Source organism: Bos javanicus, chromosome 9, assembly GCF_032452875.1.
Source record: "Bos javanicus breed banteng chromosome 9, ARS-OSU_banteng_1.0, whole genome shotgun sequence".
Classification (NCBI taxonomy): domain Eukaryota; kingdom Metazoa; phylum Chordata; class Mammalia; order Artiodactyla; family Bovidae; genus Bos; species Bos javanicus.
Genome location: NC_083876.1, coordinates 10,633,279 through 10,921,636, shown reverse-complemented (window position 1 = coordinate 10,921,636; position 288,358 = coordinate 10,633,279). Strand labels below are relative to the sequence as shown.

At 40.0% G+C, this 288,358-nt stretch overlaps 1 long non-coding RNA gene across 1 annotated transcript; it reads left to right on the top strand.

The window, feature by feature from the left end:
- Window positions 1-190,123: 190,123 nt before the first annotated feature.
- LOC133253672 (uncharacterized) lies at window positions 190,124-191,378 on the top strand. Its single transcript, XR_009738371.1, has 2 exons — window positions 190,124-190,543; window positions 190,980-191,378. It is a non-coding gene; the product is annotated as an uncharacterized LOC133253672 (long non-coding RNA).
- Window positions 191,379-288,358: the final 96,980 nt, after the last annotated feature.

Below are 288,358 nucleotides of genomic sequence, written 5' to 3'. Positions count from 1 at the left end.
AGGTTTTGGTATTAGGGTGATGGTGGCCTCATAGAATGAGTTTGGAAGTTTACCTTCCTCTGCAATTTTCTGGAAGAGTTTGAGTAGGATAGGTGTTATCTCTTCTCTAAATTTTTAGTAGAATTCAGCTGTGAAGCCGTCTGGACCTGGGCTTTTGTTTGCTGGAGGATTTCTGATTACGGTTTCAATTTCCGTCGTTGTGATGGGTCTGTTAAGATTTTCTATTTCTTCCTGGTCGAGTTTTGGAAAGTTGTACTTTTCTAAGAATTTGTCCATTTCTTCCACGTTGTCCATTTTATTGGCATATAATTGCTGATAGTAGTCTTTTATGATCCTTTGTATTTCTGTGTTGTCTGTTGTGATCTCTCCATTTTCATTTCTAATTTTATTGATTTGATTTTTCTCCCTTTGTTTCTTGATGAGTCTGGCTAATGGTTTGTCAATTTTATTTATCCTTTCAAAGAACCAGCTTTTGGCTTTGTTGATTTTTGCTATGGTCTCTTTTGTTTCTTTTGCATTTATTTTTGCCCTGGTTTTTAAGATTTCTTTCCTTCTACTAACCCTGGGGTTCTTCATTTCTTCCTTTTCTAGTTGCTTTAGGTGTAGAGTTAGGTTATTTATTTGACTTTTTTCTTGTTGCTTGAGGTATGCCTGTATTGCTATGAACTTTCCCCTTAGCACTGCTTTTACAGTGTCCCACAGGTTTCGGGTTGTTGTGTTTTCATTTTCATTCGTTTCTATGCAAATTTTTATTTCTTTTTTGACTTCTTCTGTGATTTGTGGGTTATTCAGCAGCGTGTTGTTCAGCCTCCATATGTTGGAATTTTTAATAGTTTTTCTCCTGTAATTGAGATCTAATCTTACTGCATTGTGGTCAGAAAAGATGCTTGGAATGATTTCAATTTTTTTGAATTTACCGAGGCTAGATTTATGGCCTAGGATGTGATCTATCCTGGAGAAGGTTCCATGTGCGCTTGAGAAAAAGGTGAAATTCATGGTTTTGGCATGAAATGTCCTATAGATATCAATTAGGTTTACCTGGTCTATTGTATCATTTAAAGTTTGTGTTTCCTTGTTAATTTTCTGTTTAGTTGGTCTATCCATAGTTTGTAAGTGGGGTATTAAAGTCTCCCACTATTATTGTGTTATTGTTAATTTCACCTTTCATACTTGTTAGCATTTGTCTTACATATTGCAGTGCTCCTATGTGGGTGCATATATATTTATAATTGTTATATAGTCTTCTTGGATTGATCCTTTTATTATTATGTAGTGTCCTTTTTTGTCTCTTTTCTCAGCCTTTGTTTTAAAGTCTATTTTATCTGATATGAGTATTGCTACTCCTGCTTTCTTTTGATGTCTATTTGCATGGAATATCTTTTTCCAGCCCTTCACTTTCAGTCTGTATGTGTCCCCTGTTTTGAGGTGGGTCTCTTGTAGATAACATATATAGGGGTCTTGTTTTTGTATCCATTCAGCCAGTCTTTGTCTTTTGGTTGGAGCATTCAACCCACTTACGTTTAAGGTAATTATTGATAAGTATGATCCCATTGCCATTTACTTTATTGTTTTGGGTTCGAGTTTATACACCTTTTTTGTGTCTCCTGTCTAGATAATATCCTTTAGCATTTGCTGGAGAGCTGGTTTGGTGGTGCTGAATTCTCTCAGCTTTTGCTTGTCTGTAAAGCTTTTGATTTCTCCTTCATATTTGAATGAGATCCTTGCTGGGTACAGTAATATGGGCTGTAGGTTATTTTCTTTCATCACTGTAAGTATGTCTTGCCATTCTCTCCTGGTCTGAAGAGTTTCTATTGAAAGATCAGCTGTTATCCTTATAGGAATTCCCTTGTGTGTTATTTATTGTTTTTCCCTTGCTGCTTTTAATATTTGTTCTTTGTGTTTGATCTTTGTTAACTTGATTAATATGTGTCTTGGGGTGTTTCACCTTAGGTTTATCCTGTTTGGGACTCTCTGGGTTTCTTGGACTTGGGTGATTATTTCCTTCCCCATTTTAGGGAAGTTTTCAACTATTATCTCCTCAAGTATTTTCTCATGGTCTTTCGTTTTGTCTTCTTCTTCTGGGACCCGTATGATTCGAATGTTGTAGCATTTAATATTGTCCTGGAGGTCTCTGAGATTGTCCTCGTTGCTTTTACTTCATTTTTCTTTTATCCTCTCTGATTCATTTATTTCTACCATTCTATCTTCTATTTCACTAATCCTATCTTCTGCCTCTGTTATTCTACTATTTGTTGCCTCCAGAGTGTTTTTGATCTCATTTATTGCATTATTCATTATATATTGACTCTTTTTTATTTCTTCTAGGTCCTTGTTAAAACTTTCTTGCATTTTCTCAATCCTTGCCTTCAGGCTATTTATCTGTGATTCCATTTTTATTTCAAGATTTTGGATCATTTTCACTATCATTATTCAGAATTCTTTTTCAGGTAGATTCCCTATCTCTTCCTCTTTTGTTTGGTTTGGTGGGCATTTATCCTGTTCCTTTACCTGCTGGGTATTCCTCTGTCTCTTCATCTTGTTTATATTGCTGAGTTTAGGGTGGTCTTTCTGTATTCTGATAGTTTGTGGAGTTCTCTTTATTATGGAGTTTCCTCGCTGTGGGTGGGGTTGTATCGGTGGCTTGTCAAGGTTTCTTGGTTAGGGAAGCTTGTGTCGGTGTTCTGGTGGGTGGAGCTGTATTTCTTCTCTCTGGAGTGCAATGAAGTGTCTAGTAATGAGTTATGAGATGTCAGTGGGTTTGGAGTGACTTTGGGCAGCCTGTATATTGAAGCTCAGGGCTGTGTTCCTGTGTTTCTGGAGAATTTGTGTGGTATGTCTTGCTCTGGAACTTGTTGGCCCTGGGGTGGTGCTTAGTTTCAGTGTTGGTATGGAGGCATTTGATGAGCTCCTATCGCTTAATGTTCCCTGGAGTCAGGTGTTCTATAATGTTCTCAGGATTTGGACTTAAGCCTCCTGCTTCTGGTTTTCAGTCTTATTTTTACAGTAGTCTCAAGACTTCTCCTTCTATACAGCACCATTAATAAAACATCCAGGTTAAAGATGAAAAGTTTCTCCACAGTGAGGGACACCCAGAGAGGTTCACAGAGTTACATGGAGAAGAGAATAGGGAGGAGGGAGTTAGAGGTGACCCGAATGAGATGAGGTGGAATCAAAAGAGGAGAGAGCAAGCTAGCCAGTAATCACTTCCTTATGTGCGCTCCACAGTCTGGACCACTCAGAGATGTTCATGGAGTTATACAGAGAAGAGAAGAGGGGGGAAGGAGACAGGCTGCCAGGAGGATAAAAGTGGGGAATGAAAAGGAGAGAGACAGATCCAGTCAGTAATCAGTTCCCTAAGTGTCCTCCGCCATCTGGAATACACAGAGATTCAGAGAGTTGGGTAGAGAAGAGAAGGGGGAGGGAGGAGACAAAGGCGACCTAGTGGAAAGAAAGGAGAGTCCAAAGGGGGAGAGAGCAGTCAAGCCAGTAATCTCGCTCCCAAGTAAAAACAAGTACTGAAGATTGGGTTCTTAAAGGTATAAAATTGATAACAAATACCAAAAAGCAAAGATTAAAATTCTAGAGTTGAGGTTGGATTTTCAAAAATACATTTTTAAAGAAAAGAAGAAGAAGAAAAAAGTCACAAAAGTTATTAAGTATATATATATATGAAGTTTGCTTTACAAAATAGTCTTTTTTTGGAAAGTAATAGTAGGTTATAAAAATGAAAATTAAAGGAGTAATAGAGGACTTAAAATTTTTTTAAAGTTTAAAAAAAGAAAAAAGAAGAAGAAAAAAAGAATGATCGTAAAAATAGTAAAAATATACCTAGAACTTTCTCTGGTGGTGTTGTGGGCAGTGTGGGGTCAGTTCATTTTTGGATAGTTTCTTGGTCTGGCTTATATTTCTCAAGATCTATAGGCCCCTTCCTATGTAGTCGGTACTAACTACAGGGTTTTAATCTATTGCACCTGTCACTTCCAAGGTGGTTCCCTCGGTTTTAGCTTCTGTTTGCTGGTCTCTTCAGTGTCTGGTTTCCGCCCTGACACAAAGGGGCGGTGGTGGACACTCTTTTTAGGCTCACTTGTTCAGTCGCGCTGTGGGGAGGGAGGGACACTGCAAACAAATAACACTGGCGTGTGCTCGCAGTGCCTCAGCCACACTGGGCCTGTCCCTGCTCACGGCTCGTGCACCCTCCCTGCCCACACAGCTCAGGCTCTAGGTTGCTCCGCCGGGAACCGTCTGAGGCCAGCCCTGGGCTGCATGCACCTCCCAGGTCTAAGCCGCTCAGGTTCAGGCACTCGGGTAGTCCTTAGAGGTGCAGACTCGGTTGGGCCTGCGTTTTGTGCCCTCCCAGCTCCGAGCAGCTCGGGTGATGAGGTGTTTGGCGAGCATGGTCACTGCAACTTATCACCTCTCCCGTCCCTGCCTCTCGGTTTTCTGGGTGTACAACTGGCACACCTTCTCAGGTAGATGACTGTCCAGAACCCCAAGAAATCTTAGTTAGCAAAGAAGCCTGCTTGCAGTTTGGTAGATAATGTCTCTCTGGGGCTGCGATTGCCTCCTTCCAGCTCTGGCTGCCTGTCACCCGAGGGGGATGGTCTGCAGATGGCTAGTTCTGTTCAGCCCTTTGTTCTGTGCACGGGCCTGGCAGTGTCTTAGGGCTTTTTGCGTGGTAGCTATACCACATTCTGGTTTGCTAGCCCAAATTATTTCGCTCTGATTACCCTCGGTTGCATTCAGGCCCTAGCCTTACTCTAAGCAATGCAGTCCGCGCCTCCCTGCCCAGCCCCTGCTTGCTAGTGGCGGGTGCAGGCATCTGTGCTGCTTCTCCACTGGGGGAGTTACCGTTGGGCTCATAATCTGTGGGTTTTAATTATTTACTCATTTTTCCTCCCTATTATGTTGTCCTCTGTTCTTCCAAGGCTCGGCACAGACTCGGCAGTGAGTGTTTCCTGGTGTTTGGAAACCTCTCTTTTTAAGACTCCCTTCCCAGGACGGAGCTCCGTCCCTACCTCTTTTGTCTCTTTTTTAGTCTTTTATATTTTTCCTACCTCCTTTTGAAGACAATGAGCTGCTTTTCTGGGTGCCTGATGTCTTCTGCCAGCATTCAGAAGTTGTTTTGTGGATTTTACTCAGTCCTCCACCCCCGAGAGACTCTCTAGCTTTCTTTTGATTTCCATTTTCATGGAATATCTTTTTCCATCCCCCTACTTTCATTTTGTACGTGTCCTAGGTCTGAAATGTGTCTCTTGTAGAAATCATGTATATGGATCTTTTTCGTGTGTGTGTCCAATTAGACCAGTCTGTGTCTTTCGGTTGAGGACATGTAAATGGCTACATTTAAGGTAATTATTGATATGTATGTACCTATTGCTATGTTCTTAATTGTTTGGGATTTGTTTTTGTGGGTCTTTTTCTACACTTGTGTTTCCTGCCTAGAGAAATTCCTTTACCATTTGTTGTAAGGTTGGTTTGGTGATGCTGAATTCTCATAGCTTTTTGTTTATCTGTAAACTTTTTAATTTCTTCATCAAATCTAAATGAAATTCTTGCTGGGTAGAGTAATCATTGTTGTAGTTTTTTCCCTTTCATCAGTTTAAATATATACAGCCACTCCTTGCTGACCTGCAGAGTTTTGGCTAAACAATCAGCTGATAGCCTTATGGGGATTCCCTTGTATGTTATTTGCTGCTTTTGTCTTGCTGATTTTTAATATTTTTACTTTGTACTTAGTTTTTGTTAGTTTGATTAATACATATCTTGTTTCTCTTAGAGTCTGTCTTGTATGGAACTCTCTGCACTTTCTGGGCTTGGATGGCTATTTCCTTTCCCATGTTACGGTAATTTTCAACTTTCATCTTTTATATATTTTCTCAGACCTTTTCTCTTCTTCTGGGACCCCTATAATTCAAATGCTGCAGTGTTTAATATTGTCCCAGAAGTCTCTGAGACTATCCTCAATTCATTTCATTCTTTTTTTTTTCCTCTATTCTGCTCTTTGGCAGTTATTTCCATCATTCTGTCTTCCAGCTCACTTATTGGATCTTCTTGGTCAGTTATTCTGTGACTGATTCCTCCTAGAGTATTTTTTATTTCATTTGTTGTGTTGCTTATCACTGTTTGTTTACTCTTTTGTTCTTTTAGATTTTTGTCAAATGTTTCTTGCATTTTCTCCATTCTGTTTTCTAGATTTTGAAACATTTTTCCTATCACTCTAAATTCATTTTCAAATAGGTTGCCTATTTCTTTTTCATTTATCATCTCTAACATATTTTTTGTCATCTCACTTTTTTTTTTAATAGGTGGGACTGTGTCTAACTAGTTTTTGGCCTGAGATTTCCAGCAGTGGGATTTGCAGACAGTCAGGCAGAGCTGGGTCTTGGTGCTGAGTTGTGGACCTTGGGAATACCTCACTATGATTAATATTCCCTGGGGCGTGAAGCTACCTGTTAATCCAGCAGTTCAGACTCAGCACTCTTATTACAGAAGCTTAGGCCCAATCTTCAGCCTGTAGAGAGAGAAATGTCATATGTCACTTATAAGTCTAAAATCTACTATACAAATTGGTGTATTTACAAAACAGAAAGTGACCCAGAGACATAGAGAACAGACTTACAGTTACCAAACAGGAAAGTGGGAGGAGAGATAAGTTAGGAGCTTGGGATTAACATATACAGAATACTATATATAAAATTGAAAACAAAACAAAAAACAAGGCCCTGTTGTATACAGCAACTATATTCAATGCCTTGTAACAACCTATATGGGAGAAAAAGAGTTCCAATTTATCCACATCTTGTCAGTACTTCTTATTGTCCACCTTTTAAAATACAACTTTAATAGTAGGCATGTAGTAATATTTCATTGTGGTTTTGATTTGCTTTTACCTAAAAGCTAATGGTTCTAAGGATCTTTTAATGTGTGTATTAGCCATTTGTATCTCTTCTTTGAAGAAATTTCTCTTCAAAATTCTTGCTCATTTTCTAGTTGGATTATTATTAATTATTTTACTGTTGGATTGTAAGTGTTTTGTTTTGTTTTGTTTTGATACCAGTCTCTTATCAGATATATGATTTGCAAATATTTTCTCACATTATTTGGATTTTCTTTTCAATTACTTGACCATATCGTTTGAAACACAAATATTTTAATTCTCATATATTTCAATATATGTTTTTTTTTTCTTTTGTAATTGATGCTATTGGTATTATCCCTGAAACCATTGTTTAATCCAAGGTCACAAGATTTCTTTCTATGCTTTCTTCAAATGACTTATAGCTTTATCTCAACTAGTGAAGTCGGTCAGTCATGTCTGACTCTTTGCAACCCCACGGACTGTAGTCTACTAGGCTCCTCTGTCCATAGGATCTTCCAGGCAAGAACAGTGGAGTGGGTAGCCATTTCCTTTTCCAGGGGATCTTCCCAACCCAGAAGATTGAACCTGGGTCTCCAACATGGTAGGCACATGCTTTACCATCTGAGCCAACAGAGAAGTCCTTTATCTCATGTATTGAGTTAATTTTTGTATATGATGTAAAGTTTGGAGTCCAAATTCATTCTTTTGCATATTGTGCATTGCAAATTGATTCATTTGTGTGTCCCATCACCACTTGTTGAACAGACTATTCTTTTCTCATTAAATTACCTTGACACTCTTATTGAAAATCAATTGATTGCAACTGTAAGGGTTAATTTCTGTAACCTAAAATATGTTCTATTGATCTATATTTCCATCTTTATGCTAGTACCACATTAACATGATTATTGTAGTTTTGTAATAAATTTCAAAATGGGAAGTGTGAGTCCTCTAAATTTGTTCTTTTTCAAAATGGCTTTGTGTATTCTGTGCATTCTGTATGAATTTTTATAGTTACAGCCAATATTTAAGAGCTTTTTGTACATTCCTGGTGATTTCCTATATAGATAGCTATGCTATCTGCAAATAGGGACAGTTTTCTTTCTTTTTTTTTTCTCTAATTTGTTTATCTTCTGTTTAATTTTCTTATGTTATTGCACTGGTTAGGTCTGCTAGTATTATGTTGAATAAATGTGATAATATGAACATCATGCCTTCTTGATTGTAGGGGGAAAATATCCAATCTTTCACCATTTCTCCTCCAAAAGACTTGGAAGCTCTTGGTCTCCTCTGCCTGGTTGATCACTCTCCTTCTCTTCAAATGTCCCAAGGCTTTGCATTTCTACCTTCACCTCTCTATGAACATAGCCTCCTCCATTAAATTTTTTTTATTTTTCCTAAATCAGCACTCCTCTACTAGCATGACTTTTCTACTCACATCTATTCCAAAGTGGAAGTATTATCAAATGTTGGCTGTCCGTTGGTGAGCTTCATGCTTTTGGTCAAATACCTTCTCTCTTTGTTTTCTGAGAAGAAGGAGAATTCTAGCAAGATGATATCTAAGGTCAGGCTTTAAAATTGTTATTTCGTGTTTTTAGTCATAGAAACACCGTCTTTCCTTTGAAGTCAACACCTTTCATTCTAGAAAGAGAAACTAGAAATCTTTTACTTGTTTAATTTTTTTCCCTTCCTATTGTTTTTTTTTTTTTTTTTTTAGTCAAATGTGTCACCATCACTTTCCAATCATTTTTGAAGTGCTCACTGGTCTCTTTCCTGTGGTTGGAACTATCATTTAGTTACTTCCAATATTTTCTTTTTTTTCTCTATCATGAATACCCTGTCCCTTCCTTCTGTTATCTGAACATCATTCATGTGAGATTCCATAGCATTGCACTCTATCATATAAATATACACATATTATATAAATGCATATATATACATTTTATGTAAATATTATAAATATGGATTAAATGAATGCACTACAAGTCATCAATGTTTTCAAATATGTCACCTTAAAAAATCATCCAGTTTTGTTAAAATGACTCTATATTGGTAATAACTTCATTGGAATTGCTCTCAGGTGTTTGGGCATGTATATAATTTTATTTTATTTTTTTGTTTTTCACCACTTTATTTATTTTTATTTTATTTTTAAACTTTACATAATTGTATTAGTTTTGCCAAATATCAAAATGAATCCGCCACAGGTATACAACTCTATATTGGTAATAACTTCATTGGAATTGCTCTCAGGTGTTTGGGCATGTATATAATTTTAATTTTCTCAGGGTGAGAAATGTAATTTTAAAACATCAAAAGTTATTGAACATTATCCATTGAACAGGCCAATAGCATTTTCAGTTTTTTCAAAAAGCTATGTCAATAAGAAACAAGTATCCTTATGCTTTTGTAATTCACTCTGAAAACAAATCCAAATGACAGCATTCCAAAGTTATACTGTGGCAATGTCAACAAACTTAATAGTTAGATAGCTTGCCAAAGTAGCTCTTTGAATGACAACATTCTATTAAATGTACAAATTACATTTTGCCCTTTAATCACCAAAGCCTGTCACATATCATTCAAAAAATATTTTATACATTACCTTCTCAAAGTCACAGATTGTAAGCTCCTCAAGGATATATTTTTCTACCTCACATGTTTGTATCTTTTACAATGCATAATATCTTTATTATTTATGATATGGCTGGTGTGGACTCCCTGCAAAAAGTCAATACAATGTGTACAGTGCTTCAATGTATAATTCAAGAATTAGAGAGATGACCCTCATCATACGATTTGATTTTGTTATGAGGTTTACATATCAAATTTGTATTATCAAAGATAAAAGTCCCCAAAGGACAAAGCAATTTTTAAAAAAGAATGAAATGGCAAACTGTATTGTGCAATTGCTCTTGGATACTGACATATGCATGAAATGAGCTAATGAATAATACTGAAGTGACAGATTCAATATTATGTTTCCAGGAGCTGTTATGATACATGCAAAACTCATCAATTTAGAGTATTCCATTTAGTTATTATTTGTCTCTTCAGGGAATTCCTGAACCATTAAACTTAGTAATTTCTATATCTACAATGAATATCTGATTAAATGGCTCACCTAATGAAACAGTAAACAGTTTACCAAACTAAAAGCCCCTGAGGGAGTAAAAGGCAAAAATCTTCATCTTTTCTAATTTCAAGTTTTTAATAAGGAATATTAGCTATCTAAGATAAGCTTAATAAAATTCCATCATGTAAATAAATTCACATATAGAGCAAGAATTTTTTTAATATTTTGTTTTCATAAAAATTACATAAGACAGCTTTGTAATGTAATATTTAGAAGTGAAGGTTTACATGAACACAAGACTTGATACAAACATTTATAGAGTCAAGGCATTAGTTATTGAAATTCAAGGAAAAAGCTGAAACTACAGTTGTACAATAAATGTGTGCTTACCTAATCTTACCACTTTTGCACCTAGTTTCCTTTAAATAAGTAGACATATTACCATGAGTTCCTTCTGGAGGTGTCAGTCACTCCATGAAACACTCTTTCAGGAGGGGTTTCCCCTCCCTTAATAAGCCTTTTGACCAGGACTACATAATGAATCCAGGCAGAAGCTGACCCCATTAAGGCACTTCGACCCAAAGCATTTTTAACAAATCAGGTCCACATGCTCGCCACTTTAAAAATCACTACTCGCAAAAGTTGGCAGAAAATAAAGTGGCTTTTAATCAGAATGCTGGCAATCTGGGGGAAGGGTGGAGGTGCGGTCCCCCAAAACCCACTTGTGAAGATTCTGCTAGGCCATAAATGTTTTTAAAGGGAAATAACCTCAGTTAATCATTGAGAAGAAGGATCAGAGTCATCACCCTTCCCCTCTGTATGGGCTGGGGCCAGAGATGAGTAGAGCATAGAGGGTGCCTGATTTATGTTTAGTGACAAGACAAAGGGGATGCCTGCAGGGAGCTCTTCCCTGCCAAAAGCTGGTTTTAAGTGTGGTGACTGGTGGGAAGAATGTGGTGAATTTCTGTGTATAAAGAAGTTGATCTGTGACTTCTGAGATTCTAGGATGAGGGTACTCTGCAGCTTGCAAAAGCATCTCTAATAATAAAGGGGTTCAGCTGAGAAGCAAATAGCATGAGCTTGAGCTCTTAATGCAAATGCAGAAAGTTAAACTCTATAAAATCCATTTAATCTGGTGGGGCATGGTTTTTAAATGGCTGAGAGATGTGGGATAAGCCATTTAGAAAGAATTTCCTTAACTCTAGTCAGGGCTGTCTGTTCTTTGACCACATTGATCACTTCTATCTACTCTGTTTTTTAAAAACTTTCAAAAAACTGCTTGTACAAGTATTTTATATATATTTGGTTTAGTCTGTTAGCATTTGGAAGTTTTTCTGGAAGTGAAAAATTTTCAAATAATACTCTTCATTCCTTTCTGCATTAAGGAGTTATGCTACTTTATTTTAAGAGAGATCCCTACTGTCTTACACTGTTGGTGGGAACATAATTTGGTGCCGTCACTATGGCAAACAAGTATGGTAGTGTCTCAAAGAACTAAAAATAGAGCTACCATATGATCCAGCAATTCCTCCCCTGGGTATATATCCAAACAAAACTAAAATTCAAGAAGACATATGCACCCTTATGTTCCTAGTAGCATTATTTACAATAGCCAAGCCATGGAAGCAATTTAAATTTCCACTGACATACAAATGAATAAAGAAGATGTAGTACATGCATACAATGGAATACTACTCAGCCATAAAAAAGAATGAAATAATGCCAGTTGCACCAACATGAATGGAGATAATCATACTAAATGTAGTAAGTCAGAAAGAGAGACAATATCACGTGGTATCATTTAAATGTGGAATCTAAAATGTGACACAAATGAAATTACACATGAAACGGAAACAGACTCGCAGACATAGATAACAGACTTGTGGCTGCCAAGGGGGAGAGGGTTGGGAGACAGGACTATGAGTTTGGGATTAGCAGATGCAAACTATTACATATAAAATGGATGGACAAGTTTCCACTGTACGGCACAGGGAACTATATTTAATATCCTGTGATAAACTATAATGGGAAAGAATATGAAAAATAGGTATATATAACTGAATCACTTTGCCATACAGCAGAAATTAATGCAACATTGTAAATCAACTACACTTCAATAAAAGTATTTTTTAAAAGTTCAGTTCAGTTCAGTCGTTCAGTCGTGTCTGACTCTTTGCGACCCCATGAACTGCAGCACTCCAGGCCTCCCTGTCCATCACCAACTCCCGGAGTTCACTCAAACTCACGTCCATTGAGTCAGTGATGCCATCCAGGCATCTCTTCCTCTATCGTCCCCTTTTCCTCCTGCCCCCAATCCCTCCCAGCATCAGAGTCTTTTCCAATGAGTCAACTCTTCGCATGAGGTGGCCAAAGTACTGGAGTTTCAGCTTTAGCATAATTCCTTCCAAAGAACACCCAGGGCTGATCTCCTTTAGAATGGACTGGTTGGATCTCCTTGCAGTCCAAGGGACTCTCAAGCGCCTTCTCCAACACCACAGTTCAAAAGGGATCCCTAAAGGACTCTTGTAAAGGAAAGGACATTGTGAATTAGGTGAATGAACAGAGTCCCCATGAAGGCATGAGAAACATTCCCTCTGTTCCTGCCTTTATCTTTTCTCTGTGTGTCTATACTGCATGCCACTGGGAGACCACAGAGTCTGGCAGCACACTCATCGAAAATCCAGATTTTCCCGTGGAGTCCAGTCCTGTAGTTCAGCCACTGTTATTTTATATTTATGTATAAAATAATACAGCAGCCCCTCTGCTCTTTAAATCATTTAAGTTAAACCTATGATAAGATGTAGGAGTTTTGCCAGTAAGTTAGGAATCTAGAACAACTGTATTTACATGCAAATTTCAACCTCCTCTGAACTTTTTCATTAAACCAACCATATTCTTTACTCCTCTGACTCCATGAGGAAAAAAAAAATTAAAAAGAAGGTATTCGAAGCCAAACTAAAGCAAATTGTTTTCCAGTGTTTCTCTCATTTTAAGTAGAAATTCAACTCACATTATTTGACTCCTCCCAAGGACACCAGCTTCCCTGCGTGTCCAGCATCACAGGAGATGTCAGTCTACAGACTGGCTCGGGACTTCAGTCTATGTTATAAACCACTGCATATGATCCATTTGGTATACATGTTTCACATATTTGAAGCAAATTCTTTTTAAAATTTTTATTGGAATACAGTTGACTTACATTATTTCCAGTATACAGCACAATGATTCAGTTAAAATATAAAATATATAGAATATACTCTCTATATATTCATTTTCATATTATTTTCCATTATAGATTATCACAAAATATTGTATATAGTACCCTGTGCTGTAAAGTGGGTCCTTATTGGTTACCAATATTTATATATTGAAATATATCAACATATTATCTATAAGTCATGTTATATATACATACACACACACACATATATATAGTAGAGTGTGTATGTTAATCCCAAAGTCCTAATTGACCCCTCCCCACTTTTCCCCCTTGGTAACTATAAGTTGGTTTTCTATGTCGTGGGTCTGTTTCTGTTTTGTAAATATATTCATTTGTAACACATTTTAGATTCCACATATAACCAATATCATGTGGTATTTGTCTTTTTCATTCTTTGTCTTTCTCTTTCTGACTTATTTCACTTAGTATGATAATCTTGAGGTTCACCCATGTTGCTGTAAATGGCAGTATTTTATTCTTTTTTAATGGCTGAGCAATATTCCAGTGTGCGTACACACCAAGTGAAGCAAATTCTTGTTTCAAAAAGCTTATCTTGTAACATTGTCTATTAAAGCCACGGTTTTTGATTAACAGTATTTCTATTAATATTTACCTGGGAGACAAAAGACTCCACAAGGACTTTACAGTAGAAATTCAATAAGTACTTGAAGTTGTACTGATTCAAATTAATTCTTCCTTTGCTGGAAAAGTGGTCCTACAGAAGCCTTCACCTTTCTGAACCAAGGAAGATAAGAATCTAGATACTTCCAGAGAATCTAGCTCAAGCTTTCCTTGGCACTTCGTGTTCAGTGTTTATTACTGCATCCTATGTACTGCTAGGCAAGACAGGTTTCCAAGGAGGCCACAGTCCAGTCAGAGAGAATGCAAGCAAACAAAATCATCTCTGCAGGATGTGTGCTGAGCCTGGTCAGGATGGGAGGCCAGAACAACGGAGGAAGAAAACAAAATTTGGCCTCACTGGAGAAAATGAAGATGACCAATGGCGGTGGTGGTCGGGGTCGGGGGGTGGAGTGGGGAGGGGTTCTGAGAGGAGATGAGGTTACCAGAAACTCACTGGGATTTGGAATGAAGGCGACACTAGGTGAGGAAGGAAGCATCTGGCAGATGGAGGAGCTCATGCAGAGCCTTGGAGACCTGGGCAAGGGAGGGCTGTCAAGGGGACCCCACATAATTCAGTTGAGGCAGAATATAACAGCAGGACGGAGAAAGAGGGGAGGAGGAGAGAAAGGTAAGAACTTAATTTGCTAGGTTAGGGAATTTGGAATTAATCCTTCAGGGGATTGAAAATCGTAAAGCTTTGCAAGCAGACCTGCTCTGATTGCAGTCTGAGAAGTGCCCCAAATCCTCCCCAGCCTGGAGCGGGGGACAGAAAGGACTAACCGCCGCCGGCAGCCTGAATGCAGAGCCGGGCAGGGCTTCACTGAGGAGTCTTCTCAGTTGGCTGGCTCGTGTTAGAATCGCTAGAGGAATTTAAACACCAGGCCCCACTCAGCACTATCCTAGGGCCCCCACCGTGGACTCTGCCCTTCCCTTTACTGCGTTGATCTCTGTGGAGTAGGATGCTCCGGCTGCTCCAGCGAGCGCAGCGAAGACTGGGGCCAAGTGCTTCCTGGGGAGGAAGGGCCCGAGTGAGGCGGCCAGATCTAGAATCAAGTCTTGGCTTTGTCAGCTTTAGCTGTGTGACTTTGCAAAACTGCTTAACCTCTCTGAGCCTTGGTTCTCTCACCTTAAAGACAGAAACCAACGGAGCCATCTAGGAAGACTGTAATAATTGAAGAACGCTGATCTCAGGAGCAAGCCCTAAATGGGCAAGGCGGGCAATTAACCTTCTCCCTCCCGTCTGCAGGATGCTTCAGACAGGCAGTTGTCCCAGGATGAATGTGGCTCTGGCTCCCTGAGTGTGGTCCTGATTAGGGTCCTTTCAGAAATTTTACAGAATCCAGGCAAGCAGAGTGGTTTAGGAGGAGGGAAATCTGCACTTCTATTTTCAGAGGACTCCACCACCCCAGTCCATACCATTTCTGAGGGTAATGAGAATGCGATTGATTCATAGTTTAAGCAGAGAAACCTGGTTAGAGAAGAGGGAATTCTGCCTGGAGCAGAGAACTCGGGGAGCTTTGGGCAGAAGGTACCGACCTAGAAACAGAGGAACTTCCATGTAATTGGCTCCCAATGCACATTCACTGAGGACTTTTTCTTCCTTCCATCCCTAAAGGCAAAAAAAGCAGAAGAAATCTTTCCCTCTGTCTCTACAGCTGGCATTTTGCAGCAATCATTAGTAGAACATGTTGGCATTGGAAAACAGATTCGGCTTTGCCAGAACTGCTGTCATTTGTGCCAAGAGCAGATAGGAATAGAAATAATAACACCAACATTGTAGTTACCATACCAGGACTCAGGCAGCACTTCTGGGCCTGCAGCTTCAATAAGTCCAGCCCAGCATCTGAATGTGGCCTGACCTCTGGGCATCATTATGCCTGTGTGAAGGGGGAGCAGAGAGGGAAGGCCCGGAGGTGCAAGACTGTCACCTAATGCAAGATTCCAGCAGAATCAGTAGTCCGAGACTGCCCCTTCCCAAGGGGATTACTTCCTTTAATTGCAGGCAAAACTTGAAAACTAATCCCACTTTAATGGAAGTATTAATTGGTAGAAAACTTCCAGAACACAATTTAGAGAATTGGGCTATTTTATCAATAACCTTTTGAAAAAAATGTCATATGTTTAATCCAGAATGTCATTTCTAGGACTATACCCTGACAGAATCATTTAAAATTCATGTAAAGGTGTTTTAAGTATAAATATACATATTATAGAGAGATTTTAATAAAAAATAAAACATTTTGAATACACGGCAATAAACTGTTAAATAAACTATCATTGTATATTGAATATATTCATCCATTGAAGGAACTTTATTGGAATTTAAGTGAAAGTGTCCATTGTTTAAATTTTCTCTTTTTTTCATTTAAAAAAAAAGAGAGAGAGAGCCACTCAGATTATCCAGTAAAGAGACTGTTTCCTTTTTACACATGATACATATGAAGTGAAACAAGCATGGAATAGAAAAAGTCATCAGGAACAGAGGTGACTTTTAGAAAAGAGAGAGAGAAAACGAAAAATAAAATCAGGAAGACGGTTAGTGACACAATACTAGAAAATTGTGAGAGGCAACTGCTGTCTTTACTCTTTCATAATTACGTTTCAGGGGTATTAACCACTGCAGTTAAACAAGAGGGGAAAAGCAGGCAGAACAAATATTGTAAAGTAGGTAGTACAATATTTAGTATTTAAAAATAATAAAATTTTATATTTGAAAGTTACAGGAAATAAGTTCTGGAAAGTATTAAGACAGTAAGAAGTTTTGGGAAATTAAAAAAAAATGAAAAATATCAGAATGTATAATGAAAAATCAAAAAAGATAAATTACCTAAGAACAAACATTTGAGAAAAGTGCAAGGATGTCAAATCCTCCTGTATACCTGGGTCCTGATCACAGTAGAGGGAGGGAGTGCCCTGGAAACCATGATTTGCATTATTTTTCCTCCATTCTTAAAGCAATGAAAAATCTCTGGAGAATTTCAAAAGGAGACCTGAAGATGATCTTTGCCCTCTAAAAGTGTATTCTAGCTATTAATGAGGAAGTCGTTTTGGGATGAGCCACATAGATATGGAGAGAGAAATCTAAGACTTCTTAGAACAGTGTCTGCAATAGTAAGAAATTCAGACAAGAGATACTAGTAGGTTAGGCTAGGGTGACAGTAGTAGTGACAGGGAAAATTGTAATAACCTTGTGAAGTTTAGGAAACACAATTAATAGGATGCTCAAATAAATGGGATAAAAGTGTGAGCATGAATAAGCTGTACAGATGACTTCTGGGTTTCTGAGTCACACAAACGTATACATAAAGACACCACTTATGTGAAATAGAAAACACTGAAAAGGGGCATATCTTTTACTGCACTTCACTTTATTATACTTCCCAGATATTGCATTTTTATAAATTGAAGATTGGTGGCAACCCTGCATTATCTGATAATTGTTATAAATGTTTAGCAATAAACTATTTTAATTAAGTTTTGTACACTGCTTCTTAGACATATTGCTGTTGCACATTTAATGTACTACAGTATAGTGTAAACAGAATTTTTATATACACTGGAAAACCAAAAAGTTCTCACAACTCACTTTATTTCGATTTTCACCTTATTGCAGTGGTCTGGAACTGAATCAGCAATATCTTTGAGGTATTGTAACTCAAATAACTTCAGTAGCACAACCCAAAATTCAAAAACTTTTTTCTCAAAATGATTCCTCGAACATGTTTCAACCAACTATTTTGAAACTCAGAAAACTGGGGAATAATTTTTAATTGCCTTTATAAATATCCTTTATTCTCTTAAGACATGGGATAATATTGTCTGATGGGGGACTGTCAGAGGGCAGTTAAAAGAATTATCATGAATTAAAAATGCATTTTAGGTGTATCAAAATATTATCATGAAAAATATAAAGTTTTTATGTGAGGAAATTATAAGCGGTAACCTAACCAACCCACTCCAGTGTTCTTGCCTGGAGAATTCCAGGTACTGGGGAGCCTGGTGGGCTGCCGTCTATGGGGTCGCACAGAGTCGGACACAACTGAAGCAACTTAGCAGCAGCAGCAGCAACCATGCCTTCCTCTGCAGAAGTACCTTGAGTCTTAGTAAGAAAAGCAAATTTTAGCTTTTCTTAAGCATCATTTGAATGTCTAGCATGAGTTTGTGTTTGTGATATAGCAAAAAGAGAGAAAAAAAGTTAAAAGTCATCTTGGAAACAATAGATATGTTGCTTTTGTTTAAAGCAGAAAAGGGAGAGATGGAGGAAATGTCAGAGTCATCCAATGCTCATCACAGCTCAAGAAGGCAAAGGCCAGAAAGTGCCCACTGCATTTAGGAAGACAGAGTCAATCAGTGACCTGGTAGAATTCACACTCATGGTGGTGTGGAGAGTGCAAGGCAGTACCTACTTGTGAGGTGGCTAGTGATGGTGAAGACCAAAGCATCCAGCCAATTGGCTGGCAGGTGGCACAGCAGCTCAAGAAGAGAGTAGAGTCTGGGAATTTGTTGGTGTTGTTTAATTTTAATAAGTATGTAAACATTCTAATAAGCAAATGGTAAATATGTAATATTCTAATATTAAATAATAAAATATGTAACTATTCTAATGAGGAGGCCATCAAGAGATAAAATATTAGATTGAAAGAAAATTATTAAGTAATTTTTTAAACAATGCAATGAAATGTACCAAGATAAAAGGAATATATTTTGTGCCTGGATGTTGGGATCTAGCACAATTTTTAAGCCTTATATAAAATAATAGACATTTTTAAAATTTACTCTAGTGACTAGAAGTTTATTTTATATTCAGAAAACTAAGGACTGTGAACTCAATTTTACAAAAGACACAAAAGGATAGTGGTCGCCAAGGTGCAGTTCTCTGGGTGTGGATCTGGGATGCTGGAGTCTCATTGACATGGGTACCACTCTGTTCCGACTTCTCCTTCCCACTCAGAGCTTGAGTGGTGTAAGAATTTCATACTGAATGAAGCTGGTTACTTAGAAGTTTGCAAAATCATGTTTAAATGAAGGATAAGTATTAAAATAAGGAGGGTTTCCAGTTCCAGATAAGGCAGAATAGAAATATTTTACCCAATTCGTCTCTGCTTCTTAAGCATACGATACATGAAACAAACATCAGAAGATTCTTTCAGGTGAAAAAAAAGAAGATAGCTTTTCTAGGGATCTTGTGACTCAAACAATAACCTGGCAAGTTCTGGATTTCTTCTTGCCTTGGTTAATGGAGAATTTTGGAAGCTTGAAAGAGCAATAGGGCAGACAAAAATTGAAAATAAACAAAAATAAAATAAGCCTGGTTTCTTTAGCCAAAGGAACTAGAAGGGAGTGGCCACAGAGGGCATAACCTTTTGGATAACACCAGACAAACCTCAGAAAAACTGCCTCCCGTAAAACCTATCTTCTCTGACAGCTGACATCAGGAGTACTTGAGAAAGAGATCTGATTACCAGCACAGCCTGGCAGTCAGAACATGACTTCCCATCCTGGTGGGCAGGTGTCCATGTTTACTGCGAGTGTGTGCAGAGCCCAACAGGCATCCTCCCCTTGGCAAAGACAGGCAGCGCCCCACTGCCCCCTGAAGGTGTCGGCAAAGGCTTCAGGTATGAGTACAACCCAACTACCACCCTCATTTAGAATGATTGACTGCTGCTGCTGCTGCTGCTAAGTCTCTTCAGTCGTGTCCGACTCTGTATGACCCCATAGATGGCAGCCCACCAGGCTCCCCCGTCCCTGGGATTCTCCAGGCAAAAACACTGGAGTGGGTTACCATTTCCTTCTCCAATGCATGAAAGTGAAAAGTGAAAAGTGAAAGTGAAGTCGCTCAGTCGTGTCCGACTCCTAGCAACCCCATGGACTGCAGCCCACCAGGCCCCTCCATCCATGGGATTTTCCAGGCGAGAGTACTGGAGGAATGATTGACTACCATCATCTAAATCAATAAAAAAATAACTTCTTATGTCAAAGACCAGGAAAATCTCAAGTTGAACGAGAAAAGACAACCAAGAGACAACATCAAGAGGGAGTAAGAAAGACAACATCACAGGAGTAAGGACACCCCTGAAGTAGAACAGATTTCATAGAACCGGGCCAACTCCAATTTGGGTTGATGAACTCTAACTGCCTGTGAGAAGGCAAAGGAAATCCAATAAAACAGCAGCTGAAACCTCAAAATATCCATAATATTTTTCATACACATTAGTCAACCTTTATGAATTATGAATTAATCAACCGCCAAGACACAAGACAAAACAACTGAATGCCAAGATTGAAGAAAGGCAATACTATATGCTTAGGTGGTGAAGACATTGAAGTTAAGTGACCAGGAATTTAAGACAACAATTAAAATCTAAAAAATAAAATATGGAGAATTTCATCCTAACTTCATCCTAACTTTGGACTTTATTACATAATCAAATCAAATCAAAAAAAATTAATCACATGTAAAATGAACTGATCTATAGAAACAATTAAACAGATTTAATGACAGATTAGATAGAGCAGAAGAAATAAAAACAAGCCATAAGACAGGTCAATAGAAAGTGTCCAGATTAAAGGAGAATAAAAAATATGGAAATAAAAAAGAAAACAGCTTGAGTAACATAAAGGATATACACTTTTAGTGTATGTACAATGAAAATTCCAGAGAAACATAGGCAGAGAATCATAGCAGAAGCAATATATAAAGAGATAATGACCAAAAAAATTTGTTAAAATGATGGATTATATCCAGTTGAAGATTCAAGTTCAGTTCAGTTCAGTTCAGTCACTCAGTCGTGTACAACTCTTTGTGACCCCATGAATCACAGCACTCCAGGCCTCTCTGTCCATCACCAACTCCCAGAGCTCACTCAAACTCATGTCCATCGAGTCAGTGATGCCATCCAGCCATCTAATCCTCTGTTGTCCCCTTCTACTCCTGCCCCCAATCCCTCCCAGCATCAGGGTCTTTTCCAATGAGTCAACTCTTCGCATGAGGTGGCCAAAGTATTGGAGTTTCAGCTTCAGCATCAGTCCTTTCAATGAATACCCAGGACTGATCTCCTTTAGAATGGACAGGTTGGATCTCCTTGCAGTCCAAGGGACTCTCAAGAGTCTTCTCCAACACCACAGTTCAAAAGCATCAATTCTTCGGCACTCAGCTTTCTTCACAGTCCAACTCTCGCATCCATACATGACCACTGGAAAAACCATAGCCTTGACTAGACAGACTTTTGTTGGCAAAATAATATCTCTGCTTTTCAATATACTATCTAGGTTGGTTATAACTTTCCTTTCAAAGAGTAAGCGTCTTTTAATTTCAAGGCCGCAATCACCATCTGCAGTGATTTTGGAGCTCAAAAAAATAAAGTCTGACACTCTTTCCATTGTTTCCCCATCTATTTGCCATAAAGTGATGGGACTGGATGCCATGATCTTAGTTTTCTGAATGTTAAGCTTTAAGCCAACTTTTTCACTCTCCTCTTTCACTTTCACGTACTCTGCATATAAGTTAAATAAGCAGGGTGACAATATACAGCCTTGACATACTTCTTTTCCTATTTGGAACCAGTCTGTTGTTCCATGTCCAGTTCTAACTGTTGCTTCCTGACCTGCATATAGGTTTCTCAAGATGCCAGTCACGTGGCCTGGTATTCCCATCTCTTTCAGAATTTTCCACAGTTTATTGTGATCCACACAGTCAAAGGCTTTGACATAGTCAATAAAGCAGAAATCGATGTTTTTCTGAAACTCTCTTCCTTTTTCCATGATCCAGCGGATGTTGGCAATTTGATCTCCGGTTCCTCTGCCTTTTCTAAAACCAGCTTGAACATCTGGAAGTTCACAGTTCATGAATCTCTGCAATTTCAAAGATGAATGGACTGATAGATAGATTCATATATATATATACACACATAGATATCACACATGGATACAGAAGTGCATCATAATTAAACTACTGAAATTCAAATACAAAAAAAGAACCTTTAGAGCAGTAATTGAGAAATGGCATATTATCTTCCAATGAGCAACAATAATATTGAAACTGACTTCAGAACAGCAATGACATAAGCCAGAAGACAAAAGGATATCTTTAAAGATTAAAAAAGAAAATAACTGGAATTCTATTTCCTGCAAAACAACAACAAAAAAAATGTTCTTAAAAAATAAAAGCGAAACAGAAAGATGAAAATCAGTTCTTCATGCAAAGGAGAAATGGACCCAGGTGAAAGCTTGTTCACTGTAGGAAGTAACTAAAGACAATGGAGGAGTTAAACGGGTGAGTGACTTTAAATCAGCATATTGTCTCTGTAACAATGTCAGTAAGACCTGTGTGTTTTAAATTACATGCAGAGTGGAAATATATAACAAATAGCCCTAAAGGTGGGAGAAGGTTACAAAGAGTTAAAATCACCCAAATTTTTTGCATTGTTTAGAAAGCAATAAAATACTAATCTTGTTTCCAAATGCCATTCTCCCAAATCTTCCCACCCTCCCCTAAGTCCCTCACAGACTCCATTGCTGTGTCGTACACCGGGTTATTGACTTTCTACATTCCATATGTATATTAGTATACTGTAACTATCTCACCAAATGTATTCTTTTTAATGGCTGAGTAATACTCCATTGTGTATATGTACCATAGCTTTCTTATCCATTCATCTGCTGATGGACATCTAGGTTGCTTCCATGTCCTGGCTATTATAAACAGTGCTGCGATGAACATATGGCCAGCAGTGGGATTGCTGGATCATAAGGCAGTTCTATTTCCAGTTTTTTAAGAAACATCTCCACACTGTTCTCCATAGTGGCTGTACTAGTTTGCATTCCCACCAACAGTGTAAGAGGGTTCCCTTTTCTCCACACCCTCTCCAGCATTTATTGTTTAGACTTTTGGATCACAGCCATTCTGACTGGCGTGAAATGGTACCTCATAGTGGATCTTTTGATTATATTCTCTGATAATGAGTGATGTTGAGCATTTTCAATTTGCTAGTATCTGTTTCACCTTGCTAATAGTTTCCTTTGATATGCAGAAGCTTTTAATAATTAGGTCCCCATGTGTGTCAGAGAGTGTTTTGCCTATGTTCTCCTCTAGGAGTTTTATAGTTTCTGGTCTTACGTTTAGATCTTTAATTCATTTTGAGTTTATTTTTGTGTATGGTGTTAGAAAGTGTTCTAGTTTCATTCTTTTACAAGTGGTTGACCAGATTTCCCAGCACCACTTGTTAAAGAGATTGTCTTTAATCCATTGTATATTCTTGCCTCCTTTGTCAAAGACAAGGTGTCCATATGTGTGTGGATTTATCTCTGGGCTTTCTATTTTGTTCCATTGATCTATATTTCTGTCTTTGTGCCAGTACCATACTGTCTTGATAACTGTGGCTTTGTAGTAGAGCCTGAAGTCAGGTAGGTTGATTCCTCCAGTTCCATTCTTCTTTCTCAAGATTGCTTTGGCTATTCCAGGTTTTTTGTATTTCCATACAAATTGTGAAATTATTTGTTCTAGCTCTGTGAAAAATACCGTTGGTAGCTTGATAGGGATTGCATTGAATCTATAAATTGCTTTGGGTAGTATACTCATTTTCACTATATTGATTCTTCCAATCCATGAACATGGTATATTTCTCCATCTATTAGTGTCCTCTTTGATTTCTTTCACCAGTGTTTTATAGTTTTCTATATATAGGTCTTTAGTTTCTTTAGGTATATATATTCCTAAGTATTTTATTCTTTCAGTATACTCTTATATTTGGTAACCACTAAAAGAGAATTTTTAAATGTATATCTGTTTGAGAGAATAGCATTGAAACATATACATTACCATATGTGAAATGAGTAGCTAGTAGGAGTTTGCTGTGTGATGCAGGGAACCCAAAGCCAGTGCTCCATGACAACTTAGAGGGTGGGTTGGAGAAAGACGTGAGAGGGGAATTCAAGAGAGATGGGATATATGCATACCTATGACCCACTCCAGTGTTCTTGCCTGGAGAATCCCAGGGACGGGGGAGCCTGGTGGGCTGCCGTCTATGGGGTCGCACAGAGTCAGACACGACTGAAGTGACTTAGCAGCAGCAGCAGCATGGCCAATGTGTGTTGATGTGTGGCAGAAATCATCCCAGAACTGTAAAGTAATCATCCTCTAATTTAAAATAAACTATGACTAGCAAGCTAACAAACTGGAAAAAAATAAATAACAAAAATATTTGATTTCAAGAAGAATAAGAAGAGAAGTAAATGTAAAGGAAAAAGAAAGTGGATGCAAAAAGAGACAAGATGGCTTAAATTGAAAACAGATGGTAACATAGTACTTTTAAACTCAAATATAACCATAAGCATTTTAAATCAAGTGGGCAAAATATTCTAAATATATTACAAAGTGTGCTTGACTAATTTTTTAATGATGCATACATTAATATGATAGTAATCACATTTTGAAAGAAAAAGATGCAAACACTAAGCAAAAAATAAAGCCTGGTATATCTATATTAATTTCAGACCAAAGAGGCTTTAAGGCAAGGATCTTTAGTAGATACAAGAAATAAATTTCAAGATGATAAAAGATTTAATCCATAGGAATATGTAATAATTACAAACTTAGATGAGTATTATAGTCTGGCCCAGGGATCCCTAACCCCTGGACCACCAGTATTGGCCAATGGCCTGTTAGGAACCTGGCTGCACAGCAGGTGGTGAGCAGCTGGGGAGGGAGTGGAGCTTCATGTGCTGCTCCGCATGGCTCTCCATCACTCACTTTAATACCTGAACCATCCTCCCCACTGACTCCCCGAACCCCCAGCCCTGGATCCATGGAAAAATTATCTTCCACAAAACAGGTCCCCATGCCAAAAAGGTTGGGGACCTCTTGGTCTAGCCTTGATATAAATAATGGAAATATAACTAAATACCAAAAAGAAAAAAAAAAAGATACACAAATCCATAATTGGAGAATCCAAAATCATTAAGTGGAGAATTTAACACATCTCTCTCATGTGAAAGAATGTGTGTGTGACGAAGCATGCAAATCCAAAAGATACAGAAGACTAGAAAATCAAAATTAAGAAATTTGCTTTAATGAAATAGAATATTTCCATCAACACTGACACTTTTCTCAAACATACATAATATACTGACTCCAAAATTAACTGTATATTTGAACCATAGAAAAAGTTCCCCCAAAATGTCAAAGACTTGACATCATACAGAGTATACCTGCTTTTGCCATTTTTCCAATATTATATTTAAGGTCCTGGCCAGTGCAGTAAGTTTAGGAAAAAATGTTCTAATTCTAAGAATTTGAAAAAAGATCTTCACTATTCCCAAACATTTTATACATGTTGACAATTCAGAAGGATCTACAAGCTATTATAGTTTCCAAGAGAATTTAGCAACATGGCTACATGCAAGATCATCTGTGTCTCTACATATCAGCAACATTAAGAAAATGAAATTAAAGAAGATAGGCAAACATACAAATTTAATCAATAAAATAAAAGGGAAAGATAAAAAAATTATAATTAGACATTGAGAAAAAATGGATACAATGTAATATGAAAACAAAAGCAGCATACACAGAAAAAATGATGGTATAAAACTTGCTTTAATACAATAAATTTCCAATGAAGCTAAGAAAAACCACATGATAGCAAAATTTAAGTTCTGCTAAGTCACAATACTGTGGTCTGTTTTTTTGATACAGGAAACAAAAGTTTTCACTGTGAAAGAAAGCTTGATGTTCTATAACCCACAGGCTATGACAGAATGTTCTAAAAAGTATATCATGCCCTTTTTTAACCTTCTTTGATAGCTAATCAATTTCCTCCAACTTGCAAGTATCTCACAAATATAATCTTTTCCAAAGAACATACACTAAGAAAGAACAGAATTTTGTAAAAAAATTCATTTTCATGTTCAAATGAGTGAATCTCTTAAAAGCAAGTAAAGGGAAGTTGAGAATCCTTATTTTTGTGAATTTTTGAAATTTCTATTTTTGCTTTGTATTCACTTATTATTTCTAAGGGAAGCTCTAAAATACTGAAGTCAATTCTAACAAAAAATTATTGCACAATCAATAACAATATTTAACTCATCTCATTTTCTTTGCTAAGTATAAAAAAGGAATTTTCTTAAATAAACTAATATATGAATCAATTTTCATATAATTACTGTAAAATGCTAAGGGCTAACAGAACTTTAGGGCTTCACCTGTGGCTCAGCAGTAAAGAATCTGCCTGTCAATGCACGAGACGCAGGAGATGCCAGTTCGATCCTTGTGTTGGGAAGATCCTCTGAAGGAGAAAATGGCAGCCCACGCCAATATTCTTGCCTGGACAACCCCATGGGCAGAGGAGCTTGGCAGGCTGCAGTCCACTGGGTCGCAAAAAGTCAGACAGGACTGAGAAACTGAGCATGCACACATCAACAGCACTTTAAGACAATCCCTGAGCCAGAGAAATGCCTCTTTAAGTATAAAAATTAGGCTATCATGAGTCAACTATTACAGTTCCTAGGGTCCCAGGAGTTTGCTGTGTTCAGTTCATAGTGGAGACCTCCTTCCCCACAAAGGGGATGTGGCCATGAAGAGATTTGGTAATCTTATGACACTTCCCTCTCAACTGTCTGAGGTCTGAGTCCATCATTTCAAATTTTATTTACTGTATAAATCTCTTGAATTTTCTCTTTAGTTGTAGTTCCAATCCAGAGCTACAGATTTAAGACCACACTTGCCACCTCAGATCAAGATTTCTACAAAGAGCAGGTCTCAGATAATAATCACTGTAAAGATTCAAATATTACCATGACTATGTCTTCTTCTTTGGAAAATTAAACCCTTCAAGTTAACTAACGGAAACTGCCATGATTAATAAACTTTTGACCATACTATTTGTACTGATTTTTCCTTTCCCTAAATTACATCAACAAAGCAGAAGAAGTAAATATGAGTTATGGGGAGAGGACAGGAGCTTTAAAACCTCACTTTATTGTGCTGCACCCATAGAAGAGAAGCCTGCTCATTTTATACGTCGCAAAGCAGAAAGGAACCATAAGACACCCCGTAGTATCTGGCTCAGTAGTTTTGGGTGTATCCCAGGGAAATATTTAGTCAACAAGCTCTTCAAGTGATTCTGATTCCAAAAAGGAAAAAAGAAAAAGAAAAAGAATAATTAGAGTCAGAATGGCTGGATATACTGGAATTTTTAAAACATCAGTTTTGAATGAATAAGTAATTAATAAATAGCTTCCACTTTTTTTTTCTTTTGGCCATATCTTCCAAGCTAAGTTACTTTTTGAGTCCTCTGACTCCACAGGATGAGTGAAAAGAGACCTCTCTCTGAACCCTGTTGTATCCTGGAATCTATCATTCATATCAGCCTGGCAGGGAGTGCAGGGCTGTAATTATCCTTGTGGTACAACTTGGAGAAATAGTTCATCAAACCTTCTCCTTTTGGCTTATTTTCAAGAATATCACTTTTTGTAATAGAGTAAATATTATCACTCAGAAAGATGGTGCTTAATACCACTTGCAGAAATTCAGTCTTAGCCCTTAATGCTCCAGATTGATCTTCACTCTTGCCTATTTGTCTGAGTCCCGGAAACTCTAATCAATAGGAAACAATTTGCCATCCCAAATATAGTAGTACAATTTCCTTGTAGGACTTTAAATCCAAGGTATATCTGTGCTTGTCATTGTATGCATGAAAAATGTACGAGAAATAAACATTTGTCCATAATATTAACTACCACTGCTCCTCTTCAAGCATTGGCTGGATTCTCAATCTTCTATCATTTAAGAATCCTCTCTTAACAAACAAAAGTAAATACCTTCAAGTATGACAAAATCAGATAAAAGCCTTCAATCATGTGGTCCAGATGCTACATAAACTTAGTATGCTCCCCACATATGTCAACCTTGATCACTCATTGCCTGATATCATGGGTTTCCAGCATCTTTTTCATGAATTCTCCTTTGTTGGTTATTTTCAGAAGTAATTTTTTAATCATGTTTTCTGAATTAGACAGTTAATTACCTTTTATAATGAATTTCTTGTTGAATTTTCTGAATGAATTCATCATTTGATGGCTTAACCTTATCTTGGAGACTTGAAATGCAGGTCTAGAATCTAAAGTCTCAAAATTTTCAGATGCTATTTTAAGTAAACAAAATGATAAAACAGGAGAAAATTGCATTGTGTTCTATTCCTTGTATACAATTGTGTACAATTTCTTGTTATTGTGCACATTTGTATTATCATTGTTTCACTCATGAATATATTAATTAGATTGATATTAGCTTCATAGGATAAATTGGACTAAAATAATTAAATAAAATATCTCTGGTGTTCTGCTCTTCAATCTTCCCTTCACCCAATAGACAGAGCCCCCTATCTAAATGCAGATATAATCACGACATTCCCTTTAAAGGATCCCTCATCGTGTACTTATAAAGCTTGAACACTTTGACATAACATACAAGACCCTCTGACTATTATTCATATTTGTCTCTGATCATTAAATTGTGCTTTAGCAAGACATTCACTTGATTGTAGTCAAATCACGTGCATGCACACACACACACACACACACAAATTGTCCTGCCTATCGTCTCAGTCTACAGGTATGTTGGGCCCACTGCCTGAAGTGTTTCCGCAACCTGTAAGGCACATCTCAAGCCAAGCTCTAGAAAGCCTTCTTGAGCCCACCTTAGATGGAATTAGTTGCTTCTATAACTCTGTGTCTATTTTCTATCCATGCATTTAACTCCACTAAGTTCTCATTTTCTATCACAACATCTTTCCAGGAAGGGGAAATTCCTTGAGAAAAGAGGCTCTACCTTATTTGCAGTTTAATCTTCTGGCTGGCATCAACAAGTGGCTGTTTAACAAGGTAGTTAATTAATTAAAAAAGCAGTTAGTTGTTGCAACCTATCTGAGGAAATGGACTTAAATAATAAGAGTTCCCATGCTAGTAAATAAGCACATATGCTTGATATTCAAAAGACATAAAAACAAGATTTGTTTCCTATAGTCCTATAAAATTTTTGTAAGATTCTTTTCTTAATTAGTGATTTCTTTAGTCATCCAATGACCTGTATGGAAAATAATCTAAGTAATAGTAGATATGTGTGTAACTGTTTCACTTTGCTGCACATCTGAAACTAACACAACATTGTAAATAAACTATTCTCCAATAATAATTTTTTAAAAGTTAATTATAAAATAATGAATAAGATATTCTGTCCTCTTTATTCAGTAGTAACATGGAGGGTGGGAGAGAACACAGGTGTGTGCATTAATGTTGTGTTTTCATGTTCCGGTTGTGAATTTGGTTGAGGCTTCTTAGCTCCTCAGAGTCTCAGGTTCTATGTGTAAAATGATTACCTGAACTATTCATGAAATATCATTGCAAATCAAATGGCATAGCTATGTGGTAAGATCAATAGGAAATACATATTTTCTTCTTTGCTAAATAAATCTGTTTATTCCAGGGGATCACATGTCAGTGCAGAGTTACATTTGAAGAAACAGTCCTACACCCACGTTAATTAAATACTTTTGTGTTCCTCACTGAACATGAATTTATAACCCATGAGTTCTTAAAATTCACTCTTCCACATCCAATTTTTTGCACTTGTCCTGTATTTGTATTTGCCCCAAAGCCTGTCTCCTTACACCTCATTCTCAATGCTCCACTAAAGCTTATATTCTTACCCAGAAAATGCAGGCTCTCTCTTCACTTCCTTCTCTCCACCCATATCTTTTCTCAAAAGAGCAGGAGAAAACCTAGCTCATGAATAGTCAGGCACTTTTAGTACCTGCTCCTGTTTTATGCACGTGATGCTCAGAAATCTCGAGAAGATATGTGTTCTGTCCAGGCAGTCGTGATGGCTTTCGGGATTCTCTATGCACCAGCATCATCCTGTTACACTGAACTGTGCCATCCCATCCCTCTCAGCACAGGGGCCAAGCACAGATACTTCTGTTAATAATTGTTCCATTCAATCACTCAGTCCTTTTAGATGCCAATTCTGTGCCGGCACTGTGCTAGCAATGAAAGTTCTGGATTATGGTTTCAAGAGCTTCAAAGTATAGTGGAAGAAAGATACATGAAAAGAATGTTTACATCACTGCCTAATAAGTAAAATAATTCAAGTAATTAACCTCTATTATTCTCCTTTGTGCTAAGCAGTATGTAAAGATCTGGGGCTATAACAGTGGACAGTGTAGACACTAAAGACATAAACTCAGTACAAGGAACATGTTGGGAGGAGGTATAGTTTAGGAGACCAGGCAGACATTCCTGAAGAAATGATTGTTAATGTTTTATCTGAAGGGCTTCTGGTTCAAGACGGCGGAGTAGAAGGACATGCACTCATCTCCTCCTGTGAGAGCGCCAAAATCACAGCTAGCTGATGAACAACCATAGACAGGAGGACACTGGAACTTACCAAAAAAAGACACCCCATGTCCAAAAACAAAGAAGAAGCCACAGTGAGATGATAGGAGGGAGATAATCAAGATAAAAGCAATTGCCATACCTGCCGGGTGGGTGACCCACCAACTGGAGAACAATAATACCAAAGGAGTCCTCCCACTGCTGTGACGGTTCAGAAGTCCACATTAGGCTTCCCAAACTGGGACCTGACAAAGGGACTGAGAATCCCCAGGGCATCTGACCTTGAAGCCCAGGGGGATTTTGTTACAAGACCTCCATGGGACTAGGAGAAACGGAGACTCTAATCTTGGAGGGCACATACAAAACCTTTCCTACACCAAGACTCAGAGGAAAGAAGCAGTGATTCCACAGGAAACTGAACCCAAACGACCTGCTACTGATGGAGGGTCTCCTGTGGAGGCATGGGTCAGCAGGGGCTCACCGCAGGGGTGGTGGGGACCGGCAGCAGCTGTCTGGGAAGGCTCCTTATGATGTAAACATTAAATGCATAAACATTGGCATTATAGGGGCCCCAAAAGGAGAAGAGAGAGAGAAAGGACCTGAGAAAATATCTGAAGAGATAATAGCTGAAGACTTCCCTAACGTGAGAAAGAAAATAATCAGCCAAGTCCAGGGAGCACAGAGAGCCCCAGGCAGGATAAATCCAAAGAGAAACACACCTAGACACATAGTAATCAAACTGACAAAAATTAAGGACAGAGATAAAATATTAAAGCAACAAAGGAAAAATGATGAATAACATACAAGGGAACTCACATCAGGCAATCAGCTAATTTCTCAACAGAAACTCTACAAGCTAGAAGGGAATCGCATGACATATTTAAAGTGAAGTAAGCCAGAAAGAAGACTGGCTTGGAGAATTTTGAGCATTACTTTACTAGCGTGTGAGATGAGTGCAATTGTGCGGTAGTTTGAGCATTCTTTGGCATTGCTTTTCTTTGGGATTGGAATGAAAACTGACCTTTTCCAGTCCTGTGGCCACTGCTGAGTTTTCCAAATTTGCTGGCATATTGAGTGAAGCACTTTCACAGCATCATCTTTCAGGATTTGAAGTAGCTCAACTGGAATTCCATCACCTCCACTAGCTTTGTTCGTAGTGATGCTTTCTAAGGCCCACTTGACTTCACATTCCAGGATGTCTGGCTCTAGATGAGTGATCACACCATAGTGATTATCTGGGTCATGAAGATCTTTATTGTACAGTTCTTCTGTGTATTCTTGCCATCTCTTCTTAATATCTTCTGCTTCTGTTAGGTCCATACCATTTCTGTCCTTTATTGACCCCATCTTTGCATGAAATGTTCCCTTGGTATCTCTAATTTTCTTGAAGAGATCTCTAGTGTTCCCCATTCTGTTGTTTTCCTCTATTTCTTTGCATTGATCACTGAGGAAGGCTTTCTTATCTCTTCATACTATTCTTTGGAACTCTGCATTCAGATACTTATATCTTTCCTTTTCTCCTTTGCTTTTCACTTCTCTTCTTTTCACAGCTATTTGTAAGGCCTCCCCAGACAGCCATTTTGCTTTTCTGCATTTCGTTTCGATGGAGATGGTCTTGATCCCTGTCTCCTGTACTATGTCATGAACCTCCATCCATAGTTCATCAGGCACTCTGTCTATCAGATCTAGTCCCTTAAATCTATTTCTCAGTTCCACCGTATAATCATAAGGGATTTGATTTAGGTCATACCTGTATGGTCTAATGGTTTTCCCTACTTTCTTCAATTTCAGTCTGAATTTGGCAATAAGGAGTTCATGATCTGAGCCACAGTCAGCTCCTGGTCTTGTTTTGGTTGACTGTATAGAGCTTCTCCATCTTTGGCTGCAAAGAATATAATCAATCTGATTTCGGTGTTGACCATCTGGTGATGTCCATGTGTAGAGTCTTCTCTTGTGTTGTTGGAAGAGGGTGTTTGTTATGATCAGTGCATTTTCTTGGCAAAACTCTGTCTTTGCCCTTCTTCATTCCGTATTCCAAGGCCAGATTTGCCTGTTACTCCAGGTGTTTCTTGACTTCCTACTTTTGCATTCCAGTCCCCTATAATGAAAAGGACATCTTTTGGGGGGTGTTAGTTCTAAAAGGTCTTGTAGGTCTTCATAGAACCGTTCAACTTCAGCTTGAAGAGGAACTAAAAAGCCTCGATGAAAGTGAAAGTGGAGAGTGAAAAAGTTGGCTTAAAACTCAACATTCTGAAAACAAAGATCATGGCATCCGGTCCCATCACTTCATGGGAAATAGATGGGGAACAGTGGAAACAGTGTCAGAATTTATTTTGGGGGGCTCAAAAATCACTGCAGATGGTAACTGCAGCCATGAAATTAAAAGACGCTTACTCTTGGAAGGAAAGTTATGACCAACCTAGATAGCATATTCAAGAGCAGAGACATTACTTTGCCAACAAAGGTCCGTCTAGTCAAGGCTATGGTTTTTCCTGTGGTCATGTATGGATGTGAGAGTTGGACTGTGAAGAAGGCTGAGCGCTGAAGAATTGATGCCTTTGAAGTGTGGTGTTGGATAAGACTCTTGAGAGTCCCTTGGACTGCAAGGAGATCCAACCAGTCCTTTCTGAAGGAGATCAGCCCTGGGATTTCTTTGGAAAGAACGATGGTAAAGCTGAAACTCCAGTACTTTGGCCACCTCATGCGAAGAGTTGACTCATTGGAAAAGACTCTGATGCTGGGAGGTATTGGGGGCAGGAGGAGAAGGGGAAAACAGAGAATGAGATGGGTGGATGGCATCACTGACTCGATGGATGTGAGTCTGAGTGACCTCCGGGAGTTGGTGATGGACAGGGAGGCCTGGAGTGCTGCGATTCATGGGGTCGCAAAGAGTCAGACATGACTGAGCGACTGAACTGAACTGAAGCCAGAAAGAAAAACACCAATACAGTATCCTAACACATATATATGGAATTTAGAAAGATGGTAACGATAACCCTGTATGCAAGACAGCAAAAGAGACACAGATGTATAGAACAGTCTTTTGGACTCTGTGGGAGAGGGAGAGGGTGGGATGATTTGGGGGAATGGCATTGAAACATGTATAATATCATATATGAAACAAGTCGCCAGTCCAGGTTCAATGCACAATACTGGATGCTTGGGGCTGGTGCACTGGGACAACCCAGAGGGATGGTACGGGGAGGGATGAGGTAGGAGGGTTCAGGATGGGGAACACGTGTATACCTGTGGTGGATTCATGTTGCTATATGGCAAAACCAATACAATATTGTTAAGTTAAAAAAAATTTTTTTTTACGGGAAAAAAAAAGACAAAAAAAAAATAAAGTGATGAAAGGGAATAAACTACAATCAAGAATATTCTAACCATTGAGACTCTTGTTCAGATTTCAAAAGCTTTCCAGACAATCAAAAGTTAGGAGAATTCAACAGCACTAAACCAGCCTTATGAAAAATGCTAAAGGAACTTCTCTAGGCAGGAAACAAGAGAAGGAGAGACCTACCTACAGAAAACAAACCTGAAACAATTAAGAAAATGATAATAGGATCATACATATTACATACAATAACCTTAAATGTAAATGAATTAAATGCACCAACCGAAAGACATAGACTGGCTGAGCAGATGAAAACATGTGCATGCACGTACTTCCACTTACCACATCACTCTGCATGACCCCCCAAATTGTATGTAAGTATTTTATACTGTTAGTTTAATCATGTTCCCATTAAGGCTTGTAATTGTAATTATCTTTTATTTTTGTCTGGCTTTTGATTGTGAAAATGATAAACAACTTTTACCATTGTGATTATTTAACTATTACTCACTTAATACCATTGTATTGTGATTGGTCAACAGAAAAATAATAGAACTGTATATCACCAAAACTAGGTACTAGTAGAAAAATCTGTAATCACTTTTTAAAACCCAGATGCATATCAGAATTATCTTGGAATTTTTTGAAAAATACAAATGTCCACATATTGCTTTTTTTCCCTAGAACTCCAGATATGTCCCTAGTGAGCAGTCGTGTTTTAAAACAACTGGAATATATGAGGATCTTTTACTTTATTTCATTTGTTTCACTTTTTCTATTCCATATTCAGTGCTCCCATTTTATTTAGTTTATGTGTTCTAATTTCTCCATCTCTTTTATGTTCTTTCTCAAGTGAATCCTTGGAATGAACCAGTTCTCAGTTCAGTTCAGTTACTCAGTCATGTCTGATTCTTTGTGACCCCATGGACTGAAGCACCCCAGGCTTCCCTGTCCTTAACCAACTCCTGGAGCTTGCTCAAACTCATGTCCATTGAGTCGGTGATGCCATCCAGCCATCTTGTCTTCTATCGTCCCCCTTTTGTCTTGCCTTCATTCTTTCCCAGCGTCAGGGCCTTTTCCAGTGAATCAGCTCTTTGCATCAGGTGGCCAAAGTATTGGGGCTTGAGCTTCAGCCTCAGTACTTCCAGTGAATATTCAGGATTGAATTCCTTTGGGATTGTCTATTTTGATCTCCCTGCAATTCAAAGGTCTCTCAGGAGACTTCTCCAACACCACAGTTCAAAAGTATCAGTACTTGAGCACTCAGTCTTCTTTGTGGTCCAGCTCTCACATCCATACATAACTACTGGAAAAACCATAGCTGTGACTAGACAGACCTTTGTCAGCAATGTAATGTCTCTGCTTTTTAATATGCTGTCTAGGTTTGTCATAACTTTTCTTTCAAGAAGCAAGTGTCTTTTAGTTTCATGGCTGCAGTCATCATCTGCAGTGATTTTGGAGCCCAAGAAATTAAAGTCTCACTGTTTCCATCGTTTCCCCATCTATATGCCATGAAGTAATGGGACTGGATCCCATGATCTTAGTTTTTTTGAATATTGAGTTTTAAGCCAGCTTTTTCACTCTTCTCTTTAACTTTAATCAAGAGGCTCTTTAGTTCCTCTTCACTTTTTACCATAAGGAATGAGGAAAGGAGCTAGGAAAGGGTTTAGTGGGTACCTAGGAAGAGAGCGAGAAGCTTGAAAGTTGGTGAACATCAGCACCCCCTGTGCAGCACGCGACCGTGAGTGGCTTTGTCGGGAAGGGACCAGAAAGGAGGGAACAGAGAGGACAGACGTTCAGCCTGAGCCCTGAAGGATTCACAGGGAAAGCGGGGGTAGTCTTCCAGACCTCAAGAAGGGAGTCTGTCCAGGGTGCGGCTCAGCGCACACACACATCAGTGACGCGGAAGACGTGGTCCAGAGGGTGCTGGTCAGAAATGTGATCTGAAATATGAAGGAAAGTCACTTTCCCAAATAGCTGTCAGCACATTATCTCAACGGTCTTTCCAGACAAGTTAACAATTCATCTCCAAACAATAAAAAGGGAAAAAACAAAACCTTACATCTATTTTGTTAGTTTCTCCTCCTTTCACCCATGTTTATTATATCCTACTGCATTCAGGCATCTAACACATCGAAATTCTACTCGTAGACTCTGTCTTTTGTTAAAAATTGTACTATAATTGCATTACAGTGCTTGTTAGTTTCTGCTGTGCAATGAAGTGCATCAGTTATCTGCATACATACATCCCCTTCTTCTTGAGCCTCCCTCCCTGGCACTCCACCTGCCTAGGTTATCACAGAGCACCAAAGTGAGCTCCCTGTGCTGGACAGCAGGTTTGCACTAGCTATCTATTTTACACATGGTAGTGTAAATATATCAGTGCTAAGCTCTCAGTTCATCCCACCCTCCTCTTCCCCCCAATGTGTACACATGTCTCTTCTCTGTGTCTGCATCTCTACTCCTGGCCTGCAGATAGGTTCATCAGAAGCATTTTTCTAGATTTCATATATATGCATTAATATATGATATTTGTTTTTTCTCTTTCTGATGTACTTCACTCTGTATGACAGACTCTAGATCCATCTGCTGCTGCTGCGGCTACTAAGTCGCTTCAGTTGTGTCCGACTCTGTGCGACCCCATACACAGCAGCCCACCAGGATCCCCCGTCCCTGGGATTCTCCAGGCAAGAACACTGGAGTGGGTTGCCATTTCCTTCTCCAATGCATGAAAGTGAAAAGTGAAAGTGAAGGCGTTCAGTCATGTCCAACCCTCAGCGACCCAATGGACTGCAGCCTTCCAGGCTCCTCCGTCCATGGGATTTTCCAGGCAAGAGTACTGGAGTGGGCTGCCATTGCCTTCTCCATGGATCCATCTACATCTCTACAAATGACCCTATTTGCTCCTTTAAGTGGCTGAGTAATAATTCATTGTAAGTATGTACCACATCTTCTCTAAGTTTTGTTCATTTGCTTATTACTTGTCTGCATCCCCCTCTAATTTTGCTTTTTAATCCTCAATGAGGAGTCAGAAAACTTTGTTGCCACTTTCCTATCAGAATTCCATTAAAAATATATGATTTTACTGACACATGTTTCTAATATTGCTCTTTTAAATATCTTTCTTCTAAGTAATTTTTAAACATTTAAGTAGGCAGAGAACCTGTACAGGGCACATAAGGACAAGGTTTCCCATTTCATTGAGAAGTGACAACAAAAAAATGCGCTCTGTGGTGCTAATAGGGGTAACTGAAAGCATAATTATTCCAGAGAACTTGGATTTTAATTGTCACTTACTGCATATTTATTAAAATACCTGACAATCTATCTCCAAAGATGTCAAAATCTATGGCAAAAATAATGTTTGATGAATTCATATGAAAAGTTATACATTTTAAAATCAACATGTAAAAAAACAAAAAAAAATAAATTAACATGTGACACAGTATATGCTATAATTTCATTTGTGGATTTTATTTGTTAGTCAGTCACTAAGTTGTGTCCATCTCTTTGTGACACCATGGACTGCAGCATGCCAGGCTTCCCTGTCCTTCACTATCTCCCGGAGTTTGCATAGGTCAACAATTTCCGGAACACATTGATTGTAATTAAAAGCTATTAGCTATATATATTTTTTGCTATTAGGTGCTTTTTCTTTTTTTAAATCTTATAACCGTTTTTACTGACATGTAGTTGATTTACAATGTTAGTTTCAGATGTACAGCAAAATGATTCAGATATATGTATATTAAGTTGTATATTTGTCTATGTCTAATCTTTTTTTTTCTTTTTTTAAAATTTTATTTTATTTTTAAACTTTACAATATTGTATTGGTTTTGCCAAATATCGAAATGAATCCACCACAGGTATACATGTGTCTAATCTTTTTCAGATTCTATTCTCTTCTTCAGTTATACCTTTTAAAAAACCCATTTCTATAATATTTCTGTTGTATGACTTTGAGATTACAGACATTTAGACCTCAATACTCCTGTTTCCAAAATGGAAGGTTAGATATGTTTTAATTTAAATAGATTCAGTAGATGAGTTTCAAACAAATGCAAGATACAGAATTTTTTTTACAATCATCCTTCAGGAGTGGAGAACTTTAAATAAAGGAATTAAATGGAAGAATTGTGAATAGACACAAAATTTTTCCAAGGTAAAAAGAGTTCTGGACTATCACACCCAAAGGTAAGGAATCTCAATTATCTGGTGGTGTTTTCCATGTCACTTGTAAATCCTCCTTCCCAGCATTCCATCCACAGAGACAGAAAGGCTACACTGTCTCAGGTTTCATCTATTTGTGGTACATCTCAGCAGTAATTCCAAGGATTATGCCCCTTATTATGAGGGACTAGGAAGAGGCTGCCAAAGAAGACAGAGCGCCACCTAGTGAACCCCTCGAGGAATCTCTCCAAGGTCAGTCATTCAATGACATGCTTTGATGGGCACTTTCTCAGCACTAAGAGCTGGGTGCACACCTCTCTGAAACCACACATGCTGATAATGTCAGCACATTGAAGTTCTCCCACCAAGTTTTCCACTGCATCACCCTTGCACTCGAGGTTCCGGACCTGGGGTGCCCAGGCCATGTCTCCAAATCTATATCTGCTAAAATTCTACTGTCTCCAAGACAATTTCAATGATGTTTTCTCAGTAAGACTTCCAAATGTCTGCTCCTCACCAGAGCTGCTTTCTGTGCTTCTACCACAGTATCTGTTGTCTCCCTTCCTCATATATGTTTGTACATCATATATTCAGTTATTTTTTATATTTTCATACATGTGTGATATCCCACTCAACTGTATTTTTAAAAGTAGGCAAAAAGTCTGGTCATGTGATAAACACTCAATAACAAAAAGTTTATGCTCTTTTTATAATAATAAAAACCTTTACTCCACCTGAGCAACTAAAGTCCTAGAAGACATTTTGAAATTACCGAGGATGTTGACCCATTCTGTTTTATCTTTTCATGACAATAGTCTAACTGAGAGCTTCCCTGGTGGCTCAGATAGTAAAGAATCTGCCTGCAGTGCAGGAGACCCAGGTTCGATCCCTGTTGGGAGGATCCCTCAGTGGAGAGCATGGCTACCCACTCCAGAACTCTTGCCTGGGAAACCCCATGGACGGAGGAACTAGCTAGGCTATGGTCCATGGGGTCACAAAGAGTCATGGGGTCCCAACTGAAGTGACTGAGCACAAACACACAAGGCTAACTGACTCAGAAAGTCATACCCCTCCCCTGGCTTCTAGCTGAAAGTGCTGTAACAACCATTAACTCCGATTACTTTATAAAACTAAAAATAGACTCCCAAGTCACTCACGGAGTGTTTGTTAATGAGTTAATAAATTGATGATCTTAAGAACTCTGTCAGTGTAAAGTGCTGCATTAGAATGAGCAGCGAGCAGAAGTCAGGTGAGAAGCACCAGTCTCCCTGCTGCTCAGTGAACCCCACAAACTCCCCCGCCTCAGAGTTATGCCATAAGGTAGAGAAGGTTCAGGGTCAGAGGCAAGAACCCAGAGAGGAGAAGCCAGCCCCACAGAGCCTAACTGAATGAGGCATAAGAGAGGACCAGGCACTGGCTGAAGCCCAGGTCACAGAAGAGCCGCAGTGGGGGGACCACAGCTTCGCCCACATGAGAGCATGTTGAGGGGATGGGGTCCCTGTGTATGTGGGGGTGGGCAGTGCAGAGAAGGAAGCATGCTCCTCAAATGCTAAAGTGGAGGGAAGTTCTCACAGGCAGGAAAGAATTAAGTCCACAGGTGAGAAGGCAAATGTACTCTTATGGTTCAGATGGTAAAGAATCAGCCTGCAACACGGAAGACTGGAGTTCAATCCCTGGGTTGGGAAAAATCTCCTGGAGAAGAGAATGGCTACCCACTCCAATATTCTTGCCTGGAGAATTTCATGGACAGAGGAACTTGGTGGGCTACAGTCCATGGGATCGCAAAGAGTCTGACACAAGTGAGGGACTAACACTTTCACTTTTCACCCTTAATCAGGGTCTAGCAAAAAATGTAGGTAAAGGAGGAGGGGGGCCAGGAGAAAAGGAAACAGTTGAATCCTGTCTTAAAGGCCTGCACATCAGGAATCAGCCTCCTATGAACAGCAGCCTGGACCTCAGAGCAGAGACAGGGACAGGCATTGACAATACTGGATCAGCATTTCTCAGACTTGGCTGAGACAAAGATTCTCTCAACCAATTTCTAGCCACATTGATCGGAGCCCTGTTCTCCACCAGCACTCAACCTTGGCCTAGAAAGACTTTCTTAAAACACTAACCTGTTTCTAACAGTTCAAGCCATGCCCCTAGGATGACCTAAGCTCCCCTTGAGTGTCTGCCTGTGAAAACTCAAAGCTGCCAGGAGGATTTTGTTCCAGCCCACAGGTGCAGATGGGGCCTGAGTCCCAGGCTCTGTGAGAGGGCAGAAGCCTGACTTCCAGAGTGGTCATTAACCAACCCAAGTGGGTTTCCTATGGACCAGCCCCCTTCCCACATTCTGTGACTTTTCCTTCCCTGACTCTGCTAGGCCCTCACTCATCGCCCCCACTTCCTATCCCTTCATTCTCATTTAAAGCACCTGGTCACCCAAGCATAGCTGAGCTCAGTTCAGACTGAACTCTTTTCCCCACTGCAATTGTGCATCACTGATTAACATCTGTACTTACTTTAGTATCCAGCTTCATTTATGTTTGACAACTATACACATTTTTAAAAACCCCAATATCCAGACTGAATCTCATATCAATTAATTTGGAGTCCCTAGGGTTGGGAACTGGGCTTCAAAACCTTCCAAAGCTCCCTGTGGGATTATAATTATCAGCAACAGTGCTCCTGTGACAGCCAAGCAGAATACATTCCCTGTGTCATCTCTTAAGGAAATCAGACTTCCAGGTTACCAACCAATCAGTAGCCACCAGGCTTTGGGAAAGAGAAGGGCTGTTGTAGCCAGAAGGCCAACATCACACTGGTCCAGGATGAGGCTGAGGATGCTGGGTGATGGCAGGGCCCAGCCCAGAACATCCAAAGCAAGGCTAGAAACAGGGAGGTGCAAGCACGGCCTGGGTTCTCCATGGAACCAGCACCCAAGGCCCAGCTGCGGGTCAGAACCAGGACAGGGGTCATTTGGGATCACTGACATGAAGGGCCGTGGGCAGAGGCATCAGTTTAAAACTGTAATTATTTTTTAAAAAGTTTTATTGATGTATAGTTGAGTTACAATGTTATGCCAATTTCTGCTGTACAGCGAAGTGACTCAGTTATATACATACATACATTAATTATTTTTATATTCTTTTCTATTAAGGTTTATCACAGAATACTGAATAGAGTACCCTGTGCTACACAGTAGGACTTTGTTGGTTACCCATTCTAAATGTAATAGTTTTAATCTACCAACCCCAAACTCCTATTCCATCCTGACCCCAGCCCCGCCCCCTTGGCAAATACAAATCTGTTCTCTATGTCTGTGAGTCTGTTTCTGCTTTGTACATGGGTTCATAGTGCCATATTTTAGGGTTCACATATAACTACTATTATCTGGTATTTGTTTCTCTTTCTGACTTACTTAATTTAACATGATAACCTCTAGTCGTGTCAGTGTTGTTGCAAAAGGCATTATTTCTTTCTTTTTATGGCTGAGTAATATTCCATTGCATACATGCACCATGTCTTCTCTATCCATTCATCTGTTGATGGACACTTAGGTTGTTTCTATGACTTGGCTATTGTGGACAGTGCTGCCATGAACATTGGGGTGCATGCATGATTTTGAATTATGGTTTTCTCTGGGTATCTGCCCAGGAGTGGGATTGCTAGACCATACGGTAATTGTATTTTTAGCTTTTTAAAGGAACCTCCACAGTAGCTATACCAATTTACATTCCAACCAATGGTGTGGGAGGGTTCCCTTTTATCTACACCCTCTCTAGCACTTTTGTTTGTAGGTTTTTTGATAATGGCCATTTTGACTGGTGTGAGGTGATACTTCATTATATTAAAAGGTTTGACTTGCTCTTCTCTAATAACTAGTGGTGTTGAGCATCTTTTCACATGCTTTTTGACCATCTGTGTTTCCTTTGGAGAAATATTTATTTAGGTCTTCTGTTCATTTTTGATTGGGTTGTTTTTGTTATCTTTTTTACATTGAGCTACATGAGCTGCTTGTGTATTTTGGAGATTAATCCCTTGTCAGTTGCTTTGTTTGTAGGACCCCTAAAGCAGGACCCACACTTCTCAGACAGAGGGAGAAGAGACTGGGCATAACATTGAAGACTGAGTAGGACTGTCTTAGAATAAAAGGGTGAGGGAAGTGTACTCTGGGCAGATAAAACCACAGGTGCTGAAAACCTCGGTATGGGAGGGGGTCATGGTGACGACCTGAGTGCTTAAAGCAGCAAAAGCTGGTCAGTTAGAGAACAACGGTCACACCCTTAGAGCATAGGAAACTATTGCATTCAGTGCTGGGAGAATCTGGAAGTGGGCTTTGAATTTCCTAGAGACCATTTCCCAGAGCAAGGGTGCACTCTCTGAAGTCTCTGGAAGAGCCCCTGTGAGAATTAGTGCCTGGGATTCCTGGGGGTAGAGGTCAGGGGTGGTGGAGGCAAAGAAGTGGGTGGATTCAAAATTCCCTGAGAGGTATCACTGCTGGGTCTTCGTGGTGAAAGTGGAAGTCCAAGTCATGTCTGACTCTTTGCAATCCCATGGACTACACAGTCCATGGAATTCTCCAGGCCAGAATACTGGAGTGGGTAGCTTCTCCCTTCTCCAGGGGATCTTCCCAACCCAGGGATCAAACCTGGGTCTCCCACATTGCAGGTGTATTCTTTACCAGTTGAGCCATGAGGGAGGCCCAAGAATACTGGAGTGGGTAGCCTATTCCTTCTCCAGCAGACCTTCCCAACCCAGGAGTTTAACCAGGGTCTCCTGCATTGCAGGCAGATACTTTACAAGCTGAGCTTCCAAGGATTCTCGGGGGCTTGTAGTAGATAGGATAAAAATGGGTGAGGGAGAGCAGGGAGCAGAACAAACACCCTGCAACCAGCTTGTTCAACAAGCTAGGATAATGCAGATTTGGGGGCTACAAAGGAAGACAAAGGCTCAGTCTTTGTCATATTCAAGTTGCCACAATCAGAATAGAACTCTTAGATTATTTGTTTGACATTAAAATAATCAGATCAATAAATTTGCTGTTGATTCTAAATATAATCTCCATGCTAACATTTAGTTCTTATCATACAGATGTCTGAAAATGTTTTGTCTTTTCTATCACCATTCTGCAACTTTTAACAAAATATATTCCTTGTAACAATTTTTGGGTGAGAAGTTTTCTATATATAAGAGCATACTATCTTCAGAGACAGTTTTATTTCTTCCTTTCTGATTTGGGTGCTCTTTCTCACTCATATGTGTGTGTGAGTGTGTGTGTGTGTGTGTGTGAATTTTCTTAATTGCTGGAAAAGATCAGTTTTCAATCCAGTTCCAAAGAAAGGCAATGCCAAAGAATGTTCAAACTACCACACAATTGCACTCATTTCACATGCTAGCAAGGTAATGCTCAAAATCCATCAAGGATGCTTCAGCAGTACAAGAACTTAGAAATTACAGAAGTTCATGCTGGATTTAAAAAAGGCAGATAAACCAGAGATCAAATTGCCAGCATCCATTGGATCATCAAAATAGCAAAGGAATTCCAGAAAAACATCTTCTGTTTTATTGACTACACTAAGGACTGTGTGGATCCCAACAAACTGGAAAATTCTTTAAAGGATGGAAGTACAAGACCTCATTACCTGCCTCCTGAGAAACATGTATGCAGGTCAAGAAACAAAAGTTAGAATCTGACATGGAACAACAGACTGATTTAAAATAGGGAAAGGAGTACATCAAGGCTGTATATTGTCACCCTGCTTATTTAACTTATATACAGAGTACATAATGTGAAATGCCAGGCTGGATGAATCACAAGCAGAATCAAGATTGCTGGAAGAAATATCAACAACTTCAGACATACAAAGTATATCACTCTAATGGAGAAAGCGAAGAGGAACAAAGGAGCCTATTGATGAGGGTAAAAGAGGAGAGTGAAAAAGCTAGCTTGAGAGTCAACATTCAAACAATTAAGATTATGGCATTCTGGCCCATCACATCATGGCAAATAGATGAGGAAATATTGGAAACAGTGGCAGATTTTCTTTTCTTGGGCTCCAAAGTCACTGCGGGTGATGCCTGCAGCCATGAAATTGAAAGACGCTTCCCCTAAGGAGAAAAGCTATGACAAAACTAGATAACGTATTAAAAAGCAGAGGCATCACTTTGTGGACAAAGGTCCACACAGTCAAAGCCATAATTTTTCCAGTAGGCACATATGGATGTGAGAATTGGACCATAAAAACGGCTAAGTGCTCAAGAATTGGTGCTTTCAAATTGTTGTGTTGGAGAAGACTCTTGAGAGCCCCTTGGACAGCAAGGAGATAAATCAGTCAATCCTAAAGGAAATCAATGCTGAGTAAAACTGATGCTGATGCTCCAATACTTTGGCCATCTGATCGAAAGTGACAACTCATTGGAAAAGACTCTGATGCTGGGAAAGATTGAAGACAAAAGGAGAAGAGGACGACAGAGGATGAGATGGTTGGATGGCATCACCAACTCAATTGAAGTGAATTTGAGCAGACTCAAGGAAATACTGAAGGACAGAGAAGCCTGGGGTGCTACAGTCCATGCGGTCGTAAAAAGTCAGACACAGCTTAGTGACTAACAACAGCAATGGGGCTCCCAGTACTACATTGAATAGAAGAGGCAAGAGTAAGTATCTATGTCTTGTTCCTGGTCATGGGGAAAAAGCTTTTCATTTTTCACTAAGTATGATGTTAACTGTTGATTTCTCATATATGAACTCTATTATTTTTGTGGTATATTCCTTCCATAATGAATTTGTTGAGAACTTTTATCATGAAAGGATGTTGAATTTTATCAAATACTTTCTCCACATCTATTTAAATGTTCATAGGATTTTTATCCTTCCTTCTAGTACTTTGATGTATCACATTTTTGACATGCATAGGTTGGACCCTTCCTGATTCCCAGGGATAAATCCCACATACTCATAATGTGTGATCCTCTTAGCATGCCCTTCAATTCTGTTTGCTAGTGTTTTGCTAAGGATATTTGCATCTGTGTTCATCAGGGTCATTGGCTTGTAATTTTCTTTCCTTGTAGTGTCCCTGCTGCACTTCATTATCAGGACACTTTAGTGTTTCTATTACTTCAAGATTCAGGACTGATAAATGTTTTTTAGGAATTTGTCCATTTCTTTTAGGTTATCTAATTTGTTATTATTTAATTGTTCATTGAAATCTCATCACTTTGTGTTCCTGGGATCAATTGTTATGTGCCCTCTTTCATTTATAATTTTATTTGATTCATCTCTTTTTTGTTAATTAGTTAACTGCTCAAATTTGTTTATCTTTTAGGAAAAAAACTTTTAGTGTCTTTGATCTTTGTCTTTCTAGTCTCTATTTCATGTATTTCTGCTATAATCTCTATTATTTCCTTCTTTATGCTACCTTTGGGGTTAATTTGTTCTTTTTCTGTGCTTCATTGAGATATAAGGTTAGGGTGTTTGAGATCATTTTTGTTTCTTTCTAATGTGGGCATCTGGCACTAGAATTTCCTTCTTAGTACATTTTACTGCATCCCATAATTTTCTTTATAAATTTTTCTTTGTTTGACATTATTTATTTTTATTTTCTTTTTTATTTCTTCTTTGACCCATTGGTTATTTGGAAGCATGTTGTTTCCACATATCTATAAATTGTCCTGATTTCCTCCTGTTATTGATTTATAGTTTCATATATTTGTGGTAAAAAAAAATTGCCTGATGATTTCAGTCTTCATAAATTTGTGAAGACTTATTTTGTGACCTATCATGTGATCTACCCTGGAGAATTTTAATGTGCACTTTAGGAATGTGTATTCTGCTGCTCTTGGATGGGATTTTCAGAATTTGTCTGTTAGGTTCTTTGGTCTAAAATGAAGTTCAAATCTTTTATTTCCTTGTTGATTTCTGGATGATTTATCCATTGTTGAAAATGGAGTGTTAAAGTTCTCTACTATCATTTCTGCCTATTTCTGCCTTTGCTGCTGCTGCTGCTGCTAAGTCGCTTCAGTCATGTCCAACTCTGTGCGACCCCATAGACGGCAGCCCACCAGGCTCCCCCATACCTGGGATTCTCCAGGCAAGAACACTGGAGTGGGTTGCCATTTCCTTCTCCAATGCAGGAAAGTGAAAAGTGAAAGTGAAGGCGCTCAGTCGTGTCTGACTCTTAGCAATCCCATGGACTGCAGCCCACCAGGCTCCTCCATCCATGGGATTTTCCAGGCAAGAGTACTGGAGTGGGGTTCCATTGCCTTCTCCGATTTCTGCCTTTAGATTTGTTAATATTTGTTTCAGATATATGAATGTTTCAATATTGTGTGTGCATATAAATTAAATTAAATTAATATAAATTAAAATTTCTGTACCTATTTAATATATTTATATCTACTTAATAAATTGATCCCTTTTACATTATATGGTGAGCTTTCTTTCTATGGTAATAGGTTTTGACTTGAACTCTATTTTCTCTGACATAAACATAGCTACACCTGCTCTCTGGTTTGCATTTGCATGGAGTATTTTTTTTTCCATCCCTTCACCCGCAGCCTGCGAGTGTTCTTGTAGCTTAAGTGTCATGTAGGCAGCACTGAGTTAGGTTTTGCTTTTTTGATCTATTCGGTCACTCTATTTCTCCTAATTGGAGAATTTAAACCATTTATATTTAGAGTAATTATTGATAGGTAAAGACTTACTATTTTCATTTTGTTCATTGTTTTCTTATTTCTTTGTAGTTCCTTTCTTCCTCTCTTGCTGTCTTTGAGAATTTATTTTTGTTGTGTTGGTTTTGGTTCTTTCTCTTTATCATTTTTGTATCTGTTATAGGTTTTTGATTTGTCATTACCAAGAGGCTTTCATAATACATATTATAGTTATAACAGTCTATATTAAGCTGATAATTTAAGTTCAAGTGTATAAGAAAGTTGTACACATTTACTTGCTTGGAGTAGGAAGGAAGAGAAAGAGAGAGAATGAGTTGATGAGGGCAGAAGGCAGCCCCCCAACCCTACATTTTGCCCTCTAGACTAGTCTCCCATGTTTTTCTCAGTCATAAAACACATCTTACTCACCAATCTCACTTTGTGTAACTGTTATTCACCAATAAGTAACTCCAGTATTAGCTACTATTTTTTTTCTTCCAGTTGTATTGAAATAAGAATTCTATGTGATTCATTCTTAGTGGCCAAAAGGTAGGGAAAACATGAACATTTTGCTTTACATGAACTAAATAAAAATCATCATAATGAAAACTCTCAATCTGTTACCCAGAAATACAAACACAAATACAAGTCTATTAAAATCCTAAAGAATAATTGTAAAAGCAACTATTATTGCTTTACTTTAAAAGCTCAGGGGTTATGTATAGTGTTTCATGCACACAGCCTTCAAAAAATCACTTTAGTTATATGTGTATCTCCTTAAAATGTCTTACATTAGGCAGCTACAAAAAGCCCTTTCCTTCCTCTGGGTCCCTTCACTGCATTTGTGCTCCCCCTTCAGCTCTGCCCTCCATTATCGCCAATCTACTTGAACTCCTTCCCTCTACATGCAACCCCAGATGTGGATTCTGGTCTCCAGTGCTAAGGGTCATTCATTACAGAGGACAGATCTTTAGAGTGCTGGTGAAGAGCTCTTCCACTGTGTGACATGGAACCACTAATTCAGGATCTAACCTTCCTGCTAGAATAAATGCTCCACATAAGCAATTTGTTTATTCATTACTCTATATCCAATCACCTAACTCTGTATCCAATCACCTAACTCTATATCCAATCACCTAACAGTGCAGAAAGTGAAGAGGAACTAAAAGCCTCTTGATGAAAGTGAAAGAGGAGACTGAAAAAGTTGGCTTAAAGCTCAACATTCAGAAAATGAAGATCATGGCATCTGGTCCCATCACTTCATGGGAAATAGATAAGGAAACAGTGGAAACAGTGTCAGACTTTATTTTTGGGGGCTCCAAAATCACTGCAGATGGTGACTGCAGCCATGAAACTAAAAGACACTTACTCCTTGGAAGAAAAGTTATGACCAACCTAGATAGCATATTCAAAAGCAGAGACATTACTTTGCAAACAAAGTTCCGTCTAGTCAAGGCTATGATTTTTCCAGTGGTCACGTATGGATGTGAGAGTTGGACTGTAAAGAAGTCTGAGCACCAAAGAATTGATGCTTTTGAACTGTGGTGTTGGGGAAGACTCTTGAGAGTCCCTTGGACTGCAAGGAGATCCAACCAGTCCATTCTGAAGGAGATCAGCCCCGGTATTTCTTTGGAAGGAATGATGCTAAAGCTGAAACTCCAGTACTTTGGCCACCTCATGCAAAGAGTTGACTCATTGGAAAAGACTCTGATGCTGGGAGGGATTGGGGGCAGGAGGAAAAGAGGATGACAGAGGATGAGATGGCTGGATGGTATCACCGACTCGATTGACGTGAGTTTGAGTGGACTCTAGGAGATGGTGATGGACAGGGAGGCCTGGTGTGCTGCGATTCCTGGGGTCACAAAGAGTCAGACATGACTGAGCGACTGAACTGAACTGAACAGTGCAGAGAACACAGTCAAACTTAGTAAATATTTGTTGAATGAATGAATGTCTAGAGTTTCTTAGTGTGAGGTGGGAGAGGAGCTGCAAAGGGAATATGGCCAGGATGGAACAGGAAAAGGATAGAAAGCAAGGAGAGGAGAAGGCAATAGGCAGAATAGAGGATTCAAAATACGGTACCCCTAGTCACATCAAGGAGCTTCCGTCTTCTGACTCATCCCCTTGTCATCATCCTGGAGATCCATTCATCGGGTATGCTGTGAAGGATGTCAAGATCAAGAAGCGATTCAGGTTCTCAAACGTGAGAATCTGCTCCTTGTTCTGTTGCCAGGTCCCAGCCAATCCCTCACTAACTGCTCGTGCCATTGTCTGCTGACATCTTCCAACAGAAAAAGATACTTCCAGATGTTCATGAACATCCTGATTGGGAATTTCTATCTGAAGTTATAGGAATTAAAAGGGCTTTGAAACAGAGAGCGCTTTAGAGATAAAGATGACATGTACAAGGCGTTCGAGTGTTATGAACAAATATTCAGGCTTAGTCCTTTATTGTGGTCTTTCAAATCTTATGTGCATAGGGACAAGATTCTGAGTTTTTTTGTCAGAAAACATACACAGGAAGAATTGGTGATACTCAACATTTAAATGTCAGCAATTTATTTTAAAAATTAAACCTACTGTGTCTGCATGCCCTGGAACCCATGTGCCACAACTGGAGAGTCTGTGCACAGCAACTAAAGATCCTGCATGCTACAACCTCCATGCAGCCATTTCAATAAATAAATGCAAACAAACAAAAAAAAAAATCATATCCCTGTATTATCAGCAGCACCAGTGAGAAACAGAACTCAGCGACCTATCAGAAACTACAAGTTCATGGGGGTGCATCCAACTTGGGTGAGTAGAGGGTTCTCTGCATTCTGAGCTGCCCACATCCTAGAATCTATTAATGGCAGTAGTGGTATTCTCCCAAGTCTATTACATATCTTTTCACCAACTTCTGTATGTAAGAAGCATCTTTTCTCCTCTTTCACATCCACAGCACAAATTCCTCCCACTCAAGCAGCACCTATGATTATGCTCAAAATAAACCTCATTTAAGTTAGTGAATATTAGAAACACTTCTACCTAAATGTGTGTTATATAAGGAAGGAAATGGGGGAAAGCTATAGAAATATAAGGGGAAAATCTCCTACAGCATGTCAGTTTAATCCACACAGAAATGATGGGTTATGTTTTAACAGCTGAAGGAATTTTGTGGTTAAACCTCCACAGAATGCATCCCACAGACATGTCCATGTGATCCCTGACCCAAAAATCTTCCTAGATATCATAATACTTCATACAAACTTTGGCAATTCAGGTATATTTTCTAAGCCTAATAAGTTGCAGATATTAGTGGAATGAAGCACCCATCTGATAGCATGGAGAAAATATTATCTTGTAGTATGTTACACTGTATCATTGCCAGCTCACTGTCATGCATGGGTTTGCATTAGGATCAACCTTTTGGGACATGAAAGAGTTGGTTATGATGCATAACGGTGAAATGACTAAATGTTTCCAAGTGAAGTTCACATAGCATGACTATTACAAAATCTAAGAAAATCACATTAGTAAGTAATATGCCTATGGAATAGATAAATACTGGGAAAAATATTTGTGGGTTTATTAACCAAGCTGAAAGCGAAAGTGTTAGATGCTCAGTCATGCCTATTATGCAAATCCCATGCACTGTAGTTTGCCAGGTTCCTCTGTCCATGGAATTTTCTGGGCAAGAATACTGAAGTGGGTTGTCATTTCCTTCTCCAGGGAATCTTCCCACCCCAGGAATCGAACCCAGGTCTCCTGCATTGCAAGCAGATTCTTTACCATCTGAGCCACTAGGGAAGCCCTATTAACTGAGCTAATAGAGTGATATATTATGGCACCTTTAGAATCTAAATTTAAGAAACAGTCTTTTGGACTCTATAGGGGTGGGGATGATTTGGGAGAATGGCATTAAAACATGTATAATATTATATAAGAAACAAATTGACAGTCCAGGTTGGATGCAGGATACAAGAAGCCTGGGGCTGGTGCACTGGGATGACCCAGAGGGATGGTATGGGGAGGGAGGTGGGAGGGGGGTTCAGGATGGGGAACACATGTACACCCATGGCAGATTCATGTTGATGTATGGCAAAACCAATACATATTGTAAAGAAAAAATAATAATAATAAAATTTAAAAAGAAAAAAGAAAAAAAGAATCTAAATTTAAGAAACAAACACAAAAATCATTTTAGAGGGCTAAATTGTGGACACAGGAAAAGTACATCTATGTTATAATCCCATTACCACATATATTGAAGGGTACATTTTTAATTAATTTTTATTGGAGTATATTCGCTTTACAAAATTGTGTTACTTTCTGCTGTACAGCAAAGTACAACAGTGATATGTTTATATATACCCCTCTTTTTTGGGTTTCCTTCCCATTTTGGTCACCAGAGTATTGAGTAGACTTCCCAGTGCTATATAGTAGGTCTGCCATTTTAAAAAGAACAAAATTGAAGAGTGCATTTAGAACTGAGAGGAGATGAACTGAGAGCTGACACACTTGAATGATAACTCTCATCTATAATCACACATGGGGACACCAAGGCTGAGAGGTGATACAGCCCCCAAATTGCATAGACGGAAATTACGCCCAGAGCCATAAATGATTGATAATTCCTGAAATTGGGCTCTAAGCATACCCTGAGAGCAGTATGATGAAAATTGCCCACTTAAAGGATTTTGGTGATGGCTCTATATTCCTAAATCCCTGCAGATGGTGACTGCAGCCATGAAATTAGCAGACACTTGCTCCTTGGAAGGAAAGCTATGAACAACCTAGACAGCATATTAAAAAGCAGAGATATCACTTTGCCAACAAAGGTCCGTTTAGTTAAAGCTATGGTTTTTCCAGTAGTCATGTATGGATGTGAGAGTTGGACTATAAAGAAAGCTGAGCACTGAAGAATTGATGCTTTTGAACTGTGGTGTTCGAGAAGACTCTTGAGAGTCCCTTGGACTTCAAGGAGATCAAACTAGTCAATCCTAAAGGAAATCAGTCCTGAATATTCATTGGAAAGACTGATGCTGAAGCTGAAACTCCAGTACTTTGGCCACCTGATGGGAAGAACTGACTCCCTGGAAAAGACCCTGATCCTGGGAAAGACTGAAGGCAGGAGGAGAAGGGGAAGACAGAGGATGAGAAGTTTGGATGGCATCAACAACTCAATGGGTATGAGTTTGAGCAAACTCTGGGAGCTGGTGATGGACAGGGAAGCCTGGTGTGCTGCAGTCCACAGGGTCGCAAAGAGTTGGATACGACTGAGTGACTGAACTGAACTGAACTGAAAACTGGTTCATTCCAGGGATTCATTCAAATGTCATTCCTAGGCTTTAACTCAGGATCGAGACTGTTGATCAAGCAGCTGAAAGAACACACCAGTCAGTCCCTGAGAACCCTTGAAGGCATAAAAGGACTGCCTCATAGACCAGATTAGTGAATTTTAGGACCAGAGAGTGAATGTCCAAAGGCATGTCATGGAGGGAGGCCCAACATACCTGGAAACAGCCCAAACAAGAACAGTAATCAAAGGCAAGGTGACAAGCACCAAAAGAAAAAATCTGGGCATCTGTACTTGAAGGATGAGATTTATAAACAAGAAGAGCTAATGTTACAGAGTCCAAGCTCGCACTGCTGGCCACACAACATGCCAATAAGTCAAGAAATGAGTTGATGGGACAAGGAATAGAGACTTTATTTAAAAAGCCAGTAAGACCTAAGAACACAGTGGGCTCATGCCTCAAAGACTCATCTTACCTAGGTTAGAATTCAGGCTTCTTTTTCACTAAAAGGGGAGAGAATAAAGTCAAGCATTTCCTAGTTCCATCAGCCTCCAGAGGGAATGTATTAATTTCTTCCTTCCTGCAGTTATTTATAGGTGGGCCTGGTCAGGATGTTTCCTGAAAGCTAAACAAAGGCATTTTAGCTTAATGCTCATTACCTGGGAGGCAGGGTTTCCAGAGCCATTATGTATAATCTAAGGTTATAAGCAACATCCCTCTAGTGATGAACTTATAATAGAATACAAAGATTCTTCCCTATTTCACTAACACAGAAGAATGTTGTGAGCAGGTTAGTGGATTAATCCCAGAGTGACGTACCTCTGACTTCTTTTTAATGACCTCTTAGTGTACCTTTGTGGAGTTACACTGAGTTGATTTAAAGGGCCTGCACTGGTACAGTCAGCACATTCTCCAACATTATAACAATCTGCTGACTGCCTCTGAAGACTCACACTGGGCTCTAAAATCATTTCCATATTTAGGTTTGAATCCACTTAAAACTCAGTGGGTCACCCCTCAGCCTTCGGCAAGATGCTGTCAGAAAGCACATCCTGAGTCCTATAGCAAGTACTTCATGTCTCAAGTAACTTCCAAACACTACTAGGTATTTTTACTTTTACTTTAATTAAGATATAACTGATATAGGGGTATATTTTAGTGTATTATAAAATGACTTGAGACATATACATTTTGCTCATTGATCACCACAATAAGTTCAGTTAACATCCATCAACAAACATAGTTAGATTTTTTTTTTTCCTGTGATGAGAACTTTCAAGGTTTATACTCTCAGCCACTGAAATCAACACAGTTCTGTAAATTAAAAAATCCTTCAATTAAAAACTAAGTAAATTTTTTTTTAATACATGAAAAAATATATACAGCACAATAATGTTAACTATAGTTACCATGCTATACATTACCTCTCTAGGACTTATTTATCTCATAGCTAGAAGTTCTTACCTTTGCCCATTTCCTGCCCATCATCACCCCACTTCTGGCAATCACCAAGCTATTCTCCGTATTTGTGAGTTCTGGTTTTGTGTGTGGGGGGCTGTGTATGTGTGTTTAGAGTCCACATAGAATTGAAATCACACAGCGTTTGTCTTTGTCTGAATGATTTCACTGAACATAATGCCCTTAAGGTTCACCTACACTGTTGCAATTGGCATTATTTTCTCATTTTTCATGGCCAAATAATCTTCCATTGAATACATACACTACATTTCTTTATTCATTCATCCATTGATTGATATGTAGGTCATTTCCATGTGTTGGTATTGTAAATAATGCTGCAGTGGACATGAGGATGTAAATAAATTGGTTGAGTTAGTATTCCCTTTCCCTTTGGATAAATGGGGTCCCAGATGTGGGATTGCTGGATCACGTGGCAACTCAAACTTATTTTTCATTTTTCGAGGAACCTCCATGCTGTTTTCATCATGGCTGCACTAATCTATATTTGTACCAGCAATGTTTCCTTTTCTCCACATCCTCGCCAACACTTGTCTTTTTGATCACAGCCATTCTGACAGGGGCAGAAGCCGGGAGGACCCCATGCCCAAGGGGCAGCGGCCGAGGCAAGCTACACCACGTCCGAAGTTAGGGGCGGCAGCCGGGATGAGCTACCCCGCGTCCGAGGTCAGGGGCAGCAGCTGAGAGGAGCTACACTGTGTCTGAGGCCAGGGGCAGCGGCCAGGAGGAGCTGCCCCACACCTGAGGCCAGGGGCAGCGGCCGGGAGGAGTGGCTGCACGAGCGCCTGAGGGCCTAGAGGAGCTATTCCACGTTCAAGGTTTGGAGGGGTGGTGGTGAGGAGATACTCCTTGTCCAAGGTAAGAGAAACCCAAGTAAGATGGTAGGTGTTGCAAGAGGGCATCAGAGGGAAGACACACTGAAACCATAATCACAGAAAACTAGTCAATCTAATCACACTAGGACCACAGCCTTGTCTAACTCAGTGAAACTAAGCCATGCCCTGTGGGGCCACCCAAGACAGGCAGGCATGGTGGAGAGGTCTGACACAATGTGGTCCACTGGAAAGGGGAATGGCAAACCACTTCAGTATTCTTGCCTTGAGAACCCCATGAATAGTATGAAAAGGCAAAATGATAGGATACTGAAAGAGGAACTCCCCAGGTCAGTAGGTGCCCAATATGCTACTGGAGATCAGTGGAGAAATAACTCCAGAAAGAATGAAGGGATGGAGCCAAAGCAAAAACAATACCCAGTTGTGGATGTGACTGGTGATAGAAGCCAGGTCTGATGCTGTGAAGAGCAATATTACATAGGAACCTGGAATGTTAGGTCCATGAATCAAGGCAAATTGGAAGTGGTCAAACAGGACATGGCAAGAGTGAATGTCGACATTCTAGGAATCAGCGAACTAAAATGGACTGGAATGGGTGAATTTAACTCAGATGACCATTATATCTACTACTGTGGGCAGGAATCCCTCAGAAGAAATGGAGTAGCCATCATGGTCAACAAAAAAGTCCGAAATACAGTACTTGGATGCAATCTCAAAAACAACAGAACGATCTCTGTTCATTTCCAAGGCAAACCATTCAGTATCACAGTAATCCAAGTCTATGCCCCAACCAGTAATGCTGAAGAAGCTGAAGTTGAATAGTTCTATGAAGACTTACAAGACCTTCTAGAACTAACACCCAAAAAAGATGTCCTTTTCATTATAGGGGACTGGAATGCAAAAGTAGGAAGTCAAGAAACACCTGGAGTAACAGGCAAATCTGGCCTTGGAATACGGAATGAAGAAGGGCAAAGACTAATAGAGTTTTGCCGAGAAAATGCACTGGTCATAGCAAACACCCTCTTCCAACAACACAAGAGAAGACGCTACACATGGACATTACCAGATGGTCAACACCAAAATCAGATCGATTATACTCTTTGCAGCCAAAGATAGAGAAGCTCTATACAGTCAATAAAAACAAGACCAGGAGCTGACTGTGGCTCAGATCATGAACTCCTTATTGCCAAATTCACACTGAAATTGAAGAAAGTAGGGAAAACCACTAGACCATTCAGGTATGACCTAAATCAAATCCCTTATGATTATACAGTGGAAGTGAGAAATAGATTTAAGGGACTAGATCTGATAGAGTGCCTGATGAACTATGGATGGAGGTTCATGACATTGTACAGGAGACAGGGATCAAGACCATCCCAATGGAAAAGAAATGCAAAAAAGCAAAATGGCTGTCCGGGGAGGCCTTACAAATAGCTGTGAAAAGAAGCGAAGCGAAAAGCAAAGGAGAAAAGGAAAGATATAAGTATCTGAATGCAGAGTTCCAAAGAATAGCAAGAAGAGATAAGAAAGCCTTCCTCAGTGATCAATGCAAAGAAATAGAGGAAAACAACAGAATGGGAAACACTAGAGATCTCTTTAAGAAAATTAGAGATACCAAGGGAACATTTCATGCAAAGATGGGCTTGATAAAGGACAGAAATGGTATGGACCTAACAGAAGCAGAAGATATTAAGAAGAGATGGCAAGTATACACAGAAGAACTGTACAATTAAGATCTTCACGACCCAGATAATCACGATGGTGTGATCACTGACCTAGAGCCAGACATCCTGGAATGTGAAGTCAAGTGGGCCTTAGAAAGTATCACTACGAATAAAGCTAGTGGAGGTGATGGAATTCCAGTTGAGCTATTTCAAATCCTGAAAGATGATGCTGTGAAAGTGCTGCACTCAATATGCCAGCAAATTTTGAAAACTCAGCAGTGGCCACAGGACTGGAAAGGTCAGTTTTCATTCCAATCCCAAAGAAAGGCAATGCCAAAGAATGCTCAAACTACCGCACAATTGCACTCATCACACATGCTAGTAAAGTACTGTTCAAAATTCTCCATGCCAGCCTTCAGCAATATGTGAACCGTGGACTTCCTGATGTTCAAGCTGGTTTTAGAAAAGGCAGAAGAACCAGAGATCAAATTGCCAACATCCGCTGGATCATGGAAAAACCAAGAGTTCCAGAAACACATAGATTTCTGCTTTATTGACTATGCCAAAGCCTTTGACTGTGGGGATCACAATAAACTGTGGAAAATTCTTCAAGAGATGGGAATACCAGACCACCTGATCTGCCTCTTGAGAAATCTGTATGCAGGCCAGGAAGCAATAGTTAGAACTGGACATGGAATGGCAGACTGGTTCCAAATAGGAAAAGGAGTATGTCAAGGCTGTATATTGTCACCCTGCTTATTTAACTTCTATGCAGAGTACATCATGAGAAACGCTGGGCTGAAAGAAACACAAGCTGGAATCAAGATTGCCGGGAGAAATATCAATAACCTCAGATATGCAGATGACACCACCCTTATGGCAGAAAGTGAAGAGGAACTAAAAAGCCTCTTGATGAAAGTGAAGGAGGAGAGTGAAAAAGTTGGCTTAAAAGCCAACATTCAGAAAACCAAGATCATGGCATCTGGTCCCATCACTTCATGGGAAATAGATGGGGAAACAGTGGAAATAGCATCAGACTTTATTTTGGGGGGGCTCCAAAATCACTGCAGATGGTGATTGCAGCCATGAAATTAAAATACGCTTACTCCTTGGAAGAAAAGTTATGACCAACTTAGATAGCATATTGAAAAGCAGAGACTTTACTTTGCCAACAAAGGTCCATCTAGTCAAGGTTATGGTTTTTCCTGTGGTCATGTAAGAATGTGAGAGTTGGACTGTGAAGAAGGCTGAGCGCCCAAGAATTGATGCTTTTGTACTGTGGTGTTAGAGAAGACTCTTGAGAGTCCCTTGAACTGCAAGGAGATCCAACCAGTCCATTCTAAAGGAGATCAGCCCTGGGATTTCTTTGGAGGGAATGATGCTGAAGCTGAAACTCCAGTACTTTGGCCACCTCATGCGAAGAGTTGACTCATTGGAAAAGACCCTGATGCTGGGAGGCATTGGGGGCAGGAGGAAAACTGGAGGACAGAGGATGAGATGACTGGATGGCATCACTGACTCAATGGACGTGAGTCTGAGTGAACTCCGGGAGTTGGTGATGGACAGGGAGGCCTGGCGTGCTGCAATTCATGGGGTCACAAAGAGTCGGACACAACTGAGCGACTGAACTGAACTGAACTGATTCTCACAGGTGTGAGATGAAATCTCATTGTGGTCTTGATTTGCATTTCTCTGATGATTAGTGATGTTGAGCAACCTTTTGTGTATTTGTTAGAAAGCTTTAAGCCTTCTTTGGAAAAAATGTCTTTGCAGAAGATCTGCCCATTTAAAAAATGTATTTCAGTTCTTTTCCTACTGAGTTGTAAGTGTCCTTCAGTTCAGTTCAGTTCAGTCGCTCAGTCATGTCCGACTATTAGCGATCCCATGAATCACAGCATATCAGGCCTCCCTGTCCATCACCAACTCCCTGAGTCCACCCAAATTCATGTCCATCAAGTCAGTGACTCTATCCATCCATCTCATCCTCTGTCATCCCCTTCTCCTCCTGCCCCCAATCCCTCCCAGCATCAGGGTCTTTTCCAATGAGTCAACTCTTCGCATGAGGTGGCCAAAGTATTGGAGTTTCAGCTTCAGCATCAGTCCTCCAATGAACACCCAGGACTGATCTCCTTCAGAATGGACTGGTTGGATCTTCTTGCAGTCCCAGGGACTCTCAAGAGTCTTCTCCAACACCACAGTTCAAAAGATTCAATTCTTCGGGATTCTTACATATTTTGGATTTTAACCCCCTGGTTTTTATTTCAGTCTCTTCTCTTTCACCCACTTCCTTGAAGAAAGGGGCCTTGCCTGTCCCTACACTGTCTTCTTCAGAGACTAAAATTCTAATTTCTGTGTGTCTACACATACTACTTATACTGAGATCTCCCCAAAATCACTTTCTCCTGGAACTGGAACATTCCTCTATTTGCTGCTAAATCTCCTTTCTACCTACAAGTTACCTGGTGCACATTGTTGGATTCTTGGCTGTCAAACCTGGCTTTCCCAGAACCTTGCCTTGACTATACTCTTTTATGCAGGAATATGTCTGTGCCCATTCTCCTGGATGCCAAGCATTGTTTATCTGACCAAAGTATTCACAGTTGAGCCACATTCACACTGCATTGGCCACATATAGGGTAGTATAAAGTGATTACTGATGTTCAACACTTTGACCTGGAAATACTACTAGAATCCTAGATACATGAGAAATATTAAAGCACACTGAATTTTCTCTATTGCCAGGTAAATATATAAAATATTTTAAAAAATAATTCAACAAGGCATGAAAAAATATCTATCAAATATTAATTTAACCAAGAATTCAATTTACCATAACATGTATTCCACCCAAATATTGTCAGTTATCAATTATAACACCATTCAAACAAATGCATATACATGGCTGTAGGTACACAGACCTACATATCACAATGATTTTTGTCCCCAATACAGTTAATACTCTTTCACACTTGCTAGTCCAGAGAGTCTTTTTTCATCTCATTCCTCCCCACAAAAAAAAAAAAAAAAATTGATGTAAAGACAACAGAATTTTGGAACATCAATTTTTGCAGTGAAGAGATATAACAAGGATCTGAAAGAGTTCTGTGTTCTGCTCACAGGGCCCAAAGAACATCTGAATTATTCCAGATTTGTTTTTGAGAACAAGGAAATGTCTCATGATTTATTATAAATACCAAAAGTTTTCAAATTTTTATCTTTTTTTTTTTTGACACATCCAAAATCTGAGTAACTGGACTTTCTGTTCCAGCCAAGACTAGATTTACTCTCCACCTTTAGGTAACTAAGAAAACAGTCCAAATATATGTCCAACAAGAGCTTTTAGATAGCAAAGAGGAAACAGAACAGACAAGTGATTTCAATGGGATACGGAACAAACAAGGTGAGCCACAGGGTTTGCCCAGCTCACTGCTGCCGCAGCAGAGTATTTCAGGACACAACGGTCACCCCGAGTGAGGAGACAGAAAGGAGAGTCCAAGGAGGCACAGGAGGCAAGATCTGCAGGCAAAATCCTAGACAGGAGAGAGCTGCACAAACAAGGAAGAAATACATACACACAAATAGGGGAGAAAAGCACACACACAAACACATTACATGCAGGTGGCCTGAGGGGTCCCTTTGAGTCATCAGCTGATGGGCACCTGTGTGTGACTAATCCAGGGAGCAGGGAAAGCACCACTAAACAGAAGCAGGAGGGCAATCACTGAGTTGACACAGAACAGAAAGTAGTTCAGATTTCCACCAGCCAGAGTAGAAAACACTCAGAATAGAGAAGGTGTCAAGTGTCAGGTGGAGTGTTTAGAAGAGCATGGCCTCAGTAGTTGGGAATGTTTAACCCTGCATTTAAAGGACACAGACATAGAGAACAGACTTGACACAATAGGGGAAGGAGATGGCAGGATGAATTGAGAGAACAGCTTTGATGTATATACACCACCATGTAGCTAGTGGGGAGCTGCTGTATGACACAGGGAGCTCAGATCAGTGCTCTATGACAACCTAGAGGGGTGGGATGGGAAGGTTTAAGAAGGAGGGAATATATAATTATGATTGATTCATGTTGTATGGCAGAAACCAACATAACATTGTAAACCAATTATCCTCCAATTAAAAAAAAAAAAAAAAAAGGCTGCTCTTATCTCACTTATCCAAGCCTACAAAGAGCACCTTAAACTGTTTCAAACTCTTTGCAGGTAACTGAACTGCAACCCAGAGTAAATCTCAAGAATATTTAAAAGAAAACAAAGATATCAGCAGTCAACAATGCAAAATTCTATGTGTAGCCCACACTCAAAGGTTAAGGATATGCAAAGAAGTGGGGAAATATTAGCTATAATGAGGGAAAAGAAAATCAGTTAATAGAAGCAGCCACCAAAATGGCACAAATGATAGAATTTGTAGAAAAAGAACATTAAAACAGTTATTATAACTATATTCCATGTGGTCAATAACCGAGTAACTGAGCAATAATAATGCTCATTGAGTTTTAGGTTTTGGCTGTACACACAACAAAAGCATGCTGATTTTGTTGTTGTTCCTGTTACAGAAAATTTTGGAAAGCACCAAAACAGAAGGCCAATATATGTTAGTTATTATTTTTCCTTTTATATTTTAACAAGAATATGCCTTCCAGTATTGGGTTAACTAGAAAACCGGTAGAGCATATCTGTCTGCCACAATAAAGAAAACTGTATTTCTCTTTGGACTAATATCTCTACTTATTTCATTGATTTATGGAATTACTAGTGTCAAGGCACATTAGGATTATTGAGAAAAATTAGAAGCATGAATCATGCAAAATGACCTTCGGTGTGGTGGGATTTCATTATGAGCCAAGGTGTAAGTTGAAGAAGAAAACGGATCATCAGAAATTGGGTCCCACTGCCTACTTAGCAGACAGGAAGCAAGTTCATGGTCCTGGTGTGTGTTCATAGAAATGAAGGCTTATCCTGAATTATAGCCCCCACAAATGAGCCTCAAGGTGAGTAAGATGCATGTTTAAGCAACAAATTACACCCACTCCAGGTATCGAGAGTATTACTCGTTTGCTTTCCTGGCTCAAAATAACCTCCTTCCAGCTGGCCAAATTACCCCAAACCTCTTCATATGCCAGCAAATGGGACCCAGTCAAGATCCTTCCACTGAATCAGAATCCACTCGAAGTGGAAGTGTGTAGCACCAGGTGAGGGCGGTCTATGCTATTCCACTTTTAACTATACCCAAAATGTGCCTGTAGTAGAGCTAAAAGATGCAGAGAGAGGCAAGGAAATCATCACTTTTTTATTGATGATTTGGCCTCACATGTATGGATGTGAGAGTTGGACTGTGAAGAAGGCTGAGCGCTGAAGAATTGATGCTTTTGAACTGTGGTGTTGGAGAAGATTCTTGAGAGTCCCTTGGACTGCAAGGAGATCCAACCAGTCCATTCTGAAGGAGATCAGCCCTGGGATTTCTTTGGAAGGAATGATGCTAAAGCTGAAACTCCAGTACTTTGGCCACCTCATGCGAAGAGCTGACTCATTGGAAAAGACTCTGATGCTGGGAGGGATTGGGGGCAGGAGGAGAAGGGGACGACAGAGGATGAGATGGCTGGATGGCATCACTGACTCGATGGACGTGAGTCTCAGTGAACTCCGGGAGTTGGTGATGGACAGGGCGGCCTGGTGTGCTGCGATTCATGGGGTCGAAAAGAGTCAGACACGACTGAGCGACTGATCTTATCTGATCTGATCATTCCCTTCTCCCACGGGTTTTCCACGAGCTGATCCCCAGTCCCTGTGTGTTCCTGTGATGCCGCTTCTCCTTATATGCTACTTTCACCGCATCACCCACAGAGCAGTAATGGCCTTCTGTCACCCTAAGGCAGTCAGTCAGAGCTCCCATTTCTTACAGCAAAGCCTCTGGCATGAGGACAGATGGTCTTGTAGAAGAAACCCAGACTCAGTAGCCCAGATTTCTACGGACTCCACCACTCACTGGCTGAGAACTCAGGCACTAAGCCTCGACTTCCTCTTCTGTAAAATGGGGCTGACCATAGCGGTACCTACTTCACAGGTCTCTGGTTAAGACTGAAATTAGATAATTTATGTGGGACACAGCATTGGAAACATTTTATAAATCATAGCTATGTTTACCTAGTCAAAGATGTTTACCTGGATTTCATAATAGGAACAGCCTCCCTCAATAAGGGGCTCCCCTGGTAGCTCAGGTGGTAAAGAATCTGCCTGCAATGCAGAAGACCGGGATTTGATCTCTGAGTCAAAAAGAACTGGTGGAGAAGGGCATGGCAACCCACTCCAGTATTCTTGCCTGGATAATTCCGTGGACAGAGGAGCCTGGTGGGCTACAGTCCATGGGGCTAAGTGAGTGACAACGACTAACACTTTCACATTACATTTTCCCTCCACAGGACTACTTCTTCTTATGACCTGCCCTTCAACAACACAGGCACACAAGGCACACATGAAACCCGCTCCCGTCTCCATTTTCTCTAAGCTTTTCTTTTCTAAAATCCCCTTTGTGTCAACACGTGATCTATGTATCCATTCTTTAAGATTCACCACAAGTGCCACCTTTATCAGCATACTTTAGCTGCACTGAATCATTATAATTCTTCTTTCAAATTCATAAGTGATTGCCCGTGTGTGCTCAGTCGCTCAATCATGTCAGACCCTTTGCAACTCCATGGACTGTCTCCAAGAGCCTGCCAGCTCTTCTGTCCATGGGATTCTTCAGGCAAGAATACTGGAGTGGGTTGCCATTTCCTTCTCCAGGGATGGAACCCATGTCTCCTGTGGTTCTTTCATCGGAAGGCAGATTCTTCACCAGTGAGTTACCTCGGGAGCCCCATTCGCTAGTAAAACAACTTATATATATATTGATTTTTAATTTAAAAAAAAGTGTGATTTATTTTCACGCATCTTATCTCTTCTCTCCAATTATTTATTTATTTATTTTTTAACTAGTAATTCTTTGTCCCGTATGGTAGATACTACACTGCTGGACACAGCAAGTCATTACTGACATGATTAAAGGAAGATAAAATTCAAAAGGCATGAAAAATAATCAGGGAGCTTATATGGCAAGTAGTTGCTTGGCAGCATTAAGGAGGTCCAGGTGGCAATTTGGCCTGTGATACAGCAAAGAAGAAAGAATTGAGGGATGAAAATACGATGCATATGGGGTTTCTCTCCTGCTTTTGAAATTTGCAAATGAATAATAGTAATTTTTCATAGTATTTTGTTTTTGTCACCCAGATTTAATCCTAATGCTCTCATACTCTCCACTCATCAGAGATTCATGTTCAAGTAGTTCCTTAGTGTCTGGCCCCAGAAGTACATTTAAAGGCTATAAACTAGTCTGCAATGTCAACCACCAAAAATTAAAATGAAAGCAAAACAAAGACCTGGGTTAAGAGATAAAGTGAAGGAAACAGTTATCTTTTGAAATCTAACAAAAATCAACAAATGATGGATCATATGGCAAGGTTTTACCCTAATTTTGTGAAGAAAACAAGAAACCCCCATACCCACTTGAGAAAACAACAGTGTTTTTTTAATATAACATGATTATAGATCTGGTGTTAGAGAAAACTGTGGCCAAGTTATCATAACATAACATAGCCTTCTGAGATAAGGAAATTCTAAAACCAGGAAGCCATAAGGCAGTGAACTATCCAATTTTATTCAGTTTTCTCCAGAAGAGGAAGCTTCTTCTCTCTCTCAAGGACCAATATATATCACTGGGGTAGAAATATTGCATATTGAAATAAAAGAGTGGGCAATCCACTTGTCTAGGTTGTTGGAAATGCACATCAAGAATGACTTTGACCAACCAGCAATCAGATCTCTAATTAGATTTCTGAAATGGATTTCAGCAACAAAGTGGGGATCAGAGGCACTGTGAGCATGTTGGTTATTCTGCAAGATTAAGATTTTGGTGTATATTTATAATATGACATTTGTTTGAAAACCAGCTGCTTATGAGTCTGGTTATTTTGTGTCAACCTGAGACTCAGTTCACCCATGGGCAAAGTGATGAAATTGTGCCCTGAACTCCAGAGCTTGGGTGCAGTTCCAGATCCTAGAGTGATCTCTCAGGATATGGCCAGCCCATGGGACCCAGCCTCTACCCACAGACCCAGCCTCCACCCTTGCTACCACCAACCTTTCCTTGCTTCCTAGCCCCTGAAATATAGTACTGCTCTGTCCAGGATGTCACTTGCAAGAAGAGCTACCAAGAAGGGCAGTGCCCACCAAATCACAGTGCTTCCTCTGCCTGTACAGTCTCCAGCAATGCTCAGCATAAAGCTCGCTTTATTCCCTGAATTCATAACGGCTGTCATTTCTCTCCCTGTGCCAGGAATGCCATTTCCCTCCTCATGGCTTGGTTGCCTTACACTCACCAACTCCAGGAGGCTTTCTTTGACCTGATTTCCAACCCTCCAACACACTGGATTAGGACATTTTATCTGGTGCTCCTTAGAAACATTCTTGCTACTGCATCCCCACATTGTTTTAAAATGATCCACTTATTGGTCTGCTGACTGCAATGCTCCTTATGTGAAACTTAGCCAATGGCACCCCACTCCAGTACTCTTGCCTGGAAAATCCCATGGATGGAGGAGGCTGGTAGGCTGCAGTCCATGGGGTCACTGAGAGACACGACTGAGCGACTTCACTTTCACTTTTCACTTTCATGCATTGGAGAAGGAAATGGCAACCCACTCCAGTGTTCTTGCCTGGAGAATCCCAGGGACGGGGAACCTGGTGGGCTGCCGTCTACGGGGTCGCACAGAGTCGGACACGACTGAAGCGACTTAGCAGCAGCAGCAGCAGCAGCAGCCTTGTTCATCCTTACATTCCTAGCACCTGGCATTATGTTGAATATCCAGGAAGACCTCAATACATTTTTTATGAAAAAATACTCTGCTCACTTATTGTAGTAAGAGATAAGAGCCCTTTCTACACAAGTTCTTTCATAGATATTTCAATTCTATTTCCCACTGGAACCCAACCTTAATAACAATTGCACAAAATGACAGTTCCCAAAATAGGGTGATTCTTGGGTCAGCAAATGGTTGTATTTCCCAGAAAATATATTTTTAAAAGGCATATTTTGTAGGACACTTGTATATACGGCACTTTCTATGCACTAGGAACTATTCTAAGGTCTTTATAAATATTAATTCGAACTATCTTTATATCAAACATCAGAGAGAGGTGACATCACCATTCCACTTAGAGTTGGGGAAGCAGAGATACAGTAACGTTATGTAACTTGGTGAAGACGGCTTAGCCAGTAAGTGAATGAACCAGAATTTGAATCCAGGCAGCCTGAATCAGAGCCCAGAGCCTTCGTGCTGGCCTAATGGATTTGCCAGTAAGTCTTCATCCACAGAATCAGTGGCCATGCTTGTTTGTAGAAGCCTAGATATATAAGTCATTTCCTCTCTTTCTCCCTTGCCTTGTCTTCTTAAACAGATGTCTTTTAAACCTCACACTTTAGACAAGCATTTTTATTGACTTATTTCCTCTAAGGAGCCTGACCTATTTTATAAAAAGGAAAAAGGAAAAACAAAAACAGGAACTCAGTAATCCTCCTGAAATCCATTGAAGAATGTACATTGAAAGAAAAAGAAATATTTTTAAATGGATGTTTAGCTATACTCTTATCCCCTTAGGATAAGACTGAATAATTATTTCATTCTGCCCTGAGATTGAAAAATGATTAAGTCTTGGAAAGGAAGCAAAAGGACATAAGGGCTCTTCATGAAAATCTTCTATTTCCATTTTTTTGAAGTTCAAATCCTGCGATGATTAGCAACAGATGACCTTGACTTTCCCCACTTTTGGGGGAGGCATATGTTATCACAGAGATCAGAGATCAAATGAATTAGGCTCTCCAGCTGCACACTTAAATTGCGTCTGGACAAAGCCATCTTTAGGACAATCAGGCCCCAGAACTTTTCTTCACAGGAATCTTTTCCAGAAGGAATGGGGCTTCTTTGCTGGCAATGCAATCAAGTCATAAAGGAGAAAAACAGTGAGAAAAAAGCTTCCAGGACTAATTAAAAACTGTGTAACAAAATAAATGTCATCAGTTAAATTGTTATGTTCTTATAAGTACCATGAGTGGTTAAAGCAAAGATGCTTTGCCACTGTTTAGAAAACTGACCAAGAAGATTTCTTAAGAGAGTAACTTCAAACACCGTGTCTTTAGCAAGTCAATGTACAAGGCACAGGTTGTATGTCTTTATGTTGTCTCATGGAAAATAAGAAAAAATTTTATTATGAAAGAATATTGAGAAGGATTTATGTTTTGCAAAGTTATCGTGTGAAGAATCACATTTACCTTCCAGTCAAAAGAAAAGCAAAATTCAAAAAATGTTTTTCAAAAGACTATACCTCAATCAACAAAATACAGTGATCACTGAGAGACAGGAAGTAAATAAGATGAACTTATGTGGCTTCAGTTTCCTGTTGGGAAGGAGAAACTAGTTAGAGATGGCCAACTCTCTAAGCTGGGGAAACTGGCCAGTTAATTCTTAGAAGAGAACACTGGAAAGCACAGAGCTACACAGAGTTCTAGATATTTGCAAAGGGTTTCATAATGTATTCAACTGAGTACTGTTCAGTGCATAAATGTGAGGAAATTAGTCTAGAGTAAGAATTACCCAAAAGGATTAAAGAGAACAGTACATGTGGCTGACATCAGACCAAAAATCATATTTTCTCATAGCAGCCAGACTAGTCTCAGAACTGACAGGGTACCATGTGGAGGATTTAGATAGGTCTTAGTTTCTTTGGTGGTAATCGGTTGTGCTTAGTCACTCAGTCAAGTCCCATTCTTCATGATTCCAAGAACTGTAACCTGCCAGACTCCCCTGTCCATGGGGATTCTCCAGACAAGAACATTGGAGTGGGCTGCCATGCTCTTCTCCAGGGTATCTTCCCAAGCCACGGATCAAACTGGGATCTCCTGCATCACTGGCGGATTCTTTACCATCTGAGTCGCAGGGAAATCCTGGACTAAACATGCTTTTGTTCTGCATAACAGACATAAAGAGCAAAGCCTGAGAAGGTCAAACTCTTCACAAGTAAGTTAACTGGGTCACAGAACAATGCTAAATTATAGTTATAGGAATCCCCAAATAGCCAGAGACCAACAAGATAAAATTCCCAGTGCTCGTGAACCAAGAAAAAGCTACTAGTCATGGAAAGAGGCAAGAATATAAAATCTATGAGGAGAAAAAAATCAACTAAAACTGATCCAAAACTGATACAGATGTTAAGATTGTCAGACAAAGCATTAAAATTTTCCTTATAGCTATATTCCAGATGCTTAAAAGTTAAGAAGAAATATGGAAAGAAATTTAAAAGACTCCAATCAAACTTCTGCTGCTGCTAAGTCGCTTCAGTCGTGTCCGATTCTGAGCGACCCCAGAGACAGCAGCCCACCAGGCTCTGCCATCCCTGGGATTCTCCAGGCAAGAACACTGGAGTGGATTGCCATTTCCTTCTCCATTGCGTCAAAGTGAAAAGTGAAAGTGAAGTCACTCAGTCACGACAGACTTGTGGCAACCCCATGGACTGCAGCCTACCAGGCTCCTCCATCCATGGGATTTTCCAGGCAAGAGTACTAGAGCAGAAAAATACAAGGTGTGAGACAAATACTGCACTAGAAAGTGATTAGTGACAGATTGAACATTACAGAAGAAAAGATTAGTGAACTTGAAGGCATAGCAATGGAAACAACCAAGATAAAACAGAAAAAATTTAATTAAAAAGATGATCAAAGTATCCATGAGTATGGGGCAATTTCAATCAAAAATCCCTGAATGGAAGGAAAACACAAGTGAAGGAAAAAGTATTTGAAGAATTAATGTTTAAATGTTTTTAAATTTGTTGTAAACTATAAGGTCATATATTCAAGAAGCTCAGTAAACTCCAAGCACAAGAAGCATAAAGAAAACTACACCAAGGCTTTCATCATAATCAAGTTGATCAATGAATTCAGTGGTAAAAGGGAATCTCAAAAGCAACCAGAGAATAGACACATTACCCACCATATAATAAACATAGGAATGACATTTGTTTCTCATCAGAAGCAATCAAGTGAGAAAACAGTTGAATAAGGTCTTTAAAATATTAAAAGGCAATTAAAAGTAACTGATTTTCTATCTTCATGTTGATTTTGTCAACAGGAAGAATAAACATAGTCCTCTTCGGACCTACAAAATATAAAAGAATTTGTCATCCATTTATATCCTAAGAAATTAGAAAGAGAAGGTCAAGTTAAGTCCAATATAAGCAGAAAAAAAGTAATAAATTTACAGTGAAAATAATTAAATAAAAGTCAGAAAAGCAATAGAAAAAATCAATGAAATTAAAAGTTAGATACTTGAGTAAAATAAGTAAAATTAACAGAACTCTAGCCATGCTGCTGCTGCTGCTGCTAAGTCACTTCAGTCACGTCCAACTCTGTGCGACCCCATAGACGGCAGCCCACCATGCTCCCCTGTCCCTGAGATTCTCCAGGCAAGAACACTGGAGTGGGTTGCCATTTCCTTCTCCAATGCATGAAAGTGAAAACTGAAAATGAAGTCGCTCAGTCGTGTCTGACTCTTAGCGACCCCATGGACTGCAGCCCACCAGGCTCCTCCGTCCATGGGGTTTTCCAGGCAAGAGTACTGGAGTGGGGTGAAACTCTAGTCATACTGGTGTGACAAAGAGACAGTGGACACAATTACCAATATCAAGATACATAAAAGGGTAGTAACTACAGACTCTATATATATTACAAGGATAATATATAAACATTAATATATGAATAACATAAATGACTTCATGCCAGTGAAATCTACAATGTAGATGAAACTGATTAATTTCCTTGAATGATACAAACTCCCAATGATCTCCCAAGAAGGAAGAGATAACATGAATAATTATTTATCTTTTAAAGTAATTGAACTTGTAGCTTAAAAACCTTTCCACAAAGATAACTCCAGGCCCAAATGGATTACCAGTGTATATTGCCAATTCTTGAGAAATGATACCAACCCTATAGCAACTCTTTCAGGGAAATTGAAAAGAAAAGAATACTTCCCAGTCTATACTATGTCCTGCTCCAAACGCAATTTTAAGAAAAGATAACTATAGACCAGTTTCCTTCATAGCCATAAACAAAAATTTTATATCAAAAATGATCAATATAATTTACCATATTAACAACCAACAAATAAAAATGACCACAATTGTCTCAATAGATGTAAAGAAGGAAGTTGACAAAACTACAGTCATTCTTGACAGAAACTCTTGACAAGCAGAATAGAAGGAAATTCTCTCAGTCTGACAAACGGCATCAATGAAAAGCCTATGGTTAATATCATACTTAATGGTAAATGTAAACACTTTACCCCTTAGATTAAGAACAAGATAGGGATCTCTGGACTCACTGCTTTTATACAACATTAAACTGGAGGTTTGAGCCAGTGCAATAGAAAATATGAACAAATGTAAGTCATCCACCCTGGAAATGGGTAATTAAAATTTATTCATAGATATAAACATCAATGTAGAAAATCTGATGAAATCTCAAAAGAAGTTCTTAAAATTAATAAATAAGTTTACTTAAATTGCAGGACTCAACATGAATATATAAAAACAAATTATATTTAAATATTTTAGCAACATGCTATCAGAAACTGATATTTTAAAAATCATGTCATTCATAATAGTATATGAGAATATAAATATTTGGGATTAAATTGAACAAAAGATGTGAAAGGTTAGTACACTGAAACCGTGAAGTATTGAGAGAAATTAAAGACTTAAATACGTGTAGAACACATCATGTTCATCAACCATAAGACAATATTGAAAAGGCAGTAATTTCCAAATTAATCTATAGGTTCAGTTCAGTTCAGTTCAGTCGCTCAGTTGTGTCCGACTCTGCGACCCCATGAATCACAGCCCGCCAGGTCTCCCTGTCCATCACCAACTCCCAGAGTTCACTCAGATTCACGTCCATCCAGTCAGTGATGCCATCCAGCCATCTCGTCCTCTGTCGTCCCCTTCTCCTCCTGCCTCCAATCCCTCCCACCAACAGAGTTTCTTCCAATGAGTCAACTCTTCGCATGAGGTGGCCAAAGTACTGGAGTTTCAGCTTTAGCATCATTCCTTCCAAAGAACACCCAGGGCTGATCTCCTTCAGAATGGACTGGTTGGATCTCCTTGCAGTCCAAGGGACTCTCAAGAGTCTTCTCCAACATCACAGTTCAAAAGCATCAATTCTTCAGCACTCAGCCTTCTTCACAGTCCAACTCTCACATCCATACATGACCACTGGAAAAAACATAGCCTTGACTAGACGAAACTTTGTTGGCAAAGTAATGTCTCTGCTTTCAAATATGCTATCTAGGTTGGTCATAACTTTGCTTCCAAGGAGTAAGCGTCTTTTAATTTCATGGCTGCAGTCACCATCTGCAGTGATTTTGGAGCCCCAAAAAATAAAGTCTGACACTGTTTCCCCATCTATTTCCCATGAAGTGATGGGATGCCATGATCTTTGTTTTCTGAATGTTGAGCTTTAAGCCAATTTTTTCACTCTCCACTTTCACTTTCATCAAGAGGCTTTTTAGTTCTTCTTCACTTTCTGCCATAAGGGTAGTGTCATCTGCATATCTGAGGTTATTGATATTTCTCCCGGCAATCTTGATTCCAGCTTGTGTTTCTTTCAGCCCAGCGTTTCTCATGATGTACTCTGCATATAAGTTAAATAAGCAGGGTGACAATATACAGCCTTGAACTACTCCTTTTCCTTTTTGGAACCAGTCTGTTGTTCCATGTCCAGTTCTAACTGTTGCTTCCTGACCTGCATACAAATTTCTCAAGAGGCAGATCAGGTGGTCTGGTATTCCCATCTCTTGAAGAATTTTCCACAGTTTATTGTGATCACAATCAAAGGCTTTGGCATAGTCAATAAAGCAGAAATAGATTTCTTTCTGGAACTCTCTTGCTTTTTCCATAATCCAGTGATGTTGGCAATTTGATCTCTGGTTCCTCTGCCTTTTCTGAAACCAGCTTGAACATCAGGAAGTTCATGGTTCACATATTGCTTGGAGAATTTTGAGCATTACTTTACTAGCATGTGAGATGAGTGCAATTGTGCGGTAGTTTGAGCATTCTTTGGCATTGCCTTTCTTTGGGATTGGAATGAAAACTGACCTTTTCCTGTCCTGTGGCCACTGCTGAGTTTTCCAAATTTGCTGGCATATTGAGTGCAGCACTTTCACAGCATCATCTTTCAGGATTTGAAAGAGCTCAACTATAGGTTCAATTCCTATCAAAACTCCCATAAAACTTGTTAGAAATGCACAAGTTGACCCTAAAATTTGTATGGAAATACAAGGGACATAGAAGAAGCAAAGCAAACTTGACAAAGAAGTACAACATAGGAGGACTTCTGTTCAGTTCAGTTCAGTCCAGTCACTCAGTCGTGTCCGACTCTTTGCGACCCCATGAATCACAGCACGCCAGGCCTCCCTGTCCATCACCAACTCCCGGAGTTCACCCAGACTCACGTCCATCGAGTCAGTGATGCCATCCACCCATCTCATCCTCTGTCGTCCCCTTCTCCTCCTGCCCCCAATCCCTCCCAGCATCAGAGGCTTTTCCAATGAGTCTACTCTTCACATGAGGTGGCCAAAGTACTGGAGTTTCAGCTTTACCATCATTCCTTCCAAAGAAATCCCAGGGCTGATCTCCTTCGGAATGGACTGGTTGGATCTCCTTGCAGTCCAAGGGACTCTCAAGAGTTTCTCCAACACCACAGTTCAAAAGCATCAATTCTTCGGTGCTCAGCTTTCTTCACAGTCCAACTCTTACATCCATACATGACCACTGGAAAATCCATGTCCTTGACTAGACAGACCTTTGTTGGCAAAGTAATGTCTCTGCTTTTCAATATGCACAACATAGGAGAACTTCTGTTACCTGATTCCAAGCTTTCCATATGGCTACAATTATCAAGGAGTGTGCTGTTAACATAAAGAAAGACAAACAGATCAATGGAACATGATAGACCTATAAATTCAATTATTTATGGACAGCTGATTGTAGCAAAAGTGCAAAAGTATGAGTGGACAAACCATAGAATCTTTTTTGAACAAATGCTGCTGGAAAAATTGAAATTTCATATATTAAAAGAAAAAAAAATACACTTCATCTTTTACACCATAATTAACTTAAAATGGAGCACAGACCTAAATGTAAAGTCTAAAACTATAAAATAACTTAAAAGAAAGCACAAGAAGTTATTGATACCTAAAGTCAGGCAGAGATTGGTCAGAGGGAAAAACAGAAGTACAATCCCCAAGACTAAAAGTGTTAAATTATGTTCCATAAAAATTAAAAACTTCTGTTCATTAAAAGGCCCCATTCAAAAATTAAAGGACAAACCATACCATGGAATAAAATAATATCAAATCACATATCAGATAAATAATTTATATTCATAGTATAGAAACATGACCTTCATCTCAACACTAACATAAACAACCCAGTTTAAAAATACACATTTGAGTAAGTATTTTGCAAAAAAAAAATACACAAATAGCCAATAAATATTGAAAGATGGTCAATATAATTTGTCATTAGAAAAATGAATATTTAAACCATCAGATCAGATCAGATCAGTCGCTCAGTCGTGTCCGACTCTGGGTGCAATTACACATCATGCAGGATTAATGTAACCAAAAAGACCAACAAGGTCACTTGAAACTAAGAAACCAGTATCTTTGTGCTTTGCTGGTGGAAATGTATATGATACAGCCACTTTGAAAAAGCAGTAAGGCAGTTTGTTAAATATTAAACCTAAACATACCATACATTCCAGTAGTTACATTCTTAGATCATAACCAACCTGAAAAAAAATGTCCACAAAAAGACTTGTGCATGAATGTACATAGCACCATTATTCATAATAGCCAAAAACTGGAAACAAGCCAAATGTCCATCAAGTGATGGAGATATCAGAGGAAAAAAGGAAATAAAAGAGATTCACACTGGAAAAATAAGAATCAAAACCGTCACTATTTGAAGATGACATGATATTATACATTGTAAATCCTAAAGATGCTAACAGAAAACAACTAAAGCTCATCAATGAATTTCGTAAACTTATAGGCTACAGAATTAATATGCAGAAACCGCTTGCATTCCTATACACTAACAATGAAAGATCAGAAAGAGAAATTAAGGAAACAATCCTATTTGCCATCTCACCAAAAGAGTAAAATACCTAGGAATAATCCTATGTAAGGAGGATTTCCTGTACTCAGAAAACTAAAAGATGCTGATGAAAGAAATCAAAGATGCCACAAACAGATGGAGAGATATACAATGTTCTTAGATTAGAAAAATCAAATTGTGAAAATGACTATACTATCCAAAACAATCTACAGATTCAGTGCAATCCCTATTAAATTACCGATGGCATTTTTTCACAGGATTAAAACAAAAAATTTTACAATTTGTAAGGAAACACAAAAGACCCTGAATAGCCAAAGTAATCTAGAGAAAGAAAAATGAAGTTGGAGGAATAAGGCTCCCTGACTTCAAAATATACTACAAGGTTATAGTAATCAAGAATGTATGGTGCTGGCACAAATACAGTGGAACAGAGTAGGAAGTCCAGAGATAAACCCACATACCTATGGTCACTTAATCTACAACAAAGGAAGCAAGACTATACAATGGAGAAAAGACATCCTCTTTAATAAATGGTGCTGAGAAAACTGGACAGCTACATGTAAAAGAATGAAATTAGAATATTCTCTAACACTGTACACAAAAATTAACTCAAATGGGGATTAAAGACATAAATATAAGGCCAGATACAATAAAACTCTTAGAGGGAAACATAGGCAGAACATTCTCTGCAAGTCCTTTTTCAATCTCCCTCCAAGAGCAATGAAATTTAAAACAAAAATAAACAAATGGGACCTAATTCATCACAAAAGATTTGCACAGCAAAGGAAACTATAAAGAAAATGAAAACAAGGATCAGGATGGAGAACACGTGTATACCTGTGGCAGATTCATGTTGATATATGGCAAAACCAATACAATATTGTAAAATTAAAAAATAAAATGATAAAAAAAAACAATCCACATAATGGAAGAAAATATTTGCAAAGGAAGCAACCAGTGAGAGATTAATCTCCAATATATACAGTTTCATGCAGCTCAATATCAAAAACAACAACAACTAAGATCCAAGATGGCAGAGGAGTAGGTGGACATGGAGTGCATCTCTCTCCAGGTATACATCAGGAATACACCTCCAGAAACAGAAGATCTTGCAGAACTCCAGCTGAGAGCGGGCAGGAGTACCTGACCACTGGAAAAGAATATATAGAACCACACAAAACTTGGTAGGACAAAGGAAGGAGGGTGAAAAAGAGGGGAGTGAGTAGGGCTGGATCTGCAACTGGGGATGGAACAAATGAAGCTGGGGTCAGATCCCCACATGGGACAAATCTTTAGGACGGAAGTGAAGCATTTGAGGGTACTGGAGAGTGAAACAGCTAATCTGTGACAGTCTGAGTGGAATGAGAATCATACAAGCAATCTTGTTGCAGCCACATATACCCTGGACAGGGATGCAAGTCCCTTAGAAAGTGCAGTGGCTGGGAGCTGGGGCATAGAGATTGGAGACCAATCCCAGTGGTCATGTATGGATGCGAGAGTTGGACCATAAAGAAGGCTGAGCACCAAAGAATTGATGCTTTTGAACTGTGGTGTTGGAAAAGACTCTTGAGAGTCCCTTGGACTGCAAGGAGATCAAACCAGTCCATCCTAATGGAAATCAGCCCTAAATATTATTTGGAAGGACTGATGCTGAAGCTGAAATTCTAATACTTTGGCCACCTGATGGGAAGAGCTGACTTATTGGAAAAGACCCTGATGCTGGGAAAGATTGAGGACAGTAGGAGAAGGGGATGACAGAAGATGAGATAGATAGACGGTATCACCAACTCAGTGGACATCAGTTTGAGCAAACTCTAGGAGATAGAAAAGGACACAGAAGCCTGACGTGCTGCAGTCCATGGGGTCGCAAAGAGTTGGACACAACTGAACAACAAGGACCATAGCTCCTGAGACTGAGGCAGTTGGTGTCCCTGTACACTTGGCACCATCAGAGCTCCCATGATCCAAGCAGCTGTGCCACCTCCTCACTAAATCCTCACTGGGGCAGAACTCCCAGAAGCTAGAAGCTAATAGTGCCATACCTCCTGTGACAATTGCCACCAGCACCCCTGTGTATTTGGCATTGCCAGGGTACCCATGAGCCAAGTTCTCCTTGTCACCCCCCATGCATGATCCCCACTGGGTCAGAGCAGCTAGAGGCTAGAAAAGGCCCCAAGAGCACCATATTCCCTGCTAGCTGCCAATTCCCAGCTGCCAGCTCCCCTGAGTACCTAGTACCGCCAGGGCCCCTGCAATCCAAGCAGCCATACCACCTTCCCACCGGTCTTCCCTAGGGCAGACCCAAGTCCTCCAGGGCAGCCTGAGAAGTAAACCCCTGGGGATGACTCATACACAGAGTTGGAAATAAAACCACAATTGAAACCCAGGCACAATGTGGCCAAAAAAGAGAACCTAAAACCTTCCCATCAGTGGTACAAGCTGCAGATTAAATCCACACAATCAACTAGGCAGTGTTTGAATCTATGGAATATATAAAAGGACAATAAGAGGTCCCACAAAAGAAAATGCACTAGCACGGGTAAATGCAGATGATAGAGGCAAGAACACACAGGAGTAGGACTAGATTGCAGTCTGATCTGCCCCCACAAAAGACCCAGATACCAGCCCAGTACTGAAGGGCCTCCTAGAGGGGTGAGATAGACTGTGATTCAGAGGGAAAAGACACTGACAGCTGAGATCCAAGAAAAACATCTATTATTCTTATATTTTACCTTATTCTGTAGCTGGGTCTGATTTTTTTTTCTTTTTTCCTTTTTTTCCCTCTGTTGCTATAGTTGCTGTTTTTATTAGTACTAATAAGTCTATTTACAATTTGAGTATTTTTTGTTGTTTTTGTTAATCACAATTTTTATTTCCTTTAAATACACTGCCTCTACTTTGGCCTTTTGTGGTTTTGAGGTCCCCTCCTTTTTTTTCCTTTTTTAATTAAAATAATTAATTTGTTATTATTTTTTTACATATATTAGTTAGTTTGCTTTTCTTATTCTTTTCCTGTTGTAGTTATTCTTTTTTTAATTGGAGGCTAATTACTTTACAATATTGTATTGGTTTTGCCATACATTGACATGAATCAGCCATGGGTGTACATGTGTTCCCCATCCTGAACCCCCCTCTCACTTCCCTCCCCATCCCATCCCTCTGGGTCATCCCAGTGCACCAGCCTCAAGCATCCTGTATCATGCATCAAACCTGGACTGGCAATTCGTTTCACGTATGATAATATACATGTTTCAATGCCATTCTCCCAAATCATCCCACCCTCACCCTCTCCCACAGAGTCCAAAAGACTGATCTATACATCTGTGTCTCTTTTGCTGTGTCACATACAGGGTTATTGTTACCATCTTTCTAAATTCCATATATATGCGTTAGTATACTGTATTGGTATTTTTCTTTCTGGCTTACTTCTCTCTGCATAATAGGCTCCAGTTATTCTTTAATATATATAAACTTCCTTTATCTATCTCTATTTGACTTTGTTTTTCTATTCTTTCTTCTTTTCTTCCTTTTCTCTCTTTTTCTCACCATGTTTATTAGTCTGTCTTGCTGTCATTGCTTTGTTCCCCAGTTGGCATATTGTTTTGGTTTTGTGTTTCAGTTTATGTTTTAGTTAGTTTTGTTTTCAACTGATTTATATCATTTTTGCTTTCTTTTGCTCATGGAGCCAATCTTTTCTACTTTATTTCTTCTTCTTTTTTTTTTTTTTTTGGACTGATTTGTTTTTTGCTTTTTTTTGTGTGTGTCTGTATGTGTGTGTATATATTCCATTACTTTTGTTAGTATTTGCCTGATCTTCTATTTGCCGTTTGTCTGGGATTTGCATTTTGTTTCTCGTTTTAGTGTGTATGTTTTAATCCCCTATAATGCCATAAGAGACCACCTGTGGAATCTCAGTTCTCTGGCCAGGGGTTGGGCCCTGAACCTTTGGAGTGGGAACACTAACAACAAGACTGTAGAATGCCAGGAAACTTCTAACCCCAGGATGTATTAACTAGTGAGAACTCCCACAAAGGCCTCCACTTGTATACAAGACCTGGCATCACAGAACTTCCAGCAGCACCCAGTGCAGGACACCTCATCCTAACAACAAATAAAACAAAAACACAAACCCAATCATCAGCAAACAGGATTACCACCTCATACAGCCCTGACCACCACAGGCAAAAAAAAAAAAAAAAGTACCTCCTCCCACCAGAGCACAAGCACAAGTCACACCCAATAGAAGTCTATGCAAACCACTGGATCAACCCTACCTACCAAGAGCGGAAACCAAAAAGAAGATGGAATTCAACCTCAAAGACAGAGAAGGACATCCCAAACACAATATTAAAAAAAAAAATCCCAAACACAATATTAAAAAAAAAAAAATGCAGAGAAGTATTGTACAAATGAAGTAACAAATTAGAAACATACAAGACCAAGTAACCAAAGAGGAAATAGGAAAACTACCTGAAAAAGAATTCAGAATAATGACAGTAAAGATGTTCCATAATCTCGAACATAAAATGGAGAAAATACCAGAAGAAACCAACACGATTAACACAATTACAAAGAACATAGAAGAAATAAAGATTAAACAAACAGAGATGAATAACTCAATTAGTGAAATTAAAAATGCTCTGGAATGAACCAATAGCAGATTAATGGAAAGAGAAGAACGGTTAAGTGAATTGGAAAATAGAATGGTGGGAATAACTGCTGAAGAGCAGAATAAAGGAAAAAGAATGAAAAGAATTGAGGATAGCCTTAGAGACCTTTTGGACAACATTAAATGCACCAGCATTTTAATTATAAGGGTAACAGAAGAAGAAGAGAAAAACAAAGGTACTGAGAAAAATTTTGAAGAGATTATAATTGAAAACTTCCCCAGCATGGGAAAGGAAATAGTCAATCAAGTTCAAGAAGCACAAAGGTCCCACGAAGGATAAACCCAAGGAGAAATACATTGAGACACATACTAATCAAGTTAACAGATATTAAACCCAAAGAAAGAATATTAAAAGCAGCAAGGGGAAAGCAAGAAGTAACATACAAAGGAAAACGCACACAATTGACAGCGAATCTTTCAGCAGAAACTCTACAGGACAGAAGGGAATTGTAGGATGTATTTAAAGTTCTGAAAGAAAAAAAAAACTACAACCAAGATTACTCAGCAAGGATCTCATTCAAAATTAATGGAGAAAACAAAAGCTCTACAGACCAGCAAAATTTAAGAGAATTTAGCACCACCAAACCAGCTTTACAACAAATATTAAAGGAACTTATATAGGTAATAAATGCAAGAGAAAGGAAAGACCTACAAAAACAATCCCAAAGCAATTAAGAAAATGCCAATAGGAATATATATACATATATATATATAATTATATATAAATTAAACCTCATATATATATAATTACTTAAAATATAAATGGATTAAGTGCTCCAATCACAAGGCACAGACTGGCAGAATGAATACAAAACAAGACCCATACATATGTTGTCTACAAGAGACCGACTTCAGACCTAGAGACACATACAGTGTCTCTAAAAGTAAAAGGACGGGAAAAGATATTCCATGAAAATGGAAATCGAAAAAAAGCTGGAGTGGCAATTCTCATCTTAGTCCACATAGTCCTTAAAATAAAGAATATTACAAGACATAAAAAAAGGACAATGCATAATGATCAAGGGATCAATCCAAGAAGAATGCATAACAATTATAAATGTCTATCCACACAACATAGGAGCACTCAACACATAAACATAAAAGGGGAAGTTGACAGCAACACAAAAATAGTAGGGGACTTTAACACCCCATTTACACCAATGGACAGATCATCAAAATAGAAAATTAATAAGGACAAAAATCTTAAATGAAGCACTAGACCAAATGGACCTAATCAATATCTTCAGAAATTTCCACCCAAATGCAGAATACACTTTCTTCTCAAGTGCACATGGAACATTCTCCAGGATAGATCACATCTTGGGTCATAAATTAAACCTCAGTAAATTCAAAGAAAATAAAATCATAACAAGCATCTTTTCTGACTGCAATGCTATGAGACTACACATCAATTACAAGGGGGAAAAACTGTAAAAAATACAAACACAGGGAGATTAAACAATACATTTCTAAATAATGAACAGGTTACTGAAGAAATCAAAAGGAAGTCAAAAAATTCCTAGAAACAAATAATGAAAACATGACAACTCAAAATCTATGGGATGCAGCAAAAGCAGTTCTAAGAGGGAAGTTAATAGCAACACAATTCTACCTCAAGAAACAAGAAAACATTGAATAGACAACCTAACATTACACCTAAAACAACTGGAAAGAAGAACAAAAATCTCCAAAGTTAGTACAAGGAAAGAAATCAGTTTATGATTTCTGATCTTTAATCAGAGCAGAAATAAATGGAAAGGAAATGAAGGAAGCAGTAGTAGAAATTAATAAAACTAAAAGCTTGTTCTTTGAGAAGATAAACAAAAGTGATGAACCATTTACCAACTCATCAAGAAAAAATGAGAGAAGAATCAAAACAACAAAATCAGAAATTAAAAAGAAGTTAAAACAGACGACACAGAAATGCAAAGAATCATGAGACTATTATGAGCTAATATATGCCAATAAAATGGACAACCTGGAAGAAATGGACAGATTCTTAGAAAAGTTCAACCTTCCAAGACTGAACCAGGAAGAAATAGGATTTATGAACACCCCAATTCAGTTCAGTTCAGTTCAGTCACTCAGTCATGTCCGACTCTTTGCACCTCCATGAACTGCAGCACACCAGGCCTCCCTGTCCATCACCAACTCCCGAAGTTCACCCAAACTCATGTCCATCGAGTTGGTGATGCCATCCAGCCATCTCATCCTCTGTCGTCCCTTCTCCTCCTGCCCCCAATCCCTCCCAGCATCAGTCTTTTCCAATGAGTCAACTCTTCGCATGAGGTGGCCAAAGTACTGGAGTTTCAGCTTTAGCATCAGTCCTTCCAAAGAACACCCAGGACTGATCTCTTTAGAATGAACTGGTTGGATCTCCTTGCAATCCAAGGGACTCTCAAGAGTCTTCTCCAATGCCACAGTTCAAAAACATCAATTCTTCAGAGCTCAGCTTTCTTCACAGTCCAACTCTCACATCAATACATGACCACTGGAAAAACCATAGCCTTGACTAGATGGACCTTTGTTGGCAAAGTAATGTCTCTGCTTTTGAATATGCTATCTAGGTTGGTCATAACTTTCCTTCCAAGGAGTAAGCGTCTTTTAATTTCATGTCTGCAACCACCATCTGCAGTGACTTTGGAGCCCCAAAAATAAAGTCTGACACTGTTTCCCCATCTATTTGCCATGAAGTGATGGGACCAGATGCCAAGATCTTAGTTTTCTGAATGTTGAGCTTTAAGTTTGGAAATCAAAATTGTGATATAAAATTTCCTAAAAATCAGAAGTGCAGAGCCAGGCAACTTCACAGGGGAATTCTATCAAAAATTTAGAGAACTAATTCCTATCCTTCTAAAACTCTTTCAAAAAGTTGCAGAGGAAGGAACACGGATGTGTTCATTCTCATTCTATGAAGCCATCATCACCCTGATACCAAAACCAGACAAAGACAACACAAAAGAATAAAATTACAGGCCAATATCACTGATAGCATAGATGCAAAAATCTTCAACAAAATTCTAGCAAACAAAATTTAACAACATATTAAAAAGCTCCTACACCATAACCAAGTCACATTTATTCCAGGGATGCAAGGATTCTTCAATATATGCAAATCAGTCAATATGATGCACCATATAAACAAACTGAATGATTAAAAAAACATATGAAAATCTCAATAGATGCAGAAAAAGCTTTTGACAAAATTCAACACCCATTTGTGATAAAAAAAAAAAACTATTCAAAAAATGGGCATAGAAGTAATCTACCTCAATATAATGAAGACCATATATGATAAACCCACAGCAAACATTATTCTCAGTGATGAAAAACTGAAAGCATTCCTTCTAAGATCAGGAAAAGACAAGGGTGCCCACACTGACCACTATTATTCAGTATAGGTTGAGAAGTGCTAGCTACAGCAATCAGAAAAGAAAAAGAAATAAAAGGAATCCAGATTGGAACAGAAGTGAAACTCTCATTGTTTGCAGATGACCTGATACTATACATAGAAAACTCTAAAAATAACATTAGAAAATCACTAGAGCTAATCAGTGAATTTAGCAAAGTGACAGGATCCAAAATCAATCCACAGAAATCACTAGCATTCCTATACAATAACAAGGAAAAATCAGAAAGAGAAATTAAGTAATCGACTCCATTTACCATTGCAACAAAAAGAATAAAATACCTAGGAATAAACCTACCTAAGGAGACAAAAGAGTTATATGCAGAAAACCATAAGACACTGTTGAAAGAAATCAAAGGCAATATAAACAGATGGAGAGAGATTCCATGTTCCTGAGTTAGAAGAATCAATATTTTGAAAATGACTATACTACCAAATGTAATCTACAGATTCAGTGCAATTCCTATCAAATTATCAATGGCATTTTTCACAGAACTAGAACAAAAAAAAATCTCACAATTCATATGGAAACACAAATGAGTCCTAATGACAAAAGAAATCAAGAAATGAGAATGGAGCTGGAGGAAACAACCTTCCTGACTTCAGACTATACTACAAAGCTATAGTCATCAAAACAGTATGGTACTGGCACAAAAACAGAAATATAGGCCAGTGAACAAGATAGAAAGCCCAGAGATAAACCACTCACCTATGAATACCTTATTTTTGACAAAGGAGTCATTAAAATACAATGGGTCAAAGTGTCTCTTCAATAAGTGGTGCTGGGAAAACTGGATGCCTACATGTAAAAGAATGAAATTAGAACGCTTCCTAACACCATACACAAAGATAAACTCAAAATGGATTAAAGACCTAAATGTAAGACCAGAAACTATAAAACTCCTAGGGGAAAACAGAACACTCTATGACATAAATCCGCCTCCTAGAGTAATGGAAATAAAATAAATAAATAAACAATTGGAACCTAATTAAACTTAAAAGTTTTTGTACAGCAAAGGAAACCATATTCAAGGTGAAAAGACAACCCTCACAATGGGAAAAAATAATAGCAAATGAAACAACTGACAAAGGATTAATTTACAAAATATGCAAGCAGCTCATACAAGTTAATACCAGAAAAACAAACTACCCAATCAAAAAATGGGCAAAAGACCTAAACATACATTTTTCCAGAGAAGACATATTGGTAGCTAATAAACACATGAAAAGAGGCTCAACATTGCTCATTATTAGAGAAATGAAAATCAAAACTACAATGAGATAGCACCTCACACCAGTCAGAGTGGCCATCAACAAAATATCTAAAAACAATAGATGCTGGAGAGGGTGTGGAGAAAAGGGAACCCTCTTGCACCCTTAGTGGGAATGCACATTGATACAGCCACTATGGAGAACAGTATGGAGATACCTTATAAAGCTAGGAATAAAACCACCATATGACCCAGCAATCCACTGCTAGGCATATACCCTGAGGAAACCAAAATTGAAAAAGACATATGTTATCCAATGTTCATTTCAGCTCTTTTTAAAATAGCTAGGACATGAAAGCAACCTAGATACCCATCAGCAGATGAATGGATAAAGAAGCTGTTGTACATACATGCAATGGAATATTACTCAGCCATAAAAATAAATACATTAGAGTCAGTCCTAATGACGTAGATGAACCTAGAGCCTATTATACAGAATGAAGTCATAAAGAGAAAAACAATTATCATATACTAACTCATATATATGGAATCTAGAAAGATGGTACTGATAAACCTATCTGCAGGGCAGCAAGGGAGACAAAGACATTGAGAACAGACTTACAGACATGGTGGCAGGGGGAGAAGGAAAGTGTGGAAGGTATGGAGAAAATAACTGGAAACATACATTAACATATGTAGAATGGATAGCCAATGGGAATTTGCTGTATGACTCAGGGAACTCAAACTGAGGCTTGATAAAAATCTAGAGGGTTGGAATGGGGAGGGAGGTTCAAAAGGGAGGGGACGTGGGTAAACCTATAGCTGATTCATGTTGATATTTGGTAAAACCAATGCAATACTGTAAAGCAATTATCCTTCAATTAAAAATAAATAAATAAAAAATAATCAAAAATGGGCAGAAGATATAAATAGATATATCTTCAAAGAAGACACATAGATGGCCAAAAAGCAGATGAAAAGATGATCAACATCACTAATTATTAGAGAAATGCAAACCAAAAGTATAATGATGTATCACCTTACACCAATCAGAATGGCCATTATAAAAAATTCTACAAATAATCCTGGAGAAGATATGGAGCAAAGGGAATGTTTGTACACTGTTGGTGGGAATGTATAGCCACTATGTAAAACCTTAAAAAAAGTATGGGGGTTCCTTAAAAAGTAAAAATAAAGTTACCATGTGATCCAACAATCCTACTCCTGGGCATATATCCAGAAAAATCCATAATTTGAAAAGCTACATGTACCCCAATGCTCATTGCAGCACAATTAACAATAGCCAAGACATGGAAATAATCTAAATATCCATCAACAGGGAAAGTGAAAGTCGTTCAGTCATGTCCAACTTTTTGCAACCCCATGGACTATACAGTCCATGGTATGCTCCAGGCCAGAATACTGGAGTGTGTAGCCTTTCCCTTCTTCAGGGGATCTTCCCAGCCCAGGGATTGAACCCAGATCTCCCACATTGCAGGCAGATTCTTTATCAGTTGAGACACATGGGAAGCCCTTGAATTCATCAACAGATGAGTGGATAAAAAAGATGTGGTACATATATACAATGAAAGACTAATCAGTCAGAAAAAGAGTGAAATAAAGCTATTTGCAGCAATATGGTAGGAGGGGAAACCTAGAGATGATCATACTAAGTGAAGTAAATCAGACAGAGAAAGACAAATATCCTATGGTATTGCTTATATGTGGAATCTTAAAAAATGACACAAATCAACTTATTTACAAAAAAGAATAGAGTCACAGATGTCAAAAACAAACTTATGGTTACAAGGGGTGGAAAAGGGGGTGATGGATGAATTGGGAGATTGGGGTCAATGTATATACATACTATTATATATAAAATAGATGACTAATAAGGACCTATTGTATAACACAGGGAGCTCTACTCATTAATCTGTAATGACCTATGCAGGAATAGAATCTTAAAAAAAATGGATATATGTATGTGTGTGTGTGTGTGTGTGTGTTAATTGCTCAGTTGTGTACAACACTTTGTGACCCCATAGACTATAGCCCTCCAGGGGCCACTGTCCGTGGAATCCTCCAGGCAAGAATGCTACAGTGGATTGCCATTCCCTTCTCTAGGGGATCTTCCTGATCCAGGGATTGAACCTGGGTCTCCTACATTGCAGGCAGATTCTTTACCATCTGAGCTACCTGGGAAACCAATTATACTCCATTTCTTAAAAAAAGGAATACTGTTAGCTGCTTAGTTGTTTCTTTTCTTTTTTTATTTTTTTTAATTTTATTTTATTTTTAAACTTTACATAATTGTATTAGTTTTGCCAAATATCAAAATGAATCCACCACAGGTATACATGTGCTTAGTTGTATCCAACTCTTTTTGACCCCATGGACTGTAGCCTGCCAGTCTCTTCTGTCCATGGGATTTTCCAAGCAAGAATACTGGAGTAAGCTGCCATTCCCTTCTCCAGGGGATCTTCCTCACCCAGGGATCGAACCTAGGCCTCCTGCATTGCAGGCAGATTCTTTACCATTTGAGCCACCAGGGATGCACACCCCCGTGCCCCCAACCCCCCGCAAAAAAAAAAAAAAAAAAAATATATATATATATATATATATATGTTTAAAAAAAAACTGCAATCAAGCAAAAATATTTATTCATCTTCAGCAACTTTGCACCACTATATATTTGACTAACTCTTTAGAAAATATCTACCATGCAGACAGAGAAAACATTTTAGTTCATCTAAAAAGAAACATAAGGCTGAATTGAGTGTGAAAAGTCAACGAATCTTGAAATTGGAACAAAACTTTGGCTGTCCTTATTGGCTACTCACTGCTGTCTAAATGCCCCTCTCAGCCCCCTCCCAAGAGCTGATCAGATCTCTGCTGAAAGGTCTTTCATAGAAGAGAACTTGTTGCGTCCAAAAGGCAAAATTTTCATCTTTGCAAAGCACTGACATCCAGAAAAAGTAACCATGGACTTTCTATTGCATCCACAACATGAAGCTGATAGAAGGGAGGTGATATCCATCAACATGCAGATACTCTGGCTTCCATGCTTTACACATACACAACACACAGGTAGTGGATATAAAACATGCAGATTGACACAAACCAAATCTTAGAGTCCCAAAGCACCATTGGATACAAGTTCCTTGAATGCAAAAACAAAGTTGATTTCTTTGAGTACCAGAACTAGAAAGATTACATCTAAAAATTAGTCTGTTGGGATTACCTTAGTGATCTAGCAGCTAAAACTCTGAGCTCCCAATGCAGGGGGCCTGGGTTGAATCCCTGGTCAGGGAACTAGATCCCACATGCCAGCACAGCTAGATAAATAAATAGAAACTAGTCTGTGAATTTTAACATTGACATAGCATACAGCATAAAGTTTCCATTTTTGTTTTTAACTTCCTCTTATGCATGTACTTTAAGAGTAACTGAGATTTAAAAGGAGAAAGGAATGATTTTTATTTTGACATTGTGACAGTTTTGGTGACTAGTATTCATAAGGGGGGAAGTATTTGCCTCATTTATTTGCACTATGCAAGGATTTAGTAAGATCTTTAAGACAATGGTCACACAGCTTCAGTTGCAATGTGTCAGGTATTACACCACCAGAGAAGTTGGAAGTCCAGAGGCATTTAGTAATAAAAACAGGATTTTTGAAACTCTGGATGGAAAGCAACCTCATTGGCACAATCTATAATCTGAACAGTAAAATCTTCTCTTGCACCACTATCATCACTATGCTGAATTTATTATGTATACTATTTTTAACATCCAAAACTAATAAATGATTTTTGTATTTGTTTGTTCTATATTGCTTATTACCTCTTTATTATCTACCTGAACAAAAAGACCCACCTTGAAGTCTGGCTCATATTAGCTGTGCTCAAGTCATGTGACAACTTCACTTTGCTCATCTCTGACAACAGCATTATATATTATGCCACAAATGCATCAGAAGTCAATGTTGAAGATCAAGCAATAGAGTGGGCATGGAAGTGACCAGGAAGCTCTGAAGTGCTGAACAAAAGTGAGAGAAAAATGTATTAAATTGTGAGAAATGTGCTTATCCATGCTTATTAAATCATATAATTCTTTGGTAACCAAAACATTCAATTCCCTGTGAAATAGCTGACTTGTTCTTTTTTTTTTTTTTTCATGCTTTCAATTTTATAAATGGCTGTCACTATTCAGTGGGACAAAACCCAAACTCCATGCTTGATATCAAGGGTTCCCAACCCCTGGCCACAGATGGGCACCTGTCCACAGCCTGTTAGGAACTGAGCCACACAGCAGGCATGAGTGGCTCTCCAGCATTCCCTAAAGCTCCCATTACTGCTTGAACCATCCCCCCATGCCAGGTGCATGGAAGAAGTGTTTTCTGTTAAACTAATCCCTTGTGCCAAGAAGGTTGGAGCCTGCTGCTTTATATACTAGAATGAGTACTGTGTACCAGTAAAGTATAGTGCATTCTTTATGTAAGCATATTTACATACTTAATGAATATATTTATTTGAAGAGATTGTCTCCAACTTATCATTTGGAAGGAAACTCATTCTAGGACATCTTTTGCAAATGACGTATATTTTTATTTTTTTAATTTTTCCTTTAGAATTTAGCATGCATAATCGTTAAATACTTTTTGAATTTTGAACACTTCTGGGAATCTCAAAAAGTAGAAAAATCTGTATCTAGTAAAAAGTATATATGCACACACATTTGAAATTCTGCTTATTTCAGTAGATGCACAGACTTCATGCAGTCTAAGGTTTGACCTATAGTCTACAGGCCCCAAGTTAGGAACCCCTGTTTTAAATTTTTTATGAAAATTCTTAATTAGCACAATTAGAGGCCACAGAATAAATTAAACCCCTCCACATTTGGGGGTGGTGTTTAAATAATGCTTCCTTGCATTTGCAGATTTCCATTTCTTATTCCATCTGGAATGATGTACCCAGCAAACAAACCAGTGCAAAGCCATTATTCAAAGTGAGATATCATTTGTAAGCAGAAATGGGGTGGAAAATTAATTAAATGTGGCTGAAAGTTATAAATTAGTTAATGTTACCTCAAAATTCTGTTAGTTAATAGATGCTACAGGATGGGATGGGAATGGAGAATCTTTCTGAAAGCCCTTTATCTTTTGCAAAAGTATTTCTGGAATTCAAAACAGCAGTCACACAAATCTTCCAGGTACTTAGGTCAAAGTCTGTCTTCTTTCTTTGGAAATTAGCAATTTTCCTGATAGCAAATAATCTACATAATTCCTATAAACCGTGTGATGCTTGTTATAAATGAAATCTAAGTAACTTTACTAATGTATCTAAGGACCCTAGCTCTTTCTGCCAGGAATTTGACTGTGCTGCTGCTAAGTCGCTTCAGTCATGTCTGACTCCGTGTGACCCCATAGACGGCAGCCCACCAGGCTCCCCCATCCCTGGGATTCTCCAGGCAAGAACACTGGAGTGGGTTGCCATTGCCTTCTCCAGTGGGTCTTCCCAACCCAAGGATCAAACCCAGGTCTCCCACATTGCAGGCAGACGCTTTTACCATCTGAACCACCAGGGAAGCCCACTAATTAAAATATTGCCTACAGACATCCAAATTCGGTGTACACTAGATTATTTTCCATGAAGGGAAAGCTATAATTTTAATAAGAAAAAGTGATTTAATTCTCAACCGGTTCTATACAAATATGATGCAATCACCAGCACAAGTAAGACTTGCTCCTAGATTAATCAAGTAACTAAGTCACATATACCTGTTTGTTTTTGCTTTCTGTTTCAGAAAAAGATACTGTATGGAAAATGGGTTAACTTCTTTACCTGAATCAATCACTCTTATAGTTCTCTGTAGCTAAAATATTTCACAATTAACTACAACCAGACTTTGTGTTTCATTTGGAACATGGCTTTTATACATGGCCCACTTGGAAAATCCCTTTGAGCTTGAAATTGATATGTGCTTCAGTTGGTAAAGAATCCACCTGCAATGCAGGAGACCTGGGTTCGATCCCTGGGTTGGGAAGATCACCTGGAGAAAGGAAAGACTGCCCACTCTGGTATTCTGGCCTGGAGATTTCCATGGACTACAGTCTATGGGGTCACAAAGAGTCAGACATGACTGAATGACTTTCAATATGTTATAACAGATTATGTAATCACTGGATCTAAAATAGTCAGCAGCCTACTGTGTTTAAGAAGCAATATTAAAACCCACAAGGCAGGCTTCTTGTCAGATTTTTCTAGGGAATTAGTCTTTATTTCCACCCTCCCTTATCCTTCTCCCCCAAAAAAGATTTTTCCCAAAATTAAACTTGTTGGAAGAGTTTATTTTTTATTTTGTAATATAAATTTATTTATTTTAATTGTTATCCTTATGGGAATTCCCTTGTGTGTTATTTGGAGGTTAATTAAACTTGTTGGAAGATTTTAAACTCAGATACCCACAATGTTTTAACCCTAAAACATTGGTCATTAATACAAAAAGCTAACACTATATGTTGGGAAGTGCTCTGTTTTCTGTCTTTAGAAAAACCTTCAATTTTAGTAAAAATAGTTAAATTGAACCAAGAATTTGTCAGTCAAGGAGATTTGACATTTAAATATTTTTAAAATATTTTAACATTTGTAGTAGTAGAAACATATTTTTTCTCATCACCCCCCATTGCTACCTTATTCCCTCATGCCAAATCAACAATCTCAATACTATTTGAAACTGCTGCAGAGAAAAACATACAGTTTTAAGACTAAGAAGAAGCCTTTGCCAAGAGGAAGCATCTCTCTTTCCTTGGCCACAGATTAAGACTGAGCCTGGCCTCGCAAAAAATGTGATATATGTTTCAGTGTCACCAGGAAACTTGAGGGAAGAGGCAGAAGGCATACAGCTTATTGTGAAAACCCAGCAAAATCTAGAAAATTGTCCAGAAAGACCCACTTGACACCATTCTTTCATTCTGCTCATCTGGTTGGTCTTGCCTTCTAGCCTTCAGGAAAACCCAGCTACTAGGTTGCTTGAGTCCACAGAGCCACAAAATCTAAACAAGTGCTCGTAACTGACAGGAATTATGCTTCTGATGTCTGCAAAGGTGGGTAACCCTCCAACCCTGCTCTGTTTCATCTCTGCATCTCTGGACGTCAGCATCTGACCTTTCCTCATTAGAGTATGAAATGGAATATCACCTGCCATATCTGTAAACTAGGATGTCACAGGCATCAGTGTTTCTGGCCCTCCAAATGTGAATTTCTGAGCCAGGGGGTGTGGTGGGGGGGGATGTGAAAATACAAGATGCTGCTGGCGCCAGATAGCTGAGACGCATATGAAAGGAATGATTTCCCTAAGCCCAAAACTTGCATCTTTCCTTACATAGAAGACTGCTAAATTCCTTAACTTGAGATAGCTGGTTCCCTCAATTAACAATATCTCTGATGTTCAGGCTGCCTGCCTCCCTTTGTTACAAACTTCTATATAACCTGACTCCCTACCCTGCCTCCTTGGAGCAGTTTCTCAGGTCTACCTGAGATGCTGCCTATTGGGCTTGAAGTCCTAAAAATCACCACTGAATAAACATAACTCTCAACTATCAGTTCAGTTCAGTTCTGTTGCTCAGTCATGTCTGACTCTTTGTAAAACCATGAACCACAGCACTCCAGGCCTCGCTGTCCATCACCAACTCCCAGAGTCCACCCAAAACTATGTCCATTGAGTCAGTGATGCCATCCAACCATCTCATCCTCTGTCGTCCCCTTCTCCTCCTTCCCTCAATCTTTCCCAGCATCAGAGTCTTTTCCAACAAGTCAGCTCTTTGCATTAGGTGGCCAAAGGATTGGAGTTTCAGCTTCAGCATCAGTCCTTCCAATGAACACCCAGGACTGATCTCCTTTATGATGGACAAGTTGCATCTCCTCACAGCCCAAGGGACTCTCAAGAGTCTTCTCCAACATCATAGTTCAAAAGTATCAATTCTTCAGAACAGCTTTCTTTACAGTCCAACTCTCACATCCATACATGACCAATGGAGAAACCATAGCCTTGATTAGATGGACCTTTGTTGGCAAAGTAATGTCTCTGCTTTTGAATATGCTGTCTAGGTTGGTCATAACTTTCCTTCCAAGGAGTAAGTATCTTTTAATTTCATGGCTGCAATCACCATCTGCAGTGATTTTGGACCCCCCCAAAAGAAAGGCTAACACTGTTTCCCAATCTATTTGCTATGAAGTGATGGGACCGGATGCCATGATCTTAGTTTTCTGAATGTTGAGCTTAAGATCAGTCCTCGGTGTTCTTTGGAAGGAATGATGCTGAAGCTGAAACTCCAGTACTTTGGCCACCTCATGTGAAGAGTTGACTCATTGGAAAAGACTCTGATGCTGGGAGGGATGGGGGGCAGGAGGAGAATGGACAACAGAGGATGAGATGGGTGGATGGCATCACTGACTCGATGGATGTGAGTTTGAGTGAACTCTGGGAGTTGGTGATGGAGAGGGAGGCCTGGCATGCTGCAATTCATGGGGTTGCAAAGAGTCGGACATGACTGAGCTACTGAACTGATGAACTGAAGCCAACTTTTTCACTCTCCTATTTCACTTTCATCAAGAGGCTCTTTAGTTCTTCTTCACTTTCTGCCATAAGGGTGGTGTCATCTGCATATCTGAGGTTATTGATATTTCTCCCGCAATCTTGATTCCCACTTGTGATTCCTCCAGCCCAAGGTTTCTCATGATGTACTCTGCATATGAGTTAAATAAGCATGGTGACAATATACAGCCTTGACATACTCCTTTTCTATTTGGAACCAGTCTGTTTTTCCATGTCCAGTTCTACCTGTTGCTTCCTGGTCTGCATACAGAATTCTCAAGAGGCAGGTCGGGTGGTCTGGTATTCCCGTCTCTTTCAGAATTTTCCACAATTTATTGTGATCCACAGAGTCAAACGCTTTGGCATAGTCAATAAAGCAGAAATAGATGTTTTTCTGGAACTCTCTTACTTTTTCCATGATCCAGCAGATGTTGGCAAATTGATCTCTGGTTCCTCTGCCTTTTCTAAATCCAGCTTGAACATCTGGAAGTTCACAGTTCACTGTGCTGAAGCCTGGCTTGGAGAATTTTGAGCATTACTTTACTAGCATGTGAGATGAATGCAATTGTGTGATAGTTTGAGCATTCTTTGGCATTGCCTTTCTTGGGATTGGAATGAAAATTGACCTTTTCCAGTCCTGTGGCCACTGCTGAGTTTTCTAAATTTGCTGGCATATTGAGTGCAGCACTTTCACAGCATCATCTTTCAGGATTTGAAATAGCTCAACTGGAATTCTGTCTAGCTTCATTCATAGTGATGCTTCTTAAGGCCCACTTGACTTCATATTCCAGGATGTCTGGCTCTAGGTCAGTGATCATACCATCGTGATTATCTTGGTCATGAAGATCTTTTTTGTGCAGTTCTTCTGTGTATTCTTGCCACCTCTTTTTGATATCTTCTGCCTCTGTTAGGTCCCTACCATTTCTGTCCTTTATTGAGCCCATCTTTGCATAAAATGTTCCCTTGGTATCTCTAATTTTCTTGAAGAGATCTCTAGTCTGTCTCATTCTATTGTTTTCCCCTATTTCTTTGCATTGACTGCTGAGGAAGGCTTTCTTATCCCTCCTTGCTATTCTTTGGCACTCTGCATTCAAATGGGTATATCTTTCCTTTCTCCTTTGCTTTTTGCTTCTCTTCTTTTCATAACTATTTATAAGTCCTCCTCAGACAGACATTTTACTTTTTTTGCGTTTCTTTTTCTTGGGGATGGTCTTGATTCCTCTCTCCTGTACAATGTCGTGAATCTCCTTCCATAGTTCATCAGGCACTCTGTCTATCAGATCTAGTCCCTTAAATCTATTTCTCACTTCTACTGTATAGTCATAAGGGATTTGATTTAGGTCATACCTGAATGGTTTAGTAGTTTTCTCCAATTTCTTCAATTTCAGTCTAAATTTGGCAATAAGGAGTTCATGATCTGAGCCATAGTCAGCTCCTGGTCTTGTTTTTGCTGACTGTATAGAGTTTCTCCATCTTTGGCTGCAAAGAATATAATCAATCTGATTTCAGTGTCAACCATCTGGTGATGTCCATGTGTAGAGTCTTCTCTTGTGTTATTGGAAGAGGTGTTTGCTATGACCAGTGCATTCTCTTGGCAGAACTCTATTAGCCTTTGCCCTGCTTCACTCTGTACTCCAAGGCCAAATTTTCCTGTTACTCCAGGTGTTTCTTGACTTCCTACTTTTGCATTCCAGTCCCCTATAATGAAAAGGACATCTTTTTAAGGGTGTTAGTTCTAGAAGGTCTTGTAGGTCTTCATAGAACTGTTCAACTTCAGCTTCTTCAGCATTACTGGTTGGGGCAGAGACTTGGATTACTGTGATATTGAATGGTTTGCCTTGGAAACAGAGATTATTCTGTCGTTTTTGAGATTGCATCCAAGTACTGCATTTCAGACTCTTTTGTTGACTATGATGACAACTCCATTTCTTCTAAGGGATTCCTGCCCGCAGTAGTAGATATAATGGTCATCTGAGTTAAATTCACCCATTCCAGTCCATCTTAGTTCTCTGATTCCTAGAATGTCAGTGTTCACTCTTGTCATCTCCTGTTTGACCACTTTCAATTTTCCTTGATTCATGAACCTAACATTCCAGGTTCCTATGCAATATTGCTCTTTACAGCATCAAACCTTGCTTTTATCACCAGTCCCATCGACAAATAGGTGTTGTTTTTGCTTTGGCTCCATCCTTTCATTCTTTCTGGAGTTATTTCTCCACTGATCTCCTGTAGCATATTGGGCACCTACTGACCTTGGGAGTTCATCTTTTAGTGTCCTATCTTTTTGCTTTTTCATACTGTTCATGCGGTTCTCAAGGCAAGAATACTGAAGTGGCTTGCCATTCCCTTCTCCAGTGGACCACATTCCGTCAGATTTCTCCACCATGACCTGCCTATCTGGGGTGGCCCCCGTGGCGTGACTTAGTTTCATTGAGTTAGACAAGCCTTTGGTCCATGTGATCAGATTGGCTAGTTTTCTGTGATTGTGGTTTCACTCTGTCTGCCCTCTGATACCCTCTCTCAGTGCCTATCACCTTACTTGGTTTTCTCTCACCTTGGATATGGGGTATCTCCTCACGGCTGCCTAGCAAAGCGCAGCCGCTGCTCCTGATCTTGGACGTGGAGTAGCTCCTGCTCTCAACTATCAGGTTGTAACTATTTTTTTAGTCAACAACTGACAGTCAATCCTGGTGAGAAAGTGGATTAATTTTGACTGAAGACACCTTCAGTCATCCCCAGGGGCCTGTAGGATTTAACACACGTTGGAGCTTCAAGCTCAAATGAGAAATACTAGAGGGTGGATTATGATGACCAGTCAGCCTGGAGGGAACTATACAGGTGTCCCAGGAGACCACCAAAGGCCTAGGATCACTACATGAACTCACGTTTTGAGAGGTCCTGCTTCTTTGTGGTGGGTGCCACCTGAAAGTTCTCCAGTCCTTGGCTGAGGGAGAGAAAATCCACTGAAGCTACTCCTGCTATTCTCTACCTCAGGTCACAGAATGAGCTAGTAGATCGGTTGTATCTGACTCTTTGTGACCCCATGGACTGCAGCACGCCAGGCTTCCCTCCCCATCACCAACTCCTGGAGCTTGCTCAAACTCATGTCCATCGAGTCAGTCATGTCATCCAACTATCTCATCCTCTGTCATCCCCTTCTCCTCCTGCCTTCAGGGTCTTTTCCAGTGAGTCAGTTCTTTGCGTCAGGTAGCCAAAGTATTGGAGCTTCAGCTTCAGCATCAGTCCTTCTAATGAATATTCAGGACTGATTTCCTTTAGGATTGACTGGTTTGGTCTCCTAGCAGTCCAAGGGACTCTCAAGAGTCTTCTCCAACACCACAGTTCAAAAGCATCAATTCTTTGGCACTCAGCTTTCTTTATGGTCCAGCTCTCATGTCTATACATGACTACTGGAAAAACTATAGCTTTGACTAGACGGATCTTTGTTTACAAAGTAATGTCTCTGCTTTTAATATGCAGTCTAGGTTGGTCATAGCTAGTAGATACTGTGGACTAAATCCTGTGTCCCTTCAAATTCAAAGCCAAACCCCAATGTGGTGGTGTTAGGAAGTAGGGGCTTTGGGAGGTGATTAGGTCATGAGGGTGGAGTCATTGTGAGTGGGATTAGCGCTAGTATTAAAGAGGTCCCACTGCCCTTCCTCGCCTCATGTGAGGTTATAAGAGAAGAAGGGCCTCTATGCATCAGGAGGTTGACTCACCAAAACCTGACCCTGCTCACACCCTTACCTTCCCATACTCCAGAGCTGTGAGAACTAGACCCTTGTTTAAGCTGCCCAGTCTGTGGTGTTTTCATTATGGAAGCCTGAATAGACTAAGTACTTGGCAAAGTCCAGAAGGTGGGCTAGAAGCAGAAGAGGACACAGGAGGAGAGAGTTCCTGGGGAACATGAGTGTTTGAAGACAAGACAGAAGAGGTAGCATCTTCTATGACTTTTCTGCTCCAGGAAACCTGGGAAAACATCCCTGCTTGATCACAGGTTGCTACATTGGACCACAGATAGGAGGGCAGAGCCTTACACTGGACTGGAGAGGAGAAGGAAGTTCCTTAGAATCCCACACCTTCTGGAAAGCCCAAGGATGGGCAGGCACTGGACCCTTCTGCAAACTTCTCTTTAATGGGAGGGGAAGCCCTTCCTTCCAGTTTCTCACCCTGGCCCTCCATCTTCTATGCATGTGCATTCATCTCTAGTCACACCCCATTTACATCCTTGCTCCCCAATTATATCGATATTTCAGCATTTTGTGTCATGATTATTCTGCTAACTAGCTGAATTGCTAGGGCACTGAACCACACCAAATCAATGGCCTTTTTTTGCTGGCATGCCCCATCTTCTTGTAATTACACAGTTTTAAAGCATTAGACACTAACACCAGAGAGCGGAAATACAGGAGGAAAGGTGCAAGACTGTGCTTGTTTCTACCCCCATGCTTTTAAGGCACAGAATATGCATAAGTCTGAATAAGAGAAAAAGAGAAGTCTGAGGTAAATAGTAAGGAAAATATGCTTTCATGTTCATTGAGCAAATTTATTAAGTGTCTCCTCATATGGTTCAGTTCAGTTCAGTTCAGTCACTCAGTCATGTCTGACTCTTTGTGACCCCATGAACCGTAGCATGCCAGGCCTCCCTGTCTATCACCAACTCCCAGAGTCCACCCAAACCCATGTCCACTGAGTCCGTGATGCCATCTAACCATTTCATCCTCTGTCGTCCCCTTTTCCTCCTCCCCTCAATCTTTCCCAGCATCAGGGTCTTTTCCAATGAGTCAGCTCTCCACATCAGGTGGCCAAAGTATTGGAGCTTCAGCTTCAGCATCAGTCCCTCCAATGAACACCCAGGACTGATCTCATTTAGGATGGACTGGTTGGATCTCCTTGCAGGAACACACAAAATAATAAAACCCTGCTTTCACCTTTCTGATGGTATAATATATACAGACCAGCGATAGGGACCAGCAATGTGGATATTGTTAGGTGGACAGTGGAATAGATACAGACCAGCAATGAGGACATTGTCAGGTGGACAGTCATCCGTGATGTTTACAGCTCTATGACTCATTCTTCATGTTTCCTAAGTTTCTTGTTGTTGGATTGTTTTTGTAATGAGATTGTTTTTGTAATGAGAATATATTTCTACAAAAAGTAAAAAACATCAGACTTTTTCTTTATCAAGGTGAAGACAGTGCCATGCACATAACTACTTCTTACTGAATCTTTGTTTTTTTAAACAGGAGAACTAGGCTTAAAAGCTAAATTCTTTAAATCTCCAAATCCCAGGTCTTTTCCACCACCCGACAATGACTGTTAATAACCCCAATATGCAGTCTCGAGGATCAAGGTAAGAACTGCAATATATTCAGTCATAAAAAAAATGAAATGAAAGAAACCTACATAAGACAAACTTCTTCAAAAATTTGAGTCTCACTTTATGATTTTGCTCTCCTATATCACTCTTCCTTTTAACTTGTAAAATATCTTCCTTTTATTTTTTTTTCTATTTCCATTAACAATATATCCTTAAATAGTACTTAGGAAAGAAATAAATAAAAAATTACTTATTTGCTCTATGCTAAAAGATCACTGTTGATAACATGGAATAATTCATTTTACATTTTTCCCTAGAGATAGGTTTTTTAAATTATTTTTATAATTATACTGAATACCTGGTTATAAGTTTTTAGTGGATTTCTCTCTTAATTACCAAGTTATTATGAAAACTGAGTCAACAATAAGTGAAAGCATTACTTGCTCAATCATGTCCGACTCTATGTGACCCCATGGACAGTAGCCCACCAGGCTCCTCTGTCCATGGAATTCTCCAGATAAAAATACAAGGAGTGGGCAGCCATTCCCTTCTCTAGTGGATCTTCCTGACACAGGGATCAAACCTGGGTGTCTTGCATTGCAGGCAGATTCTTTACCATATGAACCACCAGCAAAGCCCAACAATAAGGGAACCGCACAAAAATAGAATGCTAAAAATATATCACATAAGCAAAGTTAATATCAACTTTTCCCAAAGTGAGTGGCATAAAACACTAGGCCCACAAAATGTTTGTTAAGGAAAAAAAAAGTATTGGTAAAGTAAGTTTAGGCAACATTTCATATTCTCATCCTATTTTAGAAATTCACAATGTACTTTACAAATATCTGAGAGAGACAAAATATGTCAGGGGAAAGAAAAAATTCATTTTAGACTTTAGCTCATTTCCTAAATGTATTTGTACACAAATTTTTTTCAAAATATTTTACACTTGTTAATGTCCTCTGGAAAGGAACAAACTTTGCAATACACTGCATTGGCTTCTTCCCCAGTGCTATCTCCTTGCTGGATTTTTAAAGTATCATGTTCTTAGGCAGGGCTGCCCTTGCCATGCAGAGCTCAATAGGGAGACATAAGGCGCTTCCAGACAGTCTGGGTCAGAGGGGAATGAGGGAGATGCCCAGGATCTTGGTGGGCTTGGAAACGGCATGTATGGATCAGCACTCAGGGCTCCTCATGTCCTCAAAGTCTTCGTTTAACATAACATTTCAAGATCCTACCCTCTCCCCGTCACATGTATCAGTCACGGAGGATATTGGCAGAAACCACGAGTGGAAGGTGGACCACAGGCATTGTTTGATGGTTCTTCCTTTCTACCCGTAGGCTTCCTTCTTCCCCTTGAAGCATCAAAAACACTTGGCTTAGTTTCATGCTACCTGGCTTTCCTCATTCAAGTACAAGTTCTGGTGGTCCTGCAGCTGGATGATTCTCATGGTCTTCCTGTCCTCTTTCCTCCTATCTTCTGTCTCACTCAGTAAGCTCTTTAGGGACATCTACTCTGTTCTCAGAAGACATTTGCACGAGCTGTGATCTCTGCCCTGGAGAAGCCCAGCCTTGGTCGGGGAGAACCCCCACAATGAAATCTCACCTAGACCCTGCCTGATCCTTGCCTCCAGGACTCTATATGCCAGCGCATCTTCTGAGTTTCCCGTGATAACCTGTTCAGATTTTTTTAAACTGGCCAATATGAGATGAAAATTATCAGCCATGAAATACTAGCATTGTGCCCCACAGAGATCAGATGCCCGGGAGCAGCTGCCCAGTGTGTCTATGAACAGTTATGCTGAGCTATCTGAAACGTCACTGCTCCCACAAAGATGACAATTTCATATGACTCAATACAAGAAGGTAAAGTCTCTGCTCTTCTATCTGTTGGCCACCAGATTATGCCAAAGTCCTGAGACGGATTGTTTCCAAATCTGGAAGGCATGTTAGGGATGGTCAGACTTAATAGACAGACTGTGAGGCATGCAAAAAAAATCTACTTTATGAGCTCAAATCCAAACCATTGGGCATACTCTCCAGCTGCTGGCAGTGATCAAAGGTCCAGATGCTTCTCATATGGGCAACTCCATGCAGTTTTCTACATGTACCTCCAAACCCAATGAATGTCCTGAGTATTCCAGCTTTTTGTTCATATCCGACTTGCTCATTGGGTTATTGTGAGAATTAAAAGATATAAGAAATAATATATGTAAAGTGGGCAAAAAAATTATATTTGCCATTAGCAAATAGGCCTGACGATGTCTCACTTTTTCTAAGAAACCTTCATTTGTAGCCCTCAACCTTCTTCCCTCTCCCTGACTGTTCTCCTAGCATCCCTTTGTATCTTAAGTAAATCACATATCAGGGCCTCTCTTGAGTTAGAGTTATTTATGCATGTGTCTATTTTCTCCCATGGATTATGGACGCCTTCTGAGCAGGGAGTAGATTTTATTCATGTGCCTCACCCACATTGGGCAGGGGGCCTTACACTGTGAAAGCAATTTGCTTGCACAAAGCACCATCTTGGATTATGATTTTCATCAAGCATATTCTAAATTGTATTAAATATTTCAATTTTTTGTTAGTGGAGGTCAGGACCACTCCTCTTCTGGAGCAATGTTCAGAAGAGGAGTTAAAGTTAAAAGTTAGGAAATTCTTCTTTCAATGAGAAGGCTTACCTGGATGGCAGAGATATGGAACCAGCTGCATCTTTGCACTGTCTTTTTGCCTTAGTAAATACAAGTCATCCTTCCTTAACAAGATATTTCTTATTTTATGATTTCTTAGACAAAGGCATGAATGCATGAAACTAACAACTGTCTAAGGAACTGGGGAGTAAAGAATGAAGGAAACATCCAAGAAAGTACATACTCTATGACTTCTTTTTCAGTGTTTTGGGAAGCTACCAAGGAATTCTGCTCAATGTTATGTGGAAGTCTGGATGGGAAGAGAGTTTGGGAGAGAATGGATTCATGCCTATCTATGGCTGAGTCCCTTTGCTGTCCACCTAAAAATTATCACAACATTGTTAACTGGCCATACTCCAATAAAAAATAAAAAAGTTTAATTAAAAGTGGGGAGGGGCAGAGCAGAGATAGCTATTCCTGTGAATGGGTTCCATACTCGGTCCAACTTTCCATTCACACTTGGGTAAAACAAAATCCAGACAAGTGAAGAAACACGCTTAAAACTCATGCAGTAGAAGGATTTCTGTTCTGAGATGGGTTAGGCCAAACTGTATAGAAAGCCAGAGGTCAATCTGAGATGCCTTCAGAATCTTCTGGTAGGCATCATACCTTACTAATTCCAAGAGCTCTCTTGACCTTGTAGTCTAAACACTAGCAGGTGGGGTAGCCAGGATGAACAGGAGAGTCAAACAGTAGCTTTAAATGTTGCTCTAAAAAATATCATGTATGAAACGAGATGCCAGTCCAGGTTCGATGCACGATACTGGATACTTGGGGCTAGTGCACTGGGACGACCCAGAGGGATGGTATGGGGAGGGAGGAGGGAGGAGAGTTCAGGATGGGGAACACATGTATACCTGTGATGGATTCATTTTGATATTTGGCAAAACTAATACAATTATGTAAAGTTTAAAAATAAAATAAAATTTAAAATAAATAAATAAATAAATACTAGCAGAAAGAAAAAAAAAAAAAAATGTTGCTCTAGGAAATGCTCTTCTTGGTCGTGTCCAGGCAGCCAAGGAGACATTAAAACTGAAGAGATTCCTGAGGAGAGGATCACACTAAAACTCAAGTTTGGAAGTATTACATGCTATTTTAGGACTTTGAGAAGATCATTTTTGTTGTCTTACAGACAACCTGGAGCTCATAGGTCCAACTATAAAAGATGCCGGTCAATCCTGACTCACCTGACATGGAGCCTGAGGAGCCACAGGTATGAAAATATCATTGTTATGTCCTTCCTCTTCACCACATATATTTACTCACCATGCCAGGGTTCGGCCTTCTTTCATCAGGCTCCTTTCTCCATGCCATTGTCTCCGCATTCCAATCTTCTTCCCCCACCTTGGTACCACGTTTTCTCTTCGCTCTGGGATCAGCCTATTTTCCCTTCCTCCCTGGGTCTAGCCACATCCAGATAGATTTCAACCCTAACCCTCATCCGCTCCAAAGTGAAAAGGGCAAAGAAAAATTCCTTGACCTCCAACCCTCATTCACAATTGGTAGAAAAATCACATGTGCAAAAACTGACTGCAAATGTATGTGATGCTTTGTCAGAGGCAGCGGAGGGCTGTGGTTAAAAGAGAAGGTTCTGGAGCAAAGACTGGTTCAGATCCTGGCTCTGTCACCCCACCACTTAAACTCTGTGTGCCTCAGCTGCCCAGTTTCAAAATGAGGTACCACCTACATCAGTTAGAATATTTGGCTGAATCAGTTCAGTTCAGTCACTCAGCTGTGTCTGACTCTTTGCAACCCCATGGACTGCAGCATGCCAAGCTTCCCTATCCATCACCAACTCCTGGAGCTTGCTCAAACTCATGTCCATCGAGTCAGTGAGGCCATCCAACCATTTCATCCTCTGTCATCCTCTTATTTTGGCTGAATAAGTATGAGCAAAAACAGCAGTACCTTAAATGAAATGGAATTTTGTTTCTCTCTGGTGGAAGGGTGCAGGATTGTTAAGTGGGTGTCATGCTCTGTGGGATTAGGCTCCTGTTTGCTCTTCAGCTCTTCTCAAACTGTGGTCTCTATCCCATGAACCATGATGACTCCCCAGTCTCACACCATGATGTCCACACCCTAGCCTGAAAGAGTAAAAAAAAGAGGAGCTTGCCTTCATTTCCTTTAAAAGCATGACCCAGAAATCCCCCTGCATCATTTCTCTTCACATCCCCTTGACCAGAATCTGGTGAATGGTCACATCTACTTTCAAAAGATGCCATATGCTTTGAGAAAACTTCTATTACTGTATCATAATAGGAGAGAAACTGAAGGGAAATCCAGTAAACTCTGCCACACCAGTGCTATAGCTTCTAGAGATTAAATGGATTACACACACATAAAACAATGCCTAAAACATAGTAAATTCTTGATGGTCATTAGCTATTACACAATCACAGTATTAATGATTAGTTATTACAGCTGTTTCTTCTCCCATTTTTGATACAATATGTTCACAGACTGTGAGAATCATTTAAAGTATTTAGACCTTACAATTTTAAAAATAGCCACTTATTTATTAATATGAAATGCATGCTAAATTTTAAAACCTAAAATAAGTCCAAGTAAAAAGAAAAAAGATACAACTAACCCATCAAATTTTTAATTTTTAAAAAGCTACAAAATTATAATAGGAATACTTTTGAGTAATAGAATTTTTCACTTATTTTCAGAAAATCTGTATGTATACATCAATACACATTCTATTACTCAAAAGTATTCCTATTATAATTTTGCAGCTTTTTAAAAATTAAAAATTTGATGGGTTAGTCTATCTTTTTCAATATGGGCTTCCCTGGTGGCTCAGAGGTTAAAGCGTCTGCCTCCAATGTGGGAGACCTGGGTTCAATCCCTGGGTCGGGAAGATGCCCTGGAGAAGGAAATGGTAACCCACTCCAGTATTCTTGCCTGGAGAATCCCATGGACGGAGAAGCCTGGTAGGCTATAGTCCATGGGGTTGCAAAGAGTCGGACACGACTGAGCGACTTCACTATTCACTATTCACTATACATCAATATATTAACTAGGAAAATAATAAAACTGTGGGATTCAGAAAAACCAACTATAATTGTTTGCATTGGCATATGTTTGAAAGGAACTGAACTGTCAACAAAAAGAGTTGACAATTATAAAGGTATTTTCCTTACAAAAGATCAAAAGATTCAATTTGTTGGCCCAGTACCTCTTTAATCCAGGGATATAACCAGAAGAGTTCACTAATGCCTCCTAGTACTTCTCAGAGGATAAAGACTCCCTGATGGAAATGTGGAAACAGAAGGAACATCAATGAAGGCAATCTTTTAAAGCAAAAAGGAGCAAAATGTTGGCCAGCTCAGGTTTGCACACAGTGGAGACTTTCTTGTACACCAAGTCCTTAGGTTCTGTGTTTCACAGCTCTCTGGGACAGTGCAGAAGGCTGATTTTCCTACCACATGGATGAACTTAGACTTTTTGTATTGCTTATTTTCATGAAGGGGCTTCCCAGGTGGTGTAGTGGTAAAGAATCCGTCTGCAATGCAGGAGGTGCAAGAAATGTGAGTTCAGTCCCTGGGTCAGGAAAATCCCCTGGAGTGGGAAATGGCAACTCCAGTATGCTTGCCTGCAAAATTCCGTGAACAGAGGAATGTTGCAGACTACAGTCCCCACTGAGCTCCAAAGAGCCAGACACAACTGAGCACACACTCTCTTGAAGCTTTATTGCAGCTTGGAGACAGGTAGAACAGAGTACTGGTTTAGAGCCAGACTATCTGCGTTTAAATCCTAACTTTACTTATTGGTTGTACAGCCTTGAACAAGTTATATAATCCCTGCATATATTAGATTTGTCATCAGAAAATAGGAAGAATAATAGTTTGCACTCCCATAGAGTAATTATGATGATTAATTAAAATAATATGCATAAAGCTTTTAGAGCAGAAGCATTCAGGAAGTATTGGCTTTTTAATTATCAATATTACCCAAGTCTTACAAACATTAACCTCTTATGCTTACAGGGCTTTGCCAATCACAACACCTCTGTATCTGCTTTCTTATTTGAGTCACTATACTTCTCAATGGGCTTCCCTGGTGTCTCAGCTAGTAAAGAATCTGCCTGCAATTCAGGAGACCCCAGTTCAATCCCTGGGTCAGGAAGATCCCCTGGAGAAGGAATAAGCTACCCACTCCAGTATTCTTGGACTTCACTGATGCATAGATGGTAGAGAATCTGCCTGCAATGCGGGAGACCTGGGTTTGATCCCTGGGTTGGGAAAATCCCCTGGAAGAGGGTATGGCAGCCCACTCCAATATTCTTGCCTGGAGAATCCCCATGGACAGAGCATCTTAGGACGCTATAATCCATGAGGTCACAGTTGGGCATGACTGAGTGACACAGAACAGCACATAGTACTCAATAAAGGTTGATATCCCCAATTTTTTTCCCAGTTTTAATGTGATATAATTGACACAGAGCACTGTATAAGTTCAAGGCATACAGCACAATGATTTGACTTACACACATCATGAAATGATGCTCACAGTAAGTTTAGTGAATACCCATCATCTCATAAAGATACAAAAGAAAAGAAAAATATAATTTTTCCTTGGGAAGAGACCCTTAGGATTTACTCTCTTAACAACTGTCATATATAACACACAGCATCATTATACATTTATCACATTGTACATTATATCCCCAGTAATTATTTATCTTATAATTAGAAGTCTGTACTTTTCGATTCATTCAGCCAATTGCTCCTCCCCAACCCACCACTTCTAATAACAAATCTGATCTCTTTTTTAATGAGTATTTTCGCTTGTTTGTTAGTTTTTGAGATATAACTGACCTATAATACTTTATTAATCCCTGGTATACAACAGTGTGTATAGACATGTCTATACATCTCAAAATGACCACCACAATAAATTTAGTTACCATTTGCCACTGCACAAAGATATTACATAATTATTGAATATATTCCATACACTGACTATTTTACGTTGCTAATCTCTTAAATTCAAACATATTTTAACCCCACATTTTCACTCCCTTCTGCCATGTTTACAGTTTTTTATATCATGTTCTACATCTTTTCTGCATATCCCTTAACTACTTACTGCGGATATAGATGATTTTTGGCTTTTAACCTTCCTCCTAGCTTTACATGTGGGTGATTTGTTAACTTTATTGTATATTTGACTTTACCAATGAGCTTTTTCGTTTCATAGTTTTCAAGATTCTAGTTGCAGCTTTTTCTTTTTCACTTGGAAAAGTTCCTTCAGCATTTGCTGTAAAGCTTGTTTGATGACGCTGAATTCTTTCAGCTTTCACTTGTCCGTGAACTTTTTAATTTTTCTGTCAGATCAACAAGAGCCTTGCTAAGTTGAATATCCTTGGTTGCAGGCTTTTCCCTTTCATTGCTTTAAATGCCTTGTGCCACTCCCTACGGGCCTGCGGAGTTGCTGCCGAAAAATCAGCTGATAACGTTGTGGGAGTTCCTTTGTACTTAACTTGTTGCTTTTCTCAATGTTTTTAGTCGTCTCTCTTTATCTTGAATTATGGCCATTTTAAGTGAATGTGTCTTGGCGTGTTCCTCAGTGGGTTAATTTTGTTTGGGACTCTCTTGGCTTCCTGGACCTAGATGTGTTTCCTTTCCCAGGACAGGGAAGTTTTCAGCTGTTATGTCATGAAATATGTTCTCTGTCACTTTCTGTCTTCTCCATCTGGGACCCTAGAATACAATATTAGTTTGCTTGATGTTGTCCCAGGGGTATCATAAACTGTCCTCATTTTTTGGTTGTTTTTTCTGTTGCGTTTCAGTGATTTCCATTCTACGGTATTATCTAATCTATTGTTGACTCTTTCCAGTGTATTTCTCATTTCAGTTATTGCTCGGTTGTTCTTTATATCGGAGAAGGCAGTGGCACCCCACTCCAGTACTCTTGCCTGGAAAATCCCATGGACAGAGGAGCCTGGTAGGCTGCAGTCCATGAGGTCGCTGAAAGTCGGACACGACTGAGCGACTTCACTTTCACGTTTCACTTTCATGCATTGGAGAAGGAAATGGCAACCCACTCCAGTGTTCTTGCCTGGAGAATCCCAGGGACGGGGGAGCCTGGTGGGCTGCTGTCTATGGGGTCGCACAGAGTGGGACATGACTGACGTGACTTAGTAGTAGTAGTAGTAGTTCTTTATATCTTCTGACTCTTTCTTAAAGACTTATAACTTCTCAGTCTGTTCCTGCATTTTTTCTTCCAGGTTCTTTAAACACTATGATCATCATTACCTTGAACTTTTTATTGTGTTGATTATCTCCATTTCACTTAGTTTTTATGGGGTTTCATCTTATTTCTTTGTTTGGAAGATATTCCTCTGTGACCTCGTTTTGACGAATTTGTTATTTATATGTATATGTAACTGGTGTGTTTGTGTGTGTGTGTGAGTGTGTGTGTATGCTCAGTCACTCAGTTGTGCCTGACTCTTGCGACCCCATGGACTGTAGCCCTGCAAGCTTCTCTATCCGTGGGATTTTGCCAGGAGGAAAACTGGAAAGGGTCGCCACTTTCTCCTTCAGGGCTACTTCCCAGTCCAGGGATTAAACCTGGGTGTTCTGCATCTCCTGCATCCTCCTGCATTGGGAAATGAATCCTTTACCACTGCACCACCTGGGAAGCCCTGTTTCTGGAGGTTGGGACATGTCCAGGCCTTGGAGAAATGCCCTTCGGTAGAAGGTGTCTCACACGTCTCTCCACTCTCATCACCAGAGCTATGTGATCCCTCTGCGGGCTGCAGTGTTCCTACTCTTCTGTAGGTTGGCTACTGTGGGTGCTCTGGTAGATGTGGCTGGCTGCTGACTGGCTTCCAGGCCCTGTGTTGTGCAGAGGCTTCTGGCAACTTGTTGGTAGGTGCAGGCTGCCAGTTGCAGGACCCGAGTGCTGTGGATCCCAGTGTGGGACTTGGACTCTTTGCCCCTTGAGGAGACCCTCTGAATTGTAATTATTCCCCTGTTTGTGGGCCACCCACCTGTGCCTATAAGACTCGACTCTACAGTATCTCTAGCCCTCTTACCCATCTCATGGTAGTTCCTTACTTCTCCCTTTAGCTGTAGCTCTTTGCTCTGTATTCTCTCTTTAAAGGCAAGAAAGGTGAGTTCAGAGACAGAAAATAACTTGCCTAATATTCCTGACCTCCCACATCACAGAGCCAGGACTAAGTCAGTGACTCAGTGCTCCTGGGGATCTCTTCCCTCTGATTCGGCCAGAGGAACACTAGTGGGGGTGGTGATGCTGTGATTCAGGCAGTGCCTTCTGTGCAGATTTCCATGAGCCCTGCCACATGACTGCCTTCCTGGACACCCTGATCACATGGGGACAGCAGGGGACCTGAGGGCAAAGGAGAAGCTCCACCCACACAGAGGGGGCAGCCTAGCCCCAATCCTTTCTACTCCAATCAGACTTTTGCTCTCTCAGAAATCTGAACATTTCTGGATCTGACAGCTGGTGTGGGAAGCCAGCCTCACTCCCATCCCATAATCTACCATTTTGAGAGCTCCTTTACCCATCTCAATTTCTTAAAATGGACTTAAAAAAAAATATTTTAAATAACACATTTTTTTTATTTTAAATTACCATTTTAAGGATCCTCTTCAAACCTGGTTGCTGCTCCTAGGTACCACCTATACAGAAATTCTAGAGGGGCCACTGGAAGGAAGCTTAAAAAGTTCTTACAAGGAGCAGAGCTGAGAAGCTCGTAGAGGGGCTGGGTGCCCAGGGGAGGGTGTGTTCTCCCTGAGGCTGCCCAGTGGTGATGTGGCCACCACAGATGGGTACAAAAGGCACTCTGGGAGAGAGCTTCTGAGTTCTGGTAAAGAGAAAAGACCAACGGAATCATACTTCCTAGAACTGACCTAGTTCTAGTTTCTGTCTCAGTGTTGAAGTCTGACCATCTGGGAATCCAAGACTCTTTCTTAAGGTCTACAGGGTCCCTCTCTTGTTTACAGAAGTGTCTGTGATGCAATGGCATCTTTGTTGCTTGCAACCAAAATTCAGACAAGGAGGTATATAAATTAGCAACTAAGACCTCTCTCAGGGTTTAGAAACAAAAGTGCCCTCTCTTTCACCTATGAAACCATGTGAACAGAGACAGACAGCAGATCTGAAGGAGAAGGGAGTGAGGCAGAGGCTCAAAGAGAAGCTGGAAAAAGGCATGGAGTCAGGATTCATCTATTCAACCCTCCCTTCCCTGTGGTTTCCTGAGATACCCAGTAGCCTTGCAACAAATTCCACTTTTTGGCCCAAGCTATCTGAAGTCAGAGCTCCATAGTTTGCAGCCAAATATAGAACTAACACCTCTATTTCTTATCATAGAATACAGTGGGAAAATCAACTGGATTGACTCTGGATGTGCAATTCAAATGTAATATATATGTACATGGATATATAGAGCCCCAAACTGTCTGAGAAATCTAGCAAAGCATGCATGTATGCATGCATGCTCAGTCGCTTAGTCTTGTCCGATTCTGCAACCTCATGGACGGTAGCCCACAAGGTCCCTCTATCCATGGATTTTTCCAGGCAAGAATACTGGAGTGGGCTGCCATTTACTGCTCCAGGGGGTCTTCCCAACCCAGGTTTCCAACCCACATCTCCAATCCACATCCAACGGAGGAGATGCATTGACAGGCAGATTCTTTACTACTGAGCCATCAGGGAAACCCTAGGAAAGTATGAGGTCACATCAAAAATCCAGAACTTAACTGCCTGGTTGATGCATTACATGAAATACCAGTGAAGAAAGGTGGAGGTGCTGAGTTGTAAAGCTGCAGAATAGTATACATAGCTAAAGCTAGTCATGGGTAACTACAACTCTTGTTCTTGCCTAATAACCAGTTTCTTTCCATCCAGTCCACTAATCTTGAGTTACAGCCACTGGTCTTACACAACGAATTGCAAAATAGAGATAATATCAAGGCTATCTATAAAGAATTAGCATCTATTTGCAGAAGAGAAACATGCATATCATTAAAAACAAATAAACTGCTTTTTCTAAAAGACAATAGTTGTGGACACCAGTGATATTAACTAGGGTAACATAATTGTTTGTATAGACAATCTTCCATGAAGATCGTAAAGAGCTCTGGGGTAAAGGATGCATGATTATTTATCCTAAAGACAGTGGCCTCCAGAGACTGTAAGAATTTTTCTTCCTGAACTCATTTGTTTATATTCCAGGGCTAGAGGATGTGAACAAGTGATTCCAGAAGTCCCCTCCCCAGGGATGGCTGCTTTACACTACAATAAAGATCTCTCCTCTCCTCTCCTACTTCCACCACCCTCACTACGGGTGCCCACAGCCATCTCTCCAAATCTTTGCAGTTCCAGACTTCACACTGTATCCCAGATCACCCAAGACAGCCCCAGTCTACACCTATTACACAGGATTGTTATGAATATACTTCATTTCATTCTCAAAAATGTCAATTTGGAAGATAAATACCGATGAGTCCCACAAGATCAAGAGCTATCCTTAAGAAAAGGCAAATATTCCCCAACTTTTGGCTTTTCTTGATATTTGGTGATTCATTCTCTTAATTTGCCAACTCTGGTTACTCTGGTTGTATTGCTGTTGAAATAGTCAAATTGCCCCTGGAGACTTTTCCCCTCTGTTATCCTAGAATTTGGTGCCTATACTGGAGCACACATGACCTTTGGCTTTGGACCCTTTGTGTCCCCTGCATTTGTCTACACTATTTTTCTTCATATGCATCAGTGTCCACTTGACATTCCTAGTCTGGAATTAAACAAGTGAGTGAAATAGCTCTTGGAAAAGACACTGATTATCCCCAAATTTACCTGTTTAAAGAGTCAGGTTGTTTCCAGGTTTACAAGGAATATGATTTGCCTACACTCACATTGTACAATGATAACACCACCCTTATGACAGAAAGTAAAGAGACCTAAAGAGCCTCTTGATGAAGGTGAAAGAGGAAAGTGAAAAAGCTGGCTGAAAACTCAACATTTGAAAAACAAAGACCATGGCATCTGATCCCATCACTTCATGGCAAATAGATGGGGAAACAATGAAAACAGTGACAGACTATTTTGGGGGGCTCCAAAATCACTGCAGATTGTGACTGCAACCATTAAATTAAAAGACACTTGCTCCTTGGAAGAAAAGCTATGACCAACATAGACAGCATACTAAAAAGCAGAGACATTACTTTGCTAACAAAGGTCCATCTAGTCAAAGCTATGGTTTTTCCAGTAGTCGTGTATGGATGTGAGAGTTGGACTATAAAGAAAGCTGAGTGCTGAAGAACTGATGCTTTTGAACTGTGGTGTTGGAGAAGACTCTTGAGAGTCTCTTGGACAGCAAGGAGATCAAACCAGTCAATCCTAAAGAAAGTCAGTCCTGAATGTTCATTGGAAGGACCATGCTGAAGCTGAAACTCCAATATTTTGGTCATCTGATGCAAAGAACTGAGTCATTCGAAAAGACCCTGATGCTTGGAAATATTGAAGGCAGGAGGAGAAGGGGACGACAGAGGATGAGATGAATGGATGATATCCCTGACTCGATGGACCTAAGTTTGAGCAAGCTCCAGGAGTTGGTGATGGACAGGGAAGCTTGGTGTGCTGCAGTCTATGGGGTCACAAAGAGTTGGACACGACTGAGTGACTGAACTGACTGATCCATTACCAAACAAAATTTAAACTCATCCCAGACAACCATATATTTTCCAGCGCCCTTCTTATATTTATGGGAGAAGCTACCTATTGGGAGACATTTGTCTATCTTCTTTTATTCTAACTCCTACTTTTAATCCAACACTTAACCATCAGCACCTTTTACCCTCTACTTCCCCTAGCCCCGATCCTGATCCCTTAACATCCATTGTCCTTGCAGTGGCAGTACTGTTCCTTGTCCTTCATTGGTCCTTAATTTTGTAGGCTCTTGCCCACTGCCACCTGCTGGACCCTATGTCTCCTCCAAAGAACCCTCCCTCAACTCTTCACTTTCCAAACTAAGCCACCAACCAGCCATATGAATCTCATCAGAAAACTCAGTATCTTTTCGCTTTTCCCTCCAGAGTAATTTCATCTGTCTCAATTTCTCCCACCCAAATTTGACATAGGCTCGTTTATATTATTCTTCTTTAATGTTAAAAGAAAATATAAATTGTCTTACCAAACAATAATGGCAATTATGTTCAGGGGTAATATTCCAACATTTTAACAGAAAAAAAAAAAAAAAATGATACCGACACCAAATTACGAGAACCGACTGCAGCAATGCTGCAACGCCGAATGACGACCCAGTGGGAGAAGATTCCCCTGAGCAATGAAAGCAGTAATTTGCACACCTGCTGCCTATAGGAATCACTTGGGGAGCTTTTCAGGCCCATCAGTGACTGGCCCTAGCCCCAGTCCAATTCAACCAGTCTCCGGGGGCAGGTCCAGGTGTTGGTATATCTTAGAGCCTATGCAACTGATTCTGCTGTGCAGACAGGGTAACAGTCCATGGTTGGATGCCTGAGATGAGCAGCCAGGCTGTCACTGCTCTAATGGGAGCCAGTTTTTTAAATGGTTTTTCTGAGGCTCAAAGCAGTGATATGAATTTAACAAAATCAACACAAGAATCAGTGCCTAAGTAGAAACTCTGTCTTGATGCTCTTACACCCACTTCTTTCCACTGCACAGACTCCTACAGAACACATTCTGTGTTCTGTGTATACAACCACACTATATATGTATTTTGTCAGAGTAGGCATTTGTGATCTTTGACATATGATGCTGTGTAGCTCTCATTGACCTACTTTCTTGATTGCTGATCAGAGGCAGTTACTGAGGATGAGAGGCTATAGCCATGTTTAAGACCCGCCATGCAATGTCTTTCAGTAAGCAGACAGTTGTCATCATAAGCTGACCAAACCAAAGAATCTAGCAGAGGGGAAGTCCTCTGTAACTCTAATCCCATTGCAGGATCCAAGTGGTGTCTTGTACCACGAGGATTCTATGGGAATGCAGGCAAGCAGTATTCACAGCATTTGTACAAGGGTACAGCTGAACTGGTAACACAGGTTCAGAATGAGTAGAGAAAAGCCTGTTCAGTTTATTCCCTTATTTTATAGATGAAGTCAAATGCATGCAGTGGGCTGGATACAGGTGAATTAGAAACCAAGTAGCCTGATGCTACACCAACTCCACTGGGATGCAGGGGAAAGCATTCCCTACCGTGTTCCTAATACTTCCCTTACAAAGGCAGGGAAAAGGAGGGATGCGGGAAGAGAAAGAGAGAGACAAAGAGAGACAGAGAGAGATCTCATATATTCACTGCAATTAATTTGTTAAGGTTGTTTGGCCCTGATATCTGAATTCAAACACAGGCAGTCTGTGAAAAGAACTCAGATTTTTTCATCCTTATGCTAGACAGCCTCCCCCAAAGTATTTAATAATTTTAGTAAATAATCTACATATTGCTTTTCAATCTGTCCTTTTCATGCAAATATACAATAAAATTAATTTGGTACAAATTAATATGACACAGTTGGAAATATAACCCTTCCTATTTAGGTACTATTTAGATCGCAGAGACTGAGACAGGGTTAGGGTGAGAGGGGTTTCTGGTTTCTTTCTTCCCACTTCCCAGAGGCATGGAGAGAATTACTCTGTGCAATGTGCCTACGAGTTTTTGAAGGAGAGCTATCATAACAATGTAAATGTACAACTATTTTGTACATGAAAAAGGAACAGGAATTCTCCAAGCACTTGCTGTTGTTTAGTTGCTAAGTCATGTCCAGCTTTTTTATGACCCCATGGATTATAGCCCACAAGGCTCCTCTGTCCATGGGATTTCCCAGGCAAGGATACTGGAGATGATTGCGATTTCCTTCTGCAGGGGTTCTTCCTGACTCAGGGATTCAACTCATGTCTCCTGCATTGGCAGGTGGATTATTTACCGCCACACTAGGAGGGAAGCCCTTATAGGAGCACTAGGAACCAAAGCAATTCTGAATTTTGAGGGTAAAAACAAGCACTCTAATTCCTCAAAATCAGTCTTGGGTATCAAAAAACGCAATCCAATTATAAAATGTTTCATTACAGCAATGGAGCAATCTCGTTTGCCCCACACCTGGTGGTATGCAGAGCTTTTCTCTGGCTGTAAAACAGAGACCCCATAACCAATGAGAAGCATGTTAACAGCTCCTGCTGTGTTATTTAACTTATAGAGAAAAGAGGAAAAAAGAAAAAATCTAAGTCGAAGCCTTGGGCTGGCAGTCTGTGGCTCAGACAGGCTACATTTTAACCAGCCTAAGATATTAAATGTTTAGGCTCAGGGGATCTGTGATAGTTTAGGCCCAGCTGTAATATCAGTTTAACAATCAGAAAAAAAAAAAAAAAAACAACTTTCCACTTCAGAAGCAAAATTAAACTAACAATCATTAAACAATGTAATTGACTGACTATTATAACTTCGACTCAAATAGAGGTGTGAGGTTTCCTGTTGTCTCAAATTGTCAATAATTGCAGTCATCATTTAATGTATTTTATCTAGCAACCATTAAATAACCCAAGAATGGGAAAGCCTAATAAACTGTATAAATGTATTTTATTGATGCACATATTTTATGTAACTCTATATGTACATGTAAGTGTACCCCATTAATCTAAAAACCACTCATTTAGAGAGTGGATTGTTATAGACACTGAATATTTTTGAAACAGTTCAGACATAAAATCTCCGTTAGGATTAATGATGAAGCATTGAAGTAATTTCAGGGCTGAAAGGGAAAAAGGAGGAAGTTCAATGTTTTAGAAATCCTTTTAGGTTAAATTTTTATAATTGGATTATTATTTTGAAATTAAAGCATTCATTGTAGGGAGGGTTGAAATTGACTGAATGATAATATTATGGGAGGCAGAATAGCATGGATGAAAAGCTGAGTCTAATAACAGTGTGAATTCTAGTTCTGCTTCTTGCCCCACTGGGATGTTATATTTAATGAAATGTTGCCTTTAATGAAGAAAAAGGGGAAAGTGCTTGTAGCTGAGTCTGCTCAAGAAAATCTTAATCAGATACTCACTGTGTCCTTATCTTGACTATGACTCAGGAAGACATGGATTCATTCAATAATAGAACCCAAAAGTATCCTGATACGCAGACACCAGTGCCACAAATAGGCTCATCATGGGTCCAAAGGTATCCTACAACAAGGCTGCATATGGGGTAGAAAGGCAAGAATTGGGGCCCAAAAATCTGGGACAACTGTGCAATTTGACAAGCCATTGAATACTCTGAGTTTCATTATCTTTCATTAGTAAAATAGAGATAACACCAACTCATAAGATTGTTAGAAGGATTCAATTAAATGAAAGAATACCTTAATGCATAGTAAGGCAATGGCACCCCACTCCAGTACTCTTGCCTGGAAAATCTCATGGGCAGAGGAACCTGGTAGGCTGCAGTACATGGGGTCGTTAAGAGTCGGACACGACTGAGCAAATTCACTTTCACTTTTCACTTTCGTGCATTGGAGAAGGAAATGGCAGCCCACTCCAGTGTTCTTGCCTGGAGAATCCCAGGGACAGGGGAGCCTGATGGGCTGCCGTCTATGGGGTGGCACAGAGTCGGACACGACTGAAGTGACTTAGCAGCAACAGCAAATTGTATCTATAAGCAAAGTAATGATATTAGCATCATTTTTAAAATAAACATTCTAACAAAGAGAAAATGTTTTAATAGCAGTCATTAGAGACCTTCCTGGCTTCAGACTATACTACAAAGCTACAGTCATCAAGACAGTATGGTACTGGTACAAAAACAGAAATATAGACCAATGGAACAAAACAGAAATCCTACAGATAAACTCACACACTTACGCGCATCTTATTTTTGACAAAGGAGGTAAGAACATACAATGGAGAAAATACAGCCTATTCAATAAGTAGTGCTGCAACAACTGGACAGCTACATGTAAAAGAATGAAACTAGAATACTTCCTAACATAATAAACAAAAATAAACCCAAAATGGATTAAATATTTAAATACAAAGCCAGAAACTGTAAAGCTCTTAGAGGAAAACATAGGCAATACACATTTTTGACATAAATGAAAGCAAGATCCTCTTTGACCCACCTCCTAGAGTAATGGAAATAAAAAACAAATGGGAACTAATTAAACTTAAAAACCTTTACACAGCAAAAGGAAATAATAAATGACATTAAAAGACAACCCTCAGAATGGGAGCGACTGACAAAAGATTAATCCCCTAAGTGTATAAGGAACTCCTGCAACTCAATGTCAGGAAAACAATCTGTCCAATCAAAAAATGAGCAGAAAACTAAAACAGACATTTCTCCAAAGAAGACATTCAGATAACCAATAAACACATGAAAAGATGTTCAACATCACTAATCATTAGAGAAATGCAAATCAAAATTGCAATGAAATATCACCTCACATGAGTCAGAATGGCCATCATCTACAAACAAGTAGCAAATGCTGGAGAGGATGTGGAGGAAAGGGAACTCTATTGCACTGTTGGTAGAAATGAAAACTGACACAGCCACTATGGAGAACAGTATGAAGATTCCTTTAAAAACTGGGAATAAAACTACCATATGACCCAGCAATCAAACTACCGGGCATATACCCTGAGAAAACCATGATTAAAAAAGACACATATACCCCAATGTTCATAGCAGCACTATTTACAACAGCTTAGGCAATGGAAGCAACCTTGATGTCCATCAGCAGATCAATGGATAAAGAAAATGTGGTACATATACACAATGAGTCACTTCTGATAAGGTGGATAAGCCTAGGGCCTGTTATACAGAGTAAAGTAAGTCAGAAAGAGAAAAAAAAAAATATATATATATATATATATTAATGCATATATACATATAACCTAGGAAAATGGTATTGAGGAACCTATTTTGATAGGAGGAATGCAGATGCAGATATAGAAAATGGACTTGTGGACACAGTGCAGGGAAGCAAGGAGTGGAATGAATAGAGAAAGTATCATTGAAATCTAGACACTACCATTTGTAAGATAGCTGGTGAGAAGTTGCTATATAAAACAGGGAGCCCAGCTTGGTCCTCTATGATAACCTAGAGAGGTGGGAGGAGGGAGATGAGGGAGGCTCAGAAGGTGATGTATGTATAATTATAGCTGATTTTTGTTGTCATTCAGCAAAAACCAACACAACATTGTAAAGCAATTTTCCTCCAATTAGAAAGAAATTTAAAACAAACAAACAAACAAAAATTGTGTGAGAGGATAGCATTGAAACATGTACATTACCATATGTAAAACAGATGGCCAGTGCAAGTTCAGTGCATGAAGCAAAGCACCCAAAGCGAGTGCTCTGGGACAACCCAGAGGGATAGGGTGGGGAGGGAGGTGGGAGAGGGGTTCAGGATGAGGGGGACACATGTATACCTGTGGCCAATTCATGTTGATGTATGGCAAAAACCATCACAATATTGGAAAGTAATTATACTCCAATTAAAATAAATTAATTAAAAACTAACAAAACAACAGTAGTCATTGAACATAACTAGGATACTGAAATTTAGATTATCAATTCTGTTTAAGCTGAAAGCAGCAGCATCTCATGGCCTATTCTAAGTTCACTCAGTAATTGCTAGATGAGTGGCAATATTCTTAAACTTTGCACATCCAAATTCAAAAAGTAAATGATTTTCTCTAACTACTTAAGTAGATAACACTCCAAGTGTATTAGTCAGGTTTCACCAGAGAAACAGAACCAATAGGATATATACTTATAGAGTAATTCCCCTACACATGAAATGAGTTCCATTCTGAGAGTACCTTTGTTCATAAGTTCAACAATTTGTTGTTCACAATTTGTTCATAAGTTCAACAAAGTTTGCCTAGGTACCCAGTTAACACAACTGACTATATAGTTCTGTTCAGTTCTGTTGCTCAGTCATGTCCAACTCTCTGTGACTCCATGGACTGCAGCATTCCAAGCCTTCCTGTCCATCATCAACTTCCAGAGTTTACTCAAATTCATGTCCATTGAGTCAGTGATGCCATCCAACCATCTCATCCTCTGTCATCCCCTTCTCCTCCTGCCTTCAATCTTTCCCTGCATCAGGGTCTTTTCAAATGAGTCAGTTCTTCGCATCAGGTGGCCAAAGGATTGGAGTTTCAGCTTCAGCATCAGTTCTGCCAGTGAACACCCAGGACTGATTTCCTTTAGAATGGACTGGTTGGATCTCCTTGCAGTTCAAGGGACTCTCAAGAGTCTTCTCCAACACCACAGTTCAAAAGCATCAATTCTTTGGTGCTCAGCTTTCTTTATAGTCCAACTCTCACATCCATACATGACCACTGGAAAACCATAGCCTTGACTAGATGGACCTTTGTTGGCAAAGTAGTCTCGGCTTTTTAATATGCTGTCTAGGTTGGTCATAACTTTTTTTCCAAGGAGCAAGCATCTTTTAATTTCATGGCTGCAGCCACATCTACAGTGATTTTGGAGCCCCCCAAAAATAAAGTCTGTCACTGTTTCCCCATCTATTTGCCATGAAGTGATGGGACTAGATGCCATGACCTTAGTTTTCTAAATGTTGAGTTTTAAGCCAACATTTTCACTCTCCTCTTTAACTTTCATCAAGAGGCTCTTTAGTTCTTTGCTTTTAAGTATTGTCCTGTAATAGGCTTATAATAATTTTCACACAAATAATACATAAAAAAAAAACAAATAACAAAGGCAACATTTTAAATCTTACAGTACGGGACCTTGAAAAGTGCAGTAGTGCAGTACAACAGCTGGCACCCAGGTGTTGGCATCGAGTGAACAGGCAAGAAGAGGAGCTACTGACTGGAGGAGGGAGAGAAGGTGGGAGATGAGAAAGCTGAAGAGCTGTCAGCAATAGGAGACAGAGGGCAAGATGAAATTTTACTTACATCTGATGCTGATAGCACAGGTTCTGGTTCTTTGCTAGATTCAATTCTCTGTACTTTCTTGATGGGGCTTCCCAGGGGGCTCAGTCGTGAAGAATCTGCCTGCCAATTCAGGAGACACAGGAGACAGGGGTTGGATCCCTGGGTCAGGAAAACCCCCCTGGAGTAGGAAATGGCAACCCACTCCAGTATTGTTGTCTGGAAAATCCAATGGACAGAGGAGCCTGGTGAACAACAGTCCACATGGTCACAAAGAGCCAGACATTACTGAGCACACATGCACCCTCTTGAGAAAATAATCCAATGATGTCTATGTAGTAGCTCTTTCTTTTTCTTGTCATAGATGACAGAGTGGCCCTGGATTGCATTCTGAACAGCTCCTGCAACCTTCATGCACCATTCTATGTTCATGTTCTCAAAACTAACAGTGCCTCCTCAAATAAAGACAATCCCCTTGCCATTTCCTGCATTGTGAATCTCTCCGGTTTTTCAATTACTTCTTTGTCTTGTTCCTCCTCATCCTTTCTCTGGGCCTCCAATCCCATGAGGTCTTCACTGGTAAGCTCCTCATGTCATACAGCAAGGACCTCAATGAAGCCATCTCTTGCAGATCCAGAGCCAGCTTCTTGCTGAACATCACTAAGCTGCTGAAGACCTCTTTGGACTCCACATTCATCTTCTCCAATCCATGAAAATCATGGACAAAGTGCAGGCAAACGTTCTTCCAAACCCCATTCATGGTGATGGCTGTAACCTCATACCAAGTAGAGTCAATATTTTTGATGGACTTTTAGATGTTACAGTCCTTCCAAAATTGTCACAAGTTTGTTGCTGATTCATCACTCACCTTTACTGCCTGACAAAGTGTGACATAAATAATATCTCTAGGAAGTTGTTATAACTCTCTGGTCTATAGGTTGCATGAGCAACATAGAATTCAGTGGCAGATGCACCGTTTTGACAATGGGATGAAAGTCATCCATGGATGGGAGGTTGCCCAGAGCATTGTCAAAGAGTAAAATAATACTGGATGGGATGTTCTTCTACAAGCAATATTTCTCCACCTCCAGGATAAAATGGGAAAAACCAATCCTGCAAATGGACTGTCTAACCCCACTCTAGGGGTTACTCTTGCACACAACAGGAAGAGAGCCATTGACTACGTTTTAAGGGCTCTTGGGTTCTCTGAATCATAAACTACGAGAGGCTTCAGCTTCATATCATAGTAGCATTGACATAAAACTACAAAGTTAGCCTATCTTTTGATGCCTCATTGGCTTCCCTGGTGGCTCAGATGATAAAGAATATTCCTGTAATGTGGGAGACCCAGGTTCAATCCCTGGGTCAAGAAGATCCCCTGGAAGAGGAAATGGCTACCCATTCCAGTATCCTTGCCTAGAGAATTCCAAGGACAGAAGAGCCTGATGGGCCATTATGTCACAAAGAGTCAAATATAACAGCAGTTTTCACTTCTTTTGCCACTTTATAGCCTGGCATGAAATTTTTTCCTTACTGATGCAACTTCAATCTGGCATCGCTTGTCAGTGCAGTCCTGTCTCATCCACATTAGAAATCTATCTGGGTAAATACGTGCCTTTATCAATAATTTCTTGAAGCATTTCAGGAAATTCCCATACAGCTACCATATCTGCACTCGCTGCCTCACCACTTACTTTTATATTGTGAGGGTTGACTCTAGCCTTAAACTAATGAAGTCAGCCATTTTTTGTTGTTGTTCAGTTGCTAAGTCATGGCTAGCATTAAAAAATGCACCCTCTGATTCTTCACCATGTTTCTTCATCAAGTCTTGATAAAGACTAATAGTTTTCCCTTAAATCAGCATTTAAGCTGAGCTAGACTTGATGTTGATGTTGATCCTTCATGCACATACTGAGAAGTTTCCCCACTTTCTCCATCACTTTTCTGTGCTTCTTCAATACTATACTCCACATCATTGGCACAGTAGACTTCACATGTTCCATGATCTTGTCCTTGTTCTTCAGAATCCTGCCAATGGTTGAATGATTCATGTTTTAAGAAAGAGCAGTGTCTACTATTTTTTCACCTCTCTCCACTCTCTCAATTATTTTTGTTTCCATTATTGTTGCTCGGTGCTTCTTAACACTACCAGCTACATCCCAGCTGCTTTTACACTTGCTTCCAAAGGTCCTGGGCTTTAAACAAAGATACTGTACTTCCAGTGGTCATGTATGGATGTGAGAGTTGGACTGTGAAGAAAGCTGAGCACTGAAGAATTGTGCTGAGCACTTTTGAACTGTGGTGTTGGAGAAGACTTCTTGAGAGTCCCTTGGACTGCAAGGAGATCCAACCAGTCCATTCTGAAGGAGATCAGCCCTGAGATTTCTTTGGAAGGAATGATGCTAAAGCTGAAACTCCAGTACTTTGGCCACCTCATTCAAAGAGTTGACTCATTGGAAAAGACTGATGCTGGGAGAGATTGGGGGCAGGAGGAGAAGGGGATGACAGAGGATGAGATGGCTGGATGGCATCACCAGCTCGATGGACATGAATTTGAGTGAACTCCAGGAGTTGGTAATGAACAGGGAGGCCTGGCGTGCTGCAATTCATGGGGTTGCAAAGAGTCGGACACAACTGAGCAACTGAACTGAACTGAACTGAACTACTATACTCTGTATAGTACTGTACAGTAAAGCACACAAAAGCACAACCACTTATAAAGGATCCCTTCATGTAACAACATACACCAGACATGTGAACTAACTTACATAACTGGACGTGTGAACACACATTCCCATCTATGAAACTTTGCATCTTGAAGGTCTTATGTAGGGGGTTTACTGTATATGTGTGTAGAGAGATTTATCATAAGACTGGTGCAAGGTTATGGAGGCTGAGAAATACAAGGACCTGCCCTCTTCAAGCTAGAGACCCCAGGAGGCTGCTGGTTTCTGAAGGCCCCCAAACCCAAGAGCCAACAGTGTAAATCCCAGCCCAAGTCTGAAGGCTTGAGAAATAGAAGCACCAACAGCCCCAAAGATGGATGTCCCAGCTCTAGCAGTCAGGAGAATTCAACCTTCCTCTCTTTTTGTTCTATCCAGACCCTAAAAAGATTGGATGAAGCCCATGCACACTGCAGAAAGCAATTTGCTTCAGTCAGTCTGCGATTCAAGCGCTGATCTCTTTCAGAAAGAGCTTCACCCAACAACCATGTACCAGCTAGCTGGTCATCCCCTGGCCTGGTCTAGTGGACACAAAGAGAGTGCCTTTGTTCCTGTTAGTGCCCATGCTATTATAAAGGCGTCTTTTACTCCTTTTTTTGTTCTCTTTATTTATTTCAATAACAGAACAATTGTTTTTTCAAATGAATTCTTACTTGGAATCATTGAAAAAGTGTGAGGGGATCTTTAGCCTTCCACAGACCCTCCCAGACCCCATACCCTTGAGACACATTTTGGGGAAACCCTAAGGCTCCATGGAATCCAGATCGAAAACCAGTCTCTTCCACCATCATGCACTGTTTCTACAGTCTATGGGGAAAAGGGAATTAAAGAGCTGAATATTCCTATGCACATTTGAAAGTAATATATCTATTTGGACATTACACTAAATTTAGCAAGGCTTCTTCTAGTGTGAATTATTAAAGAAATGTCAGATTCATGCATTAAACTTGCAAAAAGAATTTTACTTCAAGGAGATTATGTGATAAAATATGATAAAATGTGACAAAAATCTAACTAATTTAGAAATGAATATAATTTTTCATGTGACTTTCTAGTACCTTTAATGTCTTTTATGCTACTCTATTTCTCCTGAAAAAAAAAATCAGTTAACATTATAATGTGAGAATATATGTATATATGTGTGTGTGTGAAAGTGAAAGGGAAGTCGCTCAGTCGTGTCCAGCTCTTTGCGACCCCATGGACTGTAGCCTACCAGGCTCCTCTGTCCATGGGATTTTCCAGGCAATAGTACTGGAGTGATTGCCATTTCCTTCTCCAGCAGATCTTCCCGACCCAGGGATCAAACTCAGGTTTCCTGCATTGTAGACAGACTCTTTACAGTCTGAGCCACCAGGGAGAATATATGTATATATGTGTGTGCTTATATATATGTATATACGTGTGTATATATCTTGTTCGTGTGTGTGTATAAAAGAGTAAGTAAGAAAGACAAATGAATGCCTAGTACAGTTATGCTAATACTGATCCTTTTTCATTTATTTTCTCTCTTGATTTTTCTTTTGTCATGCCAAGTACATTTCACTTAATTTTTTATTGGAGTGTAATTGCTTTACAGTTTTAGGTTAGTTTCTGCTGTACAATGAAGGGAATCAGCTATATGATGCATGTATTCCCTCCTTGAGCCTCCCTCCCAGCCGGCCCATCACAGGGTACCAAGCTGACCTCCCTATGCTACACAACAGCATCGCACTAGCTATGTTCTACATATGATAGTGTATATATGTCAATGCTACTCTCAACTCACCCCACCCTCTCCTTCCCCCACTGTGTCCACAAGTCCATGCTCTGTGTCTGTGTCTCTATTCCTCCCCTGGAAAATAGGTTCATTTTTACCATTTTTCTAGATTCCAGATGCATGCATTAATATACAATATTTGCTTTACACTTTCTGACTTACTTCACTCTGTATGACAGGCATTAGTTCCATCCACATCTGTACAAACAACCCAATATCATTCTGTTTAAGGCTGAGTAATATTCATGTTATATACAGAGTCTTCTTTATCCATTCATCTATCGATGGACACTAGTCTTGACTGCAAGGTCTCAAATGCCCATGGTTAAGAATGAGGCCATATTATGTTAATATTCAGTCCTGCTTGCTACTTCTCACCTGTTCAGCACAGACTTCCTCCTCTCTTGCAGATCTGCCCTCAGGGACTTCCTGATGCACAGTGTGTAGCACATGTTTTCACTTGAGTGATCACCCATCCCTGACCTCTGCCTCTTGATGCCCCCAGCCCTGCCTCACCTCTGTGCTCCTCTCAACATCAGTTCAGTTCAGTTCAGTCGCTCAGTCGTGTCCAACTCTTTGCGACCCCATGAATTGCAGCACGCCAGGCCTCCCTGTCCATCACCAACTCCCGGAGTTCACTCAGACTCACGTCCATCGAGTCAGTGATGCCATCCAGCCATCTCATCCTCTGTCGTCCCCTTCTCCTCCTGTCCCCAATCCCTCCCAGCATCAGAGTCTTTTCCAGTGAGTCAACTCTTCGCATGAGTTGGCCAAAGTACTGGAGTTTCAGCTTCAGCATCATTCCCTCCAAAGAAATCCCAGGGCTGATCTCCTTCAGAATGGACTGGTTGGATCTCCTTGCAGTCCAAGGGACTCTCAAGAGTCTTCTCCAACACCACAGTTCAAAAGCATCAATTCTTCCGGTGCTCAGCCTTCTTCACAGTCCAACTCTCACATCCATACATGACCACAGGAAAAACCATAGCCTTGACTAGATGGACCTTTGTTGGCAAAGTAATGTCTCTGCTTTTGAATATGCTATCTAAGTTGGTCATAACTTTCCTTCCAAGGAGTAAGCGTCTTTTTAATTTCATGGCTGCAATCACCATCTGCAGTGATTACAGAAGAATCCCCCAATCACCTTTTGGTGAACAGAATCCTTCTCAAGTTAATAGCATTTGCACCCTTGTCAAACGTGTCATCCGCATGTGTATGGCTGCATTTCACAATTATCCATTCTACCCCATTATTGTATTTGTCCATCTTCAGGCCAACACCACAGGGACTTTCTATAAACAGTTTTAAAATCTGGCAATTTTAGTTGTCCAACTTTGTTCCTCTTTTTCAAAGCTGTTTGGTCTATTCTGAACCCTTTACTTTTCCATATAAACTTTAAAGGCAGTTTTACAATTTCTACAACAATAACTACAAAGCACTTTTCCGGTATTTTGTTTGGGATTAAACTGAATCTACGGATCAACATGGGAGAGTTGCCATCTTGACAATACTAGTTTTTGGATCCATGATACATTATATTCCTTCATTCTGTCGGGTCTTGAATTTCTCTCATTTAGGTTTTGCAATTTTCTTTTTTTTAAATTTTCTTTAATTTATTTTTTTAATTTTTTTAACTTTATACCATTGTGTTGGTTTGCCATATATCAACATGCATGTGCCACAGGTATACACGTATTCCCCATCCTGAACCCTCCACCCTCTTCCCTCCCTGTACCATCCCTCTGGGTCGTCCCAGTGCACCAGCCCCAAGCATCCAATATTGTGCATCGAACCTGGACTGGTGACTCATTTCATATATGATATTATACATGTTTCAATGCCATTCTCCCAAATCTTCCCACCCTCTCCCTTTCCCACAGAGTCCAAAAGACTGTTCTGTACATCAGTGTCTCTTTTGCTGTCTCGTATACAAGGTTATTGTTACCGTCTTTCTAAATTCCATATATATGTGTTAGTATACTGTATTGGTGTTCTTCTTTCTGGCTTATTTCACTCTGTATAATAGGCTCCAGTTTCATCCACCTCATTAGAACTGATTCAAATGTATTCTTTTTAATGGCTGAGTAATACTCCATTGTGTATATGTACCACTGCTTTCTTATCCATTCATCTGCTGATGGACATCTAGGTTGCTTCCATGTCCTGGCTATTATAAACAGTGCTGCAATGAACACTGGGGTACACGTGTCTCTTTCTCTTCTGGTTTCCTCAGTGTGTATGCCCAGCAGTGGGATTGCTGGGTCATAAGGTAGTTCTATTTCCAGTTTTTTAAGGAATCTCCACAGTTTTCTATAGTGGCTGTACTAGTTTGCATTCCCACCAACAGTGTAGGAGGGTTCCCTTTTCTCCACACCCTCTCCAGCATGTATTGCTTGTAGACTTTTGGATAGCAGCCATTCTTACTGGTGTGAAATGGTACCTCATAGTGGTTTTGATTTGCATTTCTCTGATAATGAGTGATGTTGAGCAAAATCTTAACAGACCCATCACAAGCATGGAAATTGAAACTGTAATCAGAAATCTTTCAGCAAATAAAAGCCCAGGTCCAGACGGCTTCATAGCTGAATTCTACAAAAAACTTAGAGAAGAGCTAACACCTATTCTACTCAAACTCTTCCAGAAAATTGCAGAGGAAGGTAAACTTCCAAACTCATTCTATGAGGCCACCATCACCCTAATACCAAAACCTGACAAAGATGCCACAAAAAAAGAAAACTACAGGCCAATATCACTGATGAACATAGATGCAAAAATCCTTAACAAAATTCTAGCAATCAGAATCCAACAACACATTAAAAAGATCATACACCATGACCAAGTGGGCTTTATCCCAGGGATGCAAGGATTCTTCAGTATCCACAAATCAATCAATGTAATATACCACATTAACAAATTGAAAAATAAAAGCTATAGGATTATCTCAATAGATGCAGAGAAAGCCTTTGACAAAATTCAACATCCATTTATGATAAAAACTCTCCAGAAAGCAGGAATAGAAGGTACATACCTCAACATAATAAAAGCTATATATGACAAACCCACATCAAACATTATCCTCAATGGTGAAAAATGAAAGCATTTCCCCTAAAGTCAGGAACAAGACAAGGGTGCCCACTTTCACCATTACTATTCAACATAGTTTTGGAAGTTTTGGCCACAGCAATCAGAGCAGAAAAAGAAATAAAAGGAATCCAAATTGGAAAAGAAGAAGTAAAACTCTCACTGTTTGCAGATGACATGATCCTCTACACAGAAAACTCTAAAGACTTCACCAGAAAATTACTAGAACTAATCAATGAATATAGTAAATTTGCAGGATATAAAATCAACACACAGAAATCCCTTGCATTCCTATACACTAATAATGAGAAAATAGAAAGAGAAATTAAGGAAACAATTCCATTCACCATTGAAATTTTCAATTAATAAATTTTGGTCATCTTTTGTCAGATTTATACCTAGGTATTAATAATATGTTATTGTAAGTGGTATTTTTTTTTCAATTTGAGATTGTTCATTGTTGATATATAAAAATATAGTTTTTTAAAATTCTATCTTGTTTCCTGCTAACTTATTTGTCTTATTAATGTTTTTGTAGAGTGCACCTATCACTTTTAACTCATATATTTTAAATCTCTGTTACGGTTCTTTAAATTTATCTATTTTAATTGGAGGCTAATTACTTTACCAACCAGTCCATCCTAAAGGAGATCGGTCCTGGGTGTTCATTGGAAGGACTGATGCTGAGGCTGAAACTCCAATACTTTGGCCACCTCATGCGAAGAGTTGACTCATTGGAAAAGACCCTGATGCTGGGAGGGATTGGGGGCAGGAGGAGAAGGGGACAACAGAGGATGAGATGGCTGGATGGCATCACTGACTCGATGGACATGAGTTTGGGTGAACTCCAGGAGTTGGTGATAGGGAGGCCTGGCGTGCTGCAATTCATGGGGTCGCAAAGAGTCACACACAACTGAGCAACTGAACTGAACTGAACTGAACTGAATTACTTTACAATATTGTGGTGGTTTTTGCCATATATTGACATGAATGAGCCATGGGTGTACATGTGTCCCCCATCCCGAACCCTCCTCCGACCTCCCTCCCCACCCCTTCCCTCTGCGTTGTCAAAGTGCACTGGCTTTGAGTGCCCTGTTTCATGCATCAAACTTGGACTGGTCATCTATTTCACATATGGTAATATACATGTTTCAATACTGTTCTTTCAAATCATCCCACCCTCACCTTCTCCCACAGAGTCCAACAGTCTGTTCTTTACATCTGTGTCTCTTTCACTGTCTCGCATATAGGATCATTGTTACCATCTTTCTAAATTCCCTATATATGTGTTAATATACTGTATTAGTGTTTTTCTTTCTGACTTACTCCACTCTGTATAATAGGCTCCAGTTTCATCCACCTCATTAGAACTGATTCAGTTGCATTCTTGTTAATAGCTGAGTAATATTCCATTGTCTGTATGCATCACAACTTTCTTATCCAATCATCTGCCAGTGGACATCTAGGTTTCTTCCATGTCCTAGCTATTGTAAACAGTGCCACAATGAACACTGGGGTACACGTGTCTCTTTCAATTCTAGTTTCCTTAGTGTGTATGCCCAGCAGTGGGATTGCTGGGTCTTATGGCAGTTCTATTTTCAGTTTTATAAGGAATCTCCACACTGTTCTCCATAGTGTCTGTACTAGTTTGCATTCCCACCAACAGTGTAAGAAGCTTCCCTTTTCTCCACACCTTCTCCAGCATTTATTGTTTGTAGACTTTTTGATAGCAGCCATTCTGACTGATGTGAGATGGTACCTCATTGTGGTTTTGATTTGCATTTCTCTGACAATAAGTTAGGTTAAGCATTTTTTTCATGAGTTTGTTAGCTATCTGTATGTCTTCTTTGGTGAAACGTATGTTTAGTTCTTTGGCCCATTTTTTGATTGTATCTTTTTTTCTTTTTGGTATTGAGCTACATGAGCTGTTTATATATTTTTGAGATTAATTATTTGTCAGTTGCTTCATTTGCTATTATTTTCTACCATTCTTAAGGCTGTCTTTTCACCTTGCTTATAGTTTCCTTCATTGTGCATAAGCTTTTAAGTTTGATTAGGTCCCATTTGTTTATTTTTGCTTTTATTTTCATTACTCTGGAAGGTGGGTCATAGAGGATCTTGCTGTGATTTATGTCAGAGAGTGTTTTGCCTATGTTTTCCTCTAAGAGTTTTATAGTTTCTGGTCTTACATTTGGATCTTTAATCCATTAGCAAAAATCAACAAAACTAAAAGCTCTGTTATTAAATGCAAAATCACTGAGTGTCATTACGTCCTCTTAATTGATTGACTATATCATTGTGAAATAACCTTCTTTACCCATGGTCATATCTGTTGTTCTGAAATTATTTTTTTATGATATTAATATACCCAATCCAGCTCTCTTTTTGATTTATGCTTATGTGGTACATTTTCCCACACTTTTTAACTTTTTTGTGTCCTTATATTTAAAGTGCTTTATATAGGCAGTATCGAATTTAGTCTTGATTTGTTACCAATCTGATAATCTTTGATTTAATTGAAGTGTTAACATGATCTACCTTAAATAGTTATTACTAGGAAAGTCACTCAGTCATGTCCAAATCTTTGTGACCCAATGAGCTGTAGCCCACCAGGCACCTCTGGCCACGGAAGTAGGATTGCCTGCCAATGCAGGAGATGCAGGGAATGCTGGTTATATCCTTGAGTTAGGAAGGTCCTGTCGATAAGGAAATGGCTATTCACTCCAGTATTCTTTCCTGAGAAATCCTATGGACAGAGGAGCCTGGCAGGCTACAGTCCATGCGATGCCAAAGAGTTGGACATGACTTAACAAGTAAACAACAACAACTAATAGGATTCAATTTCAATCTATTTTACTATTGTTTTGTGTCATCTTTGTTCTGTTTTACTTATTCCATCTTTTTAAATAGATTGGATACTCTAGATGATTTCATGCATCTTTTCTGTTGGCTTGTGAGAGCTCATTCTTTGACTGTTTTAATGGTGTCTGAAGGGTTTATAATACAAAGCCTCTCTGTATCACAGTCTACTTTCAGGTTATACCACTTAACTATAATGTGAAAACCTGACAATAGTGTGCTGCCATTTCTCCCATTCACATTTTTGTACTATTATTGTGATCATCTTATATTTTCAGGTGCTATAAACTCCACACTACATTGTTATCACTTTTGTTTAAACAGTCAGCTGGTATTTGGAGAGATTTGTAAAAGAAGAAAAAAAATCATATTCTTCCCCATGTAGTTACCACTGTCAATATTCCTGTTTCTTGTGTAAATCCCTATTTCCACCTGGCATCCATCTCCCTTGGCCTGAAGGATTTTCTTTAGCATTTCCTATAGTGTCAATAGATCTGCTATGGTCAGTTTCTTCAGCCTATTTGTCTTTAAAACTTTCTCACTTTTATTTTGAAAGATATTTTCACTAGTTATAAGATATTGGATTTTTTATTTTTTCTTTTCATTTCACACCTTGTGGTTTTCACATCTAGAAATTGAATTCGGATTCTATATTTTCCCTGTATTCATTCACTTTGCTTTATGAACAACGAAATACAACCATAGTAATTGATATGCTCCTCTGCTTGTTTTATTGTCTATGTCAGTCTTGGTCAGTTTCAACTGATTAACATTTTCTACATGACAGATCATAATTTCCTGATTCTTTGCACATATTGTGAATTTCTATTGGAAGGCGGATTGTGAGTTTTACCTTGTTGAATACTGGATGTATTTTTATTACTACAAATATTCTGGGCTTTTTTTCTAGGATCCAGTAAAGTTACTTGCAATCAATATGATTATTTCAAGCCTTGCTTTAAAGATTTTTTAGATAGTCTAGTTTAGAAAAAAAAGTTAAATTATTACTATTTCCAATGACATGGTATTACATATGGAAAGCCCTGAAGACTGCATTACAAAGTTGTTAGAATTAATAAATGAATTCATTAAATTTGCAAGATACAAAATCAGTACTCAAAAGTCTGTAGTATACTAATAACAATCAGAAAGAGAAATTAAGTAAAGAATCCAATTAAAATAAATAAATTTAAATTAAAAAAATAATAAATTAAAAAAAAATTCATTGAAGACAATAATATACCTAGGAATAACTTTTAACCAAGGAGGTGAAAAGCCGATACACCGAAAACCATAGGACATTGATGAAATGAACATACAAATAAATGGAAAGATATTCCATGTTCATGGATTGGAAAAATAATACTTTCAAAATTTTCATACTACCCAAAGCAATGTACAGATTCCATGAGATCCCTATCAAAATTCCAATAGCATTTTTCACAGAAATAGAACAATCGTAAAATTTGTATGGAACCACAAAAGATCCTGAACAACCAAAACAATCTTGAGAAAGAGCGTAACATAAGACATTACCACCTTAATTTTAATCTCTATTACAAAATGTACATTAATTAAAACAGTACAATAATTTTGTCATAAAAATAGACATATAAATCAGTGGAATAGAAAAGAAAACTGATAAATAAATCCACATATGTATGGACAATTAATTTTCAACAAAAGAGTCAAAAATATACAAAGGAGAAAACATAGTCTGTTCAATATATAGTATTGGGAAAATGGGATCAGTTCAGTTCAGTTCAGTTGCTCAGTCGTGTCTGACTCTTTGTGACCCCATGGACTGCAACATGCCAAGCCTCCCTGTCCATCACCAACTCCTGGAGTTTTCTCAAACTCATGCCCATTGAGTTGGTGATGCCATCCAACCATCTCATCCTTTGTCATCCCCTTCTCCCCCCAGCTTTGATCTTTCCCAGCAACAGGGTCTTTTCAAATGAGTCAGTTATTCTCATCAGGTGGCCAAAGGATTGGAGTTCCAGTTTCAGCATCAGTTCTTTCAATGAATATTCAGGACTGATTTCCTATAGGATGGACTGGTTGGATCTGCTTGCTCTACAAGGGACTCTCAAGAGTCTCCTCCTACACCACAGTTCGAAGGCATCAATTCTTCAGCACTCAGCTTTCTCTATAGTCCAGCTCTCACAACCATACATGACTATCGGAAAAACCATAGATTTGACTAGATAGCCCTTGGCTGGCTAAGTAATGTCTCTCTTTTTAAAATGCTGTCTAGTTTAGCCATAACTTTTCTTTCAAGGAGCAAGTATCTTTTCATCTCATGGTTGCAGTCACCATCTGCAGTGATTTTGGGGCTGAAAAAATAAAGTCTGTTACAATTTCCATTGTTTCCTCCATCTATTTCCCATGAAGTGATGGGACCAGATACCATGATCTTTGTTTTCTGAATGTTGAGTGTTAAGCCAAAATTTTCACTCTCCTATTTCATTTTCATCAAGAGGCTCTTTAGTTCTTTGCTTTCTGCCATAAGGGTGGTGTCATCTGCATATCTGAGGTTATTGATATTTCTCCCAGCAATCTTGATTCCAGCTTGTGCTTCTTCCAGTCCAGCATTTCTCATAATGTACTCTGCAAATAAGTTAAATAAGCAGGGTGACAATATACAGCCTTGACATACTCCTTTTCTATTTGGAACCAGTCTGCCATTCATGTCCAGTTCTAACTGTTGCTTCCTGGCTTGCATACAGATTTCTCAGGAGGCAGGTCAGGTGGTGTGATATTCCTATCTCTTTAAGAATTTTCCACAGTTTATTGTGATCCACATAGTCAAAGGCATTGGCATAGTCAGTAAAGCAGAAATAGATGATTTTTCTGGAATTCTCTTGCTTTTTGAATGATCCAGCATATGTTGGCAATTTCATCTCTGGTTCCTTTGCCTTTTCTAAATTCAGCTTGAGCATCTGGAAGTTCACTGTTCCTGTAGTGTTGAAGACTGGCTTACAGAATTTTGAGTATTTCTTTGCTAGCTTCTGAGATGAGGGCAACTGTACAGTAGTTTGAGCTTTTCTTGGCATTACCTTTCTTTGGAAATGGAGTGAAAACTGACGTTTTCCAGTCCTGTGGCTACTGCTGAGTTTTCCAAATTTGCTGGCATATTGAGTGCAGCACTTTCACAGCATCATCTTTTAGGACTTGAAATAGCTCCACTGGAGTTCCATCACCTCCACTAGCTTTGTTCATACTGATGCTTCCTAAGGCTTACTTGACTGCACATTCCAGGATGTCTGGCTCTAGGTGGGTGATCACAGCATCGTAATTACCTGGGTCATGGAGAATTTTGGGTATAGATCTCCTGTGTATTCTTGCCACCTCTTCTTAATATCTTCTGCTTCTGTTAGGTCCATACTTTTTCTATCCTTTATTGTGTCCATTGTTGCATGAAATGTTCCCTAGGTATCTCTAATTTTCTTAAAGAGATCTCTAGTCTTTCCCATTCTATTGTTTTCCTCTATTTCTTTGCATTGATCACTGAAGAAAGCTTTCTTATCTCTTCTTGCTATTTTTTGGAACTCTGCATTCAAATGGATATATCTTTCCCTTTCTCCTTTGCCTTTCATTTCTCTTTTCTCAGATATTTGTAAGGCCTCCTCAGACAACCATTTGACTTTTTGCATTTCTTTTTCTTGGGGATGGTTTTGATCCCTGCCTCCTGTACAATATCACAATCTTCCGTCCATAGATCTTCTGGCACTCTGTCTATCAGATATAATCCCTTAAATCTATTCATCATTTCCACTGTGTAATCATAAGGGATTTGATTTAGGTCATACCAGAGTGGTCTAGTGATTTTCCCTACTTTCTTCAATTTAAGTCTGAATTTGGCAATAAAGAGTTCATGATCTGAGCCACAGTCAGCTCCCAGTCTGTTTTTGCTGACTGTGTAGACCTTCTCCATCTTTGGCTGTGAAGAATATAATCAATCTGGTTTCAGTGTTGACCATCCGGTGATGTCCATATGTAGAGTCTTCTCTTGCATTGTTAGAAGAGGGTGTTTGCTATGACCAGTGCATTATCTTGGCAGAACTCTATTAGCCTTTGCCCTGCTTCACTCTGTACTCCAAGGCCAAATTTTCCTGTTACTCCAGGTGTTTCTTGACTTCCTACTTTTGCATTCCAGTCCCCTATAATGAAAAAGACATCTTTTTTGGGTGTTAGTTCTAGAAGGTCTTGTAGCCCTTCATCGGTTCAGTTCAGTTCAGTTCAGTCACTCAGTCGTGTCCGACTCTTTGCGACCCCATGAATTGCAGCACGCCAGGCCTCCCTGTCCATCACCAACTCACGGAGTTTACTCAAACTCATGTCCATCAAGTCAGTGATGCCATCCAGCCATCTCATTCTCTGTCATCCCCTTCTCTTTCTACCTCCAATCCCTCCTAGCATCAGGGTCTTTTCCAATGAGTCACCGCTTCACACCAGGTAGCCAAAGTATTGGAGCTTCAGCTTTAGCATCAGTCCTTCCAATGAACACCCAGGACTGATCTTTAGAATGGACTGGTTGGATCTCCTTGCAGTCCAAGGGAATCTCAAGAGTCTTCTCCAACACCACAGTTCAAAAGCATCAATCCTTCGGTGCTCAGCTTTCTTCACAGTCCAACTCTCACATCCATACATACCCACTGGAAAAACCATAGCCTTGATTAGATGGACCTTTGTTGGCAAAGTAATGTCTCTGATTTTTAATATGCTATCTAGGTTGATCATAACTTTCCTTGCAAGGAGTAAATGTCTTTTAATTTCATGGCTGCAATCACCATCTGCAGTGATTTTGGAGCCCAAAAAAATAAAGTCTGACACTGTTTCCACTGTTTCCCCATCTATTTCCCATGAAGTGATGGGACCAGATGCCATGATCTTCGTTTTCTTAGTTTTCTGAGATTTAAGCCAACTTTTTCAGTCCCCTCTTTCACTTTCATCAAGAGGCTTTTTAGTTCTTCTTCATTTCTGCCATAAGGGTGGTGTCATCTGCATATCTGAGGTTATTGATATTTCTCCCAACATCTTAATTCCACTTTGTGCTTCTTGCAGCCCAGCGTTTCTCATGAGGTACTCTGCATAGAAGTTAAATAAGCAGGGTGACAATATACAGCCTTTACGTACTCCTTTATCTATTTGGAACCAGTCTGTTGTTCTGTGTCCAGTTCTAACTGTTGCTTCCTGACCTGCATATAGTTTGCTCAAGAGGCAGGTCAGGTGCTCTGGTATTCCCATATCTTTCAGAATTTTCCATAGTTTATTGTGATCCACACAGTCAAAGGCTTTGACATAGTCAATAAAGCAGAAATATATGTTTTTCTGGAACTCTCTTGCTTTTTCGATGATCCATTGGATGTTGGCAATTTGATCTCTGGTTCCTCTGCCTTTTCTAAAACCAGCTTGAACATCTGGAAGTTCACAGTTCACATATTGCTGAAGTCTGGCTTGGAGAATTTTGAGCATTACTTTACTAGCATGTGAGATGAGTGCAATTGTGCGGTAGTTTGAGCATTCTTTGGCATTGCCTTTCTTTGGGATTGGGCTTCCCTGGTGGCTCAGAGGTTAAAGTGTCTGCCTGCAATGCGGGAGACCTGGGTTCCATCCCTGGGTCAGGAAGATCCCCTAGAGAAGGAAATGGCAACCCACTCCAGTATTCTTGCCTGGAGAATCCCATGGACGGAGGAGCCTCGTGGGCTACAGTCTACGGGGTCGCAAAGGGTCAGACATGACTGAGCAACTTCTTTCTTTCTTTCTTTCTTTCTTTCTTTCTTTCTTTCTTTAGGATTGGAATGAAAACTGACCTTTTCCAGTCCTGTGGCCACTGCTGAGTTTTCCAAATTTGCTGGCATATTGAGTGCAGCATTTTCACAGCATCATCTTTCAGGATTTGAAATAGCTCAACTGGAATTCCATCACGTCCACTAGCTTTATTCGTAGTGATGCTTTCTAAGGCCCACTTGACTTCACATTCCAGGATGTCTGGCTCTAGGTAAGGTATCACACCATCATGATTATCTGGGTCGTGAAGATCTTTTTGGTACACTTCTTCTGTGTATTCTTGCCATCTCTTCTTAATATCTTCTGCTTCTTTTAGGTCCATATCATTTCTATCCTTTATTGAGCCCATCTTTGCATGAAATGTTCCCTTGGTATCTCTAATTTTCTTGAAGAGATCTCTAGTGTTTCCCATTCTGTTGTTTTCCTCTATTTCTTTGCATTGATCTCTGAGGAAGGCTTTCTTATCTCTCCTTGCTATTCTTTGGAACTCTGCATTCAGATGTTTATGTCTTTCTTTTTCTCCTTTGCTTTTCACTTCTCTTCTTTTCACAGCTATTTGTAAGGCCTCCTCAGACAGCCATTTTGCTTCTTTGCATTTCTTTTCCATGGGAATGGTCTTGATCCCTGTCTCCTGTACAATGTCACGAACCTCATTCCATAGTTCATCAGGCACTCTATCTATCAGATCTAGGCCCTTAAATCTATTTCTCACTTCCACTGTATAATCATAAGGGATTTGATTTAGGTCATACCTGAGTGGTCTAGTGGTTTTCCCTACTTTCTTCAATTTAAGTCTGAATTTGGCAACAAGGAGTTCATGATTTGAGCCACAGTTAGCTCCCGGTCTTGTTTTGCTGACTGTATAGAGCTTCTCCATCTTTGGCTGCAAAGAACATAATCAATCTGATTTCGGTGTTGACCATCTTGTGATGTCCATGTGTAGAGTCTTCTCTTGTGTTGTTGGAAGAGGGTGTTTGCTATGACCGGTGCATTCTCTTGGCAAAACCCTATTAGCCGTTGCCTTGCTTCACTCTGTACTCCAAGGCTAAATTTTCCTGTTACTCCATGTGTTTCTTGACTTCCTGCTTTTGCAGTCTGAATGCGAAGGACCGGGCAGAAGCATGCCGGCTTCAACGGACTGCACAGAAGCGTGGCCGAGAGGAGCTACCCAGCGTCCAAGATCAGGGGCAGTGGCTGAGAGGAGCAACCTCACGTCCAAGGAACAGCGGCTGTTCAATATCACAGTACGTCTTCATAGAATGGTTCAACTTCAGCTTCTTCAGCATTACTGGTCAGGGCATAGACTTGGATTACCGTGATATTGAACAGTTTGCCTTGGAAAAGAACAGAGATCACCCTGTTGTTTTTGAGATTCCATCCAGGTACTGCGTTTCAGAGTCTTTTGTTGCCTATGATGGCTACTCCATTTCTTCTAAGGGATTCTTGCCCAGAGTAGTAGGTATAATGGTCATCTGAGTTAAATTCACCCATTCCAGTCCATTTTAGTTTGCTGATTCCTAAAATGTCGACGTTCACTCTTATCATCTCCCGTTTGACCACTTCTAATTTGACTTGATTCATGGACCTAACATTCCAAGTTCCTATGCAATATTGCACTTTACAGCATCAGACTTTACTTCCATCACCAGTCACATCCACAACTGGGTGTTGTTTTTGCCTTGGCTCCATTTGTTCATTCTTTCTGGAGTTAGTCCTTCACTGATCTCCAGTAGCATATTGGGCACCTACCAACCTGGGGAGTTCATCTTTCAGTGTCCTATCTTTTTGCCTTTTCATACTGTTCATGGGGTTCTCAAGGCAAGATTACTGAAGTGGTTTGCCATTCCTTTCTCCAGTGGACCATGCTTTGTCAGAACTCTTCACCATGATCGGTCTGTCTTGGGTGGCCCTACATTGCATGGCTCATAGTTTCATTGAGTTAGACAGGGCTGTGGTACATGTGATCAGATTGGTTAGTTTTCTGTGACTGTGGTTTTCATTCTGTCTGCCCTCTGAGGAGAAGGATAAGAGGCTTATGGAAGCTTCCTAATGGGAGAAACTGACTGAGGGGAAAACTGGGTTTTGTTTTGATTGGTGGGGCCATGCTCAGTAAATCTTTAATCCAATTTTCTGCTGATAGGTGGGGCTGTGTTCCCTTCTGGGTATTTTCCTGGGGCCAAACTATGGTGGAGGTAATGAAGATAATGGCGACCTCCTTTAAAAGGTCTCATGCATGCACTGCTACACTCAGTGCCCCCAACCATACAGCAGGCCACTGCCAACCCATGCCTCTGCTGAAGACTCCTGGACACTCACGGGCAAATCTGGGTCAGTCTCTTGTGGGGTCGCTGCTCCTTTCTCCTGGGTCCTCTTGCATACAAGCTTCTGTTTGTGCCCTCCAAGAGTCTGTTTCCCCAGTCCTGTGTAAGTTCTGGTGGCCCTATGGTGGCATTAATGGTGACCTACTCCAAAAGGGCTTATGCCATACCCAAGTCTGCTGCACCCAGAGCCCCTGCCCTTGTGGCAGGCCACTGGTGACCCATACCTAATTCAGGAGACACTCAAACACAGTTCTGTCTCAGTCTCTGTGGGGTCTCTGAGTCCTGGTGTGCACAAGGCTTGTTTGAGCCCTCTGAGCATCTCCGTTAGATATGGGGTTGATTCTAAACACAATTTTGCTCTTACCATCTTGCTGAGGCTTCTCCTTTGCCCTTGAAAGTGGGGTATCCCCTCAAATTTGCTCCAGTGCCATGCAGCCCTTGCTCCAGGACCTACCATCTTGCTGGGAATTCTCTGCCCTTGGACTGATCAGAACTCCCCTAAAGCTCTTCACTGTTCTTTCTCAGTACAGACATGTCTGATGTTCTGTCAGCAAACTCTAGACACCTTCTTCTCCTGGACTGTCAGCATTGTCCCCTCAATCCAGGAAGTTCTCTGGGCCCTCCGCCCTTCACTGAAGCCTGGAGACCCTCCCAAGGCCCTAACATGAGGCAGTTCCATGGCAGTTCCATGGATCACTATGTTCATTGGCCACCCACTCTCAGGGATCATTGTGCATCTTTGCCTAGTGTCCAATGCTTTGGAAACCTTTGTTCCATACATTTGGCACTTTTTTTTGGTTTCAGGCCAGAAGGTATATCTAGTCCCTCTTATTATAATCTTCATGAAAAGTTTAACTCCCTTCTGATTTTTTTAATTGGAAATCTGTCCCTTTTAGATATGTGGGAGAAAGAAAAAAAAGTACCACATAGAAAGACAAACCTGAATAATGTCATCTTTGGAGAATCCAAAGGCAATAGGAAACCACAGGGGGTAGGTGAGAATATGAGGAGAGAACAAGTTAGAAGTGCTTCTACATTCACCAAACACAAAGGTTTTTCCTTTGAAACCATCTCACTGCACAGCATGCACAGCCTCACATGGTCACAGAACATGTGCTATAAAGCTGACTTGCCTTAAAATGCATGAACCAACCTTTATTTAGAATTAATTTTTGATCCTTTAACCTTTTAGAAATTCTTAGCATCAAAATGTCAAAAAGCTTCAAAAGTTTAATCAAAATGACATCATTCCTTCTCCTGGTCAGATTCTGCACCTGCCTTTTAACAGTGGCTATGAGTATTATACCTAATGGTTTTAACTCTCATTAACTGTCATATTTCTCATAAAGTATAAAGTGAGGAGACTAAAAAGTCATCATGCATCCATTAATTGTACCACAATATCACATCTAAACACATAGTCAAATTCTTTTGGAACTGATGTTAGAAAAAAATTCATGAGCCCAGAGGAAAATTTGTCCAAATGTTTTGCCCTTTCTATACTGCTTACACTCTTTGCTGCTACTCAGCTTTTTTCTAAACTTTTCCCTGTGAAGCTTGGGTAAAGAGAACCAAGGAAAAGAACCAAAATGAATACCACCAAGGTGAATACCAGTGCCAGGCAGATGCCAGAGGCCACAGGAGCTCCAGTGAACTGAACTAATGAAGCCCCTCAAGAATTAAGATGACTCAAAATGATTTATGTTCTAGATACCTAATACAGTGATATCAGTGGTGGTGTTATTGTTCAGTCCCCAAGTCCTGTCTGACTCTTTGTAACCCCATGGACTGCAGTGCGCCAGACCTCACTGTCCCTCACTATCTCTCAGAATTTGCCCAAGTTCATGTTCATTGAATTGGTAATGCCATCCAGTCATCTCATCCTTTCTCCTCTTGCCTTCAATCTTTCCCAGCAGCAGGGTTTTTTCCAATCAGTTGGCTCTTTGCATCAGATGACAAAGTACTGGAGCTTGAGATTCAGCATCAGTCTTTCCAATGAGTATTCAGGGTTGATTTCCTTTAGGATTGACTGGTTTGATCTTGCAGTCCAAGGGACTCTCAAGAGTCTTCTCCAGCACTGCAGTTCAAAAGCATCAATTCTTGGGCCCTCAGTCTTCTTTATGGTCTAACTGTCACTTCCACTTATGACTACTGGAAAGACCATAGCCTTGACTATATAGACTTTGTTGGCAAAGTGATGTCTCTGTTTTTAATCCACTGTCTATGTTTGTCACACCTTTTCTTCCAAGGAGCGAGTGTCTTCTAATTCCATGGCTGCAGTCATCATCTGCAGTGATTTTTGAGCACAAGAAATGGAAGTCTGTCACTGCTTCTACCCTTTCCCCTTCTGCTTGCCATAAAGTGATGGGGCTGAATGACATCTTCACATTTTTTTTTTAATATTGGGTTTTAAGCTGGCTTTTTCACTCTCTTATTTCACCTTCATCAAGAGGTTTTTTAGTTCCTCTTCACTTTCTGCCATTAGAGTGGTATCATCTGTATGATTGATATTTCTCCTGACAGTCTTGATTCCAGCTTGTAACTCACCCAGTCTGGCATCTCACATGATGTGATCTGCATGTAAGTTAAATAAACAGGATGACAATATACAGCCTTGTAGTACTCCCTTCTGAATTTTGAACCAGGCAGTTGTTCTATGTAAGGTTTAACCCATTTACAGGTTTCTCAGGAGACAGGTAAGATGGTCTGCTATTCCCATCTCTAAGAGCTTTCCACAGTTTGTTACTATTCATGCAGTCAAAAGCTTTAGCATAGTCAATGAAACAGAAGTAGGTGTTTTTCTGGAATTCCCTTGCTTTCTCTATGATCTAGCAAATGTTGGCAATTTGATCTCTAGTTCCTCTGCCTGTTCTAAGCACACCTTGTACACCTGGAAGTTCTCAATTCAAGCACTGCTGAAGCCTAGCTTGAAGGATTTTGAGCATAAACTTACTAGCATGGGAAGCGAGTGCAAGGGTCCAGTAGTTTGAACATTCTTTAGTACTGCCCTCTTTGGAAATTGGGATGAAGTGGAGAGTTCTGACAAAATGTGGCCTTGTTGGAGGAGGGAATGGCAAACCACTCCAGATTCTTGCCATGAGAACCCCATGAATTATATTAAAAGATATAATATATATCTTTATATATATAAAGATATATTCCCATTCCCATCAGTGACAATGGGAATATATCCCTGAGCACCAAGAATATGAACCATCAAGCCTGAGTGGCAGAAAGGCAAGGAATCACTATATGCCATAGAAAATCAAGAACCTGGGGCACTGCAGAATTAGTATTAGAGTCTTACCCAGACTTTTGCAACTGAACAATCACAGACAAGTTTTCAATGAATTATACCTAAGATACTGTCCATGAAGGTCTTATCAGGTATGTGGCAGTGTATTCACATGTCTCAGTCAGTCCCCACAGCAACTGTGGAACTGCAAGGAATTGTGTGCCCTGTGGTTCACCTTGCACAGATGAGAAAACCGAGGGACCTGCCATGTGGAGGAACTGGTATTTGTATCCAGGCTTAATTCCAAAGGCTTTTTCCTTTTTTAAAATGTATTCATTTTTGAAGACACAATAGAAGCACATGTACAAAATTGAAAAGGTAAAAAAATGCAATAAAATAGAAGACAAGCCTCCATCCTATTTCCATCCCCAGATACAGTTCCCCTCCCAAATGGCAGCTATTTTGTTAACATTTCCAGAAATGTTTGGCAGCTTTGCCAGCCAACACTTCCAGAAATGAACCTGTTTGTTTCTTCCTTCAGTTCTTTTAGGTTTTGCTTCATGTATTTTGACAGTCTGTTGTTAGGGTCATTAAAGTTTAGAATGGTTATATCTTCTTAAAGGACAGATTTATTTATCATTAAAAAGGAGTACATCAAGGCTGTATATTGTCACTCTGCTTATTTAACTTATATGCAGAGTACATCATGAGAAACGCTGGGCTGGAAGAAGCACAAGCTGGAATCAAGATTGCCAGGATATCAAGATATGCAGATGACACCACCGTTATGGCAGAAAGTGAAGAGGAACTAAAAAGCCTCTTGATGAAAGTGAAAGAGGAGAGTGAAAAAGTTGGCTTAAAGCTCAACATTCAGAAAACGAAGATCATGGCATCTGGTCCCATCGCTTCATGGGAAATAGATGGGGAAACAGTGGAAACAGTGTCAGACTTCATTTTTGGGAGCTCCAAAATCACTGAAGATGGTGATTGCAGCCGTGAAATTAAAAGATGCTTACTCCTTGGAAGGAAAGTTATGACCAAACTAGATGGCATATTGAAAAGCAGAGACATTACTTTGCCAACAAAGGTCCATCTAGTCAAGGCTGTGGTTTTTCCAGTGGTCATGTATGGATGTGAGAGTTGGACTGTGAAGAAAGCTGAGCACCGAAGAATTGATGCTTTTGAACTGTTGTGTTGGAGAAGACTCTTGAGAGTCCCTTGGACTGCAAGGAGATCCAACCTGTCCATTCTAAAGGAGATCAATCCTGAGTGTTCTTTGGAAGGGATGATGCTGAAGCTGAAACTCCAGTACTTTGGCCACCTCATGCAAAGAGTTGACTCATTGGAAAAGACTCTGATGCTGGGAGGGATTGGTGGCAGGAGGAGAAGGGGACGACAGAGGATGAGATGGCTGGATGGCATCACTGACTCGATGGACATGAGTTTGAGTGAACTCCAGGAGTTGGTGATGGAGAGGGAGGCCTGGCATGCTGCAATTCATGGGGTCGCAAAGAGTCGGACATGACTGAATGACTGAACTGAATTGGATGGTCCTCTTATCACTAATAATTTTCCTTGTTCTGAAATATGCTTTGTATGATGTTAATGTAGCTCTTCCCTCTTTCTTTTGATTAGTATCAGTCTGGTTTACCTTCCTCTGTCTTTGCTTTCAGCTTACCTGAGTTTTTATGTATAAAATGCATTTCTTGTCCTGACACGTCAATTCTCTGATAGGACCAAGAAGGGCATTTATTTTCAGTTGTCTAACCTTCTTTGTTTAAGGTTGGAAAAAATGACTTTCAAGCTGTTTACACGTCTGAGTTGTTCTCAGGCCAATTATTTTTAATTAATTCTTTCTTAGATGGAAACAATGAGCACACACTTTAATAAAGAGAAAGTCGTGCTTTTATATTGATTAGAGCAGAAGTATGTGATGAAATTCACTTGGATAACATATTGTTTCAAAGCATGATCAAAAGGAGAGATAATATGAATTGGCCCTATAAATCATTTAAGATTGTGCCTAATGTTTCTCACAAGACTCTTCTCCCTAACTATGCTAACTCTTATTACTGTATAGTACCTACTACTACTACACTTGCTAGCTACATTAACTCTGAAAGCATTAAAAATTCAAGGAGCATAAGCTAAGCAATTGACCTGTATTCTACTTTTAAAAAAGAAAAAATGCCTATGATAAAGTTGGAAAATGCTGCAAACTGTCTTAAAGTGACCTCAACTCTTAAGCTGACCATAATTTTCCTTGAATATACACTCTCCTCTTCATTTGGTACCATAATATCTTTGTTCTCAAAAAATGCAATGTTACAATTTAAATAAAGAAAAATCATCCATACATTTTATTGAAATATTTCTGATCCTAACCTTTCTCTCTTGAACCCTATGATGGGAAATCATAAAAATTGACTACTTCCATGGGAAAGAGGATCTAAACAATTAAGGTAATAATATAGTATCTTTTAGGATATTCTATTGTTCCTTTTAAGGGCTAACTCAGATATCTTAGAGTAGGTAGAGTCTTAACCTGCATTTTTACAGATCTGACATAGTTCATGGGATTTCTGTATACCATCAAACTACAGTTGTAAATGTAAATTTGTGATATCTTTTGTTCAAGTCATATAGTTGGAAAAGATATCATGTTTAAGCTATGACAATTCCCTTAAAACATTTTAAGTGAATTTATAAATTAAATATAGCACATAACTTCAATCATATATTTCTGAATAACTTAATGTTACATATCGCTGAAACATAATGACAAATCATCCAGTTTATTTCTTTTTAAGATTCTGTGGGTAGACTAGTGGATTCTTCTGCTATCTGGTATGAGCTTACTTGGAGGTTGTCTTCAGCTGATGGAGAGCCTGGATGGCTCAGCAGCAATGATGAGTTTCTTACGCCATGATCTCCACATGACCCTCCATCACAGGTACCATATTTGCTTGACATCCCATTGGCCAGAAGTCATACATTCAATCTCAGAGTCAGTGGGGAGGGGAATTTACAAGTGTCTGGATCCTGGGAGGCCTGATTCACTGGAGACCATTATTGGAAAAAAAAAAAAAAAAGAACTTCCCTGGTGTCTTGGACAATAAAGAATCTGCCTGCAATGCAGGAAACCCACGTTCAATCCCTGGGTCAGGAAGACCACCTAGAGAAGGGAGTGGCAACCCACTCCAGTATTCTCGCCTGGAGAATCTCATGGACAGAGGAACCTGGTGGGCTATAGTCCATGGGGTCACAGAGTCAGACATGACTGAGCAACTAATGTAAAAATATCCTATGTGTTCATACATTTCCCGCACACAAAATACACTCCCTCTCTCTTAAGAACCTCCAAATCTCATCTAATTACACATAAAGCACAAAGACCAGGATCTATTGATAAATATATCCAATAAGGACCTAGTAATCTGTATGAGATCCTGATTTAAATGAGGCTTCAGAAGCAAAATTTTCAACTGCAGTTCTTTGGGAATGGTTTTTCCTAAAAGTGAATCTGTGAATTTAATAGCTATTTTTGACCCATGCGTCTAACATATATTGGTAAGGTAAGGAAAAGATAACCTCAACTAAACACTCATATTCCAAAATGAAAAGAACATAGGTTTATAGCTTTACTGGTCCGTAATGATTACACAGTCCTGTTAGGTACATGCTCTACAGGCCCACTACCCTTAAGAAGAGGGAATATTCTTTGTTCCTTGAGAGAGAGCAGATCTGTTTAATGCTTCCCTCGTCCTTTATTTTCCTCAGCTTCCTCTTTGACTTTTAGCCATTTTAATACAGTCTTTATTTTTAATACAGTCTTCATTTTAATACAGCACAAATTTATCTGGATTTAGTGTTTCTATTGGAGAAGTCACCATTGTTATGTCCATAATTATTTTTTTCACCTCATTCTCTCTCTTTCCTTACTTTCTGACATGTCAATTATGCAAACATTAGATCATCACAGTTAATCTTACACATCGTTCACATTTTTATTTCCTTTTCAGGGCTTGTGATTGCTGTAGGAACCTTGCTAACAACAAGAGCTGGAACAAACACACTCAGGTGAGCTGAGATCAAGCAGAATGCCTCTCACTCGTTCCAGGTAAGTCTGTGGGCTCCATGGACCATTTGTCTGGGGATAAAAGGATAGATTTACTGTTGGATAGCAGAGAGGGAAATTAGATGAATATCAAAAATTAAAAAAAAAAAAAACGGAAGGCACTTTACTGGAAAAGGGGTTGGAAAAAAAGAAAGGACAAAGCATTTTGGAGGGGGACATGGGTCATGTACAAAATCCAGGTTAAACAGTAATATTAACACTTCTATACATAATAGTTTGCATCAGCAACAAGGTCCTACTGTTTAGCACAGGGAACTGTGTTCAATATTGTGTGATAAACCACAGTGAAAGAATATGAAAAAAATTAAATGTGTGTGTGTGTGCGTGTGTGTGTAGCTCAGTCACTTTCCTGTTTAGAAGAAATTAACCCAATGTTTTAAATCAACTATACTTCAATAAAAAATAAATTAAAAAAATAATACTAGCACTTCTACTTTCAACCTAGCATTCTTAGGCCATTTTTTCTAGAACTTCTCATTCAGCATAGTATCTTATCATCCTGTGCCTATCACTACCCAACTAGGAGAAAAAGAAGAAAAGACAAAGAAGGAATGAATATGTGGCACTTTGTCAGTCTTGAATAATTTGGGACTGGAAAAACTTTCCTCAGATCTCCTGACTCACAGCTGCTCTGCAACACATGCCCCAAGAACATGCTGAATTTTCTGCACAGCCCCTCCCCTGCTATGAGTCACTTAAATGAGGACTTTGGTTGGTAAAGGGGATGGAGTAGGTGTATGTAAGCCTACTTGATACTTGATACTTCCCAGGTACCACTCTTTTCTCATAAAAGATGATCAGGCAAATCAGCATCTTGTAGGAGCCAGATCTGGTAGGAAAGTCAATTGTTTCTCTCCTTCACCTGAATGGAAGCAAAAGAGTTCTCTTGCATTCACCTGAGAAATAAAGCTTCCTTAGCACAATGAAGATATTCAAGTCTGATGCTTTAAAACAAATAAAAACATAAATGAGCATCCAATAAAAAAGCCAACCCTTAAAATCTGTTATAGCCAACAAGGCACTGCACTTAAGTCCCAAACCTTCTAGATAGGCAGTTTACTAGTTTTTGGTAAAATATTGAAATGTGCTAAGCCTCAAACTGTATAACCATAAAACAAACCAGGAGATGCATGCAGACTCTGCCTCCATCATTATTTTTTTATGATAGTAAAGATAAGATAATGCACATCATGCTGATATATTATTTTTGTACTAATACCTATTACAAGAAAAATGAAAAATTAATTCAAGACTATGCTGAATGGTTATGAAAAATTCTGTACTTTGCAATATTTGGTTATTTTTAAGGACCCCCATTGCTATAGGCATGGGCATTTCATCAGTCACTGGAAGGAAAAAAATAACCCAAAAGGGCTTTGTCTAAGAAAAGCTGGTAAAACAGTCATGCCCTGTTTTCTTTTTAATCTTCCTTCAGCATCTTCCCACCTTTCCTGGCTGCATATTTGCATTCTTAAGGTTTTTAAGCTACTGAGAACACACACACACTCACACGTATGCATACACACACACACTTTTATATATATATATGGCAATGGTGTAACAGAAATAGATGTTGTTATCATTGTTGGTAAAAATCTAGCTTCAGGGCCAGTCTTTGCAGTCAAATGTGCAGCTAGCTCAGTAGAGCTTGGTTCGCTCTGTGATAGAAAAGGCTGCTGAATCTGCATGGGAATTGAGAACATCCTCTCCCATGGGTCTGTCCACTTCTGCTGATGCACCTCCCTGGTTTGATCATTCAGACAAAGTCTTTAAAACAGGAGCAATAGGAAATCATTGGCACAAGAATAGAAAACATGAAGGCTACCATAAAAGGGACTGAATTTTATAGTTATTTCACATTATTGCTAATGTAGGCATGAAACAGACACACGCATTTCTTGCTTACTTAGCAATGCCCTATTTTCCTTAGCTATTCTTACAGACTGAATAAGGACAACTTTTTACATCATTTTCCTTCCTGGTTCTAAAAATACTGGCTGAAGTGAATACCACTTTCTTTAATTTTCTTTGTAACTGAAGAATTGAAGAAAATGTGTTGTTATAACAATTGGCACTAAGCATCTTCTCATGATGTCCATTTTCTGCCTTTCTGTGCAGTGTATGCAACCAGTTTAAACCCTTCTAAGATAAAGACAGAAGTTACAGGAGAGGGAAGAAGGGAAGTGAGGGAAAAAGGAAGAGCAAGAAAAGAAACCTAAACAAAACTGATCTTTCTTCATTATTCCCCAGCATCAAATCATTTTATGCATCAATTATAGTTGTAATTAAGATTCAGAATATGGGGGTTATTCTATTGTGGAAAGTTGTTTTATTAGTCAGGACTCTTTTAGCTACAAGAGAAATAAAATTCAAATCAAACCAGCTTGGAAAAGAAGAAAATAAAGAGGAAATTTATTTGGCTTGTGTAAAATCTGGGCTCTATTTTTAGGTGTCAGGACACTTTAGTTTGAATATGACATTGGAAATTTGATATATTTCAAGGGTTTGGGGCCACTAGGATATTGGTAATTTATAAGATTCCGTGACATGTGCCTCCCTTCCCAAAAACTGGACCTAATGGCATCCCACTCCAGTACTCTTGCATGGAAAATCCCATGGAAGGAGGAGCCTGGAACGCTGCAGTCCATGGGGTCGCTGAGGGTCGGACACGACTGAGCGGCTTCACTTCCACTTTTCACTTTCATGCATTGCAGAAGGAAATGGCAACCTACTCCAGTGTTCTTGCCTGGAGAATCCCAGGGACGGGGGAGCTTGGTGGGCTGCCGTCTATGGGGTGGCACAGAGTCGGACATGACTGAAGTGTCTTAGCAAGATCACTCTTAACAGGATGCAGAGTTATTTCACTGTGAAGATACTGGCTCCAACTCTGCCAAGATTGACTGTTAGATGTTAAGTCCTCTCATTATAAAGAAAGAATATGTCTTAAAGGAACCAATCAGCTGCAGAAGCAAAAGGAGAAAGGAGAGCATTACCATCATTCACATAAGGAGTCTCTGAGTAAGGGACATCTTGGAACAGATACTCAATTGCTGAGATGCCGCTTATACAAGGGAAGGACCATGGGCTCCAGTCAGATAAACCATTCATCATGTGGACACTTACCTTGTGCCCAGTACTTTTTCTGGGCAGTTAGGACGTGTCCATGAATAAGACAAAGATGCTTGCCTGATGTCACAGATACACAATAGGAATTAAACATAATAAGGAAATCATATAGTATGTTAAAAATCAAATGAAAAGGAAAATATAAAGCAGAGTGTAAAGAATGGGAAGGCTCTGTAGGAAGGGTACAATGTGATTTAAATTTGAATGGTTGGGGAATCCTCATCAAGAAGTGATGTTTCAGTGATAAATGGAATGAGCTGAGGGAGTTTGCAAGTGGACATCTGGGGGAAACACTACATGCAGAGCAGGTGTCCAAAGATAGGAGCATTCTTGGCACATGTGAAGAATTTTAAGGAGGCCAGTATGGCAAGAGTTAAGTGTACATAAAAGAAAGTAAAAGAGGTCATAGGAACATCACTGGAAGCCACCATAAGGTCAGCTGGAACAATTTAAGTGAGATAATGGAGGCAGGGTCTGAGTGATAGTAAAGAGGATATGAGGCTGTTGAGTGAGATGCTGTTTGCAAAGCGTCTCATTCATGGTAGACACCAACCCTGTGCTCCGTACAAGCAAGTGCCTTTTATGATTCTCTGCTTATCAAAGCAACTTCAGAATATATGTCCTGACTTGTTTACTTCCAGAGGAAGCCTGCCTCGGCCATAAAAAGGCAAGAATCTAGGCATCTTGTCCACCTGGCAGCTAAAGTTTTAATTACAAATACATTGTTATTCCAAGTTATATGCTTGAGTCTCTCCAAGCCCTCGCTGACTCTGAGAGATGGATCAATCCTTAGCGGTCTGAGGGTTAAACTGGGGGACCCACACTTGTATGGAGAGCATTCCCCAATCTGTGATTTCTGGAGCCCTTTGGGTGGACAGTCTGTGCCAGGCATATCCTGACTTTGTGACGTGAAGTGGAAGTTGCTCCACTGAGTCAGACTCTTTGTGACCCCATGGACTATATAGTCCATGGAATTCTCCAGACCAGAATACTGGAGTGGACATTCCCTTCTCAAGAGGATCTTCCCAATTCAGGTCTCCTGCATTGCAGGTGGATTCTTTACCAGCTGAGCCATGAGGGAAGCCCATCCTGACTTTACCAAGTGTTTTTCTTTAATCAAATTATAGAAAATATCTGGAATCGAGAGTCACCTAGAGACCTTGTGGGTTTAGCTCTCTATTACTTTAATTCCAATTAACCAGATATAGAGACACCGAGTGGGCCTACACTGTAAAACTCTGAGAAAATTAATTTTTTCAGGTATAGTTATTAAATCAAAAGAGAACATTTTGTATTATGGTTATATTAACAACATAAGAATGTTATTGTTTATTGAACACTTACCATGTAACTGGCACTGTATCAGATATTTTCTGTGTTATCTTCTAGCCTCAGCACAAGCCTTTCAAGGCATAGTTAGTTTAGCTGGACAAGCAAAGACCCTACTATCCTGAAGGTCCATTCCTGGTGTCTGCTCATGGCCCATTAGCAGAAGTACACCTGTGAAATCAGATCCCTGTGTTGCTTTGCTCCATGTTTTTGTTTTCATTTCTTTGTTTGTTTGGGGGGGAAAAGAGGAGGTTGTTTCATTTTGTCTGGTTTTATTTTAACTATTTTTTTTATCATCACAAGAGTGACAGCTATTATCTACTTTTAACTTTTTTTTGTTTGTTTACTGATCCCCTCTATGTCCTCAACCAGACCTCCCAGCACTGGAAGTAGGAAAGACATCAAAAGTGGCCACAGTTCCCAAAATAAGTTCTGCAGAGCCCTGGAATTACAGGTGGCCACCCCAAAAATGGCTCCTTTGTCAAATTAAGTCTTATAGTGAAAAATAAGTTTTTAAATATGTTTTGTCTCATAGTTTCCAAAATTATTTAACCACATGGCCCTTTTATTGGAAAATAACTACAAGAACTCATAGACCAAGTTCTAAGGGGCAAACTTGGGGTCCATAGAGATTAAGAACAAGAAATATCATCTGCCTGCTTTCTCAGAAGTCTCAGGAAAGCAACGTGAAAGGTTTTCCCATGAAAATAAGGTAACTGAAACAGTGAAGAAACAAGATGCATTTCCTATTACTTGATTTAAATTTCTGCAAATCTCTGCAATCCAAGGCAGAAAGGTGAATGATGATGTTGTGTATGTCAGATGACAGACCAAGCATTAACTTAGAATTTGAATTAAAAAGCTACTCCTGCAGAATTCAGGGCAGCTTCAGGGATGTGCTGTGAGCCTCATCCACAGTGCCACCCCGCCACTAGGGAACAGTCCCTGGCTGACTCCCACCTCTCACCAAAGCCAGACCACCACCCTTCCCAACACCATCAGAACCTCGTGCAAGAAATAAACATGTGGAAAGCAGCCAGCCTCCACTCTCTGTTGCACATCTTCAAGAAGAGGTTGAAATGACGTTTCTTCAAATAAAGAAGCTGCTTCCCACACCTCTTCTCACCCATCTGGACCAACAGGGGGCAGAGCACCTCTGCTCATGGCCACCGCCTAGTTCCACCCCAAGTCCGAGACTGCTGGGGACGCCCCGCCAGCCACTGGCGAAAGCCAGCCCCACTTCAAACAAGGCTAGTCCTTATTCCTTAGTGCTGGAATTAAATCAGCAAATTAAAGTCATGACGTTATCAACTTCATGATTAAATTAGTTAATATCTAGGAGGAATTTTCTGTGCTTTGAAAGGAACACTCATCTTCATTTTTATTTTACTTAATGTTCAACATATTAAACATATTTCATTACCAAAACTATGAAAATTAAATTTTCTTAAACAGTTAAACATTGATTACAGTCTTAATTAAAATCCTTTAAAAGATTTAAACAATAATTTTAGATTTGCTATAACTAATACTTTTGCACATTTTAGATATTAAATAACTCTATTAAAACATTTAAATAATTTCAAAACAACAAAGTATGTACAATTGCAATGAGAGTAAAATTTATTTCTGTTTACAGGTATTTTGTAAAAGTTAAGACCTGGTGTTTATTTTTTATTGGTATTTCTTCATTACTTTTTCTCATTATTGTTTATATACTTTCTTTTCTAACAATATTTTTTGAAGCCTAATCTGATTTTTCCCTCCCAAAATTAATGTCTCAAATTAACTGAAGTTCCAGGATTTGGGTAACTGGGTAACCAACTGATTTTTGCCAAGAGTGAAGAATCCAGTTGTTTCTCTCAAAGTAGGTTACATGGGAACAGGCAGTCATCTGTCTGGGCTGTTTGTTTATTTGACTCTTTATAGTTCTTTTTTTTTTTTTTTTTTTTTTGATCACACCAAGTAGCATGTAGGATCTTAGTTCCCTGACCAGGGATGGAACCCATACCCCCTATACTGGGAGTGCGAAGTCTTAACCACCAGACTGCCAGGCAAGTTTTCCTTGTATGACTTTTACAGTTACACTTCATTTTTTCAGTCACTAAGACCGTTAAATTCAATGTGCTTTCATCTGTTTAGTGGAACCTGGCGTCTCGCCCCTTATGTACTTTTGTAACTGCTGCACGGCCAGTGCAGCCCACTCTGTCATAGCTCTCACACTGCAGTGCAAATAGATCTGATCCTTCAGTGCTGTGAGAACCTCACCTGTGCTTTGCCTCATAACAGCGGCACCACTGAGCGCTCACCTCCTGGAATACAAGCCATAGTGTTTGCCCCGTTACTGATTCTTGCCTGTCTCATTAGCTAGTTAATCTGTTACCTAGTACCTCCACTGTTTATTCTTTTCTACCTGGTTGTCTTGTGATACACCCCTTCTGATATGTAGGAAACCTCTCTACCAGTTGTTCAGTATATTCACAGCAGGAGAAAATCTTACCCATACTGCCATTTCCCAAGTCTTTATACTCACTCGCTATATACTTACACAGAAAAAGAATACATGTCCGTGTTTTCTAGGAGACTTCCCTGGTGGCTCAGTGGTAAAGAATCCACCAGCAGAGCAGGAGATGCAGGTTGAATCCCTGGGTTGGGAAGATCCCCTGAAAGAGGGCATGGCAACCCACGCCAGTATTATTGCCTGGAGAATCCCAATCTCATGGACAGAGGAATCCAGAGGGTTACAAAGAGGAGATGACTAGTGACTTAGTATGCAGGCACCCTATTTTCTAAATATAATTAATATATTTTCTAAATATAATTAATAATATAATAATTTCTAATTTAATTAAAAACTGAAAAAATTTATAACAACTAGATATAAAAATAATAACAAAACCTATATGCATATATATATACACACACTCCTTTCTTTATTAAATTTAAGGAGATAAACTTATACCATCATATTTTTCTTTCTTTTCTGTTACAGTTATTGTCCCCTTTGTATTAACTTTTCTTGAATTTTCCAGGACTTTAAAACAAAAACATTTATTTCCATTAATACTGATCAAATTGTCACAATTTACCCAAAAGAAGTTTTCTTATGTTGCCCCTAAATTCTCAAGTTGAAGAAAATAGGGCAAACCACTAGGCCATTCAGATATGACCTAAATCAAATTCCTTATGACTATACAGTGGAAATGAAAAATAGATTCAAGGCATTAGATCTGATAGAGTACCTGAAGAACTATGGACAGAGATTCCAGATATTTTACAAGACGTAATGACCAAAACCACCCCAAGAAAAAGAAATGCAAAGGGCAAAATTGTTGTCTGAGGAGGCCTTAAGTAGCTGAGAAAAGAAGCGAAGCAAAAGGCAAAGCAGAAAAGGAAAGATACACCCAAGTGAATGCAGAGTTCCAAGAACAGCAATAAGAGATTAAAAAAAAAAAATAGCCTTCTTAAGTGAACAATGCAAAGAAATAGAAGAAAACAATAGAATGGGAAAGACTAGAGATCTCTTCAAGAAAATTAGAGGGAATATTTCATGCAAAGATGGGCACAATAAAGGACAGAAAGAGTATGGACCTAACAGAAGCAGAAGATATTAAGAAGAGGTGGAAAGAATACATGGAAGAGCTGTACAAAAAGGTCTTAATGACCTAGATAATCATGATGGGTGTGATTACTGACCTAGAGCCAGACACCTTGGAGTGTGAAGTCAAGTGGATCTTAGGAAGCATTAGTACCAAGAAAGCTAGTGGGAATGATGGAATTTCAGCTGAAATATTACAAATCCTAAAAGATGTTGCTGTTCAAGTGCTATTCTCAATGTGCTAGCAAATTTGGAAAACTCAGCAGTGGCCACAGGACTGGAAAAGTTCAGTTTTCATCCCAATCCCAAAGAAGGGCAATGCCAAAGAATGTTCAAACTACCACACAATTGCACTCATTTCACATGCTAGCAAGGTAATGCTCAAAATCCTTCAAGCTAGGCTTCAATAGTATGTGAACCAAGAACTTTCAGATGTACAAGCTGGATTTAAAAAGGCAGAGGAAGCAGAGATCAAATTGCCACTATCCGTTGGATCATAGAAAAGCAAGAGAGTTACAGAAAAATATCTGCCTCATTGACTACACTAAAGCCCTTGATTCTATAGATCACAACAATCTGTGGAAGATTCTTAAAGATATAGGAATACCAGGCCGCCTGACTTGCCTCCTAAGAAACCTGTATGCAGGCCAAGAAGCAATAGTTAAAACCAGACATGGAACAACAGATTGGTTCCAAATTGGGGAAGGAGTATGTCAAGGCTGTATATTGTCACCTTACTTTTTTAACTTATATGCAGAGTGTATCATGTAAAATTCTGGGCTGGATGAAGTCAACTGGAATCAAGATTGCCAGGAGAAATATCAATAATCTCAGATATGCAGATGACACCATCCTTATGGCAGAAAGAGAACAGGAACTAAAGAGCCTCTTGATTGAAGTGAAAAAGGAGAGTGAAAAAGCTGGCTTAAAACTCAACATTCAAAAAAATAAGATCATAGCATCCCATCCCATCACTTCATGGCAAATAGATGGGGACACAATGGAAACAGTGACAGACTTTGTATTCTTGGTCTCAAAAATGTCTGCAGGTGGTGACTACAATCATGCAATTAAAAGATGTTTGCTCCTTGGAAGAAAAGCTATGACAAATCTAGACAGCATATTAAAAAGCAGAGGCATTACTTTGCCAACAAAGGCCCATCTTGTCAAAGCTATGGTTTTTTCCAGTAGTCATGTATGGATGTGAGAGATGGATGGACTATAACAAAGGCTGAGTGCCGAAGAATTGATGCTTTTGAACTTTGGTGTTGGAGAAGACTCTTGAGAGTCCCTTGGACTGTAAGGAGATCAAACCAGTCAATCCTAAAGGAAACCAGCCCTGTATATTCATTGGACAGACTGATGCTGAAGCTGAAGCTTTGGCCACCTGATGCAAAGAGCTGACTCATTGGAAAAGACTCTGATGCTGGGAAAGATTGAAGGCAGGAGGAGAAGGGGACAACAGAGGATGAGATGGTTCGATGGCATCATCAATTCAATGGACATGAGTTTGAGCAAGCTCAAAGAGATAGTGAAGGATGATGGATCTTGGCATGCTTCAGTCCAGGGGGCTGCAAAGAGTCAGACATGACTGAGCAACTAAACAGCAACCCCCTAATATCCTTAAAAAGTTCCCTTGCTCTCCAATAGCAGTAAGATGCATTTTGCTCATTCCTATATCATGGGCAATGAAAAATTAAAAAACGAACAAAATGCATCTTGTGACATACCATGTTGAGAATCAGACCCTTCCCCAAGTCCCAAGGCTTCAGAGAGGGGCAAGGATTGGTTCTTTTGCTGTCTTCCCGGTTCCTCAAGCAATGTTTCAGCTTGTGAACAGGAACATGGACCCTTGGGCGAGCCCCTCAGTTAACTTTATGTTCTAGGAGGAGCAGTTCATCCCCTCTTAGGGTCCCCCTGTCATATCAAGAGGCACTTAGACCACTGGCAAATCTTAGCCATTTTCTATTTTCTTCTTTACATAATTAGGATATTCCTGTCTCCTTCACTGAGGTGCCACCCAAACGTCTCTGGGAGCAAACAGCCTGGAAATGTTAATATCCATTATTATTTTCATTAGCTTTTGGAGTTAATATCACAAATTGAGTACAGAGGTTCCACAGCATCTCAGTGAATGCCACCTGCAATAAGATTACTTTTATTCCATTTTTCAGAGGAGAGAATGCAGAGAGCTTTGAATTAAACCCACTTGAAAGTCACAGTGTAGGAATCAGAACTCATGGTTCCCCAGAGTCTGGGTTTTTAGCCACTAGCTCTACTTCCTCGTTCCTTTCCATGCTTGCTCGTACCCTCATTTCACATCTAGAGAATGTGCCCCAAAACAGATTTTGTATTCCATTAGCCTAATCATCGCATAATTCGATTTAGTTACCCTCCTAGCAACTGGCATGGTTCCTTATTTTTAAACTGTAATTGATGGTAACCTAGAGACCACATGCTGCTTCCAAACTATGTCCATGATGTGTCCAGGGCATCAACACTCAACTTCGCCCATTGTTCATCTGCAGCTTCCCTCCTGGCTTCTTATGGGTGAAATCAATTACAGCCTCATGTCCTTGCCTTTCACATGCTGTCAAATCCATTCTCACACTACACACTTGGGCTAATTGTGTGAATGCCTTCCCCCCAAACTGCTGGATTTGAAAGCTTGCTGAGCCCTGTCACCCTCTGGCCACCAGCGCACACCGTCTTCCCACAGTGATGTGTTGGCCTCATTTTGGAAGAACATTTTGGCGCTGCTCTGAGGGTGTCTCTTGTCTCCTCTCCAATTTTCCCTCCACCAGCAACTTTATGTTCAGATGTGGCACCAAACCTGATTTTTCCAGAACTTGTGGACAGAAAATAGCAAAATAGAAACTGAAACATGAATCAATTTCTTGGAATAGATATATTTATTAAGCACAAAAGATAAGCAGGAAAAGAAGGGGACAGCAGAACCCATGTGTGTATAATATACAACTTGCATTCTCTTGGGCCAACTCACTCATCATTCTGAAATGGTCCATGTTTAGATTCAGTGGACTTTCATAATAGATACCATTAAGAGGCTTTTGTATCTCCTCTGTTTCCATGTTCTTCCCTAATGCGGGCTTTAAATCCTCATCTGTATCTTCACTGTTAATTGCCACAATTACAAATATCAAAAAATAATGAAATATCAAAGCACTCCCCTAAATAGCAGAATGGAATTTGAATTACAATTTTGAAACATTCTCAGAATACGTTAGAGATTTCTAAATTTGAAGAGATCTACAGCAACCTCTTCATTTTTCACATAAGAAATTTAGGTGTTTGTTTATAGGAAAAAATGGAAACATCTTTGCATTACTATATTCAATTAATAATAGTAATTCTGGAATCCCTGACCAAACTTGGAACAAATAGGAAACTCCTAGGTTGAGAAAGAGTGGGAAAATATAAAAATGCTAGGATCCATTCCATTTCAGAAATAATACTGGCTCCATCTGGTGGTGAAAGTAATAATTTCCAGTTAATAGCATCTGCATTAAAGATTAATGAACTGTGCTTTCTTGAATTGTAATCATCCAACTGGGTCCAAATACTTGAAGAATTTAGACTGCAAATGTAGTAAATGTTACCATTTCTATCCATAACTAGCTTCTTCCAAAGAGCATAATGATTAATAAATTGTTGTTTAAACTGGAATTGGAAAAGAGGCAAAATCTAGTACAGAAAAATTAAGATATTTCCTCAACTATCTTCCAAGAAATATTTGTGTTCATTTAAAAATACATCTATATATTTATTACTATATATTTATTATTGAAAAACAGCAACAAAATCTATTACTATTTTTAACCAAGACAATGCAATTGGTACCAATGGATTGTTTTGTTTTGTTAATTTATTTATTTTAATAAATCAGATATTTGTACAATGAAATAGATTAAAAGGTATGAAGATCACAGCTATAAACATCTAAGAATTCTTATTTAGCTAGTCAAATAATTCAAATATGGTTATTTTCTCTTGATATCTTGACAACAGAGAGCATGAGTTGTTTGGGGGATGGTACGTTTGAGTCATTGTAGCAGTTTTTTCTACTGGTCCACCTTTTCTCTCTCTATCCGCTTGTTTGTGTGGATCTGACTACCCCAGGCCTCCACTTTCCTCCACCCCCTTTAAGCCCCACTGTATGTATGACATGAGCCTGCGGATCAGTTCTCCCACCCTCTGACCATGAAAATTGGTGCCAAATGGGCAAGGGACACAGATCCATCTGATGAGTGTGAACCTGAGAACTTGGCTGGAATATCTTGCTAAGAGATACCTCTTTCTGTTAGGTTTGCTGAACTGCTAGGATGTGTCTGGATCTGCTAGTCCCCATTTAGGTTTCCCACAGGATATGCCATCTGATAAAGAAATGGGAAAGCAGAAAAAAAAGAGAGAGAAAGAGATTGCTGATAACATCATTTGACGACTAGGATCTGGCATCTGGCTGCAGGCATCCAAAGTTTTCAGAAACGGACACAATGAAAGCCCATAGGTCTGGATTGAGTTCTGTCAGTTGTGGTCAACGTAGTCTTGATTGCTGTTATTTACCGCCAGCGATTTGTTTACTGGAGCCCTTAGGTCCTGAGCTTCCCTGGTGGCTCAGACAGTAAAGCCGTCTGCTTGCAATGCGGGAGGCCGGGGTTCTATCCATGGATGGGGAAGAGCCCCTGGAGAAGGAAATGGCAAGCCACTCCAGTATTCTTGGATGGAGAATCCCATGGACAGAGGAGCCTGGTAGGCCACAGTCCATGGAGTCGCAAAGAGTCGGACATGACTGAGCACTTAATTTAGGTCCTAGACAGAAGTGAGTGAGATTCAGTCAGGTTTGTATTAAGCACCTGCTGTGTACACAGCTCTCTCTGTGCATCAGAGTGATCAAATCTGACAAGCGTTTCAAGGATGGTTGGAGCCATTACCAGAGTAGACCCTTCCACCCTCAATGTTCAGTAACAAAGTGTTGCTGCTCTTTCAGACAGGCTTTCTTGGTGTATTAGAAAAAAACACTTGGCAAAATGGCCAAACACACCTTTTATGCTGCAAACCTTTTTTTTTTTTTTCTTTTTGCAATGTCTGATCTATTTTTTCTCACTCTTTACCAGTTGATGATGCTGGAAATATTGAGGTAGAAATAAACTACACAAATCCAGCCCCAAACAGGAAGCTAGTGAGAGGCTGTCTTCTGCTCCTCTGTGCCTCTCATAGTGACATGGGCTTGCTGCCCTCATATGATTGATTAAAGGATACTTTTAAAAATTTCACCACAGTCTTTGTTTTTATTTTCAAGACCGCTTGTCACATGTCCCAGATCCGTGAGAGGTTTGTACAAAATATAAGAGCAAATGTTAAAAGAAATACAATAAGTGACATGGTGACAAAAGCCAGAAAATAGTGCGTTCTGAAGGCGCTGCCACTCTTCCCCAGGGCCCGCCTCATCTTCTCCAGCTGGAGGGGGACAGCCGGGCGGCCTGGCGTTTGTCAGTGTCTGTCACAACCGTGATCTTTAAACACAGGCCTCTTTGTACTGACTTTCTTCCACACAAAGTCTTTTTTGGAAATATGCCAAATAGACATTTACTCAAATAAATACAAAAGGTCAAGTTTTCAATTCCTGCCTTCCATTTAAAGTAAAATATTTTTTCTTTATTTTATTTATGGAAGGGTTAAGTTCATTATTTTTATCATGCCATACTAAGTTGCTTAGTTACAATCCGTAACTAATGTCAGCTTTTTATAGTCTGATCTGTTTTCAGATGTTAAAATTTTCTTCTAGATGCCTATTTGTTAAATTTCTTTATTTATTTTGTACTTAAAATTCAAACTCAATGTCAGTCTTTTTTAAAACTTTGTACTTCTTTTTTTAATTTGTTTTGCCCTGAATTTTTTAAGAAGGAAATATTCTTAGAGTGGTGGTTATATGGCAATCTGGGATTAAAGTAATGCTATTAATAAGCTAATCTCTGAAATGTATTATTTTAAATAAACCTGTCAAAAGATAGATTCCTGTAAAATCACACTATAACACTACTCATTGTGTTGCAACTGACTGTATGTTAGCGGTAAACTGCCAGCTCCAAAGTGTTTAGTCTCTAAGCGATCTAATCATAAAGCCACATACATCAGGTGCCATTTATTGGCACTTTGTCCTAGAAGTTAACATTTATTTCTTGTTTTGAAATGAACATCAGGCATTACAAAGCTAAACCCTGCTTTTCAAATATTCTAAAGTAATAGAACTCAATACCTATCACTCATAAGTGAACAGAACAAATCTAACCGGTTTTCAGTCTCTTCTCTCTTCAAAGGGTTTCTTTGTTGACTGACCAAGTGTGGCCACTTTCAACAAGAACATCAAGATTTCTGTAATTCCTAAGGATACACCATTGACTAAATGAGTGCCTCCCCCCAAAAGCTGTAAAGGGAGAACTTAAGCAATATTTTTACCTGTGGAAGTTTAAATGTCTGCAAATAGTTAAAAATGTAAATACCTAACAAAATTGAGTTATGATTTTTCTACAGTTAGCTACACATTGTTATTTAGAGCATGTTAATTTTAATCCAAAAGTTTTTTATTTCCAAAAGGATTTGGAAGTGTTCACAATGAAATATATGCCTTTACAAAAAGGCCCTCCTGTATAGCACAGAATATCTTGTGATAACCTATAATAGAAAAGAATCTGAAAAATTATATATATACACATATGTATAGCTGAATCACTTTGCTGTACACCTGAAACATTGTAAATCATCTGTATTTCAATTAAAAAATAAAAATAAAATCCATTCATATTATATATGAAAAAATTAAAAATATGTGCCATTAAAATTATCAGGATAAAACCTCATAATCCAAGTAAGGAGATCCTATTATAATGTACCAGGGAAAAAAGGCTAAGAACAACAAGTATAAACTTTTCCAGGCAAGGCAGAAAACAAAGCATAATATATTGTGTAAGCATCAGCCAAAAATAGGAAGTATAATCATTCAAAAGATACAAACATTTTCTGAGCACTAATCTCTAAAGAGTGATCATTCAAAGTCTATAGGATGAAAAATTAAGTATATTACAATCTATAATTTTTTTTAAAAAAATACCAAAAATCTATCCTATGACCAACTTTTATTTATTAAATATCAGTGATAGCCAATGAATAAATACCAAGCCCTCCTCTTGTGAAAAAAATGGTTTTGAAACACTAACATATTTTTAGGTGAATGGTATCAATTGGAATATAAATCATACATAGAAAAGATCAGGATAAAGTGGTTTTCAAGTTGTTCTGAGTGGAGCTCTAGAAATGTCTTGCTGGGGCCTCCAGGCTGAGCTGTTGTGCTCCACAGAACCCCCATTCTCCCTGCTCTGCCCTATTTCCACAAAAGGGTTTATAGGTGTAAGTCTTCTGCAGGAGATCCAACTGGAGGCACAGTTTCCAAGCTAAACGGGGACCATCAGGATGGTTCTTCTATGCAAATCAGATTCTAGTTCAGGAGGCCTTTGTGCAGTGTTTTTCTTCAGCATCACTTACTAACTCTTATGGCAACCCTAAAAAAAGTCATTATTATATCTCTCTTACTGACAAGAGGAAACTAAGACTTAAAGAAGAGCATTTGATGAGTGAAGAGCATTTGATGAGTGAAGAAGAGGTGAGGTTCTTAAAAGGCCAGATCACCGGGATTTTTAAGTCATGAGGGAGTATGGTAGGCATGGTTGTGGAGGGTGATAGTCTTCAAGAAAGAAAGGTCCCTTGTTAGCCAGGAGCAGACAGTTGGATCTCTGGGGAAATTCAGCCTGAGATTTCTAGGAAAGAGAGAGGGCCGATCTGTTCTCCCCGCCCAGACCAGGGGCACAAGGAGCAAGGAAGGAAACATGCCTCAGGGACAAACCAGCCTTCAGGGCAGGATTAAGAAAATGCTCAGAAAGTAGGCTGAAGCCATGGGTTTGCACCGATGACTAGCCATGAGCCCCAGGGGGCATGGTCCGAAGGCCTTAGATATGGAGGGGAGGTGGGAGATGGAGTAAGAAATGGGAGGAGCAGAGCCACGGGAGCTTTCACCTGTACTTAACACAAACAGAAATATGGGCCTTAGTGAGATTTTTCTTCAAGTGTCCATCAAAGAGCTGGGTATTAAGAAAGACAGAGGTCTTAACGAGAATCCAAATGATTAGGGCTTCCACTTAACCCCTGCCGATAGTGCAGGGGTCAATGTAGGCGTGGGTTTGCACTGAGCACCCAAATTCACCCTAAAATTCTGCAAACGAGGTGCCAAGCTGGCAGAGGGGTCATCTCACTCAATGGTTCTACATCCATTCCAGGATGCAAGCTCTATGCCATGCCACCATGCACTTCTCCGACACTGGAAGGATAATTCAACCCTGCTCACCCGCCTGGAGACAGCATCAGGTCCCACAGTTTAAGACCGCAGGCCTAAGACACTCCCCTGCCACCCCACTTCAGATGCCACAGTACAGGTTTTCACTGTGCTCCTGACCAATTCAGCTACAGATTGGAGGTTCTGAGGACCTCCTCTCTTTGAGTTTTATTTACAACAGCAGTTCACAGAACTCAGAGAAATATTTTACTGACTAGATTACTGGCTTATCATAAAAGGATATAACTCAGGAAGAGCCAGATGGACATGATACACAGGGAACAGTATGGTAAAAAGCACAAAGCTTCCATATACTCTCCATGTTACCACTCCCCCCAAACCTCCACATGTTTCCCAACCCGGAATCTCTCCAAACTCTGTCCTTTTGAATTTGTATGGAGATGTCATGACTTAGGCACAGTTGATTAGATCACTGGCCATGGGCCAGGATTCAACCTCCACCCATAGGTCGAGGGGTGTGACTGAAGATTCCAACTCTCCAGTCACATGGCTGGCTCGCCTGGTAACCATCCTGCATCTTTGGACACTTTTCAAAAGTCTCCTCCTCAAAATAAGCTCAGCTCTAGTTGAGAGGGGTCTGTTATAAATACCAAGGCACTTTTATTTCTCTTATCACTTAGGAAGCTCCATGGCTTTTAAAACCTCACTGCAAGAAATGAGATGAAGACAAAATGCATATTTCATATTACAGATCACATTATCACACACCCTAAGGGTAAGGGCCTCCCATTTGACACTTTCTAGTGGAGGTATGGAGGCCAGATGGAGATGTCCTTACTTGGAGTTTTAAAAGGGGTTCCTCTTGACATCTGCCAGGGAAAGCAGTTTTTGAGTTTAAAGATCCAGCTGGCAAGGCAGCCCTATCCAAAAATTCCCTGGAAGCAGATTCCTATTGGTCCAGTTTGAGCTTGGGTCTAATGGTGTGTGACTAGGGCCTCTGTGATTCCAAGAGTCCACGGATGTAACAGAGGAGGCAAACGTGGGCCTCCTTGTGTACTGCAGATCCCCTCCTTGTGCAGACTCCCAATTGCTGTCCTCCGGGAGTTTGATCAAAAATAGAGTTTCAAAAGGTCTTAGATTTCAGGGCTGAGATCTGTCAACATAGGTGACAGAGATAGGGAATCGTAAATAGCAATGTTTACATACATGTGTGTCCAGCTTTCTGCCTGCTCCTGCTTGATCGAGAGATTTTGGGCTGAATGTTCAGGCTCTCTCCATTCCACATTATCCAGAGAGGGATATTTTATTGCTAAAGAGAAATGTTGCCTTTTGGGGTGCAGAATTAAGAGAGGGGAGACTAGTAAGTAACCTAAATCTGCTAGTGAACTAGCAGCTTTGGGGGAAAAGAAATACATGGAGTAGGTAAAGTATCATTGTTGTTCAGTTACCAAGTCATGTCTGACTCCCTGTGACTCCATGTATTGCAGCATGCCAGGCTTCCCTGTCCTTCACCATCTCCTGGAGTTTGCTTAAACTCATGTTCATTAAGTCAGTGATACCATCCAACCATCTCATCCTGTCATCCCCTTCTCCCCCTGCATTCAATCTTTCTCAGCATTAAGGTCTTTTCTAGTGAATTGGCTGTTCACATCAGGTGGCCAAAGTATTGGAGCTTCAGCATCAGTCTTTCCAATACATATTCAGGGTTTACATCGTTTAGGACTGGCTACTTTGATCTCCTTGCTGTCCAAGGGATTTTCAAGAGTCTTCTCTAGCACCACAGTTCAAAAGCATCAAATTTTCAGTGCTCAGCTTTCTTTATCATCCAACTCTCACATCCATACATGACTACTGGAAAAATCATAGCTTTGACTATACAGACCTATGTTGGTAAAGTGATATATATGGGAGAGGAAAATGGGATTTCAAGAGGCATTTATGAGGACCACATATCATTTGATTATGTTTAACAACCAAAACAAAATAATTTTAACCATTTTAAAAGTGCTTTCAGCCAGGGGAATGTGTTCCTTCTCGTGACACCAGGCTCAGAACCAGCCACATGGGTGGAGGTTCAGTGCTGGGCTCCTTTAAACAGGGACCTTGTGTTGTGGCCACTGGAAGCCCAGGCAGAGACATCTTATTCAGATGGAAATACAGAGGTCGAGTTCAAAGGAGGGGTCATGCTGGAATAATACATTTGGAATTTATATAAATAGAATTTAAAAGTAAACCTTGAGACTGAATTAGTTATGCACATAGAGAGTGAAAACAGACTGTGAGAGACCAAGTCTCATAAAAGACTCATAACTGAGAGGCACAGAATGAAGGGGAAAACATAAAAAGTGGAAATATCAAGAACTAGGAGTCTTATGATGACAGAAGTTGGAGGAAAATATCCAGAAACAAGGAAGAATACATATAATATGAATTTCAAAGAACCCGAGAAGTTCCTGGTTCAGCTTCCTGTATGGAAAACACCCCCTGAAGCATCTTTGGTGCATGTCCTTCTGACCTCTAGGTGAACATTTCGTCTCCTAGGAGCTTCTCTCAACAGCAATCCCTGCTACTGCTGAACCACGCAATAGACTGACTCAATGGCGATGATACTGCCACCAAGAGGGGGCAAATTAATTCTTAGGAGGAAGCAGAAAAATCTTCATTCTTGAATCTGTGGTGTTCAAGTGTCGTTGTTGGGGCTGGGATATGGTGGGCAATGATTGGGGAAAAATCAGTCTCGAAAGTCTCCTTGATGCAAAACAGTTGAGAAGCACAATTTCTACTAATCTGCAACTTAAATCCTAGTGGATTAAAGGAACAACAAGTCTGTGGTTTGAGTGCTTCATTGAAGAATGAAGGATGTGACAGCAGTGGTGTCAGGAGTGTCTGCTCACTCAGTTACTCTTGGACACAGACTGACAAATCTCACAATTTTGAGACTGATACCACTATGGATCACTTCCTCAATGGGGAGAAAACAGATTGGAGAATTGTTGGCATTGATTGCCTCAGCCTGGAAGTCTTAGCATCTCTTCTGCTCACATTTCATTGGCTAGAAGACATAGGCACTGTCTAAATGCAGGAGGACCAGTAAACACATCTAGGGAGGAACTAAATATTTGACCAGATCACTAAGTCTGCCACAGAGCTATCTGTAAGGACCCCTCAGCTCCTCTTGTTTGGCATCTTTGAGCAGCACATTACCACTATATTCTGTTGGTTTTGTTGTTGTTCAGTTGCTAAGTCATATTCGACTCCTTGCAACCCCATGGACTGCAGCAAGCCAGGCTCTTCCGTCTTCCACCATCTCCCAGAATTTGCTCAAATTCATGTCCCTTGAGTCAGCAGTGCTGTCTAACCATCTCATCCTCTGCCACCTTCTTCTCTTTCCATCCTCAGTCTTTCCCACCATCGTGCTCTTTTCAAATGAATTGACTCTTCGCATTAGGTGGCAAAAGTATTGGAGCTTCAGCTTCAGCACCAGTGCCTCCAATGTATATTCAGGATTGACTCTTGCCATCTCCTGCTCGACTGGATCCAATTTACCTTGACTCATGGACCTAATATTCCAGGTTCCTATGCAATATTGTTCCTTACAGCATCAGACTTTACTTTCACCACCAAACAACTACACAACTGAGCATCAATTTTGTCCTAGCCCAGCAGCTTCATTCTTTCTGGAGCTTTTAGTAATTGTCCTCTACTCTTTCCCAGTAGCATATTGAACACCTTCCAATCTGGGGGGCTCATCTTTCAGTGTCATATCTTTTTATATTTTCTTTGCCTTTTCATTCTGTTCATGAGGTTCTCACGGCAAGAATCCTGGAGTGGTTTGCCATCTCCCCCAGTGGACCACATTTTGTCAGAACTCTTCACTGTGACCCATCCATCTTGGACGACCCTGCATAGCATGGCTCATAGCTTCATTGAGTTATGTAAGCCCCTTCCCCATGACAAAGCTGTGATCCATGAAGTGTTAGTCACTCAGTAGTGTCTGACTCCATAGCTTATAGCCCACCAGGCTCCTCTGTCCATGGAATTCTCCAGGCAAGAATTCTGGATTGGGTAACCATTCCTGTCTCCAGGGGATCTTCCTGACCCAAAGTCTCATGTCTCCTGCATTGGCAGGCAGGTTCTTTACCACTAGCACCACCTGGGTGATCCATGTACGGGGTCACTATAGTTCCCTCTTCTAAAAATGAGAAAGTTAATTATCTCTAAATTCTCCTCACCATTCCTGGCATGAGAAATTTAGCAACACATTTATCAGCTCTTTCATCCTCATTACTCTATAATTTGTCAATGACTATTCAAAAGCATCCAGTAGGATTGCAGCACTTAGTGGGAGTACATGTGGCAGTGAAACCGGACCTGAGTAGATTTTTGATACAGTATAATTTTTTTTTTACCTTGCAACACCATTCTGTGCACTGATAAAAAAATCCTGGGCTATTTTTTCACACCCTTTGCAGCAAAGAAAGAAAGTCTTTTCTTGTTTCCTTGTTTTATCAAGGATTAGAAACTGATGGATAAAATTATTCAATGTGTTGTCCAAACAATACACTTTCAATAATAGATTTTTAAAAATTTGTTTCTTTGTTCTTTTGTGCAAGAAAAGTTGAAAACACAATGGAGACTATAAGCAAGGTGAAAAGATAGCCTTCAGAATGGGAGAAAATAATAGCAAATGAAGCATAATGTCTAATCAAGGAGGTGAAAATCCAGTGGCTGAGGTTCTCAGAAGCTTTTATTCTCAAGATAGTGTATCAAGTTTCCTCTTGATTTTAGTGACAAATATGATTGTACTTTTTATACAATTATACAATACTTTTATTGTATGTGATACAATACTTTTATACAATACTTTTTATTGTCCTATTTATACGTATTTGGTATAAAAACCCCTTTCTAAGAAAGGGTTTTAAAGCTCTTTTCTGGCTTTAAAACTATCTGAGACCACTTAAAATTTGTAAACCCCTTTTCAAAGCAAACAGAAATCATCCTCTATATTTTCTCCTACTACGTATAACAGAAATTACAACTCACCCAGTAAAAACAATCAGTTTGAAACATAGTCAGTTGATGAAAAAAAGCAAATAATGAGAATGTGTACTTATGAAACAGAAGATAATAGGTTTTTAAAAAGGGCAGAGTCAACCATGATTGGACAATCAAACTTGAGTGGCTAGAAAACTGGCTAAAATTCCTATAGAAGCATTCCTCATCTTCTTTACCTTAAAGGAAGAGGCCTCAGAGCAACCCAGGCTGCTGGAGAGTAAAAAGGAAATCACGAAATGGGAGAACCAGATAAGCAAGACCCAAAATCCTGGGTGTCTGACTGATCTCTGAACCACACATTCAGAGGACAAGCAGAAAATAGCTTGTAACTCACACTGAACTGATACCTGAGCTGTAAACCACTATAGACATGCATATGTGCAGCTAGAGTCTAGCCATATCAGTTGCCTACTAAAACAGAAACTTTACCACTCTCTGAAGCAATATAAGAGAATCCAAAGTCTTCACAACATAATATTCACAATACACGTGATACAATCCAAACCTATGAAACATACAGATCAAGAAAGTGGGATCCTTTTCCAAGGAAAAAGACGATCAAGAAATGCCAACTATGAGATTACCCAGATGTTGGAATTATCAGATAAGGACTATAAAACAGCTGTTATAATTTTTCTCAGTGAAATAAAGGAACGCATTCTCATAAGTGGAAAATAGACGAGTTAAAAAGAGATTTGGAGAGTGTAGAATAAGATCTAAATGGAAATTTTAAGACTGAAAAATGAAATAGCTGAAATTTAAAACAAAGTTGATGATCTGTAATAGCATAATGGAAATAATGTGGAAAGAGTCAGTGAATTTGAAGATCAATCAATAATAATCATTCAGTTTGAAAAAGAAGAGGAAGAGGGTGGGGGAGAGGAGATGAAGGCGGGGAGGCAGAGGAGGAGAAGGGAAGGTGGAAGAAGTGCAGGAGGAGAGAAAAGAAAAAGAAAGACATTACACTAAACAAAAGCAGAGCTTTAGGGATCTGCAAGAGAATTTCTAAAGATCTATAACTATATGCCGTTGGTTGGATGTCCCAGAAGAAGAGGAGTTAGAAAATAGCGCTGAACAAAACATTTGTAGAAATCATCCCTGATAGCATTTTAAAAATTGGTGAAAACCATAAACTTACATATTCTAGAAGCTCAGTAAATTCCAGACAGGATTAGTTTGGCCAAACAAGGCCAAACTTCTGAAAAACAAAGATGACAAGAAAATATTGAAAATGGCCAGAGGAAAATAACACATTACATACAGGAAAATAATGATTCAAATGGCCACACACTTCTTATCATGAGTGTGTACAACCATCAAAAGTCATCACACTGTGCACCTGATGAATGTATTTACTGTACATAGAGAAGTACAACAGGAAACTAGTAAGAAATAAGAAAAAAATAAATAAATTGAATGCCTTTAATTTGAAAAGAGCATGAATGATAAAAATGATACCATTTTTCTAAGATTTTCAAATTTACATTTATGCTGCTTCATGCAGGGATTTTTTGAGTCAGTCTCCTCAAATGTGTGTAACAATGGTCTTTTGAAAAGATCCTGATGATGGGAAAGATTGAAGGCGGGAGGAGAAGGGGACGACAGAGGATGAGATGGCTGGATGGCATCACCAACTCAATGGACATGAGTTTGAGTGAACTCCGGAGTTGGTGATGGACAGGGGGGCCCGGCGTGCCGCAGTTCATGGGGTCACAAAGAGTCAGACATGACTGAGCCACTGAGCTGAACTGAAGGCAACAGAAAGCTGGGAGTAACATTTTTTTTTCAATTTTCTATATTGCTTACATTTCTTTTTATAATGGCCATATATAACTTTTACTAAATAAATTAATTTCAAAAATTGTTTGTTGTTAATGAAGAAATGAAAACATGATAGCAAAATACTTTTTAATAAGATAGACCGCAAATAGAAGCGAAAAATTGTGAGGCATATTCGAAGAAGAGGAATGCTTTCACAAACCAGAAGTATCTACAAATAAGTGAAACAGCATGGCGCAGCCCTGTTCTTTTTCCTTCCAGCCCTTTCCTTTTACCCTGAACTCTGCATTCCTAGACAGTAGCTATTCAAAATGTGAAATAAAGTCACGCTGATACACAAACAGGTACAAAGATTTTCCATCAGCCTGTGTCAAATTTCCTCTTAGCCTAAGATGAAGAGGTCTTTCTTTCAAAGAAGGGCAGTAATGCTGCAAAATGGATCATTTGAGAATACAAACTATGGCATGAAATAGGAGCTCAGTAGATATACTTTTAGTAAACAAGTGAGTATATGAATGAAGACGGGATAGCTTTCCAGTATCGCTTACCATATGCTCTATTGATAGCTGTATATTCCAGCACAACATGTCTGGTCCACCTTTCAAGCTCTTTAAATCTTTGATGATCATGGACAAGATCAGTTTATCGAATGATAGTTCCTTATAAAGCATCTCATTACTCCCTAGGCTTTACATTTCAGTCATATCATGACACCTGTGTGCATACTGAGGGAACTGCAGGGCTATAAACATTAATTTGGAAATTCTGAAAAAGATTCTAGCTTCTCAACAGTTTCCAAAACTGAAATATAAGGTCCAGCAATAGGTCCAGCTAGGCTTCCACAAAACATCAGGCATCAGGATAGTTCGCATTTTGAAGTATCTAAGTATCTCCTCTTCAGGTTTTACCATTTTATATATAAAATGGAAATATAGATCAATGATAGGAAATTTAAAGCCTGACATCCAAGAAATAACGAAAAGCTCATGAAATTTTTGAATATTGTGTTTAGAAATAATCATACATATCTATACATTTAAGGAAATGAAGTGCTTTTAATGGAATTCTTTTCAGTTTTATCTAGGAACTGGTCATTCTGAAAATCCCCTGTAAGCATGTATTTGTGAGTTTTCCCAAAATGATCTATTTTTGTGACATTATTTTCGGCCAAAACTTGAAACAGTTGGTGGTGTTGCCATTAGCAACAAAAAGAACACACAACTCAAGCCATACCAAAATGACAAATCTGACAAAGTGGTGGGTCACGCTTATGATCTAGGAATCCTCCTTTAAGATTCAAAGCTATGAAGACCACACCAATCTGAGGCCATAGCCTGGCTTCTGCAAGGATTTAATAGTAAATCTCATGGGATGGATCTACCTCAAAGAGGAGAGAAACCAAATATGGTTCTGAATTGTCATAATATCAAGAGATTTTTGGTTGCATAACTAGAAAGTTAAAAATAAAAACAAAAACTGAGGCCTAGGTCCCATTCCTAGGTTTTTTGGTATGCAGAATGCCAGGTCATGAGGACTTTTAAAGATTCTTAGATGGTTCTAATGTGTAGCCAAATCTGGGACTCCTGACCTGAATGCTGTGAAATCTTCCTGCCCAACAGCTGACTTTTCTGGCATGAGCCCAAGTTAAATCTGCTTTTTCTAAGAGTTATATGTACTTGTTCAACTAGCAAGAAAGAAAGGGTGGCTCAAGTTTGGAGATAAACTGCAAGATTCTATAAGGGCTGGAAAAAAAGAAAGTCAATGAAAAGTTTAAGAAATTATGTTTTTCCTTATAAAGAGCGCAAAACATCAACTTGACATATACACAACTCACATCTAAGCTAAAAACTTTAAACTTTACTATTTTAAATTACAATAAAAAATCAAAATATCTTATATGCATATATGATAAACATGTGTGAAAATATCTTCTAACACAGTCTACCCTCAAACAATAACACTTAGAAATTATTCTCAGACTTTTGAGAAGTAGATTTTTATTTTCTTATATATATGTTTGTGTTTAATATAACAGTAATGTGCACACATGACATAAAATTTTGAAATAACTTAGAGCTGATATTCTGCATTTTATCATTATCAAATTTTTCAAACATTCATTAAAGTTCAAATAATAACTTTTAAAATGTAAGCATCACTTAGACTTAGCATACATTTTTACTTAATAAGCCTTAGTTTTAAAGTAGTTTTAGGTTCACAGCAAAACTTAGCAGAAAGTGCACTCTTTGTAAACACCACATTCCCACCAACAACAAGCTCCAGCAGGTGGTATATTTATTACCATCGATGAACCCACATGGATGCATCATTGTCACTCAGGGTCTATATTTCACATTAGATTTAACTCTGCATTGTACATTCTTAAAATATCATTAATATTATTTTGCCATACACACACACACACACACACACACACACACAGAGCCACCTATTTCTGTCACAGTCTTTGTAGAGGTAAACAAAATTTTAAGATTGATAGGCGGCCTTTCACCCCATTTTTTTTTTAATTTCCTACATCTGTACACATGTGTAGTAATATGTGTTATGATTTCTTAAACTTTCAGTTGGTTTTCTCAATTAAATGTATTTAAATTTGGCATAAAGGAAATCATATAACATATAATTTTGTAACTTGCTTCTTTTTATCTAAATTCATGCTGATAAATGTAAATCTAGTTTATTGATTAAAACTGCCAAGTAATATTCAATTCTCTGACCATATCAATATTTATTGAATTTTCTGCTAATGGATATTTATGTTTTGTGCTTTTTGCATTTATAAACAATACTATAAACATATAAAATATACAAAAACTATTTCTTGTGCATACATATGCTCATGTGTCAGAATTTCACTAGGTTGCTGCTGCTGCTGCTAAATCACTTCAGTCGTGTCCGACTCTGTGTGACCCCATAGACGGCAGCCCATCAGGCTCCCCCGTCCCTGGGATTCTCCAGGCAAGAACACCGGAGTGGGTTGCCATTTCCTCCTAATGCATGAAAGTGAAAAGTGAAAGTGAAGTCGCTTAGTCGTGTCCAACTCTTAGCGACTCCATGGACTGCAGCCCACCAGGCTCCTCCATCTATGGGCTTTTCCAGGCAAGAGTACTGGAGTGGGGTGCCATTGCCTTCACTAGGTTATGTACATCTAAAACAGAATTTTGAGGTTTTTAAGGTATTAACATCTTCAGTTTTATTGAATATAGGTAGGCAATTTGTTCTTCAATGTGGTTATACCAATTTATGCTCTCATTAACTGTTGGGATTATTGAACTTTTAATTTTGGTCTTTCTGATAATTTAAACCCAGAGGGATGGTACGGAGAGGGAGGTGGGAGGGGGTTTCAGGACGGGGAACACGTGTACACCCGTGGCGGATTCATGTTGATGTATGGCAAAACCAATACAATATTGTAAAGTAATTAGCCTCCAATTAAAATAAATTTAAGTTTAAAAAATAAAAAAAGTAAAACTTGTTTTAACTTGTATATTTCTACAAGTTAAACTGAACATCTTTGTTCATGATTACTAGCCATTCGGTTGTCTTCTTCCAAGAGCTGCCTGTTGACTTTTGCTCATTTTTAAGTTAGATTTTGCGTATATATATATATATATCTCACATATATATACAATTGGGCTTCCCAGGTGGATCAGATGATAAAGATCTGTCCACAGTGTAAGAGTCCTGGGCTTGATCCCTGGTCAGGAAGATCCCCTGGAGAAGGGAATGGCAACCCACTCCAGTATTCTTGCCTAGAGAATTCCATGGACAGAGAAGCCTGGTGAGCTACAGTCCATGGGGTCGCAAAGAGTCAGACAGAACTGAGTGACTAACACTTACTTCATATTTTTATATATGTATACACATACATGTATTTCCATTTTAGCTTATTGCAAGATACTGAGTATAGTTCCCTGTGCTATACAGTAGGTCTTTGTTGTTTGCCTGTTTTGTATATAATAATATCTGCTAGTCCCAAACTCCTGATTTATTCCCCCCCCACCGTTCCCCCACTATCCCCTTGGGTAACCATAAAGAAGATGTAGTGTGTATATACAATGGGATATTAGCCAGCCATGCAAAAGAAGGAATAATGCCATTTGCCGTGACATAGACGGACCTAAAGATGATCACAGTAAGTGAAGTAAGTCAGAAAGAGAAGACAAATAGTGCATATATTATTTATATGTGGAATCTAAAGAATGTTACAAACGAACTTATTTATAAAACAGAAATAGACTCAAAAACATTCAGCTGGTCTTTAAATCTTTTTTTATTGCTTGTGAGAGTGCAGGAGTTTATGCATTTTGATAACTAATCTGTTCACTGCAAGTGTTCCAAATATCTTTCTTGGTTGATAGCTGGCTTCTGACTTTGTTTGTGGGGTTTTATGACGCAAAAAAAAGTTTTATATTTATGTTTCACATATCAATTTTTTCCTCTACACTTTCTTTTCTTTGTGCCTGCATTTAGATTTATTTCCATAAGGTATTTGTGGCTTCCATGGTAGCTCGGTTGGTAAAGAATCCGCCTGCAATGCTGGAGACCCCAGTTTAATTCCTGGGTCTGGAAGATCCACTGGAGAAGGGATAGGCTACCCATTCCAGTAGTCTTGGTCTTCTCTCGAGGCTCAGCTTGTAAAGAATCTGCCTGCAATGCAGGAGACCTGAGTTCAATCCCTGGGTTTGGAAGATACTTGGAGAAGGGAATCACTACCCACTCCAGTATTCTGGCCTGGAGAATTCCATGGACGCTATAGTCCATGGGGTCACAAAGAGTCGGACACAACTGAGCAACTTTCACTTCACAGAAATGTATTTGTTTTGTAAAAAAAAAAAAAAGACTGCAAATATTTTGAAGTTCTCAACAAAATGGTTAAATTATTTTCCAAAACTGTTGAAGAGTTAGTGAATCCACCACTGACGCAAATGAGTAACTGATTTGCTATGCTCTTGTGGGAGTTAATGGAGAAGGAAATGCAATCCACTCCAGTACTATTGCCTAGAAAATCCCATGGACAGAGGAGCCTGGTAGGCTACAGTCCATGGGGTCACAAAGAGTCGGACACAACTGAGTGACTTCACTTCACTTCACTTCACTTGTGGGAGTTAAATTTATGTGTCAGCTTGGCTAGGTCATGATACCCAGATAATTGTCCAAAAGCAGGTATTTTTTACATGCAATTAACATTTAAGTTGGTAGATCTTGAGTAAATAGGTTACTTTCTAAAATGTGGAGGGACTTCATCCAGTTTTAAAAATAAAAGAAAAAGACAGGCCTCTCCTGAGGAAGGGGAGTTTCTCCCAGAAGATAGACTTCAACCTTCAACCACAAGGTCAGCTCTTGCTTTGGTCCAGCCTGCCCTTTATTTTTCATGGAAATAAGATACAGACATGTCCCGGTGTCATTCACAGTTAACATGAGTTGTCAGACTTTCTAATTCCAAGATTTTATTAGGATCTTTTTTATTTTTTAATTTCAAATATAGTAGTTATTCCCTTCTGCTCCTTTTATCATCATATTCGTCTTTGCCTTGACTTGGTTGGCACTTCATTTGGATGGACATCTTACAAAACCATGTCCATATTCATAAAGTTTTGTACTTAGAAAGTTTATTTCCACCTATCAAATCTCCTTATATTACTCTGAATTATCTTTTTATTTTTAATATTACTCTTGAATTATCAAATCATTTGACATATACCATCAGTTTTCTGGAGTATTTTATGTTTTCTCATTTCCCAGCAATCTAATGGTGGTGTTTAAATAAAACTACCTTATGAAAGAAAAAAAAAACAATTCTAATTATTTAACTTCAACTGGTTGAATATTGTTTAAAGAGAAAATTTCATATCAATAGAGACAGCAATATATTTACTTTCAGAGTTAGGAAATGTATTTAGGAAAAAAAAAACATCAACAACTCCTGTAACATTTTGTACAGAGTTAGGAAAGTATTTAGAAAAAAAAAACATCAACAACTCCTGTAACATTTTGTATATGGCTATATGTATGAGGATGTGTACAGCAGAATCATTTCTTGATCTATGTAAATTACTTTCTCCTTGAATTTGATGCTTTCTTTAAAAATATAGTCTGAAAAGCATAAGGAACTTTCAGTAAACAGTCTCAGGGACTGAAAATGGGAAACTTGCCATTGTCTCTGCGTCCACAGTAACCAGATCAGCCTTTTTCACATTCTACACCAATAGCTGGATGCCATTCAGGAGACAGAATAATTGCTGATAGCAGCAGAAATATTTTTAAACTCCCCTCTTCTTTTTACTCACATCTGTTAGGTGTTTGAATGAATTTTCATCTTGCTTATAGAACATGTGCTTGACTGGGTGTTAAGTAGCTGGGGTATGTGTGTGTGAATGAGCAGAGAACAGCTGACACAGAGTGAATCACGGGGCAGAAACATGATCCAGTCCCAGTGACCCACGATGGTTGAGGGATCACTAAGAGAATTCTGTATTAGTTTCTCAAGCATAAACTGCTCAGCTGGTAGAGAATCCACCCACAATGTGGGACACTTGGGCTCCATCCCTGGGTTGGGAAGATCCCCAGAGAAGGGAAAGGCTACCCACTCCAACATTCTGGCCTGGAGAATTCCATGGACTCTATGGTCCACAGGGTCGCAAAGAGTCGGACATGACTGAGCGACTTTCGCTTCACTTCACTTCACTTCAAACATAAACAGCCCATGTATTTGTGTGCCTTATCATTTTTGAATCTTGATGTTATTCTTAGAAATACATGCCAACTTTAAAAATAGGTACCTCATTCTTAAGCCCAGGGCTTGATTACACAAGAGCAAAAACTGCATTTTTATTTTACTGTTTATAAGAACCAAATTTCCTCACTGGAAAGAATGTCACAATTGAGAAATAAGCTGCATTTTACTGTTGCCTTCATGAAGCAGTAGCTATAGCCAATGCCCAGAAAATCTTAAAGTCCCCATAAAGCGAAAACATTTAAGAGAAAAGAGCCCCTCGGTAATTGTAACCCTAAGCGTATTTCTTTCTCTGAAGAAAAGCAATCTCTTTATCGGAAAATGAGTTTCTCCTTTAAGGACACTGGTTAGATGAGGTCTCCCCTAGTCCACACCCTTGGGTCTTAGCAGAGACCCCTTGTGAATCACATCTTCCCCCAGCCAGGTGTTTCTCCAGCAAAGAAAAGCTCTTAAGAACATGAGTGAGGGTGTTAGTAGTGAGACTCTCTTAAAGATACAGAGTGCTGAATATTTTTAAAAGAAATTCCCTACAGAGGGTGTCATTTCACAAGCATAGATTCGATTATTACTTTTTCTTCTCTTTCTTCTTTTTTCCAGATTAAATATCGAAGCCAATAGTGGTTTCTCAACCACGAGTCCCACGACTCTGGGCTGTCCTGGATCACACTTTGCCTCACACTCGGAACGCAACCCACAAGCAAGTCTTGCCAGCTGCCTTCAGAAAGTACCCAAATCCACCCACATCCGCCACTGCCACCCCGGTTCAAGCGGCGACTGCTCTTTCCAGCACAATGGCATCTGTCTCTAACTGAGTGCCTCCCACCCTGTGATGATCCACTGTCCACACAGCAGCCAGAGATTTTTCTGAAGTGTGAATCAGGCCCCCAGTCTCCTCCGTTTATGAATCCTCAGTGGCTCCCCATGACCTCTAAGGCTTCGGGTGCTCTGGCCCTGCCTGTTACTTCATATTAGGTCTCTTACTTCACGTTCAACTTTCTCCCTAATTCATGGCGCTCCAGCCAAATTGCCTTTCTTTCTGTCCATCAGATGCCCAGCTTTTTCCTGGCTCAGGGCTTTGGTCCTATCGTGGTTTGTTTGGGGGTTTCTCTCCCCTGCCTCCCCTAGACCTCTCCATGGTTGCATCTTCATGAAAAGGAATGTCTCAGCTCCAGTAAGACAAAAGCCAAGCATCTCCTCCACCATCTGTCTATTACAGCATCCTATTTTACCTTCTTCCTAACACTATTCTTGAAATTACTTTATTCATTTGTATATGTGTTTATTTGATCACTTCCAGTATATTATGTCAATTGCTGCCTGATCAATTACCCAAATGTAGCAACTTTAAAACAAACACAGTTATTATCTCACACTGTTTTCTGAGGCAGGAATTCGGGAATGCCTTCGCTGGCTGGTTCTGAGTCTCATGTGAGGTTGCATTTAGATGTCAGTCAGAGCTGCAGTCCTCTGGAGGGTTGACTGGGGCTTGCTGCTGTTGTTTAGTCACTCAGTTGGGTCTAACTCCTTGCGAGCCCATGGACTTCAGCATGCCGGGCTTCCCTGTCCTTTACTGTCTCCAGGAGCTTGCTCAGATTCATGTTCATTGAGTCAGTGATGCCATCCAACCTTCTCATCCTCTGTTGTCCCCTTCTCCTCCTGTCCTTAGTCTTTCCCAGCAACAGGGTCTTTTCTAATGAGTTGGCTCTTCACATCAGGTGGCCAAAGTATTGGAGCTTCAGCATCAGTCCTTCCAATAGATATTTAGGACTGATTTCCTTTAGGATTGATTGGTTTGATCTCCTTACAGTCCAAGGGACTCTCAAAACTCTTCTCCAACACCACAGTTCAAAAGCATCAGTACTTCCCCACTCAACTTTGTTTAGGGTCAACTCTCACATCCATACATGACTACTGGAAAAACCATAGCTTTGACTACACAAACCTTTGTTGGCCAAGTAATATCTCTGCTTTTTAATATGCTGTCTAGGTTGGTCATAGCTTTTCCTTCAAGGAGCAAGTGTCTTTTAATTTTGTGGCTGCAGTCACAATATGCAGCGATTTTGGAGCCCAGAAAAATAAAGTCTGCCATTGTTTCCCTTGTTGCCCCATCTATTTGCTATGAAGTGATGGGACCAGATGCCATGATCTTAGTTTTTTGAATGCTGAGTTTTAAGTCAGCTTTTTCACTTCTTTCATCTTCATCAAAAGGCTCTTTAGTTCCTCTTTGCTTTCTTCCATAAGGGGGGTGTGATCTGCCTATCTAAGGTTATTGATACTTCTTCCTGCAATCTTGATTGCAGCTTGTGCTTCATTCACCCCGGCATTTTGCCTAATGTACTCTGCATATATTTTAAATAAGTAGGGTGACAATATATATCCTTGACATACTCCTTTCCCAATTTGGAACCACTCCATTGTTCCATGTCTGGTTCTAACTGTTGCCTCTTGACCTGTATACAGATTTCTCAGAAGGCTGGTAAAGTAGTCTGGTATTCCCATCTCTTTCAGAATTTTCCACAGTTTGTTGCTGGAAAACCTGATTTCAAGACAACTGGCAGACAGGATTGGCAGGTTTTTGCTGGCTCTCAGTCCCAGTTCCTGTATGTACTTCTCCCTAGGGCTGCTGGAGTGCACAAGAGCAAATGATCCCGGAGAAAGCAAGACAGAAACCACAGTGTGTTTTAGGACCTGGACTGAGAGGTAACACCTGGTGATCTAGCACTAAGCTACTGATTGCACAGGCTGCCTCTGTTCCACGTGAGAACTGGACAAAGGCAAGAAGACCAGGGGACAGAAGTACTTGGGGGTTATCTATTTGCCCCCCAACATCACAGACTATGTCCTGTTCAACAGCATCCCTATGACTAGGAAAGCACCTGATACCCCACGAATGTTTGATTAGCAGTAGACAAATTGGAATCAGCAAACTAAAATGGACTGGAATGGGTGAATTTAACTCAGATGACCATTATATCTACTACTGTGGGCAAGAATCCCTTAGAAGAAATGGAGTAGCCATCATAGTCAACAAAAGAGTCCGAAATGCAGTACTTGGATGCAATCTCAAAAACGACAGAATGATCTCTGCTCATTTCCAATGCAAACCATACAATATCACAGTAATCCAAGTCTATGCCCTGACCAGTAATGCTGAAAAAGCTGTAGATCTCTATGAAGAACTACAAGACTTTCTAGAAATAACACCCCAAAAAGATGTCCTTTTCATCATAGGGGACTGGAATGCAAATAGGAAGTCAAGAAATATCTGGAGTAACAGGCAAATTTGGCCTTGGACTACAGAAAGAAGCAGGGCAAAGGATAATAGAGTTTTTCCAAGAGAACTCACTGGTCATAGCAAACACCCTATTCCAATAACACAAGAGAAGACTCTACACATGGACATACAGATGTCATATTGATTCTATTCTATACAGTCAGCAAAAACAAGACTGGGAGCTGACTGTGGCTCAGATCATGAAATTCTTATTGCCAAATTCAGACTTAAAGAAAGTAAGGAAAACCACTAGACCATTCAGGTATGACTTAAATCAAATCCTTTATGATTATACAGTGGAAGTGGCAAATAGATTCAAGGGATTAGATCTGCTATAGTGCCTGAATAAATATGGATGGAGGTTCATGAGATTTTACAGGAAGCAGGGATCAAGACCATCCCCAAGATAAAGAAATGCAAAAAAGCAAAATGGCTGTCTGAGGAGGCCTTACAAATAGCTGTGAAAAGAAGAGAAGCTAAAGGCAGAGAAAAGGAAAGATATACCCATTTGAATGCAGAGTTCTAAAGAATAGCAAGGAGAGAGAAGAAAGCCTTCTTCAGTGATCAATGCAAAGAAATAGAGGAAAACAATACAATGGGAAAGACTAGAGATCTCTTCAAGAAAATTAGAGATACCAAGGGAACACTTCATGCAAAGATGGGCACAATAAAGGATAGAAATGGCATGGACCTAACAGAAGCAGAAGATACTAAGAAGCGGTGGCAAGAATACACAGAACAGTTATACAGAAAAGACCTTCATGACCCAGATAACCATGATGGTGTTAGAAACAGACCTTCTGGAATGCGAACTCAAGTGGGCCTTAGGAAACATCACTACAAACAAAGCTAGTGGAGGTGATGGAATTCGAGTTGAGTTATTTCAAATCCTAAAAGATGATGCCATGAAAGTGCTACACTCAATATGCCAGCAAATTTGGAAAACTCAGTAGTGGCCATAGGATTGGAAAATATCAGTTTTCATTCCAACCCCAAAGAAAGGCAATGCCTTTGTTCAAAGTACCACACAACTGCACTCATCTCAGATGCTAGCAAAGTGATGCTCAAAGTTCTCCAAGCCAGGCTTCAACAGTACGTGGACTGTGAACTTCCAGATGTTCAAGCTGGATTTAGAAAAAGCAGAGGAACCAGAGACCAGACTGCCAACATCCACTGGATCATCAAAAAAGAAAGAGAGTTCCAGAAAAACATCTACTTCAGCTTTATTAAATATGCCAAAGCCTTTGACTTTGTAGATCACAACAGACTGGAAAATTCTGAAAGAGATGGGAATACCAGACCACCTGACCTGCCTCCTGAGAAATCTGTATGCAAGTCAAGAAGCAACAGTTAGAACTGGACATGGAATGACAGACTGGTTCCAAATTTGGAAAGGAGTACATCAAGGCTGTATATTGTCACCCTGCTTATTTAACTTACATGCAAAACACATCATTAGAAATGCTGGACTATATGGAACACAAGCTGGAATCAAGATTGCTGGGAGAAATATCAATAACCTCAGATATATAGAGGACATCACACTTATGACAGAAAGTGAAGAAGAACTAAAGAGACTCATGATGAAAGGGACAGAGAGAGTGAAAAAGCTGGCTTAAAGCTCAACATTCAGAAAACTAAGATCATGGCATCCCGTCCCATCACTTCATGGCAAATAGATGGGGAAACAATGGAAACAGTGACAGGCTTTATTTTTGGAGGCTCTAAAATCACTGCAGATTGTGACTGCAGCCATGATATTAAAAGACACTTGCTCCCTGGAAGAAAAGTTATGACCAAGTTAGACAGTATATTAAAAAACAGAGATATTACTTTGCCAACAAAGGTCCGTCTAGTCAAAGCTATGGTTTTTCCAGTGGTCATGTATGGATGTGAAAGTTGGACTGTAAAGAAACCTGAGCACAGAAGAATTGATGCTTTTGAACTGTGGTGTTGGAGAAGACTCTTGAGCGTCCCTTGGACTGCAAGGAGATCCAACCAGTCCATCCTAAAGGAAATCAGTCCTAAATATTCATTGAAAGGACTGATGTTGAAGCTACAACTCCAATACTTTGGCCACCTGATGTGAAGAACTGACTCATTTGAAAAGACCCAGATGCTGGGAAAGATTGAGGGCAGGAGGAGAAGGGGATGACAGAGGATGAGATGGATGGATGGCATCACTGACTTAATGGACATGAGTTTGAGTAAGCTCTGGGAGTTGGTGATGGACAGGGAAGCCTGGCATACTGCAGCCCATGGGGTCACAGAGTCAGACACAACTGAGCAACTAAACTGACTAAACTGAACTGAGACAAACTGGGGAGGGCAGATTTGTGTCTCAGTTTCTGAGTTTGGGTTCGTGCACATATGTTTCTGGAAAAAAAAAAAAAAACTCCTAACTGGAAGTTAAGGCACTGGGTTCCCTTCCAGCTCTGTCCTCACTTGCTCGTGTAAGCTTGGATAAATCACCTAATCTCTCATGTTTAACAGCTTTATCTATGAAATAGAAATAATATCTATCCTGACCCAGGAGCATATTTATTGTAAACATTTGGTAATGGAAACTTAATTCAGCTGGTGTTCAGGACACTGGCTCTAGATTCAGATCTTGAAGGTTTTTAAATTATGTTACTTACATGGGTCCAACCTCTGTTTCCTTTTTGATGGAATAAATAGATTAAATTACATCATCTACAATGTTCTTCCAACCCTTATATTCTTTCGTTTTTATGGCTAAAGCCACAGTGACATGATGTTAATTTGAAGGCACATTAAGAAACAGTATTGTGTGGTTCAGCTAAGGAACATTATTTTTATCAACAAAAAAGCCAAAATATAAGCTCCCTGTCAGTGCAGCAGTTGTCCTGATGGAAGAGGTGGGGCCAGCCTATGTGGGAATGGTACATGCAATTTTAAAAGCCTTGGAGGCCATTGGAGGTGGCATTGGAAACCTTCCTTCAATTCTGCAACCCCTACCACCACTCAGGCCTTGCCTGGGCCTTTGCAGTTCCTGGGATTGAGGGCCCAGAGAATTCAAGAAAATGTGAGGCAAGCTTTTGCACCAGGGCCCCAGAGGGCACCCTTGCGCCTTTCTAGACATGAAGGGGACGCAGCCCCTACAGGTCATCCCTGAAACACAGTATCACATTTCTAGTAAATACATACTTTTATTCCAAAGTTCACTGCAAATACTCGCAGATCTTGGCCAGGAATGAACTTGCCCCTTAAAATTGTAAGACATTTTTTAGCAGCCACCAAATCACTCAATGCTAAGACTCCAAGGTCACAGGATTTCATGAAAGACTTCGCTGCTTTGGATTTTAAGTTGTTGACCAGAAGTCAGTGGGAAGCGAGGCAGTAACAGCGACCATATTTGCACTGCAGTCATCTTTGTGTCCTCAAAGCCATTTTGAAAACTAAGACGTGTAGGTTTTATGAAAACAATTTGTTGATTTGGCATGAAGACAGTTTATCTTTTTTGATCTCTCATTGATTGCTTTCCTTACTAAAACCGCTTCAACTTGGAACACACATAACCTGATCAATCCTCGTAGTAGACAATGCACAGTTCGCCGCCTGTTGGGGGGGTGTTTACTTGCACATATATACACGTTGGTTTTGGTTTATGTTGTCTAACAGAAACCTAAATGCCTGAAGGAATTTTAATGTTTGTATCTTATAAGAATACCACATTTCCCATGCTTCTAAGAACTCAGAAACATATTTCATTTGTGTTCAGAATAAAATCTGGGATGTAAAATTCCGAACAATGATGTAACTGATATAGCTGAACAAACGTCTGTATGGCAAGACCAAGTGTCATTGATTTGTTTGTGGAACTGACCCATTTGAAGTCAAGTGTGAAGGTCTTAGTGACTTACTTGCCAGCACTCTTTACTAGTCAGTTTGTAACGAGCTTAACATATCGAAGCCCTTCAGCATAGCTCTGGGCCTAGGACCCAAACGAAAGCGTGAGGATTCAAAGCCATACAAAACAATTCTACCAACTGCACGGCACTACACAACTTCAGTTTTTGATACCTAATCCCTCAAAGCCACGTTGAACCATACGCTGCAGCCATCAGGAGTGTAGAAGGGGAAAGGCTGAGGGATTAAGGAGTCATTACTGTGAGAGGGAAACACATTTTCTCAGCTGTTCTGGTTTCAGTGAAGGGGGATTTTCCCTAAGCCCTCTGCTCCCATTCCCCTATGGAAAAGAGAGTTTCTTGTCAGGTTGGGAATTTAAAATAAATACGGCATACAGAGCTCAGTTCCACCAACTATGGGAGAGAGGCCCCTCGATCTTGGTGTCCTACCTGGTGGGACCACAGCTGGGAGACCCTCCTGGCTCCAGCACTGCTGAGAGAGTGGCTAACTCTCCTGAAGATGTGATTAACAGTACCGATCACCTCTCATAAAGTACGATGTTTAACTTTGCCAGTACCTGGAGTTTCCACATGTCAGTCTGTATCTTCTTTCCCAAGATCCCAACCGTTTCTAACAAACCAATGAAGAATATAATTAGCAGAAACATCCTCTCAAATTTCCATACACTTTCACCTCCCCTACATCAAGCCCATACTCACCTCTGTGTACTGGTTTGAAGTGTACATGCTACAAACATACTTAACGTTAAGATAAGAAAATGGCCTTGGTACGACATGAAGTAGAAGGGGTAATGTACAAATGTCTATATTTTAAACACTGCATTAAGTTCTATGGAAGTCAACTTTTGTGCAGATTCATGAATGTTTCTATTGACTTTTTTAAATTTTATTTTTCCTTTGTTTTTAACCTTATAGTTAAATTCTTTCCTAAGGACTTTTATAAAAGATTTTTTATGTTTAATTAGCTCTCTTCCTATAGACATATATTGTATCATTTTTTCAAATCAATAGATATTCTAAGCAAATACCCCCTCCTTAACACACAACAATAGCAGCTTTTCTATAGATAGCTCTTTTCTATAATTACTGAATTTCAGGTTACTAAATGGAGATGTAGAAGAGAGGTGAAATTTTTATTTAGCCCAAGAACAAGTCCAGGGGGATGTTATAATAGATTGGCAAAATAGTTGTTTTATGATAAGTGAAGGCTTTCTCGGAGCTAGGCGATATCTGTTTAATTTAGCCCCCATGGAGGGAAGGAGCCTGTCAGTGCTTCCTCCTGATCCGTGCCTCTTTCACTTCTTTGCACCACACTCTGAAGCCATAGTCAAAAGTTCCACTTCCCCAGCCGCTGTCACTACTGGGGACCCCACCCCCGCCACATTGGACAGAAGTCATCTGGGGTGGCTGACATCCCTGAGAGCTTCCTCAATTCAAGCACACAAGTGGGTCTACAAGAAGGTCACAGTGTGACCTTCTGTTATCCATCCCTGTGATTATAATGATGCCTGTACCGTGAAGATGGAGAATCCTATTCACCTCATTGAGGGCGGGTGGTCCTGGTAGGACCTTGAAAACTACAGAAATCCTTTATTTTCTATTAGAGAAAAATTATGTCACTAGCCACTGAAGTGTTTCTAGGAAGGTCTAAACTTAATGAGTTTACATTTTTAGCCTAAACTCTGTTCTCAGGCTAGTTAGAAGTGTTCAGTCTATTTTAGTACTTATACATCTTGAATTCCTATGCTTGTGTGTGTGTGTGTGTGTGTGTGTGTAACAGATGTGAGTTGGGGATGCTAGAATTCATGCTTGCCTGAAATTCCTATATCAGATCCCGTTTGGCTCCTCCCATAATGTACCTGGGCATCTAAATTTACTTTCTCAGGCTTTCCTTGAGAATCACAAGATTCATCATTTGCTTTCAATGCACTCCTGGTGTTGAGGTCCTCAGGTAACAACAGCTCTCTTGTCCTACTTTTTCAGGATATAACAAGGAAGGGCAATCTAAAACTTTAATAGTCTTCCTCTGACACTACTGAAGGATTCTGAAATTACAATGGAGACCAAGAGGAAATCCTTACCATGACTTGCTTCAAGGGAAAAGGAGCCAGATGTGGCAGGACCCAGCGAGAATGGAATGGAGGGGAGATGAGAAAACAGAAAACATTCTCGGGATTCAACAGGGAAAGCAGAAATGAGGTGAGAGGGAGCTTTCATCATTGTTAACCGATTTTTAATTTACTTGGCCTCTAAGGAAAAACATGAAAGCAATTCTGCTTCACAGTGCCAAGATTTTTATTTCTCTCCTTTTATGATTATTATTTACTATGAAAGTAGTATTAAAACAGCATTAATGGCATTTCTAAACATGAAGAACCTCATTTCCCATTATCCTCACACACTGCTCTTTTGGTGACCTCCCGGTCTCTCTCCCAGGAAGCCCTGGGTTCTAAAACATCCCCCCTAAATGTTTAAATGCCAGATTCTCCCTTGTTCCCACTGCTCCACAGAGCAGTTCTCTCTCAACCACAGCAGCCCCAAGGCTCTGAACACCACCTGGATGGAGAATTAAAGCTCCTTGCCCCCCTCCCCTCTTTGTCAAGACCTCTCAGGCTCTGAAAATCATAAAACTTAAGGACATATAGCCCACCTCCTCCCCACAGTAAATGCATGTTGGCAGATCTATTAGTGAGCCCCATGTCAGTCAGTAATGCAAAGAGATTCTAAAAGGAAAGTGGTGTTTTCTTTCCCACCTGCAGCCTCTACACCTATGTGTAACTGAAATTACTTGGTGAAACCAGTTCACCAAGTGAGTTGGTCTCAAGAGGAATGTACTTGACATATTGGGAGTTTTGATTGCTGTTTTTTCCTATCACTGTATTTAACCATAAACTGTGGGATTTTTTTTTTTTTTTTGGTCCCTTCTTATTTCTGGAAAACCTTGTAGTTTCCTTGTCCCTTTCAGATATTAGAATAGCCTCATTCACTGCTTCTCATTTTAAGTTCTGCTCTCGTATTTTCCCTTCCCTGCAGTTCAGTCTTAAGCTTTACCTTTTGGGACCTCTACTTCCTAAGAGGCATGGTCTGCTCTCTTCTTCCCCTGACCCCTCCTCCTGTGAGCTGTCGTACTGTTATTCAATGATTTAGTCATGTCCAACTCTTTGCAACCCCATGGACTGCAGCACCCCAGGCTTCCCTGTCTTTCACTGTCTCCAGGGGTTTGCTCAAATTCATGTCCATTGAATCAATGATGCCATCCAACCATCTCATCCTCTGTTGCCTTCTTCTCCTCCTGCCTTCAATGTTTCCCAGCATCAGGGTCTTTTCCAATGACTCAGCTCTTCGCATCAGTGGCCAAAGTATTGAAGTTTCAGCTTCAGCGTCAGTCCTTCCAATGGATATTCAGGACTGATTCCCCTTAGGATTGACTGGTTGGATCTCCTTGCAGTCCAAGGGACTCTCAAGAGTCTTCTCCAGCACCACAGTTCAAAAGCATCAATTCTTCAGTGCTCAGACTTTTCTATGGCCCAATTCTCACATCCATACATGACTGCTGGAAAAGCCATAGCTTTGACTAGACAGAACTTTGTCAGCAAAGTGTTGCCTCTGCTTTTTAACATGGTGTCTAGGTTTGTCAAAGCTTTTCTTCCAAGTGTCTTTCAACTTCGTGGCTGTGGTCACAGTCCTTTTTGGAGCCAAAAAAAAATAAAGTCTTCTATTGTTTCCATTTTTTCCCCACCTATTTGCCATGAAGTGATGGGACTGGATGCTGCTTTCATGTAGGAAGAAATAAAAAAGTGGGAGGGGTCTGGCACAGCTGGCTGCCTGTTGACGGGAGAAGATAACCCTCCAATCGACTCCTTGGGGTCTCCACCAACGTGATGGCCTCTGAGTAGAGGCTGTATGTGAATTTTCAAAGAATCTCTTCAGTTTCTTCTTGACCTGCTCCTCGACTAAAGGTACCTTCAAAGAGGGTTAACTGCATCCAGGCATCACTATCTCCAAACACCTCTCTGAGTGGGGCATCCTTTGGGTAGGCCAGCAGCTGCCTGAAGACCTCTGTATCCTCTCTGACTTTATAGACCTCCTTTCAGACCCTTGGGGTCCTGTGTGGGCCCTCAGACCCTTGGGGTCCTGTGTGGGCCCTCAGACCCTTGGGGTCCTGTGTGGGCCGGAAGCCTGACTCCATTTCCTTCCTGTGTATTCAAATCCAGGGTTGCCACACACTGCATGAATTGGCTGTTCTGGTGAGGCTTCTGCCTGATGAAACCACAGGTGAGAAGTAGCCTCAGTCTTTGTTCTCATGTCTGGCCCCCTAACTTTGAAGGACACACATCAACCTTCTGTTCCGGGGTTCAGGCCAGGATGGCACTGCCAGCTCTGCACCTCTATAAGCGTTGAGTCAAGAACGAAATGCCTGGGGCCCCTACTTGCAATTCAACCGCTGTCCCTCTGCCTTTCTTGAAAGGAGAGCTCGCCATCTATGAGAATTCTGCTCTCCCCTTATGTCTCTGGGGGACCACAGTCCAAAGGAGGCACTCATGTGTAGTTGGGAACATGGGACTCTGTCTGACCAATGGAAAGACAATGGGTGTCCCATGTCACCTCCAGGCCTTGACTTTTAAAAAACTGCTGACTTCTTGCTTTCGCTTCCTTGTTGTCACTTCAATGCAGAGAACTGTCATGCCTCAGAGGCTGTCAGAACACAGCGTACAAGGAGCTTTGGTTCCTAAGTGTCTGCACAGAGGAGAGCCACCCTCTGAATAGTTACACACCTGTAAATTTCCGAGTGATGCCAACCCCGCATCCTGTTACAGTACCCAGAACTGCCCATCCTGACAGCTAATGTGTCTGTGAGAGAAGGCAAAGAGTTTTGAGGTGTTTGCTGGAGGTGATACAGCCAGTTGTACCACTTGTAAATGAGGTCTAGGAACACGTAGTGGAGAAGGAAATGGCAACCCACTCCAGTACTCTTGCCTAGAGAATTCCATGGACAGAGGAGCCTGGTGGGCTGCTGTTCATGGGGTTGCACAGAGTCCGACACTACTGAAGCAACTTAGCATGCCTGCATACATTGGAGAAGGAAATGAAAACCCACTCCAGTGTTCTTGCCTGGAGAATCCGAGGGACAGAGGAGCCTGGTGGGCTGCTGTCTATGAGGTCACACAGAGTCAGACACGACTGAAGTGACTTAGCAGCAGCAACAGAAGCAGGAATGCATAGATCCCACTGTTTAGGATTTTCTTTAAAATATATATAGATTATGAACTGACTTCCTTTAACTCAGCTTTGAGCCTTGATCATTACCATCATCATAATCATTACAATCATCCTTGTTAAACTTCATGGGCCAGAAACTGCACTGATTTTCTTATAGATATTAGCTCATTTAATTCTCAAAACAGCCACATTTCACAGATGAAGAAATTAAAGCACAAAGTTCATGGAATTCACTGAAGGTTGTATACCAGGAGGCAGGGCAACCAAGAGGCAAATCCAGTCAGTCTTGGTCTAAAGCCTAAGGTTTTAATTAACGAAGCACACAGCCTCCGATTTCAGAGTACTCTTCCTGTTTTTCATAGACTTTGAGAAAAGTCTATTCAGCATTTTATACACACATTTTAAGTGGTTGTATTGCTCCTGTTTCCCTCAAGAGACCTCATGGAGGGAATATAGACAGTGACAATGTGGAGGAGAGATGAGCTCAGGGACCATGTGTTTTGCTGTCTAATTCCATCTGCACTGGCCACATGCAGCGTCCCTGTGATGAGTGTGATTTGGCCTCACTTCACAAACCCTGTTTCCCTGATCGCTCAGTTGGTAAAGAATCTGCCTGCAATGCAGGAGACCCCGGTTCTATTCCTGGGTCAGGAAGATCCGCTGGAGAAGGGAAAGGCTACCCACTCCAGTATTCTTGGGCTTCCTTTGTGGCTCAGCTGGTAAAGAATCCGTCTGTAATGTGGGAGGCCTGGGTTTGATCCCTGGGCTGGGAAGATCCCCTGGAGAAGGGAAAGGCTACCCACTCCAGTATTTTGGCCTGGAGAATTCCATGGACTGTAGAGTCTATGGGGTTGCAAAGAGTCAGACACGACTGAGCAACTTTTATTTTCACTTTCTACACAAACCACTGCTGCTCTGAATAGGAAAAATAGTCCTCCTCTTGACATCATTAAAAATCCCAAAACATCCATCAACCGAGAAATAGGTAAAGAAAATGTGTGTGTTTGTGTGTGTGTGTGTTTTCTAAGTCATGTCCGACTCTTTGTGACCCCATGGACTGTAGCCCGCCAGGCTCTTCTGTCTCTGGGATTTCCCAGGCAAGAATACTGGAGTGAGTTTCCATTTCCTCCTCCAAGAGACCTTCCTGACCCAGGGGTCAGACCCATGTTTCCTGTATCTCCTGCATTGGTAAAAGATTCTTTATCACTGAGTCACCTGGGAAGCCCAAAGAAGATGTAGGAATGAAATAGTGCAGACATATGATGGACCTAGAGACTCATACGGAGGGAAATAAGTCAAAAAGAGAAAAATGAATATGGTAGAAATTGGAAGACGCTTACTCCTTGGAAGAAAAGTTATGACCAACCTAGATAGCATATTGAAAAGCAGAGACATTACTTTGCCAACAAAGGTCCGTCTAGTCAAGGCTATGGTTTTTCCTGTGGTCATGTATGGATGTGAGAGTTGGACTGTGAAGAAAGCTGAGTGCTGAGGAATTGATGCTTTTGAACTGTGGTGTTGGAGAAGACTCTTGAGAGTCCCTTGGACTGCAAGGAGATCAAACCAGTCCATTCTGAAGGAGATCAGCCCTGGGATTTCTTTGGAAGGAATGATGCTAAAGCTGAAACTCCAGTACTTTGCCCACCTCATGCGAAGAGTTGACTCATTGGAAAAGACTCTGATGGTGGGAGGGATTGGGGGCAGGAGGAGAAGGGGAAGACAGAGGATGAGATGGATGGATGGATGACTTGATGGATGTGAGTTTGAGTGAACTCTGGGAGTTGGTGATGGACAGGGAGGCCTGGCATGCTGTGATTCATGGGGTCGCAAAGAGTCAGGCACAACTGAGCAACTGAACTGAACTGAACTGAATATGACTCTTATGTGGATCAGGAAAATGGTACAGATGAACTTATTTGCAAAGCCAAAATAGAGACACAGACACGGAGAACAAACTTGTGGAAGCCAAGAGGAGAAGGAATCGGGAGATTGGGATTGACATATATACACTGTGTGTGTGCGTGGCTCCCGTTGTGTCTGACTCTTTGTGACCCTGTGGACTGTAGCCCACCATAGTCCTCTGTCCTTGGGAATCTCCAGGCAAAAATACTGAAGTGGATTGCCATGCCTTCCTCCAGGAGATCTTCCCTATCCGGGGATTGAAACTGCATCTTTTAATGTCTCCAGCATCAGCAGGCGGCTTCTTTACTGCTATCGCCACCTAGGAAGCCCCCTATATACACTACTGTGTATTAATATTATAAAACAGGCAACTAATAAGAACCTACTATTTAGCATGAGTAATCTACTTGGTACTCTCTGGTGACCTAAAAGGGAGGGAAATCTTAAAAAGAGAGGTATATGTATACATGTAACTGATTCACTTTGCTGTACAGTAGAAACTAGTACATTGTAAAGCAACTGTATTTCAACATAACTTAGTAAAAAAAATACCAACACAGAACAGAAAACATTTACCTTCTTTACATTATACCCCCCATACACATGCGCACAGACACATATACCCACACAGAAATTGTTCAGCTCGTTCTTTGACTTAATTTCAGTTTTCAATTTTACTCCAAATTTGGCACAAGAGCTTGGTTACTGGAGGAAAAGACTATGAGAAGAAGTTGTGCATGAAGTAAGTACCAAATGGTAGTTTCTAAATATAGTGCTCAAAATGCAGCCCCCCATCACCCCCAACTTTCACCTTCCCACCCCCACCTTCACCCCTCCCTAACTTTCAGCAGTACCTCTACGCCAAGTTTGCATCGAGACCCTCCGTCTGTCTGGTAAACTTCCCAATGGCCACACACATCCCTTGGACCCTCTCCCTCTCCCCTTCTCCATGTCTATTGTAAGGCTGGGGGATTGGGATCAACCATGAACTCCTTGTGTTCAACTACTGCCTCTCTGGGAAAGCTGTTCAAGTTCCCACAGAGACAAAGCCCCCAACAGCACCTGTCTTTGAAAGTCCATCCAAACATGAAGAATAATCATTGATCAACCTGAATTCAACATAGCTACATAACTGAATTCCCTACTCAGGGTGTGATTCTAGAAAAGAAAACACCACATTCTGCTCTTTCTCATACCATTATTTCCTGCCAATCTTCCACATATCGAACTTGTCTTTCTAGTTTTTATTTTAATAGTTGCATGAGATTACATTACATGGGTGTAGAAATAATTCATGTAACAATTCTCTAGATGATGAATGTTTAGGATTTATTTTGGTCCAGCTTCAACTAATTTTCACTAAGGAAAAAATTACATGGTATCTCTGTAAAGACAAATTAGTGAAATAGAATTAATCCTAGCTCTCCAGAGAAATATACCTCCATGGAGTAATGATTTCCAGCAGGATCCCAACGTATCAGCTGGAGGCTTCCACACAATCTAACCAAGTCTGTAAAATTAAGTGTTCTAGTTTAAAAGTTACCTATTCGTTAATAACAAACTTATTAACAGGAACTTTTCAAGCTTTGTTCACTTGGGAATCCAGGAACCATGAAAAGTCCAACATACTTAATAATGTAAGCATTTGTAGATTTTCCACAATGTATTTTGGTGTTGGATCATTAATCTTGAAAGAAGATCTGATGATGCCTTTCCCACTCTGTTGCTACCTCCATCTAAGGGTGTTGACCTTCTCCCCAATCCCACTGCTGAGGTTTTGGGGTTTAATGACTGTGGCATCCAAGGAAATACACCAAGAGACTCAGTAAGAGGCTTCACACTGTGGAGCCGGAAAGGAGAAGGTGAATCGTCCATGGGTCACAGTCTGAAAACAGTGATCAAGGGATCCAAAATTGATGCCTGAGGACCACATCCCAGGGGAGAGGTGAGGGAGAAAGTGGAAGAACATGAAACCACGTAAGAATTCCAAAGAATAGAGTGTTGGTCAGGACAAGATGTTCAGAAGGGGTATGAGAAGATTGATTGATTGATTTTTATTGGTGACTGTTATTTTTATGAAACTCTACTATGCAAAAGAAGCCTGGGGAGAGCTGTTTGTGGGACCATTGGGTGTCCCCACCCTGAGGGAGGCAGGCAGGTCCAGTAACTGAAGCTTCTGGAGCAGAGACTCCTGGAAGCACACTGGTTTTCAGTGCTCCTCTGCTTGAGATGCTGGCTGGCAGCACCAGGCTTCCAGTTTTTGTCCAGGACAAGTTTGTTCCCACCACCTGCACAGAGAGATATCTGGGGTCTCTGAACAGAGTCCACTCTGAAATGAGGTCCCAGAGTGGCTTCAGAACAGGTCCTCTACCTCCACCGAACTGATGGTCCTTTGCTCTGATGTCACCTCTGCTTCAGCCCACAGCTGGGTCCTCTTCAGCTACAATTTATGAAACAGACTCTGCATATAGGATGCATCAGTGCCAGGGGTGAGGAACTCACTGGTATCTCTACAAGGAGGCTCATGGTTGGAAAAAGTGTTCTTGTCCACCTGGTACCTAGAAAAGGGCCAGATGCAGCCCACCACTCATTTCCTCCTTGCTGAACTTTGATGGCCACTCAGACTCGCTCCTCCAGCAGGGAGAGTTCCTTGGTGAGGTCTGTGATGGCACAGGTGGGAGCCTCCTGGGGGTGCAATCCAGGGCACTCTGCACATGGATGATGGTCTTGTGCTGCAAGGGGCGACGGACTTTATAGCCAGCAAACTGCACCTGTGGGGCCTTCAGTAGCTGAGACTGACTGATGTTTCCTAGTGTGTGGTTTTCCTTGTTGGTGGTGAACAAACAGGCTTTGGGTACCTTAAAGTCCTTATTAACAGTGATCTTTTTCTTACCCATGAAGGCAGAAGGAGTGGTCATTTCAGCAGTGCAGCTGCCTCCAAAGCCTCAGTTGCCACGACCACAACAGCAAGTAAATTTAAAGTTGGTGCAGCATCTTATTAGGACCATTGCCTGGCACTCGGTTAGCAAGTGTAATTACAGATGAGTGATGATGTATATACTCAGCAACAACCTGAAAGTGATGTAAGATCTAAAGATGAGTTCCAAATTATTCATAATATTTCATCCAATGAGGATGTTATTTTGTGTCCCATGCATCTGACTGCTTTCAATGAAATTTAATATGGGTAAAATGTAAAAACTAAATATACAGACAAAATCAAAAGAATATACAGACAAAATCAAAAGAATGTGTAGAAGAATATTTGTACAATTTTTGTCAAGGAAGAGACCTTAAGATAGGTAGATGACATATACATTGTGTGTGTGTGTGTGTGTGTTATATACATAACTCCAGAAAGAATATGTAAGCTCTATAGTCCCTGAAAGTACTAACTGTACTGTTGTTTTAGTTAGGTTTTGTATCTCTAGTTAGGCTAGAACTCAGTGACCAGATTGACCCTCACATATCAGTAGTGTAATGCAGTGAAGGTTTCCTTTGCTCTCTCAGCCCAGGCTGATGGCGTCAGGAAGCTTCCTTCATCTGCAGCGTCAGCAGCACCAGCCTCCCAGCCACTGCCGCACGGAAGGGACGGAGGAGACTAAGGCCCTGAGCAGCCCTGGCCCAAAGCCAGCCCTGTGCCTCCCACTCCTGCTGCATCGGCATAGGAGTCACACAGGCAACCGAAAGTTACAGCATAAGGTGAATTATCCAGCTGGTTAGTATCTATTTATATTTATAAAAATGCATAAGGACATATAGTTTTTTTGCTCTTTTTTTCAGATTTTATTGGCATATAGTTGATTTACAATATGTTAGTTTCACGTGTACAACACAGTGATACAGTTTTATATATATATATATATGTATGCATATTCTTTATATATACTTTTTCAGATACTTTTCCCAAGTACAGTTCCCTGCGGTATACAGTAGATCCTTGCTGTTTATCTATTTTATACATAGTAGTGTGTATATATTAATCCCAAACTCATAATTTATCCCTCCTAACCCTTTCCCCTTTGGTAAACCTTTCCCTTAGGCTTTCTTCATCTGTAGGTCTATTTCTGTTTTGGAAGCAAGTTCATTTGTTTTTTGTTTTTTTTTTAGATTCTATATATAAATGATATCACATATTTGTTTTTCTCTATAAGGACATATACCTTGAAATGGAAATGGCACCCCACTCCAGTATTCCTGCCTGGATAATCCCAAGGGCAGAGGAGCCTGGGCAGCTAGAGTCCATGAGGTTGCAAAGAGCTGGACACAAATGAGCATGCATGGAAGGACATATGACTGTAATAATCAATATGGCTTCACTTTGCCCTGCACACAGTTCTGAAAGATACTTTGCTAAAATGTTTTAAGCTCAGACAGCTGACATTAATGCTATTAGGTATTATTCACCAGAAATCACTGTGAAGTCTACTCGATTTATTCAAGCAATTCACACCCCCAGCAGCTGGATGGCTGACCTATTTCACTGTAGTTGGATGATGTTACTTTTTTGTTTGCTTGTTTTGCTTAAGTGATGCATTAAAATTTTCATCTGATTTTTGTATACTTTGCACCTCTGATTCACTAGTGAGGAAGAAAATGTTTGTAGTCATTTTTCTTTTTTTTTTTTAATTTATAGTTTGCCTTTCCTTTTAACGGCTATTTCTATATTAGGAACAGCAACTTGTTATGTCTTCTGATAGTATTCTAATTGCATAAAATTTTCCCAACTCATTATTTTGCATAAGCTATATGCTAAATACTACATATATAATGCACATATATGTATATAGGGAGACAAGTTAAATATAACTGTGTTTTCCAAGTTTCATATCTACTACCTTAAAATCTTCCCCTTGACCAAAATTTATAAATATTCTTCTACATATTATTTTATCTTTATTTTATAGTTAGTTTTTATATTTTACTCATATTAAAATTTCACATGAAGACAGGGTCAAGGAAGAACTTCTGGGAATTAGTTGCCCTTTTAAGTTCCAGGTTTTTCTACCACGTCTTTATATCACTCTTGTCCCATAGGTCATTTCTTTCTATTCAAACTATATCTTCTAAGTGTTCCCATTAGAGTCTATGGAAATAGTAAACTGCTTTTCTTGTATACTTATCTACAGAAATTTTTCTTGAATTTACTCCAATTAATTAAAAAAATTTAATTGAACAAGCACTTACTGTCTACTGTTGTCTGCTGTTTGTCTAATGTTGGGAAAACATTGCCTGAAACCCAAAAAAGGATCTATGTGACATGGTGATTCCCCGTAGGCCCTTTCAAACCCATCAGATGAGATATGATTCCTAAGGCCAACATTCCCCAGGGTTTAGTTTACAGCGTGAAGCTTTATGTTAAGGGGCCAAGTTTCCATCCTCTAATCATCATTTGGGATTCGGTGGTGGGAGGGGAAATGGCAATAGAATGTCAGTCATGTGGGGGAGGGGCTGTCTTTTCTGTCCTCTTGTAGGAAAAAAAATAAAATCTGATTTTCACTTCCTTTTTTTCAGTCTGTACGTGGTTTAGAGGAAGGAAGTGCTTAGGGGAAAAATCAGTTTCCTAAAGTTTTTAGAACCCAAAGACAGGAGATTGGCTTTTTCTTTTGCTAAAACAACAACTGCAAACGGATATTTATATAAAGAGTTTGGTCAAACCTAACAACTTAGGAGTGTATTTTTAGATTTCTGCTTGGCCAAGGGGGAAACATAATAAATGAACCTTATGTTCTTAAATGGGCATGCAGTTGAACTCAAAATATTTGAGCAATCTGACAGAAGTCACCGAAGACCATAGCTTTCCTAGGTGTTGTTAGAAATTCCAAGCAATGACCCACTGTTTTCTTTATTCCTTTTTTTCATAACTTATTTTCACTTTCAGTACTCAGAATCTTTCTAGTTTGAATAGGTAAAAGCAAAAGGAATAAAGACTGTGTAAACATAGAGATACAAATACAGAGTTCAGTAACTGGCTGAGTGAACACAGGGTTGTGCTTCCTGCTATGGATACCACCAACGGCACGTGGCTCCTGACCACTGAAAGGTCCTAACAGAGCTGTGCAGAAGTGCTAACTCATGACATACGAAAAAAGACTATTTTCTGTGATTACATGTTGAATGGTTAACTTAAACATATGATTAAAATTAATTTCAAGAGTCCCTTGGAAGAAATGCAGTAGCCCTCATGGTCAACAAGAGTTCAAAATGTAGTACTTGGATGCAACCTCAAAAATGACAAAATATTCTCTGTTCATTTCCAAGGCAAACCATTCAATACCACAGTAATCCAAGTCTATGCCCCAACCACTAATGCCAAAAAAATTGAACTTGAAAGGTTCTATGATGCCACAGGACTGGAAAAGGTCAGTTTTCATTTCAATCCCAAAGAAAGGCAATGCCAAAGAATGCTCAAACTACCACACAATTGCACTCATCCCACACGCTAGTAAAGTAATGTTCAAAATTCTCCAAGCCAGGCTTCAGCAATATGTGAACTATGAACTTCCAGATGTTCAAGCTGGTTTTAGAAAAGGCAGAGGAACCAGAGATCAAATTGCCAACATCCGCTGCATCATCGAAAAAGCAAGAGAGTTCCAGAAAAACATCTATTTCTGCTTTATGGACTATGCCAAAGCCTTTGACTGTGTGGATCACAATAAACTGTGGAAAATTCTTCAAGAGATGGGAATACCAGACCACCTGACTTGCCTCTGAGAAATCTTTATGCAGGTCAGGAAGCAACAGTTAGAACTGGACATGGAACAACAGACTGGTTCCACATAGGAAAAGGAGTACGTCAAGGCTGTATATTGTCACCCTGCTTATTTAACTTATATGCAGAGTGCATCATGAGAAACGCTGGGCTGCAAGAAGCACAAGCTGGAATCAAGAGTGCCAGGAGAAATATCAATAACCTCAGATATGCAGATGACATCACCCTTATGGCAGAAAGTGAAGAGGAACTAAAAAGCCTCTTGATGAAAGTGAAAGTGGAAAGTGAAAAATTGGCTTAAAGCTCAACATTCAGAAAATGAAGATCATGGCATCTGGTCCCATCACTTCATGGCAAATGGATGGGGAAACAGTGGAAACAGTGTCAGACTTCATTTTGCGGGGCTCCAAAATCACTGCAGATGGTGACTGCAGCCATGAAATTAAAAGACGCTTACTCCTTGGAAGAAAAGTTATGACCAACCTAGATAGCATATTCAAAAGCAGAGACATTACTTAGCCAACAAAGTAGTCAAGGCTATGGTTTTTCCTGTGGTCATGTATGGATGTGAAAGTTGGACTGTGAAGAAAGCTGAGCGCCAAAGAATTGATGCTTTTGAACTGTGCTGTTGGAGAAGACTCCTGAGAGTCCCTTGGACTGCAAGGAGATCCAACCAGTCCATTCTGAAGGAGATCAGCCCTGGGATTTCTTTGGAAGGAGTGATGCTGAAGCTGAAACTCCAGTACTTTGGCCACTTCATGAGAAGAGTTGACTCACTGGAAAAGACCCTGATGCTGGGAGGGATTGGAGGCAGGAAGAGAAGGGGATGACAGAGGATGAGATGGCTGGATGGCATCACGGACTTAATGGACGTGAGTCTGAGTGAACTCCGGGAGTTGGTGATGGACAGAGAGGCCTGGCATGCTGCGATTCATGGGGTCGCAAAGGGTCAGACATGACTGAGCGACTGAACTGAACTGATGACAACCTACAAGACCTTCTAGAACTAACACCCAAAAAAGATGTCCTTTTCATCATAGGGGACAGGAACCCAAAAATAGGAAGTCAAGAGATACCTATAGTAACAGGCAAGTTCGGCCTTGGAAGGAATGAAGCAGGGCAAAGGCTAATAGAGTTTTGCCAAGAGAACGCACTGGTCATAGCAAGCAAGCTCTTCCAACAACACAAGCAATGACTCTATACACGGACATCATCAGATGGTCATACCAAAATCAGATTGATTATATTCTTTGCAGCTGAAGATGGAGAAGCTCTATACAGTCAGCAAAAACAGGACCAGCAAATGGCTATAACTCAGACGTTAACTCCTTATTGTGACATTCAAACTTAAATTGAAGAAAGTAGGGAAAACCATTAGACCATTCAGGTATGACCTAAATCAAATCCCTAATAAATAGATTCAAAGGATTAGATATGATAGAGTGCCTGAAGGAGAATTGACAGAGGTTCATGACATTGTACATGACACAGCAGTCAAGACCATCTTCAAGAAAAAGAAATGCAAAAAGGGAAAATGGTTGTCTGAGGAGGCCTTACAAATAGCTGAGAGAAGAAGAGAAGTGAAAGGCAAAGGAAAAAAGGAAGGATATAGCCATCTGAATACAGAGTTCCAAAGAATAGCAAGGAGAGATAAGAATAGCAAGGAGAGATCACTGCCTTCCTCAGTGATCAATGCAAAGAAATAGAGGAAAACAATAGATTGGGAAAGACTAGAGATCTCTTCAAGAAAATTAGAGATACCAAGGGAATACTTCATGCAAAGATGGGCACAATAAAGACAGAAATGGTATGGACCTAACAGAAGGAGGAGATATTAAGAAGAGGTGGCAAGAATACACAGAAAAATTATATCAAAAAAGTCTTTATGACCCAGATAATCATGATGGTGTGATCACTCGCCTAGAGACAGACATCCTGGAATACAAAGTCAAGTTGGCCTTAGGAAGCATCTTATGAACAAAGCTAGTGGAAGTGATGAAATTCCAGTTGAGCTATTTCAAGTCCTAAAAGATGATGCCATGAAAGTGCTGCACTCAAATGCCAGCAAATTTGGAGAACTCAGCAGTGGCCGCAGGAATGGAAAAGGTCAGTTTTCATTCCAATCCCAAAGAAAGGCAATGCCAAAGAATGCTCAAACTACCATACAGTTGCACTCTCACACGCTAGTAAAGTAGTGCTCAAAACTCTCTAAGCCAGGCTTCAACAGCAAATGAACCGTGAACTTCCAGATGTTCAAGCTGGTTTTAGAAAAGGCAGAGAAACCAGAGATCAAATTGCCAACATCTGCTGGATCATTGAAAAAGCAAGAGAGTTCCAGAAAAACATCTACTTCTGCTTTATTGAATATGCCAAAGCCTTTGACTGTGTAGATTACAACAAACTGGAAAATTCTGAAAGAGATGGGAATACCAGACCACCTGACCTGCCTCCTGAGAAATCTGTATGCAGCTCAAGAAGCAACAGTTAAAACCGGACACGGAACAGCAGACTGGTTCCAAACTGGAAAAGGAGCATGTCAAGACTGTATATTTTCACCCTGCTTATTTAACTTATATGCAGAGTACATCATGCTAAATGCCAGGCTAGATGAAGCACAAGCTGGAATCAAGATTGCTAGGAGAAATATCAATAATCTCAGATATGCAGATCACACCACCCTTATGGCAGAAAGGGAAGAAGAACTAAGAGTGTCTTGATGAAAGTGAAAGAGGAGAGTGAAAAGCTGGCTTAAAACTCAACACTCAGAAAACGATGATCATGGCATCTGGTCCCATCACTTCATGGCAAATAGATGGGGAAACAATGGAAATAGTGGCTGACTTTATTTTTCTGGGCTCCAAAATCACTGCAGATGGTGACTGCAGCCATGAAATTAAAAGACGCTTGCTCCTTAGAAGAAAAGCTATGACCAACCTACACAGCATATTAAAAAGCAGAGACATTACTTTGTCAACAAAGGTCCATCTAGTCAAAGCTATGGTTTTTCCAGGAGTCATGTACGGATGTGAGAATTAGACTACAAGGAAAGCTGAGTGCCAAAGAATTGATGCTTTTGAACTGTGGTGTTGGAGAAGACTCTTGAGAGTCTCCTTGGCCTGCAAGGAGATCCAATAAGTCCCTCCTAAAGGAAATCAGTCCTGAATATTCATTGGAAGGACCGATGCTGAAGCTGAATCTCCAATACTTTGGCCACCTGATGCGAAGAACTGACTCATTGGCAAGGACCCTTATGCTGGGAATGACTGAAGGCAGGCGGAGGAGGGGACGACAGAGGATGAGATGGTTGGATGGCATCACTGCCTTGATGGATACGAGTTCGCATAAGCTCTGGGAGATGGTGAAGGACAGGGAGGCCTGGCATGCTGCGGTCCATGGAACCGCAAAGAGTTGGGCACAACTGAATGACTGAACTCCACTCAACTGATTAGCAGACGGGTTTTTTTACCACTAGTGCCATGAGGGAAGCCTAATACACACACACACATGTATATATATAACTGAATCACTTTTCTGTACAGCAGAAATTATCACAACATTGTAAATCAATTATCCTTCAATCAAATAAATTTTAAAACTTCATGGTACCTGCTTCCTTTTTCAAAATGTGACTAGGAAAGCATTTTATTTGCATGTGTGACTCACACACTCTTTCTACTATGCAGCCTTGTAGTACAGCATTGGAAATAAGGGCTGAAGTAAATGTACCTAGATTTAAATCAGACTACCAGTGCCCCAGCCATATGACCTTGGGCAAGTTACAGGGACAATCTGTGCTTTCAGTTGTCCTTTATCTAAAATGTGAGTGATAAAATATCCCCACTCTCATAGGGCTGTGCAAGGATTAAGTGGACAGAGCCTGGTACAAAACCAGTAAGGCTGGATTGTGTTATTTCTCACTGCAGAATCCAGAAGAATGAGAGAAATTTCTCTGCGTGAAGAATCTCTCAGGTTAAAGTCAGGAATGTGCTGAAGTGATGCTCCTCGTCTCCCCCTTCCCCATCTTCCTCCAGCCAGCTTATTGTATTGAGAAGTCAAACCGTCCCTCTAAATATGGCACCTATTCAGGATTTGTTGATTCTCTAATTAGGTATGTTTGACCCTCCATAGCTCCATCCAGTTCTCTGAGGAGTCCAAAGCAATTAGACAAACACTGCAGGTGTTTCTTTTCTGTGCGCACACTTAATTTTCTCATATACATGGATCTGACTTTAGCGAGATTAAGAACTTGTTTCTGACACCCCTGAAACCATGGGACATAGTCCAAAAATAGCATTAATAATGAGTTCTGTTGAGCTTTTGCTACGTATAAAGTATCACCGCTAAAGGCTTTATGTGATTTTTTTTCATTTAAATTTACACCATTATTGTAAAGTAAAAAAAATAATAATAATAAAAAGAAAAAAGAATTTACACCATTGTTCACTAAAGTGGGTCTTATATCTTCTCCATCTTATGATGAAAAGGATCTCAGAAAGATTGAGGAATTCCCCAGTGGTCCAGTGGTTAAAAACTCCATGCTTCCAATGCAGAGGTCTTGGGTTTGATCCCTGGTCGGGGAAGATCATGCGTGCTGCATGGCATGGCCAAAAGCAAAATCATAATTGCCCAAATTTTCATAGTTAGTGGTGGGCAAGGACTGATTCTTGCCCAAGTCTGTCTGTGGATGGGTACTGCCATGGGGTCATTTTATTTCTCAGACAACTGTCCATAGCTTTTGTTGTTACTCAGTTGCTAAGTTGTGTCTGACTCTTTGTGATCCCATAAAATGTCAGCAGGTCTGCATAGCACAAATCACAGTCCTGTGGAGAAAAACAAATGCTCTCATTTTACGGCAAAGATATCACATTCATGAAAACGGAATACTTATTAGGATCATCACATTGTTTCTGCCTGAGCATGACTTCAGCAATTATTTTCAGCATCTCCTGTAGCCCATTCGGGGTGATGTTTTTGAGGGAAAATCTGTATCTCACTCATCTCAGCTGTCACATCACATAACCTGACACTGAGCACATAGTTAGTGCCTGGTTAATGATTGCTCAGTGAATAAGTGTGTGATTACATGTGCTACCAGCCAGAGCTTTTCAGCTGAACCTCAGAACACAAAAATGTTTTGAGTATTTACTCAGTTCTCCTAACGTAACAAGTACCTTTCTAAGAGAAGCTGATTCACATCATACAATGGTACAATGGGTGCTTTAGGATATTAGGGTTTAATTCCCATTTGGAATCCCATGGAGGACCTTCCTCAGATTAAGGCATAGTCTTTGAGGGCCACCTTGACGTCAGCCAATGGTAACAAACTGGGACAAATGTGACTCATAGCCTATTTTTATAGGACCTCTGAGCTAAGAATGCTTTTACATATTTAATGGTTTATTTTTTTTTTAATGAATATGCAACAGACCATATGTGGCCTGTAATGCCTAAAATACTTACTTTCTGACTATTTGCAGACAAAATGTTGACTTCTGCTTGAGGTCAAAGTGGCTCTATACCCAAGTGGAGTAGGACTACTTTACCTGGAAATATTTAGGAAGCCCAGATGGCACAGTGGTAAAAGTGTCCACCTGCCAATGCGGGGGATGCTGGTTCTACCCCTGGGTAGGGAAGATTCCCTGGAGGAGGAAATGGCAACCCACTCTAGTATTCTTGCCTGGAGAATCTCATGAACAGAGGAGCAGGGCATTCTACAGTCCATAGGGTCACATAGAATAGGACATGACTGAGCGACTAAGCATACACGCACACACTTTGATCTATGATCCCCAAACTGTCCCCTACCAATCTGTCTCCAGATGTAAAATTCTTATCTGCTTTCATTTGTACAAGAACACCAAAGTAACAGCCTGGCCACCTTCATCCCCTACCTAAAGCACCTGTGAAAAGACGCATGTCTTCCAGCAGCACAGCTTAGAGGCTGAGGCCTTGGGCTTTGAGGGACCTGAGTTCCAATCTCACCTCTTATTAAGCATCACTTGTTGGATGAAAAACTGGAGCATGTCAATTAGTTTCCTCATTCACCAGCCATAAGGGCAACTTGTATGCTAAGTCACATTAGTCGTGTCTGACTCTTTGTGATCCCATGGACTGTAGCCCACCAGGCTCCTCTGTCCATGGGATTCTTGAGGCAAGAATACTGGAGTGAGTGGTCCTTCCCTTCTCCAGGAGATCTTCCCAACCCAGGGATTGAACCTAGGTCTCCCACATGGCAGGCAGATTCTTTACCATCTCAGCCACCAGGGAAGCCCACATGACTTACTTACCTAGGATTGTCGAGCAAAGCAGTACACCAGTAAAGGAGCTCTGAAAAATGAGGAAAGTGTCTGGTTGAGTCAGAACTGAGGACATCCTGGTGCCAGGAGTCCCAGTGAGGCAGGGGGCCACATGGTCAAGAATCCGGAGGGTCCCCCACAGCAAAGGACAGAGCAAATCAGTGAGTCAGCAGCCAGGAAGCAAGTGGCAGTCAGAGCTTGCCAAGACAGAGCTCAGAGCAAATTTTAATAAAAAAAAAAAAAAAAAAAAACACAGTCAGGAAATAACCATGCAGCTAACGCAGAAGAGCAAGGCTGGAAAAGGCCGGGAGGTGAGGAGTCGGGTGCCTGGATGGAGAACAAACAAATGGGAATTGGCAGCGGAGGCAATTCAAGTGTAGCTTTGACGCTGCCAAGCAGCAGCCATAAGGGCATGGGGGTGAGTGGCATGAGTGTATGCGAGTGGCATCCCCTGGGTGACTGGCTTGGAGAGGTCATGACCGCAGGCTCAGAGGCCATGGGGCAGACTCTCTCCTGATGGTAACTTGGTCCCAGAGCTGATTCATTGATGACATGATCAGACTTGTATTTTAGAAAAGTCAGTTGGCCTCAGAAAAGATGGATGGATTCACTGGGGAGAAATTTGAAACAAAATAATTAATTCTCAGTGTAGCTTCTGAGGAAAGGCTATATCAAATCAAAACCATCTAACTGTGTGCACATTTCCCATTGGGTGCTTCCTACCTGGTTCCACTGTTCAACACATTGTTAGTGATCCCTGTCTACTTCAGGCTGGAAACCACTTTAATGGGTACCCTGGATTATCAGTCCTCTTCTGAATGTGATTCACTTAACTTATTCACTAACTTCTAGAAACACTGCATTGGGATTTGACAGCTACTGTATTTTTTCTTTTGTCATTTAGAATCAGGTTTATATTCTATTTCGGAAATGATAACCAAAAGAGTTTGTTTTTATGGAAATAATGAAGCAGAGGAGAATGTTTTACCATTTGTTAGTGGCATCTGCCAGTCTGCTTGGCAGCACATGACAGTAACTATCTTTCTTGCTTTATAGAAATGACAAACTTAAATATGACTTCATTTTCAAATGCATTGTGAGGAGAATGAGGTACATATCATGTGGATCACAAGCACCATAATGCAAAAGAGGTTACACCTGACTCTCTTAACACAGCTTCTGCAGACATCATTTACAGCAAGAAAAAGAAGGTATGGATATTGCCAAATGACACATGACAGCCAGCTGCTACTAGAGAAGTTGACTGTGTAATTCTGTGGCATTAGAGAAAGGAGTGGCTATCGTGTGTGTGTGTGTGTGTGTGTGTGTATGTATGTGTGTATGTGTGTGTGCACGCACACACATATGTTGGAGGAAATAGTGGCAAGGTGATCAGAAAACAAAAGTAGCATCAAGGGCCCACAATTTATGCCACAGATAATCCCCAATTGCTCTTTTCCCCCAAGTAGTTTGTTAACTCCCAGAACTAAATCCCTGGAGAAGGCAATGGCACCCCACTCCAGTACTCTTGCCTGGAAAATCCCATGGACGGAGGAGCCTGGTAGGCTGCAGTCCATGGGATTGCTAAGAGTTGGACATGACTGAGTGACTTCACTTTCACTTTTCTCTTTCATGAATTAGAGAAGGAAATGGCAACCCACTCCAGTTTTCTTACCTGGAGAATCCCAGGGATGGGGGAGCCTGGTGAGCTGCCATCTATGGGGTCACACAGAGTCCGACATGACTGAAATGACTTAGCAGCAGCAGTAGCAGCAGAACTAAATCCCAGCTCTTGAGAACTGACACTGAACAGTAACCATGAGTGCTGTTCACCAAGAATTTCTGGTTCTCTTTCCAAGCATGAGATAGGACAGGCATTTCCTGCCCCCTTAAGTTCAAAAAGCACCCATTTGACATACCTTGGTCAATGAAGCATTAAAAAGTGATCTGTATCATACATGAGAAGAGGTTTCAAGAGCCAAGGGCTCTCTTATCCTCTTGGCACGGCAAGAAGGTGGTCACTCCATCAATCGGGATTTCTGAGCACCCACCAGGTTCCAAATGTCAAACAGGCAGACAGGCACCACAAACAGAAGTGAATATGAAGATTTTGTGGTAAAATTGGTCTGTTTTGACAAGTACTGACATTGGAGCCCTGACATAGAGTGCTACCATAGCTGATAAGCCTAAAATAGATGGCATGGCCAAGGGCTAGATGATGGACAACAAGCCTCTGGGTCCAGAACACTGGTCATCCATGTAATCAGGATTGTTGTTGTTCAGTCACTAAGTTGTCTGAATCTTTGTGACCCCATGGACCCCAGGACACCAGGATTCTCTGTTCTTCACTATCTCCTGGAGTTTGCTCAAACTCATGTCCATTGAGTTGGTGATACCATCCAACCATCTCATCCTCTGTCACCCACTTCTCCTCCCAGCTTCAGGGTCTTTTCCAGTGAGCCAGCTGTTTGCATCAGGTGGCCAAATTATTGGAGCTTCAGCTTCAGTATCAATCCTTCCAAAGAACATTCACGGTTGATTTCCTTTAGGATTGACTGGTTTGGTGTACTTTGCTGTGTTTTCTCAAAATTTTGGTAAAACTGTTACTAGTAAAAACATAACAGACAGAAAAAGTAGTTCTAGAGAAAAAGATTAGAAGCAGTATTAGTGGGATGTATTGATTACCAATTGGAGGTCTTTCACAAGGCACCATAGAAAAAGATCTTGAAAACAATCAAGCCATTCGCAAACCACCATAAAAGAAAGGGAGGAATTGTTCAGAAATCTGGGAACCTTCAGTGTTAGAAGACACAGCTTTCTCTCTCCAGCAGGTGAAAGATGAAGCTAAAAGCTTTGAAGCACAAAAGTTAATTGAGATTCTGCCTGTGGCAGTAGTGTATCTAGTGAGCTGGGTTTTGCCCCAACCCACATTCATATGTTAAAGTTCTCGACTCCAAGAACCTCAAAACGAATTCAACCCTAGTTTACACTGGAGTTTTGAAAGGTGATTAGGCTAAAATGAGGCCGTTAGAGTGGGGCCCTCATCCAGTAAAATTAGTGTCCTTATAAGAAGAGGAAGATGCAGAAGCCGAGGGTGCTGAGGGAAGAGGCCAGGGGAGGACACAGTGAGAAGGCAGCCTCGTGAGCCAAGGACAGAGGCCAAAGGAGAAACCACACCTAAGGCACCTCGACTGAGGCGTCCAGCCTCCAGATAGTGCAGAAATAAAGTTCTGTCCTTAAGCCCCCCAGTCTCAGGTATGGGGCTATAGAAGTCCTAGCCAACTAACACAGAGTACATGGCCAGCATGCTGCTGAATGAAACAAGGTGTTTCCATAAAAACCAGTAAATGCTCTCAATTGGACCAGCTATCAGACAGCCCAAAGTTCTAACAGTTGTCATCTACAAACTGGCACTTGCCATCTACCTCTACAAGGATTAAATCATGTGCTGCTGTAGCCGCTGACCTTCAACACCCTCTGAAAGGATTTCAGGGTGGAGAGCAGAAATGAGGCACTCTGTGCTCTGGGGAAAACTGGCAGAACAGGTCTGTAGACAGATATTTTCAAGAACTGATTTTATTAGTCCAATTCTTGTATCTTCTCATATCTAGAAATGCCCTAAAATTCTTCATGGTGATGACTATTCCTTGTGACTACCAGGAATCTTCTGCAAAAAATATGTGGTTGATTGCATGTACTCCCCCTTCACCAAAATTGCATATATCCTGACCTTCCCCCCTGCCTCTTTGAAGCAATTTCTCAAAGCTATCTGAAATGTTATCTCTCAAGCTACATTTAGCCCTCATTTCATCTCCCAAAAAACGTAACTTACAACTCTCACATTGTTCTTTTATCAGTCGATACAGTGAACAGAAAGAGAAAGGCATAGGAGTAAGACAGCTGAGAAATTAGGCACATCTAACAAATATGTGAAGGAAAGAATGGTGGGTGGGGATGCATACAGCTGTTTGGAACCCTGCAGGTCAGATGATGTATTACTCAGTTTGGCAAGGAGCAGATGAAAGACACAAAGCCTTTAACTACAGGGAAAAGACAAGGAGGTGGTTTATGGCGACATAAGAGCGAAAGTATCAGTTAGGGATGATGAGGTTCTTAGAGATCAGCAGCAACAGGAAATCTACACCAAGCCAAGGCCCAAAGGACTGAAGGAGGGTTCCCCTGGCAAGATCCTTATGGGATCTGGAGCCACAGAGGAAAGGTTTCAAGACAGAACCCAGGGCCACAGAGCTAGGAACCCCTGCAATGAAAACAAGGTCAGGGATGGAGCTTCAGGATGGGGGTGATCATCCCAACCTCTCAAATTCCGCCCTCCAACTTCCTACCTCTGTGCTATGGTCTGAATGTTTATGTCCTCATAAAATTGGTGTGAGGTGACCTATGTCACATCTGATGGAGACAACTCACCCTCATCTCCCTCTGTCTCAGCTGCCCCAACTTCCAAATCATGAGTCCTCCCTCCATCTGATTTGGTCCCTGAGGCCCTACATTAAGCAGATTTGATGAACACATGTATCACACACAAAAAATCAGTTTTGACCACTTCAAGTCCCTGAGATATTTGGGGGTTGTGTGTTTTGACCCTACCCTAACCTGACCAATCCTGACTGGTCAGTGTAAACAGTGAGTTAACAGCTATAGTTGAGACTGTGTCATGGTAAGTTCTAAGGTAGCAACAATCACATCAGAATTCTTAAATCAATACCCCCATCAGGTGTCACTCTTTCGGGCCACACTAATTGTGGACCAGAAGGAGTTTGATTCAATTTTCTGCAACCCCCACGTCCTGCCCTTGGCCTCCCCAGAGTTTGGCTTAGGGGGCATGGTAATCTGAGTTAAACTCAATCAGATCAGATCAGATCAGTCACTCAGTCATGTCCGACTCTTTGCGACCCCATGAATCACAGCACGCCAGGCCTCCCTGTCCATCACCAACTCCCGGAGTTCACTCAGACTCACGTCCATCGAGTCAGTGATGCCATCCAGCCATCTCATCCTCTGTCGTCCCCTTCTCCTCTTGCCCCCAATCCCTCCCAGCATCAGAGTCTTTTCCAATGAGTCAACTCTTCGCATGAGGTGGCCAAAGTACTGGAGTCTCAGCTTCAGCATCATTCCTTCCAAAGAAATCCCAGGGCTGATCTATAACAGCTAATAACAAGGGTTTCTTCCTCGTTTCATCAGACACAGTGAGCTCCTCCCAGGACTGTTCGTACATTTGTAGGCTGTGGGTACAACATAATGACTGGGACAGAGAAGGGCCTGTTTTCCTGAAGCCCACCTTCCAGCACGATGCAACCTCCAACTAAAACTCAACCACTTTAGCAGGGAGGTTGGAGAAATCTTCTCTAAAGTGATGACATTGAAAGTAAAATCAGAATGGCAGGGAGCCAGCCACCTGAAGACAAGGAAGGAGAACAATGTGTGACAAGGCCCTTGAGTGGGAGGAACTGGATGTGTCTGGGGAAACTTTGAAAGTCCAGAGCCGGGGCTGAACTGGGCAGTTGAAGGAACAGTAGCGAGAGGAACCTTTCAAGGGTGGGCAGTTTCAGATCACCGTGTGGCTTTACAAGTCACCATAATGGTTTCCCATGTGGCATTAGTAGTAAAGAACCTGCCTGCCAACGTAGGAGAACTAAGAGATGGGAGTTTGATCCCTGGGTTGGGAAGATCCCCTGGAGAAGGAAATGGCAACCCATTTCATTATTCTTGCCTGGAGAATCCCATGGACAGAGGAGCCTGGTGGGTTACAATCCATAGGGTCGCAAAGGGTCTGACATGACTGAAGTGACTTCGCTCACATATAGAGGTTTAGGGTTTATTTTAAACACAGTGCAAAGGCGAAAGAGGAGTTTAAGCAGAAGTTATGTTCTCTTATGAAGTTGGAAAAACCTCCCCCTAACTGACATGTGGAGGAGTTAAGAGGAGACAGTACGGGGACAGCTGGGACGGTACAAGCTCACAGTGATATAGAGAAGAGGGCAGCTTTGGGATGTTTTCATATGGATTTTGGCATCTCCGAATGTTCAGTTGAATGAAGAAATGAGAGAATCAAGAATAACTCTAAGATTTGGCTTCAGCAGCTGGATGAGGTTGCTGCCATTTCACCAAGTTGGGCTTGGTCTCCATCCAGGTTGCATTTAATTGTGGCCCTCAGTACTGTAACCCAGGATGGAGACTGCCTGGAGTTGTGATGGGAAGAGTGGGGGGAATATTTCTGAGATGCTGTGAGACAGTGCCTTCTAAGGAAAACAGAAAAGAAGAAAGGAAGGAAATAAAAAGAGGGAGAGAACGAGATTGATTCTTCTCATTTTGCCATGAAAGAAGGATCTCTTCGTGGCCTGAAGTTATCTGATCTTGAAGCTTTCGTCCTCCCAACAGATTCACCCCAAACCTATGGTGAAATCTTACCTTTGGCCCAGAGTGAGAAGCTAGGGGAAAGCCCTATTTCCCTTTAAGGTTAGATCCAAACTATTAAAAAGAAATGACTAAAGACAATTTGGGTGATACAAACAAACTTGAATGCTCGGTGAAGCTATAGCTTCCTCTGTAGAAGAATGAGGTAGAAGGCAGGAAGCTTTTATAAGCTTAACAAACAAGAAAGAGTAAATAATTGGCCAGGCCTACAGATGCCAACTCACTTGCAATTTGAAGGCTTGGCCTTTGGGATCAGCTGCCTGGATGTCCTGCATTTCTGGTCTAGCAGAGCATTTACAGGGAAAGTGACCTAAGTTTCGGTTTGCTGACATGCCCCCGCCTCCCAGGCCTGAAAGTTATTTCAACACAACAGCTGCAGGACTTTTTCCTTAGGAGCCTTGGAGCATCTCTTTGACAGAACAAGCATTGAAGATGAAGGGCAGAGCATGAAACTTGTTTTTCCAGTTGAACGAGGCCTATCTTCCGCAATTTGTTGCCCCCAGCGTGACTGGGATCCTTTACAAATTCCTAGTCTGTCCCCTGGAGGCAGGAATGGGGGGTGAACCCAATACCCAAAGACACATTGAGTCACCAAGTCACTAATCCCATGAGTCTGCTGCTCCAATCTCCCTTCTTTCTCTCCCACGAGGTCTCCTTTCCTGGATGATGAGGCTGGCAATGCCCCTCATCCTACCCCAAAGATGGTAGTATCTGGACTTTAAGTTCCAAAGAACCAGACATGCACTCTACACAGACACTTTCTGGGTTAGAAGAGTGGGGTCTTTTCCTTACTTTAACCTTTTGGCCACTCAAATGAGTCCATGTCAAGGGCTTTCTCTCTGTAAACATCTATGCTAGCAGTAAGGGGCTTCCCTGGTGTTTCAGATAGTAAAGAATCTGCTTGCAATGCAAGAGATCCAGATTTGATCCCTGGGTCAGGAAAATCCCCTGGAGAAGGGAATGACTACCCACTCCAGTATTCTTGTCCGGAGAATGCTATGGACAGAGGAGCCTGGTGGACTACAGTCCATGAGGTCGCGAAGAGTTGACATGACTGAGCAGCTAACACTTTCGTATTTCATTTCAGTTCACTAGTAGTAAGAGCTCAGACCCTGGACACAGACCAAGAGTTTTTAGCCTTGCTGCTTACTATGTGAGTGAACTTGAGCATTCCTTTAAACTCTCTGAGTCTTAGTTCATGTGAAGATCAAGGGTGTCAACTTAAAAAAATGCACAACATGAGAGTTTCCAGGTAAGTTTTATTTGGGGGTAAAGGGAGGGCTGCAGCCTGGGAGACAGCACCTCAGATAGCTCTGAGAAACTGTTCCAAAGAGGCAGCAGGAAATCTCAGTATATGTGTGATTTCAGTGAAGGAGGAGTACATGCAATCAATCACATATTTTTCCAGAAGGTTTCTAACAATCTGAAGCTTTCTGCCAGTCATAAGGAACAGTCATCACCATAAAGGATTTCAGTGTTTTTCTAGATAAGAGGAGATACAAGAATTGAGCCAATGAAATTGGCTCCTAAAAATATCAAGCTATCTGAGGACTTCTCCTGCCAGTTTTTTGCCGAACCCAGAGCCTCACTCCTGCTCTCCATCCTGAGCTCCTTTCATGGGGTGTTGAAAATCAGCAGCTGCAGCAGCACATGATTTAATCCTTGTAGAGGTAGAGGGCAAGTGTTCATGGCAAGGGCCAATTTATAGTTGACAGAGCTTTAGAGGAATTTCTGGAGAGTGTGCATAGATGGTTATCAATAAATAACTCAATGAACATCTCTCTGTGTATTTTTCTCTCAATCCAAAAATATTTAGCTTTCTTAGATGTTAAAAAAGAATTAAATTTGTGATTTCAAAAGCAACATATTTAAAAATTTTAAGGTATTCATCTGATCTAAAGTCTATCATTTTCCAGTATTAAAATTCTCAAATGCTCAGCTCATGCTATGCTTTACTATAACTGAGAGTTGCCTCTTTCATAGTTGCTGCCATTCCATTTAGCGGCCACTGTAAGTTCACTACAGGGTAGCTGTTTGCAGATTGTTCTTAATAACAATGCAGTCGAGTTTTGAACCTATGATTCATGAATAAGCTTGAAAACTAAATGACAAAAGATAAAACTGAAAATCATAGTACTAGAAGAGCAACTTGAGATATTCAAACAGATGGAACCCAGACATCTAAGATTTGTGAAATTCTGGCTCCTAATTATTATTCTTAGCAGCAGAGAGAATTAAAAATAGTTGGATGTCTATGCTGAACAAAGAGGTAGCTTACACAAGATCTTTTTGGGTTAAAAATAGAAATGTAAATAAAAGCAAAGAAGTCACCAAATAGTTAAGACCAACTAGAGCAAAAATAGCCACTTCTGAGTTCAGCTGTTATTTGCAATAAGGTCCACGGATAGCCCCAGTCATTCTAAAAATGTCCCTTCATCTTATCCATTTTTCTCCTTAAAAGACAAAAAGGAAAGCAAAACAAAGCAAAAACAAAGAAACAGAGGAGACAAGTTATATAATCTAACTCTGGAAGGCTAACCATTTTTATTTCTTATTGCCACTTGAATTGGAAAGGAACACTCAGTCCTAGAACATGGTAATTCTTCTCGTGTTTCTCTGTCCACAACTACAAGTAGGAGATAATTCAGAGCCCTTGCCAATCAGAAAACACAGCAGAGCTGTACTCACTTCTCATTTGTTTTTGGCCATCACAGGCGTGCTCCTTGAACCTCAAACATCCTGTCAGATCCTGGAAGCTTCACCCAGGCTTACCTAGAGTGCTTCTGAAAAGAAAGGCATCTGAGAAGTCTCCTCTTATTGTTCTGTGAACATGTCATAGTTAAGCTGACTTCTTAAAATACTCTCCACCCTTGTTTCTTAATGTGGCACCAAAATGTAATCCGTATGGAAGCCAAAACTGCAGACATGCTGAATCTGTGAATACTGAGGAAGTGGTTTCCTTAGCAATAACTGGCATGTGAAAGTCAAAACTTCCTCTCCCTCTCATGTGACCTTTTTCAAAGCAATTCAGCTCGAGGACAATAGAATTGAATTCCAGGCACCCACAGTGTTCATGAATTGCTAAGCAGTGATTCACCAAGCACCCAAATTACGCTAGACAGCTTGAGCATTTTGTTAGCGGAATGGCTTAGTATTTAAATTTTTTCTCCTCACTCCTTACATCAGTTTTCCTCATTCCTCTTGCCCACAACTCAGAGATAATGCAGATAAACACAGTAGCCCCAATTAGTGATTAATATATGGACTTTAGACTGTTAGAAGTAGAACGTTATATTACCTATGATATTCATAACTATTTGCTCCCTTTGGATAACTTGGATATTAGATAGTTATAGAAAGGTTTGGTTGATAAATAAAGTCTACTATTTGCTCAGAATAATATCATTTATTTTTTTGACTTCTTAAATGATATTTTAGAAGCACTGAAGGTTTTACTCATTCCAAAGATCAATTTATCTTGACTCACTCATCCTACCCACCCACCCACCCCTCCCTGCCACCCCCCCGCCCCCCGCAAAAAAAAAGTGCTGAATTTGGCTTACAAATTGCAGGTCACAGTTGGTCCTTAGAGGTTAAATGGTGGTAATTTAACAATGTACCAAGAGCTGGGACCTGAGGGTACCCTGCTCTTTTGCCTTTGATTAATTATCAACGTTCTTGAGGGACATAAACAAGACTCTTCCAGGAATTTCTCCTTGTAGCCTCTGAATTGTGAATCTCAGGATCACTAACATTACTCATCTTCTTGCTACCATCGTCCTTTGAACTGACTTTGCAGTAAAGGATGCCAGACAGACCCAGAACCCAGAAGCTGGGTGCCTTCTCCTCTAGTGATCCTTGTGTACCCCAGCCACTGCCAGTGACTCTCATGTTTGGTTATTTTACCCTCGAAATGCATAAAGAGAGGACCTGGCAAAAGGAGTGTTGCATAACAGTTGATCAATAAATAACAGTTTTACCTCTGTCCTCCATGTGGCTTCTCCATTCTGATATTTTTCATTCAGTTTATGCCTGTCTGCTCCTGGTTTAATGTCTCTCCTGGACTCAGGCCTAGAACTTTCTTGTTCCAGTGGCCCCTACTGTTGTCTTCCTTGACAGTACATAAGGGACAAATCCTGATAACAGTGTAAGGATCTCCAGAGAATTCACTCTCACCATGCTTGTGAGACTGCTAACAATCTGAGTGGCCCAAGCAAGCAGGGAAATCTTCCATACCCTCTGACAGAGGCAGAGGACCACGCAAGTTTGCAATGTTCTCATGGGCCCAGAACACACCACTCTCTGGTGGTGAGAGAGCGGGGACTTTGCAGAGCTTACTTCTCTCCCTGGACATGTGGGCCATTGTGTGTGTCCACTGGGATTCCTCCGTGAGAAGCAGATCTCATTTTTGTGGCATCAGTTCTGTGAGCATCCTCTTCTTTTCCTGACAAAGGTTCGCTCTACTTTGGGTAGTTACACTGCCAGTCTCACTAGTCCTACATCCCTGGATCCAATGTCACAAGGAAAGTACTGAGTTGCCTATTGGAGTAAAATCCAGATGAAGATAGTGGAGGGGAAAAAAAAAAAAAACAGCGATAAGGAATTGCAATACGTTTAGTGCTTACTTGTTGTTGACTCAGTTGGTCAGAGAAAGGTGACTACAGGAGTCAGGGGTGACCTTGGCTAAACCCTTTTATCTCTAGACTTTGGAACCTTGGATAAGCCACAAGTATTCAAACTGTGTTCCATGGAGCCTTGGAGTTCTGCTTTGCTGGGGTCCAAGGACAGGTGATAAAAGGGACATGTGGCAGGTGGGATTCTGGGTGTCTGGGCTTAGTGAAACTCTGCTTTTATCTAATTTTATATACTGATTTAACTTGTTAAAAGGGATCCTTTGGCCAAAAAAAAAAAGGCGGGGTGGAGATACAGGCCATGTATTTTCTAATTTCTTTCAGCCTTGATATTCTGCAATTGTGCAACTACAAACTTTTAGTTTATAATTCATAATAAAACAAATTATGAAATCCAAAACACTCACACAAACATGAACCACAGAGTTTGTTTCGTGACCAAAGACTATTTTAACCTTAGTCAGAATCTTATTAATGTTCATTTTGGTCCAAAGTGTTGAGAAATATGTCATAGATAATTCAGAATAAATCTATGGCAATCAGTGGAAGGAAACAATGACCAAAAATAAGGCAGTGCAACCGTGAGGTTAACGTACTTGTAATTCAGTACAGTTTTCCTTATTATTCTGGTGGTGGTGGGGAAAGTCCCTTACACTGGCAAGGCATTTGGGACTATCTCAAATTGAGTGATTTTATTGATTCTTTTCAACCTTTGAAAATGTCATAGGCTCTGCTGGGTATTCAAAGTGAATATCTGAAAAGTAAATGATACTTTGTCCACACGTTGGGCAACGTGGGAGGAATCAGGGCCACAGAGTGCAGGCGGCCCTCATTCTGGCCACGTGACTGTTCTCTAAGTGAGAGTTGGGTCACTCTCTGCACAGCCAGTTTCTTAGGAAGTAAATTGCTTGACACCTATTCCTTATTATTCAATGTCTTCAGAAAAGGCTGCAAGTGAAGCAGTCAGCCTTTCTGGCATGGTTTTACCCCGATTACAAAGGCTATTGTTGAACGGTGCCAACTGGAATTCTTTGACTGTTAGCAGGTTCAGCAGGCTGTGATTACAATAATTACAGACCTGTGAAGGTCAAATTGACAAAACCGAATATAAACTGGGACAACCCACTGCACTGGTTCTTTCCGTGCTCCTTAGGATTTGGTGGTGGTGGTTGTTGGAAGATTTGCCAAGTGGTAAGTATTTGGTAAGAAAATAAAAATGGAAGTTGTTGATTTCACAATTTGGTTTGACCCCATAGAATCACTGTTCCAGGTAGGTCCCTATGTGAAGGCAACACTGTACTTTGAGATCCAGGTATATTTTTGGCTCCATCACATTTCTCCCTAGTCATGACCTTGAGTTTGTGTAATGTATCTAGGTACTTATTAAAGAATATCATGAGTCTTCAATGTTTTACCCCCTTATTTTTCTCTTTGTATGACTGTGGTCCCACATACAAATGAACAGATACATATTTTTGGTTCATCTGTGTATTGTTTTTGGAATATTTAGAAGCAGTGGCTCTCATGGAAAGAAAACCTACAAAATTCTACAAAAATAAATGATCTTTTAGCTAAAGACTAGAATAAAGTGACTTCTCGGGTACACTAAATACAAACAAGTCTTTATTTTCCTCTGTCTTTTTGATGGTTACAAGCAATAGTTTAGGTTATAATCAAGTAAAAATAGTCTGTTATCAGGTATACTATATAGAGAAGTAGAGACAGGTAGGAAAAAATCCTCTCTGTACACAGACAACAGTGTTTGCACAGTGCTAGAAAAAGGCAAGGCTGGATGAAGCCAAAATAGTGGAAGAGGGTGGAAATTAATCAATTCACAGAAATCCAGATGTTCTGCATACTCGGAGCCAAGTCTCCGAATCCTGACTGCCAGAGATTTTCATGTTTCCTCCAGATGTCTGCTTTCAGGTAGAGATTGTTATCTCACGTGCTTGATTTCATTATAATTTACCACATTGTTCAAAATTTAGAGTGGCTATGACAGGAATAAGGATAGGGTAGTGTAAGTCATTGTTCATGTTTCAGTAGAAATCACATTGTTAAAGGATACTATTTAAAAAAAAAGAAAAAGGACAAAATCATGCCTCTCATACAAATGTCAAATGAAAGCATGTTACAGATTTTATTTAACTCATCAGTTAATGAGGAAAGCAGTAAAATGTTATAGCCTGTTCAACGGAGAATTCTTAGAAACTTCTATGGGAGGATGGTGATACACATAGAGATACAGATAGAGATGTAGATATAGATATTTTCAGGAATTTTGAAGTGAAACTACAAATAGATGCAAAGAGGATCTACCCACAATTGCATTTCACTGGATTCAATTATTTTCATCTCTATGGACAAGGGTCTTATGCATTTTCATCAGTTTCTACAAGTATAGAGCTGTATAATAGCTTAGACAATGAGAGGCAGAGATAACCTAGAAAAGTGCACTAAATAAGACACTGACTAGAGTTTTTTAATTCAAATTTCAAAGTCTTTACTGCAAATTTTCATAAAGACTTTGTTTACCAAGGTAAAAGTATTTATGTCTACAAATATTTCCAAAACTCCCATAGGACTTTTACCGAACATCACCTAATTGACCACTTTCCTAGACACTCTCAGCTATACTATTGATTCTTATATATGTCTTGCCTTACTAGAGCTCCTTGTTTTAATTGCATCCTATTCATCACATTGAATGAGGTGAGGGAGGCATTCCTGCACCTATGACCCTGGTGTCGGCCAAACACACAACCTGACACTGGGCAGATGGCTCAAGAGTAATTTCTTAGTCACATTTGCTCCCAGCCAGGGGAGAGGGACATTGTGCCATCCTGCATTACACAGGGCTGCACTCAGTAACAGAGCAAACAGTCAGGGGCATGGGGGACAGGCTTTGTAGTGTCAAGAGGATGAGGTGCCCTGGGGTTCCCACAGAAGGATGTGACTGGTTTGTTTGACTAAATCCACAGAGGACGAGATGATTGGATGGCATCACCAACTCAATGGACGTGAGTTTGAGTAAACTCTGGGAGTTGGTGATAGACAGGGAGGCCTGGCGTGCTGCAGTCCATGGGGTTGCAAAGAGTCAGACATGGCTGAGTGGCGGAACTGAACTGAACAGGCTAGAAAAGAACTTAAACCCTTTATACAGGGACCAGCAAGGACTATCCCAGGTTTGTTTGCTCAGGAGGATTGATTGGCTAGGGGACATTTTCTGCTGGATTTAGTGGGGATGGAAATGCGTTAGCCCATTCTAGGTCATCTGCCTTTACCCATTTAACAGTGAGCCTTCATCTCAGGGCTGACGTCACACTTCTCGAGAGTAACAACCAAATCTAGCCATCAACCTCCTACTATGTGCCAGGTGTGGTTCCAGGCTCTGGATATGCAGCAGTGGGATAATAAATATCCCTTCTATACATTCCAGGAAGAGTCGATAAGCAAATATAAAATAGTATGATAGAGTGAAAAGGGCAATGAAGGAATTGTAAGCAGGAGATGGAGTAATGAAACAAAGGTGGATGGGGGTGGGACAATGCCTTGGAAATTTTAACTGTGGTGATGGGACCCCTCAGGGCAAAAATGACATCTGAGATAAGAACAGTGTCTGCTGAGGGAGCCTGGAGATGGAGAGACCAGAGACATTTAGCAGAAAGATGCCTTTGTGTTCAAGCATCCAGGATGACTTGAGGAGTGAGCTGGGGCAGGAGTGAAAGAAGATGAAGACACAAGGGTTGGAGCATAAACGGGATAGGGCTTCCTAGCCTTTGATTTTTGCTGAAAGAGTTGGGAGCCCATTGAAGGAATTAGGACCGACTGACTAGTTTCTCTCTTTCATCTTTCGGAAGAAGTACTGAGAATATAAAGACTGCTCAATAGATTATCATCAGATCATTGCAAAGGAGGCAAGCCCTTCCTTCACTGCTTTCCATGATTGTCGACCATGTTCACAATTAGAGGTAGGTGCCTTCTCCGCTAAAACACACACTCACTGCAGGAAAATGGACACTCAGGAAATAAAGTGTACACAGTGCTGAGTTTTTGAGGCAATTCCTATGTCTTCCCTGATCACATCTCCTAGCATATCTGGGTCTTCTGCCACAGAAAGCAGAGGGAAAGGAGAAACTCACACATTTATCAGGAGATATAGTCTTTCCCTGCTCTCGCAAATTCTAGAATTTCCTGCAGCTCTCTCCTACAGGACAAGAAATGTTTGAACTTTAATGCACTAAACATATTTCAACTAGCTTTACTTCTTCATAAATTTGGTTTATGTGATGGAAATATATTTCAAACTATATAACAGTTATAAATTTTTACTGGGATGGACTCAACATATTTCCTTCTATGAACAAGTCCACATAAACAGCACATGTTATAAATTCTGAAATCAGAAACTTGACTATGCATAGTGCAGTTTGACAGACAAGACTCATAACTTTGTCCACTCATGCCTTTCCTGAATAAATAAATATCTATCACTGACACAATTTCCCCATTTTCCTCTTCCTCCTCCTTGGCCATAGGTTTGATGTTTTCACTGTGAGTGTTAGAGAGAGAGGTTGGTATATATAATACAATGAAGAACTGGAGATGACGAGAAAATTGGAGGAATCGCTTCAGCTGCTGCAGAAGTGAGTCATTCTGAGTCCAGAAGCTGATGGTTTGGTTTTAACCAGATTAAACAGTACTTGTCATCAGGATTCAATTCAAGCAGAACTCGATCCTGAGAGCCTACTTCCTCTCATCCCTTCCAGAACTGACCATGCACTCCCTGGACCATTATTATCATTCTGTATAAGGCACTCTGTAAGTGCAGTCTGTTTTTCCTATTAGACTAGAGGCAATTTAAGGATAGAGACCACAACTTTGTCATCCCTTTATCCTGAACACAGAGCCCAATGTCTCATACATGAAGGATTCAAGAAATATTGTGGATGGTCCCGTATTGTCAGAGTCACAAGCTGTGATGCTGTAACATGTGAGAATGGCACCTAGTTCGGCTTCATAATTTGAGGAAGGCTGTGGGCTTCCCATGGCATCACTGACTTGATGGGTATGAATTTGAGCAAGCTCCAGGAGTTGGTGATGGACAGGGAAGCCTGGCGTGCTGCAGTCTGTGGGGTTGCAGAGTCGGACACAACTGTGCAACTCAATGGACTGATGGGCTCCCCTGATAGTTCAGTTGCTAAGAATCTGCCTGCAATGCAGGAGACCCCGGTTTGATTTCTGGGTCAGGAAGATCCGCTGGAGAAGAGAGAGGCTTCCTACTCCAATATTCTTGGGCTTCCCTTGTGGCTCAGCTGGTAAAGAATCTGCCTGCAATGTGGGAGACCTGGGTTCGATCCCTGAGTTGGGATGATCCCATGGAGAAGGGAAAGGCTACACACTCCAGTATTCTGGCCTGGAGAATTCCAGGGACTGGATAGTCTATTGGGTTGCAAAGAGTCGGACACGACTGAACGACTTTCACTCCACTCCATTCTTTTTCAGAGACAGCATCATTACGGAACAAAGCCACTATGGGCAGTGGAGTTTGGTGGAATTTGTCTTTGGTGCAAACTCTTGCTTTGTGTGCAAGAAATCAGTTTACTGATTCTTTTTTAAGTAATGCTCATGCAACCACCATCTCAGACGGCAAAGAATCTGCCTGCAATGTGAGAGACCTGGGTTCAATCCCTGGGACTAGAAGATCACCTAGAGAAGGATACGGCAACCCATTCCTGGATAATTCCATAGACAGAGGAGCCTGTAGGCCTACAGTCCATGAAGTCACAAAAAGTCAAACACAACTGAGTGACTACCCTGTCACTTTCACTTTTCTGTTTTCATGCAACCACCATAGGTAACCAACGGGGAAATCACGACTGATGATACATCCAAATGGTCATACCACAAAACAGGACTTATGCATATTACAATCTATTTTTATCAAAGTATTGGGTGTCTTCTCAGATGGCAGCATGACACTGCTGGGATTATTATGATATTCAATATTCAATAGTGTTTTTCCTTCCTTGTGCATGTCTGGGTGGTGAAGAGTTGGGCTTCATGTTCTGGAGCAGAGCCCTAAAGGACAGCTGCCCACGGCAGCACATGTGGCAACTTCAGGGCCATGGAGAGGGGAGACCACAGGGTCCTCTGACAGACCCCCAGAGATTGACAGCAATTCTTTAAAGTGTTTACCACCCTGTGTTATAAATACTTTCCTGCACCCTCCAGGACTTCATTGATTCTGCCAAACATGATAGCTTCAGGCATGGGGGAGAGCTGGATGGTGGGAGTAGCCTGTGAAAGAGCACAGGTGGCTAGTGGGCTGCCTCTCGGGGGCATGACCAGTTGGGAACTGACCATCAGAAGTCAGAATAGCTTTGCGCAAAATTGGGACCCTCAGAAGGATGCTCATTCATGTTGGAGAACAGCCCCCAGCTATCTTCCTCAGGCAGGCTGGAGATCCAGCTGGTTCTTTGTCCAAAGAAAGGAGGCATCCTGGCAAGTGGGAGACGCTGAGGTTACAGACAGATGGCTTTTCTCAAAGAAAGTTTTGGGTAAGACTTAAATAGGCACAGCATCTCTTCTAAGGGACAGAAGGTTTCAGGGAAGGTCCTACAGGTAGTTACTCCTCTGTCTTTACTCCTAGATGGAATCAAGGGCCTCCTGGGCCAATTTGGGCTCCACGGGCCCACAGATGCTTAGAGAAGCCCCACGTCGAGTCTGAAGGGCAGACAAATGAGAAAGGCGTGGGGACATGGGGACACCAGAGGAAGGGGAAGAGAGATGAGGGGATGGACAGTCCCTAGGGTAAGAAGAGAGAATTGCTCAGGGCACTCTTGGTGGCTCACATTAAGGTTGAGTCAATAGGTGCCACTGGCACAGATGCCAACAAGGGGGACAGAGACTGGCACCCCTAATGGCTGAGCTGGCTGGACATCTACGGCTGGTCCTGCGCACACCAGCACCCTCTAGATAGCCCTATGCATTGGCCCTGATGTCACTGTGCTCACAGGGGCATCAGAGGTCCTGTGTCATCATGGGCAGCATCTTGCCTGGGGGAAGGGGTTTTCTGAAGATGGAATTCTGCATCTCTGTTAAGGAATTTCCCACTTGGAAAGCCTCCTTCGCCCACTTATGCCTCCTGCCTTCCTTTCCTACGTGTACTGGCTCTTTGGAATTCTGTGGGCGGCAAGGGTCTTCTCCCCAGCTCCTGTGCTCAACGATCTGGAAAGTGAAGGACTAAGAACTATGACACCTTCTTTTTGTGAGCAGTTTGATGAAAGGACAAGTGAGAGTCACAAATATTCAAGCAGGTGGCAGAGGAGTCTGGAAAGCCTTATTTATCACCAGGAGTAACTCCTTTCTGGACCATCCCAAAAGATTGGCATGGGCCCAACAGCCCAGTTTGGAGAGAATCGTGTTTATAGAATAAGCGAGGTGGTGGGTAGCTTTAATAGCATTTCTCCCCCTCCTGTAAGCCCCAGATCTGTCCCTCTAACACCAGTGTCCTCTTTCCTGTTTCTCTCTTTCATTAAATGCCTTTGAAGTGGTGGATTACTTTTTTTTTTTTTCTGACTTTGAAAATTCCTTCTGGCTAGTGGATTTCAGAACTGCAAGTGCATTAAATTTTTCCCTCCTCTTTTGAATTAATACTGTACTCCAGGTTTTTTGTTCCTTTCCATTTTGGGGGACCAACCACTGCGTTGTTTTAATATTACATTTTCATTTCAGAACTGTTTGAAAATGGAACTCATGCCATGCACGTGAATATTTTGCCTCCTCTTGGCTGATTTAATCAGCATGGATACCATTATTCATGCAACTGCATGAATAATTTATTTCACTGTTGTAAAAGTTTAATAAAAGTTTTCTTGTCTTTATCAAATTCCATGTTACTCTTTGTTCATTTTATAGCAGCAGCATAATCAGAATATAAAGCAGTGAATGGCTTGGACTGCAGCCTTGAAACTCTGGGGTCTATTTTATTGCAGTTTTACCTATGATTAAATATGATTTAATACATGGAGGAAATATAATAGCTCTTTAGATCTAAGCAGGGCCAGCTCTAACCTGTCAGCAGGATTTTAAAGTTAGAAAAGATTTGGAATCTCATTGTTACAACTGAGATGCCAGCCTCATTTGTACCATTTGACAAACAATGTGGGTTTTGTGTGTGCACATGTTTGCACATAGGCACGCATGTGTGTATGGTCTTCTGCTACTGCTGCTGAGTCACTTCGGTCGTATCCCAGTCTTTGTGACCACGTGGACTGTAGCCCACCGGGCTCCTCTGTCTGTGGGATTTTCCAGGCAAGAATACTGGAGTGGGTTGCCATTTTCTCCTCCACAGGGTCTTCTCAACCCACGGACTGAACTCATGTCTCCTATGGCTCCTGCATTGCAAGCAGATTCTTTTCCACTGAGCCACCAGGGAAGTCCATAGTATAATGATGAATAATGATTGGTGATGAATTCCTAATCCAGACAAGTGCTATTTCTTCACATAAATAGAAACACTGAAAACAAAGTATTTGTTCAGAATGATTTGTTTCCCTAAATCTCCAAGTTATCCACTTTTACACAGTGAAATTACTCTATAGATTAAATGTAGCTTACTATTTACACATGTATCTTTAGTGCTAGTGTTTCAGACCTTATAAACAAGAGCCATCAATATTTATATTTACATATAAGTCAAGTCACATTATTATGAAGTTTTGACTGCTGAAATTGCAAGCATACTCTTTTCTTACCGTCAGGTGTTACATAGCTGAAAGGTAGAAATTAGCTCAAGAGGGCTATGAAGAATCCAAGGAGTTTTTATCTTATAAAAGACAGAAGCCTATAATGACATATGATTTAACTACAGAGTATGAAGGGTTACTCATAGTTTAGAAAGTGTTCACTTGCTGACACAGATCCACAATCACTTATTTTAAACTCTTGAAGCCAGAATGAGTTTTATAAATCAAAATTTGTGGTATTTTAGAGAAGTAATAAAATACATCTACTACGTATAATGTAACATCACCCATGTGGCTGAGAGCAGTGCTCTAGAATAAAATGTTTAGTATTTCTTCAAGGAAAATTATAAATGCTCATTTTATGTGGGTTAATTAATGACTGGAAATATTTTGTGTCCATTCAGATCAGATTTGGTTGCCAAGTGAGCTCAGATCAGGTTTCACTATGAATTGTCTAGTTGGGCTCTTTGACATTGTAGACTGGTGCCTACATATCAGTAAACATCTCTAAGTGCCTGCCTGGTCTGGGTTCTCTGTTAGATGCCCTGCTTAAGTCAAGTATGACATAGTCCCTTCTTCCAAGGAGTCTAGCTGATGAGTTGCTTAAGCAAACTGATATTTACGTGCATGCTTTGGATACCAAAGGGAAACTGAGAAGGATCATCTAGAAGATTCTGGGGATTCAGGGAAAATTCCTAAAGAATTTGCCATCTCTAATCTCACAAGAAATATTTTCACGAATAAATACATATAAATGCTTTACACACTTCCAGAATTGTACTTCTATACCTGCTTTAGGAACCAAGCAATCAACACAGCATAAAATGGTAAACCTCAAAAATTCCCCATGGGTAAAAGTGAACATTTACTAGATTATGCCACAGTAAGAAACTATTTCTAGATTTCAGTGGTTTACAACATAAACAGCTTATTTCTTGTCCATGTTACATATAGATTGTTCCCTGTGTTTTCTTTTCTCTGGGATGCAGACTGAATGATCAGTTCTTACCTGGAAAATTGCTACTCTTTGAGAAAAGGAAAGTTGGTTCTTGGCTGAATCATGCAACGGCTCTCAACGTATCTGCCAGAACTGGCACATGGCATTGCTATTCATATTTCACTGGCCAAACCAAGTCACATGGTAAGACCTGATATTAAGGAAGCATAATGTCCCAACATGGATGTCCCATAAAAGCACCCTGTAACATCATGCAGCAAATGTTGACCTTAATCCAATCTACCCAATGACTTCCTCATTCTATCATACATTTTCTTCACTGACCGGCCGCCCTGTCTCCTCAAGTCAACAGCAAGTGTCTCTCTGTTGAACAAGTGGTGAGTCAATTCCCTCAGCTAGTGAAAGGGCCATTCCTACCAGATGGAAAATGTATCTTGTGTAGTGAAAGCAGTTTGGAAAGATGTAGGTTGATGAGTGACAAGATTTAAGAGCTTAGAAGAGGTATTGGCCAACAGAAGACAACTGGGCCTTTGGAAATGGGTAAAAAGTTCAACAACAACACCACCAAAGCAACAGCAAAAGAGACCACACATTTCTGGAATCATAAATTAAACTATTTCAATCATTTAACTAAAATGTAGAACACTTCTGCATACAGCTGTCATTGAATGAATGCACTGTGATCACTCAGAAAGATTCAAGCTGGAAAATTCATACATGTATTTGATAACCTAGAAACGTTTGTTTCTAATCATGTATCCACTGCATTGGGAGCATAGAATAAGACACTGCAAGGATGGAAGATAGAGGATTAAGCATTTGTTTTCAAGATCAACACATGATAATTTAATTATATTTTGTTTGTGGAACATACAGTGATCCCTGGAGGAAAGAAGAGCAACTTTATAAAGGACAATAAAACTAGTAAATATGCTGCACTTTATCTCACACTCTTAAACACAGTATCCTGCTTTGGTCTTCCGATGATCACAGAATTGTAAGAATTGTAGAGGTCCCAGAAAAGAGGAAGAAAAAAATTATTAATGGTGCCCAAATATATGTATATAACATATTACATGATATTATATATAGTAAGTGAATGTCTAAGGCTATATACAAAGATTATATTCCTATATTTATGAAGAAGGCTATCTGTAAGTTATAATTTTTAAAAATATTGCTTCAAGACAGAATCAAAAGAAATGGAATTTAGTTGAATCAAATGATTTAAGATCTTGAAGCATTAGTCATACACATATGTATTTGGTTACAGCAATTTCCTATAAATATTATTTAAATATTACTGAAATTAAATAATCTTATAATTCAGTGTGTGTGATTATGATTGTTACATGTTTCTGTTTTTAATATTTTATGAATAATTTCAACTATGGCCCTTGTTTGCAACCATCAGAAATGACTATTTAAAGCAGAAAATGAACTAATTATAAGGATACAGATGTTTCAGGTTAAAATGCATACAGCCATGAGACCACTGTTCCCACTCTAACAAACAGAACAAGGTAGACAAATTATAAAATAATGGTTTGGTTTTTTTCCATTAAAAAACTGAAGATAAAAAGGTATATAAATTGATTCATGTTGTCGTAGAGCAAGAGACCTACACAATATTGTAACAAATATCCCCCAATAAAAGTGTATCTGGTACAGGATGCTCGGGGCTGGTGCACTGGGATGACCCAGAGGGATGGTATGGGGAGGGAGTGGGAAGGGGGTTCGGGATGGGGAACACGTGTACACCCGTGGCAGATTGATGTTGATGTATGGCAAAACCAATACAATATTGTAAAGTAATTAGCCTCCAATTAAAATAAATAAATTTTTTTTAAAGTGTATCTGGGAGAGTGCTACTGCTACCGCTGCTAAGTCACTTCAGTCGTGTCTGACTCTGTGCGACCCCACAGACGGCAGCCCACCAGGCTCCCCCGTCCCTGGGATTCTCCAGGCAAGAACACGGGAGTGGGTTTCCATTTCCTTCTCCAATGCGTGAAAGTGAAAAGTGAAAGTGAAGTTGTTCAGTTGTGTCCAACCCTCAGCGACCCCATGGACTGCAGCCTTCCAGGCTCCTCCGTCCACAGAATTTTCCAGGCAAGAGTACTGGAGTGGGTTGCCATTGCCTTCTCCATCTGGGAGAGTAGGTAGGGATAAATTGGAAGATCGGGGTTGATATATATACAGGCTTGTGGTGGTGGTTTAGTCGCTAAGTCGTGTCCGACTCTTGCAACCCCATAGACTGTAGCTTGCCAGGCTCCTCTGTCCATAGGATTCTCCAGGCAAGAATACTGCAGTGGGTTGCCATTTCCTTCTCCAGGATACAGGATACTATACATAAAATATATATATATATATGGGAGAGTTGGACTATAAAGAAAGCTAAGCACCAAAGAATTAATGCTTTTGAACTGTGGTGTTGGAGAAGACTCTTGATAGTCCCATGGACTGTAAGGAGATCAAACCAGTTGATCCTAAAGAAAATCAGTCCTGAATATTCATTGGAAGGACTGATGCTGAAGCTGAAACTCCAATACTTTGACCACCTGATATTAAGAACTGACTCACTGGAAAAGACTCTGATGCTAGGAAAGATTGAAGGCAGGTGGAGCAAGGGATGAGGATGAGATGGTTGGATGGCATCACTGACTCTATGGATGAGTTTGAGGAAACTCCAGGAGTTGGTAATGGACAGGGAAGCCTGGAGTGCTGCAGTCCATGGGGTCACAGAGAGTTGGACACAACTGAGCAACTGAAAAGATTGATATATAAAATAGATAATTAATAAGGACACTGAATGGCACAGGGAACTCAATTCAGTACTTTGTAATGGCCTAAATGGGCAAAGAATCTTACAAAGAGTGGATGTATGTATATGTGCAACTGATTCACTTTGCTGCACACCTTAAACTAACACAACATCACAAATCAAGTCTACTCAATAGAAATTTTTAAAAGAGAAAGAACAGAGGTGGAGGAATCATGTGCCTGAATTTAGCAGAGTACATCATGAGAAACTCTGGGCTGGAAGAAGCACAAGCTGGAATCAAGATTGCCAGGAGAAATATCAATAACCTCACATATGCACATGACACCACCTTTATGGCAGAAAGTTAAAAGGAACTAAAAAGCCTCTTGATGAAAGTGAAAGAGGAGAGTGAAAAAGTTGGCTTAAAGCTCAACATTCAGAAAATGAAAATCATGGCATCTGGTCCCATCACTTCAGGGGAAATAGATGGGGAAACAGTGGAAACAGTGTCAGACTTTATTTGGGGGGGCTCCAAAATCACTGCAGATGTTGATTGCAGCCAGGAAATTAAAAGACGCTTACTCCTTGGAAGGAAAGTTATGACAAACCTAGACAGCATATTGAAAAGCAGAGACATTACTTGGCCAACAAAGGTTTGTCTAGTCAAGGCTATGGTTTTTCCTGTGGTCATGTATGGATGTGAGAGTTGGACTGTGAAGAAAGCTGAGCACCGAGGAATTGATGCTTTTGAACTGTGGTGTTGGAGAGGACTGTTGAGAGTCCCTTGGACTGCAAGGAGATCCAACCAGTCCATTCTAGAGGAGATCAGTCCTGGGTATTCTTTGGAAGGAATGATGCTGAAGCTGAAACTCCAGTACTTTGGCCACCTCATGCGAAGAGTTGACTCATTGGAAAAGACTCTGATGCTGGGAGGGATTGGGGGCAGGAGGAGAAGGGACGACAGAGGATGAGATGGCTGGATGGCATCACCAACTCGATGGACGTGAGTTTGAGTGAAACTCCAGGAGTTGGTGATGGACAGGTAGGCCTGGTGTGCTGCAATTCATGGGGTCACAAAGAGTCAGACATGACTAACGACTGAACTGAACTGAACTGAACAAAAGTACAGTACTCAAAATATATGGTACTGGCACAAAAAACAGAAATATAACTCAATGGAATAGGAAAGAAAGCCCAGAAATAAATCCATGTCATTGTGATCAATTAACCTACTACATAGGAAGCAGGAACGTACACCAGAGAATATACAGTTTCTTCAATAAGTGGTGCTAGGAAGCTCGGACAACTCATATAAGAAAATCAAACTGTACTGCTTTCTCACATCATATGCAAAAATAAACTCAAAATAGATTAAAGTCTAAATGTAAGACCTGAAATCATAAAACTCTTAGAAGAAAACATAGGCACTATGTTCTTTGGCATCTTAGCAATATTTTTTTGAACATGTCTCCTTAGGCAAGGGAAACAAAAGCAAAAAAAAAAAAATTAATGGGACTATATCAAATTAAAAAGCTTTTTCACAACAAAGGAAACTATTAGCAAAATAAAAAGGTAATCTACTGAATGGGAGAAGATATTTGCAAACAATATATTTGATAAGGGGGTAATATCAAAATATACAAATAACATACATCTCAACATCAGAAGCAAACAACTGATCTTAAAAATAGATACTTCTTACGAAGAAGGCATACAAATGACCAGCAGACACATAAAAAGATGCTCAATATCACTTATCATCAGATAAATGCAATTCAAAACCACAGTGAGATACTATCTCACATCTGTCAGATTTGGTTATCATCAAAAAGACAAGAAATAACAACTATTAGCTGGGATGTAGACAAAAGGGAATCCTTATGCAATGCTGATTGGATTGTAAATTGGAGCAGCCACTATGAAAAACAGTATTGTGGTTCCTCAAAAATAAAAATAGAACTGCCATATGAATCAACAGTTGTACTCTTTGGTATTTGCCCAAAGAAAATAAAAACACTAATTTAAAAAAAATTTTTTAATTAAATATATATAAATGAAATAAATTTTGATATTTGGCAAAAATAATACAATTATGTAAAGTTAAAATAAAATTAAATTTTAAAAAATAATAAAATATGAAACAACCTAAAAAAAAATAAATAAATAAAGCTGAAACTCTAGTACTTTGCCCAAAAACAAACAAACAAACAAAATAAATAAATAAAATGCTGGAAAAAATCTTTAAAATGCTGAAGAAAAAAAATGTCAATTTGGAATTCTACACCTTACAAAACTAACCTTCAAAGTTAAGGTGAAATAAAGATCTTTTCAGACAGATGAAACCTGAGAGAATTTGGCTCCAGTAGACCATTTTAAAAATTTCTGGAAGACATTCTTTAGTCTACATGGATCAGGAGAGTTTCGGTGAAAATAGGTGATACAGTTCAGGTCATGTGGTCATCTTTTATTCCATAATCAGGTGGTCAGTTTCTACAGTCTCAGTAGCAAACCAAGAGTTGTTTTTTTCCTCCCCCATGGGAAGAAGAGTACACTGAGGAAGGGTCTGTGACTTTTCTCCAGCCTCTCTCTTCTGCTTTTTCTGTGAGATCTTTACATACATCCTGATCTACCATAAACATTTCAAGTGTCATCGGATCTACTGATTCTGAGTCAAATCGTGGAACTGCTTTCAATGAAGCCTGATTTAGACAAAGACTCTTTGCTCTAGAACATATTTCTTGAAAATATGTCTCAAAATATATTATGGAAATTATAGTTGAAGCAAAAAAAAATATGTATCATGAATTATACCATCTTCTGAAATAGTATAATACTTATTAATAATACAATACAATACTTATATTTGACAAACAACTTGCTCTGATGGGGTTTCCCAGGTGGCGCTAATGGTAAAGAACTCACCTGCCAATGCAGGAGATGTAAGAGAGTGGGCTCAATCCCTGGGTCAGTTAGATCCCCTGGAAGAGGAAATGACAACCCACTGCAGTATTCTTGCCTGGAGAATTCCATGGACAGAGGAGCCTGGCAGGCTTCAGTCCATGAGGTTGCAAAGAGTCAAACATGACTGAAGCAACTTAACATGCATTCACATAGTTGAAGCAAATAAAATATGTATGATTAATTATATCATTCTCTGAAATAGTACAGTAATTACACTTGACAAATAACCTGTCCTGATCATTTATTGCTGATTGACAAACCACCCACCCTAAAATTTAGTGATTTAAAACTGCAATGGTCATTTATTTTTACACAAAACTTAAATTTCCATGTCCCTGTGAGATAGGGACAGTTCACCTTTGTCCCACACAATGTCAGCTGGAGTTGCTTGTTTAGTGCAAAACAATGTACTCAAGGTCAGAACTGTTAAGCTACAGCTGTTAGTTGGAGACTCAGTTAGGGTAGTTGATTTGGGGCTTAATCCCCGTCCAGTGACCCTCTCCATGTGGCTGCTTGGGCTTCTTCATGCCTGTTAGTTCAGTTTCAAGAGCAAAAATTCCTATAATACAGAACATGAAAACTGCCTCTCTCTTAAAATCTGGTCCTGGAAATAGTCACAGCATCATTTGCACTGTGCATCTATTGCTCAAAAAGTTACCAAACCCACCCAGAGTCCAAGGACAGGGCAAAAGTTTCACCTTTTCATGGGAAAAGCACCAAAAAAATTCAAGACTATCTTCAATACACAATATATCGTCTACACTTTCACATCTTCATAGCACTTCATAGTTTACAAAACAGTTTATCATGTTTCTCATTTGATTTTCACAAATGCCATTCATGAACAAAGGATAGAAATATTTATCCCAAGTTTACATAAGAAACTGAGGTTCAGAGATATTGACTCTCAGTTTTCAAATACCAAGTCTACATTTGTTATTATCTTCATTATAATGTGCAAAAGACTTCTATTTCAGCCTGAGTGTGTACTAGGAACCCCACGTCTCTATTTTCTTATGGATAATGAATCTGTCATGCAACTCAGAATCAGGTGATCCTAAAATTGAATAAAAATGCTTCAACCTCACTAGCACCAACCTGGGAGAGTCTGGAGACCTTCTTGCCATAAATCATCCTTCCTTGTTTTGTTGGCTTTGACTGTGGATATTCAACTTGTCTCAAAGACACCAGATATTTTCTTTTATCAAACTCCATCCCAATTCTTTCCTTCACTGCGAAACCTCCTCCAATTGCCACTCAAGCCCCTGTATCCATTCTCTGAACAAAGTCCCCACATCATTTATTACTGTACAACTCTTGGTGTTCATCATACTCTATTTCACATGACATATTTGAGTAGATCTAGCCTCTAAAATTTAAGAACTTGGAGAACAGAAGGTGTAAGACAGTGACTCATATTTGTTTCTCACTGCTTCCAGGGTCCAGTATGGTAGTTTATATATCTCAACAACTCCACAAATACCTGTTAGAAGACACACATAAGCAACTTAAAAAAAGTGTAGTGCAAATTGTTTACATAAGTATTGAAACTCCTTTACTGTATTGGTTCTAAATTAGTTTCTCTAGCATTTCATTAGGAAAAACTTGTCCTTGGTTATCTATAATTTAGTACACTATTTAGCATATCCAGCCCAATGATAACTTTCAAAATTTCATATATTTTATTTAAATCCCATTTCAGTTTTTGGAACTAAGTTTCGGTTTAAATAGTTAAATAAGCAGTCATTCAGCAGAAACAGATCACTGAGATACCATTTAATAATCTGAGCCTTTATTTTGTTTGATGGAAAAAAATAGAATTCCATTACATAAATATGTCTTATTTTCAGTTGTAAAAACCCATGAGTGGATTATATGGGAATAACTTTCATGAACATAAGGCAAATTTTTCTGCTTTCCTCTGACATACCTGAATTAGAGTTGTAGAAAACCATGCCTTTAAGTTAAAAACACATTTTAATAAGGATAATTCCTTGGAGAATGGGTATGACATGGCAAGTACCCTCTAGGGTGGCATTAGCTTAGGTAGCACTGGCCATGTAACAGATTAACCCCCAATGCTTAGTGGTATAACACAGGTTTATTTCTTACTCGTCTAACTTCCACATGTGGATGCTTCTAGTTTCAGGGACCTGGGGACCCAATCTTGTCCTCTTTCAGCTTATGACTCTCAAAGTTCATCTGGAATTCAAGAAGATGACAAAAAACATTATGTAAGGCAATCAAATCTAATCTTTAAAAAAATGGATTATCATTTCTTTTGTTCCCTCAACCATTAAGTAATAAACTAACAGCTGGACATTAACCATTAGGGCTCTAAATTTAAAGATTTTGGTTGAAATGAAAAGCTACTAATGGATATTAATGGCAGCATAGTTTATGGGCTGACATATAATTGTTCATGTAATTGTATCTCTGCCCCTAGGAAAATCTTACAGCTCTACTAAGTAACACATTGCATTTTTCTTTTGTCATTCTAAAAGGCAAAATTAAGATTATCTGTTGAAATCAATTTTATTGTGTTCTATAAAATGATTTTTCTGCCAAATTAAAGACTTGATTTATTTTTAATAATTCCATTTAAAACTTAGAGTTTTCAAAACAAGATGTAACTCATGAGAAAATTAACTTGAATTATGTCTTAAAATGACTCCATCACAGTCACTCAGGTAGCTTCATATTAATTCAATGCCTGTGACTTCAATTACAAAAAACCAGATACTGTTATATCATTCCATAAAATATATAATGGAGACTTTTAGTCAAGACAGTGGCATAACTTTATGCTGTTACACTCCTCTGCTCCAAATACATGCCAATAATATGATTTTAAATTTTTAAAGAAATGCAAAAAATAATATCAGTTTTAAAAATATGATGTGATAAACAATTCTGGAGTTCATAGGCAGCAGAAATACAAATTGATGAGCGGGACAAAATTACATGTCCGCTCATTTCTCAGGTTAGAAGCAGGCAGTGTTCTGTAGGAGTTTGCTCCTGAATGATACCGAACATTAGAAGAAGCCAGTGGCTATAGTGGGTCTGCCTACTTCTCTGATAAATAGAGACTCAGAATATGCTACCTAGTCTTCATCTGCAGCCAAGTATTAATATCATCTGTCAGGGGAGACTAAAGGCAAAAAGAGTGTTGAGATTACACAAACTATTCTTCTCCTTGGGTTTCTGGATGCACAAGCATCCCACAGTCACCAGGAAGGAAAGAATCATCAGCCTAGACTGTAAGACTGACTTATGTGCAGCAGAGTTGGGATCCAGTGTTGGGGACAATGAAACAACTGAAAGAGAGAGGAGACAGTGAGAGAGAGAGAGAGAGAGAAAAGGGAAAAACAACACTTATCAAACTAAAACATTTCCACTCAAACTGAGCTTATAATCCCTAGTTTAAAAGTACCTGAAGAAGAAAAAATAAGATATGTGAAGAAATACAAGTCTAAGAAAGTCTTCCAGATGAAATTAATGTTATAAAATAGTCTGACAAAGACTTTTTAAAGGTATGTTTAAGATGACTCATTGGAAAAGACTCTGATGCTGGGAAGGATTGGGTGCAGGAGGATAAGGGGACGACAGAGGATGAGATGGCTGGATGGTATCACTGACTCGATGGACGTGAGTCTGAGTGAACTCTGGGAGTTAGTGATGGACAGGGAGGCCTGGTGTGCTGCAATTCATGGGGTCGCAAAGAGTCGGACACGACGGAGCGACTGATCTGATCTGAAGATGACTCAAACAGAAGAAAAAAAAAATGAAGTCCTATTTATTCATTGAAAGCAGAGATCTGCAAATTTTTTTCGGTTGAGTGCCACTAAGTAAATTGTTTTGGCTTTGCTTGCTCTTCTGTCTTTTCCGTACCTACTCAAGTCTGTTGTTATAGCAAGAAAGAAGCCATGGATAATACATAAATGAATGAGTGAGACTGTGTTTCAATAAGACTGTATTTATAGAAATAGCTGCTGCTGCTGCTGCTAAGTCACTTCAGTCGTGTCCGACTCTGTGCAACCCCATAGATGGCAGCCCACCAGGCTCCCCCACCCCCGGGATTCTCCAGGCAAGAACACTGGAGTGAGTTGCCATCTCCTTCTTCAATGCATGAAAGTGAAAAATGAAAGTGAAGTCACTCAGTCATGTCCAACTCTTGGCGACCCCATGGACTGCAGCCTACCAAGCTCCTCCATCCATGAGATTTTCCAGGCAAGAGTATTGGAGTGGGGTGCCATCACCTTCTCCGATAGAAATAGCAGCAAGCTAGATAGAGACTGAATCATAGTTGCAGACTCCTGATTTAAAGAAACATAAAACTATGAAACAAAAACAGGCAGAACTGTGATAGGAACTGGTAGATATGAAAAAGGAAAGAGTTAGAAACCTTGAACTAAAAATATGATCATTAAAATAATGATCAAAAAAGAATTAGAAAACTGTTCTTAAAAAACAAAGCAAAAAAAAAAAAAAGAAGATACAGTTCTAAAAACCATTAAGATTTTTGTTAAATTTGGGTGGAAGACGAAAACATTACATGCATTTTAGAACTTACTAGGAAAATAAGTATCATTAAACAAGTATGTTTAAAACGCATTTAAGGAAAACTATTAAAATAATAATACATTTTGTAGCTTCCAAAGCAGCAGAGGGAGACAAAAGGTATAGAGTTAATAGGACAAGGAGCAAACATCCTATTTTATGTAGACACAATACATAATTGTGTGCACAATTGCATTTCACTGCCCTTTTAAATTCAAAAGTGACCACGTTATCTCCTTTTGGTCAGTGAGATGGGGGTGGAAGTGGCCAGTGTCACTTGCAGCGCAAAGAACTGTATTGTTGGGCATATTCTTTTTTCTCTGCCCCTCCTACAGGAACACATGTCCAGATAGAGCCTGCATAGGTCTGAGTTTCTATGAGTTAATCAGCCAGCCCACCATCATCTTACAGAATGAGTGAGAAATAACCTTGATTTGAAGCAACAAATTTGGGACTTTGTTACTCCAGTATCCCAAGCTTTTTCTGAACGATAGGCTTTAGCAGTCCACAAAAGGGGAAGGCACAAGGAAAAGAGAAAGCCTGGCAAACAGGAAATAATGCAATCATAAGACTGAAGGCAAAAGGACAAAAGGGTGGCAGAGGATGTGATGGTTAGACAGCATCACCAACTCAATGGACATGAATTTGAGCAAACTCCAGGAGATAGTGAAGGACAGGGAAGCCTGGTATACTGCAATCCATGAGGTCACAAAGAGTCAAATGACTTGACAACTGAAAACAAGATTAAATCTATTATAAATCACAATAAATATATTATACTCATTTGTTAGAAAAAGACTTGGACTGAATTTAGAATCATATGATTTTTAATAACAGGACTTAAAAGCTCATAGGTACACTGTTCATTAGTTCGAGTATTCAAGCAGACACAAAGACAAGACTAAACATGTAGGAGGTTCATTGGATAAATGCCTGTACAAAAAGGTGAAGGTGCGAAAGGAGGGGAGTCTTCCAACTGTGATGCATGTCTGAATTCTGCGTAGGACAGGGAACAAAAAGGACGCAGTAGGAGAGTCTAAAGTACAGTGCACTCCAGGAAATATGTGACACTAATTGAGGGTCCCTGAGTTAAGCCACCTTGTTAAAGAGCCCTACATGTCAGATTAAGACACCTGCTTTAGTTCTCCTGATCTGCTCTGTCTTCGACTGAGAGTGGCCAATGGGAAACCTGGTTCATCATGACTTGGTGATGGATCCAGAGGAGCAGCCACTGGGGCATCTGGTCAATCACACTTCGTAATTAGGAGACCTAAGCCATATGTTTCCATGGCTACCTAAACCAGAAAGTTACATATAAAGGGATGGGAAATTTCTATCAATCAAAACCTAAGCAAAAGAAAGCTGCATAAGAATATGGATATCTTTTAAAAAAGAATATTTATATTAGAATAGTTGAAGGCTAAAAGCATTCAAGGGGATTCCCAAGTAGGTCAGTGGTAAAAGGATCCACCTGCCAATGCAGGAGATGCAAGAGATGCTGGTTCTATCCCTGGTTCAGGAAGAAGTAGGAAATGGCAACCCACTCCAGTATTCTTGCCTGGAGAATCCCAGGTATAGATGAGCCTGGTGAATCCCAGTACATAGGATTACAAAAAGTCAAACATGACTGAGCAACTGAGCATGGACTCAAGGGCATTTAAAGAACGAAAGAAAGAAACTATTCACTAATAGCTTCAAAATGAGCCCTGGTGGCTTTGCACTGTGTCAGCTCAGCTAAACTGAAGCTAGATTTCTCAGAATACCTATGTTCCTTCTCATATTCCTCTGTGTTTCTATATGAAGGTTGGTGTCAATAGAAATTTACATGAAACTGGGGAGGCAGAAGTTGTAATAGTCACCTTTGTGCTCTGCAGCTGAGCTGCAGTAGCACCCAGGACAGCCCTGGGCCCAAGCTCCTCTGACTTCTGCACCCATGTCCACTGTTCTGGGGCACAGAGAACCAGCTTCCCCTATAGGTCACCTGCATCACCCAAAGTCAAGGTTTGCAGACAACGAGATACAGACATGGGTTCCAGCTTGTGCCCACTGGATTGCTATTTATCCTTGCTTTGCCCACTTCCTGGCCATCTTCCTTCCCAGCTCTTGCCCTCAGGTTCTGCAGCAGACACAAAGCAGCACAGAAACTTTAACCACAGTCCACAGTTCCATTTGGTCAGTACCCCTGCACTAAATCCCTCCTTCAACATTCCTCACAGTGGTTTTGAGTCTCTGACCTTGCCCTAACTGATAGATAAAAATCATCAAAGACAATGGGACTATTAAGAATTACACAGAGTGAAGTAAGTCAGAAAGAAAAATACCACTACAGTATATTAACGCATATATATGGAATTTAGAAAGATGGTAATGATGACCCTATATGCGAGACAGCGAAAGAGACACAGAAGTAAAGAACAGTCTTTTGGACTCTGTGGGAGAAGGCGAGGTTGGGATGATTTGAGAAAATAACATTGAAACATGTATATTATCATATGTGAAATAAATCACCAGTCCAGATTCGATGCATGAGACAGGATGCTCAGGGCCAGTGCACTGGGATGACCCTGAAGGATGGGATGGGGAGGGAAGTGGGAGAGGGCTTCAGGATGGGGGACACATGTACAACCCATGGCTGATTCATATCAATGTATGGCAAAAACCACTGCAATATTGTAAAGTAATTATCCTCCAATTAAAATAAATTAATTAATTTAATTTAAAAATATATTTAAAAAAAGAATTGTTAAATTCATGGTAGAATTGAGCATGCTTCTATGAAAAGTTGAAAAATCAAGCAGACAAAAAACAAATAAACATGTGAAAGATTTAAAAAGCAATATTAACAATATTGATCTAATATATTTATTATATATATAATATAAAAATATAATATAAAATATAATGTGTATATATGCTTTATATACACATTAGAGATATATATGCCCAGAAAATAAAAAAAGAAATTTTCAGTACATAAGAATATTGACCACAAAGTTTCAATAAACTGTAAAGAAATCATAATATATACATGTTTCTGAATTGAAATTATTGACTAAAAATATAGCAAAATATCTATGTGTGAGTAGAAACTATAAACTGCTAAATAATCTTTAAAACAAAAAAGAAGTCACAATTGAAATTACAAAATATTTAGAGTGATTTTTCTACATGCTATATATAAAAATATATGCAATAAAGCTAAAGTACATTTACAGTAATTATATAAACTTAAGTGTACATCTTAAAAACAAAACAAAATGAAAATAAATTTTCTAATAAGCACCAAGTATTTGGCTCAAAAAAAAAAAAAAACTAAACTAAAAAGGAATGGTAAAGTAAACCTATAGAAGTAGAAGAAAATAAATAATAAAAATAAGGGGGAAAGCTAAGAAAAAATAGAGTAGATCAAGACAACAAGGTAGAGCTTTCAGAAATACTATTCAAAAACAAAGAAAAAGAGATGATATGGCACACAATATTAAATTGAAAGAGGACTAATTACAGATACTAGAAGGATCCTAAAAGGTCAGAGCTTGGACAATTTTGGCAAATAAAATTCATGATTTTGATGAACTGGATAATATTCACCAAGTCACTTCAGTCATGTCTGACTCTTTGTGACCCTACGGACTGTAACCTGCCAGGCTCCTGGGATTCCCCAAGCAGAAATACTGGAGTGGGTTGCCATGCCCTCCTCCAGGGCCTCTTCCCAACCCAGGGATCGAATCCACGTCTCTTACATTTCTTGCCCTGGCAGACAGGTTCTTTATAACTCAGCACCACCTGGGAAGTCCCAGTATAAATCACTAAAACTCAAGATGAAATGGAAAACCACGATAAGGCAATGAACCCTACAGAAACTGGATTATAAATAGATTGTTAGATTCCACAACGAATCTAAGGCCCAGCTGGCTTTCAAGGTAAACTTGACTCTAAGGAAAAACTTATTGTTTTATATTAACTGTTGCAGAAAATGACATGAACAATAAGAACAAAGAAATAGTCCATAATACCAAGGAATATACAAGGAGAGTATAGACTAATCTCACTTATAAACATAGACACTAAAACATTAAATAAAATGCAAGCAAGTATAAATAAGCTATTAAAAATTAATATGTCATGAACAAGAAAAGTTTATCCCAAGTATAAGATGGTTCAGCCTCAGAAAATCTATTATTTACACACCATAGTAACAAGTAAAGGAGAAAAATAATAAAATAAAGTAGATGCTAAAAATATAATAAATTATTCAAAATTACATTTATAATTTAAAACTTTTAGTAAACTCAGAAAAGAAAGCTATTTCCTTAATGAACAATATCTGTGAAAAACCTAAAGCAAGCATTATCTTTAATTGTAAACATCTAAAGGCATTATTTTAAATCAAAAATAAAATAAAGATGACTATCATTGTATTGTTGCCTGGAGAATCCCATGGACAGAGGAGTCTGGCGGGCCACAGTCCGTGACGTTGCAAAGAGTCAGACACGACTGAGCGACTAACACTACTACTACTATCATTGCCATTTTACTTAACATTTTACTTTTACTGGAAATTCTAACTAGTGCACTAAGATAAGTAAAAGAAATAAAATCTACAAGTGCTATAAAGAAAGATGTGGCTATCTTTATTTAGAGGTGAACTAATCGCATGGAAAATCCATAACAATATACTAATTATTTAAAATATTGATAAATCAAGAAAGTTCACTGGTTGTGATATCCATACAAAATCACAAAATCAATAGCAGTTCAGCGTGCTAACTGAGAAGCTTGGCATGCTGCAGTCTATGGGGTTGCAAAGAGTCAGATATGACTTAGCAACTGAACAACAACAAATGCTAACACTTAGAAAATATAAAAGAAAACAAGATTCAACTCAAAATATCTTCAAAACCTGATGCTAAGATTCTAGCCAACAAAATACGGATGGAGAGACTCAAAAATATGAATTTTAAATTTTGCTAAATTAATCTATCAATTCAACTTGGTTACAGTCAAAACTTTAACATATTTTTAAGGAATTTGACATAGCTATTCTAAAATTTACTTGGAAAATTGAAATGGTCTGGAGAATTCTGAAAATAAGCATTAAACAGTAACTTGTCCCATGAGATAGAATTTCCTTTGTAGTTGTAAATGAAACAGTAATGTATTAGGATAGGGAAAGGCAAATCGACAAAGGATACAGAATACAAAATTTAGAAACAGACCCAGACATGTATCAAAAAGTACTATGTAATACCTGTGTCCTTATGAATTAGTCAGGAGCAATGAATTATCCAACAAATGGTCCAGGGAGAGTTGGTTTTCCTTATGTGGGAAATATCAGATATCCATTCCTACTATACACACCAACAAATATCAAGTTCAATAAATACCTAAAAGTGAAAATTAAAACTTATAGGAAAAAAAAATCTTAAAGAAAAAACCACAAAACTTTATGATTTTGAAGAAAAGGGGAATTTCTTAAATGGCACTCAATGAACCAAAATCCTTAAAAGAAAAGATTGATAAACATGACTACATTAAAAATAAAATATTAGACATGTCCCAAGACAAATAGCACGGGGTCGCAAAGAGTTGGACAGGACTGAGCGACTGAACTGAACTGAACTGAAGACAAACAGAATGAAAACCAAAGTCCAGACTGGAATAAGAAATCTGCAAATGCTTTGAAATGTGAAATTCAGTTTGAAAAAAATTAATTCTTAGCATATTTGATCTATTTTTGTAATTTAACTGAATAGCTGTATTTGGCCAGTGGGCACTGCATCTTTACATGACTAATTTTCCAAATTTTCTAGTTTCTGAGCCTAATAATCATTTATAAAACTTAAAATCCTAATTAGTTTTAAATCAAAGATGTCTGTTGTCATGTTTCCACGGTTGAAAACATTTATACGGTGTTACCCAAAGTAATTCCTGTTGCTTTTGAAGTACTCAATAAATGTCAGTGAAATGAAATACTAAAGCTTAGCTCTTCTGGGGTCAGTGCATCAGTGACAGCCTGGGAGCTCTGTTCCATGCGGAATCAAGTCAGAGTCCTCACAGGAGTCCAGTGTGTGTTCCGTGAACTACAGTCTTAATGGTGGCCTTTGTCCAGGCCCACATTATCCAAAATGTACCTTCTAGTTACATTTTCTTTCCTAACCCTGATCCTTAAGTATTTGTCATAGACAATTTTTCCAGACCAGTAGTAAGGATTTTTTTTTTTAATTAACTGGAGAATGGTGATGTTGGAAGCATGGGGAGTCTAAATTACGAGCACTGTTACCTTCCATTCCTGGGACCATCTGGTTGAAATATGCTGAAGGGAAAGGCAGCATATGGTTTATTTCTCTCCCTAGAAATTTCAATTTAATAGGGACATCTTGGTAGGAGTTTGAAATGGAGAAATGGTATTTGAAGAAACCTGAGAGACATTTTTCTATTAAATTCCACGGACACACCAATGCCAAAGGGGATTCTTCAAGCGCCCCCCTACTGTCATCGTAGGAGGAAACACAGTGTCAGAGGAATGGAGGCTTGAGAACAAGGGAACCCCTTGTAGTGCAGGGACATTTCTGAAAAAAGGCAAGAGAAAAGAAGCACCAACTGTGAAACGTCTCACCCTCCACTGTGCTTCAACTACAACCCGAGTCAATGAATGACTACATTCAGTTAAGTGATCAGAAGAATAAACCAGTTCAGTTCAGTTCAGTCACTCAGTCGTCTCCGACTCTTTGCGACCCCATGAACCGCAGCACGCCAGGCTCCCTGTCCATCACCAACTCCCGGAGTTCACCCAAACCCGTGTCCATCGAGTCGGTGATGCCATCCAACCATCTCATCCTCTGCTGTCCCCTTCTTCTCCTGCCCTCAATCTTTCCCAGCATCAAGGTCTTTCCAAGTGAGTCAGCTCTTCACATCAGGTGACCAAAGTATTGGAGTTTCAGCTTCAACATCAGTCCTTCCAATGAACATCCAGGACTGATCTCCTTTAGGATGGACTGGTTGGATCTCCTTGCAGTCTGAGGGACTTATATGTATAATATCATATATGAAACAAGTCGCCAGTCCAGGTTCGATGCACGATACTGGATGCTTGGGGCTGGTGCACTGGGACGACCCAGACCGATGGTATGGGGAGGGAGGAGGGAGGACGGTTCAGGATGGGGAACACATGTATACCTGTGGCAGATTCATTTTGATATATGGCAAAACCAATACAATATTGTAAAGTTAAATAAAATAAAATTTAAAAAAAAAGTAAACCATGGTCTGTCCAATTCAGAATATGCTTTTGTTGCATTTTTAATTGCCTAAACAATTATTATGGCATCTATATGCTTTGAATGCCATGACAAGATTTTGAATTAGCAAAGAAGGGGAAAAAAATTGCCATTTGTGTATGTGTGTGTGTGTGTGTTCGTCTGGCTGTCTCTAGAGACAGGATTCACAGTACAAACCAAGCAGATTTTGAAATCAGATGTTCCTAGGTTGAGTGCTACTTCTTCCAGGTGTATATTGTGACCTGGACAAATTACTTACTGAATTTTAGTTTCTCACCTATAAAATAGAAATTATAGTACCTCCAAGAAAAGAGATTAAAAAATTAAGGATTGCTAAAATGTGTAAATATAATAATAACATAACATAATAAAAAATTGTCTTCTCTACTTGGGAAAGACAAGGTGATAATGGACTGTCAATGCTTTATTCTTATAGACCTTTTAAGTCTTTTAGGAAATGTTATTTTCTGAAAGAACTGAAATATGTCTACAATTAGGTATTAACCCCACGCTTAAAACATGATTAACTATTTTTTCTCATTACACTTTAAGTTTTGCTCATCATAATTAAAATTTACCAAAGCTATAAAACTGTTTTAAAAGTTATTTATATGAATGTCTACCTAGATATATCCATGTCTATCAACTAGAACATACTATTACACTTTATAGGGATCTTCACAGTCTTGTAAAATATTGTAAATATTCTGGATTAAAAATGTAGAATCCAGAAATTAAAAGATTCTTAGTTTTAATTTTGGAAGTCTTAATCTAAAATCCACAAATAATAGATTAGACTATAATCATCAATAGAGTGAAAGCCTTTGCTTTAGATGATCCATTTCTGCCATAATTCAGTTATTTGTTCATTTATTCATTCAAGAAATTATTACCAACCAGATTTTAATTACTCTCCTATTTCATCCCTCTACAGAAACAAGTGGCTCACACTTCAGGAGTTTTCATCTCCATATCCATTGATCACCCAACTGCCTTCTCCGATTTAAGCATCTTTGGAATTACCAATTCCCCCTGGGAGTCAAACTTCATGAAAACCTGCAAACTTTCCTTGACAGTCCTGTATCTAATCACACAGCCCTTGAGGATACCTGAAGTCCTTCCTTCATGTTGTTGTACATTCGCTAAGTTATGGCTGACTCTTTGAGACCCCATGGACTGCAACATGCCAGTCTTCCCTGTCCTTCTCTCCATGAGCTTGCTCAAACTCATATCCAGTGATCCGATGATGCTGTCCAGTCAATCTCATCCTCTGTTGCCTACTTCTCCTCCTGCCCTCAATTTTTCCCAGCATCCAGGGTCTGTTACAGTGAGTCAGCTCTTTGCAACAGGTGGCCAAAGTATTGAAGCTTCAGCTTCAACATCAGTTCTTCCAATGAATATTCAGGGTTGATTTCCTTTAGAGTTGACTGGTTTGGTCTCCTTGCTGTCCAAGGGACTCTCAAGAGTCTTCTCCAGCACCACAATTTGAAAGCATCAATTCTTTGGCACTCAACCTTCTTTACTGTCCAGCTCTCACATCCATATGTCACCACTGGAAAAACCAAAGCTTTGACTCTAAGGACCTTTGTTGGAAAAGTGATATCTCTGCTTTTTAATATGCTGTCTAGGTTCATCATAGCTTTTCTCCCAAAGAACAAGCATCTTTTAATTTCATGACTTCACCCACTGTCTGCAGTGGTTTTGTAGCCCAAGAAAATAAAATATGTCATTCCTTACACTTTTTCCTCATCTATTTGTCATGAATTGAGAGGACAAGATGCCATGATTTTAGTTTTTTGAATATTGAGTTTTAAGCCAGCATTTTCAATCTCCTCTTTCCCCCTTGTCAAGAGGCTCTTTAGTGTCTCTTTACTTTCTGCCATTAGAGTGGTACCATCTGCATATCTGAGGTTGTTGATATTTCTCCCAGAAATCTTGATTCCAGCTTGAGATTCATCCAGCTTGGCATTTTGCATGAGGTACCCTCCACAGATGTTAACCTAAATAAGCAGGGTGACCATATGCAGCCTTGACCTATTCCTTCCCTAACTTTGAACAAGTCCATAGTTCCATGTCCGTTTCTACCTGTTGCTTCTTGACCCACATACAGGTTTCTCAGGAAACAAATAAGGTGGTCTGGTATTCCCATCTCTTTAAGAGTTTCCCAAAGTTTGTTATGATCCACACAGTCAAAGGCTTTAGCATAGTTAGTGAAGCATAAGTAGATGTTTTTCTAGATTTCCCTTTTTTATCTATGACCCAAGAGATGTTGGCAATTTGACCTCTGGTTCCTCTGCCTTTTCTCAATACAGCTTGTACATCTAGAAGTTCTTGGTTCAAATACTGTTGAAGCCTAGCTTAAAAGATTTGGAGCATTACCTTGTTAGCACATGAATTCAACTGTATGGTACTTTGAACATTTTTTGGCATTGCCTTTCTTTGGGATTGGAATGAAAACTGACCTTTCCCAGTCCTGTGGCCACTGCTGAGTTTTCCATATTTGCTGGCATATTGAGTGCAGCACTTTAACGGCATCATCTTTTGGGATTTGAAATAGCTCAGACGGAATTCTATCACCTCCACTGGCTATGTTTGTAGTAATGCTTCCTAAGGTCCACTTCACTTCACACAGGATGTCTGGTTCTAGGTGAGTGACCACCAACATGGTTATATGGGTCATGAAGACTTTTTTGTATAGCTCTCCTGTGCATTCTTGCCATCACTTCTTAATCTCTTCTGCTTCTATTATGTCCTTGCAATTTCTGTCTTTACTGTGCCCATCTTTGCACAAAATGTTCCCTCAGTATCTCCAGTTTTCTTGAACAGATCTCTAGTTTTTCCCATTCTATTGTTTTCCTCTGTTTCTTTGCATTGTTCTCTTAAAAAGGCTTAAGTGGTGACCAGAATAACTTATTCAGTATTTTCTGAGTCTCTGTGTTACATGCATTGATATCAATGGTATTTTTAGAAAGGAAAAAAGATCACTGATTAACTTACAATTTGTAATATAAACAAGTGAAGTGAAGTCACTTAGTCGTGTATGACTCTTTGATATCTTATCAATTGTAGCCCTAGTCTGCCAGCCTCCTCCGTCCATGGGATTTTCCAGGCAAGAATACTGGAGTGATTTGCCATTTTCTTCTCCAGGGGATCTTCCTGCCCCAGAGATCAAACTCAGGTCTCCCACATTGCAGGCAGACTCTTCACCATCTGAGCCACCAGGGAATCCCAAAATATAAACAAGCCTGCCACATAAAATTTATCTAGTTCCCTTTGTGATAATAAATACTGACTCCTTAGCTATACTCTTTTTCCTGTTGAATACAATAGTAATTATAAGAATATAGAATGGCTATGCATTAGACCCAGGGATCTCCGTGCTTTTAGGCCCCTAAGGGTAAGAACAAGTCAGGGAAGGCAGTTTCAGGAGAGCAGGAAGACTTAGATGTGAGCCTAAGGTTGGAGGCTTGGGGGTGGGTGTGGGGGAGTACGGAAGGATGACTGCACTGAGGGGAGAATAACAGAAGGACCTAGAAGGAAATTGTGGTGGTATGACCCCTCTCCAGTGCCATTACATCACTTGAACACAAGTTAAGTAAAATTAAAATACTCAAAGGAAAAAAAGTGATGCAAATTTGAGATGGTTACAAAGGAGTGAAGGAAAATTCACCTACTGGATAAACTGTGAAAGTGAAAGTCGCACAGTCATGTCCACCTCTTTGCAACCCCATGGACTATACAGTTCATGGAATTCTCCAGGACTGAATACTGGAGTGGGTAGCCTTTCCCTTCTCCTGGGCTCTTGCCAGCCGAGGGATTGAATCCAAGTCTCCCACATTGCAGGTGGAATCTTTATCAGCTGAGCCACAAGGGAAGCCCAAGAATACTGAAGTGGATAGCCTATCCCTTCTCCAGCAGATCTTCCCAACCCAGGAATTGAACCAGGGTCTCCTGCATTGCAGGAGGATTCTTTACCAACTGAGCTAAATTGAGAGAAAGATTTGGTTATAGTTCAGCAGTTAAAATCCTTGCAAATCTTTCTTAGATTGCTTCTAACCACCAGCAAGTCTCCATCTGTATACTCCAAAGATTTTGCAGATAATCATTCCAACTGCTTTACTAGTTGATACATTAACCTCTGATCACTTATTAACTCATTATTACAATAAGTTCTACTTTTATTTCACTATCACATCATTTTTGGAACTTCTTTATTGACATGTAATACTCACACAAAAAGCTCGTGTATCCTAAATACACTAGGTGATGGATTTCCACACAATGAACACAGCTGAGGAAGCAGTACCCAGGCAAAGCAGCAGAACATTGCCAGCACTTCAGAAGTTTTTTTCTACTCTAGAGGATGGTAACAATTACCCTGACTTCTAACAGCCCAGATTAGTTTTGCCAGTTGTTATACTTTATGTAACTGGAGTCATAGAGAATATATTGTATGTCTGGCTTTTTTCACTTACTATAATGTTTGTGAGGTTCATCCACACCATTGCAAGAAGGAGTAGATTTTTTTCTCATTGCCAAATGTCATGATGTTGTGTGAATATACCACAATTTGTTTTTCTGTTCTGATACTAGGGCCATTAGAGTGCTTTTCAGCTTGAGCTACTCTGATAAGTACTACTATGAACATCCTATTGCAATAAAACCACAGTGAGCTTCCACACAAAACAATGTCTCCTGGGAAATAACACTCAACATTTTCGATTTACTAACTGTTGGGCTGTTATCTGCTACATACTAGCCTGTGTTCTCAGTACTTTATTCATATTTGTTTTATGATGCTCTTGACTATCCTTTGAGGCTAATATTACCACTATTTCAATTCAACTTCTGAGGGAATAAGACAGCACAAGATTCTGGGAAAACCAGAATTTGAATCCAGGCAGTCTGAGATTGACTTTTTAAATATATTTAATAAGCCCTAGTAGATATTCAGTAATTATTAGTTGCTCTCATTTCTTGGCACCTGGGCAGACAATGAGGCTTAGAACATTAGTGTATAGGGCATCAGTTTTGAGTGAAATTCAGGATATTTCCTAGTTAAAGGAACCTTTTATTTTTCTTCCCTTGGAGCCTGTATATTGGCCTAACCTTTTTCCTTTCCACAGAAACTGAGCTACTGAGGAGGTTGTCTCTGCTCTGCACCCAATGGTTTCACGGTTTTTCCCTGTGTCTCATTCACAGGCCTTGGGAAATTCTGTGCAGCATAATGGGAGGTGGCACGTCTTCCTTCTCAGGACAGCCCTCTTGCAACTGCTTTCCCTTCTCAGCACAAAAGAAAGAGAAATGTAAATGTATATTCTCCCAAAATTTATCCCTCTCATTCATATCACAAATTTACTGAGCATTTACTATTGGCCCAGAATGTGCTAGGCATTATGATAAATATAAAATGGAGTAAGATAGAATCAATGATCTTAAACAACATAAGAACAGTCTAGGAGAAGAAATGGGATTTCATTTTGAAAAGTATGGTATATAAAATGTGAAAAAGGAGTGATATTGAAAAGATTTAACCCCATATGAAGGCATGAACACTAGTCAGTTAGGACACATTTGGGTGCAGACAATGGAATGGTTGACTGGTCCTGTAGCCTCTGAATAGCAGCCTGGCTTGTCCAAAGGATGGGACTGAACAGGAGGCTGTGACCAGAGCAGGGAATGCCTCAGATGCCAAGTAGCGTGCTTGACTTTATCCTCTAAGCCCCACAGAGCCGCAGAGCAGCCCTGCCCACGCTTAAGATACAACAGGGCTGTGTTTAGGTCCTTGATTCTTAGCCTCTTAGCTTACTGGAGACCCAAAGTCACGGAATAAAGAGGATTGTTCTTTCCTATTCTTATGATTTTATTTCTCAACCACCCATGACCTTATAAATTTTCCACTCACGGCAGCTTGCTCCAAGTCCACATAGAACAGACCTAGTGAGTTGTGCTAGGACATCCGGAACATTGCAGCATTGTCATCCCTCGAGAAGCACACAGGCAGCTGAGCCTTTGACTTGTGTGCCCGTGAACAGCTCGGATGAAAAGAGCGCAAGTGGACGCACAGTGCAGCTGGAATGCCCTGCAGCCAGCTGGCCGCCCTGACACTTGGGCTCCTTTGCATACTCTTCCCCACTTTGGAAGCTACTAAGCAAGCCAAGAAAGCAAAGGTTAAGCTGGGGGCTGGGCCAGTCCCACTGGAGTGAAACAAATGAAGGAATGGGGAAAGAGATCTCAAAGAGACACTTCTTTTGAATTAATCTCCACAAGCATGTCCCTTTTAGTACTCATTTTCTTCTTGAATGTGTCCTTTTGGGAAATGGTTTGCTAACTCTTCCCATATGAACTGAGCACTGTTTTATCCACTGGGGATTAGTTGCCTAAACACATCAACTTGGTTTATAAAATACGATTGAAAAACCCTTGGCTCACTCTGCAAGGAGGATGGCATGGTGGGGGAAAGTGTGTACACTTTAGGGGACACGATACACTTACCCTAAGTTCTTGGGAGGGTTTCTTACTGTCGTTTATCTCATCTGCAAAATGAAAATGATGATGTAACTACCTCATATGGGGTCCTGAAGATTCAATGAGCCATGTGTAGAAAAGAACTGGACATATAGTAAGCACACAAAAATGTGAGTTGTGTTTGTCATAATTATTAATATTGTGTCTTCGCCTGTGTCTCTTTCTACTCCTCAATAGGAAAGCATTAATAAAAAACCCTTTTGTGAATGAAGCCTAGCTACCTATAACCATAACTTCTGAAAGAGACCTCTATCTCTGCAGAGCATAAATCACTAAAAGAATACTAAAACTTTTAGAAATGTAATAGAAACTCAGAGATTTTTGCATACCTCTTCCTCTGTAATGATAGGTCTCTATCAAGCCCCTTTTTTAATTGTTTGTAAACCCAGGGTGCTCTGAATGTCAACAGCCAACCAGGGATAAGATCATTAGGATACCTGCTAGCTTACTGGATGAAATTTTTAAATCGTTATTATTGATTATTCCCAAAAGAGGAAATGTGAGGGTGTGTCACCTGGCTGAACAACTGTCTCTTCCTTACGACTCCTCAGTGTGCTTGCAAAGGTGTGCTTTGCAGAGAGAACCTTCCCAGAAGGAGTAGCAGTTGTTAGGGATGAACTTCACAGTTATAAACACCCATTAAAGATGGGAAGTTCACACAGATCCTGAGAAATGGGGAAAACCATCTCTCCAGAAATTATGACTTTGATTGCACTATTGATTTGAGGGGTGCCTTTCTGTTCAATTATAGCACAATTCCCTTGCTTTTTGCCTCAAGGTGGTCATCTGTAAAATGGGAATTATTTACATTTTATTGATGGTGACTCTGAGACATTTAAAAAGATGAAAAGCAAAGTAAAACTGTGAAGTGCTTTGAGTTCCACACAGCAATCAAGGACTGATTCTAGAGAATGTATCGCCCACATCAACAGATGGCACTCTTTGTTAGTTTCAGTAAGATCTGCAGGACCAACTAATTGTTATTTTATGAGGAAGTAGGTCAGCAGGAAGCACCAAGCTACAAAAGAAAAACGCCACCACAAACAACCACAAAAAAAAACCCGCTAGCCTGTATGTAATGAATAATTCTTCGAATTATTCATTCTCATCACTGATAGCTTAATTGAGTCATAGAGGTACAAAATTCCAAAGCACCCTCTGGAACTCGAGATGTAGCAAGTCTTTCTGGCTTGGAAGAATCTATCAGAAATAAAGAGTTCTGTTTTAAAGGGGAACCTGGCTAGGAGGACATGAGGAAGCTTTTTCCCTACTTCTCACCCAAAGTAGTTCAAAATTGAAGAAATTGTAGAAAATACAATGCGAAGAGAGTAGGACTCTCAGGCTTGTGCTGGAATCTGGGAGGGATTTCCAGGAATGTCCAGCACCTGGGCAGAGAGGAGACCCTGAAACCAGGGTATGTTAGGAGTCGTATCTGTTCAAGTACTACAACTTTTCAGATGGGCAGAAAGTCAGGAGGGGAGATGCAAGGAAAAAACTGCATCATGAGTTAATGGAATTGTCAGGTAGAACATACAGTAATAAGAGGGTTAAAAGGTGGTGTATTAGCTTGTTTAACAGTAGAAAAACAGCAGTGCTAAGGTCGACTGGCATACCATTTGCCTAGAAAAAGAGGCTGTTTGCTTTAGTGTGGGTAGAGACAAAACCCCAAAACATACAATAAATTTAAAAGGGGACAATTAAAGGGAAAGGAACAGAATTCTTAACTCCTATGTCAAAAACACACCCCTTAAAATTACTTACACTACTTTAGAATGATGTTTGTCATCCACTACATGAGGTGAGAAAATGTTTCCTGTATAAAGTAGAAAAGAACGTTAAAGAGAAAGAAAGAAGAGAGATTGAGATACTAATATGAGACGTGAATGATACCCAAGAGACATACAAGAAAACTAAAAATGCAGCTGTTACTCAGAAATTCCATTCTTGAATGTGCTCATGACCCTGGAGACATTCTTACACATGTGAGGGTTTCTAAGTGGGGTTCTTATCATATGGTGATCTGACAACAACCCTAATGTCTATCAGGAAAATAGAGGATAAATAAATAATTTTTGAATATTTGAAATATTTAATAGTTGAATTAAAAAGCAACAAAAGCAATAAGCTCCAGAATTTGTACTATGGAAAATCAAATCAGAGATCTTAAGGACAAATGTTGAGTAGGTTAGTCAGAAAACATAGGAAAATGAAGAAAAGATGAAAATTCTAAGAAATAAGACTATAGTCATGCAAAGAATCACAATCTCAAGAAAAAGAAAACTACTGGAATAGATGTGGTCATAAAAATGTTCCAGAGGGGAAAATTCAATGAATAACCAGACTAAATGATTTAAGAATAAAAATAAAACATGTCCACTATATTCAAGGCAAAAATTCATGAAAAAAGAGAACTAGAGCTACACTGAATTATGTTCTGGGAAAAAAAATAATTTTTGAATTCAGTGATTAAGAAAGTTTATTTTAAGCATTCAGGAAGGAAAAGAGTTAATGACTTTTAATAAAGTGGAACCACATGCTATTTATAAGACTTTATTTTCCACAAACAAAATTATGAAAATCAATGCATCAACATCTCTTAAGGGAAAAATTGTGAGAGTAAAAGTTTCAAGAATTGTGTTCTCAGATAACTTGACCTTCAGCAAAGAAGGAAACAGAAAGTCTCAGGTTTGCAAGAGCTCAGAAAATGAACTATCCATGTGAAAAGGTTAAAGTTGTACTCCTAGTGACCAAGAGATAAGTCCTAACAAAGACCTCAAACACAGGAAGTCAGGGCATGCATCAAACCTGTTCAACACAAAGGTAATCTCAAGAACTGCTGCTAATTTTGTTACAGAGCAGAAGGCAAATATATCAAGTATTTAATGATAATTATCTAGGTCTATAATTATACATTATTGTAAGATAAAGACACAAGTGAGGAAAGGTCAAAGCTGAGAGGAAAATGAACAAAATACCTCATTTTGTATTAAGATAGTCAAAAATCTATTTTGTCTTTTTTTTATCCCAATAATTAAAAATGAGAGTGAAAGTACAATTTCAAAAAACCCAAAGATAATCTTTATACATAACAAATACTAGAGAGTGGAAAAGCTTATATCATAAGCAATATTACTAGGAAAATGTGAGAAAAGTCACAAATCAAGATAAAAGAAATGAGCAAACATATTACTTATAACATATTAGTTATAATAATTGGGGTAATTGAGAATCTGTAGTAGAAGGCAAAAACAGTTCAGATCTAGTTTCAAAACCATGAACCTCATGATACTTGTAAGAGAACCTCTGAAGCAAACCGGCACAGACAAGATAAAAGAATGTGCAAATATACATCAGTTCAGTTCAGTTCAGTTGCTCAGTCGTGTTCAACTCTTTGCGACCCCATGAATTGCAGCATGCCAGGCCTCCCTGTCCATCACCAACTCCGGGAGTTCACTCAGACTCATGCCCATCGAGTCAGTGATGCCATCCAGCCATCTCATCCTCTGTCATCCCCTTCTCCTCCTGCCCTCAATCCCTCCTAGCATCAGAGTCTTTTCCAATGAGTCAACTCTTTGCATGAGGTGGCCAAAGTACTGGAGTTTCAGCTTTAGCATCATTCCTTCCAAAGAAATCCCAGGGCTGACCTCCCTCAGAATGGACTGGTTGGATCTCCTTGCAGTCCAAGGGACTCTCAAGAGTCTTCTCCAACACCACAGTTTGATTAGGTAAGATCTATTCAGGATAATTTACTTTAATAAAAAAAAAAAAATTCTACTTTTTTAAACTGAAAATAAAAACAAAAACAGTTCACCCATTTCTCTTCCATCTCACCCCCTGCTCCCCAGCAGACACCAGTCTGTTCTTTGTATCTATGAGCTTCTTTTGTTGTAACACAAACCTACATTTTTGATTCCACATGTAGTTGAGATCAACTGGTACTTGTCTTTCTCTATATGACTTATTTCATCTAACAAAATGCCCTTGAGTTCCATCCATGCTGTAGCAAATGGCAAGATTTCTTCCTTTGTTATGGCTGAATGACATTTCATTGTGTGGTGGCTCAGTCAGTAAAGAATCTGCCTGACTTACAGAAAAGCTGGGTTAGATCCCTGGGTTAGGAAGATCCCCTGGAGAAGGGAATGGCAACCCATTCCAGTATACTTGCCTGGAGAACTCCATGGACAAAGGAACCTGCTGGACTATAGCTCATGGAGTTGAAAAAATCAGACACAATTGAGTGATCTAACACATAATATTTCATTGTATATATACAGTCGCCCTTCAGCATCCCTGGGAGATTGGTTCCAGGACCCCCATACATATAAAAATCCAGGATGTTCAAGTTGCATATAAAGTGGCATAGTACAATAAATACAGTTTTCCCTCTGTATCCCCAGATGCTCCCCTCAAATTCAATCAAACATGGAATGAAAGTGGTTGAATGCATGATGCTAAACCAATGAACTTGAGGGCAAACCGTATTCTACAATTTCTTTATTCATTCATGTACAGATGGACACTTAGGTTGTTTCCATATCTTGGCTATTGTAAATGAACCTGCGGTGTACATGGGGTTGCATGTATCTATTTAAGATAGTGTTTGCATTTCCTTTTGGTAAATACCCAGAAGTGGAACTGCTGGATCTATGGCAGTTCTATTTTTCATTTTTTGAGGAACCTCCATACTGTTTTCCAAGTGGCTGCACCAATTTACATTCCTACCAATTGTGTGTCTGCATGCTAAGTCGCTTCAGTCATGTCTTGGTGACCCTATGAACTGTAGCCCTCCAAGCTCCTCTGTCCATGAGATTCTCCAGGCAAGAATACTGGAGTGGATTGCCATACCCTCTTCTAGGGGATCTTCCCCATTGAGGGATTGAATTCACGTCTCTTATGTCTCCTGCATTGGCAGGCAGGATCTTTACCATTAGCACTACTTGGAAAGCCCACCAACAGTATAGTAGTGTTACTTTTTTTCTCCACATCCTCATCAACATTTTTTATTTTAATCTTTTGATTGCAGCTATTGTGACAGGTGTGGTCAATGATATTTCATTGTGGTTTCAATGTGCATTTCTCTGATGATTGGTGATGCTGATCATCTTTTCATGTACCTGTGGCCATCAGCATGTCTTCTATGGAAAACTTCATATTCAGATCTTCTGTCCCTTTTGTTAAAATTAGGGGGGGGGGTTGCTTAAAAAAAAAAAAAAGAGAGAGACTCTTCTTTCCCCACTTCATATTCTGGACTTCATTGTAGTAAATTAATTAACCATGTATATGTGGGTTTATTTCTGGGTTTTTGTTTTGTTCCATTGATCTGTGTGTCTGTTTTATGCCAATACCATACTTATTTAATTATTATAGCTTTGCAATACAGTTTAAAGTCAGGCACATACGGCTCCAGCTTTTTAGTTTTCTTTCTCAAGATTGCTTTGACTATTTAGGGTCTTTTATGATTCCATATAAATTTTAGAATTGTTCTATTTATGAACAATTGTAAAGAATTGTAAAAAAAAAAAAGTCATTGGAATTTTGAGAGGAATTTCACTGAATCTGTAGATTGCTTGAATAGCATAGACATTTTAACAATATTAATTCATCTAATCCATGAACACAGAAAATCCTTCCATTTCTTTCGTCTTCTTAAATTTTTTTCATTAATGTCTGATACTTTTCAATGTACATGTCTTTCACATCTTTGGTATTCAAATTTTCTTCTTTTTGATGAACTATTAAATGGGATTATATACTTAATTTCTCACTGTGATTGTTAATTATTCATATGTAATTATGAAAGAGATTTTTTAATATTAATTTTGCATCCTGCAACTTTGTTGCATTCATTTATTAGTTCTGACAGGTTTTTAATGCAGTCTTTAGGGTTTTCTAGGGGCTTAACTGATAGCTCAGTTGGTAAAGAATCCGCCTGCAATGCAGGAAACCCCAGTTCAATTCCTGGGTCAAGAAGATCCACTGGAGAAGGCATAGGCTATCCACTCCAGTATTCTTGGGATTCCCTTGTGGCTCAGCTGGTAAAGAATCTGCCTGCAATGTGGGAGACCTGGGTTTGATCTATGGGTTGGGAAGATCCCCTGGAGAAGGGAAAGGCTACCCACTCTAGTATTCTGGCCTGGAGAATTCCATGGACTGTAAAGTCCATGGGGTCACAAAGAGTTGGACATGACCGAGCAACTTTCATTTTCAGTTTTCACTTTAGGGTTTTCTATATACGTGTGTGTGTGTGTGTTTAGTCACTCAGTCTTGTCCAACTCTTTGTGACCCCATGAACTGTAGCCTAGTAGGCTCCTTTGTCCATAGAGATTCTCCAGGTAAGAATACTGGAGTGGGTTGCCATGCCCTCCTCCAAGGGATCTTCCCAACCCAGGGATCAAACCCAGGTCTCCTGCATTGCAGGCAGTCACTTAACCATCTGAGCCACCATTGAATCTACATATAGTCAATTTTACTTCTTTCTTTCCAGTTTGGATGCTCTGGTTAAGATAAAATACTATGATGAATAAAAGTGGCAAGAAAGGGTATCCTTCTCTTGCTCTTGATTTTAGAGGAAAATCTTTTAGTTTTTCACTGTTAAATATAAGGTTAGCTTGTGGGTTTCTCATATTTAGTCTTTATTATGTGTTCATTCCTTTTATATAGGCTTTGTCAAAACTTTTACAGTAAATGAATGTTGGCTTTTGTCAAATGCTTTCTGTATCTATTGAGATGCTCACATTATTTTTATCCTTTATTTTATTAATTGTATCACAGTGACTGATTTTCAGATGCTGATCCATTCTTACATCCCTGGGATATATTGCACTTCACTATGGTCTTTATCATGGTGTATGATCTTTTTAATGTATTATTGAATTCAGTTTACTAATAGTTTGTTAAGGATTTTTGCATCTATGTTCATCAGGTAATTTTCGTTTCTTGTGGCATCCTTGTCTGTTACCCATTTCATGGTAACGCTTGCCTTTTATAATGAGCTCAAACGAAATCCCTTCTTCCTGTTTTTTGGAAGAGTTGGAAAAGGACTGATATTAATTCTTCTTAGTTGTCAAATAAACTACTGTACTGAGTTCCTAAAGACAAAGAACAGACAACTATCCAAAATTGCTAACAAATCTAATCAAGGATAAAATAATGAACAAATAAACACAATTAGAAGGAAAAATGTATAGTATTTAAAGAATTTAGATCCAAGGATGATTTTAAACATGATTTTAAAAGTATTAGCATAAATGAATTAGCTAAATAAAGTTAAAAATCTCAGTAATGAGGATTCAAAGACAATGAAGGAAAATAGCTGTGAGCTGAACTACAAAGATCACTATCTATAAAAAAATGAAATTGGAAAAGTTTTCAGCAACTACCATCAAGGCAGCTGCAGAGTCAAGAGTTTTACCGGTGGTTACTTTTCAACATTGGAAATAAGTTATTCCTGTAATGTATACTCTTCTTGTCCATATTTTACAAATGGGGAAGATGGTCTAATTAATTTTACAAAGCCAGGATGACCTTTCTAGAAAAACCTAAAAATGCTTAGCATAGGCACAAAAGTTTGATAAAAGATTAGCATAGTTAGTTCAGATTATATTTAAAAACCCTGAATATTTGAGGATTGTTGTAAGAATGCATGTAAATAATTCCAAATGAATAAATCACATCAATAGGCTGAAAAATAAACATAAACATCTCAATAGGCCTGGAAAATAATTTGATAAAATTTAATAACTCGCTTGGGCTTTAAAACTTGCTTAATAAGTTTAAAGTGATAATTCATGGACATGATAAATAATAACTATCTTTAACATAAAGTCTAAATCATATTTTTATAACAACACTCTGGTGGAATCATAAATTAAAAATATCTATTATTACCACCATCTTTCCAACTGTTCTAGAAACAATAGCCAAAACAAACAAAACCCAGAAACATAAGGTATATTTGTCAATTTAAAACAGTAGGGAAACATACATATTTATTTACAGATAATATCTTTATAATAATCTAAGGAAATGAGCTGAAAAAAGTATTGGATCTAATAACATAGTTCAGTGAAATGATCAAATGAAAAATAAATATAAAAATCAATCATATTCTAATGTCAATAATGTGCAATCAAAATATAACGAAAAATATATTGTTCACATAATATATACTTACAGAAATTATTTTAAAAAGAATCATTTAGGACCTATACAATGAAAATTACAAGTAGTTGTTAAAAGAATAAAAAGATTTAATTAATAGACATGCATACCTTGTGACTAAATAGGGAGAAAAAGGGTTTAATATAATCCATCAAAATTCCATTAAATATCCTTGGAATATCAGTCAGAAAGCCTATCCTCTATCTTTTCAAAGCAGTTCCAAAGATTATTAGAAATAAGAGAGAAGAACTAAAAACAAAAATAAAAAGTTTAATGGAGAAAAGCATGTCCCACCAGATTTTATTGAGATGTGAAAATAAGTATAACAATGGAATTAAACAGATAGACAACCAGTCAAAACAAGTAGATTACATAATAAAACAATTAATAAATCAAAAAAGAATAAAAAAGCCCTGTGTGAATTAAAGGTGACATCACAAGTTAGTAAAGACATTAAAGATAACTTAGTAATAGCGTGACAATTACTTAACAAATTGAAATATAATAAAGTTCTCACTTTAAACCATGAAACAAAATAAACTGTAGACTGTAGACTGATTCGTTGGCTGTGTGGCCTAATGGATAAGGTGCCTGATTCCAGGTCAGATGATTGAAGGTTTTAGTCCCTTCATGGTCCTTTGGGCTTCCCAGTTGGCATTAGTTAAGTGCCTGCCAATGCAGGGGACAAAAGACACAGGTTTTTTCCTTGAGTCAGAGGAGCCCCTGGAGAAGGAGATGGCAATCCACTCCAGTATTCTTGCCTGGAGAATCCCAGGGACAGAGGAGCCTAGTGGGCTTCAGTCCATGGGATCGCAGAGTCGAACATGACTGACATGACTTAGCAGATGGATTAACTATTTTAATGTTAAAAATTAAAGCCACACACACCACTCACAAATCTAGAAGAAAATGTGGAAACCTACCAGACCTCAGAGTGAGAAGGAGCTTTCTAATTAGTAAAAGCACTGGGAAAAAACATGTAAAAATTATAGTATGCATTTGACTATGGAGAATAAAATGTGAAATTTCCCTACAGAAAGAGAAAGCATCAAAAACTGAAATGAAACTTCCATTATCATGAAAAATAAACATAATTTTAAAAGCACACAACTGGGAAAAATTCTTGACATAAACCTATATCCAAAACATAATATATCAATAAATATTGCATCTTAACCTTAAACCTCAATAGAAACATTGGCAAAGAACGTAAAGTATCTATTCCAGGTAAGAAAAGAAGAAGGAAGAGAGTGAGAGGGAAAGAAAAATAAGGAAAGAAGAAATGGGAGGGAAAAAAATAAAAAATAAACATGAGGGAAAATATTACTCAATTTCAAACACTTTTTAAGGTTTTTTGTTGTTGTTGTTGCTGTCAATAAGTGAAAGTTAATTCTAAAGTCCAGTATTGTTGGATGTGAGACTAGAAATTGGAACAACATTTCTGAAAGGAAATTCTGATGATCTAAATCAAGAATTAATGTTCTTAGATTTAATAACTCTACTTTCAGCCATTCATATTGCAGAAATAATTAGGGGACTTTTGAGGGCGGGGACATTCGTTGCTGCATTCACCTATATTTAGTTGAATGTAATGTTAATCACCTGAGATGTCATAAAATATCCCACATCAGTTATATAGAGGTCACACTTTGTTACTATAAATATCTGAAGTACTGAAGTTTAGACATTAGCTGATGAATTAGAGTCTAGTTGCAGTTATCTGTGTAATGTTACTTTTACTAAATGAGTGGGAAAGAAAGAGTAATACCAAATGCCCCAGAAATTTGCCTTTCTTATTGATATGCACATCAGAACTCACCTGTGTGTGTCATGGAGGAGAAAAAAGTAGGAACCACTTACAGAACTGAGTTGGGTGCAGCCATTGAAAACATGTGAGGGAGACACTGTAACCGTGTTTGGAAGAAGTTTGGTGAGATGGGTGACTGCTCAGTCTACAGTGGAGGCAGAAGATAGCCTTGGGGGACAGTGACCCCCTCCTTTCATGGAAGAACCAGAAAGAAGTTGTCCTGTGTTAGAAGTGGTGGCCTCTGAGACATCTTTTCTTTTAAACTTTCCTGACTCGTCCAAACATGAAATAGTGAGCAGATATTATTTTTGTGAGCAAAAAGAAATTATTGTTAACAAATAATATTGTAAAATAAAGTGCATTTACAAACTAATCCTGTAATCCTCTTTCCTTCCTGATTTCTACACCAATTAAAACCTATAGTAAATATTTACAGAACAGGATTTATGCCTTCCTAATTAACCTTCTAAAGTCAATTCTATCACAAGAAAGAGCCCCTGACAGCATGAAGTAACTTGATCTGTATGCAGCATGTCTTCATCTAACTTGCCAAAGACAATTTGTGGCTGTTGAAGCAGAAACATTTAATTAAAAACTAAACCAAAATATAATCATGACATATCACTTCACCTTGTGCAAAAACATACACGATTCTTTGAGGAAAGGAGCAAGTATTCCAGACTACATAGGTATGCTTTAGTTAACACTCTTCATTCACATTTACAGGGAACCAAGTTAAATGCCCTCTCTGGGGAGAAAAAATAAAAAGCACAGAGTGACTTTCACTGGATTTCATGATAGCCAACTGAAAGCATATTTTTAAAAGTCTTTCTTTAAAAGTATTTCAGGGTTGTGAGGTTAACACAGTACAGCTCAGTTCAGTCACTCAGTCGTGTCTGACTCTGCAACCCCATGGACCACAACACACCAGACATCCCTGTCCATCACCAACTCCCGGAGCTTACTCAAACTCATGCCTAGTGAGTCGGTGATGCCATTCAACCATGTCATCCTCTGTCGTCCCCTGCTCCTCCTGCCTTCAATCTTTCCAAGCATCAGGGTCTTTTCCAATGGATCAGTTCTTCACATGAGGTGGCCAAAGTACTGGAGTTTCAGCTTCAGCATCAGTCCTTCCAATGAATTTTTAGGACTGGTTTCCTTTAGGACTGACTGGTTGGATCTCCTTGCAATCCAAGGGACTCTCAAGAGTCTTCTCCAACAACACAGTTCAAAAGCATCAATTCTTCGGCGCTCAGCTTTCTTTATACTCCAACTCTCACATCCATACATGACTATTGGAAAAACCATAGCTTTGACTAGATGGACCTTTGTTGGCAATGTCTCTGCTTTTCGATATGCTGTCTACAAAGTGCGGACAAATTTCCTGTTAGTATTGTGTTCTTAATCCAAGAATCTTAGTGGAAGAAGACAAATCTCACTTTGGGATGTCTGTACTGCATCCACAAATCTGGTCCCAAAACTGCCTTACTAATAACTTTTGATTCCAAAAGGCACATAAAACATCTCAGAAGTGCATTTTGGGTTTTCATTTATTGCCTGGGAGAATAGCAGTCATCATTAATGTGTGTTCTTGACATATCGTTGGATTTCTATTCCCAAACATTTTGAATTACTACCTAAAATACTCTTTTAAGGAATGTTTTTATTTAGCCATCCTCAGCTAACTTGCTGGAGTATATTTGTTTTCCATGAACTGGACCATTTCAATTATGTTTTCTCATACATTAGGAAAAAATATTTTAGGATTCTTTGCTGTTGTTCAGTCACTCAGTCATGTCCAACTCTTTGTGACCCCATGGACTGCAGCATGCCAGACTTCCCTGTCGGACTTTGCTCAAACTCATGTTCATTGAGTCAATGATGCCATACAACCGTCTCATCCTCTGCCACCCTCTTCTCCTCCTGCCTTCAATCTTTCCCAGCATCAGGGTCTTTTCCAATGAGTCATCTCTTCACATCAGGTGGCCAAAGTATTGGAGCTTCAGCTTCAGCATCAGACCTTTCAATGAATATTCAGGGTTGATTTCCTTTAGAGTGACTGGTTTGATCTCCTTGCTGTCTAAGATTAGGATTCTTAATTTTTACATATTATGTTATTACACAAAAATGAACTGGAAATACGTCTACTTTTGACTTTGGGGGAAGGAAAATATCACTTCCATTTTCCATTGCTTGAAAGAAAATGTGTAAGCAACAATTGTTTTCTTTTTTAAAGTTTTTAAGCTGATGGTGCCATTTTGTTTATATATAAATAAAAAGGAGTCCAAGGCAGTGTTTCTCAGCCTAGGCACTAGTGACATTTTGGGCTGATCCTTTGAGCAGAGAGGGTGGGGGAGAGGGTGTCCTATACATTGTAGCAGACACAACAGCATCCCTGTCAGTCCTCCCCCTCTGAGTGATAACAACCAATGTCTGCAGACCTTGTCAAAAGTCCCTTGGGGAGGCAAACTCTCCCTGGCTGAGAATTCTGCTCTAAATTATATACCCCACAGAGAGCTGTGGAGTATATACCTATCTTCTTCCTCTATTACAAAGTCTGCAAAATGGGAAAATGCCTGTGTTTCAAATGTTGAGACTACTTGTTACTATATATTCTACTATTCCTTAGATAGTCTACCTAAAGTGAATAAGGAAGTAAGCTTTTCCATATCCTTCAAAGAAAAGCAGGTGACCAAAAAACTGGAATTCAGATTTTACAGGTAACTGTCACACTGAAAATTCAGCTGCCTTCTCTTTATATTATTTCCTGGTTCTGACTTCCAGGTCAGCTACTTCAAATCCTAAAAGATGATGCTGTGAAAGTGCTGCACTCAATATGCCATCAAATTTGGAAAACTCAACCATAGTCACAGGACTGGAAAAGGTCTGTTTTCATTTCAGTGCCAAAGAAGTCAACCTCAAAGAATATTCAAACTACCACACAATCACATGCATTTCACAGGCTAGCAAAGTAATGCTCAAAATCCTTCAAGCTAGGCTTCAGCAGTACATGAACCAAGAATTTCCAGATGTTCAAGATGGATTTAGAGAAAGCAGATGAACCAGAGATCCAATTGCCAACAGCTGTTGGATCATAGAAAAACAAGGGAATTCCAGAAAAACATCTACTTCTGCTTCATTGACTACACTAAAACCTTTGACTGTGTGGATCACACAAACTGTGGAAAATTCTTAGATGAGAGTACCAGACCACCTTACCTGCCTCCTGAGAAAACTATATGTGGGTCAAAAAGAAACAGAACCTGGCAAGGAACAATGGACTGGTTCCAAATTGGGAGAGGTGCACATCAAGGCTGTATATTGTAACCCTGTGTATTTAACTTAGTGCAGAGTTCAGTTCAGTTCAGTCAGTTCAGTCGCTCAGTCATGTCCGACTCTTTGCGACCCCATGAATCACAAAGTACATCATGTGAAATGCCAGGCTGGATGAAGCTCAAACTGGAATCAAGATTGCTGGGAGAAATATCAAAAACCTCAGTTAAGCAGATGACACCAGCCTAATGGCAGAAAGTAAAGAGGAACTAAAGAATCTCTTGATGAAGCTGAAAGAGGAGAGTGAAAAGCCTGACTTAAAACTCAAGATTCAAAAGACTAAGATCATGGCATCCAGTCCCATCACTTCATGGCAAATAGATGGGGAAAAAATTGGAAACCATCAGTCAGAGGGAGACTGCAGCCATGAAATTAAGATACTTAGTTCTTGAAAGAAAAGCTATGACAAATCTAGTTAGTTTTGTCTAATATACTAGACAAATTTAGTATATTATAAAGCAGAGACATCACTTTGCTGACAAAGGTCCACACAGTCAAAGCTATGGTTTTTCCAGTAGTCAAATAAGGATCTGAGAGTTGAACAATAAACAAGGCTGGGCACCAACGAATTGATGCTTTGAACTGTGGTGCTGGTGAAGACTCTTGAGAGTCCCTTGGACAGCAAGGAGATCAAACCAGTCAACCCTGAAGGAAATAAACCTTGACTATTCATTGGAAGAACAGATGCTGAAGCTACAATACTTAGGCCACCTGAAGCAAAGAGCTGACTCATTGGAAAAGACTCTGATGCTGGGAAAGATTGAAGGCAGGAGAAGGGTGATAGAGGATGAGATGTTTGAATAACTAACTCAGTCAACATGAGTTTGAGCAAACTCCGGGAGATAGTGAAGGACAGGGAAGCCTGGCATGCTGCAGTCCATGGGGTCGCAAAGAGTTGGACACAACTGAGCAACTGAACAATAACAAGTTCTGACTTGGTCATAGTGAAAGTGTTAGTTGCTCAGTCGTGTCTGATTCTTTGTGAACCCATGGACCATAGCCTGCCAAGCTCCTTTGTCCAAGGGATTCTCCAGGCAAGAATGCTGGAGTGGCTTGTCATTTCCTTCTTCGAGGAATCTTCCCAACCCAGGGATAGAATCCAGGTCTTCTGCATTGCAAGCAGATTCTTTATCAACTGAACCATCAGGGAAGCCCTTAGTCATAAAAGTTATCTAAATAATGTGTTCAAACTGTTTTTCAAAAGTCCAAATAAAGAGATTTTTTTCAATAAGAGGCTGATAATAGAATTCATATGAATGCATACTTTTTTATTCATAGACTTTGTAAATAAAATAGCAAGGGAGAAGTGAGAGTTTCTGTACCAGTGACATACCTTTTAAAGAGATTTTTATCTCTTTTTTATCTCTAAATAAACAGGTTTATTGGAAATAAACCTATCTCTAAATTTTTATCTCTAAATAAACATGTTTATTGGAAAATTTTCAGAAAATACAGAGAAGTATGTATATCAGCATAATCCTACATAAACACAAGCAGGTTCCAATCTTTATTTTACTTATATAAATATGAAAGTGACAGTGTTAGTCACTAGGTCATATCTGACAGGCTCCTGTGTCCACAGGATTTCCCAGGCAAGAATACTGGAGTTAGTAGCCATTACCTTCTCCAGGGGATCTTTCTGAGTCAGGGATTGAACCTGGATCTCCTGCATTGCAGGTGGATTCTTTACCATCTGAGCCACCAGGGAAGCCCCTCATATAAATATATCCTATACTATATCCTTAGTATATCTATCTATCTATCTATATATATCCTTATATCCTAGACTATATCCTTGCTGCTGCTGCTGCTAAGTCACTTCAGTCGTGTCCGACTCTGTGCGACCCCATAGACGGCAGCCCACCAGGCGCCCCCTTCCCTGGGATTCTCCAGGCAAGAACACTGGAGTGGGTTGCCATTTCCTTCTCTAATCCATGAAAGTGAAAAGTGAAAGTGAAGTCGTTCAGTCGTGTCCGACTCTTTGCGACCCCATGGACTGCAGCCTACCAGGCTCCTCCGTCCATGGGATTTTCCAGGCAAGAGTACAGGAGTGGGTTGCCATTACAATTTATATTCCCCTCTGCAAGTTAAACATGATGTTTGATGGATATTAAGGGCAAAATTTTGCAGTTATAAATATACTCAGCTTTCTCAAACAATTATTTTTCACAGCAGTACAGCACACAACATTGGATTTCCTACTTTCAGCAATAATCTCCACATGCTCCAATTTTCCGTTCTGTTTCTCTGCCCCATAGCCTTTAGCAATAGTGAGAAGTGAGCCCTCAAATACAATTAGAGCTTATCTTTTTTTTCATTCTGTTCTATGTGTCATCTAGATACAGATGTCCAAAGCCCTGCCAATTTTTCTGAGAATTCTGGGGGAAGGAGAAGAGGGTCTTACATTTTCATGGCCATCTATTTTTTTCTTTTGCTCTTCATGGATCCATTAAAACAAAACAAACAAGTTATAGCAACAATAACAAAGCTTTTCATGTGTTTAGAAGATGTCGGTGAACATTTGCCCTTGAACCTTAGAAATTCTCTCTCTGGAGGACAAAAGAACTTGGGTCCCCCAGTCTTGGAATGCTCAGGAGCTGATTCATCCTCTGTAGTTCCCAATTCATAGCCTCTCCCTGGTGCTTTGCATCCATTCTTTTCTCCCAGGAGCAAGGAAAATTTCTGTTTACTATACGGAGTTCTTTGCCCACTGCCCTCGCCTCCTGCCTCCCCTTCAGGTCTTGTGAGAACTTGTGATTAGTTAGGAGGCCTGGGCACCTGGGGTGATTTACACACACAACTTTACCTGTGTCCCCGCTGCATTCTCTATAAAGTGGGAGATGCTAAGAACATGGGCGACTCTTATGGTATTGGACCCTTAGGGATTTGCTCTTTAAAGGTCCCTCACATTAAAATTCTTTTGAATTAAAAAAAAGAGAGAGAGAGAGAACGTTGGTGACTCACGTGATGGTCTGCATAGCATGTTCAAACAAACTGGCAACTCCCATCCTCAGGACAATACAGGGAAGGAGATACACCATTTATTATTATCATCCTCTGTATATGCTCAGAGGACTTGGAGGCCTCACTGAGACCCATGGAAACAGCAGAGCTCAAAAATGTCTCTTAACCCGAGTGCCACACCGAGTTGCCTTCTCTTCATCTGGAGGGAAAGTTAATGGATCTAATGATGCATGTGGAGAAGGAAATGGCACCCCACTCCAGTACTCTTGCCTGGAAAATCCCATGGACAGAGGAGCCTGGTAAGCTGCAGTCCATGGGGTTGTTAAGAGTCAGTCAGACACGACTGAATGACTTCACTTTCACTTTTCACTTTCATGCATTGGAGAAGGAATGCCAACCCACTCCAGTACTCTTGCCCGGAAAATCCCATGGATGGAGGAGCCTGATAGGCTTCAGTCCACGGGGTTGCAAAGAGTCGGACACGACTGAGCGACTTAGCAGCAGCAGTAACGACACACATGAAGGTTCTTTCCAAATTAAAACAAAAATCCAACATTTATTGATGTGTTTATTTTCAGACAACTTTGGAAAGATTCCACTGACAAGAGAATGCTTTGGTTAGAATTCAGGTAGTTTCCACGAATACTCTCTCCAAATGGCTGTATGTCTGCTTAGTCCCTCAGTCATGTCCAACTCTTTGTGATCCCATGGACTGTAGCCCCCCAGGCTCCTCTGTCTGTGGGATTTTCCAGGCACGAATACTGGAGTGGGCTGCCATTTCTTCCTCCAGGGGATCTTCCCAACCCAAGGATCGAACCCGAGTCTCCTGCATCTTCTGCATTGGCAGGCAAATTCTTTACCACTGAGCCACCTGGGAAGCCTCCAGATGGTAGAGCACATTACAAAATAAAAGTTTACATGTTAGGATTTTAAAAATTACATTCTGACAGTAATTTTTACTCCCACAATGATTCTTTAATTTTTTTCCTACGCTTGTTTTTTATATTTATCTTTTTCTTTTTCTACTGATAGGCAATCCAAATATTTGGTGATCCAAACATTGATTCAGTTTAGTCCCTCAGATACACACACACACCTTTTCTTCCTTCATGGTTTCTACTAATTGTTCTTTTCCTTGCTTTTTAATATTTACTATGCAGACTACTATTCTAGCAGATTTATTTCCTTTTATCCAAGAAGAACTGATTCCAAAAGATCCCCAGTGAGCACCTCACAGCAGCCCCAATATTCTCCTTCACTAACAGAAAATTAGCAATGAATCACATCTGAAAAATCTGGAACCCCCCAAACTCATAAATATCAATTCCTCAAATATTCTGTGTTCCAGATTTCTAATTCCTTTGTAACTTTCCACAGAATCTTCTGCATAATTTTCATTCATTTCTCAAGCTACGGAGTTCACAATTGAACACATTTTCTATTGAGTCTTCCTGTGTGCTGAGTCAAATGGTTTCAAACCACACAATTACTTCATCAAAAAACAAACAGGCATTTAACAAACAATGTTTTCCGTACCCAGTCTGTACTAGAATCTGTGGGCTCCAGAGGCACAGTTGTTCTCAAGCACACAAAAAAAAGATAGTCTACTATATTATGAATTGCTTGTGAAGAAAACATAATAATTTCACAATGTATCCATTATATTTGCTTTCTTAAAACCACCATATATTGATACACTCCCGATTAATGCTTGTATTTCAGCACACTAATGGCACCCCACTCCAGTACTCTTGCCTGGAAAATCCCATGGATGGAGGAGCCTGGTGGGCTGCAGTCCATGAGGTCGATAAGAGTCAGACACGACTGAGTGACTTCACTTTCACTTTTCACTTTCATGCACTGGAGAAGGAAATGGCAACCCACTCCAGAGTTCTTGCCTGGAGAATCCCAGGGACGGGGAGCCTGGTGGGCTGCCATCTATGGGGTCACACAGAGTCGGACACAACTGAAGCAACTTAGCAGCAGCAGGGCCTAAATCCAGTATTTATCCTACCCTAAATACTTTACAACTCTGGTTTTCCAACTTATATTGATTCCTTACATTTATTTTTTAATAAATTTCATGCTAAAACTTTTTTGCAACATTGAAGACTTTCATTGAAAAAAAAGATACAAATGAACTTATTTAGAAAGCTGAAATAGAGCCACAGACATAGGAAACAAATTTGTGATTACCAAAAGGGTTTGTCGTTTATTGTTTAGTCACTAAGTTGTGTTGGCCTCTTGCAACCCCATGAACTGTATGTAGCCCGCCAGGCTCCTCAGTCCATGGGATTTCTCAGGCAAGAATACTGGAGTGGGTTGCCATTTCCTTCTCCAGGGGATCTTCCTGATCCCGAGATCAAACCCACATCCCTTGCATTGACAGGCTGGTTCTTTTCCACTGAGCCACTGGAAGCCCTTACCAAAGGGGAGGAGGGATTAACCAGGAGTTTGGGATTAACATATATACACTGCTATATATAAAATAGGTAAGCAGCAAGGAGAAGGAATGGCAACCCACTCCAGTACCCTTGCCTAGGAAATTCTATGGACAGAGGGGCCTCGGGGGCTACAGTCCAATGGGTCGCAGAAGAGTTGACACGACTCGGCTACTGCATAGCAACAAGGACCTACTGTTTAGCACAAGAAATTCTATTCAACACTCTGTAATGACATATAGGGGAAAAGAATCTTAAAAAGGGTGAATGTATGTATACGTATAACTGATTCACTTTTTTGTACACCTGAAACTAACACCAATATATATTAGTTCAAAAAGAAACAATATTCACTCTAGAAAAAGAAAAAAAATCAAACAATAATTCTCCTCCTGCCCAATGGCAACATCCCCCAAAAGAAAAAGTCTTTCACATGTGCCTGCTTTTGGAAAAATGAAATAATAACCTTATTTGAAAAGAAAACATGAAATTTAAAGAATAATGTACATACATGTTTGTCTTTTTATCTCTTTATGCACTTGACCTTCGACTGTGTGAAATGAGGTTTTAGTTCCTTTAGGGTAGTTCTTTCCTCAACATCTCTACAATTCATAATTTCATTATTATTTTAAGTTTTGCTCCTTGTAATTTAGAAATACCTACCGACAGTTGTGTTTCTCATCCGGTAAATGTTGCTCAGTTTCTTGACGCCCTTCTGGGTGGAGTGAGGCTGTTGGCACCTCTATCCATCTCCCCACTTTTGTTCTTATCTCTCATCTTCTACCTTCTATTGGCTAGTTATTCATTTCTTTTTTCATGGTAATAAAGTGGACTGCAAATTATAAGAGCTGATAAAAGATATTTTTATAATTTAAGTCAGGTTGAGTTGCTTTTTCTTCACTGAGCACCTCCTACATGCCAACTTGCTGGCCAGGAAAAGGGGTGCAACCATCAATTTTGTGTAAAGACTGTATTTCAAAGGGATATATGGTTTTCTTAATCTGTGAGTTAGAGTTAATTATAGATCTCATAAAACAAAACAAAACGATAAGATGAAGCTCTGCAGCGGTTCTAAAAAAGGATCTTAGTAGGATAACCTTTGAAAATAAAACCATGATGGAATATTATCTGAAAACAAGCAAATGCCTTGTTTATTTTCTAAAAGAGACTACTAAAATGGAAGGAAATGGGCGTATACTAATCCTAGCAGAAAGGTTTATTGCATTTGAAACATATTCTAATGGATTACTGTATTAAGCATAATGACTACTGATGGATAATGTGGGAAGTGACCATGATTTTAGCATAATTTATACTATGCATTTCAGTTTGTATCTAAGTTAAATATCCTATTTTTGAGTTAAACCCCTGATTTTGCAGAAAACCCATAAATACATGTTTCCCATAAAAAATAAGTGTAATAAACTTTCCCTATCATGTACCACTATATTTTTCTGCCTCTCTGAAAACAGTTTTGAGATGTTGTGCCTGGTGAATCAGATTCTGCTTCCTCTGAGAAGGAACAACAGAATCTTCTTCCTGCTGCCCTTACTACACATTCTGTGTAAGTGATATGAGCTCAGGAGACCCAGGGTTTACCTGTGGCTCAAAATATGTCATTATGCATTTAATAGGGCTTCCCTGGTGGCTCAGATGGTAAAGAAGCCTCCTGCAATTAGGGACACCTGTGTTCGATCGCTGCAATTGGGGAGATCCTCTGGAGGAGGGCATGGCATCCCATTCCATTATTCTTGCCTGGAGAATCCCATGGAAGGAGGAGCCTAACGGGCTACAGTCCACAAGGTTGCAAAGAGTTGGACACCACTGAGCAACTAAGCAAAGCACACATATGCATTTAATAACATGGTATTAACATTTCATAAAGTATTTTAGATAACTTACATAAAACATACATAAAAATATAAGATAGAAATGTATCAGTTCAGTTCAGTTTAGTGGCTCAGTCATGTCCGACTCTTTGTGACCCTATGAACCACAGCACGCCAGACTTCCCTGTCCATCACCAACTCCTGGAGTTTAACCAAACTCATGTCCATTGAGTTGGTGATGCCATCCAACTATCTCATCCTCTGTCATCCGCTTCTCCTCCTGCCCTCAATCTTTCCCAGTATCAGGGTCTTTTCAAATGAGTCAGCTCTTAAATAGGTGAAAAATAAATAAATGAAGACAGGATAAATATTATGTTTATATATATTTAAAAAACACAGTGAAGGGGGCCATAATACTTTCCTAAATCGAGCTGTAAATTTAGTTCAGAGCATCTTGATAGCTCAAAGATTTAATTCAGAAGAAACAAAATTTATCCTAATACTAAACTCTAAAACAATTTTCTTTAAGGACTGTGGCCCAAGATAAAGTAGGGACAGAAGTTTAGAGTGCCTATCACCTGTGATTTCTGGAATTTTCTCTCTATTCCTTCACATGCTTATAAATAACTCTTACTATAAACATATCCTACAACAAGGAAACACTCCAGGGTTTAGGTTCAAGAAATAAGAAAAATATGTTTTGTAAAAGCAGTGTTAAAAGCATCTGATATTGTGGTTCATAAAATGAATTTTCCCCCATTTGAGTCCAAAATAGAAAGGAAAACAAGCAAATTATTTATCCATGCTCTCTCTGTATAGATATTATTTCACTGTTCCTAATAACAATATCTTCAAACCAGTGAATTGGATCCAGTGGATTGAATAAAAGTCACATAGGAATCTAGTTTGCATAAGACACACAAAAATCCAGAGGCAAATCAATGATCAAAATTCAGAAGATGGGAATCCATTTATATGTTATGCTCATTGATGAAACAATATTAAGATGACAGTATCTTAAATGTAAAAATACAGAGAAAATAACATTATCATTGGTCATATTACCACTGATCATGTGATACAGTTTATAAAAGACCTTATGTCTTGCATTAAAAAAATTATCTTTACAAATGCTAAATTACCCCTAAAGTCACAGCTTCCCTAGTTACATTTCAGTTCAGTTCAGTCACTCAGTTATGTCCTACTCTTTGCAACCCCATGAACTGCAGCACGCTAGGCCTCCCTGTCCATCACCAACTCCCAGAGTCTACCCAAACCCATGTCCATCAAGTCGGTGATGCCATTCAGCCATCTCATCCTCTGTCATCCCCTTCTCCTCCTGCCCCAAATCCTTCCCAGCATTAGGATCTTTTCCAACGAGTCAACTCTTCTCATGAGGTGGCCAAAGTATTGGAGTTTCAGCTTTAGCATCAGTCCTTCCAAACAACACCCAGAACTGATCTCCTTTAGGATGGATTGGTTGGATCTCCTTGCAATCCAAGGGACTCTCAAGAGTCTTCTCCAACACCATAGTTCAAAAGCATCAATTCTTCGGCACTCAGCTTTCTTCAAATCCAACTCTCACATCCATACCTGACTACTGGAAAAACCATAGCCTTGACTAGATGGACCTTTGTTGGCAAACTAATATCTCTGCTTTTAAATATGCTATATAGGTTGGTCATAACTTTCCTTCCAAGGAGTAAGCGTCTTTTAATTTCATGGCTGCAGTCACCATCTGCAGTGATTTTGGAGCCCCCCAAAAATAGTCTGACACTGTTTCCACTGTTTCCCCATCTATTTCCCATGAAGTGATGGGACCAGATGCCATGATCTTCGTTTTCTGAATGTTGAGCTTTAAGCCAACATTTTCACTCTCCTCTTTCACTTTCATCAAGAGGCTTTTGAGTTCCTCTTCACTTTCTGCCATAAGGGTGGTGTCATCTGCATATCTGAGGTTATTGATATCTCTCCTGGCAATCTTGATTCCAGCTTGTGCTTCTTCCAGCGCAGCATTTCTCATGATGTACTCTGCATATAAGTTAAATAAGCAGGGTGACAATATACAGCCTTGACATACTCCTTTTCCTATTTGGAACCAGTCTGTTGTTCCATGTCCAGTTTTTACTGTTGCTTCCTGACCTGTATACAAGTTTCTCAAGAGACAAGTCAGATGGTCTGGTATTGCCATCTCTTTCAGAATTTTCCACAGTTTATTGTGATCCACACAGTCAAAGGCTTTGGCATAGTCCATAAAGCAGAAATAGATGTTTTTCTGGAACTCTCTTGCTTTTTTGATGATCCAGCGGATGTTGGCAATTTGATCTCTGGTTCCTCTGCCTTTTCTAAAACCAGCTTGAACTATGGATGGAGATTCGTGACATTGTACAGGAGACAGGGATTAAGACCATCCCCAAGGAAAAGAAATGCAAAAAAGCAAAATGGCTGTCTGGGGAGGCCTTACAAATAGCTGTGAAAAGAAGAGAAGTGAAAAGCAAAGGAGAAAAGGAGAGATATAAGCATCTGAATGCAGAGTTCCAAAGAATAGCAAGAAGAGATAAGAAAGCCTTCCTCAGGGATCAATGCAAAGAAATAGAGGAAAACAACAGAATGGGAAAGACTAGAGATCTCTTCAAGGAAATTAGAGATACAAGGGAACATTTCATGCAAAGATGGGCTCGACAAAGGACAGAAATGGTATGGACTTAACAGAAGCAGAAGATATTAAGAAGAGGTGGCAAGAATACATAGAAGAACTGTACAAAAAAGATCTTCACAACCCAGATAATCACGATGGTGTGATCACTCACCTAGAGCCAGACACCCTGGAATGTGAAGTCAAGTGGGCCTTAGAAAGCATTATTACAAACAAAGCTAGTGGAGGTGATGGAATTCCAGTTGAGCTATTTCAAATCCTGAAAGATGATGCTGTGATATTGCTTCACTCAACATACCAGCAAATTTGGAAAACTCAGCAGTAGTTACATTTAACTATGTGTTCAAACTGAGAGATCTCTAAATCAGCAACAGCTCTCCTGTCCCATATTGGACAACTGATGAAACAATCATTAAGAAAAATCTTTGAAACTATCACTTAGTGAATGAAGCATCACCATGGTAGAATTATGAATATCATCCAGAGAATTAATAAAATATTCATTCCCTGTAATAGATTGCTAACACCCAATACTGGTTTTGTCTTACACTTAATAAGTCATCCCTATTTGATTCATATTCATTAATTCTTCCACAATTTTCAATCATAAAGTGAAATCTGTGCAGTTAATTAGTTGAAAATAACAACTGCTGGTTCAATTAAATTTAGCAAATTTCACATTGTAGTGTTACCATATGTATATTTGTTAGAAGTAATATTTAAACTTCTGTACTAGTTTGCATATTTTTGAACAAAGTAAACAAATTACATTATGACACATGGAAATATCTCTAAAAATATGCCTTTCGTTTCCTCTTTGAAAATTAAACATAATTGCCTTAAGTGAATCCCTAATGTGTGAGTGCCAAGTCACTTCAGTCGTGTCTCACTCTTTGTGAGCCTATGGACTGTAGGTCACCAGGCTCCTCTGTCCATGGAATTGTCCAGGCAAGAGTACTGGAGTGGATTGCCATGCCGTTCTCCAGGGGATCTTCCTGACACAGGAATCGAACCAGTATCACTTATGTCTCCTGCATTGGCATGTGGGTCTTTTACCTCTAGCACCACCTGGGAAGGCCTAATAAATGCCTGCAAAGTTACTTGATTATATGGGTAGAAATCTGACCCAGACAATAACAATTTCCATGTAAAACTGTGCATATTTCCAGTCATAGCATACATTCAATTTTTCTCATAGCATTTCTCCATTAAAAAAGAGAGAAAAAGGAAACAAAGAAAGAGGGGATGAAGGAAGATGCTCAGAAGTACAGCTTTGCTCTAGAATTAAGAGGCAGAAATTTCATTCACATGTTTGAAGGAAAACTGATGGGCTCAAAAAATATTTCAGATGGAAAAATGTGCGGTCAGAGGAAATATTAATAGGCTGCTATCAGGCTAGTATATTGACACATGCTTGTAGAAAAGACTCGGCACAACATCCTAGAGAAAATACACTGTTGACAAAATGCTCCTATGGTTGAACCTCAATGTCCCTCCATAGGGCAGACAGAGTTTGGGATATTGACCTTTCATGACAGAGTTAGTCATTAAGAGCTTTGGTCCAGGTCAATCCAGAATCTGAATCATCTGATAAATCTTAGTCTTGGGTCCATACTGTCTCTTAAAGTTAATAAGATGTGGTAAGTTTCAATCATGAAAGCAAGATGGTAATAAAAGCCATTCATCACTTGTTTGACCTCTCTCTCCTTTTCTCTCCTTTTCCTTCTTTTGGTTCATTGTACAGATCATCATTAAAAAACGAAATATGGTCAGCAAAATACTTTAAGCAGGGCTTCCCTGGTGGCTCAGTGGTAAAGAATTCACCTGCCAATGCAGGGACACGGGTTCCAGTCCTGGTCTGGGAAGATCTCAAATGCCATGAAGCAAGTAGCCCAGGTGCCCCAACTATTTAACCTGTGCTCTAGCGTAGGAGGAACAGTAACTGCTGAGACCATGTGCCACAAAGAGCCCTAAAGCCTGTACTCTGAAGCAACAGAAGCCACTGCAAAGAGAAGCCTGTACAAACTATAGGGTAGTCCCCATTCACCACAACTAGAGAAAGCCTCTGCAGCAAGGAAGACCCAGAACAACCAAAAATAAATAAATAAAATTATTTTTTTAAATGCATGCAGAAGGAAGAGGTCATATCTGCACAAAAATGTTTAAGTGCAAAGTCTATTACCAGAAGAAATAAACTGAAGGTGTCAGCTATTTGAAGTACAAATAAATGTGGTTTGATTTTAACATTTGCAAATATGTGTTATCAAAACTGTTTTCATCATACGTAATTCGCTTTCAGTAAAGAGCTCTCAATAAATCTTACAAGCCTTGTATGACCAACAACAAATGGGTAATCCTATTCACAGCAAAGAAACAATAGAGTGCTTATAATTTGCAAGCTTTTGTGTTAACAGCTCCAGTCTTTTATAACCAGTGGTCTATTTAAGTCTCTCCTCTGTGTGTGTGTTAATGTTATATACATATACCTGGAGAAGGAAACGGCAACTCACTCCAATATACTTGCCTGGAAAAATCCCATGGACAGAGGAGCCTGGAGGGATCCCAAAACAGTCGGACACGACTTAGCGACTAAACAGGAGCATGTAATAGTCTACTTGGCTATATAATTTAACTTCCTTTGAAGATAGAATGCGAGTTTCTTAAAGAAATAAAGCTCACAGTAAAGATGACTTGCATACAGAAATTATTTTTTTGTATTATTTTTCATTGCAATTTTCTTTTAGAAAGAAAAAAAAAGACCTGGCAAGTGCCATGAGCACCTGCGTTTTGCAGCAGGATGGAAACTGATCTCCGTCCTCCACCCCCACCCCCACCCCCACTTGCAGATCCCTAGCATTCCGACGATTTTATTAAGGGCAGAAACAAGAGCTACGGACTGCGGCGCAGCATCTCGAGCGCTGCCTGACGGAGCCCTTGGCGTAGAGCCCCAAAGGAAAGGCCAGGCCTGAACTGGGACAGTCACCGGCCGCAGCGAGTTTGTGCGGCTTGCTTTTCTGCGTGAACTTCGGCCAGAAAAGGAGTGTAAGTTCGGGGTGGGGAGCAGGACAACTACAAGGAGGAGAGTCCAGCGTCCCCACTTTCGTCTGCATCTCATACTCTAGTACCGCCCCGCAGCCCAGCGCTCCCCCGGACTAAATCTACGCTCGGCGGCTCCGCCCGGCCCAGCCCACTGGCTCCGGCGGCGGTCCAGTTCCCCCACGGCCCTCGGAGCAGAAGGCTCCCAGGGCTCGGGGCGGGTGTGTTGCCGGAGTCGCCTCCTATTGGCTCGCCTCCCGGGGCCGGGCCGCGCTCTCCGGCTCCTGACTGGACGGAGCTGGCCCCAGCTGGCCTCACTCATTGGAGGGAGCGGGCAGGGGCGGGGCCAAGGCGGGGCCGGGGCGGGGCGGGGCCGGGTCCTGACGGAGCGCGCCGGCGGCGGAGAGCCGAGCAGGGCTGAGCGGCTGCCGGGCCGGGGTTGCGGGCGGCGCGGAGCCTGCGGGAGTCCGGACGGCGCGGAGCCTGCGGGAGGCCGGGCGGCGCGGGGCGGCCGCCGGCGGGCGGTGCCGTCTCTCGCGGGGCGGCCGCTCCAGGGGCGCGCCTGTCAGCTCCCCTCGCCTCCCCGGCGGCGCCGCGGCCCGTCAGCTGTCAGGGGGCGGCGGGCGGCGCGGGACACAAAGGGCGCGCAGGCGGCCGGTGCGGGACTACGGCGCCGCCCGGCCCGACCCGACGGCCCCGCCGCGCCGCGAGGCCCGGGAAAAGTTTGCGGCTGGTCCGCGGGGCGACCCGGCCCCCGGGGGCTCCGGGGCGCGTCGTCGCGGGGCCGCGGTGAGTTGGCTTCGGGCCGCCAGGGCGGAGAGGGGGCGGCGGAGAGAGACCGGGGGATGGCCGGGGGCCGCGGCCGTGGGGGCGCGGGGGATGGGGGGGGCCGGGGCGCGGGGCGCGGGCGGGGCGGGCGAGGCGCGAGGGCGCTCCCAGACCCGGGGCCCGCGGCCGTCCGCCTTCGCCCCCATGTCTTCCCCGGGGCTGCAGCTGCGCGACCATCGCGGCACCCTCCCCGCCACTCCACCCCCCAGATTCCGAGGCGAACTCGGGTCGCGGTTCTGCCTGGGCCTCAGTGCGAGCGGGACAGCGAAGCGCCGGGCCGAGACCTTGACGTGCGCCCGGAACCGCCCCCCCTACCCCACCACCCCCTTCAGTCCCGGAGAAGGAACTTGTCAGCCTCGTGTTTTCAAACATTTATGTGTGAAGGTCGCTCTCCGGGTGCGGGGGGGAAATCCATTCCCCATCGCTTCTTTTTTAAAGCGCCTCAGGACTGACCAGCTTTGCGGCAGCCCTCGAAGTTGTATAGGGCCAGGCTGGGGACGGAGCCAAGCTCAAGGTGAAGTGCCAGGTGCCCCAGCAGCCCCTTCACGCCCTCCGGACTCTGTTTAGGAGGAAAACAGAGCTTTGGTTACCCCTGGGAGACAGTAAACAGGACGGCTGTTTGGTGGTGTTTTTCCAAATTGCTGCTGCTTTCTACGGAAAACTTTCCTGTGAAGGCTGTAGGGGAGGGAATTCTAGTTTCCGACGAAGTGAAAGAAATGGTCACTTCCAACCAAAGTAAATCTTAAACTAATGTAAATCTTCCCTGCAGGAGTGGTAACACACAATGCAAGTATATCTTGATCTAATTTTAATGAAGGGTTGAAAATAGCTGCTGTGTTCAGTTGTCACCGAGGCCAAAACGGCTCACTTACATAATCTTCTTTGTTGGGATATCTTAGTGACATGTATAATTTTGATAAATGATTAATGTTAAAGGTTTGGCCTTTAAATGGTATTGAAATAATGTCTTGACAGGTTGTGTCGCAATACAGTGCAGTGTGAACTTTTGGTTATCTTGATAACCTGCATTTTTTCCGTACAAAGTGAAATGAAACATTTTCCCTAACCAGAATTGTCTCCACTGTGAAATGTGGACTCAGTACTGAATCAGGAGAAATTATCTTGTTCTCTGAATGATAAATTCCCCAGGTTTTCTCACTATTCATGCAGTGCCTTCTAGAGGCCAGGTGCTCCACTCAGCATTTTTTTTCTGCTCAAGAAGTTTATAATAACAAAAGTTGATTTTTTTGAAACTATGAATGCATAAATACCAATACTCAACAAATATCTGCTGAATAAAATACCAGGTACTCAGATAAAAATAATAACTTCCCCATCCTTAAGGAGAATTGTTACGGTGCTCTAGGGGAAAGAAGAAGGTATCATAAAGATCCGACAGAAAAACTGAGCTTAATTCCAGTTTGTAGCCTGAAAATGTATAGCTTAAAATAAAGATACAGATTTGGAAAGAGACAAAGAACAATGATAGGGTTTCTAGGAGAAAGATAGTAATATTAACATAATACGTTTTATGACCTCACTGTCTTTGAAGAACACAACCTGTGAAGAGGTGTTTTTCTTAATCAGTAGCTGTTTGCATTGTGATTGAATGTCTAGTTAAACGTCCTAATCATATCCTTAATATTTTATTTGAGTGCTGTCTGGATTTTAAACTCATTTTTTTTTTAATTGCTTGAAGTAAACTTTTCAGGGCAGTTCAGTTGAATGATAAAAAGTATAACTTTTGAAATCACTTAAATATTCAGTGAGAATATCATCTCCAGTCTTACACCAGATAGAAAGTAAGTACTGTCAGGAGCATCTTGCTGAAAGCGTCTTCACTCCGGACGGATGTTGGGGTGTGTGTGTGTGTGTGTGTGTGTATTAGTGACATCAGAAAAATAAGTCCCTAACATTTGTGAGTGTGGAAACTTCTGGAAAGCCTGGTGGCCTTATTTAAAAATAATAACCACTCCACCCAGTACCTGGCATTGCTTTGTGAACAAGCTGTCCTTATAGAATGTATGGTCACCTGAGAGCAAGTTTGCTGGTTGGGCAGCCCTGTAGGGCCTGGTCAGGGCTATGTATCGGAAATCGAGATCCTTAGACCCCCAGTATCAGACTCTGCTATAGTTCTTGCACAACTTCAGACTCCTGGGCGCCTTCCAATACTAGAAGAGTCAGACTATCTGTGAGCAGACTCTGGAACCTGTATTCTTCCCAGAAAGAGTTTATCACACTAAATCTTGAGAATTAATGTTAGTGTTTTCTTGCCAGTGTTTAATGGGAACTCTTGCTTTCCAGGAACACTGGAAAAGCCTCCCCATATGCCCAATGCTCTCATCACTTCTCCTCCAGCCCCAGATAGATTGGCTTCGTCTCTTAGTGGGGCTGTGTGGCCATGGAGCCCTCCTTGAACCGCTCCTACAGGCAGAATTAAGGTTGTCTCAAGGCACAAGGTCCAAGACAGCCCTCCTACTATGGGACCACCCCCATCCCCAGCGTGTGTGTGATCTGTCAGAGTGCCAGCTGCCTCCTCTTCAACTGTCCAGATAAGGTTTCAGGCAAATAATTGGAAAAGGACCCCAAGGGACAGGAGACCTGGGGAAGATCAGAGCAGGAATGCTGGGTGGAAAGCCGTGCCCTTGACACAATGCCACACTCACACTGGAAGAGTTTAGTCCGGAGGCTGACAGTCGGCAGGCAGGTGTGTGTGGTGAAGGCACTTGGCCTTCTCCTCCAAAACTTTCATCTACAAACCATATGTTAGTCGCTCAGTCATGTCTGAGTCTTTGTGACCCACCAGGCTCTTCAGTCCTTGGAATTCTCCAGGCAAGAATACTGGAGTGGGTAGCCCATCCCTTCTCCAGGGGATCTTCCCAACCCAGGGATTGAACCTTGGTATCCTGCATTGCAGGATTCTTTACCATGGGAGCCACCAGGGAAGCCCACAAACTGTATATTAGCTCTTATAACTTCTGTATCCATAAAATCCCTAACACATAGTCAGGATTTTCTTGGTTATTGAAAAAAAAAACGGGAAGATTCAAAGCCTCGGCTGAAGAGTCAGCCACACCTGATTGAAGTCCTGACTTTGCCATTTACTACGTAGGTGACCCCATAAGCTTTGGTTTCCATACTTAAAAATGAGGATAGTGGTTCCTGCCACCTGGGAGTTGTTTGGGGAATTATGTAAGGTACCAATTACTGGCCGCTAATAACTGGCACTCAGTATATACTCCATATGTGTAGCTTTTACTTTGGTAACTTTTCGTAATTCCTTTTTAAGCCTGGGGAGTTGCTGTGAAAGAGGGACAGAAGAGGAAGGCAGTGCCTAGAAGTGGACACAGGGAAGGTCACCTGCCAAGTGGTCACAGTGGAGCCGAGGGCCAGGGGCCAGAGGGGGTGCCCGCCACGGCTCCCGCTTACAGCCCGCTGTTGATGGCCGCCCCTCCCCTCCCTTTTTGTGCCACCTTATTTGGCACGTTATGTATTTCTTAGATTCAGTGAGAAAACCATGGATGATGTGGTCTGCCTCAGAACTGTAACCCTGGATTTGGATTTTAGTATCAGTGATCCTCAGCCTACAGAGACTTGATGGTGGCCGTCTCTTCCCTCCCTGGGCTCTAGCTTTTGGAATCATTGAAGGAAGATGTTTCTATCTCTGACCTCATATGAATAGACCCAGAATTAAACTGCAAGTTTGCCTTTGCAGAGAGAGGTATGCTGTCAACACACGGGGCCATGATTTGAGAGGTTCTTGCCTGCTGACGTCTAAAACATCTTTACCTTCTAGAGCTTTTAGACTTTTCAGAGTACCCTTTTCTCGCATCAGCTCACTAGTTTCCTTACAACAGCCCTGTAATACTATGAATATTACTAGACCCCTACGAGGCACTTTGGATCTTTCTCTCTCCCCATCTCCATTCTTTCTGGCAGACCTATCGCGAGGTTAGCCTTTTCTGTCTTTGTCTCAGTTTTCTAAAGTAGAAATCCTTTTCTCCCTCTTTGTCTGTCCCACCTCCTCCTGTTCTAAATCCAGGGTCCCCATCCGTGCATGGAGAGGTGCTTAGCTCACCCACCAGGGGCCTTAGCTCACCATGCTTCCCTCTTCAGTGAGGCCTCCCCGCCAACCATCTACATTCTACTCATCTTCAATTTCAAGCTCGTCTTGGAACCTTCCCAGACAGATCATTAACATCTTAAAGATTCCATCTTCCTCTGAATTCCGATGGTAGCCACTGCTATTTGGTTACTTATCACCTGCTGTTAAAGTCCTAATGGAGAACCAGTCTATGATAGATTTGATTCAGACAAGAAAATGCTGAACTAAGTAACACTGGGCTTGCTGTCTGGTAGGGGGCCATGGGGACCAGGCCAAGTTGCTCTGCCTTTTTGCTTCTGTTTCCTGTGAACGTGGAGAGGTTTGGGCCAGATGATGTTGATAATGATTCCTGCTCCTTCTGAGGTTCTGGGGCAATTTGGCCTTCCTTAATGGATGGAATGGGGGCTCTTACTGAGTTAGTGGGTGACAGTGTCCTGAATGGGCACTGGTCGTGTTCTGTCCCACAGATACTAAAGTGGGTAGTTTTCAAATGCCAGGTGCCTTTGGGGATAAGTTATTTAACCACAGGTATTCAGGGAAGGTTGGTGGGTGGATGAATTTGCAGAATGGTGTATTAGGGCAATAAAGGATCAGCTCTGTGAATGACTTCCTTTGAAGTCATGGAATAAATAGGATCAGCTATTGGATATACTTTAGTCTTAACATTTATGATTTACTTTGTGTTTCATCCTTATTGGTTAGTGACATGTAGATATGCGTGCAAGTACATGCATGACATGCACATTACCCTTAAGAAGGGTGCCCCTAAATCGTGAGGTACTATTATGCACTGACCAGCCTTAAGAAGAATATCTCTTTAAAGTGTGTTGACATTTAATTGACCTTTGAAAGTTCATTCTGTTAATCATACTCAAAGTGCTAAAGCTATGGTTGACTGCTCTGGTGTTTTTACATTCAGCCGTGCTTAGCATATAAATTCTTCAGCATAATTGTTACTTATTTAGCAGGGTTTCCTTTCTTCCTTGAAAATGTGAGTTGTGTTTTATTTTTGTATTTTTTTTTTTTTAATTTTGCCTCAGGCTTGAGGGTGTCAGAGGTTTGAATTGAAATGTTTTCCTGCCATTAGTTGTATGGGGTGTGACTTCTTAAGATAGGAGTAATGGAAATTTCTTGTTAAATGGAGGCATACTTTGCTTCTGGCAGAAGTTAGAACTCTTCAAGGTATAATGCTAAAATTTAGAGAAGCTTAAAACTTCAACACTACATATTTTTAACATAATAAACTTGGAAAATCTTTCAAGTCCATTTCTGTAGATTAAAACTATCAGTGCTAATACTTTTTATTAAACAAGGATTCAAAGGATTTATTTTTAAAGCAAATTAATTATATTCCTTGAATTACTCTGAGTAGTACTTTATTTTATTATAAATGATGTATTTTGTTTAAAAAAACATCAATCAAATATATTTCTTTCTTAAAGCTTAATGTTTTATTACTGTCAGCCAGAGAACATCAAATGAAATGTCTAATCATTTCTGAGTGTTAAATTTATTAACTATGGAAATTTTTTAATAATTAGTTGCCTTACAGGTCTCTAAATTAGTATTTCTGATACTTGTAGGAAAGTAGTACTTTTTTTGCTAAATATTGATAGAAAAATTAAAACATGGAATTGCCAGTTTGGGGGTACCTGTAAGACTCCAGACATTTTAAAAAATATTTTTGTCTTAAAAGCAATTTTTAAATAGGGAAGATTCAGTTAAAACCAGAGCTTTTATATTCATGAGGTAATTTTGTACTTCTGAGGTATGTAGCTCCGTATTTGGAATGCATTTGTTCCCTGTTTATACTAGGTTTTGGAGTCATTATAATATTTATTTAGTCACACATTACAAGCACAAGAGATAGTCTCACTCCATGAAGCTGACCTTATTTTCTCATCGTTGTCTCCCTTTTGTTCATATTGCCCTGTATTTTTTCTCTGCCCTTTTCTGTCCTCAGTTTTACAACCTACAACTGTCCTTTTCATCTCATTATAGCCTCACCCCAAAAGAAAAATTCCTTTTCCTTTACATGTTTAACTTCAAACTCTTACCATTTTTTAGAAGAGACAATGAAGCTTCTTAAATAATAGTAATAGTAGTATCTATATAGTATTAATACAAAGCTTCCCTGGTGGCTCAGAAGGTAAAGAATCTGCCTGCAATGCAGAAGACCTGGGTTCAATCCCTGGGTCAGGAAGATCCCCTGGAGAAGAGCATGGCAACCCACTCCAGTATCTGTGCCTGGAAAACCCCATGGACAGAGGAGCCTAATGGGCTGCCGTGCATGGGGTCGCAGAGTCAGACATGAAAGAGTGCAAGTGACTGTAGCGCCGAGTGGTCGGATTCAGTACACCCCAGACTCTGTGTGAACTCTCACACTTCCATTCTGGAATCTGTGGTTTCAACACATGTGTTCCTTCCTCACTATAGAAGTGTCTCAGGACCAGGCCAGAAGCACTTTAACACAGAACACGAAGGTACGACGCTTACTTGGGCCGTCCCTTGGCAGTCCTCCTGGACTGGTGACCCAGAGTGACAGAATCAATGTATTTGCTCTCCTTTTCTGTTTGAAGTCTATTTTATCATCATAAAGCACTTTCTGTCCTTTGAATCTGGATATATGTGTTCACGGATGGTTTATTTTCATTTTATTTAGCAGATTCTTACCTTGTACTGTCACGTGCCAAACCCTTTCTAAGCACTTTACAAGTTTTAGTCTATTTGGTCCTCTCACCCCTGTAGCTGTTCTATACAGTTACAGTCATTATACTTTTACGATTGAATAAGGCACAGAGTTTTATTTTAGAGTAGGGCTTGGGTTGAGGGCAGCTAGGAAGTGTGAACGGAGGGGACAACTGAGCCGCAGTGCTGAGAATCAGCAGAGATGTAGAAGAGTTTGGGGAAGACGACCTTCCATGGATGGCATCAGGGACTCAGCTGGGCCCGGTTGCAAAGTCCAGCGTGACTTCCTTCCTCGATCGTCAGTCGTGGGAGTAGAAGCAAAGGCCAGACCAGAGAGAGGAGCCTCTCCAGGCCTGGAAACAGTGGTCCTGTCTGAAGACCCCAGCTGCAGGCCTCAGCCACTGGTCAGCCTGAGAGAGGACAGGGTCCCTCGGGGGCCCGCTGTGCCTCATTCCTTCCGTTTCTGGGACTCTAGCTTCTTTTCCCCTAGAGGGCTCAGCCTCTTTCTCAGCTGGAAGTTCGGGTGGTACAAAAATGAGTGAACACACTCTGCCCTGTCTTAACCCCAGCCCACTCCATCCTTGCTCTTTGCCCTACTGTGTGTATTACTTTGACAATATTTTCAGCGATGGCTGTGTGTGTGTGTGTGTGTCGTGTGAAGTTCAGAGACGGATGGTGAGCAGGGAGACTGAAGGATAAAGCTGTCTTCTGTCAGAACTGGGGAATAGCTGACACTGGGAGATACAGAGAAAGGAGACAAACAGGGACAAGAGGAGATACACTGAAGGAAAAAAGGGAAAGAAATGAATAAAAAGTATTACTGATTTGTTTCACACCCACATTCGCTCCCCAACTTCACCGAAACAGAGGCAGTTTCAGTCCCTTCTGTCTGACCTGAAGTTTGCCAGGGAGTTAAGCATGGTGGGAGTGGAAAATTTCTCCCTTTTGCATTTTGAGACTTGGGTGTGCTGCTTTGAGATGCCACTGGTATCTAAGTAATATTTGTTTATACTGGATATTTTTCTCTGTAGCCTTTGTGGATGGGGCTTAGAATACAAACAGTCCTGTTAGCAGAACTGCAGGTACTCAATTGCTGTGTTTATTTTACTAGTTAAAAAACTGCTGGAGCCTTAAGAGTTCTGAGCATATTTTAAAAAATACCAGAGGCAAGTTTAAAAAGTGCTTTAGAAAAAAAAGGTAAGAAAAGTTAGAACTTTCAGGCTCTGGAATGCCAACCAATGCAGTAGGTTTTTTTAAAGTTCATGTTTTCAAAGACTGACTCAGACTCATTAATTATTTTTTCACAGTGGCTTTAAAGTGCTTTTCTTGTAGATAAGTCCTCTTAATAGTTTAGGTATTTGTTCCATAGGATGTAAAACTAAGGTTACTTCTTTTGGAGAATTTAGGATCTTTTTGGATGCTGCTTAAATCATCTCTAATGACTTTACTTGGTCAGATCACAGGTCTGAAAGTATTTCCTTAAGGATTTCTAATTATATTGGAATAGAATCATTGAAATTGTGACACCTCTAAAAAATCCAAAGTATGTAGTTAATTTTACCCTTAAACTTTCTGATAATTCATTTTATGTCCCATTGAAGTCTCTCTTTATCCTGTTCCTTGCAGAATGGTACCCTATTCAGTAGCATTTATGAAAAACACCCAGTTTAAATAAAAATTGTTGAGCTAATCTAAGTGATATAACTATGGATTTGAAGACATTATTTTTAAATAGTTATTCAGCTTTCAGGTAGAGGGTACTGGCCTTTACAGATTTATTAATAATTAGATCCCTCTCAATAAAACAAAGGAAAAATTTTTTTTTTATCATTGCATGGCAGTAACAAATTCTTGAAGTAGCATTTCAAGAATCACAGATTACCCTTAGAAGTAGAAAGAGGTGAAGGGAAGTTTTTTCTCATATGTTCTGTTTTCATTTATCCATTTTCTCTCCACTTGTCCATCCTTTCCTTTAATCATGGAAATTTTTATTTTTCTCCACTGTCCATCAAATGTTCTCCATTTGTATGTCCCAGATCACTGCCACACCAAGATTCCTTAGGATTAGAAACCCAAGTCTCTGGAAGGTGATGGAAACCATCCCATACTTTCTCAGACTCTCTCCCTGGAAGCAGAAGGAGCAAAACAGTAGTTGGTGATTTGTCACTGTCGCTCCTGTGGCTGTTTGGTTGACCTCAGCATTTTTACCTCCACGCTTAATACTTATATCCACAAATGGAGTCGGCCAGTCACAGTGTGTCTCATCATCTGCTGTCCCTTGTGGTTCAAATTTAGCACAAACCTGCTGTGAGCGCATGTTAATTAGGTGAATAGATAGAATGAAATTTTAACAGCTTTTTTAATAACTATTCTTCTTTGAGTTCAAGTATTTTTTTTAATAATTTTACTTATTCAATCTTATGTTTGGCTGTGCTGAGTCTTCACTGCTGGGCTTTTCTTTAGTTGCAGTAGGGGGTTCTCTCTGCAGTGGCTTCTCTCGTGGCAGGGCATGGGCTCAAGGGTGCATGGGCTTCAGCGGTTGCAGCCCCCGGGCTCCAGAGCACAGGCTCAACAGTTGGGGCACACGGGCGCGGTTGCTCCGTGTCATGTGGGATTTTCCCCAACCAGGGACTGAACCCATGTCTCCTGCATTGGCCGGCAATTCTTTACCCCCAAGCGACCAGGGAAGTCCCTCAAGTATGATTTTTATCTTACAAGTTTACAGTTATTTTGTTGAAAATCTGGAAAATCTTTCCATGGCAACTAAGCCCGTGTTAGAACAGTGTAAGTCAAACATTGCTGCTAAGTCACTTCAGTCGTGTCTGACTCTGTGAGACCCCATAGGCGGCAGCCCACCAGGCTCCCCGTCCCTGGGATTCTCCAGGCAAGAACACTGGTTGCCATTTCCTTCCCCAATGCATGAAAGTGAAAAGTGAAAGTGAAGTCGCTCAGTCCTGTCCGACCCTCAGCGACCCCATGGACTGCAGCCTACCAGGCTCCTCCGTCCATGGGATTTTCCAGGCAAGAGTACTGGAGTGGGGTGCCATTGCCTTCTTCTCCGAGTCAAACATTAACTTGCAGTAAAAGTCTGATGAAAGTGTCTTTGATTTTGAGATGCAGTGAGCTATGTCAGGTGAATTTGCCCACTCTCCATATGAAATACTCTGGTGTTGGGCCCTGAATAGACAATTTTTGTCACGTGTGCCACCGGTATAAAGTATATGAGCCTCTCTTTTTCTGTGACTTATAGCCCAGTCACCATACCAGACAGCATTGGAGATAATTAAGACAATAGAAAGTTTCGTAAGTCACTGCTAACTGCTGTGTCTATCAGTGTTGTCTCAGCCGTTCTGTAGTCTGCTATTTTAAAGTGTGTGGGTGTGGGAAGTGATGGTGAATGAAGGCAGGGTTAATGGTGATCCTTTGTACTAAGAAAAATCACACTGGTTAAGGGAAGTCGGCTTCCATGATTGGTGTATGTTTATTTTTTAAAAAATCCTTCCGACCCTGCCCCACTCCAGTTCCCATTGCACCTCATCAAATCAAGCAATGAAGGAATTAGAGTCATAGGATTTTATGGCTAGAAGAATTTTAGGATTTGATTTACCCTCTCATTACAGTTGAGAAAAAGGGTATCCAGTGAGGTCAAATGAGATCATGTAACGAGTTTAAAGGCCCAGATGACACTAGTAGTTTATTTCCATTAGTGACCACTGTTCTGATGAATCTGCCCTAACATGTCCACAATGAGAAGGAGAAAAGGAAAATAACTAGCATGTGGATGGTCCTGTCTCACACAGCTCTCAATCACTTCTGAGAAGAGCTCTATGAGGTGGAGATCAGCTGTGATAGATTTCTATCCACAGAGAAAATAGGCTCGACGAAGGGCAGGGGCCTGTGCAGGACGATCATCCCCCAAATGGGCCCAGGACCCCATCTCCCCACCTCGGCAGAAGCACCAGCTAGTCTCGAGACAGATCCCCGAGACCCCGGAGGAGAGTCACAGCTTCATATGGAGGCTCTGGCTGTCAACTTGGACCAGTTATTAGCTGTTGTCTTATTTCATCATTTTTAAAGCGGGGAAAGGCACTTTTTAAAGAGCTGGGAGCTCATAAACTTTTCTAAAGAAAGATGCTGAATAACTCTGAATGAGATGTGTTCTGAGACTCTGCTAACCAACATTTCAGACATTCAGCCAGAATATATGGATCCCCTCCCATGTGTCAGGCACCTGTGAACTGCTCCAGCAGCCACAGCCATGACTGAGATAGAATCGCCGCCTTCAGGAAGGAGGCTTGCACAATCTTCTGTCCCTTCAAAGATTTCTCCAGATTGAAAACTGGTTTTGAGAAATGTCTAGTGATGTCTGCATTATTCTTGAGATGAAAGAGATACTAATTCCTATGTCTGAAACAAGTCAGCATTTTCAAAATAATTGTATTAGAAGTACTACCATTAAAGAAAACTTGTAAAATTCAGAAAAGTAGAAGGGAAACAAATAATATATGTATATTCTGAATTTTTAACATGATAATGTGTATACCATACCTGCAGTTTTATCTTGGCTTTTCCTTAACTTGTGGGGATAGCGGATGCTCTCCATCATTGCAGAGCTTTGTAAATATGTTTTAACAATTGCATAATCTATTTGATTTACAAACACAAAACCAGGATTGGTTGGAATTCTGAATTCTGCCGTGTGATTATAATGGTGAAATGCATCTTAAACTCACCTGATGTCCCTTTAGAAACAGACCTTGTGTTTCAACAGGAATGGGGCATACTCTTCCTCGGAAATCCGAGGGACAGGAGCCCCTGAAAGGGAGGCGCTGGGCCAGCCAGTGGCCTGAGGGCTGCAGCCTAGAAATGGCTGACTGTGGCAGGGACGGGGACTGGAGGGGTGGGATGGAAAGCCCCTGATTCGCCTGGATTTGGGATGCCCTGGCTCTCTGGAATCCCCCTCCCTAGTGAGGACACAGCCCACGCAGAAGAGCAGGGGTCAGGGCAGGTTACAGGACAGAGGAAGAACCACCCAGAATGCCCTGATAAGCCTGGAGAGCCCCATTCTGGGGGACCCTGGCCTGAACTGGAAATCAGTACCATTTTAAAGGACTGTTTGGCCACACTACATTTTTGTTTATTTATTTATTTTTAGTTGGAGGATAATCGCTTTATAACGTTGTGTTGTTTTCTGCCATACATCAGCATGAATCAGCCATAGGTAACACACGCGCTTCGCTCCTGAACCTCCCTCCCACCCCATCCTCCCCTCTAGGTTGTCACCGAACACCAGGCTGAGCCCCCTGTGCTATACAGGGGCTCCCCATTGGCCATCTGTTTTATACATGGTAATGTATAATTTCAATGCTACTCTCTCAATTTGTCCCACCCTCTCCTTTCCATGCTGTATCCGTAAGTCTGTTCTGTATTTTGAGTCTCCATTCCTGCCCTGCAGAGAGGTTCATCAGTACCATTTTTCTAGACTCTATATATGCATTAATATACAATATTTATTTTTCTTTCTGACTTACTTCACTCTAGTGAAAGTAGCTCAGTCATGTCCGACTCTTTGCGAGCCCGTGGACTCTACAGTCCATGGAATTCTCCTGGCCAGATTACTGGAGTGGGTAGCCTTTTCCTTCTCCAGGGGATCTTTACAACCCAGGGATCAAACCCAGGTCTCCCACATTGCAGGTGGATTCTTCACCAGCTGAGCCACAAAGGAAGCCCAAGAATACTGGAGTGGGTAGTCTGTCCTGTCTCCAGCAGATCTTTCTGACCCAGGAATCGCAGGTGGATTCTTTACCAACTGAGCTATCAAGGAAGCCCACACTCTGTATGAAGCTCTCGGTTCATCCACCTCATTAGAACTGACTCAAATTTATTCCTTTTTGTGGCTGAGTAGTATTCCACTGTATATATGAACCACAGCTACTTTATCCATTTATCTGTCAGTGGACGTCCAGGTTGCTTCCATGTCCTGACTATTGTAAATAGTGCTGCAATGAACATTGGGGTACATGTGTCTTTTCAGTTATGGTTTTCTCAAGATATATGCCCTGTAGTGGGATTGCTGGGACGTATGATAGTTTTATTGCTAAGTTTTTAAGGTATCTCCATACTGTTCTCCATAGTGGCTGTATCAATTTGCATTCCCACCAAGAGCGTTTCTCCACACCTTCTCCAGCATTTATTGTTTATAAATTTTTTGATGATGGCCATTCTGACCAGTATGAGGTGATACGTCTTTGTAGTTTTGATTTTCATTTCTCCAATAATAAGCAACAGTGAGCATTTTTTCATATTTATTAGTCATCTGGATGTCTTCTTGGAGAAGGTAATGGCAACCCACTCCAGTGCTCTTGCCTGGAAAATCCCATGGACGGAGGAGCCTGGTAGGCTGCAGTCCATGGGGTCGCAAAGAGTTGGATGTGACTGAGTGACTTCACTTTCACTTTTCATTTTCATGCATTGGAGAAGGAAATGGCAACCTACTCCAGTGTTCTTGCCTGGAGAATCCTAGGGACAGGGGAGCCTCCTGGGCTGCCATCTATGGGGTCACACAGAGTCGGACATGACTGAAGTGACTTAGCAGATGTCTTCTTTGGAGAAATGTCTGTTTAGGTCTTCTGCCCATTTTTTGATTGGATTGTTTTTCTCATGGCAACACAACATTTTTAATCAACTGTCCTTCAATAAAGATAAAGTTAAAAAGAAATATTTTGAAAAAAGCACAGCATTGTAAATCAACTATATGTTAATAAAAATAAATTTTTTAGAAGGAAACCAAAATCTGGAAAATAGATGTTCTCATTATTACTGGAACCATAGATTCTAGGCCCTCTTAACTGACAGAAAAAAAAATGTATATGTGTGTGTATGCGTGCATATGTGTGTATACCAACCCATCCATGTACATATTATCTATCTACCTAATAATGTGTATATCTCCACCTGTATTGATATTAAACTAAACATGGATTCATAAAAATAATTAATGAGAGTTTAGGAAATGTATATATATATATATGATGAATGAATTGGTGACTGAATGAATTGTTTTCTCACAAAGGATCTAGATATTTGTTTCTGCTCTTAAAAGTTGGCTTCACTTACTAATTTTTTACACGCACTTTATAATGAAAACACAATTTTTATTGAATAATTATTAACTAGCTTGTATTTATTCAAACTCACACCCTCCTGAACTCCCTGAATGATTTCAGAAGAGCTTACAGTAAGCAAGACTTCAGATTGGGAGAGTGAGCAATAGCTGGGACTCCAGCTGCCCAAGTTTAGCGTCACCACATGTGTAATGATGGTGAGAGCAAATGCTTCATCATACCAGGGCACACATAAAACACGATTGTGCATAGGCATTACTCAGAACACAGCAACGGTTGTGTCAAAGTAAGGCTATAGACTTGAGTACACATGGTTTACCTAGCTTAATTCTTAGAGAATGTCAGTGGAACAAAATTTTCATTAATTTCTGGAGTAGAAGAAATTTTCCTCTTTATAACTCTGTAGGGTCTGTACTATCCCAGACAATGCTTTTCTTCCTAGAATTTGAGTTTTTTAATTTTCCATGTGTGCACAATCCATGGGAAATTGTTTCCAGTAAATTCCTACAGCCTTCAGCCATTTTCAAGGTGCAAGGACCCAGGAGATTTGTGTTTCTATTAATTACGAAAAGAAAATAGAAACGGAAAATCCATCGTCATTGTTATTAGCAAGGAATATAATGAGCATTAGAAGCCTCTGAATTAGCCTTAAAAGCAGTGTGAATTAGCCTAAATATCAAGTATAAATAGAAGATGAATTTTAAAGGGCAGAATTCTGTTTGTACATTTACTTTCACATCAGATTAGTTCTACATATGCTTTCTACAAAAGGAACTGGAGAACACTTGTGTTTCTTGTCTTTACTTAGATGGATTTTCTGAAGGAAGAGCTAAGCCAGTGCCAGGATGCCCTTGTCTGAGCCCTTAGGCCCTAGAGAGGCAGATGAAAGGATGCGGTTGCAGAGCCCGGATGCTGGGCCCTGCGCTGACATGGAACGCTCCCTTTCTGAGAGAGCACTGTAGATGCTCAGGACCAGAGCAGTGGGGGTGGGTGGACAAGGGCGAATGGAGAAGGTGGGGAGGGCAGGCCAGCCACATGCACCCCTGCATTCCCATGGCCAAAGGAGACTCCTAGTATCAATTAGTCAACAGATAGAGCGATGGTAACTCCCGCCCCCTGCTGTTTAGTGCCTGAACTCTCACCATCAAGGATGGGTCTTTAACTTCAATACTCTGATGTGTCAAAATCCAGAGAATTGGGTTTAGGAAGAATGGGAGGTGGGGAAGCTTGAGTGGCTGTCTTATTTTAAGCTATCCTTAATTATGCATAGCTTAGGAAAATTCATGACGATAGAGTCAACAGGAGGGTTCAAGACTGAAAGATACAGGGTAGGTAAGGAAAACTTGTAAACTTTATCCAGGAGCAGTGCTGTACCATCCACCATCAGAAGGAATGAATTCTTCAAGCACTTCCCCGGTGCTCCTGTGGTTAAGACTTTTAACTTCCAATGCAGGGGATACTGGTTTGATTCCTGATCAGGGAGCTAGGATCCCACATGCCATGTGTCCAAAAAACCAAAAACATTAAAGAGAAACACTGTAAAAATCCAATAAAGAGTTTAAAAATAGTCCACATCAAAAAAATCTTTAAAATAAGCTAATATGCTGCTGCTAAGTCACTTCAGTCATGTCCGACTCTGTGTGACCCCATGGACGGCAGCCCACCAGGCTCCCCGTCCCTGGGATTCTCCAGGCAAGAACACTGGAGTGGGTTGCCATTTCCTTCTCCAATGCATGAAAGTGAAAAAATGAAAGTGAAAAAGTGAAAGTGAAGTCGCTCAGTTGTGTCCAACTCTTTGCGACCCCATGGACTGCAGCCTACCAGGCTCCTCCATCCATGGGATTTTCCAGGCAAGAGTACTGGAGTGGGGTGCCATTGCCCCAGACTATAAAACATGACCAGGGTATAGACATCCAGTGCTACACCTTCAGGTGAGGAGACTTTTAGGAGCCTTGTCTTAACAGGGCTAGAGCAGCCTGTTTCCTGTGGTTTTGAATTAATTTTGTTGGTCACATTTCTCAGTTAGTGACAAGATATTGTAGTCCTGAGCAAATTTACTTAGTTCCATCTTTCTAGATTAGTTGTTCTCTGCCAGGAAAGTACAGCAGAATTGTTGTATAGCTTTTGCCAATTGCTCTCAGCGCTCCCCTCATCTGAAAAAGAATTAGAGTGTGGATGGGGCAAGAGACAGGCCAGGTGTGTGAAGTTAGAAGACTCTGTCCTGATAAGCCTATTACCAGCCTCTCATTTTAAGAACTGCTATTCCAAGTGGAACCGATACTGCTTAATAACCAGAAAACAAGGAAATAGTTTAAACTAAATAACTTTAAGTCTCACTCAAACTGGCAAAATTGTTCAGCAGCTTTTGGGGATAAATCTGCTTTACCTTTCACATGGATTTCCTCTAGTTGGTCTCTTGCTAAAAAGGAAGGCTGTACATACAGGCAGTGAAGCATTCTTTTGATGCCTGTTAAATGCCCTTCCCTTTACGAATCCTTGTAACTAAGATCTTATGATCTTTCGTGCTTTATTTGGAGGATTTTTTTTTTAATGTTTATTCATAGAGCTCTGAGCAAAGTCTGGATCTTCAAAGCTGTGCTAAGGTTTACTATCTTTTTCAACATTCACTGAATTGTTATGTGAGGTGGTTTGCCTAGTTTGCACTAGGCATTTTTAATTTAAAGCTATTATTGAAA